Genomic DNA, 288,358 nt, shown 5'->3' with positions numbered 1-288,358 from the left:
AGCCACGGGACCGGGTTGCCACTACTACCCCCATCAGCATCGTACACCAGAAGGCCTGGTTCCGGGTACCCCACGGCCCAGGGGGCGAGTCACCTTCCTGTACCAGCAACAGGTAAAGCTAACAGGTGGTAAGATTGGTAATGTACGGGTGACAGACCCGATACCCATTGTGATTCCCCCATTGAGTGAAATGCTGATTTGGTGTAGGGCAGCAATAGGTCTCAAAGGACAGAACTACCAGGCGGTAGTGGAGCCCATTAGCTCAGAGCACAGACCTACACTCTTAACTGCCAGAGGGGTGGTTGATGTACGCAATGGGAGGGTACCCGTAAGTCTCCTAAATTGTGGGGAGGAGGAAGTAAAGTTACCATGATACGCCACGGTTGCCAGATTGTATACTGTGAATGATGATGCCATACCCACAGTGGAATCCTTGACCCCACCAAGTACAGTGGAGGACAATGACTCCGAAGCTCAGCTGGAGGATTAGTGTCAACAGCTCCATGTTGGGACTGACGCCACTCCTGTCCATCAAAAACAAGGTGTATACAGGGTGGTTCAGGAATACGAGCAGGTATTCAGCAAACACCCACTTGATTTTGGGAGAATTAAAGGGATACAACACCATATACCCACAGGTGACCATCCACCCATCAAAGAACGTTACAGGCCCATACCACCAGCACACTACCAGAAAGCGAAGGAAATGTTGCATGACATGAAGAAGGCAGGGGTAATAAGAGATAGCTGTAGCCCCTGGGCAGCTCCCCTGGTCCTGGTCAGGAAAAAGGATGGAAGTATGAGGATGTGTGTAGATTACAGACAGGTAAATCACATAACACATAAAGATGCATACCCTTTGCCCCGTATAGAGGAATCCCTGGCTGCACTAAAGTCTGCAAATTACTTCTCTACCCTTGACCTCACTAGTGGGTACTGGCAAGTAGCAGTTGCTGAAGAGGACCGGGAGAAGATGGCCCTCACTACCCCGATGGGACTCTGCTAGTTCAACAGTATGCCGTTCGGACTCTGCAACGCTCCTGGAACGTTCCAGAGATTGATGGAGTGCTGTTTGGGACACCGTAACTTTGAGACCGTGCTGCTATACCTGGATGACGTGATAGTGTACTCCAAGATGTATGAGGACCATTTGAAGCACCTGGCAGAAGTATTTGAGTCGTTGTCCCGGTATGGGATAAAAATTGAAGCCTTCCAAGTGCCACCTGCTCAAACAGAAGGTTCAGTAACTGGGGCACATCGTCAGTCCACAAGGAGTAGCACCAGACCCGGAGAAGGTCACTGCCATCCAGAAATAGCCGGAACCAAAGAATCTCAAGGAGGTACGTCAGTTCCTGGGACTGGTTGGGTATAAGCGGAGATTTGTACGGGACTACACTAAGAAGGCAGCACCTTTGCAAGATCTCCTGGTAGGACAGTCCAACAGAGGCAAACCTCCCCCCCTTCCAGTGGGTTAAAGAGCAGGCTGAGTCCTTTGCAGTGATGAAAGAGATACTGACCTTCGAAGAAATCCTGGCCTACCCTGACTACAGCCACCCTTTCCTGCTGTACACTGATGCCAGCAACGAGAGACTAGGAGCTGTGTTGAGTCAGAAGCAGTATGGCAAGGAGAAGGTGATTGCCTATGCTAGCAGGAAGCTTCGCCAGACCGAGAGGAATCCGGAAAACTATAGCTCCTTCAAGTTGGAGTTCCTGGCCTTGGTCTGGGCCATCACTGAACGATTCAAGCACTACTTGGCCTCCAGTAAGTTCACGGCTTACACTGACAACAACCCCTTGACACATCTAGAGACCGCCAAGTTGGGAGCCATGGAACAGCGGTGGATGGCCCGACTGTCAAACTATCAGTTCACCATCAAGTACCAGGCAGGCCACAAGAACGCCAACACCGATGCCCTATCCAGAATGCCTCACCAGTCGGACACTGAAGAAGAAGTGGATGACCTAGAGGAGATTGAGCTACCTGCCTTCCACAGAAATGGGATGGTCCACGAGCAGCGCACCTCCAGGAGGTATAGTGGTAAGACACTAAACCCTTTACCTCATCACAGTTGGAAGGAGACCCAGGACAGCGACCCGATTGTCAGCCGTATCAAAGTACTGATAACCCAGGAAGGTTCCTCCCTGGAGAAGGACGCTCCTCCCCAAGCCAAGCAACTGTGGAATGAGAGAAGCCGGCTATTCATCTATAGAGAGAAGCTGTGCCGAAGGTATGTCAACCCAAGGACCCATGAGATGGTATGGCAGATCGTAGTGCCCAGGACAGACATCCAGATGGTATTGGAGGCCTACCACGATCAAGCAGGGCACTTTGGCTGGAAGAAGCTGGAAGCCCTCCTGAAGAATCGGTTTTATTGGGTTGGAATGCGGAGTTCCATAGAGAGGTGGTGCCAAGATTGTGGACCCTGTAGCCTTAGAAGAAAAGACTACCGCAGCCAGAAAGCACCCTTGCAGTCCATCAAGACAATCCAGCCCCTGGAGATCGTCGCTATGGATCAGGTCAAGCTGTCACCCAGCAGGTCAGGCTACTCGTATGCCCTGACCATGGTGGATCACTAATCCCGGTTCCTGGTGGTAGCCCCCGTCAAGGATCTGACGGCAGAAACTGCAGCAAGGACGTTCCAAGCCTACTTCTGCAGGCCCCATGGAAACCCGGATAAGGTGCTGACGGATCAAGGCCCTGCCTTTGAAGCTGAGCTATTCAAAGAGTTTTGCCATCTGTACGGATGTAAGAAGATCCGGACTACACCGTACCACCCCCAAACCAATGGGTTATGTGAAAAGATGAATAACATAGTCATCGACCTGTTGAAGACCTTACCTCTAGAAGAAAGAAACCAGTGGCCAGACTAACTACCTGACCTGGTAGATCTGTACAATCACATACCTGTGAGTTCCACCAATTGTACTCCAGCGTACCTCATGAGAGCAAGACCCGGAAAGTTGCCCATGGACCTGGAGCTTGGAGTGGTAGAGCCAGAAGCAGATATGTTCACTGAAGACTGGGATGTGACCCGACAGGAGCAGTACAAAAGAGTACAGGCCTGTGTCGAAGACAGTTTAAATAGGGTGAGAGATAAGCAGGAGGCACAGTACAACAAGAGTGCACCCGCCGAACCCTTGACACTTGGAGAAGTTGTGCTGAAACGAAAGAGAAGGAGCCACAAGCTTGACGACCAGTGGGAAAGGGAACCTTACACTGTGTTGAATTCCAGATTCGACAATAGGAAAACCTGTCTGATTAGCAAAGACAGAGGAAGAACAACTGCAACGGTATCAAGAGACCATCTGAAGTTGTGCCCAAGTCCGCTGAAGCCCCAGGAGGAAGTACCTCTCACCGTACCGGAGGAGCCTAAAGAAGAAGTACTCCATACTGTCTTAGGAGATTTCCCGGGAGATTGGCCTCAACTGGATGGAGCGGTAATAATACCTGTGATACACTTCTACCAACAGCCAGAAGACTCTCCACTGCAAGTAAGACCTGTAAGTGCCCCGGAAGAGCCTGCTCAGGAAGAATCCCCGGAAGAAGGATCACCGGTAGAAGCAGAGCCAATAGGCCCAGTAAGCAGTGTACTTGCCAGTCCCGTAGAGAGGTTACGGCAGTCTTGCAGTCCACCAACACATAGAGCTGATAGAGCGGAAAATAGCGCAAGCATCCACAGTACACGCGTTCCAGTACTACGTAGGCCATCGCGTAGCACAAAAGCCCAGACCCCTGTCAGGTATAGGGAGTAAATAGAGAAACACTGACAGTATAAATAGTTACCGCGTAGGGTATGTTCTTGTAATAATTTCATGTATTGATTTATTGATTTATTTTGCCTTGCTGTTCGACAATTTATGTGACACGGACACTTCTAATTGCATTTAGTTACCCATAAGGGTATATATATAAAGGACTCGGTGGCTGAGGACTGTGAGCAGCCCAAAAACTGTCATGTACAGTACAGACCAAAAGTTTGGACACACCGTCTCATTTAAAGATTTTTCTGTATTTTCATGACTATGAAAATTGTACATTCACACTGAAGGCATCAAAACTATGAATTAACACATGTGGAATTATATACTTAGCAAAAAAGTGTGAAACAACTGAAAATATGTCTTATATTCTAGGTTCTTCAAAGTAGCCACCTTTTGCTTTGATGACTGCCATTCTCTTGATGAGCTTCAAGAGGTAGTCACCGGAAATGGTTTTCACTTCACAGGTGTGCCCTGTCAGGTTTAATAAGTGGGATTTCTTGCCTTATAAATGGGGTTGGGACCATCAGTTGTGTTGTGCAGAAGTCTGGTGGATACACAGCTGATAGTCCTACTGAATAGACTGTTAGAATTTGTATTATGACAAGAAAAAAGCAGCTAAGTAAAGAAAAACAAGTGGCCATCATTACTTTAAGAAATGATGGTCAGTCAGTTCGAAAAATTGGGCAAACTTTGAAAGTGTCCCCAAGTGCAGTTGCAAAAACCATCAAGCGCTACAAAGAAACTGGCTCACATGATGACCGCCCCAGGAAAGGAAGACCAAGAGTCACCAGCCTCAGAAATCACAGGTTAACAGCAGCTCAGATTAGAGATCAGGTCAATGCCACACAGAGTTCTAGCAGCAGACACATCTCTACAACAACTGTTAAGAGGAGACTTTTTGCAGCAGGCCGTCATGGTAAAATACAGTGCCTACAAGTAGTATTCAACCCCCTGCAGATTTAGCTGGTTTGATAAGATGCAAATAAGTTAGAGCCTTCAAACTGCAAACGAGAGTAGGTTTTATGAACAGAAGCATAAATCTTACAAACCAAAAAGTTATGTTGCTCAGTTGAATTTTATTAAATTTTAAACATAAAAGTGTGGGTCAATTATTATACAACCCCTATGTTTAATATTTTGTGGAATAACTCTTGTTTGCAATTACAGCTAATAATCGTCTTTTATAAGACCTGATCAGGCCGGCACAGGTCTGTGGAGTTATCTTGGCCCACTCCTCCATGCAGATCTTCTCCAAGTTATCTAGGTTCTTAGGGTGTCTCATGTGGACTTTATTCTTGAGCTCCTTCCACAAGTTTTCAATTGGGTTAAGGTCAGGAGACTGACTAGGCCACTCCAACACCTTGACTTTTTCCCTCTTGAACCAGGCCTTGGTTTTCTTGGCTGTGTGCTTTGGGTCGTTGTCTTGTTGGAAGATGAAATTACGACCCATCTTAAGATCCTTGATGGAGGAGCGGAGGTTCTTGGCCAAAATCTCCAGGTAGGCCGTGCTATCCATCTTCCCATGGATGCGGACCAGATGGCCAGGCCCCTTGGCAGAGAAACAGCCCCACAGCATGATGCTGCCACCACCATGCTTGACTGTAGGGATGGTATTCTTGGGGTCGTATGCAGTGCCATCCAGTCTACAAACGTCACGTGTGTGGTGGGCACCAAAGATCTCGATCTTGGTCTCATCAGACCATAGAACCTTGAACCAGTCTGTCTCAGAGTCCTCCAAGTGATCATGAGCAAACTGTAGACGAGCCTTGACATGACGCTTTGAAAGTAAAGGTACCTTACGGGCTCGTCTGGAACGGAGACCATTGCAGTGGAGTACGTTACTTATGGTATTGACTGAAACCAATGTCCCCACTGCCATGAGATCTTCCCGGAGCTCCTTCCTTGTTGTCCTTGGGTTAGCCTTGACTCTTCGGACAAGCCTGGCCTCGGCACGGGAGGACACTTTCAAAGGCTGTCCTGGCCGTGGAAGGCTAACAGTAGTTCCATAAGCCTTCCACTTACGGATGATGCTCCCAACAGTGGAGACAGGTAGGCCCAACTCCTTGGAAAGGGTTTTGTACCCCTTGCCAGCCTTGTGACCCTCCACGATCTTGTCTCTGATGGCCTTGGAATGCTCCTTTGTCTTTCCCATGTTGACCATGTCTGAGTGCTGTTCACAAGTTTGGGGAGGGTCTTAAATAGTCAGAAAAGGCTGGCAAAAGAGATCTTTAATCCACACATGTGAAGCTCATTATTCTTGGTGCCTGAACTACTTCTTAATACTTTTGGGGGACCAAACAGAATTCTTGTGGTTTGAGGAGTTGAATAATAAATGACACTCTGAATTAACTTTTAACGTTTTTAAAAAAACAAAAAAACAAAAACAAAAACAAAATTTGCTGCAGTGCATTTCCCACTTCCAGGCTGATCTACAGTACAAATGTCACAATGCCAAGTTAATTCCGCATGTGTCAACCAGCTAAATCTGCAGGGGGTTGAATACTACTTGTAGGCACTGTAGCTGCTAGGAAACCACTGCTAAGGACAGGCAACAAGCAGAAGAGACTTGTTTGGGCTAAAGAACACAAGGAATGGACATTAGACCAGTGGAAATCTGTGCTTTGGTCTGATGAGTCCAAATTTGAGATCTTTGGTTCCAACCACCGTGTCTTTGTGCGAGGCAGAAAAGGTGAACTGATGGACTCTACATGCCTGGTTCCCACCGTGAAGCATGGAGGAGGAGGTGTGATGGTGTGGGGGTGCTTTACTGGTGACACTGTTGGGGATTTATTCAAAATTGAAGGCATACTGAACCAGCATGGCTACCACAGCATCTTGCAGCGGCATGCTATTCCATCCGGTTTGCGTTTAGTTGGACCATCATTTATTTTTCAACAGGACAATGACCCCAAACACACCTCCAGGCTGTGTAAGGGCTATTTGACCAAGAAGGAGAGTGATGGTGTGCTACGCCAGATGACCTGGCCTCCACAGTCACCAGACCTGAACCCAATCGAGATGGTTTGGGGTGAGCTGGACCGCAGAGTGAAGGCAAAAGGGCCAACAAGTGCTAAGCATCTCTGGGAACTCCTTCAAGATTGTTGGAAGACCATTTCCGGTGACTACCTCTTGAAGCTCATCAAGAGAATGCCAAGAGTGTGCAAAGCAGTCATCAAAGCAAAAGGTGGCTACTTTGAAGAACCTAGAATATAAGACATATTTTCAGTTGTTTCATACTTTTTTGTTAAGTATATAATTCCACATGTGTTAATTCATAGTTTTGATGCCTTCAGTGTGAGTGTACAATTTTCATAGTCATGAAAATGCAAAAAAATCTTTAATTGAGAAGGTGTGTCCAAACTTTTGGTCTGTACTGTACATAGTTGCACTCCCTGGAGTGCCTTTTAAGCGACCTCAGAACAAAAACCTGTTAGGCGTGGCAGAAGTCGTGGTCCGACCCCGGATCGCCTGAGCCCTGCAGCCACGCCCAGGGCCTACGTGGAGGGTTTACGGACAGGTCCCTCAAGCTACCTTTGGACGTTAACCAGTGAGAGGGATACCCTGTTGGGATCTCACTGGAACTGACTTGAGAAACTCTGAAGATACTTTATATTATTGTATTATAATGTTACCTGTAACGTTCAAGAAAAGTGCCTCCCATAAAGGGAAGAAATGTTATTGTTTAACCTGTTTTGAAAAAAAAAAAAAGCTTCAGTCCAGGAGTACTGAGTTTTACTAGGGGGGAATGTGGCGCCCTGCTGCGCATTGGTGCCACAGATCCCAGAAGGGTGCATGGATGGACTTCTCCACAAGAGGCCCTCACACATTCACACACCTCCACCCTACCACCTCAGACCAGCAGAGGGAGTCTGTTAGGGATATATATAGGGAGAGTGGAGCCAGGCAGTTCAGTCAGTCTTTAGTCAGAAGTCAGTGAGTTAGAGTTTGGAGTCAGACAGAGAGAGTCTGGGAGCGTGCTGACGCTCAGAGAGCAGCGAAGAGGCAGCACGCTGGCTGCTGTGCTTAGGCGAGCCAAGGCATACAGCACGTGTGAGGGCCCTGAGTGTGGCCGAAGGCGAGAGGAGAAGAAAGAAGTAGCGAGGGGGCAGAGGAGCATACCAGGCTCACCCCTAGATATAAACCGGACACCGGGTCCGCACCTACGGGGTCCCTTTATACCCAGTAGGGACCACCGGAACCCCTGGAGGACTACAGGTCCCAGGTTTACCAAACGCTGACTACAGTACCAAGGCTAGGAGTCACGGAGGCCCCAGCGTCCATGGAGAGTAATCTCCAAAAGAAGGCCCTACCACCAGATCAGCAGGTGCAAGGAGAGAGACAGTAACCAAGCTAGACGTAGTTCCAGGCAGGCCAGAAGCTTAGCTAGTAAAGCCACAGATCAGTAGGCCCTATACCCGCTCACTGGCGAGAGTCCAAAAGTGCGCCCTTCGTCCAGAGTACCCTGGACCGTGCCTGTATCATCAACAGTAAAGGTACTGAAGCTTACCCCCGTGTGAGTGTCTGTCTTTCCTCCGGGACCGTCCTGCCGTCTCTCCCCAGCCTCCCCCATCTACCCCTACACTGCCCTGGAGCTAGGTCTACCTGTGGAGAGCCATACCATCCTTGCTGCCATAACACCAGCTCCAGAGGACTGCTCCGCAGTGGCGGCTCCCTTTGGCCGCATTCCACAGGTGGCGTCACGAACTTTCCAAATCCCCTGTAAATATCCCCCTTTTACTGACCGCCCTGGGTCACGGACCGGGCCAGCCACCATGATATTCCCCACCAGCATCCACAAGAGGCCCGGCTGCCGAGTACCCCATGGCCCAAGGGGCGCGACATATTCCCATGCACCTTTTCACACCCACACATGGGTATATGTAGCACCCCGAGGGCTCGGTTGCTACAGAGGTATTGCATCTCATCCAGATGTGCGATATCTCACTTCCAGGTAAGGATGGAGTGTGGATCAGGACCCTGACACCTGCATGCATTACACCACATTTCCAGGGGGCAGGGCGACCAATATGCTCCAAGTAGAGCATGACAGTCCCTGTCCCTGGCTGGAGTGGGGGGAGGGAACACCGAGGAAGGGGGAACCCTGTAGTGCATAGGAGGGAGAGGGCAGTTCCTGGGTGCACCTAGAAGGAGGTATAAAAGGTGGGCACCATCTTAGTTCAGTGTTCAGTCTGAGAGAAGAAGTGACAGAGCAGGGCCTCTGTGGAGCTCTGCTCCGGAGGCGGGCCTAGCCTGTGAGGCCCAACCACCACTGAAGGAGAAAGTGAGTGAGAGAGGAGAAGACAGGGAGCAGAGGCTCAGGCCGAGCTCTGCTCCGCAGGCAGGCCTGGGAGAGACCGGGGCCTGGAGGAAGGAGAAGGAAGGAAGAGGAGCGGAGGAGGCTCCAGGATCAAGGAACGAAGGGACTCTAGGGGTGTGGACCGGCGAGTCGCGACCGCACGCCCGAATCTACCTGCGTAGAAGGGTCAGGCCAAAGGGGGAGACCGGTTCCCGAAACTAGTGGAGGCAGGGAACTACCCTCAGCTAGAAACCGGAGTATGTGAAGCCTTTGACCTAGCACACACCGTACACTGACGCACCCACTTGATGACTTCCTTCTGCCATCCAGGCCACCAAAAACTGCGACTGATAAGTCTCTTAGTCTCCGAAACTCCTGGATGACCTGCCAACCGAGACTCACGACACTCCACAAACAAATCTCTCCTAAATGCTCTAGGCACGAACAACCTCCCATGGGGAGTGTTAGATGGAGCATCATCTTGAGCATTCAGAATCCCATTCTCCAAATCGGAGTCCAATGCCGCCACCACAACTCCTTTCTGCAAAATGCTCTCCTCCTCCTCGGCACCGACCGTAGGAGAGAAGCTGCGAGATAAAGCATCGGCTTTAACATTCTTAATACCAGGGATATAGGTAACAGAAAAATGAAACCGAGAAAAAAAAAGTGCCCACCTAGCTTGACGGGCATTCAAGCGCTTGGCAGCATCCAGATAGATCAAATTCTTCTGATCTGTGAAAACCTGAATAGGAAATCTAGCGCCTTCCAAAAAATGACGCCAGTGTTCAAATGCAAGTTTAATAGCCAGCAAATCCCGATTTCCAACATCATAATTCAGTTCGGTTTCCGAAAATTTTTTCGAAAAGAAGGCACAAGGATGTACTCCACCCTTGTTCTCCTGAGACAAAACTGCTCCGACCCCCACCGATGAAGCATCAACCTCGACCAAAAAAAGTTTGGTCTCATCAGGCTGTATAAGGATAGGCGCAGAACTGAACCTCTCTTTGAGATACTCAAACGCTTCAATGGCTTCAGTAGTCCACTGGGTCGTATTCGCACCTTTCCTGGTGAGATCGGTTAGAGGTTTAATAAGTACAGAAAAATTCTTAATGAATTTCCTGTAATAATTGGCAAAACCCAAAAACCTTTGCATAGATTTCAAACCAATAGGCCTAGGCCATTCCAGCACAGCCTGAACCTTCACAGGATCCATCTTAAAGCCCTCACTGGAGACAATGTAGCCCAAAAAACTAATTTTCTGCACAGCGAGCTCACATTTCTCCAGCTTAGCAAAGAGTGAATTATCACTCAATAACTGCAAAACTTCACGTACACTCTGCCAATGGGACTCTAAATCTGGTGAATAAATCAAAATGTCATCCAAATACACAACCACATTCTTACCAATCAAAGGTCTCAGGATGTCATTAATAAGGTTCTGAAAAAATGCAGGTGCATTGGTAAGACCGAAGGGCATCACCAGATTCTCAAAATGACCTACCGGAGTGTTAAAAGCAGTTTTCCATTCATCACCCTCCTTCACTCGTAACAAATTGTATGCCCCTCGGAGATCAATTTTTGAGAACCACTTGGCTCCCACTAACTGGTTAAACAAGTCAGGAATTAACGGCAATGGGTAGGAATTGCATACGGTAATCTTATTAATTTCACGAAAATCCAGACATGGACGTAAACCGCCGCCCTTTTTTTAAACAAAGAAGAATCCGACTGCCACAGGCGACTTAGAAGGTCTAATGTGACCAGCAGCCAGGCTAGTCTCTATGTACTCCTCCAAGGCCTTTCTTTCAGGGATAGTAAGATTAAACAAGCGACTTTTGGGAAGAGTAGCACCTGGAACAAATTCAATGGTGCAATCATAATCCCTATGAGGAGGTAAAACTTGCGACTCCTCCTCCTTGCGACCATTACAACATTTATCATAGCACTTCGGACTCCAAGACTTAATCACATTAGTAGACCAGTCCAACAAAGGATTGTGCAGTTTTAACCAAGGCAATCCTAGAACAACTGGAGAGGGCAAATTATCCAAAACAACCAAGTCCAAAATTTCTTGGTGAACACCATTGATAGTGAGAGGAAATGCAGCAGTTTTGTGAGTAATACATTTCAAAGGAGTGTTATCAATTGCAACCACAGAAATAGGAGATGACAAAGGTTTGGATTTCAATTTAAGTTTTCCCAAAAACCCTTTATCAATCACATTAAGTGTTGAACCACAATCCACAAATACCTGAAATTCAATCAAATCTCCCTGCAGAGTAGTACACCCAGAAAGAAACACTCCTGCAGAGCATAAACAAGCTATACGGGCGTAACCGACCTTTTTTTTTTCTTTACTTAAACGACGCTCACAATACTTAATCAAATGATCAGCTTTACCACAATAAAGACACAAACCTTCGGCGAATCTCCGATCTCTTTCTTGAAAGCGGAGTGACATTTCCCCAACCTCTATTGTTTCTCCGCTGTCAGAGCAGATTTTCTGGAAACTAGGACCTGAAGTTACAGGAGTTTTTACATCATTGACTCTGGACCTTATTCTCCTGTCCACACGAACAGCTAACTGCATAGCTTCCTGCAGAGTCTCAGGTGCAGGGAATGCAATTAGCAAATCCTTAACCCTTTCACTCAGACCAGCAAGAAATAAACTTTTCAGCGTCAAATTATTCCACTTAACTTCTGAAGCCCATCTCCTAAAGTGTGTGCAATAAATTTCAACATCATCTGACCCCTGATTCAAACGTCTAAGTTCTGATTCAGCAGATGAGATTCGATCAGGATCATCATAATATAGCCCCATATCAGAAAAAAAATTCCTCAACAGAACTTAAACACGGATCATTAGGTTGGAGAGAAAAGGCCCACCCCTATGGTTCTTTGCGCAAAAGTGACATAATAAAACCAATGCGCTGTGATTCATTCCCAGAGGACCTCGGTCTCAAATGAAAATATAACAAACAAGCATTTTTTAAGGAAAAAAAATCTTGCTGTTTATCATAAAAAATATCAGGCAGTCCTACCTTCGGTTCCACAAAATGCGCTCCAGGACAGCTACTCACGTGTTGCTGAAGCTCGGCCACCTCCAGAGACAATCCCTGCAGGCGTTGAGCCAACTCCTGGATGGAAACCATATTGATTCCCAAATTTCTTTCCTTTTAGTTTTTTTTTTTGGGCTGGACTTACAGTTATGATCTGCAACATAAGCTAAGGAAAGAATGGGAAAAGCTGTCCCTACAGTAAGACTAAGCTGAATCCCTACGATGTAGCGGGCAGCTTGTTCCTTGTAAACAGACCCGCCTTCATCCTCGGCTAGTCTGAACGGAGACCTATAGAATAAAGGGAGGGGTCCCTAAAAGAACTAAGGACTGGGACAAAAATGGGACACCTCCTAACAGAAGTTGTTGCAGAGCAAAAAGACAAACTGACAAAAAGTACTAGAGGTCCCAGAGGACCAAGCAAGATAAGTGAGATAAGCCACTGTCAGAGGAGTCTGGTAGCTGTGAGTTAATATATAAAAAGGAGGGTCCCACTGCTGTGAGGAGAGAGACAGGAAGAGGCAGGGACACCATTTATAAAGAGGGGAACAAGGGAGGAGAAAACGGACCATTGGGTGAAAACCAGGAGGGGAGGGGAAAACAACATGGGACACAAAAAGTAACCTTTTAAATGGGGCACAGCAGTCAAGGGGCATGCAATACAATATTGAAGTGCCCCTCATAACCATTGAGGCCTATAGTATTAATGCTGGGTCCTAGTGGCCACCCTGTCAATACCTTTAACAGACTCTGAACAATCCACAGCTGTGAACATTCATCAGCCCCATCCTAAAGTGATTTTCTAACACTAATTAAAAAAAAAGGACAAGGATGGTTCTAAGATATTAAAAAGAAGCTATACTCACTTCCTCTAAACTCCATATTATCACACAGGTCGCTGCACTGGTCTTTGCCAGGACAAGAGGCAATAAAGTCCTGTTCTTTGATCAACCTGACTACATAAGCCTGTGACTGGCGGCATCAGTCAGGAGTAGTGATGGGTGAGCACTAAAATGCTCAGGTGCTCGATGCTCGGGTCAAGCAAATTGGAATACTCGGGTGCTCAACCCAAGCAACGAAACCAATGTAAGTCTATGGGAAACTCGAGCATTTTTCAGGTGGCTCCACCCGGCCGTCTGCAAAGGGCGTAAAAGTTGCCCAAATCGATGGGAACAATGCTCAAATGACAAGGGAACAGTATGGGGAAGACCCCTGGAAGCATCTCTGACTCCCCGGTCACTGCTGTCAACAACGTTTTCAGAGGTATTACGACACTTTTACAGACTCACAATAAAAAACACAAAAACAAAATGGATTTTCCTAGGAAATATGTTAATTAACATCCTTTCCAGGGTAATGACTTGTATATAAGGCAAAATAATTATACAAAAATAAAAATGCTCCTCCACTCCTTGGACTATGTTCACACGTAGCGTTTTTGATGCGTTTTTGCACTTTTGCATTGCTTTCAACCAAGACAAATGCATTCACTGGGAAATGTCATTTTAACATTTTACAACCTTATCTGGCCATGTGGTGTGTGACACATCATCAGACACATGCATACAGTGCTGAAAAGACATGAGAACAGCATGGGGAAGACCCCTGGAAGCATCTCTGACTCCCAGGTCACTGCCTAAAAGTTTGCCCAGTATAAGTGATCCTTAGTGCATGTGAATATGCCTCCCGCCATGCACCTGTCGTTGCAGACTTGCAACAATCACCGTCCACGTCCTTGTCACAGTGCAGCTTTCAGTTGTCCCTACCCCATTCCTTGGAATGCAAGCGCAAGTATGTAGCCAGCCACCCACCCACCCACAGGCTGCAATGCTATACTGCCAAACTTTTGACAGTATCCCCACTCGGTCCCCAGCTGCCACTATTTGTCCCTGTGTCTTCTCCGTCTTCCACAAGCACGGGTCCTACAACATTACCCGTGCCCTCCCCAGTTTACTTACTGGGAAGGACCGCCTAACCACAAACACGTGGACAAGTGAATGTGGCCAGGGACGGTACAGAGCCAGTCCACAGCTTGTCGGTGAGCCATATTTTTTAGCTTGGTGAAAGGACTGACTTTTGGGAAACCGTATCTACTCCAGCTGTCATTTCTCCCAGGAAGTCCTCTAAAGCTGCTTGCACTTGAAATGTGGCCTTTAAGGCTTGTGGAGGTGGAAGCTTTTCACAACCTCATGCCGGCGGCGGCCAGGTGTCCATACTTGGCCCCCAGCCGCCACTATTTCTCCCGGTATCGTCTCCGCCTTCCACAAGCAAGGGTCCCTGAACATTACTGCTGGTACTTTTCTGTGGAAATCTGCTTGCCTCCTACCAGCCTGGAATATTTCCAGGGAACTATGGTACGACGCCATGGTCTTAGAACTGCCCCCAGTACCAGTAGCGAAGCCATCCCCAAGGAATTCTATTTGGTAGACTGAGTGGCTGCCCAAATACATTAGTTTCTCACAAAGGAGCTGAAGATAGAGTGGCAGTAGGTGCAAGTTTCTCAAGCCTGTTAGATATCAGAGGGTGAACGACAGCACATTGGCTCAGTGGTTAGCACTAATGCCTTGCAGCGCTGGGATCCTGGGTTCAAATCCCAGCAAGGACAACATCTGCAAGGATTTTGTATGTTCTCCCCTTGTTTGAGTGGGTTTCCACCTCAGTAAAAAAGGAGCCATTGTCGCGGGTGTGTCAGAGGTGACAGACAGTCACCCTGCAGTGGTTTGCAGTAGGTCTCCACATTTGGCAATGCAGACAGCTGCCTAAATAGGAGGCTGTGTTTAGCACCCAGCGACTACCTCCCTTTAGTCTCGGTGTATATGTGGCACCCCAGGGGTCTGGTCTCCACAGTAATAGCAATGTTATGTCTGAGAGCAGGTGGGAGGTCTCTTGGTCAGGAATCCTATGCATGCCACACCTCCTGCCCAGTCCTGGGAGGGGAAGAACTTCCCCTATATAAAGCTGGGGCTGAGGCAGGGTTAGGGAGAAGAAGAGTTGAGAAGAAGAGAAACAGCTATAGGAAAGAGAGATCAGGAGCTCTGTGGGAGCAGTGCTAAAAGGAATCAGGGGCTGGCAGCTGAAGAGCTCGCCCTGATTGAAGAGTTACCACCGGACCCGGAGTCCGAGGCTGCGGGGATTAACCCAGACCCAGCAGCAGAAACCGCCCGGCAGGGGATTTCAGGTCCTCTGGCCAAGAAACCCGAAGGCACGGTCACACGCGTGGGACCAGCACCGCCGTCGTGGAGCGGAAGCCACTAGAAGGCCCCGAGTCACCGGCCATACGGGTGAGCACCACACGGTACACTCAGGGACGTGGGCTACCTTTACCCGCCTCTAGCAAGGAAGCCAGAAGAGTACAATTAGTTGGGGAGGCCTACAACTCCGCCTGGCCAAGGGGAATCCCATCTGCTCAAGGACTGACCAGGCCCCGACCGCTAGCCAGTACTCCGGGAGGGTCTATCTTTGTCACCAGTAAAGACCCTGAACTACACCGCATCGTCTCTGAGTGGTTCCTGCTACCCCCATCATCCACGTCGGCTGCCCTGAGGCCATACCCCTCCCGTTGGGGGTTATACCATCTACGCTGCACTATCCTACCACCGGCCTCAGCGGTCTGCCCTGCAGCGGCAGCTCCATAGCTGCATTCAACGGGTGGCGTAGTCGTCCTACATCTACTGCTAATATACCGCCACTTAGTCTGACTCCCTGGGCACGGACCGGGTCGCCGCCACGAGACTACTACCCCCAACAGGCCCGGCTCCGGGTAGTCCCCGCGTGCGCAACGCTACACCAAGTAGGCCCAGGGGTGCGTCAACTTTTGGCGTAGTCGGCAGGATTACGTGCCCGCAACCACCGGGTACTGCGTGCCTGAAAAAGACTGTTCAAACTTACCAGTGGTGAAGATTCCCGCCATCCGTGGAGGTTTCCCGCCATCCGGCGCCATCTTCTACCTTCTTCCCGCCATCCGCGAAGTTTTCCCGCCATCCGGCGCCATCTTCTGCCTTCTTCCCGCCTTCCGTGGAGTTTTCCCGCCGTTTGACGCCATCTTGAAGACGCCGCGCGGGAAGAAGAGGGGCGTGGACTCCGAAAGCGCGCGAGAACTGAAGCCCGCCTCACGTCCAGACCTCGCGTAAGGTCCTGGAAGGAGCCCAGCAGACGCTGACGTCACAGGAGCGCGACGGAAGGTCCTCAACCCTGACTATCCACTGCGGAGCCGCGGCCTACGGAAGAGGATCATCGCAAGGTAGGCCACGGTCCACTAGGGGGGGAGAAAGATGTCGGATACGGAGGAGAGCTTCACTGCCTCAACCCCCGCCAGCGCCAGCGCTGCTGCAGTCATGCCTTTTACCATGCCCTATATCCCGGGAGCAGCCTGGCTACCCCAATACTCAGGGGAGTCACATACCCTGAATGACTTTAGAGAAAAGCTGGATAGCCTCTTCCAGGTGTACCCCCTCACAGAAGAGCAAAAAGTGAGCATCCTGGTGGCCCAACTAACCGGGGCAGCCCAAAGGGAGGTAAAGTCCTGGCCACCTGGGAGGAGGACTGTCGCAGGGATACTAACCCGGCTGAGGGACGCCTTTGATACCCGCACCTCAGCCGAGATTAAGCTTAAATTCTATGGGTGCAAGCAGCGAGCACATGAGAGTATAAGGGACTATGCACTAAACCTACAAGAGGCCCTGAGAGCCATTAAGCAGACCGACCCCGACAGCGTGGGAAACGAGGACAGGCTGTTGACCGAACAATTTATAGAGGGACTATATTGCAATGTCCACCGAACCCAGTTGCGGGCCATAGCCTTACAGGATCCTCATCTGGACTTTGCACAGTTCAAGGACAGAGCCATCCGGGTGCTCCGAGAACCAGCACCGGGTGGCGTTGTGACCCACAGGCGCCCAGCTATCACTTACCACCAGCTATCACTTAAAGGAAGTGAGGCAGTTCCTCGGGTTGGTAGGCTACTACCGAAGGTTCATTCCCGGTTTCACCAAAAAGGCAGCTCCTATGCAGGACCTCCTGATAGGCCAGTCCAGGAAGGCCAAGAACCAGAAGCCACCCTTCAGATGGGAGAAGCTGGAAGAAGAGTCCTTCCGCCAGCTGAAGATGGCCCTCATGGGGGATGAAATCCTGGCGTACCCTGATTATAGCCAGCCCTTTATCCTCTACACCGACGCCAGTAACATCGGGCTAGGAGCCGTACTGTCCCAGATCCAGCAGGGGAAGGAACGGGTAATTGCTTACGCCAGCCGAAAACTGCGACCCACCGAAAGAAACCCTGAGAATTACAGCTCATTTAAGCTAGAGTTCCTGGCAGTGGTGTGGGAAGTCACCGAACGCTTTAAGCACTACCTCGCTGCTTCCCGGTTCACCGTGTACACGGATAACAACCCGTTGACACACCTGGACACTGCAAGACTCGGTGCCCTAGAGCAGAGATGGATGGCCCGCTTGTCCAACTATGAGTTTACAATCAAATACCGGGCAGGACGCTCCAATACCAACGCAGACGCCCTGTCCAGGATGCCGAACCTACCGGACGTAGGGGAAGATTCAGAGGAACTGGAAGAAGTTGAACTCCCCGCGTTCCACCGTCATGGGACTATCCAGTATTCCCACCGTGTAAGAAGTAAGCAAACCGCTACGTTCAACCCCTTACCTCATTACAACTGGGTGGAGACGCAAGACAGTGACCCTGCCGTCCGTCTGGTAAAGGAGATGCTGACTCGGCCAGATGCACGCCTTGACCCAGACGCTCCGGAGGAAGCCAAGCAACTGTGGGCTGAGAAGAGTCGACTGTTCCTTTATAAGGGAAAGTTGTGCCGCAGAATGGTTAACTCCCGGACGCATGAACTAATCTGGCAAGTAGTGGTGCCAAGAAGAGACGCAGCTATGGTGATGGAGGCATACCACGACGGAGCTGGGCATTTTGGATGGAAGAAGCTGGAGTTTCTGCTGCGCGGGCGGTTCCATTGGGTAGGCATGAGAGGAACCATCGAGAGGTGGTGCAGAGACTGTGGCCCATGCAACTTAAGAAGGAGGGACCGTGCCAGCCAGAAGACTCCCCTGCGGTCCATCATCACCAGACAGCTGTTGGAACTGGTAGCCTTGGATCATGTAAAGCTGACCCCAAGCAGAAGTGGCTACGTCTACGCGTTAACCATCGTGGATCACTACTCCCGGTTCTTGGTTGTCGTCCCCGTTAAGGACTTAACGGTTCACACAGCAGCTAGAGCCTTCCAGCAGCACTTCTGCCATCCGCATGGATACCCGGAGCAGGTGCTGACGGACCAGGGGCCTGCCTTTGAAGCGGAGGTCTTCCAGGAGTTCTGCACCCTGTATGGCTGCCGGAAGATTAGAACAACACCCTATCACCCGCAAACTAATGTACTTTGTGAGAAAATGAACCAGGTGGTGATTGATCTTCTGAAAACATTGCCCCTGGAAGAACGTAGTCTGTGGCCTGAAAAGCTGCCCGACCTGGTGGACCTATACAACCACATCCCTGTAGGTTCCACCAACTGTACCCCGGCTTACCTAATGAGGGCAAGACCTGGTAAGCTTCCTGTTGATCTGGAGATGGGAGTCCTGACACCCGAGGACACTTCACCAGAAGCAGACTGGGACACAGAGAGGCAGCAGCAGTACCGGAAAGTACAGGAGAGCGTGGAGCGAAGTCTCTGTCAAGCTAGGGAAAGACAAGAGAAAACTTACAACCAGTATGCTCCCGCTGTTCCCCTGGTGCCCGGAGAGCAGGTCTTGAAGAGGAAAAGACGGCTCCACAAGTTGGACGACCAGTGGGAGAAGGACCCGTACACCGTACTGCCCTCAAGCCACGACAACCCAAAGATCTGTACAATCAGTAAAGACGGAGGGGAAACCACAGCCATTGTATCCCGGGATCACCTGAAGAAGTGTCCCGAACAGCTACGGAACCCTGAAGAGGAACAAGAAGACCCTCGACTAGTGTTGAGCGATACCTTCCGATATCGGGAAATATCGGATCGGATTGGATCGGACCGATACCGAAAAAGTATCGGATATCGCCGATTCCGATACCGGAAACCAATGCAAGTCAATGGGACATAAATATCGGAATTAAAATAAACCCTTTCTTTCCTTGTAGGTTATTTCTACATGAAGGAAAACAACTAAGAATAATGTAGAATGTATTGGGGGAGGTGGGGGAGACAATAAAGGCATAGAGGTTTAGCCCAGTCAAATGGAATAGCAGGAATTAATATTTTTTTATTATGTTCTGAGTTACGGAAATATTAACTATGTTAAGTATTTTTATATTTTGTCAGATATTTATGTTTCACTACTTCCATGCTCTTCACCTTCTTTTTTACTTCTCCCACACTTTCTCCTTCATCATCCTCAGCATCTTTTTCATCCACTTCTTCTTCACCTTCTTCTTCTTCACCTTCTTCGTATTATTCTTTTTTTTACATTCTTCATATTCTACTTCTTCATCTTCTTCATATTCTTCTTCTTCATCATATTCTTATTTGTGACAGGCATTCCTGTAGTTGTTATCTATAAAAGGTTGGACATTACACCTTTCGTTCTGCCCGTCACAAAAGATTTACAACAGGATTTGTCCGCGTTCAGTTTGGCCTGCAGCAGCAGGTCTTTTCCAGGGGCACCAGGAGGAGGAACGGACTCACCCCCATACACTGCTTAGTCATCTTCTGCTTATAATTTAGATATTATCTTTTGCTCTGATTTTTAGTCTTATGCTTAATGTTCTTCCGCTTTTTGTTCTGCAGCTTCTTGTATTTCTGCTTCTTGGTTTTCTGTCTCTTGTTTTTCTGTATCTTGGTGCTTGTCTTCTCTTCTTTGTCTTCTTGGTCAACTTCTTCAGGGTCATCTTCTTGGTCTTCTTCGGGGTGGTCTTCAGGGTCGTCGTCTTCGGGGGTCCTCGTCTTCGGGGTCCTCGTCTTCTTCGGGTTGGTCTTCTGGGTCCTCGTCTTCGGGGTCCTCGTCTTCTTCGGGGTGGTCTTCAGGGTCCTCGTCTTCTTCGGGGTGGTCTTCAGGGTCCTCGTCTTCTTCGGGGTGGTCTTCAGGGTCCTCGTCTTCAGGGTCATTGTCTTCGGGGTCCTCGTCTTCTTAGGGTTGGTCTTCAGGGTCCTCGTCTTCAGGGTCCTCGTCAGGGAGATCCAGAGTGATTACCAAGAACCATTTCAAAAAGCTTGAACTTGGAAATGTAGCAGAAGGTACAAGAAAGCTGAGGAACTACCGAGGACCAGCTGACGGTACTGGAACCCGGATGGATAGCAGAAGGTACAAGAGCCAATGGAACTACCGAGGACCAGCTGATGTTACTGGAACTCGGTTACTAAGCAGGAGGTACCTGTGCCAGAAAGCACTACCAAGGACCAGCAGACGTTGGTGGAACTTGGATACCGAGAAGGAGGCACCTAATCCAAAGGCACTGCCGAGAACCAGCTGACGGTACTGGAACCCGGATGGGTAGCAGAAGGTACAAGAGCCAATGGAACTACCGAGGACCAGCTGATGTTACTGGAACCCGGATGGGTAGCAGAAGGTACAAGAGCCAATGGAACTACCGAGGACCAGCTGATGTTACTGGAACTCGGTTACTAAGCAGGAGGTACCTGTGCCAGAAAGCACTACCAAGGACCAGCAGACGTTGGTGGAACTTGGATACCGAGAAGGAGGCACCTAATCCAAAGGCACTGCCGAGAACCAGCTGACGGTACTGGAACCCGGATGGGTAGCAGAAGGTACCCATGTAAAAAAAAAGTTCAAGGCCGCGAGCCGGCCGCAGTTACCAAAACCCACAGTCCTACAGAGGGTGCTTGTCCTATTGGCACTATGGAACCAGCCTTCATTGCCAGATCCCGCAGCCCACATAGGAGTCACCTAAACTGCAGGCACCATAGAGTCGGCTAACCCGACCGCAACACGACAGGACAACGCATTGGAGGCAAAGTGACGTTGACACTACCCGGAAACAGCTGGCGTGCTGGAACCAGGCTGGGCAGGAGGGAGTACCCGTGCCAAAGACACTGCCGAGAACCAGCTGACGGTACTGGAACCCGGATGGGTAGCAGAAGATACAAGAGCAAATGGAACTACCGAGGACCAGCTGACGGTACTGGAACCCGGATGGGTAGCAGAAGGTACAAGAGCCAATGGAACTACCGAGGACCAGCTGATGTTACTGGAACTCGGTTACTAAGCAGGAGGTACCTGTGCCAGAAAGCACTACCAAGGACCAGCAGACGTTGGTGGAACTTGGATACCGAGAAGGAGGCACCTAATCCAAAGGCACTGCCGAGAACCAGCTGACGGTACTGGAACCCGGATGGGTATCAGAAGATACAAGAGCAAATGGAACTACCGAGGACCAGCTGACGGTACTGGAACCCGGATGGGTAGCAGAAGGTACAAGAGCCAATGGAACTACCGAGGACCAGCTGATGTTACTGGAACTCGGTTACTAAGCAGGAGGTACCTGTGCCAGAAAGCACTACCAAGGACCAGCAGACGTTGGTGGAACTTGGATACCGAGAAGGAGGCACCTAATCCAAAGGCACTGCCGAGAACCAGCTGACGGTACTGGAACCCGGATGGGTAGCAGAAGATACAAGAGCAAATGGAACTACCGAGGACCAGCTGACGGTACTGGAACCCGGATGGGTAGCAGAAGATACAAGAGCAAATGGAACTACCGAGGACCAGCTGACGGTACTGGAACCCGGATGGGTAGCAGAAGGTACAAGAGCCAATGGAACTACCGAGGACCAGCTGATGTTACTGGAACTCGGTTACTAAGCAGGAGGTACCTGTGCCAGAAAGCACTACCAAGGACCAGCAGACGTTGGTGGAACTTGGATACCGAGAAGGAGGCACCTAATCCAAAGGCACTGCCGAGAACCAGCTGACGGTACTGGAACCCGGATGGGTAGCAGAAGATACAAGAGCAAATGGAACTACCGAGGACCAGCTGACGGTACTGGAACCCGGATGGGTAGCAGAAGGTACAAGAGCCAATGGAACTACCGAGGACCAGCTGATGTTACTGGAACTCGGTTACTAAGCAGGAGGTACCTGTGCCAGAAAGCACTACCAAGGACCAGCAGACGTTGGTGGAACTTGGATACCGAGAAGGAGGCACCTAATCCAAAGGCACTGCCGAGAACCAGCTGACGGTACTGGAACCCGGATGGGTAGCAGAAGATACAAGAGCAAATGGAACTACCGAGGACCAGCTGACGGTACTGGAACCCGGATGGGTAGCAGAAGATACAAGAGCAAATGGAACTACCGAGGACCAGCTGACGGTACTGGAACCCGGATGGGTAGCAGAAGGTACAAGAGCCAATGGAACTACCGAGGACCAGCTGATGTTACTGGAACTCGGTTACTAAGCAGGAGGTACCTGTGCCAGAAAGCACTACCAAGGACCAGCAGACGTTGGTGGAACTTGGATACCGAGAAGGAGGCACCTAATCCAAAGGCACTGCCGAGAACCAGCTGACGGTACTGGAACCCGGATGGGTAGCAGAAGATACAAGAGCAAATGGAACTACCGAGGACCAGCTGACGGTACTGGAACCCGGATGGGTAGCAGAAGGTACAAGAGCCAATGGAACTACCGAGGACCAGCTGATGTTACTGGAACTCGGTTACTAAGCAGGAGGTACCTGTGCCAGAAAGCACTACCAAGGACCAGCAGACGTTGGTGGAACTTGGATACCGAGAAGGAGGCACCTAATCCAAAGGCACTGCCGAGAACCAGCTGACGGTACTGGAACCCGGATGGGTAGCAGAAGGTACCCATGTAAAAAAAAAGTTCAAGGCCGCGAGCCGGCCGCAGTTACCAAAACCCACAGTCCTACAGAGGGTGCTTGTCCTATTGGCACTATGGAACCAGCCTTCATTGCCAGATCCCGCAGCCCACATAGGAGTCACCTAAACTGCAGGCACCATAGAGTCGGCTAACCCGACCGCAACACGACAGGACAACGCATTGGAGGCAAAGTGACGTTGACACTACCCGGAAACAGCTGGCGTGCTGGAACCAGGCTGGGCAGGAGGGAGTACCCGTGCCAAAGACACTGCCGAGAACCAGCTGACGGTACTGGAACCCGGATGGGTAGCAGAAGGTACAAGAGCCAATGGAACTGCCGAGAACCAGCTGGCGGTGCTGGAGCCCAGGGTAAATACTAAAAACAGAAGAGCCAGAGGTGTATTTGGAGGAGGTTTTAAATCCGTACTACAGTGGATGTGGACAAAGCAGGAGAATTTGCCGGACACACAGCTGGGGATCAGCTGACGTTACTGAATCCCAATAACACTGGAGCAAGCGTTGACTGTGCAGACGGCACTTCTGAGCAGCAACTAGCGGTATTGGAGCCCAGGGTAAATACTAAAAACGGAGGAGCCAGAGGTGTAATTGGAGCAAGTTTTAAATAAGTAGCACAGTGAATATGGACAGAGCAGGAGAAATTGCCGTGAACACAGCAGGGGAACAGCTGACGTTACCGAACCCCAATAACACCGCAGCAAGTGTTGACTGTGCAGACGGCACTTCCGAGCGCCAACTGGCGGTGCTGGAGCCCAGGGATAAGAATGAAAACAGAGGAGCCAGAGGTGTAATTGGAGCAACTTTAAAATCTGTAGTAGTGAGAATGTGGACAGAGCAGGAGAAATTGCCGTCCGCACAGCAGGGGAACAGCTGACGTTACTGAACCCCAATAACACGGCAGCAAGTGTTGACTGTGCAGACAGCACTTCCGAGCGCCAACTGGCGGTGTTGGAGCCCAGGGTAAATACTAAAAACGGAGGAGCCAGAGGTGTAATTGGAGCAAGTTTTAAATAAGTAGCACAGTGAATATGGACAGAGCAGGAGAAATTGCCGTGAACACAGCAGGGGAACAGCTGACGTTACTGAACCCCAATAACATGGTAGCAAGTGTTGACTGTGCAGACGGCACTTCCGAGCGCCAACTGGCGGTGCTGGAGCCCAGGGATAAGAATGAAAACAGAGGAGCCAGAGGTGTAATTCGAGCAACTTTAAAATGTGTAGTACAGTGGATGTGGACAAAGCAGGAGAAATTGCCGTCCGCACAGCAGGAGAACAGCTGACGTTACTGAACCCCAATAACACGGCAGCAAGTGTTGACTGTGCAGACGGCACTTCCGAGCGCCAACTGGCGGTGCTGGAGCCCAGGGATAAGAATGAAAACAGAGGAGCCAGAGGTGTAATTCGAGCAACTTTAAAATGTGTAGTACAGTGGATGTGGACAAAGCAGGAGAAATTGCCGTCCGCACAGCAGGAGAACAGCTGACGTTACTGAACCCCAATAACACGGCAGCAAGTGTTGACTGTGCAGACGGCACTTCCGAGCGCCAACTGGCGGTGCTGGAGCCCAGGGATAAGAATGAAAACAGAGGAGCCAGAGGTGTAATTCGAGCAACTTTAAAATGTGTAGTACAGTGGATGTGGACAAAGCAGGAGAAATTGCCGTCCGCACAGCAGGAGAACAGCTGACGTTACTGAACCCCAATAACACGGCAGCAAGTGTTGACTGTGCAGACAGCACTTCCGAGCGCCAACTGGCGGTGTTGGAGCCCAGGGTAAATACTAAAAACGGAGGAGCCAGAGGTGTAATTGGAGCAAGTTTTAAATAAGTAGCACAGTGAATATGGACAGAGCAGGAGAAATTGCCGTGAACACAGCAGGGGAACAGCTGACGTTACCGAACCCCAATAACACCGCAGCAAGTGTTGACTGTGCAGACGGCACTTCCGAGCGCCAACTGGCGGTGCTGGAGCCCAGGGATAAGAATGAAAACAGAGGAGCCAGAGGTGTAATTGGAGCAACTTTAAAATCTGTAGTAGTGAGAATGTGGACAGAGCAGGAGAAATTGCCGTCCGCACAGCAGGGGAACAGCTGACGTTACTGAACCCCAATAACATGGTAGCAAGTGTTGACTGTGCAGACAGCACTTCCGAGCGCCAACTGGCGGTGCTGGAGCCCAGGGATAAGAATGAAAACAGAGGAGCCAGAGGAGTAATTGGAGCAACTTTAAAATGTGTAGTACAGTGGATGTGGACAAATCAGGAGAAATTGCCGTCCGCACAGCAGGAGAACAGCTGACGTTACTGAACCCCAATAACACGGCAGCAAGTGTTGACTGTGCAGACGGCACTTCCGAGCGCCAACTGGCGGTGCTGGAGCCCAGGGATAAGAATGAAAACAGAGGAGCCAGAGGTGTAATTGGAGCAACTTTAAAATCTGTAGTAGTGAGAATGTGGACAGAGCAGGAGAAATTGCCGTCCGCACAGCAGGGGAACAGCTGACGTTACTGAACCCCAATAACATGGTAGCAAGTGTTGACTGTGCAGACAGCACTTCCGAGCGCCAACTGGCGGTGCTGGAGCCCAGGGATAAGAATGAAAACAGAGGAGCCAGAGGTGTAATTGGAGCAACTTTAAAATCTGTAGTAGTGAGAATGTGGACAGAGCAGGAGAAATTGCCGTCCGCACAGCAGGGGAACAGCTGACGTTACTGAACCCCAATAACACGGCAGCAAGTGTTGACTGTGCAGACAGCACTTCCGAGCGCCAACTGGCGGTGTTGGAGCCCAGGGTAAATACTAAAAACGGAGGAGCCAGAGGTGTAATTGGAGCAAGTTTTAAATAAGTAGCACAGTGAATATGGACAGAGCAGGAGAAATTGCCGTGAACACAGCAGGGGAACAGCTGACGTTACCGAACCCCAATAACACCGCAGCAAGTGTTGACTGTGCAGACGGCACTTCCGAGCGCCAACTGGCGGTGCTGGAGCCCAGGGATAAGAATGAAAACAGAGGAGCCAGAGGTGTAATTGGAGCAACTTTAAAATCTGTAGTAGTGAGAATGTGGACAGAGCAGGAGAAATTGCCGTCCGCACAGCAGGGGAACAGCTGACGTTACTGAACCCCAATAACATGGTAGCAAGTGTTGACTGTGCAGACAGCACTTCCGAGCGCCAACTGGCGGTGCTGGAGCCCAGGGATAAGAATGAAAACAGAGGAGCCAGAGGAGTAATTGGAGCAACTTTAAAATGTGTAGTACAGTGGATGTGGACAAATCAGGAGAAATTGCCGTCCGCACAGCAGGAGAACAGCTGACGTTACTGAACCCCAATAACACGGCAGCAAGTGTTGACTGTGCAGACGGCACTTCCGAGCGCCAACTGGCGGTGTTGGAGCTCAGGGATTACAGTTCAGGTGGTAGAAACATGAACAGAACAGGAGACCTGGATACTGTTGCCAACCAATTATTTATTCTGGAAGAGGACTGGCAAATTCATGAGAGATCCAGGCCTTGTTCATTTTGAGAAAAGTAAGCCGGTCAACGTTATCGGAGGATAGTCGCATGCGACGGTCTGTTAGTACACCACCTGCGGCACTAAAGACGCGTTCCGATAATACACTAGCAGCAGGGCAAGCTAGCACCTCCAGTGCATACTGACTAAGCTCTGGCCATGTATCCAGCTTACAGACCCAAAACTTGAAGGGAGAAGAGCCGTCTGGGAGTACACTAAGAGGGCAAGACATGTAGTCTGTCACCATCTGACGGAAACGTTGCCTCCTGCTGACTGGAGCTGTCTGTGATGGTGTAGACATTTGTGGCGGCGGGGACACAAAACTTTGCCACATTTCGGCCATACTGGTCTTGCCTTGTGCTGAGGCGCTGCTTCTGCTCCCTCTTTGTGCAGAGCTTCCTCCACTGCCTCGACGCACTGAGCTGCTTTGTAAAGCACTAGCAGCACTGCTCTCGGTTGGAATGGAGAACATGATGGAATGCACCAGTGCGTCTTGGTACTCCCGCATTTTACGCTCCCGGTTCAATGGTGTTATGAGGCTTTGTAAGTTGTCCCGGTAGCGAGGATCTAGGAGGGTGGACACCCAATAATCAGCCGTGTTGAGAATGTGGGCGATGCGGCGGTCGTTTCTGAGGCACTGCAGCATGAAATCAACCATGTGCTGCAGACTGCCAACTGGCCAAGAAACGCTGTCCCCTGCTTGAGGCGTGATCTCTGCCTGCTCTGCATCACCCCACCCTCGCTCTAGATACTGACTACTAGAGCATTGTGTACCTCCCTCCTCTGGACAGATGTCTTCCTCATCCATTGACTCCTCCTCATCCTCCTCACAAAGTGTCCCCTGCCTAGGCCTTTGTGAGGAACCACGTTGCGCAGACTGTAGAGAAGCAGATGGCATTTGTGACTCCTCATCCTCCACCTCTTCCAAAACCTCGTCCCTTAGTGCTTGCAGTGTTTTTTCAAGCAGGCAGATAAGGGGGATAGTCATGCTGACTAGTGCATCATCTGCACTCGCCATCCGCGTGGAATAATCGAAGGCACGCAAAACGTGGCAAATGTCCTTCATAGAGGCCCACTCAGTGGTGGTGAAGTGTGAACGGCGCGCACTGCGACTTGTTTGCGCCTGCTGCAGCTGGTACTCCATTACTGCTGCCTGCTGCTCACACAACCTCTCCAACATATGTAACGTTGAATTCCACCTGGTGGGTAGGTCACATATGATGCGATGTTCCGGAAGACATAATCGGCGCTGCAGAGCTGCAATGCGTGATCTTGCATTGCTGGAACGCCGCAAGTGAGCGCACTCTATGCGGACCTTGTGAAGCAGTGCATCAAGATCCGGATAGTCCCTCAAAAAACTCTGCACGACCAAGTTGAGCACATGTGCCAGACATGGGATGTGAGTGAGGTTGCCTAGGCCCAGAGCTGCCACCAGATTTCGGCCATTGTCACACACTACCATGCCTGGCTGGAGATTCGCTGGCACAAACCACACGTCACTCTGCTGCTTGATGGCATTCCAGAGCTCCTGCGCTGTGTGGCTTCGATTCCCCAAAGAAATTAATTTTAATACGGCCTGTTGACGTTTGGCCACGGCTGTGCTCATATCGGTCATCATAACAGGTAACCGTTCACGGGTCGATGTGGAGGTAGACCGTGACGGCTCCTGCAGCGCTGATTCAGAGGAACTGGAGTATGAGGAGGAGTCAATGTGTACAGACTGGATTCCTGCAATCCTTGGAGTTGGCAGAACACGTACAGCGCCACTCTCAAGATCTGTACCCGGCTCCACAACATTTACCCAATGGGCAGTGAGGGAAAGGTATCGTCCCTGTCCATGCTTACTGGTCCACGCATCAGTGGTCAGGTGGACCTTGCTACTGACGGCGTTTTGTAGCGCATGTTTAATTTTTCCCTCCACATGATGTTGCAGGGCAGGGACGGCTTGCCTGCTGAAATAAAAGCGGCTGGGCACGTTGTATTGTGGGACTGCCAATGCCATAAAGTTACGGAATGTGTCAGTCTCCACCAGCCTGAATGATAGCATTTCAAGGGCCAGTAGTTTAGCAATGCCAGCATTCAGAGCCTGTGCTCGGGGGTGGTTTGCCGAGTATGGGCGCCTTTTCTCCCATGCCTGTGCTAACGATGGCTGTAGACTGGCCTGGGAGTGTGAGGATGACTGGGAAAGTGGTGCTGTGGGTGGAATTACACTGTGTCTCTGTACAACAGTGCCAGAGATTCTTCCATGGCGATCCTGTGAGGAAGCCGAACCAGCTGTGTGTGAGCTGGAGGAAGAGGCTACAACACGAGCTGAAGAGGTGGTAGGTGGCGCTGTAGGTTGGCCTAGGTCTTCAGTGTGTTTGTGTAACTCCACCACGTGCTTGGTCCGCACATGTTTCCACATATTTGTGGTATTGAGGTTGCTGACACTTTTCCCTCTTTTCACCTTCTGATTACACAGCTTGCATTTGACAAAGCAAATGTCATCTGCAACTGTGTCAAAAAAGGACCAGGCACTGCAAGTCTTGGGAGCGCCCGCTTTGGATTTTGGAAGAGCCATGCTCCTAATGGGTGCCGAAGTGGAGGCTACAGGCAACCAAGTCTGCCCCCTCCCTCTCCCTCCTTTTTGGGCCGTTCGGGGAATCTCTTCCTCAGAGCTGCTCCCACCACCTTCCTGTCCCTCACGCCATGATGGGTCAAGGACCTCATCATCTACACCACCCTCTTCAAACAACTGCTTCTCCTGGGTAGTCTCGACAGCACAGTACGCACCAGAAAGTGGCACCTGAGTCTCATCATCAGATGCGTACTGAGGTGTGCTGCTGACCATAGGCACTGGCCCACCCGCCTCTTCAGATTCAGAGAGACAAAACGGTTGCACATCACTGCATACTACCTCTTCTTCAAATTCTCGAATTCTGCTTGGCTGGCCCCCTCTTTCCAAGCCAAGAGATTCAGAGAACAGAAGTAGAGATGGCTCCTGTCCAGGGCTCTCTGACTGCCTGGGCAATTTGGCAGGTGGTGAAGAGACAGATGGGTGCTCTTCAGTGCTCAGGACCTGAGAGGATCTGGAACTAATTGAAGTCGATGCGTTAGCTGCCATCCATCCGACAACGGCTTCAATTTGGTCCTCGCGCAGCAGTGGGGTACGGCTAGCTCCTACAAAGCTGCGCATAAAGGACTGTTCCCTGGTAAAACTGGGGGATGCTGAGTCACTGGTGCCCGCAGCAGGCACAGAATCCCCACGTCCTCTCCCTGCAGGCACAGAATCCTCACGTCCTCTCCCTGCAGAAACTCCACGCCCACGCCCACGCCCACGACCACATGCCTTACTCCCTGCCTTCTTCATCTTGGTAGACTGATAAAGATAGGCAGAAAAGTACTAAGGGCTTAGTGTGCTTATTCCTGAACAGCTGCTAACAGGTATAAGAAACACTAATTTTATAAAGTGTGGACTAGACTTTAATATGAGCTAATGTGGCCTACACAACTGTAAAGTGGAGTGTTTGGTGAACTTTATTTAGGTTTTTTTTGTCACAAAAAGACACTGGATGTGCCTAAAGATGTAATAACGATAGTATCACAAACTTTTTGTAGCTATTACAATGTAGGAAGGTAACCTACAATGCAATAGATGAGGCTGCAAAAAATAGGCTAATACTAATCTGGCTGGGGCTGCAGGGCCCAATGCTGCAGAAAGGCTCCTCTATCTACTCCTATATAGTGTGTTTGGAATCAATTTAGCTGAATATGGATGGAACCACCACACTAATAGGAGATATCAGGAAAAATTATGAATTGGCAATAAAGGACAATGTATGAGGCAGTGACACACACTGAGTGCACTACAACCAGACGGGGTTGAAGCACACACTACAGGGTGAGCTGCACTCACACACCAGACCTTGCAGACAGCGGTGAACAGTACAGATGCAGAGCACTGTGCACTAGTGCTGCAAGACGGAAAAAAAATTCTCTATCTACTCCTATATAGTGTGTTTGGAACCAATTTAGCTGAATACAGATGGAACCACCACACTAATAGGAGATATCAGGAAAAATTATGAATTGGCAATAAAGGACAATGTATGAGGCAGTGACACACACTGAGTGCACTACAACCAGACGGGGTTGAAGCACACACTACAGGGTGAGCTGCACTCACACACCAGACCTTGCAGACAGCGGTGAACAGTACAGATGCAGAGCACTGTGCACTAGTGCTGCAAGACGGAAAAAAATTTCTCTATCTACTCCTATATAGTGTGTTTGGAACCAATTTAGCTGAATACAGATGGAACCACCACACTAATAGGAGATATCAGGAAAAATTATGAATTGGCAATAAAGGACAATGTATGAGGCAGTGACACACACTGAGTGCACTACAACCAGACGGGGTTGAAGCACACACTACAGGGTGAGCTGCACTCACACACCAGACCTTGCAGACAGCGGTGAACAGTACAGATGCAGAGCACTGTGCACTAGTGCTGCAAGACGGAAAAAAAATTCTCTATCTACTCCTATATAGTGTGTTTGGAACCAATTTAGCTGAATACAGATGGAACCACCACACTAATAGGAGATATCAGGAAAAATTATGAATTGGCAAAAAAGGACAATGTATGAGGCAGTGACACACACTGAGTGCACTACAACCAGACTTGGCTGAAGCACACACTACAGGGTGAGCTGCACTCACACACACAGACCTTGCAGATAGCGGTGAACAGCACAGGGAACTGTGCACTAGCACTGCAAGGCACAGTGATTTAGAAAGTAGCTTGGGTAAAGCAGTATAGAGCAAATAGGTAGCTAAAACTGTCCCTCAGAACAACAGCGTCCTATCCCTAACTGAATTCACAGCAGAGTGAGCTCAAAATGGCGGCGGTGGCTTTTATAGTGCATCATGACATCATTTCAGCAGCCAATCACAGCCATGCCATTAGTTAAGATGCCTACATGCCTAACAGGATGTGCCCACACTTCTTAGGATCCTCATTGGCTGAATAAAATGAAAATGTCTCATTGCATTATGGGAACTTCCGATTCCGGTATACGATATTGCAATAGTATCGGAATTAAGTATCGGAATTCCGATACCGCGAATATCGGCCGATACCCGATATTTCAGTATCGGAATGCTCAACACTACCCTCGACCCGTAGAGGAAAGGGAAGATATGGTTAGTACTGTGCTCGGAGACTTCCCTCGGTCTTGGACTCAAGTCAATGGTGCTGTTGTGGTACCCGTCCTCACGTTCCTCCAACCAGCATCCCAAGGACCTACGGAGACACAGGTGGTGCTGGAAGAACAGCCGGTCCAGGAGGCAGAAGACCCCACACAAGCAGACCAGGAGAATCAACCCTCTGCTTATAGTGAGCCTGTCATACCCCTAGTGAGCCAAAGAGTCCGTAGACGGCTGCCCAGTTTACCCTTGACAGCTCCTATACCCTGTAGCTCAGGACCAGTCAGCCAGCTCCGTAGGTCCACTAGGGTCACTAGAGGCCAGTTGCCCATACGGTGGAGGATCTAAATGTTCAAGTTATTTTATTAATGTTTACCTGTTTATTGTTGCTTGTGTATAATTATGTGTTTCTAGTTATTTATAGGAGTCTTTGGTGGATTTACCGGGAATCCTTTGTGTATATAGTTGGAGCGTAACCCAGGACGGACTGAAAGACTGTTAAGGACTCGGGGCAGGACAGACCCCTACCTGGTTACGTCTCCCTGTGTTGGTGAAATGGACACCCTTGTTTTCCTCAAAAGTTACACCCGGTTGCGGACACGCCGTGACCATCCTAATGTTTTTCTTTATTGCGTTGTTTCTGTTTGTAATTTGTTATGTTACAAAAATATGTTTAGTCCCGGAGTACTAACTTTCACTAGGGGGGAATGTGGCACCCCAGGGGTCTGGTCTCCACAGTAATAGCAATGTTATGTCTGAGAGCAGGTGGGAGGTCTCTTGGTCAGGAATCCTATGCATGCCACACCTCCTGCCCAGTCCTGGGAGGGGAAGAACTTCCCCTATATAAAGCTGGGGCTGAGGCAGGGTTAGGGAGAAGAAGAGTTGAGAAGAAGAGAAACAGCTATAGGAAAGAGAGATCAGGAGCTCTGTGGGAGCAGTGCTAAAAGGAATCAGGGGCTGGCAACTGAAGAGCTCGCCCTGATTGAAGAGTTACCACCGGACCCGGAGTCCGAGGCTGCGGGGATTAACCCAGACCCAGCAGCAGAAACCGCCCGGCAGGGGATTTCAGGTCCTCTGGCCAAGAAACCCGAAGGCACGGTCACACGCGTGGGACCAGCACCGCCGTCGTGGAGCGGAAGCCACTAGAAGGCCCCGAGTCACCGGCCATACGGGTGAGCACCACACGGTACACTCAGGGACGTGGGCTACCTTTACCCGCCTCTAGCAAGGAAGCCAGAAGAGTACAATTAGTTGGGGAGACCTACAACTCCGCCTGGCCAAGGGGAATCCCATCTGCTCAAGGACTGACCAGGCCCCGACCGCTAGCCAGTACTCCGGGAGGGTCTATCTTTGTCACCAGTAAAGACCCTGAACTACACCGCATCGTCTCTGAGTGGTTCCTGCTACCCCCATCATCCACGTCGGCTGCCCTGAGGCCATACCCCTCCCATTGGGGGTTATACCATTTACGCTGCACTATCCTACCACCGGCCTCAGCGGTCTGCCCTGCAGCGGCAGCTCCATAGCTGCATTCAACGGGTGGCGTAGTCGTCCTACATCTACTGCTAATATACCGCCACTTAGTCTGACTCCCTGGGCACGGACCGGGTCGCCGCCACGAGACTACTACCCCCAACAGGCCCGGCTCCGGGTAGTCCCCGCGTGCGCAACGCTACACCAAGTAGGCCCAGGGGTGCGTCATATATATACCTGGTGTGTCTAGGTGGGCGTCGCCGGTTATACTTATTTCTACTTGGAGCTTGGCTGAAGCAGCATCACGTCCTCTCTGGAGTCTTGAGGCCGTGTGCCCTGTTGGAGTTTCTTCTAAAGTTAAGTTCTTATTCCCCTGTGTTGTCTTCCCCTTTTGTCTTTACAGTGCTAGCAGAGGTTGACTAGGACTCATCTCCTTCCACCCCCAGCTATAGATTTATGCCAGGGATAGTAGGGCGAGGCACGTGATTGGCGACAGCTGCGGAGGCTGTATAGGGAAGTTAGGGGGAGACAGTGTGACGCTAGTCCAGGTTAGGAGGTCACCTCTTCCCCCATTCCCTAGTATCTGGGCTCCCTTTCCCCTCTGTGCTGCACTCACACCTGGCTTGACTCTCTGTGTTGCACTCACACCTGGCGTGACAGCCATAGAGTGTCCGGAAACCTTCCCACACACTTTTCTTAGCCAGGACTGCTTCTCGGCAGGGTTGGACAGTCCCACCGGAGAATCCTCGGGTGGGCCCTGGCTTCTCCATCTGGAGAGTTCATAATAGCGCAAACTTTGCAGCAGCTATGGGGCTCTTGAGTGGGGGAGAAAGGTGAGCCCTCAGAATCAAATCGTATGGTGGGCCCAATATTTTTCAGTGTGAAACTGCTTCTCACTGGGAGTTGTGTTTCATCAAAGCCATATTGTTTAGCTCAGTGAAAGGACTGGCATAGAGGGAAACCGCATCTACTCCGGCTGTCATTTCTCCATCACCAGGTTCTGCCCATTGTCACACACGACCATACCTGGCTGTATGTTCAGCGGTGAGAGACACAGATCAGGCTGTTACAGCTTTCAACAACTCTGCAGCGCTGGGCGGTTTGTCACCTAATCATTAAGCATGTTATCTTCAGCACAGCCTGTTGCCACTTGGCCTAGGCAGTGCTGCAGCGCTTTCAGCTTGTGACTGATGTGGTTATTTCGGAATTGGAGGCCAAACAGGAGGAGGAGGTGCAGGAGCTGAACAATGTGATTACATTGTGGTTACATTGGCGACTCTGGTTTTTATACTAAAGAAAGATCCTACTGTTTTTTTTTACGTTATTTTTTAAGACAAATTCATTCACCGGGAAATGTAATTTTAACATTTTACAACCTTATCTGGCCATGTGGTGTGTGACACATCATCAGACACATTCTGTTTCATTTATGATGGAGGGACTTTGAGAGTCACAAAGCCTATTTTTATAGGGCCATCAGGCGGCCCTTACTATTCTTAAAGGGCCAGCAGTCGGTCCTTTCTATTGTTAGAGAGCCATCAGCCGGCTATGCTTTGTTGTTCCCATTATTAACAAGTGGGTCTCCTATACTGTTATTGCGTATCCAGTGACTGCAAGGGCTGCCAAAAATTCGGATGCAACCCAATACCCCTTTGAAGAGACATAGAGGAGGGTCTCAGTAAAAAAAATGTTCCCAATATAAAGGAGCGGGTCTCCTATAGTGGTAATGCCCATGCTATGACTGCAAGAGCAGGGCCACAGTAATGACATGTTTCTATTACAAAGGAGAGGGTGTGTTATACAGTTATAGGGTATGCAGTGAGTCCAACGGCTGACAAAATTTAGGAAAAACCCAATTAACAATTTAAAGACACATAGAGCAGGCCCACAGTAACGACATATTCCCATTAGAGGGTCACCCATAGTGTTTGCCTATGCAGTGAAGCAACAGCTGCCAAAAATTTGGAGGAACTCCAATGCCCCTTGCAAGAGACGCAGAGGTCAGAAAGCCTCCTAAAACAATGTTCCCATTATTAGGAAGTGGGTCTCCCATAGTGTTTGCCTATGCAGTGAATGCAAAAGCTGCCAAAAATTTGGAGGCACTCCAATTCCCCTTGGAAGAGAAGTAGAGGTCGGAGAGCCTCCTAAAAACAATGTTTCCATTATAAGGAAGTGGGTCTCCCATAGTGTTTGCCTATGCAGTGAATGAAAACGCTGCCAAAAATTTGGAGGCACTCCAATTCCCCTTTGAAGAGACGTAGAGGTCAGAGAGCCTCCTAAAAACCATGTTCCCATTATTAGGAAGTGGGTCTCCCACACTGTTTGCCTATACAGTGAATGCAAAAGCTGCCAAAAATTTGGAGGCACTCCAATGCCCCTTGCAAGACATGTAGAGGACGTGATATGGTAGATATGGTGGTGAATGATATGGTGATGGAGGATGAGGAGAAGGAGGAGGACAAGAGCAAATAGACAAAAACAGGAAGCGTATACCCATGCTTGGGTGTGAAGACAGAATTAGACCTCCCAAAAAAAGGCACTGTTTTTGAATTTAGGTTACGCTGCTATCATTCGGTGGTGTTGAGAAGTCTGGCCCAATACAGCCTTTGTTCATTTTTATAAGAGTCAGCCTGTCAGCATTTTCAGTTGACAGGCGGAAGCGCCTATCGGTTATAATTCCACCGGCGGCGCTAAAAACCTACTCTGATAAAACGCTAGCGACAGGGCAGGTCAGGACCTCCAAGGCGTAGAGAGCCATGTCATTCCACGTGTCCAGCTTGGATAACCAGTAATTATAAGGCACAGAGGAATCACGGAAGATGTTGGTACGGTCGGCAAGGTACTCCCTCACCATCTTCCCAAACTTTGCACTCCTTATGAGAGTACCCAGCGCCTCAGGGCCTGTAAGATGGGAGGGTCTGAGACAACTGTCCCAGAACTTTGACAGTGTTCCCCTGCCTCTGTTGGATTGGAGTTATGTCTCTCTCGCCTGTACTCCTTGGTTGTCCAACGAACTGTGACCTCTGCCGCCAGCATTTTCAGATGGGAATTTTTTTTTAACAATTCCGCAACAAGGGCCTTCTGGTACTAACCCATTTTATTACACCTGTTCGCCTCGGGAATAAGAGATAGAAAGTTCTCTTGTAGCGTGGGTCTAGAAGTGTCACCAACCAGTAATGACTGTCTCCCAAAATTTGGAGAACGCGAGGGTCACGGGAAAGGCAGTGTAACATAAACTCAGTCATGACTTCCATGTCCTCACCATGAGGATGACTGACCATGCTCTCCTCCTCCTCCTCCCTGTCCTCAGGCCATCCACGTTGAACAGACAGTATGACAGTTGTGCAGGTAGTACAGTCTACAGTGCAGGAAACTAGCTTCTCCTCCTGCTCCTCTTCCTCATTGTCACCCAATCCACATTGGGATGAGATGAGGCTGGGTTGTGTGTAATCACCCTGTATGGTTCCTTGCTCCATCTTATCGTGCTCTGCCTGCAATGCATCCTCTTTGATAGTGAGCAGAGAGCGTTTCAAAAGACAGAGAAGCGGGATGGTGATGCTAATTATAGCGTCAGTGCTGCTCACCATCTTGGTGGAGTCCTCAATTACATGTCCACTCCTGAGGTCTTATGTGTGGAGTCTGAACTGAATACCGACGGTCTTGTTGATGCTGGTAGTCAACAACTGCCCTCTTCTGCTCATAAATCTTTCCCAACATCTGCAATGTAGAGTTTCAACGCATGGGGACATCACACAGCAGTCGGTGAGCCGGAAGCTGCAAACGCTGTTGAAACACGGCAGAAGCTGTAGGTGACTTTCTAAAATGGGCACACAGGCGGCGTACTTTGATAAGCAGATCCGGAAGCTCCGGGTAGGTTTTGAGAAACTGCTGAACCATGAGGTTAAGCACATGGGCCAGGCATTGTGCGTGTGTGAGCTCACCTCACCTCAGAGCCGCCACCAGGTTCCAGCCATTGTCACACACGACCATGCCTGGCTGTAGGTTCAGTGGTGTCAGCCACAGATCTTCCTGCTCTTTCAGAGCAGTCCACAAATCTTCAGCGGTGTCTGGTTTGTCGCATAAGCATATTAGCTTCAGCACAGCCTGTTGCCGCTTGGTCGAGGTAGTGCTGCAGTGCTTCCAGCTTGCGACTGATGTGGTCATTTCGGAGATGGATGCTGAAGAGGAGGAGGTGCAGGAGCTGTAGAATGTGAGGGCACCCCTGATTGACCCAGGGCCCGCAATCCTCGGCTTCGGGAGGACGTGTTTCGTCCCAAGGTCCAACTGGGTCCCGGCTTCCACAATGTTAACCCAGCGAGCCGTCAGCGAGATGTACCGTCCCTGCCCGCAAGCACTTGTCCACGTGTCCGTGGTTTGGTGGACTTTCCCAGTAACTGCATTGTTGAGAGCATGGCTAATGTTGTGGGACACGTGCTCGTGTAATGCGTGGACAGCACACAGGGAGAAATAGTGGCGGCTGGGGACCGAGTACCAAGGGACGGCTGCCGCCATCAGGTTGTGGAAAGCTTCTGTCTCCACAAGCCTAAAAGGCAACATTTCGAGCTCAAGCAGTCGCGAAATGTGTGAATTTATTAGGGAGGCCTGTGGGGCATTGGCTGCGTATTTGCGCTTGCATTCCAAGGACTGGGGTAGGAATAACTGAATGCTGCACTGGGACAAGGACGTGGACATGCTTGCTGATGGTGCTACTTGAGAGTGTGCAACGACAGGTGCATGGCAGGAGGCATCTTCGCATGCGCCATGGACAGAGGATTGGCTTGCACACACAACAGCAGAAGAAGCAGTGGTGCCACTGGCAGACACTGTTCCTGGACCCTGGGGTTCGGCCCACTTAGTCAGGTGCTTTGATGCCATGTGTGTAATCATGCTGGTGGTGGTCAGGCTGGTAGTTTTGTTACCCCTGCTGATGCTGGCATGGCAGGTGGTGCAAATGGCCTTTTTGGGGTTATCGGCAGAGTCTTTAAAAAACAACCAGACTCGGGAAGACCTAACAGTTGTACTGGCAACTTCCTTCGTGTTGGTGTTACAGGTAATGATTGCCCGCCTTCTGTCTGCGGCCACCACACTGCTTCTTCCTGCTTGTTGTGGTGCTACATGTCCCTCCCCCAGTGTGCTGCTGTCATCGCTCTGTATGCCCCCCTGCCAGGTTGGGTCAGTTACTATATCATCCACCACCTTGTCTTCCACTTCCGCACCCTGGTCCTCCTCCTGAATTTCTGGCAATTGTGTCTCATCATCGTCCACCTCTTGTGACAGTTTCCCACAGTCGCCTTCGTGTGACTGTGGCTGCTTAAATGTTTGGGCATCGCTACATGCGATCTCCTCTTGCCTCGCTTCAAGTGGACCGGGCGAGAGGCCTGAATCTATAAATGGAAAAGTGAACAGCTCTTTGGAGTTTCCAAGTTTGGGATCAGTTGTCTCCAGGCACTTGGCATGGTGAGAGGAAGGAGGATCAGGGTGAGGAATATCAGTCCAGACTCACAGCTACTGAGACTTGACCATGTGGAATACAGGTTGGTGGTAGTGGTGGCTAAGTGACAGGAAGCATTATCTGCTATCCAACCAATAACCGTTTCACACTGCTCTGTGTTCAATAGTGGTGTTCTGCGGTCCCCTATTAATTCGGACAGGAAGGTCGAGTGAGAAGATGTGGGTGTTTGTTGTGGCACTATTTCAGCTAGCCCACGGCCTCAGCCTCTGCATGCATCCACTTCCCCGTCCCTTGCCATGCACCTTGCCCATTTTAAATGGAGGACAATATTTTCCACATTCAGTACAAATGGCTGGATTTGAACTACAGTGATATGTGATACGTGTGACGGAAAACCACAGTTTTAAATAGCTGGCCTTTAGGTAACTATTTTAAACAGAGACCTCGTGTCAATAACTTCACTGACACACTGTAACAAAATTTCAATGGAGGCCAGAAATGGCAGAATTTTTAGCGCACTTATATGTGATTCATGTGACGGACCAACCACAGTTTTAAATAGCTGGCCTGTAGGTACATAACTATTTTTAACAGCGACCTCGTGTTAATAACTTCACTGACACACTGCAACAAAATTTCAGTGGAGGCCAGAAATGGCAGAATTTTCAGCACAATTATATGTGATCCGTGTGACAGAAAAATCACAGTTTTAAATAGCTGGCCTGTAGGTAACTATTTTTAACAGCGACCTCGTGTCAATAACTTAATGGATCCTCTTGCTATATGCACTGAAGTCTGCCACATACACTCCCTGCCTAGCACTGATATCTATGCAGCTGGTTTAGTCCTCAGAAGGACTGTTGGTTGAGATGGATATGTGTAGAATATGTTGTTGTATACCTACACTAACTAAGAAATGTTATGCACATGCCCGAACTGACTGCCGTGTGCATGTTTAGTGATCCCACTGGACCATGAACCGGAGAGTGCCTGGAGGGGCGTAACTAAGTATCTACCCGATCCGACCAAGGTCGCATGACGGCTAACGACGCCTGTGCACCAGGGAGGAACCGAGCAGAGGGACCAGGTGCGACTCCCGGTCAGACTCCGGACACGGCTGTTGACCCACACTGGGGAATACAGGAACAGGCAGGTTAGAGCACAGGCTGGGTAGGGTCCAGTACAGACTAGGAGACGGGTTCAGAGCCGCAGATGCGGTAATCAAGCAGAGTAAAGCGAAACCGCAGGTGCGGTGGACAAGGCTGAGCAGAGCGAAACCGCCGGTGCGGTGGACAAGGCTGAGCAGAGCGAAACCGCAAGTGCGGTTGACAGGGCTGAGCAGAGCGAAACCGCAAGTGCGGTGGACAGGGCTGAGCAGAGCAAAACCACAAGTGCGGTGGACAGGGCTGAGCAGAGCGAAACCGCAGGTGCAGTGGACAGGGCTGAGCAGAGAGAAACCGCAGGTGCGCTGGACAAGGCTGAGTAGAGCGAAACCGCAAGTGCGGTGAACAAGGCTGAGCAGAGCGAAACCGCAAGTGCGGTGGACAGGGCTGAGCAGAGCGAAACCGCAAACGCGGCAGACAAGGCCGAGCAGAGCGAAACCGCAGATGCGGTGGACAAGGCAGAGCAGAGCGAAACCGCAGATGCGATGGACAAGGCAGAGCAGAGCGAAACCGCAGATGCGGTGGACAAGGCTGAGCAGAGCGAAACCGCAGATGCGGTGGACAAGGCAGAGCGGAGCTAAACTGCAGATGCGGTGGACAAGGCAGAGCAGAGCGAAACCGCAGATGCAGTGGACAAGGCTGAGCAGAGCGAAACCGCAGGTGCGGTGGACAAGGCTGAGCAGAGCGAAACCGCAGGCGCAGTGGACAAGGCTGAGCAGAGCGAAATCGCAAGTGCGGTAGACAAAGCAGAGCAGAGCGGGTAGAAATCGCCAGAGCGGTAAGTAAGGCAGAGCAGAGATAAACCGTCCAAGCGGTGAGCAAAGATAGAGCAGAGGGGACAGAGCTCTGTTCACAAGGAACAGACAGGAAGGGAAAGGCTGAACCACATACACACAAGGTACTGGCAAAGAAGTAGCGAGTGGACTCCAAACTCGCAAACAGAAGTACAGCGACAACGAGTAGGAGTTAGGTGCAGGTACAGACTCTGCAGAAAAAGAGAGGAAACAGACAAAGAGACAAAAGAGGTAACAAGTTAGGAGACAGTTCAGACAGGAACTGTACTGCAACGAAATACAGGAACGAGCCTAGGTATAGCCAAGTGCTGGTTCAGACACTGCAGCAAAAGGGAGGAAACGGACATAAGGACCAAACAGTTAACAGGTTAGGAGACAGTTCAGACAGGAACTGTACTGCAACAAAATACAGGAACGAGCCTAGGTATAGCCAAGTGCTGGTTCAGACACTGCAGCAAAAGGGAGGGAACGGACATAGAGACAAAACAAGTAACAGGCTAGGAGACAGTTCAGACAGGAACTGTTACTGCAGCGAAATACAGGAACGAGCCTGGGTATACGGCCCCAGAGGCAGAAACAAACAGGCTAGGAGCGTGTTCAGACAGGCCTGAGAATACAGCCTCCAGGAAGGCGGACAGACAGGCAAGAAAACACAGATAACAGATCTAGGTATGCGGCCCCTAGAAGGCGGGACGAACAGGCTAGGAGCGTGTTCAGACAGGCCTGGAAATACAGCTTCCAGGAAGACGGACAGGCAGGGAAAAACAGAACAGGACCTGGCACATTCAGAGTCAAGGAGCACACTGAATGTTAAAGTTGCTCAGGCACCAGCTAATATGTGAAGCTAGTTTAAATATCCAATGACTGACAGCAATAGGCTGAGGACGCATTAGGGGTGTGCCCACAGCAGCTACAAGAAACAGGAAGTGACCGGGCCGCCGCCCTAAACAGTCAGAACAGAGACAAACAGCATGAATAGAAGCCAGGCTAGCAGACTGGACTGATGATCAAGTTTGCGATCTTGCATAGTGGGAGATGGTGCCCTATGCAAGAACGCCGCCAGGTATGTTACAAGAAACAAGCGAATCTCTCCCTAGCTCAGCAGCACCTCTCCCTACAGTGCCTGATTCCGGAGTAGACTGTGACGAGCATGGCGGCGCCAGGTCTGATATAGACCTGATGACGCTGTGCGGCCAGCCAATCACTGTAATGCCACAACCAACATGGCTGCGGCATTACAGTGTGTGGCATACAATCCTAGCATGTTCATTGGCACCAAAAAAGAGCGCCAAACATGCAGAGAGGGGACCCAAGCTCCCGCCGAGCAACCCCGGAAATACTCGGCGAGCGCCGAGCATCTCGAGCAGTGAGATGATCGGCCGAGCACCGAGCAAAGCAAGCATGCTTGCTCATCATTAGTCAGGAGACTGAAACAGGAACTTACAGGATTTTTCATGACAGATGGACAGTAAAGGCAGCTCCAATGGCAATTGAATTGTCAAAGCATTTAAAATAATGGTATGTATCATAAAAGGCATATATTTGCCTCAATATAAGTCAATAGTCAGATAACAAAGGATGGGCGACCATGATAATATAGAGAATGGATGGCTTGCAATACCAAGACAAATGATCAAATTTGATGTCTAATTCACTATCTTGTTGGCACGACTGACATTAAAATGGTCAAATTTTTTTTTCTCTGTTGCATTAACCCCTTCACGACATCCGGCGTACATATACGGCTCTGCGGGAGGGAGAAATCGATCAAAAAATGTTATGTGACTAAAAATGGTAGCAATAAAAACGTCAACTCGTCCCGCAAAAAAACATCCAGCACATGACTCTGTGGGCAGAAATATAGAAAAATTATAGCTCTGAAAATATGGTAGTGCAAAAACTTTGTTTTGCAAAAAAAAGCGTCTTTTAGTGTGTGACAATAGCCAAACATAAAAACCGATATAAATCTGGTATCGCTATAATCGCACCGACCCGAAAAATCACTCATGCTGAACGAGGAACAGTGTAAAAAGTAAATAAAATCAATTCTTCACCTGCTGGTGATTTGTTCATTCTGCCTCCCAAAGATTGCAATAAGGCACATTTATCCTGCACGCTAAGTTGAGAGCTTACACTGGGGTTCCTGTGAAAATATTTGAAATACGTAATTCAGATGGAACCCCCAGCAGAAGATTCCCTTCAATGAGGCAGATGGAGACACTGTGGTGATGATCCAGCAGTGTTAGTCTTTTTAAGAGTGCATAAATGCATGGTTGACAACATTTTTGTGCACCTTTGAAAAGAAGGACACTAATGAACAGAGGCCAGACATTGTACAGAGTAACTCTGCTGCCTCATTATAATGAATGGATCTCTTGGGGTTTCATCTGAATCACAACATTTGGAGATTTAGATGGAAACCCCGATGTAAGTGCTCAGCGTAGAGCACAGGATAAATGTGATCCAAAATGTAATCTAAGATGTTCCCATTAAAAGCTTCAAACCAATCCACAAAAAAAGCAAGTCCCCACTCAGGTCTGTCATCCATCAATGGAAATATAGGGGGCTTCCTTGTTACTGGTAATGCAAAGGCTCTGGAAAAGCGCTAAGACTCCTCACCACCCAAAATAAATCCAGTGAGTTCTGCACTCTGTGCTCCCAAATCCAAATGCCCCCCTTGCTTCTGAGCCTCACAGTGTGCCTAAACCGCAGTTAGCATACACGTTTGGCATTTTTGGAGCAATGAGAGCCTGCTTAATTTACGGGGACCATGTCTCCAGGATCATGAGCTGGGCAGAATGTATAGGTACTACAATGTATGGACACTATAATGTACTGGGCACTACAATGTACAAGCACTACTATGGCAAATTTGCAATTTTTACTCAGCAACATCTACTGCTTGTTTCTGACAAACACCGATGGAGTCAAAACCGACACTGCACCTGTACATAAATTCCCAGAGGGGTGTAATTTCCAAAATGGGGTCACTTGAGGGGAGATTCTGCTCTTCTGGCACTTAGGGGCTCGGTATAAGGAGTCTTCAAACTATGATACTTTGTTCTCCAAGAGTCAAATAGTGCTCCTTCTCTTTTGAGTCTCATCATATGGCTAAGCAGTACTGTACAGCCATATATGGGGTATTGTCACGTTCAGCAGAAATTGTGGGACAAATTTTGGTGCCATTTAAGCCCATTTCCCCGTGTGACTATGTAAAATCTGAGATACAAAAACTACCGCACTCCTGATTTGTTCTTGGTGCACAGGTAAGGTACCAAGCCCAAAGTACAATGTTAGAAAAACCCGGCACTCAAGGAATTTAGAAAAATGGGTATAAAGTTTTTAATGAAGTATGTACAATCAAATAGACAAACGTTTCGGTCCCTCGGGACCTTCATCAGTGTACTACAAAAACAAGAAAACAACAAACACACAGTTACATATAGTAATGATCATGTGTTCTGCGAACGTCGGTTGACATCGTCAGAGGAAAACATAAACAAGTGCAATTCTTGTGAGTCAAAAGACTACCTTCATAGGGCGACACGAAGGGAGGAAGGGATCAGGGAGGAGTTAGGAAGGATGTCCCATGGGGAATGAACCCATTAAAAAAGGAACTACATAGGAAACAAAGAAGAATGTAGATGTATGCCCGTTCTCTGTACATCTACATTCTTCTTTGTTTCCTATGTAGTTCCTTTTTTAATGGGTTCATTTCTGCTTTACAGCAATCTTAGTGGATTCCTTTTTCCACCTTCATGACCCATACCTTGGTATGTTACCTCTTTCTTCTTTTTCCTCACATTCCCCATGGGACATCCTTCCTAACTCCTCCCTGATCCCTTCATCCCTTCGTGTCGCCCTATGAAGGTAGTCTTTTGACTCACAAGAATTGCACTTGTTTATGTTTTCCTCTGACGATGTCAACCGACGTTCGCAGAACACATGATCATTACTATATGTAACTGTGTGTTTGTTGTTTTCTTGTTTTTGTAGTACACTGATGAAGGTCCCGAGGGACCGAAACGTTTGTCTATTTGATTGTACCTACTTCATTAAAAACTTTATACCCATTTTTCTAAATTCCTTGAGTGCCGGGTTTTTCTAACTATGTAAAATCTGAGGCTATAACAACATTTTTGTGATAAAATTTTAATTACTTTTTCTTCACCACCCAATTGTATAAAATTCTGTGAAACAAATGTGGTGTTAATATGATTACTGCACTCCTAGATGAATTCATTGAGAGGTGTAGTTTGTAAAATGAGATCACTTATGGGGAGTTCTGCTGTTCTGGTACCTCAGGGACTCTGCCAATGTGAGATGACACCCTCAAACCATTCTAGCACTAGAATATGGTGCTCCTTTTCTTCTGAGCTTTGTATTGTGCCTCAAAAGTAGTTTTCGACCACATATAAGGTATTGGTGCACTCAGAAGAAATTACGTAACATATTTTGTGGTCCATTTTCTCCTAAAATCCCTTTTGAAAATGTAATACTTGGGGCCAAAGTAACATTTTAGAGGAAAAAATCGTAATTTTCTATTTACTCAGACCAATGTTATGCAATTCTGTGAATTGCCTGAGGGTTAAAAATGCTCACTACACCACTAGATGAATTCTTCAAGAGGTGGCGTTTCCAAAAATGGGGTCATTTGTGGGGGGGTTCTGCTGTTTTGGCATGTCAAGGGGCTCTTCTGACATGGCATCTGCAATCTCTTCTAGCCAAAATTGAGTTCCAGAATTCTATTGGTGCTCCTTCCCTTCCAGGCACTGCCTTTCCACGACATATACCGTAGGTATCGGTGTACTCAGGAGAAGTTACACAGCAAATTGTATGGTCCATTTTCTTCTGTTAACTTTGTGAAAATTAAAAATGTGAGGCTGAAGCAACACGTTTTTGGGGAAAAAATGTTTTTTTTTCATTTTCACAGCTCAACGTTCTAAAATTTCTGAAGCACCTATGAGTTCAAGGTGCTACCTAAACCTTGAGGCGTGTAGTTTTGAAAATGGGGTCACTTGTGGGGGTATTTATAGATAAATCTTGCAAATTTTCACTAATCTTTCCAAAGCACCTGCTGTTAATTTTCTGTACCTGATGTACCTATGTTTTCATGCAAAGTTGAGTTGTTTAACCTTGTTTGCCTTGTTGAAGAACACTTCCTACCGTACAGAATTGTAATGTATTGGTAAAAATTGGATGCCATACTGATGGTTCATATGGCACGCAATTTTTTTTTCTCGCGCTCTTCAATTTCAGAGTGAAATTGCAGCATGTTGCGATTTTTTTCTCATGCCGAATACAGCTGAGAAAAAAATACACAGATCAGCACTACCTCAGTGAATAACATTTGTCCACGTTACATCCCATTTTTTATCGGATTGCACTCATCAGACTTATACGCAAGGGTTAGCAAACCCTCAGTGGGATTGTCCAGGGATATGATGCAGCTGATATCCGTCCTGCTGAATTTGAATTACACATTATTTCATGATTCTTCATGCACTAGAAAACAGAAAGGCATACAATATTGCAGTTTGTTACCGCATTTTTTTCAACTAAAGGGCTGGCGTCCTGTGTTTTGCCAGTCACCGGCCTGAACACTGCGGTCAGCGGCCCGAGCACTAAGGTCCTCAGGAATCTGCCTGGGGGCAGAGAAAATGGAGGTTCCCAAACCCTGCTTTAAGTAATGAAAAAAGTTCAAAAGTTTGTAAAAAAAATGTTGTTTGTATAGCCATTTTTAAACACCCTTTCCTTTTTTGTCTTCTTTCTTGCGTGGCGAGCTGATGGTTTAATTGATATCAATTTGGAGTACATACAGTACAGACCAAAAGTTTGGACACACCTTCTCATTTAAAGATTTTTCTGTATTTTCATGACTTTGAAAATTGTACATTCACACTGAAGGCATCAAAACTATGAATTAACACATGTGGAATTATATACTTAACAAAAAAGTGTGAAACAACTGAAAATATGTCTTATATTCTAGGTTTTTCAAAGTAGCAGTCATCAAAGCAAAAGGTGGCTACTTTGAAGAACCTAGAATATAAGACATATTTTCAGTCGTTTTACACTTTTTTGTTAAGTATATAATTCCACATGTGTTAATTCATAGTTTTGATGCCTTCAGTGTGAATGTACAATTTTCATAGTCATGAAAATACAGAAAAATCTTTAAATGAGAAGGTGTGTCCAAACTTTTGGTCTGTACTGTATGACATTTTGTTTGCTTTTAAAAAACATTGATGGAGAAGTGGACTGGTGACTAATTGTGCTAGTGGTCCCACACACTGCTCATAACTCTAGTAGAAGACAGAGCATCAGCTCTGAAAGATCACAATGCAGCCTATCTCAATGCTTGCATAGCTTTCTATTGTTTAACAATTGCTTTAAATACAGTAATCTGTGTACCGCCCATAGCGGTAGATGACATAGCTAGACGACACAGCTGCTATGTGGCTCATATCATGGAGGGGTTCGATGCGATACCTTCTCCCCTCCCTCTTTTAACGGTATCAGCATATTCAAGGTGCAGATATTGTTGAATGCAGTGGAGAACTAAGTAGCCATCTGCTCTTTCTTACATCATTCAGTCTGTGCGTCTGAGACTCAGTGTAGCCGGCGCGGTGACGTCACTAGATCCTAGCTGCTGCAGAGACAAGGGTTGCAAAATCGGGGAACAGGGTGAGGTATTTTTTTATTTTCTCTGTGGTAGCAATCATACTGTATGTTTGTGCACCATTCTGTGTGTGGGGGCCATCATACTGTGTATGGAGGCGGTATACACTGTGTTCCAAATTATTATGCAAATAATATTTTCTCAGATTTTCCCAAATTACCTATATGAATTGCAGTCATTGTAATTTTCCAGTCAAATAACTATTAGAGTACAATTGAAAGGTTTTTGTACAAACTGCCTCTGATAACAGTATATTTTTAAAAAAATAAAAAACTCAAACTGCACTCAAAATGCATGTTCCAAATTATTATGCACAGCAGAGTTTTCAACCTTTTCATTTTAATAAAGAACAAAAAAATGGTCATTTTTGAAATTATAAGCATTATCAGGTTATTGCAAAGTGAAATCAGTTTTCAACTCAAAACTTTATTCTAGGTGATGTTACATTTGCACATAGGACCCCTTGTTCGAAAGGAGCTTCTGAACTCTCTTGTCCATTGAATTTGTCAGGTTTTGGATGGTTTCTGCTTTAATTGTTTTGCATGAGGACAGAATACCCTCCCAGAGCTGTTGCTTAGATGTGAACTGCCTCCCGCCATCATAAACACTCCTTTTGATGATGCTCCAGAGGTTCTCAATGGGGTTGAGGTCAGGGGAGCATGGGTGCCACACCATAAGTTTGTCCCTTTTATGCCCATAGCAGCCAGAGATGCAGATGTGTTATGTGCAGCATGAGACGGGGCATTATCATGCATGAAATGATCTCGATGGTTCAGATGGATGGAGTGGAGGATGGCTGGTTGATGGACACCCCATGCAAACACGGCTACGGCGCTAACAAGGAGAAGGTGGAGTAATGTTTTGGGCTGCAATCATGGGGAGAGAGATTGTCGGCCCTTTTAGGATCCCTGAAGGGGTAAAGATGAACTCCATAATGTATGTTGAGTTTCTCAAACAGCACTTCCTTCCATGGTTCAAGAAGAAGAACAACCGTGCATTCCGCAGCAAGATCATTTTCATGCATGATAATGCCCCATCTCATGCTGCACATAACACATCTGCATCTCTGGCTGCTATGGGCATAAAAGGGGACAAACTTATGGTGTGGCCAGCATGCTTCCCTGACCTCAACCCCATTGAGAACCTCTGGAGCATCATCAAAAGGAGTGTCTATGATGGCGGGAGGCAGTTCACATCTAAGCAACAGCTCTGGGAGGGTATTCTGTCCTCATGCGAAACAATTAAAGCAGAAACCATCCAAAACCTGACAAATTCAATGGACGAGAGAGTTCAGAAGCTCCTTTCGAACAAGGGGTCCTATGAGCAAATGTAACATCACCTAGAATAAAGTTTTGAGTTGAAAACTGTTTGATTTCAGTTTGTAATAACCTGCTAATGCTTATAATTTCAAAAATGACCATTTTTTTGTTCTTTATTAAAATGAAAAGGTTGAAAACTCTGCTGTGCATAATAATTTGGAACATGCATTTTGAGTGCAGTTTGAGTGTTTTATTTTTAAAAAATATACTGTTATCATAGGCAGTTTGTACAAAAACCTTTCAATTGTACTCTAATAGTTATTTGACTGGAAAATTACAATGACTGCAATTCATATAGGTAATTTGGGAAAATCTGAGAAAATATTATTTGCATAATAATTTGGAACACAGTGTAAGCCTTCATTCTGTGTGAGTGGCTGTGTCTGGTCATCATGCTATGTAGGGGGCTGTGGTGGCCATTATACTCTATACGGATGCTTGCTATAGGGCCCAATAATATTTCTTCATGCCCTTGTATGCAGTTCTATATTTAGAAAATAGTATCCTATTAGTACCTAAATATGGACTGGCTGTAAATTATCTTATAAAATAGGGAAGAATGGGATCACCATTAAAGGGTTTTATTGAGATTGTACAACACTGAGACTGTTGTAGTTGGATCCTCATTAGGATGAAAAACTATTAAATGTACGGAACTACTGCCTATGTAGGTCACTCTGGTGAGTTATCACTTCCTAGATAATGTGATTTTCAATGACACAAACTGTAACCCCTGAACATTTTCTGTTGGCTGCTTAGATGAATCACTGGTTTTAAATGTACCATATGTTGTGACAGAAGTATCCTATTCGGCAGAGGTGATTTTTTTAGTGCCAGTACTTGCGTCAATAGTGAATATGTGTTGTAAAGTCCATGATTAGCACACCCTGGCACAAATTTAGTAATATATTCACAAAACCATTCCTTCCAGTCAGACACTTGATATCTTTTGAAATTGACACTTGGAGTCAAATACTTTAGTTAAAATAGCTTTTAAAAGTTGTGAAAATACAAAACTTTAAAATGAAACAATTGACTTTGAAGATTGGTTACATGAGCTTAGTTTGGGAAACTTTGTAAAAGGTAAGGAGGAAGCTGTGTTGATTTGTAATAGTGCCAGTTTAAACAATTGATACTTGGAAAAGGCTATCCAGATTGTAGGAATTTTCCTTCTAGTTTTCTGACGTTTATATTCCAGAATCTTCCAACTCCCATTTGTCAGACTGGAAATCTCAGGAACATGTATTTAAAGGTATGCACCTCTATTTTTTCTGCACTTAAAGGGGTGGTCTGGTATCTATAAAGCCCTTTATAAATACCTATCTTTAACCCCTTTACGACCAGGACAGTTATAGTACGTACCTGCGCCCTGGGCATAATGGACCAGGTACATACTATTACGCGTGCGGCAATCGTGCCCACACACAAGCGGTGCGGGGCGATCACCGCCGGTTATCAGCTGATTGTTACAGCTGACACCCAGCCCTATGTGCCAGGAGCGGTCCCGCACCGCTCACGGCACATTAACCCCTGAAATGCTGAGATCGAAGTCGATCACAGCATTGAGGGGGCAACGGGAGGTGAGCGCCGATACCTCCTCTGCCAGTGTCCCGTGGCGTCTGCGGCGGCTCCTGGATGTTGTCATGACGACCCAATGTCATCATGACAACATCCGGGTCACCAGGAGCCATGAAGTTACTTTGGTCATGCGCAGTTCATGGCCAAAGTTACTTCTCCCTGTGCAGTGCTGACAGGCTGCATGGCATATGGAGCTGCCGCTCTCTATGCTATACAGCCGATCAGGCTGCAAAAAGTGAAAGTCCCATAGTGGGACATAGTGTAAAAGTAAAAAAAAGTGTAAGAAAGTGAAAAAAAAATTTTTAAAAATTGTAAAAATATTTTTTAAAAAAGAAAAAAATAATCCTCAAAAAATAAAAATATAATATACCCATCAATAAATATTATGAAAAAAAAAAATAAGTAAAAGTACACATATTTGGTATCGCCACATCCGCAACTACCTGACCTATAAAACTGTCCCACTAGTTAACCCCTCTAGTGAACACGGTGAAAAAATAAAATAAAAAACAAAGCAAAAAACTATGCTTTATCGTCATACCGCCAAACAAAAAATGAAATAAAACGCGATGAAAAAAAATGTAAATAAAAATGGTACTGCTGAAAACGTCATATTTTTCCACAAACAACAAGCCGCTATACAGCTCCATCAGTCGAAAAATAAAAAAGTTATAGCTCTCAGAATAAAGCGATGCAAAAACAATTCTTTTTTCTATAAAATAGTTTTTATTGTGTAAAAGCGCCAAAACATAAAAAACTATATAAATGTAGGATCGTTGTAAGCGTAATGACTCGAAGAATAATGCTGCCTTATCAATTTCACCACACGCGGAACGGCATTAAAAAAAAAAAAAAAAACAATTCCTGAATTGTTGGTTTTTGTTTATTCTGCCTCCCAAAAATCAGAATAGAAAGCGATCAAAAAATATCATGTGCCTGAAAATGGTACCAATAAAAACGTTAACTCGTCCCGCAAAAAACAATCCATCACATGACTCTGTCGGCCAAAATATGGAAAAATTATAACTCTCAAAATACGGTGAAGCAAAAACTAGTCTAGGCAAAAAAAATACGTCTTTTAGTGTGTGACAGCTGTCAATCATGAAAACCGATATGAATCTGGTATCGCTGTAATCGCACCGACCCGCAGAATAAAGTCGTCTAATCACTTATACCGCACGAGGAACGGCGTAAAAAATAAACTCTAGGGTTATGCTAGGGTTAGGGTGAGGTTTGTGCTAGGGTTAGGGTTAGGGTTGTGCTAGGTTAAGGCTTAGGGTTGTGCTAGGGTTAGGGTTGTGCTAGGGTTAAGGTTGTGCTAGGGTTAGGGTTGTGTTAGGGTTAGGGTTGTGGTAGGGTTAGGGTTGTGCTAGAGTTAGGGTTGTGCTAGGGTTAGGGTTGTCTTAGGGTTGTGCTAGGGTTATGGTTAGGATTGTGTTGGGGTTGGGATTTTTTCAAAAGTAAAAAAAAATAAATAAATGATGACGATATGGCGACTAGTGTTGAGCGCAAGTGCTCGCTTCTTGAGTTTGCATTGGGTGCTTGAGTATGCACCGAATATCGTGGGTGCTCGAATGACATGCTCAAGCATCCGCCCCATATGCTTCACGGTCAAAAACACCTCACTGGGATTGCCTGCCATGCACGAGCGATCCCCGCATGTTTTTTTTGGGGTGTCTAATACCCGTGAAACATGCGGGGTGGGGACTCGAGCATGTCACTCAAGCACCCGCAATACATGGTGCATACCTGAGTACCCGATGCAAACTCAAGTAGCGAACACTTGCGCTTAAGACTAATGACAACTTATTCAATATGATGACCTAATGTTATCAATTTCTGTGTCGTACCTCTGGGTTCAAAATGTTCACTATACCCCTTGATAAAATCCTTGAGGGGTGTAGTTTCCAAAATGGGGTCACTTGTGGGGGGTTTCCACTATTTAGGCTCATCAGGGGCTCTCCAAACACGACATGGCGTCCGCTCTCAATTCCAGCCAATTTTGCGTTCAAAGAGTCACACAGTGCTCCTTCCCTTCCGAACCCTGCCGTGTGCCCAAACACTGTATTTAACCCAAATATGGGGTATCAGCTTACTCAGTACAACAAATTGCATGGTGCAATTTATCCTGTTACCCTTATAAAAATGCAAAACTGGGGGCTGAAAAACATTTTTGTGGGAAAAATGTGAAAATTTTATTTTCACGGCTCCATGTTATAAACTTCTGTGAAGCACCTGGGGGTTCAAGGTGCTCACTACACATCTAGAAAAGTTCCTTGAGGGGTCTAGTTTGTTTCCAAAATGGTGCCACTTGTGTGAGGGTTCCACTGTTTAGGCACATCAGGGGCTCTCCAAGCGCAACATGGCATCCACTAATTATTCAAGCAAATTTTACATTCAAAAAGTCAAATGGCACTCCTTCCCTTCTGAGCACTGCCGTGCGCCCAAACAATGGTTTTTCCCCATTTTTTTCTTCCCATTCCAAAAATTCCTGTTTGAGCACCTTGAGGGGTGCAGTTTTTAGAATGGTGTCACCTTTGGGTATTTTCTGTCATAAAGGCCCCTCAAAGTCACTTCAAATGTGATGTGGTCCCTAAAAAAATGGTTTTGTAAATTTTGTTGGAAAAATTAGAAATCGCTGGTCAACTTTTAACCCTTATAGCTCCCTAATAAAAAACATTTTGGTTCCAAAATAGTGCTGATTAGTGTATTGAGCGAGTATGTTCTGTTCCGAGTATGCTCGGGCCGAGCTCCGAGTATTTACAGCTGCTCGGTGATATGTTTGAATCGCTCCCATGTGCATGATTTGCAACTGTTTGACAGCTTTATAAGAAATAGACATTCCTCACAGGTATTAAAACTGTCAAACAGTCGCAAATCATGCACACGGGAGCGATTCAAACATATCACCGAGCAGCTGTAAATACTCGGAGCTCGGCCCGAGCATACTTGGCGAAAGGGTTAACAGAACATACTCGCTCAACACTAGTGCTGATGTAAAGTAAACGTGGGAAATGTTATTTATTAACTATTTTGTGTGACATATCTCTCTGATTTAAGGGCATAAAAATTAAAATTTTGAAAATTGCAAAATTTCTAAATTTTCGCCAAATTTCCGATTTTTTCACAAATAAACGCAAGTGATATCGAAGAAATTTTACCACTATCATGAAGTACAATATGTCACAAAAAAACAATCTCAGAATCAGCGGGATCCGTTGAAGCGTTTTACTTTACTTTCTGTGGCAGTACCAGTGTATATACAGTACAGACCAAAAGTTTGGACACACCTTCCCATTTAAAGATTTTTCTGTATTTTCATGACTTTGAAAATTGTACATTCACACTGAAGGTATTAAAACTATAAATTAACACGTGGAATTATATACTTAACAAAAAAGTGTGAAACAACTGAAAATATGTCATATTCTTGATTCTTCAAAGTAGCCACCTTTGCTCTGATGACTGCTTTGCACACTCTTGGCATTCTCTTGATGAGCTTCAAGAGGTAGTCACCGGAAATGGTTTTCACTTCACAGGTGTGCCCTGTCAGGTTTAATAAGTGGAATCTCTTGCCTTATAAATGGGGTTGGGACCATCAGTTGTGTTGTGCAGAAGTCAGTTGGATACAAAGCTGATAGTCCTACTGAATAGACTGTTAGAATTTGTATTATGGCAAGAAAAAAGCAGCTAAGTAAAGAAAAACGAGTGGCCATTATTACTTTAAGAAGTGAAGATCAGTCAGTCTGAAAAATTGGGCAAACTTTGAAAGTGTCCCCAAGTGCAGTTGCAAAAACCACCAAGCGCTACAAAGAAACTGGCTCACATGAGGACCGCCCCAGGAAAGGAAGACCAAGAATCACCTCTGCTTCTGAGGATAAGTTTATCCGAGTCACCAGCCTCAGAAATTGCAGGTTAACAGCAGCTCAGATTAGAGACCAGGTCAATGCCACATAGAGTTCTAGCAGCAGACACATCTCTACAACAACTGTTAAGAGGCGACTTTGTGCAGCAGGCCTTCATGGTAAAATAGCTGCCAGGAAACCACTGCTAAGGACAGGCAACAAGCAGAAGAGACTTGTTTGGGCTAAAGAACACAAGGAATGGACATTAGACCAGTGGAAATCTGTGCTTTGGTCTGATGAGTCCAAATTTGAGATCTTTGGTTCCAACCACTGTGTCTTTGTGCGATGCAGAAAAGGTGAACGGTTGGACTCTACATGCCTGGTTCCCACCGTGAAGCATGGAGGAGGAGGTGTGATGGTATGGGGGTGCTTTACTGGTGACACTGTTGGGGATTTATTCAAAATTGAAGGCATACTGAACCAGCATGGCTACCACAGCATCTTGCAGCGACATGCTATTCCATCCGGTTTGCATTTAGTTGGACTATAATTTATTTTTCAACAGGACAATGACCCCAAACACACCTCCAGGCTGTGTAAGGGCTATTTGACCAAGAAGGAGTGTTATGGGGTGCTACGCCAGATGACCTGGCCTCCACAGTCACCAGACCTGAACCCAATCGAGATGGTTTGGGGTGAGCTGGACCACAGAGTGAAGGCAAAACGGCCAACAAGTGCTAAGCATCTCTGGGAACTCCTTCAAGATTGTTGGAAGACCATTTCCGGTGACTACCTCTTGAAGCTCATCAAGAGAATGCCAAGAGTGTGCAAAGCAGTCATCAAAGCAAAAGGTGGCTACTTTGAAGAACCTAGAATATAAGACATATTTTCAGTTGTTTCACACTTTTTTGTTAAGTATATAATTCCACATGTGTTAATTCACAGTTTTGATGCCTTCAGTGTGAATGTACAATTTTCATAGTCAAGAAAATACAGAAAAATCTTTAAATGAGAAGGTGTGTCCAAACTTTTGGTCTGTACTGCATATATATATATATATATATATATATATATATGTATATATATGTATATATATATATATATATATATACATATATACACTGCTCAAAAAAATAAAGGGAGCACTCAAATAACACATCCTAGATCTGAATGAATGAAATATTCTCATTGAAAACTTTGTTCTGTACAAAGTTGAATGTGCTGACAAAAAATCGCACAAAAATCATCAATGGATATCAAATTTATTAACCAATGGAGGCCTGGATTTGGAGTCACCCCCAAAATTAAAGTGGAAAAACACACTACAGGCTGATCCAACTTTGATGTAATGTCCTTAAAAGAAGTCAAAATGAGGCTCAGTATTGTGTGTGGCCTCCACGTGCCTGTATGACCTCCCTGCAACACCTGGGCATTCTCCTGATGAGGTTGCGGATGGTCTCCTGTGGGATCTTCTCCCAGACCTGGCCTAAAGCATCCGCCAACTCCTGGACAGTCTGTGGTGCAACGTGAGGTTGGTGGATGGAGAGAGACATGATGTCCCAGATGTGCTCAATCGGATTCAGGTCTGGGGAATGGGCGGGCTAGTCCATAGCTTCAATGCCTTCATCTTGCAGGAACTGCTGACACACTCCAGCCACATGAGGTCTGGCATTGTCCTCCATTAGGAGGAACCCAGGGCCAACCACACCAGCATATGGTCTCACAAGGGGTCTGAGGATCTCATCTCGGTACCTAATGGCAGTCAGGCTACCTCTTCCGAACACATGGAGGGCTGTGCAGCCCTCCAAAGAAATGCCACCCAACACCATTACTGACCCACTGCCAAACTGGTCATGCTGAAGGATGTTGCAGGCAGCAGATCGCTCTCCACGGCGTCTCCAGACTTTGTCATGTCTGTCACATGTGCTCAGTGTGAACCTGCTTTCATCTGTGAAGAGCACAGGGCACCAGTGGCGAATTTGCCAATCCTGGTGTTCTGTGACAATTGCCAAGTGTCCTGCACGGTGTTGGGCTGTGAGCACAACCCCCATCTGTGGACGACGGGCCCTCATACGACCCTCATGGAGTCGGTTTCTAACTGTTTGTGCAGACACATGCCCATTTGTGGTCTGCTGGAGGTCATTTTGCAGGGCTCTGGCTGTGCTCCTCCTGTTCCTCCTTGCACAAAGGCGGAGGTGGCGGTCCTGCTGCTGGGTTGTTGCCCTCCTACGGCTCCCTCCACGTCTCCTGGTGTACTGGCCTGTCTCCTGGTAGCGCCTCCAGCCTCTGGACACTACGCTGACAGACACAGCAAATCTTCTTGCCACAGCTCGTATTGATGTGCCATCCTGGATGAGCTGCACTACCTGAGCAACTTCTGTGGGTTGTAGAGTCTGTCTCATGCTACCATGAGTGTAAAAGCACAACCAACATTCAAAAGTGACCAAAACATCAGCCAGAAAGCATTGGTACTGAGATGTGGTCTGTGGTCCCACTCTGCAGAACCACTCCTTTATTGAGGGTGTCTTGATAATTGCCATCTATTATCTATTCCATTTGCACAACAGCATGTGAAATTTATTGTCAATCAGTGTTGCTTCCTAAGTGGACAGTTTGATTTCACAGAAGTTTGAATTTCTTGGAGTTATATTCTGTTGTTAAGTGTTCCCTTTATTTTTTTGAGCAGTGTATATACAGGGTGGTCCAAAAGTAGGTTGACAGAAAGTGTAATAAGATTATGAAGGAGGAGATTTATCAAACATGGTGTAAAGTGAAACTGGCTCAGTTTCCCTTAGCAACCAATCAGATTCCACTTTTCATTCCTCACAGACTCTTTGGAAAATGAAAGGTGGAATCTGATTGGTTACTAAGGGCAACTGAGCCAGTTTCACAGATCTAGTTTTCACAGATAGATCTCCCCCAAATCTGTTTTCTTTTCAGATAATTCAGATAACACATAATGGCAAATAATTTATATACAGATCAAAGAAAATGGATTTTAACAGAGTATTGGAAATCTCAAAATGCTGAAACCGTTAGAGCAAATTGGGTTGAAACATTTGGTACTCAAGCCTCAAAGAGACAAACCATTTATCGCATTCGTGACAAATTCAATGCCACTGGTTCAATCCTTAATGCTCCAAAAACTGGTCGACCCAAACCAGTCTGTACAGAAGATAATAAACAACTTGTTGCTGAAACATTTGTTCAGAGTCCAAAAAGTCCACCAGAAGAGCCTCTTTGGAATTGGGAATTTCACAAGCTTCTATCATGCGAATCCTGAAATCTATTGGGTGGAAAGCTTATAGTCCACGTCCAATTCATGGTTTATTGGAGGATGATCCAGACAGGCGGCTGCAATTTAGTGTTTGATAAATCTCCCCCTTCATAACCTTATTACACTTTCTGTCCACCTACTTTTGGACCACCCTGTATATACAGTACAGACCAAAAGTTTGGACACACCTTCTCATTTAAAGATTTTTCTGTATTTTCATGACTATGAAAATTGTACATTCACACTGAAGGCATCAAAACTATGAATTAACACATGTGAAATTATACACTTAACAAAAAAGTGTCAAACAACTGAAAATATGTCTTATATTCTAGGTTCTTCAAAGTAGCCACCTTTTGCTTTGATAACTGCTTTGCACACTCTTGGCATTCTCTTGATGAGCTTCAAGAGGTAGTCACCGGAAATGGTCTTCCAACAATCTTGAAGGAGTTCCCAGAGATGCTTAGCACTTGTTGGCCCTTTTGCCTTCACTCTGCGGTCCAGCTCACCCCAAACCATCTCGATTGGGTTCAGGTCTGGTGACTGTGGAGGTCAGGTCATCTGGCGTAGCACCCCATCACTCTCCTTCTTGGTCAAATAGCTCTTACACAGCCTGGAGGTGTGTTTGGGGTCATTGTCCTGTTGAAAAATAAATTATGGTCCAACTAAATGCAAATCGGATGAAATAACATGCCGCTGCAAGATGCTGTGGTAGCCATGCTGGTTCAGTATGCCTTCAATTTTGAATAAATCCCCAACAGTGTCACCAGCAAAGCACCCCCATACCATCACACCTCCTCCTCCATGCTTCACGGTGGGAACCAGGCATGTAGAGTCCATCCGTTCACCTTTTCTGCATCGTTGTAGAGATGAGTCTGCTGCTAGAACTCTGTGTGGCATTGGCCTGGTCTCTAATCTGAGCTGCTGTTAACCTGTGATTTCTGAGGCTGGTGACTCGGATAAACTTATCCTCAGAAGCAGAGGTGACTCATGGTCTTCCTTTCCTGGGGCGGTCCTCATGTGAGCCAGTTTCTTTGTAGCGCTTGATGGTTTTTGCAACTGCACTTGGGGACACTTTCAAAGTTTGCCCAATTTTTCGGACTGACTGACCTTCATTTCTTAAAGTAATGATGGCCACTCGTTTTTCTTTACTTAGCTGCTTTTTTCTTGCCATAATACAAATTCTAACAGTCTATTCAGTAGGACTATCAGCTGTGTATCCAACTGACTTCTGCACAACCCAACTGATGGTCCCAACCCCATTTATAAGGCAAGAGATCCCACTTATTAAACCTGACAGGGCACACCTGTGAAGTGAAAACCATTTCCGGTGACTACCTCTTGAAGCTCATCAAGAGAATGCAAGAGTGTGCAAAGCAGTAATCAAAGCAAAAGGTGGCTACTTTGAAGAACCAAAAATATGACATATTTTCAGCTTCAGAAATCGCAAGATAACAGCAGCTCAGATTAGAGACCAGGTCAATGCCACACAGAGTTTTAGCAGCAGACACATCTCTACAACAACTGTTAAGAGGTGACTTTGTGCAGCAATCCTTCATGGTAAAATAGCTGCTAGGAAACCACTGCTAAGGACAGGCAACAAGCAGAAGAGACTTGCTTAGGCTAAAGAACACAAGGAATGGACATTAGACCAGTGGAAATCTGTGCTTTGCTCTGATGAGTCCAAATTTGAGATCTTTGGTTCCAACCACCGTGTCTTTGTGCGACACAGAAAAGGTGAACGGATGGACTCTACATGCCTGGTTCCCACCGTGAAGCATGGAGGAGGAGGTGTGATGGTGTGGGGGTGCTTTTCTGGTGACACTGTTGGGGTTTATTCAAAATTGAAGGCATACTGAACCAGCATGGCTACCACAGCATCTTGCAGCAGCATGCTATTCCATTCGGTTTGCGTTAATTGGACCATCATTTATTTTTCAACAGGACAATGACCCCAAACACACCACCAGGCTGTGTAAGGGCTATTTGACCAAGAAGGAGAGTGATGGGGTGCTACGCCAGATGACCTGGCCTCCACAGTCACCAGACCTGAACCCAATCGAGATGGTTTGGGGTGAGCTGGACCGCAGAGTGACGGCAAAAGGGCCAACAAGTGCTAAGCATCTCTGGGAACTCCTTCAAGATTGTTGGAAGACCATTTCCAGTGACTTTCTCTTGAAGCTCATCAAGAGAATGCCAAGAGAGTGCAAAGCAGTCATCAAAGCAAAAGTGGCTACTTTGAAGAACCTAGAATATAAGACATATTTTCAGTTGTTTCACACTTTTTTGTTAAGTATATAATTCCTCATGTGTTAATTCATAGTTTTGATGCCTTCAGTGTGAATGTACAATTTTCATAGTCATGAAAATACAGAAAAATCTTTAAATGAGAAGGTGTGTCCAAACTTTTGGTCTGTACTGTATATATATATATATATATATATATATATATATATATATAGTACAATGCCAAAGATTTCACTTCTTACATTACATGAGCGATATCTATTGCAAATTCTACAAAAGCTCAGAAATCGGCGAATCCTCGCAGTGCACAGTGCAGACCGGCAATATAGTCTTCCATACAGTATTATGGGCACCACATAGTCCTTAAATCAGTATTATGGGCCCCATATATTGCTCCATACAGAATAATGGACCCCATATAACGCTCCATAGAGGATACTGGCCCCCATATAACACTCCATACAGAATACTGCCCCCCATATAACGCTCCATACAGAATACTGGCCCCCCACATAATGCCCCATGCTGGCTGTGCCCCCACATAATGCCCCATGCAGGATGTCACTTCCCCCCATATAATGCCCCATGCAGGATGTCACCCCCCCATATAGTGCCCCATGCAGGATGTAACCCCCCCATATAATGCCCCATGCAGGATGTCATCACCCCCCCAATATAATGCCCCATGCAGGATGTCACCTCTCCTCCCCATATAATGCCCCATGCAGGATGTCACCTCTCCCCCCAATATAATGCCCCATGCAGAACGTCATCACCCCTCCCCATATAATGCCCCATGTAGGATGTCACCTCTCCCCCCATATAATGCCCCATGCAGGATGTCACCTCTCCCCCCCATATAATGCCCCATGGAGGATGTCACCTCCCCCCCATATAATGCCCCATGCAGGATGTCACCCCCCCATATAATGCCGCATGCAGGATGTCACTTGTTCCCCACCCCCATATAATGCCCCATGCAGGATGTCACCTCTCCCCCCACATATAATGCCCCATGCAGGATGTCACCTCTCCCCCCATATAATGCCCCATGCAGGATGTCACCCCCCATATAATGCCCCATGCAGGATGTAGGATGTCACTTGTGCCCCCCCCCCATATAATGCCCCATGCAGGATGTCACCTCTCCCCCCCCATATAATGCCCCATGCAGGATGTTACCTCTCCCCCCCTTATAATGCCCCATGCCTCCATTCATAAAAAAATAAATAAATCAAATACTCACCTCACTTCTCACCTGCTGCCGCTTCTCTGGGCTCCAGCTTTGCCGACGTCTTCCTACTCTGCGCTGTGACAGCTGAGGAGAGAGCGCGGTGTAAAGGTGTCACCGTGCCCTCTGACCTGAAACGTCACAGTGCAGCAGCCGTGGAAGAGACAGGACCTGCTGTGGAGACACGGGAGAGGTAAGTATTGTGCCGCCGGCTGCTGGGGCCCTGAGCAAGTGGGGGGGGCGGGCGCTGACACTGGCACCGCACCACACCACTCACGGGGTGCCCGACGGTGAGTGGTCCCCCCTCCGCATGCTCAGGGCCCCGGCACTTGCCCGGGTGCTGACACCGGCCCTGATTATACCTAACACATCTGCAGGTTCCTCTCAGCTTCCAGCTCACAGGCTGACAGGGCTGCAATATTGTTACAATACTGCAGAGCTCAGAGAGCTGCAAAAATGTGTTTGTAAGAAGATAAAGTTAGTTTCTCCTGTTCTGTGTTAGTTACATGTCTCATACTGGTAACTCTCCCATTATATAAAATAAGCTCTGGAGACAGTTATCAGCCAGGCAGTGTCCTCCCCAGAGCCTGGAAGAGGTCATTTATATAAAGTGATAAAAGATGATTTCTCAACAACAAGGTGTAAGGGGGAAGACCGGGGTGTAAGTACTTTCAGAGCAAGGGATCCGGAACTGCCGGGGCCGTGACTCTAGTTGCAGTGGGAAGACAGACTGCGAGCACAGGAGTCAGGTGACTGGGAAGCTGGGAGCTTGTCCAGAGTGAGAGCTGGGAGGTCAGGTGACCGAGAGACTGGTGACGTGGGTAGAGAGAGGAAGAGACGAGGACGTTTGCGCGGGAAAGCGGAGCTGGGTCCTGCTCAGCAGAGCAGCGTGAGAGGGTTCAGGCTCCTGGCTCCAGGACTACGAGCAAGAGCCGAGTGCAGTGGACCGGAGGAGTCAAGCCGACTAGAGGGAGAAGAGACGCAGGGTCTGTGGAGCCGAGCACATGAGGTGCCGTGTTATGGACTAGGGGCTCAGCGGGTAAAACCGGAGACCGCCCGCTGCCGCCAGAAGACGGAGCATTGTTTGGGTGGGGACGCCTGATGAAATCAGCACCGGCATCAGCTGGTAACTGCCTTGAGGAGGAAATGAGTCAGCTAAGTGTAAAAACTGTCATTTACAACCTGTTCAACCCTGCTATATCTAGTTAAACTGTGAACTGTCAGTTAAAAACTTTTACCTGCTACTTTCCTTGTTTTCCCCCATATTTTCCCCTGTTACTCCCTGCGTGGAGATTTACTCTGTTATTATAAACTTCCCCTGTTTATTAATGTAGCACCCCGAGGACTCGGCTGCTACAGGGGTATTGCACCTCGAACCAGAGGTGCGGTATTCCACTCCCGGGTAAGGATGGAGTGTGGAACGGGGCTCAGTTAGCTGCATACACTACACTCACCCCATTTCCGGGGGACAGATCAACGGTACTCCCACCAGATAGATGTGCAGGTACGACAGCGTCTGTCCCTGGCTGGAGTGGGGAGGGGGGAGGAATATCCCAGTGGTGTAGGAGCAGACAGGGGAGGGACTCTGGGCATAGGTAGGAGCCCATTGGGTGCTGGTCACCTGGGCTCGGGTGTCAGAAGGGAGTATAAAAGGTGGGCACCATGATAGAACGGAGGAGAGGTGCAGAGGAGTGCAGTCTGAGAGAGTTCAGCCAGAGAGGGCTGACAGGGAGCTGTGGCTCAATCCGGGCCCAGCTCCAGAGCCAGGCCTGAAGTGGAGGCCTGAAGCAGAGAGAGAGAGAGAGAAGTAAGAGGAAGAAGGAACATAAACACCAGGAAAGGCCCAGAGACGCAAGAAAAGAGGGAACCCTAAGATCCCACGGAATAACGGGTGAAGGGTTGGCAGAACAGGGTACCGGATCCCAAACTGGTGGAGGCCAATTATCCTTAGCCAGGAACCGGAGGTCGTGGTCAAGTCTTGGCGCGACCCCTCACCATATCCACCAGGAAGGCATACCGTATAGGGTCAGGGAAACCGGGAAAGGCTTCGCCACCAGAAGGCCCGAGGGAGCCGGACAAAGGTGGGTCCCTGGTGGGGACGGCCAGTAGGAAGGAAGAGAGGGGAGCCCTGGACCACACTCTGGAATTGCCTGGGAGTTGGCCGAGTCCCTGACCTGGTGGACGCAGCATGACTCGGGCGGTCTTGACTGCGCACAAGGGACCTGATAAAGAACTGTGAGTAAAGCATTGAAAACTGCAGCTGTACGTCTCACGGATTCCTTGTCGCATTAGCACTATTAGGACGGGGACTACTATAACATCACTACCATCATCCCCTCTTCGCCTGCTGCCCTGGGGCCATACCCCTCCCGTTGGGGGTTATACTATCCACGCTGCACACCCGTACCACTGGCCTCAGCGGTCTGCCCTGCAGCGGCGGCTTCATAGCCGCAATCAACGGGTGGCGTAGTCGAACAATATAACATCTTATTCTAAGTTCTGCCACTTGGTTTGACACCCTGGGCACGGACCGGGTCACCGCCACGAGGACTACTACCCCTATCAGATCCGGCTCCGGGTATTCCCCGCATGCGCAACGCTGCACAACATGGCCCAGGGGGCGCATCATTAACCCTGTATTGGCTGCTCTGTGTTTCTGTGTCGCTGCATCTAAAGTACCCGTGTTACATTTGGCGTAGTCGGCAGGATGCAGTCGTTAGACACAGACACTGCAGAGCAGTCCATCCTGGGAGCCCCTAGATCTAGCTTGCAGCTGGGGGCCATGCTCAGCAATCTCCCAAAGTTCACCGGGGACAATATGATGCTGTGGGACTGGATTGAGAGAGTTAGGAGTACGTTACATATGCATCCGATGACCCCAGCTATGCAACCCGAAATAGCCTTACTGGCCCTGGACGGCGAGGCCCGACAATCCGTGATGTACCGCCCTCCCCATGACCGGGATACTGTAGAAAAAGTGGTGTGGATACTGGAGGAGATGCATAGGGATCCCACCAATGTAGGAGAGCTGAGGATACGGCTGTTTCACCAAGTGCAGCAGGAGGGGGAGACTGTGACGCAGTATGATAATGCCTTACAGAGGGTGCATGCCTATATCACTAGAAAAGACGACACGGGGAATTTGGGAATGGGCCCTCCTGACGTGATCTTAAGGGACCAGTTTGTAGCAGGCCTCAGGGATGTGCAGCTGAAGCAGGCTTTGCGGGAGCGCCAGCCCACTTATGACTTTTCTAGAAGTGGGGGCGGAGGCACGTGTGAGAGAGCAGGAGATGGGGGTGACGGCCCTGGCAGGGATGGTCCAGAGTAACGAGGTACCCACCCCGCCTGCAGCTGAACTGGAATGGGCTCGAGAGATGCGAAAGGAGATACAGGAGATGCGGGATGAATGGTCCAGTCTCCCGACACCAGAGATACCCAGATCGATTGCTCCAGTTATGGAAAGAATTGAATACAGGACCCCCCCCTGCAGGAGAGTTCTGTAAGGGAGTGAGGCAGCCCTACACAGACAGAGACACGACCTGCTGGAAGTGTAGAGGCGCAGGACATTACGCCAGGGGCTGTGCTAGCTAAGGGCGGCCCCTGTCGCAGCAGCCGTTAAACTAGCGGGCTCCGTGTTTGGGGGACACAGCCTGAGGAAGGGGAAAGAAAAAGAGGAAGTCCCAAGGACCTGGTTTCCACCAGCCCGACTGTCTGGACCAAAATAAGCGGTCGGGCTGTTCACTGCCTGATTGACTTGGGATCCCAGGTGACTACTATGACAGAAGCCTACTTCCAACAGCAATTTCCAGAGATAGCGCGGCCTAAATGGGGACCAGTAATTAGACTCACGGCAGCTAATCAATTACCCATCCCGGTCGCAGGGGTAGTGTGGATGAAGATCCGAGTGTGTGGAACAGATGTGGGAAAAAAAGGAGTCGTCCTGGTCGCAGGGGGAACCGGAAGTGGACCCCCGGTGACTCTCGGAATGAATGTGCTGCAAGAGATCAGGCAAATCCTGATTAGTGAGCCGAAGGAGATTCCTCTAGTCCAGTGGGACCCGCGAACCCCCCAAAGGAGGGTCTTTCAACAACTAAACCGAGCTGCCCAGGCTCAGGAGACGTCGAGTGAAGGGAAGATCCTGGGGAAAATAATAGTGCCAGCAGCTACAGTGATCACCTTACCGCCCGGACAAAGTACCCCCCGGACTCTTGGTGGCTCGGACACTGGCCACCGTTCTGGGTGGCTATGTTATAGTGCGGTGTGTTAATCTGGGCGAAGATGATCTCATACTCCCTCCCAGGGCAGAAATAGCCCAGATTCTGGGAATGCCAGAGAAGTTGGTGCGACCTGATGTGGTACAGCTGTCCGCTGTACGAGGAGACCCTTGGAATCTGGCTGTCACCGTGCCGCCAGAATCCCACCGGGCTAGTGCGAAGGGGGGACGAAGAATCCTAGAACGAATGCGGGCTGAATTGACGGGACTTACACCTCGACAGGTGCAGCAGGTTGAAGAGGTGCTGGAGCGGTACCAGGAAGTCTTTGCTCACCATGAGGATGATTTTGGTTGCACCGAAGCTATTTCCCTCGAGATTCCCACGGGGAGCGCTGCCCCAGTGCGGGAGAGATACCGGCAGATACCTCCCCAGATGTATAAAGAGGTTAAGGAGATGCTAGCCCATATGTTACAGAATGGTGTGATACGGGAGAGTCAGAGTCCGTGGGCAGCCCCGATTGTCCTGGTCTGGAAGAAAGATGGGACCCTGCGGTTCTGTGTGGACTATAGACGACTGAATGCCTGTACAGTACGGGACTCTTACCCACAAACCCGAATCGAAGAGTCCCTGTCGGCCTTAGGGAAGGCAAGATACTTCTCCTCCTTGGATCTGGCCAGTGGGTACTGGCAGGTGCCCGTGGCCGAACATGACTGTGCAAAGACGGCGTTCATATTACCCATGGGACTGTTCGAGTTCAATCGGATGCCCTTTGGCGTGACTAATGCCCCCGGGACGTTCTAGCGTCTGATGGAGAGGTGCCTGGGCGATTTAAACTTCGAGGCGACACTGATTTACCTTGACGACATAATTGTCTATGCCACCACCTTCGAGGAGCACCTCCAGCGACTGGAGCAAGTACTGAGTCGCCTACAGAGTCATGGCCTAAAGGTGAAGCCCCAGAAGTGCCACCTGTTTTGCAAACAGATCGAATATCTCAGTCATACTGTGTCTGGTGAAGGCGTCAGGCCCACCCAGGAAAAGGTGGCCGTCGTACAGGAGTGGCCTACCCCGAAGACAGTGAAGGATGTTCGGGCCTTCCTGGGACTTGCCGGGTACTACCGAAGATTCATGAAGAACTTCACCCGCATAGCCAACCCACTGCTGGAGCTACTTAAGGGAGTGCCGGCGGGCTCCAAGAATCAGGCAATTCGGTGGGGGAGCAGCCAGGAAGAGGCCTTCCGTGCCCTAAAAATGGCCCTGACCGAGGCCCCAATACTTGCCTATGCGGATTTCTCCCAACCCTTCATACTCCACACTGATGGGAGCCTACATGGTCTGGGAGCCGTGTTATCCCAAGTACAGGAGGGGAAAGAGCGCGTGATTGCGTACGCCAGCCGCTCCCTTCACGACTCTGAGAGGAACCTGGACTCTTTCAAATTAGAGTTGCTGGCTCTGGTTAGGGCAATGACAGAGAAGTTTGCAGAGTATTTGTCTGGGTCCGAAGTACTGGTGAGAACAGATAACAACCCGCTGGCCCACCTGGAGAATGCGAAATTGGGGGCCCTGGAGCAGCGGTGGGTGGCCCGCATGGCCAGGTACTGGTATAAGATCGCCTACCGGCCTAAGGCAGAGAATACTCACGCTGCCGCCCTCTCCAGAGTGACATATGATTGGCCTGATCATGACCGCGATGAAGATTTGGAGGCGGATGAGACCCCTAGCTTCCGAAGTTTTGTGGGACCGCTGGCCGCGGCGCAGGGACAGATCAGAGAGACGTCGGAAGAACAAGTGCTAGGGCGGCCAAGAGATGACTGGATTCGACTTGAACAGACTGACAGAGAAGTTGCTCAATTACGTCAATGGGTGGCTTTGCGGCAAGTCCCCAGTCGAGAAGAGAGGAGTACCCTGTCCCCGGGAGCACTGAAGATGCTGGGACAATGGGAGAGACTGTGTTTGCGACACAGGCTGCTGTACCGACGGGTGCAGCTACTGCGAGAGTTCGCGACCACCTGGCAAGTGGTGATCCCAGAGAAGTTGGTCGGAGTAGTGGCTAAGGAGGCTCATGAACGAGGGGCTCACTTCGGACCAGAGAAGACGTTTCAGTGGTTGCAGAGGCTGGTGTATCATCCCTGACTGCGAGCCACAATAGAAGACACTTGTCGAAGATGTCAGAGCTGTGAGCTGGTTAAGCCCCCGGAGCAGCGGGTCCCCATACAAACTATTGTAACTTCTGCCCCCTTGGAGGTGCTGATGATCGACTATTTGACTGTTGGACTGGCGCATCTTGGGTATGAACATTGCCTGGTAATGACAGACCACTTCACAAAGTTTGCGGTAGTGACCCCGACCAGAGACCAGACCGCCGAATCCGCTGCGCAGGCCATCTGCCGAGACTTCATTCGGGTGTACGGCTGCCCAAAGAGGATTCATTCCGATCAAGCCGCCTGCTTCCAAGGCCGGGTAATGGAAGAGCTGCACCGGTTGTACAAGATTGAGAAGTCACGGACTACTCCTTACCACCCTCAAGGAAATGGGGCCTGTGAACACTTTAATTGGACACTGATCCAAATGCTCCGCACGTTGGAGGAAGATCGGAAGGTACGGTGGCCTGAGTTTGTAGCCGAGCTGGTGTGGGTCTAAAACAACCGAGTGAATAGTACGACGGGGTTCACTCCTTACACCTTGCTGTTCGGGCGAAAGGGGCGAGAGATTACAGAGTTAGAGCTGGACCCCGAGGAGGTCTACCCACGGACGGGGGTGTCTTCCTGGGTCCGGGAACATCAGCATCCACTGCAGACCCTCCGACGGTTGGTACAACAAAAGTTTCAGGAGCCCAAACATCATGAGACATTGCCTCTTCGAGGGACAGCTCTGAGGCCCGGGGAGCGGGTGTTGGTTCGGGACAGGCGGCCCCGGGGCAAATTGAGTAGGCGGTGGGAACGGACCCCGCATCGAGTGAAGCGCAGGATTGGTGCTGAAGGACCTGTGTATGAAGTTCAACCCGAGGGGGCTGAAGGAGCCCCTACCAGAGTGGTTCATCGTAGTATGCTGTGACCCTGTCTGTCTAAAGATGACGAGGATGGAGAAGAATCACCTGCTTCTAGAGAGGGTCCTGTCACAGTTGCCCCAAGCCACGATGTGGACGAAGAAGAGTTGTTGATTCTACCTCCGAGCCCCAGCACTCGATTACCGGCAGTCCCCAGTGCAGGCGGCGAGGGAACAACATCGGTTGAAGCCACCGGGCAGGCAGAGATTGGAAATCCGAGTGACCCTGCACCCCCCATCGTTCAGACTGAGTTACGCCAGTCAGAACGGACAACAGCAGGAGTGCCTCCTTACCGTTATGAACAAGATCAATTCATATGGTACCGTATCGTCCAGGAAGTCCAAGAATGTGAACGTTTGATGAAGGAACTCTCGCCCGTGGAATGGCGAGTTAAAGGAGAGGGGGAGTGTAAGGGGGAAGACCGGGATGTAAGTACTTCCAGAGTAAGGGATCCGAAACTGCCGGGGCCGTGACTATAGTTTCAGGGGGAAGACAGACTGCGAGCACAGGAGTCAGGTGACTGGGAAGCTGGGGGCGTGTCCAGAGTGAGAGCTGGGAGGTCAGGTGACCGAGAGACTGGTGACGTGGGTAGAGAGAGGAAGAGACGAGGACGTTTGCGTAGGAAAGCGGAGCTGGGTCCTGCTCAGCAGAGCAGCGTGAGAGGGTCCAGGCTCCTGGCTCCAGGACTGGGAGCAAGAGCCGAGTGCAGTGGACCGGAGGAGTCAAGCCAACTAGAGGGAGAAGAGACGCAGGGTCTGTGGAGCCAAGTACGTGAGGTGCCGTGTTATGGACTAGGGGTTGAGCGGGTAAAACCGGAGACCGCCCGCTGCCGCCAGAAGACGGAGCATTGTTTGGGCGGGGACGCCTGAAGAAATCAGCACCGGCATCAGCTGGCAACTGCCTTGTGGAGGAAAGAGTCAGCTAAGTGTAAAAACTGTCATTTACAACCTGTTCAACTCTGCTATATCTAGTTAAACTGTGAACTGTCAGTTAAAGACTTTTACCTGCTACTTTCCTTGTTTTTCCCCATATTTTCCCCTGTTACTCCCTGCGTGGAGATTTACCCCGTTATCATAAACTTCCCCTATTTATTAACCCTGTATTGGCTGCTCTGTGTTTCTGTGTCGCTGCATCTAAAGTACCCGTGTTACAAAGGCATCGAATATGAGGCATACAGGCATCACTCTCCTCAGCAGCCTATAACCTGTATGCCCATATTAATAGTTTAGATAGGTAAAATGTAGTGACAGATTCCCTTTAAGGTCACATTTACTGAAATTGAAAGCTTTTTAAATCAAAAACATCTTATCAGGCCAAGTTACATGTTAACATAGGACCCCTTCTTTGATATCACCTTCACAATTTTTGCATCCCTTTATCTTGTGAGTTTTTGGATAGTTTCTGCTTGAATTTCTTAGCAGGATGTCAGAATAGCCCACCCAGAGATGTATCTAGGGGGGGGTGCAGCCGGGGCATGTGCCCTGGGCACAGCCGGCAGAGGGCGCAGTCGGGCCACCTAATGTGGCGGTCCGATGTGCCTCTCTCGGCAGCTGCATTCTGCTGCCCCCCGGACTGAGAGTCGGCAGTTCTCTGAGCTGGGTGTCAACCTGACAGCTGGCTCAGAGAAGCTGCAGCGCGCTGGCTCCCAGTGATCATTTGTACTCGTATCTTTCAGACGCGAGTACAATTGAAGCTATGACCTCCGGGTCAGAACGACGCCAGCAGCGTGATCAGGTCATGTGATCATGCTGCTGACATCACTCACCGTCGCTGCAGACTCAGAGGCGCACATTGGTGGAAAGTGCTCTGTGCTCCAGAGCTGAAGACACCAAAGATGTAATGGAGGTGAAGATTTATTGTGGGGGTGATTTATGGTATGGCTGAGGGGGAATTTGCTATGGCGGGTGATTTATGGTATGGCTGAGGGGTGATTTTTTATGGTGGGTGATTTATGGTATGGCTGGGGGGTGATTTACTATTGGGGTGATTTACTATGGGGGGAGATTGGGGTAGATTTACTATGGGGGAGATTTATGGTGTGGTTGGGGGAGATTTATTGTATTCCTGGGAGAGATTTATTGTATGGCTGGGGGAGATTTACTATGGGGGAGATTTATTGTATGGCTGGGGGAGATTTACTATGGGGGGAGATTTATTGTATGGCTGGGGGAGATTTACTATGGGGGGTGATTTATGGCATGGCTATGAGAGATTTACTATGGGAGGAGATTTATTGTATGGCTTGGGGAGATTTACAATGGGGGGAGATTTATTGTATTGCTGAGGGATATTTACTATGGGGAGAGATTTATTGTTTTGCTGGGAGTGATTTACTATGGGGGAGATTTATTGTATGTCTGGGGGAGATTTACTATGGGGGGTGATTTATGGTAATGCTGGGGGGAGATTTATTGTATTGCTGGGGGAGATTTATTGTATGGCTGGGGGAGATTTACTATGGGGGGTGATTTATGGTAAGGCTGGGGGGAGATTTATTGTATTGCTGGGGGAGATTTATTGTATGGCTGGGGGAGATTTACTATGGAGGTGATTTACTATGGGGGTGATTTATGATATAGCTGGGGGGTGATTTACTATGGGGGATGATTTATGGTATGGCTGGGGGGCAGATTTACTATATATCTGGGGAGATTGGGGGGGGATTTACTATGGAGGTGATTTACTATGGGGGTGATTTATGATATGGCTTGGGGGTGATTTACTATGGGGATGATTTATGGTATGGCTGGAGGGTGATTTACTATGGGGGTGATTTACTATGGGGGTGATTTATGGTATGACTGGGGGGTGATTTACTATGGGGGGTAATTTACTAGGGGAAGTAATTTACTATGGGGGGGTGATTTATGGTATGGCTGGGGGTGATATACTATGGGGGTGATTTACTATGGGGGGTGATTTATGGTATGGCTGGGGGGTGATTTACTATGGGGGTAATTTACTATGGGGGGTAATTCATGGTATGGCTGGGGGAGATTTACTATGGGGGAAGATTTATTGTATGATTGGGGGAGATTTATTGTATGGCTGGGGGAAGTTTATTATATTGCTGGGGGGGAGATACTGTATATTGTATGGCTGCGAGAAGATTTAGTGTGGGGAGATTTATTATATGGCTGGGGGAAGATTTAGTGTGGGGAGAGGGGTGGGAGAGATTTTGTGTATGGGTGATTGGTACGGACACAGAATGGGTGCATACACAATATGGGGAGCGAAGGAGGGGAATGTATGTGGACACAGGATGGGGAGCGAGGGTGATGTGATTTGTGCAAACACAGTATGGGGAATTGGGGGGGATTTGTAAGGAGGTAAATATATGAGGAGACAGTATGGTTAGCAGGGGGGATGTGAGAGAAGACAGTATGAGGAGGAGGAGGGAAGGGGGAAATAATTGTGGGAGAAAAGTGTGAGTGGGCACAGAATAGAGACTGAGTAGTGTTGGGGGTGCAGTATGGGGTGACAGTGTAAGGGCACCGCCAGGAGGGGACAGTACGCTAAGGAGGCGGAGTGTGATGAGGGGGCACAATATAGACACTGGGCCCTATAGGGGGGACACAGTGTAAGAGGACAGTGTGAAGAGGTGACCCAGTATGGAAAGGAGGGGGCAGTGTGAAGAGCATGTACCATAAGAAGGACAGTGTAGGGGGTCATATTTTGTGCAGGGAATATAGTGAGGGGCAATTATTTATTCAGGAGCTCAGTGTAGGGCAGATATTTTTATTCAGGAGCATTATAATCACACTGCTATCTTTAAGGGCGTCGTTTCGGGATGTGCTCAAGAAGACCGGAGAAGATGGAAGTCTGCAGAGACGCAGCTGTGGATGAGAAAAAGTCATCATGGAGTCTGGACTAGATGAAGAAGGAAATAAAGAGAACGACTCCAGAGACAATGTAATCTATATGGTACCTGGATGTAAATTTTTTTTGTGACACTAATTCTCAAGTTTTTATTTGTTAGGATCATTAAAGGGGTTGTCCAAGAATGTGATGAGTTTGCAGTCATTCGATATGACTGCAGACTTCTGAATTCTCACTTTGCACACTGCACGCTGTCAGGATTCTCTGGTGCAAGCGATTTGCATACACGCGGTCACATGCCGACTAGACATGTGTGGCCTCATTCCATGACAATGAATTGAGCAAGGCAGGACACATCTAGTTGGAATGTGGCCAGAAGTTTACAAATCACATACTTGTGCAAGGGAGAATCCTAAAAGTGTGCAGTGCATGCACTGTGAGAATTCAGAAGCCTGAACACGGATAGAATGATTGCAGACTTTAATCTCAAACCTGGATAAGCCCTTTAATTATAAAATGAAGCCCTGTAGCCAATCCTAACAGTGTGTAATATACTCACTGTCAGGATTCATCTCTGCTTGCTGGTTCCAGCAGTCATCACATGGCCACTTCACTCATATGTGATTTTCATACTTACGGTCACATGACAACAAGCTTCTCTTCTTGCTTCTCTCAGTTTTTATTGAACATTGAGAGAATTAGAGAGAGCAGATAATTGGCACATGACTATGTAAGGTGCCCCAGCGAGGTAGTCGTGGGCGAGTTGTAGCCCCTGCTCGCTTTGACACCCTACAGACAATTTGTGTCCTCCCTCTGATGTGTGGCTGGGTATGTGACATTCTTCACTTACTTCAAATCATCCAATCGCGTCTGTCTCCAGGCATTTCTCTTCTGGGACTAGGGCAGCAATAAATTCAGAGGGCACAAAGTTCTTAACCATAACTGGGATTTTACTTGGGTGAGAGGAGTATATACAGTATTTTCAGTCAGGTACATTGGATAAGGTCCAACAGGTTTTCATCTCCCAAACAGGTGCTAAAAACATCTTCAGTCCTGGTGCTCTCTTTTGGTGAAGCATCTCTCTAACTCTATTCTCTAGCTGAAGAGAAGTTTCCTCACCAGCAACAGTGTGTCCAGATCCTATATCTCCCTCACGGCTTAACATGGAGACCATTCTTCCTCTGCTACCTGCAGACTAGAAGTGTCCCGGGGTCCTCAATACCTCTGTTGAGTTTCTCCGGATGGCTAAGGGGACTCCTGCGTGATGAGATATGTACACTGCTTATCCATTGTCTGAGGGTAGGTAGACCTCATCTACCCTAGCAGCCAATTTCCCTGGCTGTCCGTCCATAAGACTTCCTGTCAAAACTCTGATAGGACTCCAACTGACACTTTCTGGAAATTCTCCAGATGTTACCTAGGATGCCCTGCCCCCTGTGGTAGTTATTTCCTCACTGTTAGTCTGGTAGCAGGCTCTCACTAACAGCTGCGTCCGACAGTGGCATCTTGTGGCTGATTAAAAGTACTGCAGCCCCACAAGGAAATATATCAGGGACAAGGTTTATACACACTTTATACTTGATGATGGCACTAAGTTCCTCCTCTACTCTACTGGCTGGATCATCACAGCTAACCCCTTAACTGGACTTAAAGGCAGCTCAGAGAGACCTAACTATGGGAACATTCTCTTTTAACTCTTTTAGTGCCAAAGGAAGGCTATGTCCTTCCCCACTACTACATTCCCCCACACTTAATGATGGTCGTCCTCGACCATGCCAGGCAACAAATCACACATTAACACTTTTAGCATATATCACATTACTAAAACATTTTAGTACAAGACTGGTCCTAAAGTATTCTTCTTGTGTGGGAGACTGGCCCTTCTCGGCTAAGGGCCCCGGAACAACAACTCAGGCAGTCTATTGTCATGACTTCCAACAGTGCTCAAGAGTACCGGTCGTTCTTGGTAAGAACGCCGGAAGCACAGTGTCCATGTCCATATTATTAAGGCAGGTTAACAAACCAATAGCCCTCAATCTCCTTCAAGGGCTGCATTCTGAGGCAGACGGTCACAGGGAACACCCCAAGAGTCTCTTTCTTCTTGGCCCTAGCGGGGGTCACTGGTTCTTCCTGCTAGGCCGCAAATCTCTTAGGATTAGAGGATATTCATTCTCAAGGTGTGCCTTCAGCGCTGCAAATTCCATCAGAAAAAGGCACAACAGGCGCAAAAAAAAATAGAAGTCAAACTAAAAGAGAGCAGCTCACATAGGCACACAACTCAATGCTGCTTGAGGCCTCCTTGGCCTGGGAGGTAGGGAAACAGTCCTCCTATTTTTTCTGGCCCTTAGGTTAACATAGAGCGATCCGCCCTCGTTGGGAAACAGTCCCTGGTAGGAACCATCAACAGTGGGTCCTATTTTTAAAGAATAGGAAGGTCAACGGACCTTTTGGGTAGAAGTGCTCACTTCTTCTGGGCCTCCTTCCACTCCTTCATGAAGGCAGCCCATGCTGCAGATGAAGGTGGTTTCTTCCACCTCCAAGGCTGGTCAGGGTACCTGCTGGGACCAGGGTCCTCATCCGAGGACGTAGCGCTACCACAGCCGACTTGGGTAGGGCCATAGCTGGTGACCTTGGAATTGTGAACCACGTGACTGGTACCAGCTTGTGAGCTCCCAGCAGTCCCCTGACCAGATGCCTCCGGGTGCTTTGGCGTGAAGCTGGCAGTGTGCACCTCACTAGGAGAGTCAGCTTCCCTGCAGCTCGTGAAGTCTTCCTCTTCTTCACTTTCAGACTCCTCCCATTGGCGCCTTCTCTGTTCCTCCTCCTGAGGACTATCGGCTTTAGGCGTGGGTAGGAATCCCTTCGATAGCCCAACGCTTCAGAGCCTCTCTCTTGGCTCTTCGTCGGAAGACTTCCTCATCTCTCTCAAGGACATCTTCCCACTCATAGTGGCGAAAAAGAGCCGCCGCGTACCACCCCCTGGTACATTCACACTTCACAAAGTGGATTATATCCCCCACATGCAGGTTATGGAGGCGGGAGGGCAGGTGGCTGCGTTTAACAACTTCTCGAGTGAAGAATACCTCGTCCCTGGTCCATGTTATGTTCTGCTACCAGAGCTGAGGAAAGAGAGGAGATCTGTCCCTACGATAGAACTCAGCTTAATCCCTACGATGTAACAGGGAACCTGATCCTGCGATCAGACCTGCTAAAGTCCTAAGCTAGTCTGTACGGAGACCTATAGATGTGGGGTAGGAATCCCTACAAGTACTAAGGACTGGGAGGAATATGGGACACCTCCTAACAGAAATAGTAGCAGACAGACGAAAAAACAAAATATATAGAACATAGAGGTCAGTAGACCAAGCAAACTAACAGAGCAAGACACAGAGCACAGGCTAGCTAGAAAGTAGATATACAATGAAGTCCAGCAAAGCCAGAAGGGCGGAGCAGGATTAAATAGGTCAACAAGGTCATGTGACCAGCAAAGGAAAAAAAAACTAAGAGCAAGGTTCTAACAGTACCCCCCCTTCTAAGAGGATCCTCCGGATCCCCTAGGACCAGGCTTATCAGGAAATCTCCTGTGAAACGCTCTGATAAGTCTGGACGCGGAAACATCATCCGACCTCACCCAAGAGTTATCCTCAGGACCGAAACCTTTCCAGGCCACAAAAAACTGCGACCCACCAGTCTCTTGGTCTCAGAGATTCCGGGATGACCTGCCAACCGAGATTCGTGACACTCAACAAACAAATCTCTCCTAAAGGTCCCAGGCACAAACAACCTCCCATGAGGAGTGTTAGAAGGGGCATTCTCCTGTGCTTTAAGAATCTCATTTTCCAAAACGGAGTCCAAAGCAGCTATCACAACACCTTCTTGTAAAATGTTCTCCTCTTTCTCAGCACCGACTATGGGAGAAAAACTGCGAGACAAGGCATCCGCCTTAACATTCTTAGTACCAGGGATGTAAGTAACGGAGAAATTAAACCGCAAGAAAAACAGTGCCCACCTAGCCTGACGGGCATTCAGGCGCTTGGCAGCATCAAGATATATCAGATTTTTATGATCCGTAAGAACCTGAACGGGAAATTCCGCACCTTCCAAGAAGTGGCGCCAGTGTTCAAATGCGAGTTTAATAGCCAATAATTCCCGATTACCAATATCGTAATTCAGTTCAGTCTCCGAAAAATTTTTTGAAAAAAAGGCACAGGGATGTAATCCATCCCCGTTATCCTGAGACAATACTGCGCCAACCCCCACAGAGGAAGCATCAACCTCAACCAAAAACGGCCTAGTAACATCAGGCTGCATAAGGATGGGAGCAGAGGTGAACCTCTACTTGAGATACACAAAAGCTTCAATGGCCTCAGAAGACCACTGAACCGCATCAGCACCTTTCCTGGTGAGATCAGTCAGAGGTTTGACAATACTAGAAAAATTTTTTATGAATTTTCTATAGTAATTGGCGAAACCCAAAAACCTCTGTATCGATTTCAAACCAATAGGCCTAGGCCATTCCTGCACAGCCTGAACCTTAACCGGATCCATCTCAAAACCTTTGCTGGAGATAATGTAGCCCAAAAAACTAATTCTCTGTACAGCGAACTCACATTTCTCCAGCTTAGCAAAAAGCGAATTGTCCATTAATAACTGTAATACCTCACGCACGCTCCGCCAATGAGACTCCAGATCCGGCGAATAAATCAAAATGTCATCCAAATACACAACCACATTTTTACCGATCAAAGGTCTAAGGATGTCATTAATCAGATTCTGAAAAAATGCAGGAGCATTAGTAAGACCAAAAGGCATAACCAGATTCTCAAATTGACCCACAGGAGTGTTAAAAGCAGTCTTCCATTCGTCACCCTCCTTCATGCGCAACAGATTGTATGCCCCCTTAAGGTCAATTTTAGAGAACCACTTGGCCCCCATTAACTGGTTAAACAGATCAGGAATCAATGGCAGTGGGTAAGGATTGCGTACAGTAATTTTGTTAATCTCACGAAAATCCAGACAAGGACGTAAACCGCCGTCCTTTTTTTTTACAAAAAAAAATCCAACCGCCACAGGAGACTTAGAGGGCCTAATGTGACCGGCGGCCAAACTTGTCTGTATGTATTCCTCCAAAGCCTTCCTCTCAGGAATAGTAAGGTTAAATAAACGACTTTTAGGAAGAGTCGCTCCAGGGACAAATTCAATAGAACAATCATAGTCTCTATGGGGAGGCAAAACCTGCGATTCCTTCTCAGAAAAAACTCTCCAAAAATCCTGAATAGGAACAGGCAATTCTCCCCTATCCAAAGCTGCAATACGCCCGTTACAACACTTGTCATAACATTTATGGCTCCAGGATTTAATTTCACTGGTAGACCAATCCAGTACAGGATTGTGAAATTTTAACCAGGGCAATCCCAATATTACTGGAGAAGGTAAGTTATTCAAAACTACCAAATCCAATTTCTCATGGTGAACACCATTAATAGTGAGAGGAAATTCACAGACCTTGAGAGTAATATTCTTCAAAGGGGAACCATCCACAGAAACCACAGCAATGGGGGATGATAAAGGTTCAGGTTTTAAATTGAGTCTTTCCACGAATCCCCCATCAATAACATTCAGAGTAGACCCACAATCGACAAACACCCGAAATTCCATTAATTTTTCCTGAGCAATCGTGGAAGCAGCTAAAAATACACCCTTGGAATTTAAACAGGCAATACGGGCATGACTGACCATTTTTTTTTCTTTCTTCATACGAAGCTCACAGCCTTTAATCAAATGACCAGATTTTCCGCAATAGAAACACAAGCATTCAAAAAATCGACGGTCTTTTTCTTGAGAGCGAGGTGCCACCGATCCAATCTCCATCGGTTCACCACTGTTAGTACACACATTCTCATAACCAGAAACTGACATAGCAGAGGATTTGCTCTCATTAACCCTTGCACGCAGTCTTCTATCCACCCGTATAGCTAATTGCATAGCCTGTTGCAAATCTTCAGGTGTAGGATAAGCAATTAGCAGGTCTTTAACCCTTTCACTGAGCCCAGCAAGAAATAGACTTTTCAGAGCAGAATCGTTCCACCCTGTTTGAGTAGACCAACGACGGAAATGAGTACAATATTTTTCCACATTACCTGATCCTTGTTTTAAACGTCTCAACTCAGTCTCAGCTGATGTGACACGGTCAGGATCATCATATAATAGTCCCAAAGCAGAAAAAAAACTATCCACTGATCTGAAGCATGTATCACTAGGTTGCAAAGAAAAGGCCCACTCCTGAGGCTCTTTGCGCAAAAGTGACATTATGAACCCTACGCGCTGGGATTCATCCCCAGAGGACTTAGGTCTCAAACGAAAATACAATAAGCAAGCATTTTTGAATGAAAAAAATTCTCGGTGTTCACCAAAAAATAAATCCGGCAAACATACCTTAGGCTCCAAGAAATGTGCTCCAGGACAGTTACTCACGTGCTGACGGAGCTCGGCCACCTCCAGAGAGAGTCCCTGCAGGCGATGAACCAAATCCTGAACCGACACCATGATGGAACAGAAAAATCTTTCCTTAGAGAATTTGCTGGCTGGACTTACTGTTATGTTCTGCTACCAGAGCTAAGGAAAGAGAGGAGATCTGTCCCTACGATAGAACTCAGCTTAATCCCTACGATGTAACAGGGAACCTGATCCTGCGATCAGACCTGCTAAAGTCCTAAGCTAGTCTGTACGGAGACCTATAGATGTGGGGTAGGAATCCCTACAAGTACTAAGGACTGGGAGGAATATGGGACACCTCCTAACAGAAATAGTAGCAGACAGACGAACAAACAAAATATATATGGAACATAGAGGTCAGTAGACCAAGCAAACTAACAGAGCAAGACACAGAGCACAGGCTAGCTAGAAAGTAGATATACAATGAAGTCCAGCAAAGCCAGAAGGGCGGAGCAGGATTAAATAGGCCAACAAGGTCATGTGACCAGCAAAGGAAAAAAAAAACTAAGAGCAAGGTTCTAACAGTCCACTCTTCTTCCAGGAATCCGTAGCCTTTTACCAGGTTGAACTCCGTCAAAATTGTAGAACCGTGTGTTTTTTATATCATTAAAATACTTTATTCTGCCCGTGTCTTTTAGTGAAAAAGCGGCGACCATTTTACTACGCAGTTAGTAATGGGGGCGTCTTATAGACATCCTCCATTACTAACCTGGGCTTCACGTCGGCCGCCAATACAAGGCTGATGTGAACCCCAACCCCATTACCACACTCGCCATCGCTAAAGGGCAGTGGGAAGAGCGGAAGCTAAGCACCAGATTTGGCGCGTATTACGGATGTGCCTTTTTTGGGACTGCTGAGGGGTGATATTAATAGCCGTGGAGGGGGCTAGTATTCATGGCCCCTTCCCTGTCTATTAATATCAGCCCGCAGGTGTCTGTTTAGCCTTTGCTGGTTAAATTTTATAGGGGGACCCCATATAAATTTTTTTCTGGGGTCCCCCTGTAATCTAGCCAGTTAAGGCTAAACAAACAGCTGTGGGCTGATATTAATAGCCTGGGAACATTATTGGCTAATGGACCCTTCCCCGGCTACTAATATCAGCACCCAGCGGTCGGCTTTCCCTCTGCTGGTTATAAAAATGATGCGGGAGCCCACACCATTTTTTTTTTTTAAATTTTAGGCTCTGTGCTCACGATCCGGACGTAGCAGCAGTTTGGACGCATATTTTTTGCTGCGTCCAAAACATTGCATTCTATTAAATGCAGGTAAATCCACATGTGTTCACTGAACCATGTGTATTTACTGCATTCAATACATTCTAGTGGTCAAATTTATGTTCCAAAGACTAGCGACTCCGCAAGAGAATTTGACATGCTGCGGTCCTGAAGGACGCGCCACATGTCACGGGTGATTCGCAGCCTCTAATGCACGCATAGTGGACATGGGATTTCTAGAGATCCCATCCACTATGCTGTAACATCTGGACGCTGCAGGTTTTAAGCTGTATAAATGACGCGCCCCCTGGGCCTGTGCTGTGCAGGGGAACCCGGAACCGGGCCTGTTGTAGGATGCTGGGGGTTGTAGTCTCCGTGTGGCGGTGACCCGGTCCGTGCCCAGGGTGGTCAAACCAGTGGCAGTCTATTTGTATTGTAATAAGTGTCCGACTACGCCACCCGTGGATTGCGGTCAGTGGGGACCGCCGCTGCGCTGCAGACCGCTGAGGCTGATGTTGTTTGCGCAGCTGAGTATGGGATGACTCCACACGGGAGAAGTATTGCCTCAGGGCAGCTAATGTGGATGATGGTGGTGATGGTGTGAGTGTCCCAGTACTGATGGTGCTGGTGCGGCGAGGAACCACAGAGACGTGCAGTTGCAGTTTTCAATGCTTTACTCACAGTTCTTTATCAGGTCACTTGTGCGCAGTTAGGACCGCCCGAGTCATGCTGCGTCCACCAGGTGAGGGACTCGGTCAACTCCCAGGCAATTCCGGAGTGTGGTTCAGAGCTCCCTTCTCTTTCCTTTCTCTGGCCGTCCCCAGCAGTGACCCACCTTTGTCCAGCTTCCTCGGGCCTTCTGTTGGCGAAACCTCTCTCCGGTTTCCCTGACCCTATACGGTATGCCTTTCTGGTGGATGTAGTGAGGGGTCGCACCAAGATGTGGTCACAACCTCCGGTCTTTAGCTGAGGAATCTGTTGCCTCCACCAATTTGGGTTCCGGTACCCTATTCTGCCAACCCTTCACCCTGTATCTCCTCTGGGCATATGGGGTTCCTTCTGTCCTCGTGTCTCTGGGCCTTTTTCTGTGTTCCTTGCTTCCTTTCTCCTCTGTTCCAGTTCCTTTCCTACTTTCCTTTCTGTTCCTTCTTCTCTCTCTCTCTCTCTCTCAGGCTCCAGCCTCCTGACAAGGCCTGCCTGCAGAGCAGAGCCCATGCAGAGGCTCTGCTTCCTGTATTCTCCTCAGACTGTCTCCACTGAACTGGCTGGACTGGACTGAACTCTGTTCTAAGATGGTGCCCACCTTATATACCTCCTTCTGACACCCGAGCCCAGGTGACTAGCAACCAATGGGCTCCTGCCTATGCCCAGAGACCCACCCCTATCTGCTCCTACACCACTGGGTATTCCACCCCCTCCCCACTCCAGCCAGGAACAGATGCTGTCGTGCCTGCACTTCTGTCTAGTGGGAGCACCGTTGAGCTGTTCCTCGGAAATGGGGTGTGTGTGGTGCATGCAGCTTACTGAGCCCTAGTCCACACTCCATCCTTACCCGGAAGTGGAATACCACACCTCTGGCAGAGGTGCAATACCCCTGTAGCAGCCGGGCCCTCGGGGTGCTACATTCCCCCCTGGTAAATCACAGCACATCCTCGGCCTGGAAAAGAGCAAAGACAATTTAAACATACAAGTTTTTAGAATGCATTCGTATATAAGACAATAACTTTTCACTCATCCCTTTATGGGAGGTATTCTTCTCTTTTTAACGTTACTGGTACTCCTTTTCATAAAACATCTTGCTAATGCCACTGGAACTCTTTTAGCATATAAAACATCACATAAAACATTTGCATTATTATTCTAGCAGCATATAAAACTTTTCAATATAAAACATTTTCTAGTAGAACATTCTTGAGCTCTGGCCGCTGTGCAACTTGCGACCAGGTAAAGGTGCAACAGTCCATTTTAATCCACCTTGAGGTAGACGTTGCGGTTCTTGTATAAAACCAGTAGGGGGCGCTTTAAGAAGCGCAACTATGTACAAGGGTATGGCCGCTCTCAGTCCTCGGCCAGTGGGAATAAGGGAGTGGCTGCTCACAGTCCTCAGCCTGGTAAGGGATTAGGGGACACAGGTAACAGTTCACACAATCAACAATTTCACAACAGTTCTTGTACCCCGACGGGTAACTATATACAGTTCCACTTTACCATTCTCTAATAATGGTGTCCTCCTTGTTCTTCCGGGTAGTCTTCAGGTCCGTCCGGACCCTCGGTGTACTCTGTTTCTGGGCGGTACTGTAGTTCCTCCTCCGTGAGCCTGTGAACGTGGAGGGCGTACGGTCCCTTGGCACCCTTGTGCCGGGTGAAGGTGACCACATCACCCGGGTAGAGATTACGTCCGCGGTGTCCCTCCGGCAGGTGGCTCTCGACTCCCTGCGGGTGACAAAGACGTCACCGGGGGTTCGATGGTCTCGGATAAAGCCCCAGCCATGCTCCAGCTGGAACTTTATTACGGTCCCGTTGACTCGGGGACCGCGGGCGGCTCGGGGATCTTGTCGGGTCCTGCGCTTCTGCTCCGCGCTCCGGGCCTGCAGCTGTTCTTCTCGGATTCGCCTCTCCCGCCGTTCCCTTTCAAATACCTTCAGCTGTTGACGGCAGCACTCTTCACGCCGGGCTGCGTCCGCCCGGGTCTCCTGGGTGAACCCTATGAGACTCTGGCCGGTGGGGTTCCATGCAAACTGGGCATCCTCCAGTGGGGGTGGAGCGATGTTGGCGGGCTCCGGGGCCGGGATCAGAGGCTCGCTCAGGGGTTGTTCTCCCCGGAGACGGGGGTTGTCAAACTCTGGTGGCCACTCAAAGGGCAGCCCGTCCGGGCTGGTATGTTGGGCGTACTGGTCCGCACCCAGGGGCGGCACCGCGGGCTTCGGACGTGTGGCAGCGCCCGGGGGCACTCGGCCTTGCGACCAGGCCGGTGGTCGCTTGTTGGTCACGCCCGGGGGTGGCACCGCCAAGGTAGGGGGTGCTGGTGAGGCAGCGGCGCCCGGGTGTGCTGGGCCTTGCGTCCTGGCCTGTGACGTCTCCCGCGTTACGGCGCCGGGGTTCAGAGGGCACAGCGCGGGGCGGGGCGTGATGATGGTTCTTGCTGCCTGAGGCCTAGCTGGCGGCGGTGGAGACGTGGTGTCAGGTACGGTCCCCGGGGCTTTGGGTCCCGCAACGGAGGGTGAGGGCAGGCTGGTGTTCCCAGGGCTTGGGGTGGTGGCGTCCCCATTACCTGCCTCGGTCTCCATGGCCTCCTCCGCGGCGTCGTCTGCAGCTGCCGGTCCCGACGGGGTCCTCCGCTGGCTGCCTTCGTGCTGCCGGGTCATCTCCTCCTTCCACCCGGCAAACACATCCCGCTGCGCCCGGACCATTCTTCTGTTTAGGTCTTCCAGCGCTGCGCGCGCTCTGCCCGGGTCTCTAGGCAGCTGGGCCAGCAACTCTGTCAGGCTGCAGGGTTGCTCAGCTTGCAGCAGGCTGCGGGCCAGGGTGCTGGTGGAGTTCTCTGCTCCTTCCATCTCCGGGTGCAGCAGGTCCAGACTGATCAAGGCCGCACCCAGCCCCTCAGTTTTCATTCCTATCCGCCCCCATGGGGGTTGGTCTTGGGGGCATCTGCTGACAATCACCCTCAGGGGCAGCCCCCCCACGTTGATGGACATCTCCACTGCTGCACTCATGGCTGGTGGGGGCGGGCTCCTTCTTTGGCGCCATTCTGGGACCTGGCCCACGATGGGAGGTGGCTTCCTGCTGTCCTTTGGTGCGCACATAATGGCGTCCGCTCTGCCAGGGCGGGAAAAACGGATGAAGACGGCGGGAAACGGTCCAAGATGGCGTCCGATGGCGGGAATCGGCTCCGGATGGCGGGAAACGACTCCGGACGGCGGGAAACTTCTGGAAATGGCGGGAGACTTCTTTTTAAGGTACATGTGCAGTTTTCTCAAGGCACGCAATACCCGCTTGTGGCGGGTTGGTAATGATCCTGCCGACTACGCCAAAGTTGACGCGCCCCCTGGGCCTGTGCTGTGCAGGGAACCCGGAACCGGGCCTGTTGTAGGATGCTGGGGGTTGTAGTCTCCGTGTGGCGGTGACCCGGTCCGTGCCCAGGGTGGTCAAACCAGTGGCAGTCTATTTGTATTGTAATAAGTGTCCGACTACGCCACCCGTGGATTGCGGTCAGTGGGGACCGCCACTGCGCTGCAGACCGCTGAGGCTGATGTTGTTTGCGCAGCTGAGTATGGGATGACTCCACACGGGAGAAGTATTGCCTCAGGGCAGCTAATGTGGATGATGGTGGTGATGGTGTGAGTGTCCCAGTACTGATGGTGCTGGTGCGGCGAGGAACCACAGAGACGTGCAGTTGCAGTTTTCAATGCTTTACTCACAGTTCTTTATCAGGTCACTTGTGCGCAGTTAGGACCGCCCGAGTCATGCTGCGTCCACCAGGTGAGGGACTCGGTCAACTCCCAGGCAATTCCGGAGTGTGGTTCAGAGCTCCCTTCTCTTTCCTTTCTCTGGCCGTCCCCACCAGTGACCCACCTTTGTCCAGCTTCCTTGGGCCTTCTGTTGGCGAAACCTCTCTCCGGTTTCCCTGACCCTATACGGTATGCCTTTCTGGTGGATGTAGTGAGGGGTCGCACCAAGATGTGGTCACAACCTCCGGTCTTTGGCTGAGGAATCTGTTGCCTCCACCAATTTGGGTTCCGGTACCCTATTCTGCCAACCCTTCACCCTGTATCTCCTCTGGGCATATGGGGTTCCTTCTGTCCTCGTGTCTCTGGGCCTTTTTCTGTGTTCCTTGCTTCCTTTCTCCTCTGTTCCAGTTCCTTTCCTACTTTCCTTTCTGTTCCTTCTTCTCTCTCTCTCTCAGGCTCCAGCCTCCTGACAAGGCCTGCCTGCAGAGCAGAGCCCATGCAGAGGCTCTGCTTCCTGTCTTCTCCTCAGACTGTCTCCACTGAACTGGCTGGACTGGACTGAACTCTGTTCTAAGATGGTGCCCACCTTATATACCTCCTTCTGACACCCGAGCCCAGGTGACTAGCAACCAATGGGCTCCTGCCTATGCCCAGAGACCCACCCCTATCTGCTCCTACACCACTGGGTATTCCATCCCCTCCCCACTCCAGCCAGGAACAGATGCTGTCGTGCCTGCACTTCTGTCTAGTGGGAGCACCGTTGAGCTGTTCCTCGGAAATGGGGTGTGTGTGGTGCATGCAGCTTACTGAGCCCTAGTCCACACTCCATCCTTACCCGGGAGTGGAATACCACACCTCTGGCAGAGGTGCAATACCCCTGTAGCAGCCGAGCCCTCGGGGTGCTACATAAACATGCAGCTTCAAACCTGCAGCGGCTCCTGACCGTGGCCACATACCAAAACTCACCTGCAGCAATGTCAATTTCTGTAGCGGACACGCTAGTCTCTGCTGCAGATTTTGAACAATTGGAGTGTCATTATATGCGGTGGATTCACATTTACCAACAACAAAAATGTGGCATTAGAACACCGCGTTTTGGACGCAACAAAAATGCCATGCGTCAAAAGCACTGCTGAGTGCTGATCGGAGGGACATAATGGCTAACGAACCAGCTGTGAGATGTTAATTATTGTAAGGGATCATGCTTGCAAATGGCACTTTCCCAGGCTAAAAATAGCAGCTCACAGCAGCCGCATAAATTACATAAATAGAAATGCTAATGGGTTAATGGGACTAGCTGACACCCAGCTCTTTTGTTTGGTGATGACAAGGTGTCAACAAGGTTTCATGACCAAAACTAATTAAAGTAAAGTAAAGAGTTAAATAAACACACAGAGTAAACACTTTATTTGAAATACAACAGATAAATTCTTTAATCATTCAAATTAACCAATATACTCACCCCAGTTCTGATGGTAATCCAAGGGTTTAAGCAATGTCCCACCAAATAACTTTATTTAGTTGCAAAAAGAATTAATTGATGTACAAAACCGCTTCAAAAAACGCATCAAAAACGCATAAAAAATGGCCAGCGTTTTTTCTGCCAAGGAGATGCAGAAACGCTCAGGAAATTTCTGCTTCAAATCCTGATCGTGCACACATAGCCTCATGCATCCACAGTAGTCCTACATGCAGTACACAGTAGTCCTACATGCAGTACGATAGCCTCTCAGCAGTCCTCCCCCACCACAGCAGTATGATAGCCCTACAGTAGTCCCTCATATAGTATGATGGCCTCACAGTAGGCTTCACCACACTCAGTATGATGGCCCCAGAGCTGTCCATACCCACACAATATGATAGCCCCACAGTAGTCCATACCACACACAGTATAATGGCCCCACTGTATTCCCCACACATAGTGTGATGGCCCCACATTTGTCCACACAAAGTATGACAACCCCACATTAGACCCCACACACAGTATAATGGCTCCCCAGTAGTCTCCACCACACACAGTATGATTGCCCCAGAGTATTCTGTCCCCACATAGTATCATAGCCCCACAGTAGTCCTTACCAACACAGAGTATAATAGCCCCATAGTAGCACCAGACATAGTATGATGACTCCACAGTAGTCCTCCACACAGTATGTTGGATCCACAGTAGTCCCTACCACACAAACAGTACAACTGCCCCAGAGCAGTCTGTCCCCACATAGTTTGATGGCCTCACCAGGGCCGGCTCCAGGTTTTCGGTCTCAGTGGGCCCCTTTAACACATACCAAGATTCATGATGCAAAGATAGGGCAGAGAAATCTATATATAGTACAATGCCAAAGATTTCACTCACTTCTTACATTACATGAGTGATATCTATTGTAAATTCTACAATATCTCAGAAACCGGTGAATCCTCTCAGCGCACATTGCAGACCGGACAGTATAGTCCTCCATACAGGATACTGGCCCCCATATAATGCTCCATACAGGATACTGGCCCCCATATAATGCTCCATACAGTATACTGTCCCCCATATAATGCTCCATACAGTATACTGGCCCAAATATAATGCACCATGCAGGCTGGGCCCCATATATTGCTCCATCTTGTATGGGCCCCATCCTGTATGGGCCCCATATAATGCTCCATCCTGTATGGCCCCCATATATTGCTCCATCCTGTATGGGCCCCATCCTGTATGGGCCCCATATAATGCACAATCATGTATGGGCCCCATATAATGCTCCATCCTGTATGGGCCCCATATAATGCTCCATCCTGTATGGGCCCCATATAATGCTCCATCCTGTATGCGCCCCATATAATGCTCCATCCTGTATGGGCCCCATATAATGCTCCATCCTGTATGTGCCATATATATTGCTCCATCCTGTATGGGCCCCATATATTGCTCCATTTTGTATGGGCCCCATATAATGCTCCATCCTGTATGGGCCCCATAGATTGCTCCATCCTGTATGGGCTCCATATATTGCTCCATCCTGCATGGGCTCCATCCTGTATGGGCCCCATAGATTGCTCCATCCTGTATGGGCTCCATCCTCTATGGGCCCCATAGATTGCTCCATCCTGTATGGGCCCCATATAATGCCCCATGCCTCCATACATAAAAAAATCAAATACTCACCTCACCTCTCCTGCTGCCGCTGCTTAGCTCTGGACTCCTCAGCGTCGCCGGCGTCTTCCCGCTCTCTGAACTGTGACTGCTTAGCAGAGGGCGCACTGGAAAGACGTCATCGTGCCCTCTGACCTGAGACGTCACAATCAAGAGACGGAAGAGGCCAAAGCTGTAGAGGCATGGGGAGAGTATAGTGCTGGGGCCCTGAGCAAGCGGGGGTGTGCCCAGTCACGGGTGCTGGCACCTCACTCCTCCGCTCACGGGCCCCATAGAGTGCGGGGGTGCATGACAGTGAGTGGGCCCCCCGCCTGCTCAGGGCCCTGGCACTTGCCCGGGTGCACCGGGTGCTGGCGCCCGTCATGGGCCTCACAGTAGTCTGTCTCACACACAGCTTTGTCTGCCATTTTGCTTATGCTTGAAAAAGGCTGCTTTCTGACCAAAATATTGCTTTTATGATGCATTTTGGTTAAATTATTTCTCTGGTGCCTTGGAAACAATGTGTCTCTAGATTTGCTAGTAACTCGGTGGGAAGTTGCCCCAAGGAAACACGGATCCTGTGGAGTGGTGCAAAGGGAATTATCATTACAGACACCCACACACAGTATGATAGCCCCACAGGAGTCTCCACACATAGTATTTTGGCCCCACAGTCAGGGCCGCCATCAGGGCAATACTGCCCTTACTGCTGTATGGGGCAGAGGGTCCCGGACCCAGTCAGGGCCCCCCCTCTTGTGCTTCTGCACATTGGGCCCCAGCATGTAATAGAATGCTGTGTGCTGGGGTGCACACCTCAGCACTGGGAGCTTTTTCCCGGAGCTCCAGGGCTGTCAAACCTGAATGGCAGCGCAGCTCCAGCTCCCTCTGGACTTCTGGTCAGGTGACGGCACATACGCGATGACATCATGGCGTACATGCGCCACTGGCCGTTGCCAGGACACCAGAAGCGGAGCTGCACCTGCAAGAGATCGTCAGTGAGGTAAGTATGAAAGCCTTTCTTTTTTTTTCTTTATAAAGTTAATTCAATGGTTGAGGGTAGGGGGCCTGCACATAATGAAGTGAGAAGGTGAGGGGGCCTGCAAATGATAAAGTGAGAGGGCTAGGGGGACTGCAAATGATGAAGGGGGAGGGGGACTGCAAATGATAAAGGGGAAGGGAGATTGTAAATGATGAAGGGGAATTGGTACTGCAAATGATGAAGTAATGGGGGGTGGGGAATGCAAATGATGAAGTGAAGGGGGGACTGCAAATGATGATGTGAGGTGGGGCCTGCAAAAGATGATGTGGGGGGGGGGGGGTGGCTAGGGTCCCGAAATGATGAGTTGAGGATGTGGGGTGGGGAGAGCAAATGATGACTTGCGGGGGCTGGGGAGAGCAAATAATGATGAATTTTGAGGGTGGTGACAGTAAATGATGATGAATTGAGGATTGGGGTTTAACAAATGATGAATTGGGGATGGGGCAGCAAATAATGATACATTGAGGATGGGGTAGAGTAAATGATGTATTGAATGTGGGGGAGAGTAGTTGATAATGAATAGAGGGTGGGAATGGGAAAGAGAGAGAGAACATCACATAATGAATTTTGGAGGAGGGGGGTATATAAATAGAATGATTTGAGGGACCGGGAGGTACAGAGTGAGGGGCGTTGAGGATGCAGGAGTGTGACTGGTATAGAAATGGGGGAAGGAGTACAGGTGCTAATTAATTTATATATTTATTACGTGGGGAAAGTGGCTATTTACAGTTAGTAGGGAGCAAAGTGGTGGATTACAATTTATATTTACAATGGTGGGTTGCATAATAACTAATTATATATTAATGGTGGGTTCACGTCTGTATTCAGCTGTGTAGTGTAGAAGTTGGGGAATGTGCTCTAGATAACTATTATTTTCTGCAGTGATGAGTCCTGGCTGGAAGAAGTGATTGCGGTCTGCTTGGATGAAGAGGAAAAGCGAAGATGAAGGACTTCAACTAAAGACGACAATGGTGAGTTAGTGTGTTATCTGGACACTTACACTATACAGTATATACAGCGCTCCTGTGAATAATGTCACCGGTGATCCCTGTATTATCTGCACACTGACACTATATACAGAGCTCCTGTGTATAATGTCACCGGTGATCACTGTATACTGACATTATATAAAGAGCTCCTGTGTATAATGGCACTGGTGATCATTGTATTACCTGTACACTGACATTATATACAGAGCTCCTGTGTATAATGTCACTGCTCATCACTGTACTACCTGTACACTGACACTATACACTATATACAGAGCTCCTGTGTATAATGTCACCGGTGATCCCTGTATTACCTGTACACTGACACTATATACAGAGCTCCTGTCTATAATGTCACCGGTGATCCCTGTATTACCTGTACACTGACACTATATACAGAGCTCCTGTCTATAATGTCACCGGTGATCCCTGTATTACCTGTACACTGACACTATATACAGAGCTCCTGTCTATAATGGCACTTAGTATTGTGTTTTTTTTTTTATTAATGATCAGTATTGTAATATTCAGTCACTATGTGGTGGTAATATGTAGTCTGGTGGTGGTGCGGCAGTATTTGTCCCTTGTATGTGGTATTATTCGGTCACTGTGGTGGTAATATGTGGTCTGGTGATGGTGTGACAGTATTTAGCCTTTGAATGTGGTATTATTAGTCATTTTAAAAAATGTATGTGACACATTCCCTTAAAAAACTTATTATGCATGGAGGACTATGTGGGGCCCATTATACAGTATGGAGGACAGTTTGGGTCCATTATACTTTTTGGAGGACTATATGGGGCCATTATTCTATATGAAGGACTATGTGAGGCCATTATTCTGTATGGAGGACTATGTAGGGCCTATTATTCTGTATGGAGGACTATGTGGGGCCCATTATTCTGTATGGAGGACTATGTGGGACCCATTATTCTGTATGGAGGACTATGTGGGGCCATTATATTGTATGGAGGAATATGTGGGGCCCATTATACTGTATGAAAGACTATGTGGGGCCCATTATTCTGTATGGAGGACTGTGTGGGGCCCATTATTCTGAATGGAGGATTATGTGGGGCCCATTATTCTGAATGGAGGACTATGTGGGGCCATTATTCTGTATGGAGGATTATGTGGGGCCATTATTCTGTATGGAGGATTATGTGGAGCCCATTATTCATTATGGAGGACTGTGTGGGGCCCATTATTCTGAATGGAGGACTATGTGGAGCCCATTATTCTGTATGGAGGACTATGTGGGGCCCTTTATTCGGTATGGAGGACTATGTGGGGCCCATTATACTGTATGAAGGACTACACTAGTGACCAAAATTGAAGCAACAACCGGCAGTTTTTCACCATCACCAATATTTAATGAAAGTTTTCACTGACATACTTACTTGAACACATGCCCTCTTCTGCGATATATGTATTCTATGTTTGTTTTTAGTGACCTGGGTGTGATTTAAGACCGATATTGTACCAGCAGTATTGGATAGGAGTGGTCACCTACGAAGAGAACCAAAGCTGTTACTTTAAGAGAAGAAGGGTACAGTTACCGGAAAATTGCAGCACGAATTGGAAAAGGGATCTCACCGGCCAGCGTTCTCCAAGTGTGTAAGTGGTTTCAAGAGACTATACCAGGTAGAGGAAGGAAGAAGGCTACACCTCCTCAGACTGATAGAATTGTTAGAATCGCCCTAAATAACAGGAAATCAACTGCTGTTGACATCAACAAGGAGCTTGTCAACACTGGAGTGACGGTGTCCGATCGGACGGTTCGACGACGATTGGTAAACGCGGGGTTAAGAGCCATAATACCACGTAAAAAGCCATTTTTGAATGCCTCACAGCGTCAGAAACGTCTGCAGTGGCCAAAGAACATTCTAAATGGACCATTGAACAATAGAGAAATGTTTTATGGAGCGATGAGACACGCATATCCATCTTTGGCAGCGACAGTGTCCGCTACGTTCGACGACGACCTGGAGAGGATTGCTTGCCAGAGTGTACAGTACCCACCATGAAGCCTCCTCTGAGTGTTATGGTAGGGGGCTGCGTGTCCAGAGATGCAGTTGGTAGGCTGAAGGTAATTGAAGGAACATTTCAGTACATCAAGGAAGTCCTTCAGCCTAAACTCATTCCTTCGGCACGTGATGTATTTTGTGAAGCGACACCGTTTATTTTTCAGCAAGATGGAGCCCCATGCCATACAGCTAAAAAATGTCTCTCTTGGTTCAAGGACAAAAATGTCCAGCTATTGAATTGGCCAGGAAACAGCCCAGATCTCAATCCTATTGAGAATCTCTGGGCTCGGCTCAAAAGAGCGGTGTCAAAACAGTGAGCTTCAAACAAGCAGGAACTCATTGCAGCCATCATCAAATCATGGTTTCATATCATCACACTATCTGATTTAGACAAACTGGTAGATAGCATGCCACGTAGATGCCAGGCAGTTATCAAGGCCAAGGGCTATCCAACGAAGTATTAACATTTTAGTGTTAGATATGAAAATAGGACAAATAAATGGCTTTTCTCCCACAGTCATCTGAGTGACAATAGTGTCCAATTTGTTGACAAATGAACAAATTTCCTGCTAATATTGTTTCTATATGAGATTTTATTTCTACTTAAAAACTTTACTGTGAAATAAAAAACATTCATGAAATTTGGATTCGTATTGGCAAAATGCTAAAAATTCATAAATCTTGAGGGTTATTCTGTATGGAGGACTATGTGGGGCCATTATACTGTATGGAGGACTATGTGGTGCCCATTATTCTGTATGGAGGACTGTGTGGGGCCCATTATACTGTATGGAGGACTATGTGGGGCCATTATTCTGTATGGAGGACTATGTAGAGACATTATTCTGTATGGAGGACTATGTGGTGCTCATTATTCTGTATGGAGGACTATGTGGGGCCATTATACTGTATGGAGGACTATGTGGGGCCCATTATTCTGTATGGAGAACTATGTGGGGCCCATTATACTGTATGGAGGACTATGTGGGGCCATTATACTGTATGGAGGACTATGTGGGGCCCATTATCTTGTATGGAGGACTATGTGGGGCCCATTATACTGTATGGAGGACTATGTGGGGCCCATTATTCTGTATGGAGGACTATGTGGGGCCCATTATTCTGTATGGAGAACTATGTGGGGCCCATTATACTGTATGGAGGACTATGTGGGGCCATTATACTGTATGGAGGACTATGTGGGGCCCATTATCTTGTATGGAGGACTATGTGGGGCCCATTATACTGTATGGAGGACTATGTGGGGCCCATTATTCTGTATGGAGGACTATGTGGGGCCCATTATTCTGTATGGAGGACTATGTGGGGCCATTATACTGTATGGAGGACTATGTGGGGCCATTATACTGTATGGAGGACTATGTAGAGCCCACTATTCTGTATACTGGTTGGCTCTTTTTCATTTTGGCCCTTTGTGTGTTTGAGTTTGATGTCCTTGACTTATAAAGTCCTTAAATTTCACAGGACCAAGTTTGCCAACCTTACAAAAATTCGTAGACAGTCAGTAAAAATGGGGCATTTTTTCTTTTTTTAGCAAAATAATATTCAAGATTAAAATTAAGAATCATCTTCACTTTTCGGAAAAGTTTACGTAGTCGATGGTCTTCTGGGTGTTATGGGTATACAGAATGACAATTATAATTATTTGTTGACCCTTTTGTTATTAAGTTTGTTATTGGTGTGTGAATAAAGTCCTCTGCCCTTACAAACGACATACATTATCTGCTGTGGTCTTATAAGTGGCACATCCCGGGGGCTGTGAGGTGGGGGGCTGCCGCCGTCCAGAGTAAAGGCGCTGACACCAGAGACGGTCCTCGCAGTGACAGGTGACGGCGGGGCGGGGCGGCTCCGGGGAGGGCTGTGCTCCAGGCCCGGGGGCTGCGCGGTGACATCGGGCTGTGTGCTGGAGGGCAGCCCCGGGACATGCAGGATGGACGGGCGCTATCACCGCGCCGCCCGGGACGGCTTCCTGGACGTGCTGAAGGAGGCGACCCGGAGAGATCTGAACTCGCCCGATGAGGATGGGATGACCCCGACGCTCTGGGCGGCTTATCACGGACACCTGGGGGCGCTGCGGGTCATTGTCAGCCGAGGGTGAGCTACTGAGAAACTTCTGCCGACATGTGCTGCTCTGTCTGTCCTACTCAGCAATTCTCAGCCAACTGCTGGGAGTTGTAGTCCCCTGTAGTTTGCAGCATGGTGTCCTGCTGATAAAGACCAGATATTGTCTTGCAGCAATAATCAATGACTATTGTCTATGAATTATTATGGTGTATTTGGGGAAAGCAGTACATTACTGCCAGCAACAGTTCAGTATCTTACTGGACCATGCTGAAAATTACCATCTGACTTATTGTTTAAGGTAGTAAATGATTTGGTGGCCATCAATAACGATCCATATATTATAACAGAAGCTTCCTACATTTCGGGTATGTTCACACTGTTCTTTTTCTCCAACATTTAAAACGTCAGTTTTTGAAGCAAAGGATTCTTCGGGAGTCCTTCCTTTTTTTCTGGAAGTTTCTAACCCTTTTTTTCTGACTTTCTTTTTTAAGTGTTTTTTGACCAGCTTTTTACTGACATTTTCTTGCCTTTTTTAAAATGAAGAAAATTCTCGTTTTTTTTAAGCTTGAAAAATGCTCACATAACACTCAAAAATCCTCCAAAAGTAAAGTATTGAGCGTCCTCCTAGTGGAAAACCCCAGAAGAATTCGTCAGGTCCCTTTTTTTAACCACTTGGTGTCTTTATAAACCTGAAGGTGTTAAAAGACGTTGAAAAGTCTAAACGTATGAGCAGGAAGACGTTTTCCCTGACAAATGAATAGGACCATTCTAAATCATTATTCTAGCGCTTTTTCCACCATTTTTTGGAGCATAGAAGCAGTGTAAAGGTATTTTAGAATTCTGTCACCGGATGTATTATACCTGATGAGGCTGGTGTACTTACAATGAAAACCCATGTCAGAATAACTTTGAAATCTTCAAATTAAAATGAGGTATTTTATTAGATCAGCTGGCACTCATTTATATATATATAGATAGATAGATAGATAGATAGATAGATAGATAGATAGATAGATATTATATAGTGGGGAAAATAAGTATTTGATACACTACCAATTTTTTTCAAGTTTTCCCATCTACAAAGAATGGAGAGGTCTGTAATTTTTATCATAGGTACACTTCAACTGTGAGAGACAGAGTCTAAAAATAAAAAACAGAAAATCACATTGTATGATTTTTAAATAATTAAATTGCATTTTATTGCATGAAATAAGTATTTGATCACCTACCAACCAGCAAGAATTCTGGCTCTCACAGACCTGTTAGTTTTCTTTAAGAAGACCTCCTACTCTGCACTCATTATCTGTATTAATTGCACCTGTTTGAACTTGTTACCTGTATAAAAGACACCTGTCCACACAATCAATCACACTCCAACCTCTCCACCATGGCCAAGACCAAAGAGCTCTCTAAGGACTCCAGGGACAAAATTGTAGACCTGCACAAGGCTGGGATGGGCTACAGGACAATAGGCAAGCAGCTTGATGAGAAGGCAACAACTGTTGGTTCAATTACTAGAAAATGGAAGAAACACGAAATGACTGTCAGTCTTCCTCGGTCTGGGGCTCCATGCAGAATCTCACCTTGTGTGGTAAGGATGATTCTGGGAAAAGTCAGGAATCAGCCCAGAACTACAAGGGAGGACCTGGTCAATGACCTGAAGAGAGCTGGGACCACAGTCTCAAACATTACCGTTAGTAACATGCTACGCAGTGTAAGGTCGCCAGTGACCATCTGGATGATCCAGAGAATGCATGAAAGGTCATGTGGGATGAGAACAAAATAGAACTTTTTGGTATCAACTCCACTCGCTGTGTTTGGAGGAAGAAGGATGAGTACAACCCCCAAGAACACTGTCCCAACCGTGAAGCATGTTGGGGGAAATATCATACTTTGGGGGTGCTTTTCTGTAAATTGGACAGGGTGACTGCACCATATTGAAGGGAGGATGGATGGGGTCATGTATCGTGAGATTTTGGCCAACAACCCCCTTCCCTCAGTAGGAGTATTGAAGATGGGTCGTGGCTGGGTCTTCCAGCATGACAATGACCCGAAACACACGGCTAGGGCAACTAAGCTGTGACTCCATAAGAAGCATTTAAAGGTCCTGGAGTGGCCTCGCCAGTCTCCAAACCTGAACCCAATAGAAAATCTTTGGAGGGAGCTGAAACTCAATGTTGCTCAGTGACACCCCGAAACCTGAAAATTTGGAGAAGATCTGTATGGAGGAGTGGGCCAAAATCCCTGTTGCAGTGTGTGCAAACTTGGTCAAGAACTATAGGAAACATCTGACCTCTGTAATTACAAACAAAGGTTTCTGTACCAAATATTATGTTCTGTTTCTCTAATGTATCAAATACTTATTTCATGCAATAAAATGCAAATTAATTATGTAAAAATCATACAATGTGATTTTCTGGTTTTTATTTTTAGATTCTGTCTCTCACAGGTGAAGTGTACCTACAATAAACATTACAGACCTCTCCATTCCTTGTAGGTGGGAAAACGTGCAAAATCGGCAACGTATCAAATACTTATTTTCCCCACTGTAACTAACAACTAGACATCATGATACATTAGTACAGATATACGAGGCAGAGAAACCTTCACAAACAATTATTCAGCTCTTCTTACATACGTTTTCTTTTAAAAAGCAAGTACATCTACCTCATAAGGTCTAAGGAATATATATTTCTTTAATAATGCACACAGTTTGTATAGTGACATCTGGTGTCAGATCCAATTTAAGCCGGTAATAACACTAATAACTCTTTGTCAATCAATTATCAGTGTTCATACCTATAAAAAATGAATCTATAGGTGGGAATTTATTGCACAAATATTGCAGACAACCAGTAGGTGTACATGGGCAGACCCCCTGTTATATGGGACAATGGACAGTACGACACTTCACACTGTAGCCTAATATTACTGAACTGAAGCAATACGCGATTAGATCAAGGTTGGTCACACCAGGCAGACACTGTTTGTGTTAGGCCACGGCCCCACTATCAGTATTTGGTCAGTATTTTTCTCAGGAGTGGGAGTCAAAACCAGATGAGGAACAATCAGAGAAAAGGTATAACAGAAACAAGTCACCAATTCTGCATTTATCACCCACTCCTGGTTTTGACTCCCACTCCTGAGAAAAAATACTGACCAAACACTGATAGTGGGGCCTTGGCCTTAGACTCACATCTGTGTTGCTATATCTGCACCAATATAGGAACAGAAATAGGAAAATAAGAGAAGTGCTGGACCCTCTGCATGCTGGACACCTTTCATAGCTCAGAACGCAGATGTGACCAGAGCCTTATGGGCATGAGGCTGCATGTCCGCCCCCATTAGAATTCCTTTCTAGGGAAAGTTTATGGGGATGTTGTCTATCAATCTAATGGGCACTGTGAGCAGAAATCCAAACATGATTTTGCCACGTATAGGCAGTTCATATGGGTTTCTGAGGATTTTCTGGAGCATGAGAATATGGGTTACAAAATAAAAATAAAACATTCAAATGCATTGGAGGCGGAATGTTATCAGATTTGATTAGGTTTTGGTCTTGTGTGTATGGGCCCCTTTTGTGCAGTAGGTAGAATAAGAATTGTTATGCCGCCAGCCCTGCCCTGTTATTCTATAGTACCTCTGCTTCTGTATGTGGAAGAGGAGCTTATGTGCCTCTTCATATACCAGGACCCCATTACTGCAACATCTTCACCCCTCACACGACAATCCTAGGTCATGATTTCCCCTGTGTAGTACTTCTCATTCAGAACAAAAGTGCTGGGAATTGTTTTCCTATAGAGTGGCATTGCCCCTTTTATAGTTCTCCCCTAGAATGGCATTGCCCGTTTATAATTTTCCTATATAATGACATTGCCTGTTTATTATTTTCCTATATAATGACATTGCTTGTTTATAATTTTCCTATATAATGACATTGCCCCTATATAGTTTTCCTATATAATGACACTGACTCTTTATAATTTTTGTATAGAATGACATTGACTCTTTATAATTTTTGTATAGAATGACATTGACTCTTTATAATTTTCCTATAGAATGACATTGACTCTTTATAATTTTCCTGTATAAAGGCATTGCCCCTTTAGAGTTCTCCTATAGAATGGCATTGCCCGTTTATAATTTTCCTATATAATGACATTGCTTGTTTATAATTTTCCTATATAATGACATTGCCCCTATATATAAAGTTTTCCTATATAATGACATTGACTCTTTATAATTTTCCTATAGAATGACATTGACTCTTTATAATTTTCCTGTATAAAGGCATTGCCCCTTTATAGTTCTCCTATAGAATGGCATTGCTCCTTTATAGTTGTCCTGTATAATGGCATTGTCCCTTTGTAGTTTTCCTATAGAATCGCATTGACTCTTTATAGTTTTCCTATATAATGTCATTGCCCCTCTATAGTTTTCCTGTATAATGGCATTGCCCGCCCCGTTACACTGTAGTTTTCCTGTATAATGACATTGCCCCGTTATAGTTTTCCTGTATAATGACATTGCCCCGTTATAGTTTTCCTGTATAATGGCATTGTCCCTTTGTAGTTTTCCTATAGAATGGCATTGACTCTTTATAGTTTTCCTATATAATGTCATTGCCCCTCTATAGTTTTCATGTATAATGACATTGCCCGCCCCGTTATACTGTAGTTTTCCTGTATAATGACATTGCCCCGTTATAGTTTCCCTGTATAATGACATTGCCTCTTTATAACACTACACTCTCATGTGGCATGGGGCTTAAAGTTTCTATCACACACCAGTGCCCATGGGTCGCTGCAATCTATGCTCCCCTATATCTATGTCAGTGGTGCTACAACACATCTAATTTTATATGAGAAAGTCAATGTAAGATGAATATTTTCTCTTTGTAGCAAAATATTTTTTGTCTCTTCCCTTCTGATTAACTAATCTGAGATATCGGATTGGGAATAAATCGTTGTGTCTATGGCTGGCAGTACTGAGAGTGGGGTGTATGGGATCTATTCACTGACAGTATAATGTTCGGAGGTTTGTAATAAGATACCTATTGACATAGGCTACGTTATAAAGAGGATGTCACAGACTGATCATGCATGTGATGACTACTAATACATATGATGCTACAATGTGAGATTTTTTTGTAAATCTCACATTGACAATAATTATATAACAATGTCACGGGAGCCCCGAGAGAGCAGGCGTTGACATCACTAGAATGGTCCCTGCAGCGGAAGTGAGTATAGGAAGTAATTATAGTATTTTGTATGGGGGAAATATATTGATTAAGAAGAGGTTGTCTCTTCTTAATCAATATCTCTTCAGAGAAGAAGAAAAATCCTAAAAGTCAATATCGACCCTTTAGCGAGCTTTGCCTTATGACTTAGGATAAGAAGCCAAACCAAAAGCTCCATTTTCAGATACATATTTCGGGGTGTTTCCATCTCCTTAGTGCAAAGCAGGGGATCTGAGTTGACTGTATGAAAGGCTTCAGACTCAGGGTCTAAGCTGGAATGTTTCTCCTTGTTGAGAGTGCCAAGCATGCGTAAGGAGACTTATAGGCCATGCAGTTCTCCTCTGGGAATTTTTATATGCAAATAGCTTTTTTTCAGAGAGGAAAAGGCCTTGAAATCTAGCACCAGCTATTGGAAGTAGCAATCCTAAAAGTCAATATCGACCTTTTTATGAACCTTGCCACATGACTTAGGATAAGAAGCCAAACCAGAAATTCTATTTGTAGTTATAGGGAAAGAAATTAGACCCTAAAATAACAGATAAGCGGCAGAGGGAAGCAAAAGGAAAACTTCCTGGACTGGATTGTCCTTTAATTGCTAGGTGTATCACCTTCCATGCCAGTATGCATTAGGATAAATCAGTTAACTCCTATTTAGCAATTGCTAGTACCATTTTGGCATGTGAGATGTGACCTGACACTAGAGGTTCTCAAGGTGTCCCCTTTAGGCCTCCTGAAATGTCTATGGGAAACATGCCCCTCTTAATGAAACTGAAGGGTTGTCAATATTTCCTCCTGATCGCTTCTGTCTAGATAGATACCACATCCAAGTATTTCAGTAGCAATTTTTTTTAAACCCCTTTTGTCTTACTGTAAAAAAGTTAAATATTCTTCATGTTCCCGGCACTAAATTAATGATCTTTAATGAGCTCTTGTTTGTCTCTTTCCACAATGAATGTTCTCATCTAATTTGGCATAACTTCACGGTGAAAGGGCGGGAGAACGAGATCCTAGATATTAAAGGAGGCTTAGTCATGTTCTTTTACTTGTACAAAATTGGAGCCAAAGTCTTGTGAATAGCTTTTCATGTGGGTCCAAATAAGTGGGCTAAAGTGTTATGGCAGTTTAGTTATTACAAGTGCATATGTCTTGAATGGATTTTATGAATTCCCATATTGTTCTTACATGTACTTAAAGGGGTTGTCCGGTCCAAATCGATAAATCTGCAGTCACTCTGTGTGACTGCAGACTTATAAATCCCCCCAGTGTACACACTGTGCACTGAGGGGATTCACCGGTCTGTGTGTAGGGACCGGAGGGTATGTAGGAGTTATGCATACTCCTGACCAGAGCCCGTCCAGTGGGCACGGTTTCTCTTCCACACATTTGTTTTAAGCGAGGCCGCACCCTTTAGTCGGCCACGTACAGTGCGTGCGCTGGGGGGATTCATAAGTCTGCAGTCACACAGAGTGACTGCAGATTTATTGAGATCCCTTTAAAGCACCACTCCACGGGGGTGGTGCTTTAAATGTAAGTCCCCTGCCCCCTATCTCATACTCACCTGCTGTCGACTTCATCGTTTTCCAGTGTTGCTCCCGTCGGTCTTCAGCAAAAAGTGACTTGCGAGCTGCTGGGGTGTTTTATGGAGCGACGCAAAGGTTACTGTTCAATACATGTCTATTGTTCTGGCCCTGTTCTGGCTCTCATAGATTTACATTGAGAGTGTGTAACGTAGCTTCTGACGTCCGGCCAGTCAGAAGCTGCGCTCACAAGATGGTGCCACGAGACCGCAGTGTGGCGAAAAACGGTGAAGACGCCGGAGGGTGAGTATATGACCGGGGCAGGGGACTTACATTTAAAGCGCCGCTCCAATGCTGAAAAAAAAATGGGGTGCTTTAAATAGCTGTATTTGGGACTAAAAATTATTTTTGCATTTGGGCTTCATTAAAAGTTTTGCACAGTTTGGCTTTTACAAACTCTTTGTTTCCATGCACACTGGACTTTGATGTGGTCTGTGGTCATAAATCACCTGAACAAGAAAAAGACATAAAAGAGTTACAAACCCTCAGGTAGATTATCAGAACAAGCTCACTGACGGTTTCTCAATTAACTCATTCTGCAGCCAGCAACAGACAGTTCAACACAGAGGTTCTACAAGGCAAATTTTTTAATGAAACCAAACTTCAAAATTATTTTTAAATACATGTGACGCGCCCCCTGGGCCATATTCTTTAGTGGGAATATCAGGAGCCGGATCAGATGGGGGTTGTAGTCTTCCGAGTGGCTGTGACCCGGTCCGTGCCCAGGGTGTCAAACTCAGTTGTATGTGGCAGTCCTACAGATGTTATTAAGTTCTTAATGTCGACTACGCCACCCGTTGTATTGCGGTCACTATGGCCGCCGCTGCAGCAGGGTCCGCTGAGGCTGATGGTGTAGGTGCAGCTTGTGATGGTATAACCCCCAACGGGTGGGGTATAGCCTCAGGGGGTCAGGTGCAGAGGATGGGGGTTGTGGTGGTGCAGCGTAGATGTAAAATGAAGACAGAGTCGGGTTGTGCAGTTTAGGGTATTTACTCACTGCTGATGTTCCGGTCACTCCAGCTTCAAGTGACCACCCGAGCCGTGCTGCGTCCACCAGGTCCTGGATCCAGCCAACCCCCAAACAAGTCCGGAGCGTGACCCTGAGCTCTCCTTCTGTCCTTTCCTCTGGCCGTCCCCACTAGTGATCCACCCAGGTCCAGCTCCCTCGGGCCTTCTGTTGGGAGACCCTTGGCCTTGGGTTCCCTGACCCTCCACGTGGTATGCCTTCGGGGTGGATGTGGTGGGTGGCCGTGGCAGACACTGCCCACGGCCTCCGGTCTCTGGCTAGGGTGTGCTTTTGCCCCCACCAGTTTGGGATCCGGTACCCTTTTGCCAACTCTTCACCCGCTGATGGACTTTGGGTTCTCAGAGTTCCTTTTCTGTTTCCCCCTCTGGGTCTTTCTGGCTTTCTCCTCTCTCTCTCTCTCTGGGGCTTCTCTGCTCCTCTTCCTCCTCTGACTTCTCTCTGCAAAAGGCTGACAGACTGACCCTGTTCTTTGATGGTGCCCACCTTATATACACCCTCTATGTGTGAGCTCAGGTGACCAGCACCCAATGAGCTCCTATCTTTACCCAGGCTGCTCCCCCTATCTGCCCCTACACTACTTGGGATGTACCACCCCCCTCCCACTCCAGCCAGGAACAGACTCGGTCGTACCTGCACATTTCTAAGTGGGAGTACCGTCGGTCTGCTCCCCGGAAATGGGATGTATGTAGTGCATGCAGCCTACCGAGCTCAGTTCCACACTCCATCCTTACCCGGGAGTGGAATATCACACCTCTGGGTTGAGGTGCAATACCCCTGTAGCAGCCGAATCCTCAGGGTGCTACATTCCCCCCTGGTAAATCACAGCACGTCCTCGGGCTGTAAGAACAAAACACCAAAAACATACAAATTTTTGCATAAACATATAAAACATCATATATATATATATTAATAAAACTTTTCATATAAAACTTTCTCGTAGTCACTTTCTTTGGAACTCGTGGCTTTCCCATCAAACCAGTAGGGGCGCTTTAGGACGCGCAACTATTTACAAGGATATGGCCGCTCTCAGTCCTCGGCCAGTGGGATTTAGGGGTTAAACGGGTAAACAGTTCAATTCTCTGGTCCCAACGGGGACTACATTAGCAACTGTAACAGTTCACTGTGCCCCGACGGGCAACTATATACAGCCTCGGCTCCGCTGTACTTAACGACGGCGTCCTCCTGCTCTTTCTTTGTGGACAGTTTCAGACCCGTTCGGGCACGTATGCTGGGCAAACAGGTCTTCACCCAGATGCGGCACTCTTGGTTTTATGGGCGCGGTGGTGGTGGCGCCCGGGTTGCCCAGGCCTTGCGGCCAGGCCTGGGGCACCTGGAAAGTGAAGGGCACCGTAAGGACGGCGGCGCCCTGGGCTACTTGGCCCTGCGACCAGGCCGGGGGCTCCGCGGAGGTAGGGGGCGCTGTTGGTATTGCGGCGCCCGGGGGTACTAGGCCTTGCGACCAGGCTGGTGGTACTTCCTGCTTGGTCACGCTCGGGGTCGAGGCGTGTGACGTCACAGGGGTCGCGGCTCCCGTTTGAGGCCTAGTCTGCGGCGGTGACGTTGCAGCGACGGGCACGGCAGGATAGACTTCGGGCTCTGCGACGGGGAGCTGGGGCAGGTACGCGGTTTCCCGGTTTGGGGTATAGACGTCCCCTTTACCTGCCTCCACTCGTTCGGCTCCCTTCTCGGCGCCGTCTCCGGCCTTCAGTCCTCCTGCGCCATCCTCAGAGGCGGTCTGTTTCCTCGTCTCGGGTGGCGTGCTCCGCTGACAGGTCTCGGTCTGCTGGGCCATCTCACGGCTCCACTCCGCCAACGTCTCTCGCTGCACCCGGGCCATCCTCCTTGCGAGGCCCTCCAGAGCGGTCTGTGCACACTCCCGGTCTCGGGGGAGCTGTGCTAGGACCTCCACTAGTCCTAGTGGGGTCGTTGTTTCCAGCAGGCTCCTGACCAACGGGTCGGTGCTGCTCTGCTCTCCTACTGTTGTCTCCAGCAGGCTCCTGGCCAACGGGCCGGTGCTGCTCTGCTCTCCCTCCTCTGTTTCTAGCAGGCTCCTGGCCAACGGGCCGGTGCTGCTCTGCTTTCTCGCCATCTCCGGGTAAGCTCCTCCGATACTCTTCTCCAGGCTTCTTGCCTCCGGGTGCGCTCGCTCTAGCCTGCTCCAGGCGACACCCATCTTTGTTCTTTCCTTTCGTCTCCTCCCACCTCGAGGGCGGTCCCGGGGCCACTTGGTGACTGTCAGCTACAGGGGCTGTTCTTTCACGCTGACAGACACCTCTAGCATCACAGTCTCTGTTGGTGGGGGCGGTTTCCACTTTTGGCGCCATTTTCGGTCCTGGCCCACGATGGGAGGTGGCCTCTCGCCACCCTCTGGCACGCCCATAATGGCGTCCGCTCTTCCAAGGCGGGAAACCTTTGGAAATGGCGGGAATCGCTTCCCAGTGGCGGGAAACTCTGCAGATGGCGGGAAAACGCTGTTAATGGCGGACAACCGGCGGGAATCGACCTGTGATGGAGTCCGATGGCGGGGACCCTCCGGAACCGGCAGGAGACTTCTTTTTGAGGTAAACTCGCACTTTTCTTCAGGCACGCAGTACCCGGTTGTTGTGGGCACGTAATCCTGCCGACTACGCCAAAGTTGACGCGCCCCCTGGGCCATATTCTTTAGTGGGAATATCCGGAGCCGGATCAGATGGGGGTTGTAGTCTTCCGAGTGGCTGTGACCCGGTCCGTGCCCAGGGTGTCAAACTCAGTTGTATGTGGCAGTCCTACAGATGTTATTAAGTTCTTAATGTCGACTACGCCACCCGTTGTATTGCGGTCACTATGGCCGCCGCTGCAGCAGGGTCCGCTGAGGCTGATGGTGTAGGTGCAGCTTGTGATGGTATAACCCCCAACGGGTGGGGTATAGCCTCAGGGGGTCAGGTGCAGAGGATGGGGGTTGTGGTGGTGCAGCGTAGATGTAAAATGAAGACAGAGTCGGGTTGTGCAGTTTAGGGTATTTACTCACTGCTGATGTTCCGGTCACTCCAGCTTCAAGTGACCACCCGAGCCGTGCTGCGTCCACCAGGTCCTGGATCCAGCCAACCCCCAAACAAGTCCGGAGCGTGACCCTGAGCTCTCCTTCTGTCCTTTCCTCTGGCCGTCCCCACTAGTGATCCACCCAGGTCCAGCTCCCTCGGGCCTTCTGTTGGGAGACCCTTGGCCTTGGGTTCCCTGACCCTCCACGTGGTATGCCTTCGGGGTGGATGTGGTGGGTGGCCGTGGCAGACACTGCCCACGGCCTCCGGTCTCTGGCTAGGGTGTGCTTTTGCCCCCACCAGTTTGGGATCCGGTACCCTTTTGCCAACTCTTCACCCGCTGATGGACTTTGGGTTCTCAGAGTTCCTTTTCTGTTTCCCCCTCTGGGTCTTTCTGGCTTTCTCCTCTCTCTCTCTCTCTGGGGCTTCTCTGCTCCTCTTCCTCCTCTGACTTCTCTCTGCAAAAGGCTGACAGACTGACCCTGTTCTTTGATGGTGCCCACCTTATATACACCCTCTATGTGTGAGCTCAGGTGACCAGCACCCAATGAGCTCCTATCTTTACCCAGGCTGCTCCCCCTATCTGCCCCTACACTACTTGGGATGTACCACCCCCCTCCCACTCCAGCCAGGAACAGACTCGGTCGTACCTGCACATTTCTAAGTGGGAGTACCGTCGGTCTGCTCCCCGGAAATGGGATGTATGTAGTGCATGCAGCCTACCGAGCTCAGTTTCACACTCCATCCTTACCCGGGAGTGGAATATCACACCTCTGGGTTGAGGTGCAATACCCCTGTAGCAGCCGAATCCTCAGGGTGCTACACATGTATTAAGGTAAAAAAAATTGTGAAGGGTTCAGTAGGTGTAGCTGTCAGCTACACAAATGTTTGGCCAACAGTTGTCTAAAGTATATGACCACCTTTAGTCTAGGAAACAACTTTTTGGGAACATAATTCCAAAAAGGAGATTTTGCTTTTTTGAAAATGCCATATTTGCTTATTATACAATAATGTGCTTGCCATACTTGCCAGCACTTGCTAGTGTTTTCTAAACCTCCATCATCCATAAAGTAAGGTTCTTATCTCAGGACGTTCAGTTAGGAACTGAATTTCTACTGACAATTGAAAAAGGACATTATTGTGAGAGGGAACAGCTTCATCTCTCTTCTGCTCCTTTCAATCCTAGAATTGAGTGAAAATTCATTTTAAGTATATAAAGTTTATATAAGTAAGCTGGATGTTAGAGCAGAAATGGAAGACTGATAATTAAATTTCATTTACTTACCGATATATAAGAATGTATTTAAAGGGAAACTGTCAGGAGCTCACGCTGCCCAAACTGCGGGCAGCATGAATCGCTGCCAGGCTGTATGATTGCACCCTGTATACCATTCTCTGAAATGCCCAAGCGTTTTAGAGACAATATACTTTGGAGATCCAGATGGGGACCATAGGGAGCAATAACACTAGTCCGACTCTTCCCAGCACTGCTCCGGGTGATTGACAGGTCTCTTCATATGAACACACAATGGAGAGACCTGTCAATTTGGCTGGTTTTCACCTATGGCCCCCAGCCATATCATCAAATGCCGGAGCGTTTCAGATTAACATATACTGGCCTGCAATCATGCACCAGGCTGCGATTCATGCTGCCCACAGTTTAGGCAGCATGAATCACCTGACCGGTTCCCTTTAATTGTGAGAGTAATTTTTTTAAGTTCATAACAGGAAATGCAGCCATGTCAGTTGTCACGGATAAATTATCTTACCAGAAATTGTTGCTAAAGAGGATCTTACAGCAGATGTTTCATGTTGAACTGGACAAAGCATGTAATAGTGGCAGTAGAGCAGAATAAAACATTGGTTTATTGCCTCTCCGTTGTGGAGATAATAGCAATCAATGGATTTGACACCTAATGAGTTAACTATTTTAAGTCCAAGTGGGTGTTATCAATTAGTTATCAGTGGGGGCGTGTGCTGCTTCTCCCTGTCGAATGACGACCAATCATAAGCAGGCAGCAACACTCAAATGCAAGAAGAGTACCCCCCACCATAAATAGATTGTGAGCCCCAATGGGGACAGTGATGATGATGTCTGTAATGTGCTGTGGAATATGATAGCACTATATAAGCAATGCTTAATAAATATATTATCTTTTTAATTCCAGATTATATACAGAATGACGGGAAGTAGACTGCAACTTTTATTACTAAAAATGGTAGTCCGCTGCTTAAATATTGATCGCCGACCTTTTGAATAGGTCATCAATATTTTATTAATGGGGGTCTGACACCCGTCACCCCCACCGATCCACTTTTTGCAGCATGGCTTCGTACACTATGTGACGGCCGCTCCCAAGTTCTGCAGCTCCTGTAAAAGTTAGTGTGAGCTGAGCGGCAGTACCTTATTTTTTGGACTATAAGACACATCAGACCATAAGACGCACACCAAATTTGGGGGTGGAAAATAGGAAAAAAACATTTTTTTGAAATATGGGGGTCTGTCTTATAGTCCGAATAGGTATCTTACCTGGCAGCAGTGGAGCTTTGGTCACAGGTTGCATGGTCCCTCAGGAAACCGGCAGTGGCAGAAGTGGAGCAATTCTGGAGGCCCTGGGTGGGAGAAGGGGGTGCCCCAGCAGCGGGGGGTTGCGGCGGTGGTGGAGCAGGATCTCAGGAAGCAGGGTCTCTCCCTCAGGAACTCGTCGGCGGCAGATGCGGTGAGATGCTGCAGGGCCGGTGTCGGCTGTGAGTCAGAGCGGAGTGCATTGCTTTTCCGGCGGCTATCTTCCTGAAGCCATGGTCTACAGGGAAATGGCCTCCTGAGCCGGTGCATGCGCAGACTGGGATCTCAGCTGCCATTTCCCTGAGGCCCATGGCATCAGGAAGACGGCGGCCGCAGGTAGGCATGCGCGGTTGAGATCTTGGCTCTGCGCATGTGGCCCACGGCTTCAGGAAAATGGCTGTGGGGAAATCTCTGCCTGACCACCGATACTGGGCCCACAGCATCGCACCGCTTTTGCTGCCGCTGGGTCCCTGAGGGAGGGACCCTATTTCCTGCAATCCCGCTCAACTACCACCGCAACTTCCCGGTAAGCTACATTCGGACCATGAGACGCACCCCCCATTTTCCTCCCAAATTTTGGGGAAAAAAAGTGCATCTTATGGTCCGAACAATACGGTACTGGAGAATGGCCACTATGTAATGTACAGATCCATGTTGTTCTATTGTACTTTTTAGGTCGGTCTGCTGCCGGAGCTGCAAATAGCTGATCAGTTGAGGCTTAGGGTGTCGACCCCCACTGACCTGACAGCGATGACCTATCGTAAGGATAGGCCATTCATTGTGCATTATGAGGAGCTATTGGACTGCAAAGGGCCCATATACTGTTTTTACACAGGGGCCCTTTTCTCTCTGTGTCTGCCCCTCTTAAAAACAAACACACGTTATTATTACGAAATGGAATAAGAACAACGTACTTTCCAAATAGCTGTGGATTAAGCACATATGATTGTTAACAATTATAAGCCTTTCCAAAAACATGTCTTCTTCATTCCTTCAGATTATACCGTAGCTGCTGCTTCAGTTTAAAATATAGGCTGTTTTGTAATAACATTCACATAATCAAATAAACGTAAGCCGTGTTTAAGTAGAACCTAGTCTGACCGTAAGCTGTTGGTTTGGCCAGATATACCCATATCTGACATAGGGCCATTGTCACCATCCAATGTCCTTACAAATAAGTAAGTTCACCTTTCAGGTGGACTAACATATTGATGATCTATTAATATGCAAGATACGTCATCAGTATGAGATTGCTGGGGGTCCAACACCTCTGTTTTTGTTTTTTTTGTAGTATATTACTGAAGGTAGTAACTGTCTCCTTTTCTGACTATGTACTCCTCCCATCAGCCTCAGGCTATGTTCACACATTGCATATTTGCAGCATTTTTTTCCCTGTATTTTGTATGCAGATTAAAAGCTGCTTTTTACAGTACCAGCAAAAGCTATGAGATTTCAGAAATCTCATGCACATAATTGCTTTTTTTCACTGACTGAATAGGAAATCTGCTCCGTTTTTTAAATCAGCAGCATGTCAAATCTTTCAGCGGTTTTTCAGTGTTTTTTTCACCATAGAGTGCAATGAGGAAGAGTAAAAATGCTGCTAAAAACGCAACCCTGCATTCTTGGTGAATTAAACTAACTTTATTAAACATGTACTGTAGTCAAATGACACATATTCTGCATCTAAAAAACTAAAAAAAAAAAAAAACGCAGCAAAACCTGATTTTTGTAAGCAGTTTCTTTACTGTCAGGAGAGCAGGTTTTTCCTGCAGAAAAAAACGCTACAAAAATGCAACGCTGCAAAAGGCTTCTTTTAATTAGTGCTGAATCCTACCTGTCCTTTAAATTTGTAGGCTTTTAACTGGTGCTGGTAGAGGCATGTGTGATGAACCTGTAGCCGCCATCTTGGTAATGATAAATCATATCCAGGGATGGCCACACTTCAGCAGCCCCCACCCTTGGGACCTTCTGTTAAAACGTCAACTAGATAGTTTCCCCCCATCCAGGCTCCTGTAAGATAAGAAGCCTACTTAACACTTGAATGCTAGGAGCTTCAAAGACTTCGAGAGGAAACACAGCCAGCAGGGGGGGGTGCTTCGTCTATCTGTACCTGACCATTTGTCCCATAGGACTAGTTTCTTTGTCTGTCACAAGCATGGAGGCATAAGATATAGAAACATGAATAGTACACGCATGTTGCGTGGGATGGGCCAATAAAAAAATATCACGGCGTCCCGGAGCCATTGCGCACACAAGCCTCCGCGGTAGACGTTTGTACGTGCTCTGGAAGCCAAGATATAGCGCGGAGCCATTCCTGAGGACCGTATGGTATCATAATTGATATCAAAAGGTCGGTTACGGCGGCCCGAATCCATGGGAACCCCTGGGGGTATCATGAGACCATCCCAGAAGAAGTTATTGGGTTCCATAGAATTTGGGCTTCTGATCGAAGTTAGACCTGAGGGTGGAGACTGAGCCAGCTGACCTCACCAGCAGTGGGCGGGACGGGGCAGGTAAGATAGCAGGACAGACAAGAGACAAGTCAGTCTTGACCCAAGAGTGGTGTGCTGAACATCTGAGCACCAGCTGAGGCCACCAAGGGGAGGAGCAGTTTGACCATGCGGTGGTAGGCCTCAGCCTGTAACAAAGAACCGTGCCTGCGATCGCAGAATCCTCTCCCTGCGTCACAAGAAAATCAAGAAACCGGTAACTGATATGCTGTGGTGATTCTGTGTGTTGTATTCCATTGTTGTATAGTTTAGCCTGACCTTATACCTGTGTATATTTAGTTGTATATCGTGTATCTAGTGTATTATTATAATCAATTACCTCAAGTAATTGTGGGCCTGCCTTTTATTCTGCATAACGAACGCACGTCCGTGTGAGCTCGGCTCAAGCCAAAAACGCTACCCAGGGTTGGTTCCTGACCCGATATAGGCCCATTCACGGACTGGGCGTATATCTAAAATAGGGACTGGTGGCAGCATACCAACTGGGGATTGGGGAAGGCTGGTAGTGACGGTCGGAGGTTCAGATATATATATTCCTGGCGCGGCCAAGGAAGATATATATACCGCCCTCACTACAGAGGGCCCCGATACCCAGTAGGTTACAGGACAGTCTCCCTGGCGACCGCTTATCCTAGGTGCAGTTCCTTGACTGACCTGAGGCTAAGAGGGCGCTAGCGAGTTGTGCTGTGTAGTGACGTTACGGTTTAGTGACGTTGAAGGGATAACACACTACCGTGTTCCCTGCGCTGGTTGCAGCTTCCTGGCACTACTTTCTCTAGGTGCAGTACCTTGACTGACCTGAGAGGTAAGGGGGCGCCAGAGAGCTGCACCCACCGGCCAGCTTTCATCACATTGGTGGCAGAGCGGTGGGATTGCAGAATAATAGTGTTGTGGGACCCCTACTCCCAGGCACTAAAGACTGCCAGTGGTAACTTCCACTGCTGGAGTCTTAAGGTCAGCCCAACGTTAGACGGTCAGGCTAAAAGTATAACAAGGTGTGTGCAAACTCAGGGTTGCAGCGGTGTCGGTTACCAAGATGGCAGACGGCACCAGGAGCAAGACCCTGCAAGAGGCTAATGCTACGGTCCGTGTGGCAGGAGGGGAGGACATTGTTACTCATGGCGAGGAGGAGTCCAGCCCGGGCACCTCAGGGAGCCAGTCCCCCGTATACGGTCCCGCAGTGGGCTGCCCACCACCTACCCAGCCCAGCCTGTCCAGATCACAAGCCCTTTTACAAGCGGCTATGGCAAGTCTCCAGTCTCATGGCGATGCCGTCTACAAAACCCTCCTGGCAGCATCAGAGAAGGCAGCGGAGGAGGAGCGTGCAGAGCGGGCTGCGGAGCGGGCTGCGGAGCGGGCTGCGGAGCGTGAAGCTGCAGAGCGCCGGGAGGCTGCGGAGCGTGAAGCTGCAGAGCGCCGGGAGGCTGCGGAGCGTGAAGCTGCAGAGCGCCGGGAGGTTGCGGAGCGTGCAGAGCGAGCTGCGGAGCGCCAGCACCAACTGGACCTGGCCCAGCGGGGGCTTCCGCTAGAGCAACCAACCCATCAGGAGACCAAGTCGTCCAAAGTCCGAGCTGAGGACTTCCCTCTACTGGAGAAGGATGGGGACCTGGACTCCTTTCTGGTGGCATTTGAACGGACCTGTCTTCAGCACCATCTGGCCCGGGATCAGTGGGCCAGATACCTGACCCCCCGTTTGAGGGGTAAGTCCCTGGATGCCTTGGGGGACTTACCTGCCGGGGAGGTACAGAACTACGACTGCATCAAGCGGGCCCTGATCCGGCAGTACAACCTCACTCCCGAGTCGTACCGCCAGAAGTTCCGGAGCCTGCTGCGTGGCCCCAAGGACACCTGGACCGATCATATGCGGGCGCTGTTGAGAGCCGCAGAGCACTGGACCTCGGGTCTAGCGCTTACTACCCGCCAGGAGGTCCAGGAACTGTTCGTCACGGAGCAGTTCTTGTGGAACTGCCCAGAGGACCTCCGACAGTTCCTCCGTGACCGAAAACCAACAGGGGCTTCTGCTACAGCCGCCCTGGCAGACGAGTATGCCAATAACAGGGCGCCTGAGCTGAAGAAGTCTGCCAGCAGCACCTGGAGAGGGGGTAAGCCCAGTCATGCCCCTGTTTCCCCGGCCCCTAGAACACAAGGGGTGTATCCCCCTGTTGCCCTCTCCAGGCAAGGACCAGACGTAAGACGTTGTCATCTATGCAACAAACCAGGACACTTTAGGGCTGAGTGTCCCCAGCGCCAAAAGACCCCATCCCAGTCCCAGAGAGCGCCCAATGTTTTGTGTGTGGGAGGGGGTGGTGGTAGGTCCCTGGACAACATCCAACCCGTCACCATAGGCCGTTCTGCGGTCATGGGACTGCGGGACACGGGCGCTGAACGAACACTGGTACGGCCTGAGGTGGTGTCCCCCCAGGACTTGGTACCAGGAAAGACTCTTTCCGTCTCCGGGGTTGGAGGCGTGGAGCCGGCACTTCCCGTTGCCATGGTGTATTTGGACTGGGGTGCCGGAAGGGGGATGCGGGAGGTGGGAGTAACGCCAAATATTCCCGCAAATGTTTTATTAGGGACCGACTTGGGGCGTCTTGTATCGCAGTATGTACCCTCTGAACCCCCAAGTTCGGCCCCCCAAGAGTGTATTGATTTGTCTGCTGCTAATGCCAACCATGTTGTATGTAGTGTGCGTCCTGCTGAGGAGGAGGGAGTGAAACCTGAGGGTAACACCTGCACAGACACAACACAAACAGGGTTAGTGAAAGCAGGTGGGGAGTGTGGGGATGCCCGCAGAGGTGCTCAGCCGGCGTGCCGTGACCTCTTGTCCTCCGGTGAGGGAGGGGGCGGGCAGGATTCTGTAGAGGGAAGCTCAGGGATGGAGAGGGGGGCAGCTACCGGCAGTGTAGGGCTCCCAGGGGTATCCAGGCTGCTGAGTATAGGCCCACTGCAGGGGGAGGAACAGGCCATGGGGGGTGGGGGTGTCCCAAGAGAGGAGCCGCCAGGTAAGACCCCAGGGCAGGAGTTCCCCACATCCGAGATGTCCAAAGGCCTAGGAAGCCTGCCTGATCGGGCGGCTTGGTCAGAAACAGAGGGGAAGCGGGCACTACCCACGGTCACAGCGGTCATAGCCGCTGTCACCAGGAGTGGGAGCGCCGGAGCCCAAGGAGCCTTGCAGAGGTCCGACGGCTTCCCCACTTCTGACCAAGTGTCTGCCGGGTCAGACAGCGGCCAGGTGACATGCCCGGAGGGGCTGACGGAGGATGTGGCAGTTTCGTCGATTCTGGCCACATCAAGTCAGGAATTTCAGGCTGCGTTGGAAGCAGACGACAGCCTGAAAGCTCTCAAGGAACAGGCGGCACAGCCTCCCATGGAGTCAGACTGCGAGCGTGTGGTCTGGGACCAGGGACGGCTGTACCGGGTAACGGTCCAGCAGGGTTCACCGGAGGCGTGGCCCAGGGACCGACAGTTAGTGGTACCCTATCCGTTCAGGGCGGAATTGTTGCGGATCGCACACGAGATTCCGATGGCCGGACACCTAGGGATCGCTAAAACCAAGGCCAGGATAGCTCAGCATTTCTACTGGCCTGGGATGGGAGCCGCGGTGGGTGCCTACTGCCGTTCGTGTGACACCTGTCAGAGGGTGGGGAAGGCGGGGCCGCGCCCCAAAGCCCCACTGGTAACTCTGCCAATCATCGAAGAGCCTTTCTCGAGGGTCGCTGTGGATCTTATTGGACCTCTGTCCACTCCCAGCCACTCCGGGAAATGCTTCATACTCACGGTAGTGGACTATGCCACCCGGTACCCGGAAGCGGTAGCTTTGTCGTCCATTCGGGCCGACAAGGTGGCTACCGCCTTACTGGAGATCTTCTCCAGAGTGGGTTTCCCCCAAGAAATGCTCACCGACCGAGGGACCCAGTTCATGTCGCGGCTGATGGAGTCCCTCTGTAAGCAAATGCAGGTGCAACATCTGGTGGCCAGCCCGTATCACCCACAGACTAATGGCCTGTGTGAGCGGTTCAATGGCACCTTGAAGCAGATGCTTAAGATGTTGGTCGACTCCCACGGGAGAGACTGGGAGCGTTACCTCCCACACCTCCTATTTGCTTACCGGGAGGTTCCGCAGGCCTCAACGGGGTTCTCCCCCTTTGAGCTCCTGTACGGGCGACGGGTACGGGGCCCCCTGGCTCTGGTGAAGGAAGCATGGGAAGGGGATTTGGCCACCCCCGAGGTGTCGGTCATCGAGTATGTCGTGCGCCACCGGGACAGGATGATGGCCTTGGCAAAGCTGGTGCAGGACAATATGGCCCAGGCCCAGGCCGACCAGAAGCGGTGGTACGACCAGAATGCTTGTGAGAGGACCTACCAGGTGGGTCAAAAGGTGTGGGTACTGGTCCCCGTACCACAGAACAAGCTTCAGGCAGCCTGGGAAGGTCCCTACTTCGTGCACCAGAAACTCAATGCCGTCACCTATCTGGTCACCCTGGATCACGCCCGTGGAAGGAGGAAGGCCTTCCACGTGAACATGATGAAGGCTCATCATGAGCGGGAAGCGACTGCCCACCCAGTGTGCAACCTTCCCGAGGAAGGAGAGGTAAAAACCCTCCTGGATCTGCTCACCCAAGCCAAGGCGGGTGGGTCCATCGAGGATGTGGGGGTTGGCCACCAGCTCACGGAGGACCAACGGTCCCAGCTGGGGACCACCCTGCACCCCTTCCGGGGGCTGTTCAGCAGCCTGCCCGGAAGGACTGAGATGGCTGTCCACGACGTGGACACTGGCGATCACCCGCCGATCCGGCGTTCAGCATATCGGGTCTCTTTCGAGGTGCAGGGAAACATGCGCCAAGAGATAGACGAGATGCTGAAGCTGGGGGTGATCCAGGCATCCAGCAGCGCGTGGGCCTCGCCTGTAGTCCTCGTACCAAAGAAGGACCGAACTACACGGTTCTGCGTGGACTACCGGGGGCTCAACGCTGTAACGGCCACCGATGCGTTCCCCATACCACGCATCGATGACCTGCTCGATCGGATGGCCGGGGCTAAGTACCTGACCATCATGGATCTGAGCCGGGGGTACTGGCAGATTCCTCTGACCCCCGCGGCAAGGGAACGCTCTGCCTTTATCACCCCTTTTGGACTGTACGAGTCCACAGTGATGCTATTCGGCATGAAGAATGCCCCTGCCACTTTTCAGCGGATGGTCAATACGCTGCTTGAGGGACTTGAAGGGTACGCGGCTGCGTACTTGGACGATATTGCAGTCTTCAGTCCCACTTGGGAGGATCACCTAGAGCACCTGCGGCAGGTGCTCGGTCGGATCCACCGGGCAGGCTTGACCATCAAGCCGGAAAAGTGCCAGCTGGGCATGAGTGAGGTCCTCTACCTGGGTCACCGGGTAGGCGGGGGGGTTCTGAAGCCAGAACCGGGGAAAGTGGATGCCATCGCATCCTGGCCCACTCCTAGGACCAAAAAGCAGGTGATGTCCTTCTTGGGGACCGCCGGGTACTATAGGAGGTTCGTCCCACACTATAGCACCCTGGCCAAGCCCCTGACGGACCTCACCAAGAAGAAGCTGCCCGTCGCAGTCGACTGGACAGTCGCCTGCGAGACAGCTTTCGGGGCACTCAAGGCCGCCCTAAGTAGCTCCCCTGTACTGCAAGCTGCCGACTTCGACCGGCCGTTTGTGGTACAGACCGACGCCAGTGACTTTGGCCTCGGTGCTGTGCTAAGTCAGGTCAACACGACAGGCCAGGAACATCCTGTCTTGTACCTGAGCAGGAAGCTACTGCCCCGGGAGGTGGCTTACTCCACGGTGGAAAAAGAATGCCTGGCAATTGTATGGGCCCTGCAGCGTCTGCAGCCCTACTTGTACGGGAGCCATTTCACCGTGGAGACGGACCACAACCCCCTCAGCTGGTTACACACGGTCTCTGGGTCGAATGGCAGGTTGCTACGCTGGAGCCTCGCTCTCCAGCAGTACCACTTCTCCATTCGCCACAGAAGAGGCCGTGACCACGGTAACGCTGACGGGTTATCCCGGCAAGGGGAGGGTGCAGAAGGACGCACGGGGGAACACAGGAATGTGCTACCCCCTCGCGCCCTCGTATAGGGGGAGGTGTGATGAACCTGTAGCCGCCATCTTGGTAATGATAAATCATATCCAGGGATGGCCACACTTCAGCAGCCCCCACCCTTGGGACCTTCTGTTAAAACGTCAACTAGATAGTTTCCCCCCATCCAGGCTCCTGTAAGATAAGAAGCCTACTTAACACTTGAATGCTAGGAGCTTCAAAGACTTCGAGAGGAAACACAGCCAGCAGGGGGGGGTGCTTCGTCTATCTGTACCTGACCATTTGTCCCATAGGACTAGTTTCTTTGTCTGTCACAAGCATGGAGGCATAAGATATAGAAACATGAATAGTACACGCATGTTGCGTGGGATGGGCCAATAAAAAAATATCACGGCGTCCCGGAGCCATTGCGCACACAAGCCTCCGCGGTAGACGTTTGTACGTGCTCTGGAAGCCAAGATATAGCGCGGAGCCATTCCTGAGGACCGTATGGTATCATAATTGATATCAAAAGGTCGGTTACGGCGGCCCGAATCCATGGGAACCCCTGGGGGTATCATGAGACCATCCCAGAAGAAGTTATTGGGTTCCATAGAATTTGGGCTTCTGATCGAAGTTAGACCTGAGGGTGGAGACTGAGCCAGCTGACCTCACCAGCAGTGGGCGGGACGGGGCAGGTAAGATAGCAGGACAGACAAGAGACAAGTCAGTCTTGACCCAAGAGTGGTGTGCTGAACATCTGAGCACCAGCTGAGGCCACCAAGGGGAGGAGCAGTTTGACCATGCGGTGGTAGGCCTCAGCCTGTAACAAAGAACCGTGCCTGCGATCGCAGAATCCTCTCCCTGCGTCACAAGAAAATCAAGAAACCGGTAACTGATATGCTGTGGTGATTCTGTGTGTTGTATTCCATTGTTGTATAGTTTAGCCTGACCTTATACCTGTGTATATTTAGTTGTATATCGTGTATCTAGTGTATTATTATAATCAATTACCTCAAGTAATTGTGGGCCTGCCTTTTATTCTGCATAACGAACGCACGTCCGTGTGAGCTCGGCTCAAGCCAAAAACGCTACCCAGGGTTGGTTCCTGACCCGATATAGGCCCATTCACGGACTGGGCGTATATCTAAAATAGGGACTGGTGGCAGCATACCAACTGGGGATTGGGGAAGGCTGGTAGTGACGGTCGGAGGTTCAGATATATATATTCCTGGCGCGGCCAAGGAAGATATATATACCGCCCTCACTACAGAGGGCCCCGATACCCAGTAGGTTACAGGACAGTCTCCCTGGCGACCGCTTATCCTAGGTGCAGTTCCTTGACTGACCTGAGGCTAAGAGGGCGCTAGCGAGTTGTGCTGTGTAGTGACGTTACGGTTTAGTGACGTTGAAGGGATAACACACTACCGTGTTCCCTGCGCTGGTTGCAGCTTCCTGGCACTACTTTCTCTAGGTGCAGTACCTTGACTGACCTGAGAGGTAAGGGGGCGCCAGAGAGCTGCACCCACCGGCCAGCTTTCATCACAGCATGTTTGATAAATATTAGGTTCAGGTTCCTAACAGAGAAAGGTCGCCTTGTTGTGGTTAGTGGGCTCTCATGAATTGTCTAAATTGTGCACTAAGTACCATCATTTTATAAGTATATTCTATATAGCAGTAATCCGATCTAAATTTCATATATTCAATGTTTGCATACATGTTAGTGCTTACATAGTGCTGCTGTATTCTTTGTATTTTATGCAGTTATAGCGGCTTGTACCTGTTAACTTTTTCATTTTATTCTGGTAATTTTTGTGCTGGTAATTTTTGTGTACTATTTAAGTGATGACTGTGTACAGATGCTGAATGTAATGGGACAGTGAAATAGTTGAAGATTGTGAACATAAAAATCCCTTAATAAACAGTGTATACAGTGGGTACGGAAAGTATTCCGACCCCTTTAAATTTTAACTCTTTGTTTCATTGCAGCCATTTGTTAAATTCTAAAAAGTTCATTTTTTGTCTCATTAAAGTACACTCTGCAACCCATCTTGACTGAAAAAAAAGGAAATGTAGAAATTTTTGCAAATTTATTAAGAAAGAAAAACTGAAATATCATATGGTCATAAGTATTCAGACCCTTTGCTCAGTATTGAGTAGAAGCACCCTTTTGAGCTAGTACAGCCATGAGTCTTCTTGGGAATGATGCAACAAGTTTTTCACACTTGTATTTGGGGATCCTCTGCCATTCTTCCTTGCAGATCCTCTCCAGTTCCGTCAGGTTGGATGGTGAACATTGGTGGACAGCCATTTTCAGGTCTCTCCAGAGATGCTTAATTGGGTTTAGGTCAGGGCTCTGGCTGGGCCAGTCAAGAATGGTCACAGAGTTGTTCTGAAGCCACTCCTTTGTTATTTTAGCTGTGTGCTTAGGGTCATTGTTTTGTTGGAAGGTGAACCTTCGGCCAAGTCTGAGGTCCAGAGCACTTTGGAAGAGGTTTTGATCCAGGATATCTCTGTACTTGGCCACATTCATGTTTCCTTCAATTGCAACCAGTCGTACTGTCCCTGCAGCTGAAAAACACCCCCATAGCATGATGCTGCCACCACCATGTTTCACTGTTGGGATTGTATTGGGCAGGTGATGAGCAGTGCCTGGTTTTCTCCACACATACCGCTTAGAATTATCACCAAAAAGTTCTATCTTCGTCTCATCAGACCAGATAATCTTATTTCTCATAGTCTGGGAGTCCTTCATGTGTTTTTGAGCAAACTCTATGCGAGCTTTCATATGTCTTGCACTGAGGATAGGCTTCCGTCCGGCCACTCTGCCATAAAGGCCCGACTGGTGGAGTGCTGCAGTGATAGTTGACTTTTTGGAACTTTCTCCCATCTCCATACTGCATCTCTGGAGCTCAGCCACTGTGATCTAGCGGTTTTTCTTTACCTCTCTCACCAAGGCTCTTCTCCCACGATTTCTCAGTTTGGCTTGACGGCCAGGTCTAGGAAGACTTCTGGTTGTTACGCACACGCCCGGGCAGACTAGCGTGAGCATGATTAGTGATGCCACTGTACCATGAACCGAGCAGTGCCTGGAGGGGCGTAATTAAGTATCAACCCGATCCGACCAAGGTTGCACGGCGGCTGAGTCGACTCCGTGAACCAGGGAGGAACTGAGCAGAGGGACCAGATGCTACTCAAGGTCAGACACCGGGGAATGCAGGAACAGGCAGGTTAAACTGGCATATTGACTGGTGGGTACTGGCAGGCACGGCTGGTATGCAGACAGGTGGATATTGACAGGCACAGCTGGTATGCAGACAGATGGGCACTGGCAGGCACGGCTGGCATGCAGACAGGTGGGCACAGGCAGGCACGGCTGACATGCAGACAGACGGGTCCTGGCAAGTAGGAACGTAGGCAGGATAGGGACCAGTACAGACTGGGACACAGGAACAGAGCCGCAGGTGCGGTAGACAAGCAGAAAGGAGCAAAACCCGCAGATGCGGTGAACAAGCAAAGCTGAGCAAAACCGCAGATGCGGTGAATAAGCAAAGCAGAGCAAAACCCGCAGATGCAGTGAACAAGCAAAGCAGAGCAAAACTGCAGATGCGGTGAACAAGCAAAGCAGAGCAAAAAACCGCAGATGTGGTGAACAAGCAAAGCAGAGCAAAACCCGCAGATACGGTGAACAAGCAAAGCAGAGGAAAACCGCAGATGCGGTGAACAAGCAAAGCAGAGCAAAACCCGTAGATTCAGTAAACAAGCAAAGCAGAGCAAAACCGCAGATGCGGTGAACAAGCAAAGCAGAGCAAAACCCGCAGATGCGGTGAACAAGCAAAGCAGAGCCAAACCGCAGATGCGGTGAACAAGCAAAGCAGAGCAAAACCCGCAGATGCAGTGAACAAGCAAAGTAGAGTAAAACCGCAGATGCGGTGAACAAGCAAAGCTGAGCAAAACCGCAAATGCGGTAAAAAAGCAAAGCAGAGCAAAACCCGCTGATGCGGTGAACAGCAAAGCAGAGCAAAACCCGCAATTGCGGTGAACAAGCAAAGCAGAGCAAAACCGCAGATGCGGTGAACAAGAAAAGCAGAGCAAAACCCGAAGATGCGGTGAACAAGCAAAGCAGAGCAAAACCGCAGATGCGGTGAACAAGCAAAGCAGAGCAAAACTGCAGATGCGGTGAACAAGCAAAGCAGAGCAAAACCCGCAGATGCGGTGAACAAGCAAAGCAGAGCAAAACCCGCAGATGCGGTGAACAAGCAAAGCAGAGCAAAACCGCAGATGCGGTGAGCAAGCAAAGCAGAGCAAAACCCGCAGATGCGGTAAACAAGCAAAGCAGAGCAAAACCACAGATGCGGTGAACAAGCAAAGCAGAGCAAAACCCACAGATGCGGTGAACCAGCAAAGCAGAGCAAAACCGCAGATGCGGTGAACAAGCAAAGCAGAGCAAAACCCCTCAGATGCAGTGAACAAGCTAAGCAGAGCAAAACCGCAGATGCGGTGAAAAAGCAAAGCAGAGCAAAACCCGCAGATGCGGTGAACAAGCAAAGCAGAGCAAAACCGCAGATGCGGTGAACAAGCTAAGCAGAGCAAAACCGCAGATGCGGTAAAAAAGCAAAGCAGAGCAAAACCCGCAGATGCGGTGAACAAGCAAAGCAGAGCAAAACCCGCAGATGCGGTGAACAAGCGAAGCAGAGCAAAACCGCAGATGCTGTGAACAAGAAAAGCAGAGCAAAACCCGCAGATGCAGTGAACAAGCAAAGCAGAGCAAAACCGCAGATGCGTTGAGCAAGCAAAGCAGAGCAAAACCCGAAGATGCGGTGAACAAGCAAAGCGGAGCAAAACCACAGATGCGTGAACAAGCAAAGCAGAGCAAAACTGCAGATGCGGTGAACAAGCAAAGCAGAGCAAAACCCGCAGATGCGGTGAACAAGCAGAGCGGAGCAAAACCCGCAGATGCGGTGAACAAGCAAAGCAGAGCAAAACCGCAGATGTGGTGAACAAGCAAAGCAGAGCAAAACCTGCTGATGCGGTGAACAAGCAAAGCAGAGCAAAACCGCAGATGCGTTGAACAAGCAAAGCAGAGCAAAACCCGCAGATGCGGTGAACAAGCAAAGCAGAGCAAAACCGCAGATGCGGTGAATAAGCAAAGCAGAGCAAAACCGCAGATGCGGTGAACAAGCAAAACAGAGCAAAACCCGCAGATGCGGTGAACAAGCAAAGCAGAGCAAAACCCGCAGATGCGGTGAACAAGCAAAGCAGAGCAAAACCGCAAATGCGGTGAACAAGCAAAGCAGAACAAAACCACAGATGCGGTGAACAAGCAAAGCAGAGCAAAACCGCAGATGCGGTGAACAAGCAAAGTAGAGCAAAACCTCTCAGATGCAGTGAACAAGCAAAGCAGAGCAAAACCGCAGATGCGGTGAAAAAGCAAAGCAGAGCAAAATCCGCAGATGCGGTGAACAAGCAAAGCAGAGCAAAACCGCAGATGCGGTGAACAAGCTAAGCAGAGCAAAACCGCAGATGCGGTAAAAAAGCAAAGCAGAGCAAAACCCGCAGATGCGGTGAACAAACAAAGCAGAGCAAAACCCGCAGATGCGGTGAACAAGCGAAGCAGAGCAAAACCGCAGATGCTGTGAACAAGAAAAGCAGAGCAAAACCGCAGATGCGTTGAGCAAGCAAAGCAGAGCAAAACCTGAAGATGCGGTGAACAAGCAAAGCAGAGCAAAACCGCAGATGCGGTGAACAAGCAAAGCAGAGCAAAACTGCAGATGCGGTGAACAAGCAAAGCAGAGCAAAACCCACAGATGCGGTGAACAAGCAGAGCGGAGCAAAACCCGCAGATGCGGTGAACAAGCAAAGCAGAGCAAAACCCGCAGATGCGGTGAACAAGCAAAGCAGAGCAAAACCGCAGATGTGGTGAACAAGCAAAGCGGAGCAAAACCTGCTGATGCGGTGAACAAGCAAAGCAGAACAAAACCGCAGATGCGTTGAACAAGCAAAGCAGAGCAAAACCCGCAGATGCGGTGAACAAGCAAAGCAGAGCAAAACCGCAGATGCGGTGAACAAGCAAAGCAGAGAAAAACCCGCAGATGCGGTGAACAAGCAAAGCAGAGCAAAACCCGCAGACGCCGTTAACAAGCAAAGCAGAGCAAAACCGCAGATGCGGTGAATAAGCAAAGCAGAGCAAAACCGCAGATGCGGTGAACAAGCAAAGCAGAGCAAAACCCGCAGATGCGGTGAACAAGCAAAGCAGAGCAAAACCCGCAGATGCGGTGAACAAGCAAAGCAGAGCAAAACCGCAAATGCGGTGAACAAGCAAAGCAGAACAAAACCACAGATGCGGTGAACAAGCAAAGCAGAACAAAACCGCAGATGCGGTGAACAAGCAAAGCAGAGCAAAACCCGCAGATGCGGTGAACAAGCAAAGCAGAGCAAAACCGCAGATGCGGTAGACAGGACAGGGGTCTGTTCACATGGAACAGACTGGAAAACACAAGAAGATAGCTGGAACACAGGAATTAGATACAGAGGCTGGTAAACAGATCAAGCAGAACCAGATACACACAAGGTACTTACAATGAAGTAGCGAGTGGACACAAAACTCACAAACAGAAGTACAGAGACAAACAAGTAGCAGACTAGGACACTGTTCAGACAGGATCTGAACCAGGAACAAGATACAGGAACGAGCATGGGAACTCAGCCCCCAGGGTGGCAGAAACTGACTAGAAGTCACAGGTACAGGTAGCGGCCCTGGGTACTCAGCCCCCAGAATGGCAGAAACAGACTAGAGTCAGGACAGGACCTGGCAACTCACAGTTGCACAGAACACACTGTAAGAAAGTGTTGCTCAGGCACCTCCTACTGGGTGGAGGGGGTTTAAGTATCCAGTGACTCACAGCAATAGGCTGGGGACGTATTAGGACTGCGCACACTGTAGCTTTAAGAATCAGAAAGAAACAGCGCCGACGCCCTAAGCCAGCAGACATGAGACATACAAACAGCAGGTACTGGAGCAAAGTGTGCAGCCTGGCCTGAAAGGTAAGATTGTGGTCTTGCATGGTGGGAGATGGTAAGCCATGCAAGCACGCCGCTAGGGATGTTACACTGGTGGTCCCAAACTTCTTCCATTTAAGGATTATGGAGGCCACTGTGCTCTTAGGAACCTTGAGTAATGCAGAAATTCTTTTATAACCTTGGCCAGATCTATGCCTTGCCACAATTCGGTCTCTGAGGTCCTTGGGCAGTTCCTTTGATCTCATGATTCTCATTTAGTCTGGCATGCACTGTGAGCTGTGTGTTATATAGACAGGTGTGTGCCTTTCCAAATCAAGTCCTATCAGTTTAATTAAACACTGCTGGACTCCAATGAAGGAGTAGAACCATCTTAATGAGGACCACAAGGAAATGGACAGCATGTGACTTAAATATGAGTGTCTGAGCAAAGGGTCTGAATACTTATGTGATATTTCAGTTTTTCTTTTTTAATAAATTTGCAAAAATGTCTACATTTCTGGGTTTTTTTCAGTCAAGATGGGTGAGACAAAAAATGAACTTTTTAGAATTTAGCAAATGGCTGCAATGAAACAAAGAGTTAAAAATTTAAAGGGGTCTGAATACTTTCCGTACCCACTGTATTGTATTCTCATGGCTGCTGTGCTGTAGGTATAGTGAGCGCAGTCGTGTGTGTGCAGAGGTCACTGTACAGTCGTGTCGTGTGTGTGCGAGTCATGAGCTCAGTTACATTCTCCATCTCACTAACCCAACACCATGAATTATGCATATGAATGAAACTGTTATACTGCAGGTTACGTATGCAAGTGGAGATACTTAAGCGCTGGGAAGCGAGGCTCGTGGAGCATGGTAGAAACATAACAAATACACAGCATTGCATTTACTACATCATAAAGTGAATATGTCATTAAAAGCAAATAATAAATAAATGCGCTTTGTGGAGCAAACAAGAGGAATCTGAAATTGTCCACGGATTTTTACTGAATTTTTACTGAAAGGGTCATTTCCAGTTGGTGTGATCACTGCAGTTAGACGCCATCAAGAGGGACATTGATGGCATATCCTAGTGATAGACCACGAATGTTCCTCATTAGACAATCCCTTTACTCTTGGGGCTGGTTTTGTGATACATAAACCTTGCATCGGCCTTCCTAAAAATGTTGAAGATAGCACTTAAAATGAAAGGTATATTCAGGATAATGGGTCCATGCGGAAAGCAAACAGTGTATTTGCATCACTACTAGGGAAACTTATAATATATGGTTTGTATTATGTGATATGTATTGTACGAAAATCAATTTAAAAATGGTAAAAATATGAAACACACTTGGCAGCTGCATCTTATGTGAAATTAATGCATTTTGCTTGGCTTAATTTTGTAAAAGTGTGGCATGTTTTACTGGTGTTTTTGAGGGGACTGAACCCTTTTGTAAAACAGGAATGTAGGATGGCATTGAATGGTGGCAGACTGGTTCTCCTCTCTGAGATGGCTGAAGGATGCATGTGTACACAGTTGGCACTTGAAGAACTTTTACTCACAAAAAGGCAACAAGCTTGATGGTTACAACAGTCTAATATGGCAATAGAGTTTGCTCTCGCATCAATTTCCTGACTCTTGCGACAGCCCAAAGACCCCTGTACAATCTGCTGGCATGTTCTTCAGAAGTTCCCCAATAGTCTCTGTGTCACAATCCGAGCAGAGCAGCAAACTCTCTGTGATGGTAACAACCCCTTTGTTGGTCAACACTTGATAGCAGCAATTTCCTGCAGTTCCTGACCCTTTCTTCCTGGCAACCTACCCTTCACTACCACTACATCACATTCCCTCACACACAGACATCAGTCTTCTAGCCATCTCTGGCATGACACTCCTGTTGACATCAGCTTCCATGCTCCTCTTTGGTAACCAGGTGGTATTTTCACTGCAATAGACTTAGAGATTACAATTTTGAAAATAGTCGTGGATTAAAGGAGTGGTCCACTACTTGCTTTATGGGTTGCAGGGCTCACATGACATAACATTGCACGAGCCCCAAGAGTCCTGGTGCCCACGTCGCGGGAACAGCACTGGCATCAGAGGATGTCTATAAGGTGATTTTACTGTACATGGGGAATATTGTAATTGAGAAAGGGTTGACCAAGTAGTGGTCATTGGTAATCCTTATACACCTTTCCAAAAACATCTTCCTTATTCCTTCAGATTATTGTTTCTGTATCATCTTAAAATAGGTAAAGAAATGTTAGTCCTGTTTAGGTAGAATCTAACCTGGCCGTCATTTTTTTGCTATTGGTTTGCCTCATTATATCCTGATGGGGGACCCCTTTATATAACTTCAGTATCCCTAATCGGAATTGCCCCTTCAAGGTGTTGTCTGGAACTTACAAATTGATGATTATCAATATGAGAATATTAAATTGCTGGGGGTCTGACACTTGGCACCCCCACCGATCAGCTGATGTCCGATCATAACAGTCGGATCCATGTAATGCTAGAACATATGTGTAAGATGGTGAAGGAGCATTTCAACCCTATCACAAGGTGCCAATGCAGTAATTCATCTGGGTAACACATATAAATATTACTTCGTCTTCAGGAAAATATTATTTTGTGACTCATTTTTATCTACTGATCCCTACTGATGCTCCTATACACACAAAAATAATTTCTGTATACCAGTGCTCTGTTCCCCTGTTCGCATTACACATACCAGTTACAGAGGTCCTGTCACTTGCAATAAATTTGTAATCTTTTTATTTTTACTTGTGTAAATGCCAATCTGGAGTTGTTTCTCTTTTGTTCTTGCACCTCTTTTATCCTGAGCTCCCTCTTCCCTATATGTAAATCTACACTTTTTAGCCAAGTGGGCATGGGTCTCAAACTGAGAGGATCAGTGTTTATTTCATTTAGCACCAAATTTTCTACTTTGGAGATGATGTGACCAGAGCACCTTCTTCAACATGCTAGCTGTGTCCCCTACATGGCTTTTTGCAAACATGACTTCTTTCTTTTAAAAATGGATTTTTTTTCTTGCCACTGCTACATAAAGGCCAGATTTGTGGAGTATACGACTAATAATTGTCCTGTGGACAAATTCTCCTATCTGACCTGTGAATCTCTGTAGTTCCTCCAAAGGTCCATGGGCCTCTTGGCTGCTTTTCTAATTAGTGCTCTTTATTTTTGCGATATCCATTTAAGTGAACGGCTATGTCTTGGTAGGCTTGCCGTTGTGCCAGATTCCTTCCATTTTTGGATGATAGATTGAACAGTGCCCCGTGAGATGTTCAGGGCTTGAGCTATTTTTTTTTTTACAACCTAACCCTGCTTTATTCTTCTCCACAACTTTATCCCTGACTAGTCTTGTGTGTTCCTTGGTTTTCAAGATGCTGTTTGAGCCGTAATTTTCTCATCAGATCTCTGAAGCCTTCACTGAACAGCTGTAGTTATACTGAGAATAAATTACACACAGGTGGACCCAATTTACTAATTATGTGACTAATTATGTGACTTCTTGAGGCACTCAGGATTTTATATAAGGCTGTGTGCCCACGTAGCATTTTTCAAGCGTATATGCTGCGGAATTTCCGCAGCGTAAACGCTTGAAAAACGCATGTATATCCGCACCCCATGGTCCCCAATGGGATTCCGCAAGTTCTATGCACATGCTGCGGATTTTTCCGCAGCGTTTATGCCGCGTTCAAAAATCTGCAGCATGTCATTTAATTTTGCGTTTCCGCAAGCGGAATTGCCTTTGTCCAATGCATAAAAAACGCAAGGCAATTCCGCATGTGGAAAACGCGTGATAAACGCGCAAAAAATGCGCGATAAACGCGTGCGGAATTCCGCATGCGTTTTTCCGGGAGAGGACTTGCATTTATGCAGCAGAAATTTTCTGCTTCATAAATGCAACGTGGGCACATAGCCTAAGGGGTATCAGACTACAGGGGGCTTAATACAAATGCACGTCACAATTTTTAGATCTATATTTTTAACCCCTTTACAACCCAAGGTGGTTTGCACATTAATGACGAGGCCAATTTTTCCAATTCTGACCACTGTCACTTTATGAGATTATTACTCTGGAACGCTTCAACGGATCCCCCTGATTCTGAGACTGTTTTTTCGTGACACATTGTACTTCATGATTGTGGTAAAATTTCTTTGATATCACTTGCATTTATTTGTGAAGAAAATGGAAATTTGGCGAAAATTTTGAAAATTTTGCAATTTTCAAAATTTGAATTTTTATGCCCTTAAATCAAAGAGATATGTCACACAAAATAGTTAATAAATAACATTTCCCACGTGTCTACTTTACATCAGCACAATTTTGGAACCCAAATTTTTTTTGTATTAGGGAGCTATAAGGGTTAAAAGTTGACCAGCGATTTCTCATTTTTCCAACAAAATTTACAAAACCATTTTTTTAGGGACCACATCACATTTGAAGTCACTTTGAGAGGTCTTTATGACAGAAAATACCCAAAAGTGACACCATTCTAAAAACTGCACCCCTCAAGGTGCTCAAAAACCACATTCAAGAACTTTATTAACCCTTCAGGTGCTTCACAGGAATTTTTGGAATGAGGAAGAAAAAAATGAACATTTAACTTTTTTCACAAAAATGTTACTTTAGACCCAATTTTTTTATTTTCGCAGGGGTAACAGGAAAAAATTTACCCCAAAATTTGTTGTGCAATTTCCCCTGGGCACGCAGATACTCCATATGTGGGGAAAAACCACTGTTTGGGCGCACGGCAGGGTTCGGAAGGGAAGGAGATCCATTTGACTTTTTGAATGTAAAATTTGCTTGAATAATGAGTGGACGCCATGTTGCATTTGGGGAGCCCCTGATGTGCCTAAACAGTGGAAACCACCCACAATTGACACCATTTTGGAAACTAGACCCCTCAGGGAACTTATCTAGATGTGTGGTGAGCACCTTGAACCTCCAGGTGCTTCACAGAAATTTATAACATGGCGTAAAAATAAAATGTTCACATTTTTCCCACAAAAATGTTTTTCAGCCTCCAATTTTGCATTTTCATAAGGGTAACAGAAGAAATTGTGTGGCACCCCAGGGGTCTGGTTTCCACAGTAATGCAATGTTATGTCTGAGAGCAGGTGGGAGGTCTCTTGGTCAGGAATCCTATGCATGCCACACCTCCTGCCCAGTCCTGGGAGGGGAAGGACTTCCCCTATATAAACCTGGGGCTGAGGCAGGGTTAGAGAGTTCAGAGGGAGAGTTCAGCCAGGAGGGCTGACAGGGAGCTGTGGCTCCGGCTGGGCCCAGCTCCTGGGCCATGCCAGAAGTAGAGACAGAGAAGAGAAGCAGCTATGGGAAGAAACAACAGGAGCTCTGTGGGAGCAGTGTTACAAGGAGTCAGGGGCTGGCAGCTGCAGAGCTCGCCCTGACTGAGAAGATTTCTTACCGGACCCGGAGTCCGAGGCTGTGGGGACTAACTCCTACCCAGCAGCAGAATCCGTCAGGCAGGGGATTTCAGGTCCTCTGGCCAAGAAACCCGAAGGCACGGTCACACGCATGGGACCAGCACCGCCGTCGTGGAGCGGAAGCTACTAGAAGGCCCCGAGTCACCGGCCATACGGGTGAGCACCACACGGTACACTCAGGGACGTGGGCTACTTATACCCGCCTCTAGCAAGGTAGCCAGAAGAGTACAGTTAGTTTGGGAGGCCTACAACTCCGCCTGGCCAGGGGAGATCCCATCTGCTCAAGGACTGACCAGGTCCCAATCGCTAGCCAGTAGTCCGGGAAGGTCTATCTTTGTCACCAGTAAAGACCCTGAACTACACCGTACCGTCTCCGAGTGGTTCCTGCTACCCCCATCATCCACGTCGGCTGCCCTGAGGCCATACCCCTCCCGTTGGGGGATATACCATCTACGCTGCACTATCCTACCACCGGCCTCAGCGGTCTGCCCTGCAGCGGCAGCTCCATAGCTGCATTCAACGGGTGGCGTAGTCGTACAACATCTACCACTAATACAGCGCCACTTAGTCTGACTCCCTGGGCACGGACCGGGTCACCGCCACGAGACTACAACCCTCAACAGATCCGGCTCCGGGTAAGCTCCCGCGTGCGCAACGCAGCGCGACACAGGCCCAGGGGCGCGTCAGCTTTTGGCGTAGTCGGCAGGATTTCGTGCCCGCAACCACCGGGTACTGCGTGCCTGAAAAAGACTGTTCAAACTTACCTGTGGTGAAGATTCCCGCCATCCGGCGCCATCTTCCGCTTCCTTCCCGCCATCGGTGGAGTTTTCCCGCCATCCGGCGCCATCTTCAGCCTTCTTCCCGCCATACGTGGAGTTTTCCCGCCATTGGACGCCATCTTGAGGACGCCGCGCGGGAAGAAGAGGGGCGTGGACTCCGAAAGCGCGCGAGAACTGAAGCCCCGCCTCACGTCCGGACGTTGCGTAAGGTCCTGGAAGGAGCCCAGCAGACGCCGACGTCACAGGAGCGCGACGGAAGGTCCTCAACCCTGACGATCCACTGCGGAGCCGCGGCCTACGGAAGAGGATCATCGCAAGGTAGGCCACGGTCCACTAGGGGGGAGAAGGATGTCGGATACGGAGGAGAGCTTCACCGCTTCAACCCCCGCCAGCGCCACCGCTGCTGCAGTCATGCCTTTCACCATGCCCTATATCCCGGGGGCAGCCTGGCTACCCCAGTACTCAGGGGAGTCACATACCCTGCATGACTTTAGAGAAAAGCTGGATAGCCTCTTCCAGGTGTACCCCCTCACAGAGGAGCAAAAAGTGAGCATCCTGGTGGCCCAATTAACCGGGGCAGCCCAAAGGGAGGTAAAGTCCTGGCCACCTGGGAGGAGGACTGTCGCAGAGATACTAACCCAGCTAACCGAGGAGGAGCTGCAGTACTACCAATACGAGGAAAGCCAAGAGGACCCGGACGGGTCTGAGGACTACCCTCAGGAGGGAGCACAAAGAGGACATAGCTACTGAAGGGAAGTAGCGTGAATAAAGAGCTGTACATAGTTACCCGTTAGGGTACAAGGACTGCTGCTAATTAAAATATGGTCCCCGTTGGGATTAGTGAATTGTTCCCCGTGTGTCCCTATCCCTTACCAGGCTGAGGACTGTGAGCAGCCATCCCCTATCCCTTACCAGGCTGAGGACTGTGAGCAGCCAATCCTTATCCCCACTGGCCGAGGACTGAGAGCGGCCATATCCTGTAAATAATTATGTGTTTCTAGTAATTTATAGGAGTCCTTGGTGGATTTACCGGGAATCCTTTGTACAGTTAGTGGAGCGTAACCCAGGATGGACTAAAAGACTGTTAAGGACTCGGGGCAGGACAGACCCCTACCTGGTTACGTCTCCCTGTTTTGGTGAAATGGACACCTTTGTTTCCTTCAAAGACTGCACCCGGTTGCGGACATGCCGTGACCACCTTTATGTGTTTTTCTTATTGTATTATTATTGTTATACCCTGTTATGTCTTTCTAAAAAAATATGTTTAGTCCCGGAGTACTAAATTTCACTAGGGGGGAATGTGGCACCCCAGGGGTCTGGTTTCCACAGTAATGCAATGTTATGTCTGAGAGCAGGTGGGAGGTCTCTTGGTCAGGAATCCTATGCATGCCACACCTCCTGCCCAGTCCTGGGAGGGGAAGGACTTCCCCTATATAAACCTGGGGCTGAGGCAGGGTTAGAGAGTTCAGAGGGAGAGTTCAGCCAGGAGGGCTGACAGGGAGCTGTGGCTCCGGCTGGGCCCAGCTCCTGGGCCATGCCAGAAGTAGAGACAGAGAAGAGAAGCAGCTATGGGAAGAAACAACAGGAGCTCTGTGGGAGCAGTGTTACAAGGAGTCAGGGGCTGGCAGCTGCAGAGCTCGCCCTGACTGAGAAGATTTCTTACCGGACCCGGAGTCCGAGGCTGTGGGGACTAACTCCTACCCAGCAGCAGAATCCGTCAGGCAGGGGATTTCAGGTCCTCTGGCCAAGAAACCCGAAGGCACGGTCACACGCATGGGACCAGCACCGCCGTCGTGGAGCGGAAGCTACTAGAAGGCCCCGAGTCACCGGCCATACGGGTGAGCACCACACGGTACACTCAGGGACGTGGGCTACTTATACCCGCCTCTAGCAAGGTAGCCAGAAGAGTACAGTTAGTTTGGGAGGCCTACAACTCCGCCTGGCCAGGGGAGATCCCATCTGCTCAAGGACTGACCAGGCCCCAATCGCTAGCCAGTACTCCGGGAGGGTCTATCTTTGTCACCAGTAAAGACCCTGAACTACACCGTACCGTCTCCGAGTGGTTCCTGCTACCCCCATCATCCACGTCGGCTGCCCTGAGGCCATACCCCTCCCGTTGGGGGTTATACCATCTACGCTGCACTATCCTACCACCGGCCTCAGCGGTCTGCCCTGCAGCGGCAGCTCCATAGCAGCATTCAACGAGTGGCGTAGTCGTACAACATCTACCACTAATACAGCGCCACTTAGTCTGACTCCCTGGGCACGGACCGGGTCACCGCCACGAGACTACAACCCTCAACAGATCCGGCTCCGGGTAAGCTCCCGCGTGCGCAACGCAGCGCGACACAGGCCCAGGGGCGCGTCAATTGCACCATGCAATTTGTTGTGCAATTTCTCCTGAGTAAGCAGATACCCCATATGTGGGGGAACACCACTGTTTGGGCATACAGCACATTTGACTTTTTGAATGTAAAATTTCCTTGAATAATTAGCGGATGTGCCCCTGATGTGCCTAAACAGTGGAAACCCCCCGCAAGTGACACCATTTTGGAAACTAGACCCCTCAGGGAACTTATCTAGATGTGTGGTGAGCACCCTGAACCCCCAAGTCCTTTACAGAAGTTTATAACATGGAGCCGTGAAAATAAAAAAATCAAACTTTTTCCACAAAAATTATGTTTTAGCCCCAATTTTTCTATTTTCACAAGGTAATAGGAGAAAATGGACCCCAAAAACTTTTATGCAATTTCTCCTGACTATGCCAATATCCCATATGTGGGGAAAATACAGTGTTTGGGCTCACGGCAGAGTTCAGAAGGGAAGGAGCGGACGCCATGTCGCGTTTGGAGAGCCCCTGATCTGCCTAAATAGTGGAAACCCCCCACAAGTGACATCATTTTGGAAACTACACCCCTCAAGGATTTTACCAAGGGGTACAGTGAACATTTTGAACCCAGAGGTACGACACAGAATTTGATAACATTAGGTCATCATATTGAATAAGTTGTCACTAGTCTTGAGCGCAAGTGCTCACTACTTGAGTTTGCATCGGGTACTCAGGTATGCACCATGTATCACGGGTGCTCGAGTGACATGCTCGAGTCCCCGCCTGCATGTTTCACCGTTATTAGACACCCAAAAAAAACATGCGGGGATCGCTTGTGCATGGCAGGCAATCGCTGTAAGTTTTTTTGGCCGCGAAGCATATGGGGCGGAGACTCGAGCACCCGCGATACTCAATGCATGCCCGAGCACCCGATGCAAACTCAAGTAGCGAGCACTTGCGCTCAACACTAGTTTCCATATCGTCATCTTTTTTTTTTCTTACTTTTGAAAAAAATCCCAACCCTAACCCTAGCCCAACCCTAACCCTAGCACAACCTTAACCCCAACCCCAACCCTAACCCTAGCACAACCCTAACCCAAGAGTTTATTTTTTACGCCGTTCCTTGTGCGGTATAAGTGATTAGACGACTTTATTCTTCGGGTCGGTGCGACTACAGAGATACCAGAATCATATGGGGTTTTTATGACTGACAGCTGTCACACACTAAAAGACGCATTTTTTTGTAAAATCTAGTTTTTGCATCGCCATATTTTGAGAGCTATAATTTCTCCATATTTTGGCCGACAGAGTCATGTGACGGCTTGTTTTTTGCGGGATGAGTTGCCGGTTTTTTTGACACCATTTTCAGGCACTTGACTTTTTTTGATCGCTTTCTATTCCGATTTTTGGGAGGCAGAATAAACAAAAACCAACAATTCAGGAATTGTTTTTTTTAAAACTTTTTTATTCTGTTCTGCATGTGGTAAAATTTATAAGGTAGCTTTATTCTTCAGGTCAGTACGTTTACAGCGGTACCACATTTATATCGTTTTTCTATGTTTTGGCGCTTTTACATAATAAAAGCAATTTTATAGAAAAAATTATTTTTTTGCATCGCTTTATTCTGAGAGCTATAACTTTTTTATTTTTCGGCTGATGGAGCTGTATGGCGGCTTATTTTTTGCGGGACGAGATGCCGTTTTCAGCGGTACCATTTTTATTTATATTCGTCTTTTTGATCGCATGTTATTCCATTTTTTGTTTGGCGGTATGATGATAAAGCATTGTTTTTTGCTTCGTTTTTTTTTTTTTTTTTTTACCATGTTCACTGAAGGGGTTAACTAGTGGGACAATTTTATAGGTCAGGTCGTTCCGGAAACCACGCTACCAAATATGTAGGTGTTATTCTATGCAGGCATAGAATAACACAAAATCTGAAGAGATACACATTTATACACATATCAATATGGGAGAGGGATAAACATTTGTGGCTGTAAATATTGGAACAGTTCATAGATAAGGAGTGTGAAAATTTTATTGTCCTGTGATTGAGATCTGGTCCATGGTTGTGATGCCCCCTCAAGGTCTGAGGAGCACATTCCTTAGTTGATATAGAACGACATAAATCCATGTGACACATTCATTCCTTGCAATCTGTTACCATCTTTTCAGTTAGCCATTAAAAGGTATCAACCACTGAGGACTCTCAAACCTAAATATTTTTCTATTTACTGGCTAACACGGTACAAAGATATAGATTTTCCTTTATACTTCACAAATACTTGCAACTATGCGTTGGTAAGTTACTAAGGTAATTGCTGCATGTATACAGTACACTGAGGCAAATGAACCCTAAAGCCCTTATAAACATTAGATTTAAGTTGCTTTAGCCCATCAATTCTGGCAGGACCAGCAGACTGTCTTAAGATATTTGGGGGCCTTCAAACTCTAGGATTGAGCACTTTGAATTCACATGCCTGATCCTTTTGTTCCCCCTGGGGAGAGGCTGATGCCAGAGGTCTTTGGCAGCTGCATGCTTCACTCCTCCAAAAAAAATACGTAAATAATAAACGTTCATATGTATGGGACAAGTCAGGTAAGAACACTGTCAGCAGAATCAAAGCTGTAGGATTATATTTGATTAAGTAAGATTTAATTACAGTGTTATATTAATGGTTGTTTGAAATGTTGCAGGAAAAAAAACACAAAGTGTATTTTTTTTCTACAGTTTTTTTTTCTTATTTTACTAATTCAGACTGCAAGCTCCTTCAGTATAGAGTTTTCTTACTTAGGTTGATGTCAATGGTATCAGGATTCAATCCTAGAAATACTTAAGTCCTAAGAAGCAGCTCCACCTGCTGAGCTATCTGAGCTGCTGAACAGCTCCTTTCCCAGTATCAGTTTCATGCTGCATGATCATTGCTAAATCTAAATGCAACACTTAAAATGGACATTTCTAGAGAGGAAGGTGTATAATAACTGTTATGTTCGACTCGGTAGTCACTGATATCTTTATTTAAAGACAAAGACCAATGATACAGGAAGGAATATTCCCTTCTCAGCAAGTGATGGCATTTCTCTATGATATTTATTTATTTTCTTGCTTATATAGCGCCATCATATACCAAAACTGCACCAAGCAGCCCACTAAGTGATTCATCACTGGAATCAGGGTCTCTTCCCCTTCATCATACTACTCTCAGATGGGATAGCAAAACTCTGATGACAGAATCCCTTTAAAGAAGCACTCCCATCAGAATTTTTATTCTCTTAATATATGGCAGTCATCATATTACATGGCACTGTGTACTCACAATTGCACATTTTGCACCCGCGATACCCAGTGCATACCCAAGCACCCGATACAAACTTGAGTGACGAGTACTTGAACACTACTGGTTATCAAAAATAGGGGGGACCCCAAGTCATTTTTTAAGATTATTTATTTATTAAAACCAGGCTAAAAATCCTTGCATAAACGCACTTACAACATATGTTTTTTTTTAACTTTGGATTAACCGCATCTAATGCATGTCTATGGGGAAATTCCACAAAGAAGAGTGAACGCTCCCGCAAGAGAAGTTGACATGCTGCGGCTCAGAAACCTGCACTGCATGTGAGTTTACTCAGCGTAAAAAAAAGAAGCATAGTGGGCACGAGATTTCTATTAATCCCATCCACTGTGATTGTACTGTACAGTGCAGCATTATGGACCCAAAAATATACGAATAGGAAACAACTAATTGACAGACAAAAGCAAGCCTTAAAACAGCTCCATCGATTGAAAAATAAAGTTATAAGCCTCAGAAATTTTTATTTTTTTTCAAATTTCAGAATTTTTTTTTAAACCACTATAATATAAGGTAATGAAGTGAGGCTTATGAGGGAGACCAAAAGCAGTAAAAAAAGATTTTTGGGGTATGTCAGAAGAAAAAGAAAATTCAAAGATGCTATAAGATTTTTACAGCATGAAAAGGGTGAAGTGGTCAAAATGATTTTGAGAAGGCCTAACGTTTAAATTGCTATTTTGCAGGCCAGTGAGCCTTACTTCTTTACCAGGAAAAATCTTTGAACAAATTATTAAACAGCATGTATGTAACTACTTGGATAAAAATACTGTAATTAACCAGAGCCAGCATGGGTTTGTAGCAAACAAGTCATGCCAGACTAATCTAATTTCCTTCTATGGTGGAATCACTGACTAGGTGGATCAGGGAAATGCGTTAGATGTAGTATATCTCGATTTCAGCACAGCATTTGATAAACTATCTCATGCTATTCTTATTGAAAAAAAGACCAAGTATGGGATTGACAAGGTTACGGTTAGGTGGATTCATAAGTAGCTCAATGATTGTATTCAAAGAGTGTTAATAAATGGTTGCACATCCAGTTGGCAGTGTTTCAAGTGGGGTACCACAAAGCTCTGTCCTGGCCCCAGTGTTGTTCAACATTTTTATAAATGATCTAGATAAGGGAACTGAAGAAAAACTGATCAGATTTGCAGACAATGCCAAGCTAGGAGGGAAACCTAACACTAGAGAAGAAGACAAAGAAAGGATTCAGAAGGATCTAGATAAGCTGGAACAATGGGCAGCGACTAACAGAATAGTATTTAACAGGGAGAAATGCAAGATTCTACATTTACAAGAAACATTAAAATTACATCTACAGAATGGGAAGAATAGAACTAAGTAACAGCACATGGGAAAAAGACTTGGGCATACTAATAGATGACAGACTGCACATGAGTCAACAGTGTGATGCAGCAGCAAAAAAGTTATACACAGTTCTGGGATGTATTAAGAGAAGCATAGTCTAGATTACGTGAAGTAATTATCCCCATCTACTCCTCCTTGGTCGGACCTCATCTGAAATACTGTGTACAGTTCTGTGCACCACATTTTAAAAAAGACATCGAAAAACTGGGGCAAATTCAGACAAGACCTGTGGTGCGTGTTTCAAGTCCGCAACATGTCAATTTTTCTTGCGAGTATGCTGAGTTTTCTGTGCAGATTTTTCCCATAGACTTGCATTAGATGTGGAAACATATCTAAAATGCATATAAGCCTCATTTGACTATATCAATAAAGTTTTGATAAAGCCAAATACCAGGAAGTGTCAAAAACAAAGCAGCTTTATTTAAAACATGATATACCAACAAGAGACAAAAAACGCACTCAAAAACGTAATGAAAAAACACAAGTAAGCTAATTTACATATTAAGTGCAGAAAATATGCAACATCAAAAACTCAACTAAAGCTCATCGTGGGAATGTAGCCTAAGGCCATGTTCACAAGTTCCGTATTTAGTGAGTATTTTGCATCAGTATTTGTAATCCAAAACCAGGAGTGGGTGATAAATACAGAAGTGGTGACGTGTTTCTATTATACTTTTCCTCTGACTGTTTCACTGCTGATTTTGGCTTACAAATACTGATGTAAAATACTGACTAAATTCTGAACGTGGCAGCAAAGTGGATGGGATTAATAGAAATCTCATGCCCACTGTGCTTCTTTTTTACTGAGTGTGAACTGACCTGCGGTGCATGTTTGAAATCCTCAACATGTCAATTTCTCTTGCATGTACGTTGAGTTTTATGTGCTGATTTTCCCCATAGAATTACAATAAATGTGGAAAATTCACATATAAGAAATGCACATGCATTTTTAGTGTATTTCTGCAGTGGAAATGCACTAAAAACGCATGTAACACACACATGAAATTTTACTACAGCCAAATGTCAAAAACAAAGCATCTTTATTTAAAACTTGATATGCCAAAAAGAAACAAACAAAAAAAAACTGTCAAAAACATGATAAAAATGTGTGTAAAAAACACACTAAAAAACACACTGAACAAAAAAACCAAGAAACTTAATTTACTTAATAGGTGCAGAAAATCTGCAACATCAAAAACGCACCAAATACTCAGAAACGGAAAACAGTGTAACCAAGTGACTTCTTCAGGTCCAGTAAGGCTCAGTTACTGACACCTACATGACCGCATGTACTCACTCTGTTCCCAGAAACAATTATGCACAACATTATCAACCAAGGCAACAAGCAAACACGAGGTTCAGACGTTCACTCTTGTGACTTTAATTAAAAAGATTTGGCAGATTTGTTTTCATTATTAATGATTTCAAAGCTGTAACACAGTTTGTGCAAATGAAAGCCAGTCACTGTATGATGAAAAGTTCTACAATTTTCTAATAAACTTTATATCTCAGTTACAAGATCTTGGCTTTCTGTCATTGAACAAGAAGCTAACTAGCCTATTACCTGGGGCTAATAATAATCCATCCTGGTAATTGGATGATTACACAGGAGAACAGTTGGTTACAGTTACAGTAGTCATCAGAGCTCTTTATTATAACTAGCCATGCATCTGATTGTTCATCACATGCAGGGTCGGACTGGGGCACCTGGACAACGGAGCTCCAGTGGGAACCGGGTCCTCGTGGGGCCCCAAGCAGGACGTAAAGGGGGCCCGCTAGTTTCAACTGAATGTGCGTGACGCACATTCAATTGAAATGTATTGCGGTGCAGAAACTGTGCACAGCAATAATTAACATGGCCGCTGGTGGATGACTTCAAAGCACCCGTCGCAAGCGGCGCATGACAGTGACGTCGCTGGCGTATGACCTCACTCGCATGGGTCGCCTGTGACACATGCACAGAACTTGAAGTCATCCGCCGGTGACCATTTCACCATGACTGCGCCGGACCTGAAGGAAGAGGACACGGCGCGGCACCGGGAGCGCAGGCAGGTAAGAAGAATATTTTTTTTTCTTCCTTTCAGTGGATGCGGCATGATGTGGGTGGCCCAGGAGAAGGGGAATATTGGGCTCAGGCAAAGGGGCATATGGGGCCCAGGAAAAGTGGCTAATGTGGCCCGGAAGAAGGGGCTTATGGCGCCCAGGAGAAGAGGTATATGGGGCCCAGGAGAAGGAGCTTATGGGGCCCAGAAAAGGGGCTTATGGGGCCCAGGAGAAGAGGCTTTTGGGGCCCAGGTGAAGGGTCATATGGGGTCCAGGAGAAGGGACATATGGGGCCCAGGAGAAGAGACATATGGGGCCCAGGAGAAGGGGCATAGAGGGCCCAGGGCAAGGGAAATAGGGGCCTAGTGGGCCCAGGACATATTTGCCAGGACAAGGGACATAGACAAGATGGGGGAACATGGGGCTCCTGAATGGTGGACATTGGGGCCTGGACAGGGAATATAGAGGCTCAAGATGGGGCAGCATAGGGCCCCAGGATGGGGGACATTATTAATTAAAGGGGCCAAGTTGAGGGACTTTATTACTGTATGGAGGCCAAAATGAGGAACATGCATTAGTTTATGGTGGCAAGTGGGGGACATAATTACTGTAGGGGCCAATTAGGGACATTATTACTTCTGTAATATAGTTTACTTGATAGAATACTGTTTTCCATGGGGGGGGCATAAGGGGGTTCCTGTTACTGTGTAGGGCGGCACTATGTCGTCGGGGAAAAGTGGGGAATGTACTCTAGAAGCGATCAACTGTTGACAACTGTGTGTTATTTTCTGCATAGATGAGTCCCGGCTGTAAGAAGTGATGGCGGTCTGTGCCAGATGAAGAAGAAAACCGAAGATGAAGGACTTCACCTAGAGATGTCACTGGTGAGTCAGTGTGTAACCTCTACACTGACACTATGCAGTATATACAGAGCTCCTGTGTATAATGTCACTGGTGATCACTGTATTACCTGTACACTATATATAGTATATACAGAGCTCCTGTGTAAAATGTCACTGGTGATCACTGTATTACTTGTACACTATATATACAGGGCTCCTGTGTATAATGTCACCGATAATCACTGTGGTACCTGTACACTGACACTATATACAGAGCTCCTGTGTATAATGTAACCAGTGGTAATAACAGTGTGGTTCGTATTGTGTTTTTTATTAATGATCAGTATTGTAATATTCTAGCACCATGTCATAATATTTGGTCCGGTCATGGTGTGGCGGTATTTATCCCTGTATGTGATGGTCATATGTGATCTTGTCATGGTGTGGCGGTATTTCTCCCTTGTATGTGGTATTATTCGGTCACTGTGTGATCTGGTCATGGTGTGATGGTATTTTTCCCTTTTATGTGGAATTATTTGGTCGCTATCGCTATATGTTGGTAACATCTGGTCTGGTCATGGTGTGGCGGTATTTCTCCCTTGTACAGTATGTGATATTATTCAGTCACTATGTGGTGGTAATATGTGGTCTAGTCACGGTGTGATGGTATTTCTTCATTGTATGTGGAATTTTTTGCTCTCTATATGCTGGTAAAATATGGTCTGGTCATGGTTTCGCAGTATTTCTCCCTTGTATTTGGTATTATTGGTCTTGGTATAGTGGATTGTGTTGTGTATGGCGGTCAATTGTTTTCTCTGATATTAATTAGGAGAAGATTCTTTATTTCTATTAGTGATTAAATACTTGGAACAAGATGCACTTACAGGGGTTCTCTGGTGAAAACAAGTAATCACCTCTCAACAGGATAAGTGATAATTTATTGATTGGGTGGGGGTCAGACTGCTGGAACCAGCACTGATCGGCAGAATGTGGAGTTTTTATCCCATTAAACTGGTGCGGCATGTGCGACTTGACCATTGATCCATTCATTCCCTCAGTGGCTGCGAGCGTTGCTCTTGTTTTTTTCTGGAAATCCCAAAGAGAATGAATGGAGCTACGGTCAGACATCCCACCTGCAGCTCCATTTTCAAATGGGGATAAAACTTCTCAATTCTTCTGATTGGTGCGATTTCCAATGGTCGGAACCAAACGATCAATAAGTTATCACCTATCCTGTGGAGCCCATGGATCGGTGTGGTTTAACCAAAGAACCCCTTTAATGTAAACTATTGTAATTGTACATCCCAGTTATGGTGGCGCACAGTAGATGTGCAGGAGCCGTCTGTGTTTTACAGTCCATGTTCCACTATAACGGGGATAACGGCTAACAGGTATTTGCATATAGCTGTAGGGTGGGCCCCTAAGGTCAATTTCTCCTGTGGGCCCCAGATACCGTAGTCCGACGTTGAACACATGACCATGGACAGATTGTTATTTATTGGTGTTAACCCATTGGTGTAACTGGGGGGAGGGGGCAGGCGTGGCATTTGCCCTGGGCGTAGCCAGCAGGGGGGCCTAATGGGGTGATCTGACCTGTCTCCAAGGCAGCTGCATTCTGCTCACAGCTCTCACACAGCTTAATGGACTAAATAATAAAAATGTTGCAGGTCTCAGAAAATGGCGACACAACCAAATTTTTTTTACCACTAAAATAAAAGAATATACAGGTGCATCTCACTAAATTAGAATATTAATTAATATTAATTTATTTCAGTTCCTCAATACAAAAAGTGAAATGCATGTTATATAGAGTCATTACAAACAGAGTGATCTATTTCAAGTGTTTATTTCCCTTCCTTCCCTTTCAAGACCTGTCGTTTGTCGAAACAAGATTTTCTGAGAACATATGGGATATCCCTGTACTCAGGAAAAATTGCACAACAAATTGTGTGGCCCTTTTTTTCCTGATACTGTTGTGAAAATGAAAAATTTGGGACTAAAACAACATCTTTTGGGAAAAACATTTTTCATTTTCACTGTCCAAGGTTATAAAATTCTTTGAAGCACCTGTGGGTTCAAGGTGTTTACTACACCTCTAGATAAGTTACTTGAGAGGAGTAGTTTCCATAATGGGGTCACTCGTGGGGTTTTCTACTGTTTAGGCACATCAGAGGGTCTGCAAACACAACATGGTATCCCCGATCTATTTCAGCCAATTTTGCACTCCAAAAGTCAAATGGTGCGCTTTTCCTTCCGAGCCCTGCCATACGCCCAAACAGTGAGAAATTGCACAACAAATTATAAGATCCATTTCTCCAGCTACCCTTGTGAAAATTAAAAATTTGGAGCTAAAGCAACATTGTTGTGGGAAAATGTTAAATATTATTTTTTTCCTTCCAGGTTGCTTTAATTCCTCTAAAGCATCTGGAGGGTTTATAAACTTTTTGAATGTGGTTTTGAGCATGTTGAGGGGTGCAGTTTTTAAAATGGTGTCACTTTTGGGTATTTTCTGTCATCTCAAAGTCACTTCAAACATGATGTGGTCGATAAAAAAATTGGTTTTGTAAATTTTGTTTGAAAAATGAGAAATTGCTGATAAACGTTTAACCCTTCTAACTTCCCTAACAAAAAAAAATTAGGATTCCTTCAAAAATGATGCTGATGCAAAGTAGACATGTGGTAAATGATATTTATTAACTATTTTGTGTGCTTTATCTGATTTAAGAAAAACAGAGTAGACCCAGCACCACATTGATTCTAACTGTATATATGTGCCAGTGTCCCAGAACAATGCAAAGGAGAACTATGAGGGAAATTGGGACTAGGGGGGCACCAAATATGCTAGATAATTAAATATAAAGACAATGTTGTACAGAATTATACAAAATTTTTATTGTTCCAAAGACATTCAACACCATGATAAAAAACATGATTAAAAAACATATACGACAAAGACACAGCAAAGAATAAAGACAAGAAAATCCCCCCAAAAGAAAGGGAAAATAGACATATCTATCCAATATAGTATGTAATAAATTTTGTGCAGAAACAATGCAATTCAATAAATACGATGCACAATTCCAATATCCCTGAAATAGGAATAAGATGGTTTAGATGAAATTATTAATAAAGTATCATAATAAAAATATACAGTTATATGAAAAAGTTTGGGCACCCCTATTAATCTTAAGCTTAATGTTTTCTTAAAATTGGTGTTTTTGCAACAGCTATTTCAGTTTGATATATGTAATAACTGTTGGACACAGTAATGTTTCTGCCTTGAAATGAGGTTTATTGTACTAACAGAAAATGTGCAATCTGCATTCAAACAAAATTTGACAGGTGCATAAGTATGGGCACCCTTATCATTTTCTTGTTTTAAATACTCCTACCTACTTTTTACTGACTTACTAAAGCACTTTTTTTGGTTTTGTAACCTCATTGAGCTTTGAACTTCATAGCCAGGTGTATGCAATCATGAGAAAAGCTACTTAAAGTGGCCACTTGCAAGTCGTTCTCCTGTTTGAATCTCCTCTGAAGAGTGGCATCATGGGCTCCTCAAAACAACTGTCAAATGATCTGAAAACAAAGATTATTCAACATAGTTGTTCAGGGGAAGGATACAAAAAGCTGTCTCAGAGATTTAACCTGTCAGTTTCCACTGTGAGGAACATAGTAAGGAAATGGAAGAACACAGGGACAGTTCTTGTTAAGGCCAGAAGTGGCAGGCCAAGAAAAACATCAGAAAGGCAGAGAAGAAGAATGGTGAGATCATTCAAGGACAATCCTCAGACCACCTCCAGAGAGCTGCAGCATCAACTTGCTGCAGATGGTGTCACTGTGCATCGGTCAACTATACAACGCACTTTGCACAAGGAGAAGCTGAATGGGAGAGTGAAGCGAAAGAAGCCGTTTCTGCAAGCTCGCCACAAACAGAGTCGGCTGAGGTATGCAAAAGCACATTTGGAGAAGCCAATTTCTTTTTGGAAGAAGGTCCTGTAGACTGATGAAACCAAGATTGAGTTGTTTGGTCATACAAAAAGGCGTTATGCATGGCGGCAAAAAAAACACAGCATTCCAAGAAAAACACTTGCTACCCACAGTAAAATTTGGTGGAGGTTCCATCATGCTTTGGGGCTGTGTGGCCAATGCCGGCACCGGGAATCTTGTTAAAGTTGAGGGACGCATGGATTCCACTCAGTATCAGCAGATTCTTGACAATAATGTTCAAGAATCAGTGATAAAGTTGAAGTTACGCGGGGGATGGATCTTTCAGCAAGACAATGATCCAAAACACCGCTCCAAATCTACTCAGGCATTCATGCAGAGGAACAATTACAATGTTCTAGAATGGCCATCCCAGTCCCCAGACCTGAATATCATTGAACATCTGTGGGATCATTTGAAGAGGGCTGTCCATGCTCGGCGACCATCAAACTTAACTGAACTGGAATTGTTTTGTAAAGAGGAATGGTCAAAAATACCTTCATCCAGGATCCAGGAACTCATTAAAAGCTACAGGAAGCGACTAGAGGCTGTTATTTTTGCAAAAGGAGGATCTACTAAATATTAATGTCACTTTTCTGGTGAGGTGCCCATACTTATGCACCTGTCAAATTTTGTTTGAATGCAGATTGCACATTTTCTGTTAGTACAATAAACCTCATTTCAAGGCAGAAACATTACTGTGTCCAACAGTTATCACATATATCAAACTGAAATAGCTGTTGCAAAAACACCAATTTTTATAAAACATTTAGCTTAAGATTAATAGGGGTGCCCTAACTTTTTCATATAACTGTATAAAGCTAAACTCAATCTTGATCCAATATAATACAAATTGTATCAACAGAGAAAAACCTCATATACTATGATAATATAGGGATTAGGAAAGTGTCAAAAATAAAGCTGCACAAAGAAAGAGGAAGGATATAAATAACCTACGCGTTACGCCAAGTGATTACGGCTTCATCAGGGGTATCTGATTTAAGGGCATAAATATTAAAAGTTTGAAAATCATGACATTTTCTAATTTTTTGTCTAATTTTTGATATTTTCATAAATAAACACAAATAATAACGACCAAAATTTACCACTTACATGAAGTACTATGTGTCACGAAAAAACAATTTCAGAATCACTGGGACGTGTGGAAGATTTCCAGTTATTACCACATAAAGTGACGCTGGTCAGAATTGTAAAATGAGGCTTGGTCAATAATGTACATAACGTACAAAGTGGCTTGGTCCTTAAGGGGTTAAATAGCCTGGCTTTATTATTAATGCTGCACAACTCACTTTCTAGACATAACATGGACATTTGTTGCTTACATTTACTGTATAGAGTATTACGGAGTGGCTTAGTTTTTCTCTGCACACATTCTTCTTTTAACATGTTTGTATTTTCTGTCCTTTTTGTAATATAATAAATGTATATACCGTATTTTTCGGACTATAAGACGCACCGGACCATAAGACGCACCTTAGGTTTAAGCAAAAAATGTAGTCATGATACACTGTTATGGGGGGGGGGGGTCTGTTGCTGACAGTGGTATTGGGGTAATGTCCCTCTATTCTGTTAATATCCTCCATCCTGGTATGTATGGCCCCTCTTTCTTGGTATACATGGCTCTCATCCCCATCCTGGTATACGTGGCCCTCATCCCCATCCTGGTATACATGGCCCTCATTCCCACCCTGGCATGCATGGCACCCCTTGATCCCCCATCCTGGCATGCATGGCACCCCTTGATCCCCCATCCTGGCATGCATGGAACCCCTTGATCCCCCATCTTGGTATGCATTGCACCTCTTGATCCTGGTATGCATGGCACCCCTTGATTCCCCCATCCTGGTATGCATGGCACCCTTGGATTCCACCATCCTTGTATACATGGGATCCCTTGATCCTGGTATACATGGCACCCCTTGATGCCCCCATCCTGGTATGCATAGCACCCATTGATCCTGATATGCATGGCAACCCTTGATTCCCCCATCCTGGTATGGATGGCACCCCTTGATCCTGTATGCATGGCACCCTTTGATTCCCCTATCCTGGTATGCATGGCACCCCTTGATTCCCCCATCCTGGTATGCATTTCACCCCTTGATCCTGGTATGCATGGCACCCCTTGATTTATCTATCCTGGTATGCATGCCACCCCTTGATCCTGGTATGCATGGCACCCCTTGATCCTGGTATGCATGGCACCCCTTTATTCCCCCATCCTGGTATGCATGGCACCCCTTGATTTCCCCATCCTGGTATGCATGGCACCCCTTGATCCTGGTATGCATGGCACCCCTTGATTCCCCCATCCTGGTACGCATGGCACCCCTTGATCCTGTATGCATGGCACCCTTTGATTCCCCCATCCTGGTATGCATGGCACCCCTTAATTCCCCCATCCTGGTATGCATGGCACCTCTTGATCCTGGTATGCATGGCACCCCTTGATTTCTCTATCCTGGTATGCATGGCACCCCTTGATCCTGGTATGCATGGTACCCCTTGATTCCCCCATCCTGGTATGCATGGCACACCTTGATTCCCCCATCTTGGTATGCTTGGCACCCCTTGATTCCTCCATCCTGGTATGCATGGCACCCCTTGATTCCACCATCCTGGTATGCATGGCACCCCTTGATCCTGGTATGCTTGGCACTCTCTGAGCCCCATCACGCTGCCTGCAAAAAAAATAAACAGTTATACTCACCTCCTCTCTCCTCCAGCGCTGCGTCCCGCTCTGCTGTCGACACTCTCACTGTGTGAGCCGTGCATGGCACACAGTGAAGTGATGTGCCGGAATAGTTACTGCTCCCCACACCAGGACTGTGTGCGTGGGGAGCAGTGACCATTTACTCTCTTCAATAGCGTGCACACTGTAGCCGCAGCGCGGCTCCTGCTGCCGCTCTGCGGTAAGTGTGCCCGCTATTAAAGACCATGAATATTCACTACAACCAATGCGGCAATTTTACTACTGGGCATATAATTTTAATTTTCTATAGGTTTTGATAAAGACACACTTACCTACAGAATTCTGCAATGACGTGCCATCCCATGTGGTTTGCACTTAGTGGTACCATCATTTGTATTACAACAGGACAATGACCCAATACACACCTCCAGTAAAGGCTATGTGACCAAAGAAGAGAGGGGTGGGGTGCTGTGTCAGATGATATGGCCATAACATTCACCCAACCTTAACCCAATAGAGAGGGTTTGGAGTGAGTTAAACTGTGGAGTGAAGGCAATGCAGCCAACAAGAGCTCAGCACCTCTGTAGCACCTCTGTTACCTTGTGGAGCAGGAAACTTGTACGAGACTTTTGTCTCGTCAGTCCGCAGAGTACTGTCCCAAAAGTCTTGGCGATCATCATGATGTTTTCTGGCAAAACTGAGACGAGCCTTTATGTTCTTTTTGCTCAGCAGTGGTTTTCGTCTTGGAACTCTTCCATGCATGTCATTTTTGCCCAGTCTCTTTCTTGTGGTGGAGTCACGAACACTGACCTTAACTGAGGCAAGTAAGGCCTGCAGTTGTTTGAATGTTGTTGTGGGGTCTTTTGTGACCTCTTGGATGAGTCGTCGCTGCACTCTTGGGGTAATTTTGGTTGGCCGGCCACTCCTGGGACGGTTCACCACTGTTTCATGTTTTCGCCATTTGTGGATAATGACTCTCACTGTGGTTCGCTGGAGTCCCAAAGCTTTAGAAATGGCTTTATAACCTTTTCCTGACTGATAGATCTCAATTACTTTATTTCTGATTTGTTCCTGAATTTCTTTGGATCTCAGCATGATGCCTAGCTTTTGAGGATCTTTTGGTCTACATCACTTTGTCAGGCAGATCCTATTTAAGTGATTTCTTGATTGAGAACAGGTGTGGAAGTAATCAGGCCTGTGTTTTACAAGGGAAATTGAACTCAGCTTCCCAAAGATGTGATAAACCACAGTTAATTTATGTTTTAATTGGGGGCAATCACTTTTTCACACAGGGTCCTGTAGGTTTGGATTTCTTCTTCCCTTAATAATAAAAACCTTCATTTAAAAACTGTATTTTGTGTTTACTTGTGTTATCTTTGTTTAATATTTAAATTTGTTTTGCGATCTTAAACATTTAGGTGTGACAAAGATGCAAAACAATAAGAAATCAGGAAGGGGGCAAACACTTTTTCACACCACTGTATGCTACCTTCTGATTTTGCTGCCTACAGTCTGAATCTACTATGTTCATATTCCAGTAGTATAAGGAAGACCATTGCATCTAAAGAGGTATATCCAAACTCTTGTTCGGCAATATATACTGTACATGTATATATATTGTCCTTGAGGGGAGATATGCATCGCTGAGGTTGGCAACTTCAGTGATGTAAAACCAGAAAAGCATGCTCCAGTACAAGTAGTGCTGAGAGGGTTAATTAGGTGTATCAGGGCTGTTTTTTTCGAGCAGTCATAAGAGATGGGGGGGATTGGCTGCTCACATATCCCCACCCCCAGGGCGTGTGTATAAAATGGAGATCAAGTGTCTCATTCAGTGTCTGTGGCTGGAGGTGTAGAGATCTCTAGAGTGTTTGTGCCAAAAAGATACTGACCGTGACCACGAGCGGGTGAACCCGCCATATTGTATTGGACTGTTTATGTTCTGTTTTTGTTACACTGTGCCGGACTAGGCTTTCTTTTGTTTATTTCTGGAAGTGCTGTTTATGCAGCCTAATAAACCTGCCTTGGACAATTTAAAGAGACAGTGTCCCGTGGCTACCTCTAAAGTGGCTAAGTGAGTACCGAACCCTACAATTGGTGCTAGAAGCACGGGCACGAATCCCAAGGGGCAGTGTGACTGCTATAAGAAACAGTTTATGTCCTGGATGAAGGCCTCCAGCCATCCAGGGACGTCCGGCAGCATGGAGGAGCTGATTAAGCAACTGGTGCAGGCTAACCTCCAGCAGCACCAACAGCAGCAGCAGCAGTGGCAACAGCGGCAGCAAGCATAGCAGCAGCAGTGGCAACAGCAGCAGCAGATGCAACAACTAGAGCACAAGCGGCAGATGGAGCTCCTGGCCGAGGTGATCCGTGGCAGGGCAACCGCCCCACCCCCTACTCCAGGTGATGACTCACACGTCAGGAAGATGTTAAGGAGAGCATTGAAAAAAATGACCCCGGGCGATGATGTCGAGGCGTTCCTGACGGTCTTTGAGAGGGTGGCGGAATGGGAGAAATTGCCTCCGGAGCAGTGGGTGGAGGTGCTGGCGCCATGTTGAAAAATTAGATTTTGGTGCGCTTGGGAGTGACTTCGGTGCAATCCTGGGTTGCCCAGGCAGATCCCCGCAATGCCGATGACTTGGTGGGGTAGGTGGAAAGGTACCAGGCGGTTGAGAGTTCCTAGGCGAAACAAGGGGTCATAGCGTCTCTATACTGGAGTTCCCAAAGGGGGACGGACACCCAAAAGATGGGAGCTAGAGCCACACCTGGGGGGCGTCCTAGAGCTCAGGAGGGGTCTGAGTTGCTGCCCAAGATCCCACCCCATAACGTAGTATGTTGGAGGTGTCATACCCCAGGTCACATAGCCGCCCGGTGCCCCATGACAACCGAACCAATGGACTGCAGCGCAGGACGGCGTTGCTCATATTTTGCATATCCTGCTTGCAGTGCTGTCCCTCAACCAGGCGAAGGACCGCAGGCTTGCCTCGTGTCAGTGAATGGTATGCAAGTGACTGCTCTGCTAGACTCGGGGAGTTTAGTAACCCTAGTGAGAGCCACAGTTCCTCATCAGCTGGTTCAGGGGAAAAAGGTCGGCATCCGTTGTATCCATGGGGACGCTAAGGACTACCCTGTGGCCCGAGTGGTCATTGACCCAAACTGTGGCGCCAAGTCCCATGAGGTCGGCGTAGTCAAGGACCTGTTGCATCCAGTTATAATAGGGCGGGACTTTGCCCTGTTTTGGGACTTGTGAAAGAATGGGAGGAAGCCGGGTTGTCTAGGCAACAACCAAGTCACCCCTGAGAAAACCTCATCACAGGCCACAGTCAACAGGTTTCCTTTTTGTGTGCTGGTTGGGGATGAGGATGAGGCAGCATACCTGGAGGCTAACATCCCTGAACTGGAGGTGTCAGGGGGAAACTTTGGAACTGCCCAGCTCAGGGACTTAACTCTAAAAGGGGCGTTTAATAATGTAATGGTTCTTAATGGTGTTGCTCAAGAGCCGGGTGTTGACACCCAATATCCGCACTTTGCCGTAAATGGGGAGTTACTATATCGGGTCACCAAGCTCAGAGGGGAAGTAATCGAGCAGTTACTAGTACCAGGGCCGTACAGACGCAGGGTGTTAGATATGGCCCATACACATGTCTTGGGTGGACATGTGGGAGTTAAAAAAACCCAGAAAAGGATCCTCCAGAGGTTCTACTGGCCCAGGTGTCACCGAGAGATAGTGAATTATTGCAGGTCGTGTCTCAACTGTCAGCTGACCTCCCAGGTGGCTCACTTCCGTAGCCCTTTAGTGCCTCTACCTGTCATAGAGATCCCATTTGAATGCATCGCTATGGATCTAGTGAGACCCCTGGTCGAGTCCGCCAGAGGACATCAGTACATCCTGGTGGTACTGGACTATGCTACGCAGTATCCGGAGGCCGTGCCCCTACGAAACTCCTCCAAGTGTATAGCCCGGGAGTTGGTCCATATCTTTTCCAGGACGGGGTTGCCTAAAGAGATTCTAACGGACGAAGGAACTCCGTTTATGTCAAAGGTGATGAGTGAGTTGTGCAAGATCCTGCAAATCACACAACTAAGGACCTCAGTTTACCAAACGCAGACAGATGGCTTGGTGGAGCGGTTCAATAAAACCTTGAAGGCCATGTTGAAGAAGGTCGTAGAGAAAGACGGCCTCGACTGGGACTGTCTACTACCGTACCTACTGTTCTCCATCAGAGAAGTCCCACAGGCCTCTACTGGATTCTCCCCTTTCGAGCTGTTATATGGCCGACACCCCCGTGGTGTTATGATAAGCTACAAGCACTAAGGAAAGACAGGAGATCTGTCCCTACAATAGAACTAAGCTAGATCCCTACGATGTAACGGGGAACCTGATCCTGCGATCAGACCCGCTAAAGTCCTCAGCTAGTCTGAACGAAGACCTATAGATGTGAGGGAGGGATCCCTACAAGAACTAGGGACTGGGAGAAAGATGGACACCTCCTAGCAGAAATTGTAGCCGTAAAAAGACAAACACACAACATAGAACATAAAGGTCAAAAAGACCTAGCTAAACTGACTGAGAAAGGTTACAAAGCACCTGGCTAGCTTAAGAGTAGAAATTACAATGAAGTCCAGCATGACCAGAAGGGCGGAGCAGGATTAAATAGGCAAAAAGGTCATGTGACCAGCAAAATAGAAAAAACCTAACAGGAGAGTTCTAACACGTGGACTCCTGGACGTAGCAAAGGAGACCTGGGAGGCTGAGTCTACACCCTACAGGAGCGTAATTGAATATGTGGCACAGATGCAAGAGAGGATTGCAGAAGTAATGCCCTTTGTGAAAGAACACCTCAAAGTGCAAAGAGGCACAGTCGAGGGTGTACAATAGGTCGGCGAGGGTGAGACACTTCAACCCTGGAGATCGGGTTCTTGTGCTGGTGCCTACAGTGGAGAGCAAATTCCTGGCCAAGTGGCAGGGTCCCTATGAAGTAGTGGAAAAGGTTGGTTATGTCAATTATAAAATTCACCAACCAGGGAGGAGAAAGCCCTACCAGGTGTACCACGTCAACTTAATCAAGCCATGGCGAGATAGGGAGCCTGTGGTAGCTCCGTGTTTGGTGACGACTATAGGAAACTGAATGAGGTCTCTATATTCGATTCAAATTCGATTCATACCCAATGCCCAGGGTAGATGAACTAATTGAAAGGCTAGGGCCGGCCAGGTACATTACCACCCGTGACCTCACAAAAGGGTATTGGCAGATCCCTATGGCCCAAGATGCCAAGGAGAAGACGGCCTTTTCAACTCCAGATGGGTGTTTTCAGTACACCAAGATGCCGTTTGGGTTGCAAGGAGCTCCAGCTACCTTCCAGAGAGCCATGAACCTGATCCTACCTCCCCATAAGAATTATGCAGCGGCCTACCTGGATGATATCATGATCTACAGTCAGGATTGGGGAAGCCATCTGAGTACAGTCCAGGCAATATTTGATGCTCTGCGAAAGGCGGGGTTTTCAGTCAACCCAAAGAAATGTGCCATGGGCTTGGAGGAAGCCAGATATTTGGGCTATGTCATTGGCAGAGGCGTGATAAAGCCCCAAATAAATAAAATCGAAGCGATCCAGGGTTGGCCACAACCTCTCTCAAAAAAACTGGTCAGAGCCTTCCTGGGCATGTTGGGCTACTACCGCCGGTTCATTCCTAACTTTGCCATGATAGCCGCCCCTCTGAAAGACCTCCTTAAAGGGACAAAGTCGGCTATGGCTAAGTGGTCTCCAGAAGCTGAGACGGCTTTCCAGGAGCTGAAGTAGGCTCTGTGTAAACAGCCAGTGCTGGTGGCGCCGGATTTCTCAAAGAAGTTTGTGGTCCAGATGGACGCGTCAGATGTTGGAATGGGGGCTGTCCTATCACAAGAGGTTAACGGGGAGGAGCACCCCATAATGTATTTAAGCCGGAAGCTGACATCTTGTAAGAAGAATTACTCCATAGTGGAGAAGGAATGTTTGGCCATCAAGTGGGCGTTGGACACCCTGAAATACTACCTCTCAGGCAGGAAGTTCAGGCTGGTGTCAGACCATGCCCCACTAAGGTGGATGAGAGAGAAGAAGGGGAACAATGCCCGAGTGACCAGGTGGTTCCTAGCCCTCCAGGAATTTAGCTTCCATGTAGCGCATAGGCCTGGGAAACTGCATGGCAATGCTGACACATTGTCGAGGGTCCACTGTATGTTAGCAGAAGGTGCCAAGCTCCCCGGATTTGGGCAGAGGGGGGGCGTATGTAAAATAGCCACCGGACATGTCCTTGAAGGGAGATATGTATCGCTGAGGTTGGCAACTTCAGTGATGTAAAACCAGAAAAGCATGCTCCAGCACAAGTAGTGCTGAGAGGGTTAATTAGGTGTATCAGTGCTGTTTTTTTCGAGTAGTCATAAGAGATGGGGGGATTGGCTGCTCACATATCCCCACCCCCAGAGCGTGTGTATAAAATGGAGACCTAGTGTCTTATTCAGTGTCTGTGGCTGGAGGTGTGGAGACCTCCAGAGTGTTTGTGCCAAAAAGATAGTGACCGTGACCGGGTGAACCCGCCATATTGTATTGGACTGTTTATTTTCTGGTTTTGATACACTGTGCTGGACAAGGCTTTCTTTTGTTTACTTCTGGAAGTGCGGTTTATGCAGCATAATAAACCTGCCTTGGACATTTTAAAGAGACAGTGTCCTGTGCGTACCTCTAACGCGGCTAAGTGAGTACCGAACCCTACAATATATGTATATACAGTTATGTGCAAAATAATAGCAGTGTATTTAAAACAAATTAGAAAAAGCTCAATACTCATAATAACATTTATTTCCGTATACACAAAGGCACAGTACATTCAATTCCAAATGAAAACATGAACAAAATATAAATTTTTAAACTGAAAATGAAGAAAAAGGAATAATAGGCTGCTCAAAAAAATAGCAGTCTGCCTTTTTATTTACAAACTCGAATATTTACAGTATAACGTGAAATTTGTTTACAGACTTGGCTTTTTTGTTAATCACGGATCTAATATTTGCTTGTCTAACCTTTATTTCTGATAACTGCTTTATATCTGTGTGGCATGGAGTCAACTCACATCTGACACCTGTGAACAGATATTCTAGTCCAAGCTGACTGGACTAAATTCCACAGTTCTTTTGCATTGTTAGGTTTTGTATCAAAAAGATGATTTTTTATGTTAATCCACAAATTCTCAATCAGATTGATGTCTGGGGATTGGGTTGGCCACTTCATAACATCAATCTTGTTGGTCTGGAACCAGGATGTTGCCCACTTGCTGGTGTGTTTGGGGTCATTGTCCTTCTGAAAAACCCATTTCAAGGGCATTTCTTCTTCAGCATAAGGCAGCATGACCTCTTCCAGTATTTTGATATATTCAAACTGGTCCATGGTGCCTGGTATGCGATAAATGGGCCCAACTCCATAGTATGAGAAACATCTCCAAACCATTATGCTTGCGTCTCCAGGTTTTGCAGTCTTCACAGTGTTCTGTTGCTTGAATACAGTGTTTATGGGTTGTCTCACAAACTGTCTGCGGCCTTTAGACCCACTAAGAACAGTCTTGCTCTCATCTGTCCTTAGAATGTTATTCCTCTTCTCTTTAGGCCAGTCAAGGTGTTCTTTGGCAAACTGTAACCTTTTCAACACGTCTTTTTTCAGCAATGGTACTTTACAAGGGTTTCTTGTAAATAGTTTGGTTTATCATAGGCGTCTTCTGATGGTTGCAGGACTCACAGGTTACTGAAGTTCTTCTTTGATGTCCTTGGATTTGATCATTGGATACTTCTTTGCCATTCTTGTGAATCTGTGACCTACAGTATGTGGATGGTAGTATTTATTTTCCTACTACGTGTTTCAGGTCCTTGTATTTAACGCAAAAATTACTTTTTACACTTTGATGATTGCCCCACATACCCCCGGATTCAGTCATAACTTTTCAGACACGGTCAATCAACTGTGTTTTGAAATTCTCCACGCCCATCGTATTAGCATTCCTTCCAGTCACTGCTCCCTACATCACCGCAATCTCCCAGTAGATACCGCGCTTGCGCAATGACGCTCAGCTTCATATCCTATGTGCACATGCTCCAGAGCCGCTGAGTGTCAGTGGCCACATGACAGTTTGTGAGCACGCACACCATGCACGCCTGTCTTCCTTGCTGACGTGGTGTGAGTGTTGTGCTTGACAGCTCAGCCATCCTATCTGGCTGGGTCTGTGGGATCTCCTCCGGGTGTCATCTACCCTGGGTAATTGCAGGGCTATTTAGAACTCTGACAACTACCAGATCTTTGACAACTGTAGTTCTGCCCAAATGGTGTGTGTTTGTCTGCTCTGTGCACTGAGTTATATCCTGATCTCTGTTGATGACCGTGGAATTACCTTTTGACCATCCGTTTGACTTACCTCTGTTTCTTGATCTGCTACTGTCCTGATACTCTGACCTTGGACTGTTTTCTGGCTACTCTTTTGTCTTTTCCCTCTGTCTATCTCGAGCCCTCTGGTGCTGAGTCTGGACCTCTTGACTACACTGCCCCATGGTAAGTCCGTGTGTAGTGACTTGCGTCACATTGAGTAGTGATTAGCGATATATCACTTTGGCCCAAATACCTTTTTTTTTCTCTGACCAGTATAGAACCAATTTGCACATTTTGCGATCAGTTGACGAACCTGTCCCAGGTGGTTCACGAACTGACCAGGGAGCACCAGAAATTAGAAGCCTCAGTCTCTGCTGCAGGGTCAGTTTTCCAGTGTGATGGGTGCTGCTTAGAACCTTACGCTGCCGACAGTAGCTATGATGGCTGTACATTCTGATGTACAGTTAATCTCTCCCGAACCAGCAGCAGCTCTCCCTGATAAATTTTCAGGGTAGAAAGATCAGTTCCGGATGTTCAGGAAGAGCTGTAGGTTATTTTTTATCCTGCGACCCTGGTCTTCAGGAGATGATTCCCAGCGAGTGTGAATCATCATGTCACTACTGCAAGGATGCCTTCAGACTTGGGCATTGCCTTTGTCCCCACAAGCCCCTGAACGGTCTTCGGTTAACACCTCTTTTGATGCGTTAGGGTTAATCTATGACGAACCTGAAAGGATCCAGGTCGGGGAGGGAAAGATTATGACTCTGACACAGTGGGGCAACAACACTGAGGATTATTATGCAGAGTTCCAGCAATGGTCCATGGAAGTGCTGTGGAATGATGCAGCTCTCAGGTGCCAGTTCCACAGAGGCCTCTCTGATACTTTCAAGGATGCTCTGGTTCCACATACTCCACCCTGTTCCTTGGAGGAGGCCATGACCCAGGCTATTCAGCTGGATCACAGAAATCGGGAGAGGTGTGATAAATGACAGGATGTTCTGTCATTCCCCCCAATCCTGTCCACTTACCGGAGGCGAAACCGATGGAGGTTGAGGCTGTCAGTCAGCTTTCAGGTCGTTGAGAGGGAGGAGACGGCGCAATCTCGGGCTCTGTCTTTACTGTGATCGTGTCAGGCATTTTCTTCGAGCGCGTTACACCCGCAATCAAGCAAGCCGGCGGGAAACGCCTAAGTCTGGGAGATTGTCAAGGAGGTCACCCAGATTTCCAGGTACCTTTTTACTCCTCCGTTACTACACCGTTACTCCAGAACCTTGTCCAGCTGGCAAAGGTGGAGTGCACACTGAGACTGGGAACAATTCACTCTGAGTCCATCTCCTGCTATGTTTTGGACAAGTTACCTGTTTGGTTGGTATTGGGGTTTCCATGGCTGCGTATGCACAATCCTGTTATCGACTGGTGTCTGCAGGATGTTTTTATGTGGAGTCCTGATTGTCATAAGAAATGTCATAAATCTGCAGGGGTACCCAAAAGACTTTAGAGATGTATTCTCAGAAAATGCTAATACATTCCACCGACTCCTGTTGGCAGCTATTCTTCCTGTCTTCCTATATATGTTTGGAGCCTGGACACACACGATGTAAGGACTATGAGCATACACGCTCAAAACACGTACACCTGTGTTCCCTGGTGTTATGATCTGCTACAAGCACTAAGGAAAGAAAGGAGATCTGTCCCTACAATAGAACTAAGCTATATCCCTACGAGGTAACGGGGAACCTGATCCTGCGATCAGACCCGCTAAAGTCCTCGGCTAGTCTGTACGAAGACCTATAGATGCAAGGGAGGGATCCCTACAAGAACTAGGGACTGGGATAAAGTTGGACACCTCCTAGCAGAAATTGTAGCAGTAAAAGACAAACACACAACATAGAACATAAAGGTCCGAAGACCTAGCTAAACAGACTGAGAAAGGTAACTAAGCACCAAGCTAGCTTAAGAGTAGAAATTACAATGAAGTCCAGCAAGGCAAGGAGGGCGAAGCAGGACTAAATAGGCAAAAAAGGTCATGTGACCAGCAAGATAGAAAAAACCTAACAGGAGAGTTCTAACAGTACCCCCTCTTCTATGAGGATCCTCCGGATCCCCTAGGCCCAGGCTTATCAGGAAACCTCTTGTGAAACGCTCTGACAAGTCTGGAAGCAGAAACATCATCCGCCCTCACCCATGAGTTATCCTCGGGTCCGAAACCCTTCCAAGCGATGAGATACTGCAAACTCCCTCTATACCGTCTAGAATTTAGGATGCAGGAAATTTCGTATTCCCCGTCCTCCACCACCGGAGGGACAGTGGCAGAGGCGTCACCATCCGACACATAAGCTCTTTTCAACAGAGAAACATGAAACACCAGATTAATCTTCCAGGAGGTAGGAACCTCCAACCTAACAGCAGATTGGTTAACTAACTGAAGCACCTTATAGGGCCCTACAAACTTGGGACCCAATTTTTTAGAAGGAATCCTCAACCGCAGATTCCTAGAGGACAACCAAACCATGTCACCAATAGCAAACAAAACCTCTTGCCGTTTCCTATCAAAGTACCTCTTAGATTTTTTGTTAACCTCCTGAAGATTACCACGCACATCCGTCCAAACTCTCTCCAAATCACCGGAAAAACTCTCCTCCTCAGGCACAGCCGATACCAATTTGGAGAATGACCCAAAAGACGGATGTCTCCCAGAACAACAAAAAAAAGTCGAACACCCAGCAGACGAGGATATATGGTTGTTAAGAGCAAACTCAGCAAGTGGCAGAAGCTCAGACCACCCCTCCTGATTGTCTGCCACAAAACAACGCAAGAACTGCTCAACATCCTGATTCTTCCTTTCTGTCTGGCCATTAGACTCAGGATGATATCCGGATGAAAACGACAAATGAACTCCCAGCCTGTCACAAAAAGCACGCCAAAAACGAGCCACGAACTGAGGTCCCCTGTCCGAAACAATATCAGTAGGAACGCCATGTAGTCTGACAATTTCCTTGACAAAAACCTTAGCGAGTGTCTTAGCGCAAGGCAGTTTGATGAAAGGAACCAAGTGACACATCTTGCTAAAACGGTCCACGACCACCCAGATGACCGTGAAACCCTCAGAGGGGGAAAGGTCAGTAATAAAGTCCCTAGCCAGATGTGTCCAAGGTGCACTAGGAACCTCCAGAGGGCAAAGCAACCCCGCTGCAGGAGTATGTGAAGACTTAGATCTAGCACACACCGTACATTGACGCACCCACTTAATGACTTCCTTCTGCCATCCAGGCCACCAAAAACTGCGACCCACAAGTCTCTTGGTCTCAGAAATTCCTGGATGACCTGCCAACCGAGACTCATGACACTCGACAAACAAATCTCTCCTAAAGGTCCTAGGCACAAACAACCTCCCATGGGGAGTGTTAGATGGGGCATTCTCCTGTGCTTTAAGAATCTCATCTTCCAAAACGGAGTCCAAAGCAGCAATCACAACATCTTCTTGTAAAATGCTCTCCTCCTCCTCAGCACCGACCATGGGAGAAAAGCTGCGAGTCAAAGCATCAGCTTTAACATTCTTGGTGCCCGGGATGTAAGTAACGGAAAAATTAAACCGCGAGAAAAAAAGTGCCCACCTAGCCTGACGGGCATTCAAGCGCTTGGCAGCATCAAGATAGATCAGATTTTTATGATCAGTGAAAACCTGAATGGGAAATTCAGCACCTTCCAAGAGATGACGCCAGTGTTCAAATGCGAGTTTAATAGCCAGCAATTCCCGATTACCAATATTGTAATTAAGTTCAGTCTCTGAAAATTTTTTTGAAAAAAAAGCACAGGGATGTACTCCATCCTTGTTTTTCTGAGACAACACCGCACCGACCCCCACTGAAGAAGCATCAACCTCAACCAAAAACGGCTTAGTCACATCAGGCTGCATAAGGATGGGAGCAGAGCTGAACCTCTCCTTTAGAAACACAAAAGCTTCAATGGCCTCAGTAGTCCACTGAACCGCATTAGCACCTTTCCTGGTGAGATCGGTCAGTGGTTTGACAATAATAGAAATTTTTTTAATGAATTTTCTGTAATAATTGGCAAAACCCCAAAACCTCTGTATCCATTTTAATCCAATAGGCCTAGGCCATTCCTGCACAGCTTGAACTTTCACCGGGTCCATCTCAAAGCCCTCGCTGGAGATAATGTAGCCCAAAAAACTAATTCTCTGTATAGCGAACTCACATTTCTCCAGCTTAGCAAAAAGCGAATTGTCAATTAATAACTGTAATACCTCACGTACGCCCCACCAATGAGACTCCAGATCCGGTGAATAAATCAAAATGTCATCCAAATACACAACCACATTTTTGCCTATCAAAGGTCTAAGGATGTCATTAATAAGATTCTGAAAAAATGCTGGAGCATTGGTAAGACCAAAAGGCATCACCAGATTCTCAAAATGACCCACAGGAGTGTTAAAAGCAGTCTTCCATTCATCACCATCCTTCATGCGCAACAAATTGTATGCCCCCCTGAGATCAATTTTAGAGAACCACTTGGCCCCCACTAACTGGTTAAACAAATCAGGAATCAATGGCAGTGGGTAAGGATTGCGTACAGTAATTTTATTAATCTCACGAAAATCCAGACAAGGACGTAAACCGCCGTCCTTTTTTTTAACAAAAAAAAAATCCAACAGCCACAGGAGACTTTGAAGGCCTAATGTGACCAGCGGCCAAGCTTGTCTGTATGTATTCCTCCAAAGCCTTTCTCTCAGGAATAGTAAGATTAAATAAACGACTTTTAGGAAGAGTCGATCCAGGGACAAATTCAATGGTACAATCATAGTCTCTATGGTGAGGCAAAATTTGTGACTCCTCCTCAGAAAAAACTCTCCAAAAATCCTGAATAGGTACAGGTAATTCCCCTTTTTCCACCGCAGCAATACGTCCGTTACAACACTTGTCATAACACTTAGGGCTCCAGGACTTAATTTCATTGGTAGACCAATCCAGTACAGGATTGTGCAATTTTAACCAGGGCAGTCCCAAAACTACTGGAGAAGGCAAATTATTTAATACTACCAAATCCAAATTCTCTTGGTGAACACCATTAATAGTGAGGGAAAATTCACAGACCTTGTGAGTAACACTCTTCAAGGGAGAGCCATCGACAGAAACCACAGCAATAGGGGATGACAAAGGTTTGGGTTTTAACTTAAGTTTTTCCCAGAATCCCCCATCAATCACATTCAGAGTAGAACCACAATCCACAAATACCCGAAATTCAATTAATTCTTCCTGAGCAGCAGTAGTAGCAGAAATAAATACACCCTTAGTGTTTAAACAGGCAATACGGGCGTAACTGACCTTTTTTTTTTCTTTGTTCATACGAAGCACACAGTTCTTAATAAAATGGTCAGATTTCCCGCAATAAAAGCACAAACCTTCAGAAGACCTGCGGTCTTTTTCCTGAGAGCGGGGTGCCATCTCCCCAATCTCTATCGGCTCTCCAATGTCAGTACAGACCCTCTCAAGACTCAGAGCTGACATGGCAGAGGATTTACTCTCATTAACCCTTGCACGCAGTCTCCTGTCCACCCGTATAGCTAATTGCATTGCCTCCTGCAAGTTTCCAGGTGTGGGATAAGCAATCAGCAAATCCTTAACCCTTTCACGTAGCCCCGCAAGAAACAAACTTTTCAAAGCTGAATCGTTCCACCCCACCTGGGCAGACCACTGACGGAAGTGAGAACAATATTTTTCCACATTACCTGATCCCTGCCTCAAACGTCTCAATTCAGTCTCAGCTGATGAGACACGATCAGGATCATCATACAACAAACCCAAAGCAGAAAAAAAAACTATCCACTGATCTAAAGCATGGATCACTAGGTTGGAGAGAAAAGGCCCATCCCTGAGGTTCTTTGCGCAAAAGTGACATTATGAACCCTATGCGCTGTGATTCATCACCAGAGGATCTGGGTCTCAAACGAAAATACAACAAACAAGCATTTTTAAAGGAAAAAAATTCCTGTTGATCACCAAAAAATAAATCAGGCAAACGTACCTTTGGCTCCACAAAATGTGCTCCAGAACAGCTACTCACGTGTTGTTGGAGCTCGGCAACCTCCAGAGAGAGTCCCTGCAGGCGTTGAGCCAAATCCTGAACCGACACCATGATGGAAACTGGAAGTCTTTCCTTAGAGATATTTTTGGCTGGACTTACTGTTATGATCTGCTACAAGCACTAAGGAAAGAAAGGAGATCTGTCCCTACATTAGAACTAAGCTAGATCCCTACGATGTAATGGGGAACCTGATCCTGCGATCAGACCCGCTAAAGTCCTCGGCTAGTCTGTACGAAGACCTATAGATGCAAGGGAGGGATCCCTACAAGAACTAGGGACTGGGATAAAGTTGGACACCTCCTAGCAGAAATTGTAGCAGTAAAAGACAAACACACAACATAGAACATAAAGGTCCGAAGACCTAGCTGTCACGGGTGTGTCGCCACGAAGATCGTCACGATTACACAGCCTGACTTCTCGCAGCTGACTTTTTGGTGCTTTGTGTTTTCGGCAGTGAGGGAGTTCATTCTCTCTCTCTCTGTGCTAGACGAGGTCCAGCCTCGCCCAGCTGCAATCAATGCTGCTGTAGTGAGTCTCCTTCAAATGCCTGCTGGTCTGTTTGGGAAGTGTCGGTGAAAGCATTTCATACAGACTTACAGAGCGGATCGTGGTATTTGGAGTTTCTGAGATAAGTGTTTTTGGAGTGTTTTTTCCCTTCCTCGCTTTATCATTTATCTCCTTTCCCGTTGGTGTTCCCTCTGTTGTAGTTGTGTAGTTTTTGTATGCAAGGTGGTTTTGGTTTTTCCCTTGTACTGTCTCGTTCGTCTAAGTACTGTGTGTGGGCATATTATTACTTGTCCTCTTTTGTTGTGATCGGGGTCCTTCTCAGGACTAGATTACTTAGGTGCAGGGATCCTCAGGAGGTAGGGGTTACGCTGGCGGCCTGGACCTCTGTACCTTTAACAGTACCTCCAGGTTGAGGGATTAGTCAGGGCCCCAGCTTAGGGTCAGCTTAGGCCCCCTACCTCCAGTATACAGAGACAGCGTGACACTAGCTAAACAGACTGAGAAAGGTAACTAAGCACCAAGCTAGCTTAAGAGTAGAAATTACAATGAAGTCCAGCAAGGCCAGGAGGGCGGAGCAGGACTAAATAGGCAAAAAAGGTCATGTGACCAGCAAGATAGAAAAAACCTAACAGGAGCGTTCTAACACCTGGTGTCCGGTTTTCAGCCACCTTTTTATTGTTTCGTGTTTTAATGTCGCAATAAAAGTCATGTTTTCACCCCTTCCCGGTATGCGACATACATTTTCTGCTCTGCGGGAGCTATGTTTCCATAAAGAGCAGTATATGTATGGCGCAGTGATCGGATGAGCTCACGCTGTGCGCCACCGCTATCACATGCGGGTGTCAGCACCATGTGAGAGCTGACACCCCGCAGCAACGCCCACAATCAGTGCTAGCACCGATCACTGGCGTTTATCCCCTCTGATGCCGCTGTCAATAGTGACAGCGACATCACGGGCATCTCAGAGGGAGTGGGCTCCCTCTGTGATTCCATCAACACAACGTGATTGCGTTGTGTTGAGGGTCTCCATAGTTACCTCCGATCCCAAGAAGGCCACGGGGTCCTTCAGGGTACTGCAGGAAGATGGCCACTCAGCGCCTGCTCAGAGAGCAGGAGCTGAGATGCCTCCTTCCTGCCTGTCAGACGCTGCTCTGATGCCCTGCAGTGCAGATGCATTGCAGAGCATCAGATCAGCGATCTGAGAGTTTGAAAATTATGTCCCATCCTAGGGCAATGTAAAGAAATAAAAAAAACAGTTAGTAAAAATTATAAAAATATTTAAAAAAAATCACAAAATAAATAAAAAAAAAGAAAAAATATTAATCCAATAAATATATTTATCTGTGTAAAAACAATGGTGTCAATATGATCACTGCATCCCTAGATGAATTCATTGAGAGGTGTAGTTTGTAAAATGGGGTCACTTATGGGGGGTTCGGCTGATCTGGCACCTCAGGGGCTCTACCAATGTGACATGGCACCCTCAAACCTGTCCAGCAAAATGTGAACTCCAATACGGCACTTCTTTCCTTCTGAGCTTTGCACTATGCCTCAAAAGTAGTTTTCAACCACATATGGGGTATCTGCGTACTCAAGAGAAATTGCACAACAAATGTCGGGGTCCATTTTCTCCTGTTACCCTTGAGAAAATGCAAAATTTTGAGCTAAAAAACATTCTTGCGGGAAAAATGTGTTTGTTTGATTTTTTATTTTCACGGCTCAATGTTATAAACTTCTGTGAAGCACCTGGGGGTTCAAAGTGCTCACTACACATCTAGATAAGTTCCCTGAGGGGTCTAGTTTCCAAAATGGTGACACTTGTGGGGGATTTCCACTGTTTAGGCACATCAGCTGCCCTCCAAACGCGACATGGCGTCCGTTAATTATGCCAGCAAATTTTACATTCAAAAAGTCAAATGGCGCTTATTCCCTTCCAAGCCCTGCCATGCGCCCAAACAGTGGTTTTGCCCCACATATTGGGTATTGCTGTGCTCAGAAGACGTTGGACAACAAATTTTGGGGTCCCCTTTCTCCTGTTATCCTTGTCAAAGTAAAAAAAATTGGGTCTAAAGTCAAATTTTTGTGAAAAAAAGTTAAATGTTTATTTTTTTCCTTCCACATTCCATTAATTCCTGTGAAGCACTTGAAGGGTTAATAAAGTTCTTGAATGTGGTTTTGAGCACCTTGAGGGGTGCAGTTTTTAGAATGGTGTCACTTTTGGGTATTTTCTGTCATATAGACCCCTCAAAGTCACTTAAAATGTGATGTGGTCTCTAAAAAATGATTTTGTAAATTTTGTTTGAAAAATCATAAATTGCTGGTCAACTTTTAACCCTTATAACCTTCTAACAAAAAAAAATTATGTTTCCAAAATTGTGCTGATGTAAAGTAGACATGTGGGGAAATGTTATTTATGAACTATTTTGTATGACATGACTCTGATTTAAGGGCATAAAGATTAAAAGTTTGAAAATTGCAAAATTTTCACAATTTTCGCCAAATTTGTGATTTTTTTCACACATAAACTTAAGTCATATTAAAGAGATTTTACCATTATCATGAAGTACAATGTCATGCAAAAACAGAATAGTCTCAGAATCACCAGGATCTGTTGAAGCGTTCCAGAATTATTAGCTCATAAAGTGACAGTGGTCAGAATTTAAAAAATTGGCCTGGTCAGGAAGGTGAAAACAGGCTTCGTGGTGAAGGGGTTAATTATACCTATCTTCATGCTGCAGATGCTGGATTTTTTTCCTTCTCTCTGCTGATGCTGCCTAGAAGCTGGTCTGGAGGTTCTGTGCACCACACCTATATTGAGATGTTTTTTCTACATTTAATGAGCTGATATTATTTTCCTTTTTCCCATTTTCCCCACATATATATTTTTCATTGTGGTTTCTATGGTATGCTCAGAGTAGGAAGCAGAGATATGTGAAGCTCAGTTGTTGGCTTCTTCTGCTACCCCAGGGTCCAAATTATTTGTGCCTGTGTATCTAAGATTATGTTTATTGCAAGTGTTTCATGATTCTGTCTTGAGAGGTTATCTTGGGGTCCCAACTACACAGAAAGCTATTGCTAGACTCTTTTGGTGGCAATCCATGTGTTATGAACTGCTACAAACACTAAGGAAAGATAGGAAAACTGTCCCTACAATAGGACTAAGCTGATTCCCTACGATGCAGCGGGGGACCTGTTCATTGTGAACAGACCCGCCTAAGTCCTCGGCTAGTCTGAACGCAGACCTATAGATATAAGGAAGGGGTCCCTACAAGAACTAAGGACTGGGATATAGTTGGACACCTCCTAGCAGAAATTGTAGCAGAGCAAAGACAAACAAACAAACAGAAGTACTAGTGGTCAAAAGACCAAGCAAACTGCAGAGAAAGGTACAAGAGTAAATGTAACACTGAAGTCCAGCAAGGCCAGGAGGGCGGAGCTGGATTAAATAGGCAAAAAGTCATGTGACCAGCAAAATAGAAAAACTAACAGGATGGTTCTAACAGTACTCCCTCTTCTATGAGGATCCTCCGGATCCTCCAGGCCCAGGTCTATCAGGAAACCTCCTGTGAAACGCTCCGACAAGTCTAGGGGCAGAGACATCATCCGCCCTTACCCAGGACTTATCCTCGGGACCGAAACCAAGCGACGAGATACTGCAATCTCCCTCTGTGCCATCTAGAATTAAGAATGCGAGAAATTTCATATTCACCGTCTTCCTCCACCGGAGGAACAGAGACAGTGGCGTCCCTATCAGAAACATCAGCTTTTTTCAATAAGGAAACATGAAACACCAGATTAGTCTTCCAGGAGGTAGGAACCTCCAACCAAACAGCAGATTGGTTAACTACCTGAAGCACCTTAAACGGACCCACAAACTTCGGGCCCAATTTTTTAGAAGGAATCCTCAACCGCAGATTCCTAGAGGACAATCAAACCATGTCACCAACAGTAAACAAAACCTCTTGACGTTTCCTGTCAAAGTACCTCTTGGATTTTTTTAGCCTCTTGAAGGTTACGATGTACATCAGTCCAAACTCTCTCCAAATCACCGGAAAAATTCTCCTCCTCCGGCACAGCCAATACCAATTTGGAGAATGACCCAAACGACGGATGTCTCCCAGTACAACAAAAAAAAGGAGAACACCCAGCAGAAGAGGATGTATGGTTGTTAAGAGCAAATTCAGCCAGTGGCAGAAACTCAGACCACCCCTCTTGATTGTCAGCCACAAAACAACGCAAAAACTGTTCAACATCCTGGTTCTTTCTGTCTGTCCATTAGACTCCGGATGATAACCAGATGAAAATGACAAATGGACTCCCAACCTGTCACAAAAGGCATGCCAAAAACGAGCCACGAACTGAGGTCCCCTATCGGAAACAATGTCGGTAGGAACGCCATGGAGCCTGACAATTTCTTTAACAAAAGCCTTAGCGAGTGTCTTGGCGCAGGGCAGTTTGATGAAGGGAACCAAGTGACACATCTTGCTAAAACGGTCCACGACCACCCAGATAACAGTAAAACCAGGGGAGGAGTCCTGAGGAGATAATTTGCATATTCCCACTGCATTTTGGGGTAAGTGAAGAGTCTCCGCGAGCTCAAAGAACACTGGATTTTGGCTGTTGGAGCTGAAAAGAGGACATCGGTAAACCAGGGGAGGAGTCCTGAGGAGATAATTTGCATATTCCCACTGCATTTTGGGGTAAGTGAAAAGTCTCCGCGAGCTCAAAGAACACTGGATTTTGGCTGTTGGAGCTGAAAAGAGGACATCGGTAAACCAGGGGAGGAGTCCTGAGGAGATAATTTGCATATTCCCACTGCATTTTGGGGTAAGTGAAGAGTCTCCGCGAGCTCAAAGAACACTGGATTTTGGCTGTTGGAGCTGAAAAGAGGACATCGGTAAACCAGGGGAGGAGTCCTGAGGAGATAATTTGCATATTCCCACTGCATTTTGGGGTAAGTGAAAAGTCTCCGCGAGCTCAAAGAACACTGGATTTTGGCTGTTGGAGCTGAAAAGAGGACATCGGTAAACCAGGGGAGGAGTCCTGAGGAGATAATTTGCATATTCCCACTGCATTTTGGGGTAAGTGAAAAGACTCCGCGAGCTCAAGGAACACTGGATTTTGGCTGTTGGAGCTGAAAAGAGGACATCGGTAAACCAGGGGAGGAGTCCTGAGGAGATAATTTGCATATTCCCACTGCATTTTGGGGTAAGTGAAAAGTCTCCGCGAGCTCAAGGAACACTGGATTTTGGCTGTTGGAGCTGAAAAGAGGACATCGGTAAACCAGGGGAGGAGTCCTGAGGAGATAATTTGCATATTCCCACTGCATTTTGGGGTAAGTGAAAAGTCTCCGCGAGCTCAAGGAACACTGGATTTTGGCTGTTGGAGCTGAAAAGAGGACATCGGTAAACCAGGGGAGGAGTCCTGAGGAGATAATTTGCATATTCCCACTGCATTTTGGGGTAAGTGAAAAGTCTCCGCGAGCTCAAGGAACACTGGATTTTAGCTGTTGGAGCTGAAAAGAGGACATCGGTAAACCGCGCGCCGGTAGGCGCGCGCATTTTGAAGCTTTCTTTTTAAGCTTTTTTCACTGTTTTCAGAACATTAACAATAAGAACATGGAAGAGTCCAGGAGCCATTTGGTGAGCTGCATATCCTGCTACATGTTCACAGACTTGCCAGTGGAAAAGCCAGACTTCACATGCCAGAAATGCAAGCTTGTGTCCCTGTTGGAGGAAAAGTTGCGAAATCTAGAAGAGAGGTTAACTACCTTGAAAATCATTAAGGAAGGTGAAGAGTTCTTAGACAGAGCAGAATTATCTCTTCATGATTCAGAAACAGAAGAAATTCGAACTGCACCTGACGAAACAGAGGAATGGAAGCATGTGACCCAGAGAAGCAGGAGGATCGAGAGGCAGTCAGCACCCATACTGCTCAGGAACCAGTACCAGGCTCTCACACAGGAGAACCATGAAGAAATACAGCAAGATAAGACTTTGCCAGCAATGAATAACCTTGTAAGCCCTCAGAATCCTCCTGGATGGAGAAAGAAGAAAGTTGTGAAGAAAAAACGGAGAGTGGTGGTCATGGGGGATTCCCTGTTAAGAGGAACAGAGGCCGCTATCTGCAGACCAGACATAACCTCAAGAGAAATGTGCTGTCTTCCAGGAGCAAAAATTAAAGATGTGTCTGACAGGATATCAAGACTCTTCAGACCTACAGATCACTACCCATTCCTGCTAATACATGTGGGGACAAATGACACCGCAAGAAAGGACCTGGAAACCATCTGCAGTGACTTTGAAGACTTAGGCAAGAAAGTGAAAGAATTGGGAGCGCAGGTGGTCTTCTCATCCATCCTCCCAGTGGATGGCCATGGAACAATGAGGTGGAATAAGATTCTACAGGTGAACAACTGGCTACGTCGATGGTGCCGTCAACAAGGATTTGGATTTCTGGATCACGGAATGAATTACCTATACGATGGACTACTTGCTAGAGATGGGGTGCACCTTACGAAGACTGGAAAACATGTATTTGGAAGTCGCCTTGCTACACTTATCAGAAGAGCTTTAAACTAGAACAATGTGGGAAGGGAAGCAAAAGGCCAGAAAAAGCCATACAGCTGACAAATACTATTGAGATCTCTGCTACTGGAAGTGGAAAAGAAGAACAAAGACAAAAAAATCTAAATAATAAAAATATGGGAGGAAGAGAAACCAATCACAAACTAAAATGTTTTTATACAAATGCACAAAGCATGGGCAACAAACAAGGAGAATTGGAACTACTAATGCAGGAAAAGGAATATGATGTCATTGGAATCACTGAAACTTGGTGGGACGATACACATGATTGGAATAAAAGGCTAAAAGGATACAACTTATTTGCAAGAAACAGACTTGATAAACGAGGAGGAGGTGTTGCATTGTATGTTAGAAAAGCATATATCTGCACAGAGATTGAAGCTTCAGAGACTGGGAGTTCTGTGGAAACTGTTTGGGTAAGAATACAAGGAGAGAACAACGGAAAGGACACCATTGTAGGCATTTACTACAGGCCACCTGGGCAAGCTGAAGATATGGATGAACTCTTTATGTATCAAATGACCAAGTTCTCCAAAAAATATGACGTAGTGGTCATGGGAGATTTCAACTATCCAGACATTTGTTGGGAATCTCTCTCAAGTAAAACTAACAGGTCAAGCAAATTCTTATCCTCTCTTGCTGACAACTTTATCTTCCAAAAGGTAGGGGAGAAAACAAGGGGATCTGCTACTTTGGATCTAATCCTTATAAACAGGGAGGAAATGGTTGAGGAGGTAAAGGTGGCTGGGACCCTAGGAGGCAGCGATCATGCTATTATAGAATTTTGGATAACTAGAGGAGGAAGACATATGAAGACTCAAACTTCAAGGTTAGATTTTAGAAAGGCAGATTTTAAGAGACTCAGAAAGAGAATAGGAGGGATCCAATGGCTGGATGTCCTTAAGGACAAAAATGTCCAGGAAGGATGGGAAATTTTTAAAAATGAGATTCTCAAAGCACAATCGTTAACAATCCCGAAAAGTAGGAAGAATGGGAAGCATTTAAGGAAACCAGGATGGATGAACACAGAACTTAAACACATGCTAAAAAGAAAGAAAGAAATGTTTATTAAATGGAAAGAGGGAGGCATATCTAAAGAAGATTATAATGCAGTCTGCAGATCCTGTAGGGCACGTATCAGGTTAGCTAAAGCTGACAATGAATTAAGGCTTGCAAGAGATGTCAAAAGCAATAAAAAAGGATTTTGGGGGTATGTCAAAAGTAAAAGAAAAGTCAAAGATGCTATAGGATTTTTACAGGATGAAAATGGAGAAATGGTAAGAGAGGATGTTGAGAAGGCCGAACTTTTTAATTCCTATTTTGCATCTGTTTTCTCTCAGAAAGAAAATGTAACATCAACTGATCTTCACTGTCCTTTTAAAAGAATAGAGGAATCCAAGTTATCAGTAAACAGAAAGATTGTGAGGGAATATTTAGCTAACATAAATGAGTTCAAGTCTCCAGGTCCAGATGAATTACACCCCAGAGTACTGAAGGAGATTGTAGAAGAAATTTTAGAACCACTCTCCATAATCTTTGAAAATTCTTGGAGAACAGGAGAAGTCCCAGAAGACTGGAGAAGAGCAAATGTTGTTCCTATCTTCAAAAAGGGGAAGAAGGTGGACCCAGGGAACTATAGGCCGGTGAGTCTGACTTCTATACCAGGAAAGATCTTTGAACAAATTATTAAACAACATGTATGTAAGTACATGGATAAGAATGAAGTGATTAACCAGAGTCAGCATGGGTTTGTAACTAACAAGTCATGTCAGACTAACTTAATTTCCTTCTATGACAGAATCACTGACTGGGTGGATCAGGGAAATGCTGTAGATATAGTATATCTTGACTTCAGCAAAGCATTTGACAAAGTATCTCACATCATCCTTATTGAAAAAATGACCAAGTATGCAATGGACCAGGCAACTGTTAGGTGGATTCATAACTGGCTTAGTGATCGGACTCAAAGGGTGGTTGTAAATGGCTTCACATCCAGCTGGATGAATGTCTCAAGTGGGGTACCACAGGGCTCCGTCCTGGGACCTGTATTGTTCAACATCTTTATCAATGATTTAGATGAAGGAATTGAGGGTAAACTGATTAAATTTGCTGATGACACAAAGCTAGGAGGGATAGCTAATACTAGAGAAGAGAGAGAGAGGATTCAAAAAGACCTAAATAAACTGGAGCAGTGGGCAGCAACCAACAGAATGGTTTTTAACAGGGAAAAATGCAAAGTACTACATCTGGGCAATAAAAATGAAAAAAGCATATACAATATGGGAGGAATAGAGCTAAGCAACAGTACATGTGAAAAAGACTTAGGTATACTAATAGATCATAGACTGAACATGAGTCAACAGTGTGATGCAGCAGCAAAAAAGGCAAATACAATTCTGGGATGTATTAACAGAAGCATACAGTCTAGATCACGTGAAGTCATTATCGGTCTTTACTCCTCTTTGGTCAGACCTCATCTGGAATACTGTGTACAGTTTTGGGCACCACATTTTAAAAAAGACATAGACAAACTGGAGCAAGTTCAGAGAAGAGCGACCAGAATGGTGACTGGTCTGCAAACCATGTCCTATGAGGAACGGTTGCAGGATTTGGGAATGTTTAGCTTGCAAAAAAGAAGACTGAGAGGAGACTTAATAGCTGTCTACAAATATGTCAAGGGCTGTCACATTGTAGAAGGATCATCTTTATTCTCATTTGCACAAGGAAAGACTAGAAGCAATGGGATGAAACTAAATGGGAGGAGACACAGATTAGATATTAGAAAAAACTTTTTGACAGTTAGGGTGATTAATGAGTGGAACAGGCTGCCACGAGAGGTGGTGAGTTCCCCTTCAATGGACGTCTTCAAACAGAGGCTGGACAGACATCTGTCTGAGATGATCTAGTGAATCCTGCTTTGAGCAGGGGGTTGGACCAGATGACCCAGGAGGTTCCTTCCAACTCTACCATTCTATGATTCTATGATTCTATGAAACCCTGAGGCAGGAAGGTCAGTAATAAAATCCATAGCAAGATGCGTCCAAGGAGCACTAGGAACCTCCAGAGGGCAAAGCAACCCCGCAGCAGGAGCATGTGAAGACTTAGATCTAGCACACACAGTACATTGACGCACCCACTTAATGACTTCCTTCTGCCACCCAGGCCACCAAAAACTGCGACCTACAAGTCTCTTAGTCTCCGAAATTCCTGGATGACCTGCCAACCGAGACTCATGACACTCCACAAACAAATCTCTCCTAAAGTTTCTAGGCACAAACAACCTCCCATGGGGAGTGGTAGATGGGGCATCCTCCTGGGCTTTCAGAATCCCATCTTCCAAAACGGAGTCCAATGCTGCTATCACAACACCTTCCTGTAAAATGCTCTCCTCCTCCTCGGTACCAACCATGGGAGAAAAACTGCGAGATAAAGCATCAGCTTTTACATTCTTGGTACCCGGAATGTAAGTAACAGAAAAATTAAACCGCGAAAAAAAAAGTGCCCACCTAGCTTGACGGGCATTCAAGTGCTTGGCAGCATCAAGATAGATCAGATTCTTATGATCAGTAAAAACCTGAATGAGAAATTTAGCACTTTCCAAGAGATGACGCCAATGTTCAAATGCGAGTTTAATCGCCAGCAATTCCCGATTACCGACATCGTAATTAAGTTTGGTCTCAGAAAATTTTTTTTTTAAAAAAAGCACAGGGATGTACTCCATCCTTGTTTTCCTGAGACAAAACACCACCGACCCCCACCAAAGAAGCATCAACTTCGACCAAGAAAGGCTTGGTCTCATCAGGCTGCATAAGGATGGGGGCAGAACTGAACCTCTCCTTGAGATACACAAAAGCTTCAATGGCCTCAGTAGTCCACTGGACCGTATTCGCACCTTTCCTGGTGAGATCGGTCAGCGGCTTAACAATTATAGAAAAATTCTTAATGAATTTTCTGTAATAATTGGCGAAACCCAAAAATCTCTGTATTGGTTTCAAACCAATAGGCCTAGGCCATTCCTGAACCGCCTAAACCTTCACCGGGTCCATCTCAAAGCCCTCGCTGGAGATAATGTAGCCCAAAAAACTAATTCTCTGCACAGCGAACTCACATTTCTCCAGCTTAGCAAAAAGTGAATTGTCGCTTAACAACTGCAATACCTCACGTACGCTCTGCCAATGAGACTCCAGATCCGGCGCAAAAATCAAAATGTCATCCAAATACACCACCACATTCTTACCGATCAACGGTCTTAGGATGTCATTAATAAGGTTCTGAAAAAACGCTGGTGCGTTGGTAAGACCAAAGGGCATAACCAGATTCTCAAAATGACCCACTGGAGTGTTAAAAGCAGTTTTCCACTCATCACCTTCCTTCATACGTAACAAATTGTATGCCCCCCGGAGATCAATCTTAGAGAATCACTTGGCCCCCACTAATTGGTTGAACAAGTCAGGAATTAATGGAAGTGGGTAGGAATTGCGTACTGTAATTTTATTAATTTCGCGAAAGTCCAGACATGGACGTAAACCGCCGTCCTTTTTTTTGACAAAAAAGAATCCAACAGCCACAGGTGACTTAGAAGGTCTAATGTGACCGGCGGCCAAACTTGTCTGTATGTATTCCTCCAAGGCCTTTCTCTCAGGAATAGTAAGATTAAATAAGCGACTCTTGGGAAGAGTTGCTCCAGGGACAAACTCAATAGTACAATCATAGTCCCTATGAGGAGGCAAAACTTGCGACTCCTCCTCAGAAAAAAACTTCCAAAAATCCTGAATAGGTACAGGTAATTCCCCTCTTTCCACAGCAGCAATGCGACCGTTGCAACATCTATCATAACACTTAGGACTCCAAGACTTAATTTCATTGGTAGACCAGTCCAGTACAGGATTGTGCAATTTTAACCAAGGTAACCCCAAAACCACTGGAGCAGGCAAATTATTTAATACCGCCAAATCCAAATTCTCTTGGTGGATACCATTAATGGTGAGGGGAAATTCAAAAACCTTGTGAGTAATACCTTTCAAGGGAGAGCCATCAAAAGCAACCACAGAAATAGGAGATGACAAAAGTTTGGATTCTAATTTAAATTTTTCCAAAAAACCCTCATCAATCACATTGAGTGTAGAACCACAATCCACAAATACCCGAAATTCAATCAACTCCTCCTGGAATGAGGTGGTTCAAGAAAGAAATACTCCTTTTGAGTTTAAACAAGCTATGCGGGCGTAACTGACCTCTTTTTTTTTTTCTTTGTTCAAACGAAGCACACAGTTCTTAATAAAGTGGTCAGATTTACCGCAATAAAAACACAATCCTTTAGCAAATCTGCAGTCTTTTTCCTGAGAGTGGGGTGATATCACCCCAATCTCCATCGGTTCTCCACCCTCCGAACAGACCCTCTGAAAACTAGGAGCTGCCATAGCAGTAGATTTCTCTTCATTACTCCTAGCACGCAGTCTCCTGTCCACACGTATGGCTAATTGCATTGCCTCCTGCAAGGTTCCAGGTTTTGGGAAGGCAATCAGCAGATCCTTAACCCTTTCACCTAGACCATCAAGAAACAAACATTTTAATGCTGAGTTATTCCATTCCACTTCAGCCGACCATCTTCTGAAGTATGTACAATAATTTTCCACATCACCTGATCCCTGCTTCAAAAGTCTTAATTCAGTTTCCGCAGATGAGACTCGATCAGGATCATCATACAACAACCCCAGAGCAGAAAAAAAATCTTCCACAGATCTAAAACACGGATCATTAGGTTGTAGAGAAAAGGCCCATCCCTGTGGTTCTTTGCGCAAAAGTGACATTATAAACCCAATGCGCTGTGATTCATTCCCCGAGGATCTGGGTCTTAAACGAAAATATAATAAACAAGCGTTTTTAAAGGAAAAAAAATCTTGCCGTTTACCATAAAAAAAATCTGGCTGTCCTACCTTCGGTTCGACAAAATGCGCTCCAGGACAGCTACTCACATGTTGCTGGAGCTCGGCCACCTCCAAAGACAGTCCCTGCAGGCGTTGAGCCAACTCCTGAACCGACACCATGCTGAAATCAGGATTTCTTTCCTTAGAGTGTTTTATTTTTTGGCTGGACTTGCTGTTATGAACTGCTACAGACACTAAGGAAAGATAGGAAAACTGTCCCTACAATAGGACTAAGCTGATTCCCTACGATGCAGCGGGGGACCTGTTCCTTGTGAACAGACCCGCCTAAGTCCTCGGCTAGTCTGAACGCAGACCTATAGATATAAGGAAGGGGTCCCTACAAGAACTAAGGACTGGGATATAGTTGGACACCTCCTAGCAGAAATTGTAGCAGAGCAAAGACAAACAAACAAACAGAAGTACTAGTGGTCAAAAGACCAAGCAAACTACAGAGAAAGGTACAAGGCACCTGGCTAGCTTAAGAGTAAATGTAACACTGAAGGCCAGGAGGGCGGAGCTGGATTAAATAGGCAAAAAGTCATGTGACCAGCAAAATAGAAAAAACTAACACCATGCTTATTGATATTAAAGATTTTGTATCCGCTTGTGATGTTTGTACACGCACTAAAGTCTCTCGTTGCCGGACGGAAATTTGGCTTGATTACCAGTTCCAGAAAGACTCATTTGTCCATGGATTTCATTACTGATTTTCGTTTGTCTGGAAGGAAGACTGTTATTTGGGTGGTAGTTGACAGATTCAGTAAACGGACACATTTTGTTCCTTTATCAGGGTTACTGAATGCTGAAACACCTTCCAGTTTATCAGTCATGTAGTGAGATTGCATGGAATCTCTTTGAACATTGTATCTGATAGATGAGTGCAATTTGTCTCCAAGTTTTGGAGAACTTTTCTAAGAAATTGGGGATTGATTTGTCATTTTCCTCTGCTTACCACTCTGACACCAACGGTCAGACAGAAAAGACGAATCAGTCGAACAAATTTTAAACTGTTTTGTTACAGCTCAGCAAGAGGATTAGTCCTCATTTTTACCTCTTGCTGAGTTCGCCTTTAACAGTTGGGTTAACCAATCTACTGGAACATCATCTTTTTTGTAAGTATAGTTTTCATCCCCATTTTGGTGAATTCTCTAGGATGAGTGCTGGGTGTCCTGTAGTGGAGGTTGCTATACAGAGACTTGGAGATATCTGGAGGGAGGTTCAAAAGAATATTGGGGTTGCTCAGCTTCAGCAGAAATGGAAGCCGATAGGAAACTTTCGGTGGGTCTCATATTCAAAGTAGGTGATAAGGTTTGGTTGTCATCGAAAAATATTAAGTTGAAAGTGCCATCAGCGAAGTTGGGTCCTAAGTTTATTGGCCGTATTAGATTTTGGAGGTAATTAATCCAGTAGCCTTTAGATTAAAACTACCTCCATCTTTTCGCATCCTAAATGTGTTCCATCTATCATTGCTAAAGAAGTTTGTGCCTTCATTTTTGTCTCCCTCGAGTATGACATACAAAAGATTGTTGATTCTCAGAAAGCTCGTAATTGCCTCCAGTATCTCATCCATTGAAATGGATACAGACCGGAGGAGAGATCCTAGGTACCAGGTCGAGCTGTGAAGGCTGATCGCCTGGTGAAGGCCTTTTATCGTAGGTTTCCTGGGAAGCCTGGGGTCCGGTGGCCCACCCTAGAAGAGGGGGTACTGGCACAATTCCACCACTCGCTGTGTCCTAGGGACACTGTGAGTGAAAGCTCTGCGACCCTCTGGGATCGAGGGCTGGCTGAGCTGTCAAGATTGTGAGTGACAGATCTGCTGTCCAATCTGAGGCTGAGGTGTGAGTGTCATGATTGACAGCTCAGCTGTCCTATCTGGCTGAGTCTGTGGGATCTCCTCGAGGTGTCATCTATGCTGGGTAATTACAGGACTATTTAGAACTCTGACAACTGCCAGATTGTAGCTCTGCTCAAGTGGTGTGTGTTTGTTTGCTCTGTGCGCTGAGTTATATCCTGATCTCTGTTGACGACCTTGGAATTACCTTTTGATCATCCATTTGAATTACCCCTGTATCTTGATCCACTACCTTCCTGATACTCTGACCTCGGACTGTTTCCTTACTACGCTTTTGTTTTTTCCCTCTATTTCGAGCCCTCTTGACACTGACCCCCGATCTCTTGACTATCCTGTCCCATAGTAAGTCCTAGCGGTACTTTGAGTAGGACTAGCGTTACTTTGAGTAATGATTAGCGTCACACAGACACCTTTTTATAGGCCATCAGTTGAACCAGCTGATATTTTTCACTAAGTGACAGCATTACTTTCTAATTACTGATAGATTTCAGCTGGTGTCAGGACTTTCCATGGCTTTTTGCACCTCTCTTTCTTCATGTGTTCAATACTTTTCCCCTGTATCATTTCTCATTATTACATATAACTCAATTCATGGACATCTATAGTTTGATTTCTTTGCCTGTATGGATTGGATGGGTTATTATCGACATCTGGTGAGAATTTCATGTCATTACATAGTAACATAGTAACATAAGTTGAATAAAGAACTGGGTCCATCAAGTTCAACCTTCCTTCCCCAATTGTACATTTTGTCTAATTTAATTGTAACCCACAATGTTATATGCATCGAGGAAATCGTCCAGCCCTTTTTTGAAAGCTGTTATAGTGTCTAGTAGGGTTGAGCGAATATGTTCTGTCCAAGTATGCTCGGGCCGAGCTCCGAGTATTTACAGCTGCTCGGTGATAAGGTTAAATCGCTCCCGTGTGCATGATTTGCAACTGTTTGACAGCTTTATTACATGTGAGAAATGTGTAAGAAATAGACATTCCTCACATGTAATAAAGCTGTCAAACAGTTGCAAATCACGCACACGGGAGCGATTTAACCTTATCACCGAGCAGCTGTAAATACTCGGAGCTCGGCCCGAGCATACTCGCTGAAAGGGTTAATAGGACATACTCGCTCAACACTAGTGTCTACCATTACTACCTCTTGTGGTAGGGCATTCCACAGTCTGACTGCTTTAACTGTAAAGAGCCCTTTCCTGTTTATTTGCCAAAATCACCTTTCTTCCACTCGTAATGAATGCCCCCTGGTCCTTAGTATGGTCTTTGGAAGGAATAAGTCATGTGCCAGTCCTTTGTACTGACCACACATATATTTATACATGTAAATGAGATCCCCTCGGAGGCGTCATTTTTCTAAGATAAACAACCTCAACTTTTTCAACCTCTCATCATATCCCTTCCATCCCTTATAATAATCTAGTTGCCCGCCTTTGAACTGACTCTAACTTCTGAATATCCTTTTGTGGAGCCCAAAACTGGATCCCATATTCTAGATGTGGACTCACCAGTGATTTATAAAGGGGTAACAGCACGTTGGGATTGTGAGATTTTATTTCTCTTTTTATACATCCTAAAATCTTGTTTGCTTTTGCGGCTGCTGCTTGACATTGAGTACTGCTGCTCAGCTTACTTGTAACCAGAATACCCAAGTCCTTCTGTTCTGTAATCCCGAGTATACTCACATTTAATGTGTATGTAGCTATAGGATTACTCCGTCCTAGGTGCATTACTCTACATTTATCTACATTAAACCTCATCTGCCAAGTGTTTGCCCATTCAGTCATCTTATCCAGATTGTTCTGCAGTATCGTAATAACAAGATCAGATTTTAATATCCTACATAGTTTGGTGTCATCAGCAAAGACTGACACGTTACTCTCAATCCCATCCCCAAGTTCATTAATAAAGAGGTTAAAAAGAATTGGTCCTAGCACAGATCCCTGCGGCACCCCACTGCTGACTATATCCCATTTAGAGAACGTACCATTTATGACGACTCTTTGTTTCCTGTCATTTAGTCAATTCCTTACCCACCTGCATATAGTTCCACCAAGTCCTTGCTTCTGTAGCTTCAGTATAAGGCTGTTATGTGGTACAGTATCAAATGCCTTTGCAAAGTCCAGATAAATCACATCAGCCGCATTACCAACATCCAGATTTCCACTTATCTCCTCATAGAACGCCAACATGTTGGTTAGACAGAACCTATTTTTCATGAATCTGTGCTGATTATCACTTATTATATTATTCTCTGTGATAAAACTCTGCAGGTCATCTCTTATGATGCCCTCAAAAACTTTGCACACTATCGATGTCAGACTTACTGGACGGTAGTTACCTGGATCCACCTTCTTACCTTTCTTAAATATCGGTAGCACATCAGCTATCCTCCAATCCTGTGGCACTACCCCTGTTACAAGAGAGTCTAAGAATATGAGATTCAGCGGTCTGTCAATTACTGAGCTCAATTCCCTTAGTACAGTCTGGGCCGAGGGATTTGTCAATGTTTAATTTGCTTAGATGCAGGCGTATTTCTTTTTGTGTTAACTTAGTTATATCATGTGGTGAACTTTGATTTTTGCCCTGTTGAAAGATCCCTGGAACAGATGGTTTGTTTTGAACATGGATGAAAAGTGCCTGTTTAATATTTCAGCCTTTTCTTTGTCCTCTATAATTATCTTGTTATTATCGTCTTTTAACGGGCCGATTCCATCTGTTTTTTTTCTTTTTGGCATTGATGTATTTATAAAAAATGTTGGGATTTATTTTCATGTCGCTGGCAATTTGTTTCCCTGTAGATAACTTTGCTAGCTTGATTTCTTTTTTTACATTTCTTATTTAGGTCTTTATACTCCTGAACTGCTATTTCTGTATTCTCGACCTTCAAGACTTTGAATGCCCTTTGTTTTTGTCTTATTAAACTTTGTACTGTCTTATTTATCCATAATGGTTTCTTTTTATTCCTGGACATTTTATTACCAGATGGTATACATTTTCTACAGGATCCTAGTAGTATTTCCTTAAATATGCCCCATTTATGTTCGGTATCCCCAGTTACCATGATATGGTCCCAGTCTACACGATTAAGCTTTTCCCTTAATTTGTTGAAATCAGCTTTCTTAAAGTTACAGGTTCTTGCATCTCCTTTTTGAAATGTTTTGTGTCAATATTTGTGTCAATAGCACCTTTAAAAATATATTTACTTGTTCAATACCTTCAACCGCTGTATATCTGTATAAAATATATATATATATATATATATATATATACATACATACATACATACATACGCACACACAAACACACACACACACTAGCAAAATACCCATGGCTGCCCTCGTGGAAAATATGTTAAATTGTTGGTTACGCTTGCTAAAGTTAAATTTTCAGTTTCACCCTGAAGTTGACATCTTCAGCGTTTAAAATTTGTTTTTTCAACTCTTCTTAGTAATCACCTCACACTGATCAGAGATCTAATAGGTGAATCTATATATATATAAAGCAGAAAATATGTGTCCTGAAAGATCTCAAATCTCAGTTATGAAAACTGCCTTACAGTCAGACTGTTCTAGTTGTCCATAGCAGCCAATCAGAGCTCAGCTTTCACTTTACCTCAGCAGCTTTAATGCTGAAAGCTGCACTATTGTTGCTATAGGCAACCAGAACGATCTTACTGTGAGGCAATTCTCATAAATGAGGCCCCAGTTACTTCTGCAACACCTGTTGCTATAATTACAGACTTCAAAGCTACTTATCAGGTTGCCCCATCTTAGCAACTATTTGCTTGCTGCCCCTTTAAGAGCAACTTTTTGGTCGCTGTCGCTTCAATTCTTTAAAAAACTGTGATTTTGCATTCAACATACAGACACCAATTTTCTCCTTTATTTCTATAGAGCCTAAAGTCGGGGGCCAAATTTGTCGAAGGGGGAGAGATTTTGAGTTTTAATGTTCGCAGTATTTTTAGTCTGGTGTTAAAGATGCGTGGTGCAAAATTTCTCTCAAATCGGGTGAAAATGTGGTTTTGTATTCAACAGACTACCACACACAGATTTTCTGCTTTATATATTTAGATATTGTGTGTGTGTGTATATATATATATATATATATATATTTGTTGTGGTAATGCGACTCAATCGGCTCCCACATAGGTAGACACAGGAACCCTTCCTGGGTTAATCTCCTGCTGGTTTATTAGGACACGGCATAAACCAATGCAGGGTTCAACAAAATAAACAAGGCCTTTCTGGCATAACGAGAAACAAAAGATAATGAATAGCACAGTCCATAGGCCAGCGGGGTTCCGCCCGCATTGGGTACAACAAAGTTCACCATATCACTTCTGTGGAACTCTCTTGCCTCCACACACACAGACTAGAGACTTCCTTGTCTCCAAACACACAGAGGAAAAAACTCAGAACCTGGTCATTTAACTTCCCCAACCACACTTTTGAGGTGGAGATATGGTGAGTGGCCCTCCAACCCATCTCTTATCTCTTACAGCCACTCACAAAAAACAACAACCTTGTCTTGACAGATTAATCCCTCTCAGTACATAACACGCTGGAGAGAAACTTCTGGGTTTACAGAATTTTTCCTTTCTTGGCCTTGTTTCAGAGAATATGAATGATAGCAAAAAAACTTTTTCTCCCCTCATGGTTATTGGTTGGGTGAAGCCATTTATTGTCAAACTACTGTGTTTTCTCTTTTTAAATCTTAATGTCAACCAAAAACATCCAAATTACCCTGATCAAAAGTTCACATACCCTGGTGATTTTGGCCTGATAACATCCACAGAATTTGACACAAATGGGTTTGAATGGCTACTAAAGGTAACATCCTCACCTGTGACCTGTTTGCTTGTAATCATTGTGTGTGCATAAAAGCTGAGTGAGTTTCTGGGATCCAGAGAGACTCTTGCATCTTTCATCCAGCCACTGACGTTTCTGGATTGTGAGTCTTCGGGAAAGCAAAAGAATTGTCAAAGAATCTACAGGAAAAGGTAGTTGAACTGTATAACACAGGAAAGGGATACCAAAAAATATCCAAGGAATTGATAATGCCAGTCAGCATGCGTTCAAACTGTTTTTTGTTATCATTTATATTCTCTGAAACAAAGCTAAGAAAGGAAAAATTCTGCCGGGGTATGTAAACTTTTGAGCACAACTGTATATATAGTGCTGATTAAGAGTTTGGAAATACCTGTTCATGCTGTTGTCTTCCTTGTATTTATTGTAATGTGCACACTGTAGGTATACAGTATATGCTTTATATCTATATACAGGTGCATCTCACAAAATTAGAATCATCAAAAAGTTAATAAATTTCAGTTCTTCATAACAAAAATTGAGACTCATGTTATATAGAGTCATTACATAACAGAGTGATTTATTTCTGTTAATGCTGATGATTATGGCTAACAACCAATGAAAACACATAAGTCATTATCTCAGTAAATTAGAATACTTTATAACAGCTTGAAAAATGTTTTTAAAATCCGAAATGTTGGCCTACTGAAATGTATGTTCAGTAAATGCACTCAATACTTGGTCGCGGCTCCTTTTTCATAAATTACTGCATCAATGCGGCGTGGCATGGAGGCGATCAGCCTGTGGCACTGCTGAGGTGTTATGGAAGCCCAGGTTGCTTTGATAGCAGCCTTCAGCTCGTCTGCATTGTTTGGTCTGGTGTCTCTCATCTTCCTCTTGACAATACCCCATGGATTCTCTATGGGGTTAAGGTCAGGCGAGTTTGCTGGCCAATTAAGTACAGTGATACTGTTGTTTTTAAACCAGGTATTGGTACTTTTGGCAGTGTAGACAGGTGCCAAGTCCTGCTGAAGAATGAAATTTCCATCTCCAAAAAGCTTGTCGGCAGAGGGAAGCATGAAGTGCTCTAAAATTTCCTGGTAGACGGCTGCGCTGACTTTGGTCTTGATAAAACACAGTGGACCTACACCAGCAGATGACACGGCTCCCCAAACCATCACTGATTGTGTAAGCTTCACACTAGACCTCAAACAGCTTGGATTGTGTGCTTCTCCACTCTTCCTCCAGACTCTGGGACATTGATTTCCAAATGAAAATTGTAACTCTGGGACCTTGTGGAATGTGTCAATGACTGCCTTCTGGACATCTGTCAAGTCAGCAGTCTTCCCCATGATTGTGGAGCCTACTGAAACAGATTAAGTAACCTTTTTTTAACCCCTAGCAAGCCTTTGCAGGTGTTTTTTGTTAATTGTTTTAATTTACTGAGATAACGACTTTTGTGTTTTCATTGGCTGTAAGCCATAATCAACATTAACAGAAATAAACACTTGAAATAGATCACTCTGTTTGTAATGACTCTATATAATATATGAGTTTCATTTTTTGTATTGAGCTGAAATAAATTAACTTTTTGATGATATTCTAACTTTGTGAGATGCATCTGTATACAGTGAGGGAAATAAGTATTTGATCCCTTGCTGTTTTTGTAAGTTTGCCCACTGACAACGACATGAACAGTCTATAATTTTAATGGTAGGTTAATTTTACCATTGAGAGTTAGAATATTCAAAAAAAAAAATCAAGAAAATCGCATTGTATAAATTAGATATTTTTTTTTGCATTTTGCAGTGAGAAATAAGTATTTGATCCCCTACAAACCATTATGAGTTCTGGCTCCTACAGACAGTTAGACGCTCCTAATCATTTCGTTACCTGTATTAAGACAGCTGTCTTACATAGTCACCTGTATAAAAGACTCCTGTCCACAGACTCAATTAATCAGTCAGACTCTAACCTCTACAACATGGGCAAGACCAAAGAGCTTTCTAAGGATGTCAGGGACAAGATCAAAGACCTGCACAAAGCTGGAATAAGCTACACAAACCATAAGTAAGACTCTGGGTGAGAAGGAGACAACTGTTGGTGCAATAATAAGAAAATGGAAGAAATACAAAATGACTGTCAATCGACATCGATGTGGGGCAACATGCAAAATCTCACCTCGTGGGGTATCCTTGATCATGAGGAAGGTAAGAGATCAGCCTGAAACTACACGGGGGGAACTTGTTAATGATCTCCAGGCAACTAGGACCACAGTCACCAAGGAAACCATTGGTAACACATTATGCCTTAAAGGTTTAAAATCCTGCAGTGCCCGCAAGGTCCCCCTGCTCAAGAAGGCACATGTGCAGGCCCGTCTGAAGTTTGCCAATGAACACCTGGATGATTCTGTGAGTTATTGGGAGAAGGTGCTGGGGTCAGATGAGACAAAAATTGAGCTCTTTGGCATTAACTCAACTCGCCGTGTTTGGAGGAAGAAGAAGGATGAGTACAACCCTAAGAACATCTTCTCAACTGTGAAGCATGGTGGGGGAAACATTATACTTTGGGGGTGCTTTTCTGCAAAGGGGACATGACGACTGCACTGTATTGAAGGGAAGATGGATGGGGTCATGTATCGCGAGATTTTGGCCAACAACCTCCTTCCCTCAGTAAGAGCATTGAAGATGGGTCGGGGCTGGGTCTTCCAGCAAGACAGTGACCCAAAACATACAGCCAAGGCAACAAAGGAGTGGCTCAAAAAGAAGCACAGAAAGGTCATGGAGTGGCCTAGCCAGTCTTCAGACCTTAATCCCATAGAAAACTTATGGAGGGAGTTGAAACTCCGAGTTGCCAAGCGACAGCTTCAAAATCTTAATGATTTAGAGATGAGCTGCAAAGAGGAGTGGACCAAAATTTCTGCTGACATGTGCGCAACCCTCATCATCAACTACAAAAAACATCTGACGGCTGTGCTTGCCAACAAGGGTTTTGCCACCAAGTATTAAGTGTTGTTTGCCAGAGGGATCAGATACTTATTTTTCACTGCAAAATGCAAATAAATGTATCTAATTTATACAATGTGATTTTCTTGATTTTTTTTGGATATTCTATCTCTCAATGTTAAAATTAACCTACCCTTAAAATTATAGACTGTTCATGACTTTGTCAGTGGGCAAACTTACAAAAACAGCAAGGGATCCAATACATATTTCCCCCACTGTATATAGAGAGTGAGTGGGAGACAGATTGAGAGAGAGATAGAGAGAAAATTCGGGTATAGTGTTACCAGCAGTCAGACCCCCAGAATTCCTAAGACCTGTGCTCTTGAATCCAGCCACTGGCTTTCTGCAGCCCCATCTTTATAGCCCCAGATTTCAGGATTCTGCCTGGGAGTATGCATATCGCATACATCACCACTGTTTCCTGGGGCAGAGAGCAGTAAATCCTCGCAGTGCACAGTGCGTGCACTAGGGGGATTTAAAAGTCTGCAGTCACACAGAGTGACTGCAGCCTTTTCATTTTAGACCGCACAACCCCATTAAAGAGGGTTCCTTAGCAGAGACACTAAATAGGGTATTTGTATAGGACATCTATAGCTGAAACATATTGTTTTAGGGAGGTTTCATTGTATACTTTTAGGCTAAAAATTGGATTACTTACTTCTAACACTACTTTATCTTGAATTTAGTTGCGAAGTTTTGTTCATTGCATTACCCCATAGATACTGTATATAATATTGATTAATGTACTGTATTGAATATATAGAACATGAAAACATTAACTGCCCATTTACTCTTACCTTTATTGTTCCTCTCTTCTTTTCTTTAGGGGAGATCCAGATAAATGTGACATTTGGGGTAACACACCTCTGCATCTGTCTGCTGCCAATGGACATCTGAATTGCCTGTCCTTTTTAGTGTCCTTTGGGGCCAATATCTGGTGTCTGGATAACGACTATCACACCCCACTGGATATGGCAGCCACCAAAGGGCACATGGAGTGTGTGCGCTATCTGGATTCCATTGCAGCCAAGCAAAATAGTTTAAATCCCAAACTGGTGTCTAAACTGAAAGATCGAGCTTTCCGAGAAGCAGAGAAACGTATCCGTGACTGTGCAAAACTACAGCGCAGACACCATGAGCGTATGGAGCGACGTTACAGAAAGGAGATATCTGACCATTCCGATACCATGAGCTTCTCCAGCTTTTCCAGGTAATACTCTATACAATACAATAGAATAATAATAATATAATAAATGTGATAAAATGTATCCATACATACTAATGCAATGGAGATAAAGAGGTTTTCCACTATAGAAAATGATAGAATTAGTGAGGGTTGGAGTGCAAGAACTGCCAATGATCCTCAGAATGACCCGTTCCCTCCTGATGCATAAACTCCTTTATATTTTCCCTGTACAGCTACGTCTCCAGCCAGCACTGCACTCAGCCTACTGCATAGTAAGTGGCCGGAGTTCTGCACTACTTGAACAGGGGCGAGCAACTTTGGCTTTTTATCTTGCAGATTGACAGGTGTCTCAGAAGTTGGACACCATGGATAATAATGTTATCGCATATTCAAGCTATATGCCAAAACAGTAACAGTTGGGAATACTCCTTTGAATAAGTGATTAAAAGCTCCTATTTCATAGTTTGAAATAAAATAAATTGTTACATTCTTAGATGGGGCATCATATGGATACTAAAAGCTTCCTTTTATGGTCAAAGAGTTTGAACAGAAACCAGAGAAAGAGAAAAAAATGCATACAAACCCAACATCAGACTCCTCCATATAAACAAATACTGCTCCATTATACCACCCCTCCCCGGTCCTCTTGTGTTTTGGTCCCAACTTCAAAGTCCTGATGCCATTCGGGTGGGAGTCATGACCAGGGGCGTACATAGAAATCTTGGGGCCCCATAGCAGAAGCTCCAATTGGGCCCCCACACCAAAAATCACCTTAATATTCAACGGGCTCACAGAAGAGCGTATCTCACAACTTTGCTGCCCTTACAAAGTAATTTTTCTACTATTGAAACCCTAGATTGCCCTTTCATTGCTCATATAGAGTATGATGCCAATTACTGTATAGTGTCCCCCCGAAACACAATATGATAGCCCCACAGTGAATTCCTCCACAGTACCCTCCACACGCACGGTATGATGACCCTACTGTACCCCCGTCCCTTTCAACCCTCCCCCGGCAAAGTATGGTGACCCCAACACAGTATGATGCGCCAACTGTGATTGTTATACAGCCCTTCATATAGTATTATGGGCTTCCATACAGTATAATGGCCCCCACACCCCTGCACTCAGTATGATGGCCTCAACATAACCGTCCACACTGTATAATGGCTCCCACTAGCCCTTCAAATTGTATAATGGCCCCTCTCCACTCTGTATGAAGGCCCCAATACAACCATCCACACTGTATAATGGCCCCCACTAGCCCTAAAAATAGTATAATGGCCCCCACCCAGCCCTCCAAACAGCATACTGACCCACACAAAGCCCGCTACACACTATCACATATCCTCGTCAGAGCATATGGTGAAACGCGTGTTAGATCCATCCAGACATCTTGGGAGTCAGTATTTCCTTGTTCTTTTGCATACATCTTTCAGCCACAGACATATTTTGGCATATGTATTTGTAGTTCGTTACCATACTTACCTTAGCTGTTATTTACCTTATACGGCAGCTGGTGTGGTGTATATGTTATGCATGGTAGTGGGAACTATATCCCTACTGATTGTTGGTCTAATATGTAGTGTACCAGCATACATAATATGTTCTGTCCCACACATTTTGGATACAGCACTATGCACTTTTTTATATATTTACTTATTTATTTATTCAGCCTGGTGAGCAAGTCGGCGCCGGGTGAGAGGAGCAGAGGCATGCAGGAACGCTGGTGTTACACTCCATATAGTATTATGGGTACCACATGGTCCTCCATACAGTATTAGGGGAACAATATGGTCCTCAATACAGTATTATAGGCACCACATAGTTCTCCATACAATATTATTGGTACCACATAGTCCTCCATACAGTATAATGGGCACCACAGTGCTACATACAGTATAATGGGCACCACATAGTCCTCCATACTGTATAATGGGCACCACATAGTCCTCCATACAGTATAATAGGCCCCATACTGTATAATGCTCCATACAGTATAATGGACCCCATATGTCCCCCATAAAGTGCTCTATGCAGTATAATTGGCACCACATAGTGCTCCACACAGTATAATGGGCACCACATAGTCCTCCATACAGTATTGTGGGCGTCACATAGTCCTCCATACTGTATAATGGGCACCACATAGTGCTCCATACAGTATAATGGACCTCATATAATGCTCCATACAGTATAATGGGCCCCATATAATTCTCCATACAGTATTACGAGCCCATATAGTGCTCCATGCAGTATTATTGTCCCCATATATATTCCTCCATACAATATTATAAATTCCATGTAGTCCTCCATTCATAAAAAATAAATAAAACAAATACTCACCTCTCCCTGTTCCCCTGATGCTCCGGTCTCTGCAGTGTGTCTTCTGATCCTCTGCACTGCTCGGCACAGAGGGCGCACTGTAGTGTAGGTCAGACGCAGAAGGGGAATGACGGGAGAAGGAACGTCAGCTGACGGCTCCCTATCCCAGCATTGTTTTCAACTGTATCGGCATCCAGGACCAGGATACTGATACAGTTGAAAGTAGGATGCAGGGGGACGCGCTGGGTGGGGTTATAACGAGCTCAACATTCAGAGAACTGGTTGATCTACAGCAGATAAAACAGTTTTTAATCAAAACTGCACCCAGTAAAGTAAGTTATACATCGTTGGAATCAGGGTCTCTTCCCCTATATCAAGTTGCTGGGGTAGCAAAAAATCTGGCTACAGATTCACATTTAGCCAGCAGCCATGATCATCAATCACTTCACTGTCCTTCATTATTAGTGAGCGCTGTCCTCCTCGATCAGACTTCATGAGCACTACTATCAAACTATGGAGGGAGGTGTTCATTAGACAAAGTGACACAAAGCATCAAGATTAGTTTATATTTTTAACTAAAATGCATCCTTGGCTGCCCCTCTTGTTTTTGGGTCCCTGAGCAGTTGAGTGGAACCTGCAAGGGGGCAGTTTTAATACCTTCATTATCCCCTATATTGCACATATCCACTTATTGGATCCAGAAGCAAATTTCTTCCCATGATCAGCTACTACAAGTATGAGAATTTGATCTTAAAAACATAAAATTATTTTTAAATCTTGCATAAATTAAATTATCTGTCCTAAAGTGTTGTATGAAGTTCAAGGTTTTTATAAACACAAATACTTTTGCATTATGTCAAATTTAAAGGGATTGTCCAGGATTAGAATTAAAATGTGAGTTTCTTTTCCAGAAACAGATCCAGTCTTGTCTACAATGGCATGTAAAAGTTTGGGCACCCCTGGTCAAAATTACTGTTATTGTGAACAGTTAAGCAAGTTGAAGATGAAATGATCTCTAAAGGGCCTAAAGTTAAAGATGACACATTTTCTTTGTATTTTAGGCAATATATATACAGGTGCATCTCACTAAATTAGAATATCATCAAAAAGTTAATGTATTTCAGTTCTTCAATACAAAAAATGAAACTCATATATTATAGAGTCATTACAAACAGAGTGATTTATTTCAAGTGTTTATTTCTGTTAATGTTGATAATTATGGCTTACAGTCAATGAAAACACAAAAGTCATTATCTCAGTAAATTAAAATAATTAACAAAAAACACCTGCAAAGGCTTCCTAAATATTTAAAAAGGTCCCTTAGTCTGTTTCAGTAGGCTCCACAATCATGGGGAAGACTGCTGACTTGACAGATGTCCAGAAGGCAGTCATTGACACACTCCACAAGGTCCCAGAGTTACAATTTTCATTTGGAAATCAAGGTCCCAGAGTCTGGAGGAAGAGTGGAGAGGCCACAATCCAAGCTGCTTGAGGTCTAGTGTGAAGTTTCCACAATCAGTGATGGTTTGGGGAGTCATGTCATCTGCTGGTGTAGGTCCACTGTGTTTTATCAAGTCAGCGCAGCCGTCTTCCAGGAAATTTTAAAGCACTTCATGCTTCCCTCTGCCGACAAGCTTTTTGGAGATGGAAATGTCATTCTCCAGCAGGACTTGGCACCTGTCCACACTGCCAAAAGTACCAATACCTGGTTTAAAAACAACAGTATCACTGTGCTTGATTGGCCAGCAAACTTGCCTGACCTTAACCCCATAGAGAATCTATGGGGTATTGTCAAGAGGAAGATGAGAGACACCAGACCCAACAATGCAGACGAGCTGAAGCTGCTATCAAACCAACCTGGGCTTCCATAACACCTCAGCAGTGCCACAGGCTGATCGCCTCCATGCCACGCCGCATTGGTGTAGTAATTGATGCAAAAGGAGCCCCGACCAAGTATTGAGTGCATTTATTGAACATACATTTCAGTAGGCCAACATTTCGGATTTTAAAAACATTTTTCAAGTTGTTTTTATAAAATATTCTAATTTACTGAGATACTCTACTGGGAACCAGGCATGTAGAGTCCATCTGTTCACATTTTCTGCGTCGCACAAAGACACGGTGGTTGGAACCAAAGATCTCAAATTTGGACTCATCAGACAAAAGCACAGATTTCCACTGGTCTAATGTCCATTCCTTGTGTTCTTTAGACCAAACTTGTCTCTTCTGCTTGTTGCCTGTCCTTAGCAGTGGTTTCCTAGCAGCTATTTTACCATGAAGGCCTGCTGCACAAAGTCTCCTCTTAACAGTTGTTGTAGAGATGTGTCTGCTGCTAGAACTCTGTGTGGCATTGACCTGGTCTCTAATCTGAGCTGCTGTTAACCTGCGATTTCTGAGGCTGGTGACTCGGATAAACTTATCCTCAGAAGCAGAGGTGACTCTTGGTCTTCCTTTCCTGGGGCGGTCCTCATGTGAGCCAGTTTCTTTGTATCGCTTGATGGTTTTTGCACTTGGGGACACTTTCAAAGTTTTCCCAATTTTTCGGACTGACTGACCTTCATTTCTTAAGGTAATGATGGCCACTCGTTTTTCTTTACTTAGCTGCTTTTTTCTTGCCATAATACAAATTCTAACAGTCTATTCAGTATGACTATCAGCTGTGTATCCATCAGACTTCTGCACAACACAACTGATGGTTCCAACCCCATTTATAAGGCAAGAAAACCCACTTATTAAACCTGACAGGGCACACCTGTGAAGTGAAAACCATTTCCGGTGACTACCTCTTGAAGCTCATCAAGAGAATGCCAAGAGCGTGCAAAGCAGTCATCAAAGCAAAAGGTGGCTACTTTGAAGAACCTAGAATATAAGATATATTTTCAGTTGTTTCACACTTTTTTGTTAAGTATTTAATTCCACATGTGTTAATTCATAGTTTTGATGCCTTCAGTGTGAATGTACAATTTTCATAGTCATGAAAATACAGAAAAATCTTTAAATGAGAAGGTGTGTCCAAACTTTTGGTCTGTACTGTATATATATGTATATATATATATATATATATATATATATATATATATTAGTCATTTTTTACATTTTAAAAGTTACATAAAGGAAAATGAGCCAAAGCTAAAGTTTGGGCACCGTTGGAGATTTGTGTGCTCAGATAACTTTGACCAAGATTTCAGACCTTAATTAGCCTGGTAGGGTTATCGCTTGTTCACTATCATCGTTAGAAAAGGCCAGGTGATGCAAATTTCCCAGCTTTATTAAAACCCAGCCTCATCTAACCTTCTTCCAAAAAACAGCAGCCATGGGTTCTTCTAAGCAGCTGCCTAGCACTCTGAAAATGAAAATGGTGGAGGCCCACAAAGCAGGAGAAGGCTATAAGAAGATGGCAGACTGTTTTAAGTTGCCCTTTCCTCAGTTTGAAATGTAATTAAGAAATGGCAGTTGACAGGAACTGTGGAGATCAAAATAAGGTCTCAAAGACCAAGCAAAATTTCAGTAAGAGCTGCTTGTAGGATTGCTAAAGAGGCAAATCAGAACCCCCACTTGACTGCAAAAGACCTTCAGACTCGTTGTTGTGGTACATTGTTGTGGTTGTGGTACATTGTTCTACTGTTCAGAGACACCTGCACAAATATGGCCTTCATGGAAGAGTCATCAGAAAGAAACTTTTCCTGCAGAAGAACATCTAAACAAGCCAGATGCATTTTGGAAACAAGTCCTGTGGACTGATGAGGTTAAAGTAGAACTCTTTGGCCACAACCATCATGTGTGAAGAAAAAAGGGTACAGAATTTCAGGAAAAGAACATCTCGCCAACCATTAAGCATGGGGGTGGATCAATCATGCTATGGGGTTGTGTTGCAGCTAATGGCACTGGAAACATTTCACAGGCAGAGAGAAGAATGAATTAAATTACATTTCAACACATTCTTGATGCAAACATAACAGCATTTGTAAAAAAAAAACTGTAGTTGAAAAGAAGATGGCTTCTACAATTGGATAATGATCCTAAACACACGTCAAAATCCACAATAGGCTACCTCAAAAGGTGCAAGCTGAAGGTTTTACAATGGCCCTCACTGTCCCCTCATCTGAACATCATTGAAAATCTGTAGCTAGATCTCAAAATAGCAGCGCATGCAAGACGCCCCGGGAATCTCATAGAACGGGAATAATTTTCCAAGGAGAATAGATGAAAATCCCTCAAACAAGAATTGAAAGACTCTTGGCTGGCTACAAAAAGCATTTACAAGCGGTGATACTTGCAAAAGGGGGTGCTACTAGGCTCTAACCATGCAGGGTGCCCAAACTTTTGCATCGGCCCATTTTCCTTTTTGTAATTTTTAAAATGTAAAAGATGAAGATATATATATATATTTTGCCTATAATGCAAAGGAAATGTGTCATCTTTAACTTTAGCCCTTTTAGAGATCATTTAATCTTCAACTTTTTTTTTTTTTTTTTTAATTTAGGGACGAAACATAAAACATAGCAAGTATATAGATAAAGCCATACTCTAAACATATTTTTGGCAGCGTATTACAGTAGAATACAAAAGTATCATACGACAGTCAATATATATATATACAGTATAAATATAATATAATACACATCTGTAATGTAATCAAGAATCCACATTGTGACTTTAGTTTCGTTCAAATTTTTCATATTAAGAGAGGAAGGAGAAGAGCAGAGAGAAAAGAAGAACTTCAGGCAAAAAAGGAAGGGACTAAAAGAGAAAAGTAGACGGGGGAGGGGGATTGGGAAGGGGAGTGGGGAGGAAAAAAAAAAAAAGAGGAAAAAATCCCACCCCAGTCCAGACAACCGTTCAAACAAAAATCCCCCAATGGCAATCAAGTCTGAGAGTCGAGCTGCACAAGGCTTCCATATTCATTAGATTGCTTAAATTCCATCCAATAGAACCACTTTTTATAGAAGACTTCATATCTACTGAAGAGAGAAGCCGTCAAATCCTCCATGTACATTAAATCATTTACCTTAGAAATCCAGAGGGACGGGCTAGGTGGATTAACTTTCTTCCATAACAACGGAACACAAGCTCTGGAAGCCATCACCAAAAATCTTTATAGGGACCATTTGTAGGAGGAAACAGAAGTCTCACAGAGCTGTAGAAGGAATAGTTCAGGACCTATTTCAGATGAAATGCCTGTAATTACCTGATAATGCTTTTAACTTTAGTCCAGAACGGTTAGAAAACCGGACAGGACCAGAAGATTTGAAGGAAATCTCCCTCGCCTGATCCACATCTCCAACACTTAGGGTCAATAGAGGGGAACATTTTGTTCAACTTAACAGGGACCCTGTACCAACTTGAAAGGAGTTTGAAATTCGCTTCCTGAAGCCGAGAACTTATGGAAGATTTATGCTCTAAGGACAGCACCTTTTCCCTTTGTTCCATGGAGAGAGTGATACCCAAGGCCTCTTCCCATTGTGTTAAAAATATGGGCAGAGGCTCATCCATTGGGTTAGTTAGGATTGAGTGCATGATGAATCACCTCCTTACCCATGCAAAGATTTTAAAACACGGAAGGGGTTCGTGTATATTGAGCATAATTTGGAAGGGAGCAAACAAAGTGACGCAGTTGTAGAGAACGCCATGTGCCCAGTGGTAAGGGATCAGTAATAGCTTGAAGTGTCTCTAAGGGCCCCGTCACACTAAGCGATGCAGCAGCGATCCCGACAACGATACGACCTGTCAGGGATCGTTGCTGCATCGCTAATACATCGCTGGTGAGCTGTCAAACAGGCAGGCTCACCAGCGATCAGGGGAGCAGCGATATCGTGGAAAGAATCGTTCCACGATGTCCTGCTCCAGTTACCAGCCTGCTGCAAGCTGGAGCAGGCTGGTAACTATGGTAAACATCGGGTTACTAAGTGCGCGTGTGCCCCTAGTAACCCGCTGTTTACCATGGATACCACTCTGCTACGGTGCGCGGGAGCCTCCGCGCACCGTAGCAGAGTGGTATCCATGGTAAACAGCGGGTTACTAAGTGCGCGCGTGCCCCTAGTAACCCGATGTTTACCATAGTTACCAGCCAGATCGTTGGTCCCGCTGGTCACACACAGCGATGTGTGCTGGCCAGCGGGAGGCCAACGACCAAAAAATGGTCCAGGACACTTTGCAACGATCAGCGACCTCACAGCAGGGGCCTGATCGTTGCAAAGTGTCACACACAGCGACATCGCTGGTGAGGTCGCTGGTGAGTCACCAAAACCGTGACTCAGCAGCGATATCGCTAGCGATATCGCTATGTGAGACGGGGGCTTTAAGAAGACCAGTCATTATCTACACCAATCTAGAAAGCCCTAAACCTTCCCTGAGAAATCTAAAGTCTAAAAACAGGGTCTGACAAACCAGGGGAGAAGTCCGGAGAGCCTATAATAGTTGATAAAGGAGATGGAATGGGAAGGAGAAGTTTGCGTATCTCTGGTCTGGAGCAGCAGTAGAGTGTAGCACTAATTGTGGGATGAGATTTCAGTGAAGGTTGGGAAAAGAAGGGTACCCAGGGGAGAGCAGCTAAAGTGGCCTCTGAGAAGCTTTGTTCTATTTGTACCCATGGCTTCCCCGAGGCATGCCTACACCAATCTATAACTCTAGACATATGAGCAGATAAATAGTATGTTTTTACATCCAGAAGGCCCAAGCCTCCCCAACTTTTTGGTCTACATAAAAGGTATCGCTGGAGTCTAGCTTGTTTGTTAGCCCATATGAAACCTATTTGCAAGGACACGATAGATTTAAAAAAGGAGCTAGAGATTTTAATGGGAAGAGTTTGAAAGAGATATAATATGCGAGGTAGGATATTCATTTTAAGAATTTCACATCTGCCAAACCAATTAAAGTAAAGTTTAGACCATTTTGAACAATCAACTTTAATGTTCTGGAGCAATGGTAAAAAATTAAGTTTGAAGATGGAATTAATATCAGCGGAGAGGAGAATGCCTAAATACTTCAGGGACTGAGATGACCAATGAAATTTGAATGAAGTCTGTAATGATGAAACAAATTTCAAAGGGAGATTTATATTCAAAGCCTCCGACTTAGTTAAGTTGATTTTAAAATTAGACTAAAATGCATATTTTTTACATTCCAACATCAAGCTAGGGAGAGATACAATCGGGTTAGTTATGAAGAATAACATATCATCCGCATAGGCTGCAATTTTGTAAGAGATATTTTGAATCTTTAGACCCATAATATCTGGGTTGGACCGGATACACCGAAGGAAGGGCTCAAGAGTAAGGATAAAGATTAGGGGGCTGCCCTGCCGAGTGCCATTTGCAATTGGAAATCTCTCGGAGAAAACACCATTCACCCACACACAGGCGGAGGGAGTTCTGTAAAGAGAACCAATCCACTTTAGCATGGAGCTCTGCAACCTGATAGATTTCAACACCTCCTCCATGAACACCCAGTTGACCCGATCAAAGGTCTTTTCGGCATGTGTGGATAAGAGCATCAAAGGGGTGCCATTCAATTTGGCATATTCAACTTTCTTAACTGTTCACAATAACAGTAATTTTGACCAGGGGTACCCAAACTTTTACATGCCACTGTATGTGTGTGGTGTGTACTGTAATAATAGTCTTCTCTTCTTCAGATGAGCATGCTGTTGGTCCTTATGCTGTCTGTATGCAGCAGACTTTGGCTGCGGATTTCTCCTTGCTCCATTTACTAAGCATTGAATAGGGTGAAAACCATAATAAAAATCCACAAAATAATCAGCATACTGTAGATTTGATATCCACATCATGCTTTCACTTTTGTGCAGATTTTTTTCTGCAACGTATGACTGGGATTTTGAGAAACCTACTGTATTTACTTGTATTGTATTGTTAACTGTTGCGGAATCTGCACCGCAAATCCACGACATGTTTCAATCAAAGTATCTAACAACACATTTCACTCTGCTCTGCAGTCACTATTAGGCCCCCTTCACACATGCAAATAAAAACACGTCCAAGTGGGACATTCCTTTTTAACCATCCGTTTGCTTTTTTTCAACATCCGTGTGTATGTTTTTTCAATTCGTGTGTCATCCGTGTGTACGTGTGAGTCATCCGGGTTACGCATACCGGAATAAAATGCGTTCAAGAAATGACTGACTTAAAGATGTGAAACTATAATAGATAGATAGATAGATAGATAGATAGATAGATAGATAGATAGATAGATAGATAGATAGATAGATAGATAGAGTTGTGCTCAAAAGTTTACATACCCCGGCAGAATATTTCCTTTCTTGGCCTTGTTTCAGAGAATATGAATGATAACAAAAAACTTTTTCTCCACTCATGGTTATTGGTTGGGTGAAGCCATTTATTGTCAAACTACGGTGTTTTCTCTTTTTAAATCTTAATGACAACCAAAAACATCTATCAACAGACAGGTTTAAGTCCAAGTGTGAATTATTATATAATTTTCACTGGGGTTGTTTACTCCTGCCTCCTTTCATATACTGACTAATAATAAGCAGGTAGCAATATAAAAGTGCAGAAGAACCTGATGATGTCATCAGGATCAAATTACCTGAGCCCACGGGTCCTGCCAACCGGATTGTGCGGCCTAAATAAGCAGCACTGAAGATATATTACACAGCACAGGAGTGTGGAACTATTAACTCCAGCTAATATTTCCCGAATTCCAGAACTTGTGCGCTGTGTAATATATTTTCAGTGCTTATTTAGGCTCCACACTCTGGCTGGCAGGACCTGTGGGCCCAGGCCATGTGACCCTGATGACTTAAAGGGAATCTGTCAGCAGATTTTTGCTATGTAATCTGAACACAGCATGAGGTAAGAGTTAAAACACAGATTTCAGTGATGCCTCTCTTTTCAAGCTCTGTGGTTTTGTTTGCTTGCAATGATTGTTTTAGCACTTGTAGATTATCATTGCTGTGACTAGCTGGTCCCATAAGCCCTGATCTGACTTCTCTCCCTCCTGTGATAGGCACCTCACTGTCTATAGATAGTGTACATAGAGAGCCTGGTGTGGGCGTGGTTAGCTTCCTCAGCTCTGTGTTATGCACACGCCCGGACTGACTGACGTGTGCGTGTTTATGTAGTGATTCCACTGTGCCATGAACCGGAGAGTGCCTGGAGGGGCGTAACTAAGTATCTGCCCGATCCGACCAAGGTGGCACGACGGCATACGACGCCAGTGCACCAAGGAGGAACCGAGCAGAGAGACCAGGTGCTACTCCAGGACAGACCCCGGACACAGCTGTTGACCCACACAGGGGAATACAGGAACAGACTGGTAGGCTGGCACACAGACTGGTGGGTATAGGCAGGCACAACTGGTATGCAGGCAGGCGGGTATGCAGGCAGGGGGGTACAGGCAAGCACAGCTAGAGTGCAGACAGGGAGGCACTAGCAGGTAGGAACACAGGCGGGATAGAACCCAGTACACACTGGGACTCAGGAACAATACAGGCAGAGGGGTACAGGCAAGCACAGCTAGAGTGCAGACAGGGAGGCACTAGCAGGTAGGGACACTGGCGGGATAGGACCCAGTACACACTGGGACTCAGGAACAGAACCACAGATGTGGCGGACAAACACAGCAGAGTGAGGCCGCCCAGAGAGGTGAGCGAGAACAGGGCAGGACAAAGCCGCCTGGAGCGGTGAGCAAGAGTAGAGCAGGACAAGGCCGCCAGGAGCGGTGAGCAAAGGGTCAGAGCTGAGCGAGACTGCCGGAGCAGTGAGCAAGAGTGGAGCAAGACGAGACCGCCTGGAGCGGTGAGCAAGAGTGGAGCAAGACTGCTGGAGCAGTGAGCAAAAGGATAAGAGCGGAGCGAGACTGCCGGAGCAGTGAGCAAAAGGGTCAGAGCGGAGCAAGGCTGCCGGAGCAGCGAGCAAAAGGAGTCAGAGCAGGCTAGAACCGCCGGAGCGGTAAGCAAAGGAGTCAGAGCAGGCTAGAACCGCCGGAGCGGTGAGCAAAGGAGTCAGAGCAGGCTAGAACCGCCGGAGCGGTGAGCAAAGGAGTCAGAGCAGGCTAGAACCGCCGGAGCGGTGAGCAAAGGAGTCAGAGCAGGCAAGGCTGAGCAGGGGGGACAGGGCTCTGTTCACACGGAACAGACAGGAAGGGAAAGGCAGAGCCAGATACCCACAGGGTACTTGCAGTGAAGTAGCGAGTGGACCACAAACTCACAAACGTGAGTACAGAGACAACAAGCAGCAGTTAGGTACGAGTTCAGACTCTGCAGAAAAAGGAAGGGAACGGACATAGAGGCAAAACAGGTAAAGGATAGGAGAGAGTTCAGACTGGAACTGAGTGTATGGAGGAGACCGACACTGCAGCGGAATACAGTAGCGGGTCTGGGAATACGGCCCCCAGAGAGGCAGGATGAACAGGCAAGGAGCGTGTTCAGACAGGACAGACAAGATACAGGAGCGGGTCTAGGTAATCGGCCCCTAGAAGGCAGGAGGAACAGGCTAGGAGCGTGTTCAGACAGGACAGACAAGATACCGGAGCGGGTCTAGGTAATCGGCCCCTAGAAGGCGGGAGGAACAGGCTAGGAGCGTGTTCAGACAGGACAGACAAGATACCGGAGCGGGTCTAGATAATCGGCCCCTAGAAGGCGGGAGGAACAGGCTAGGAGCGTGTTCAGACAGGCCTGGAAATACAGCCTCCAGGATAGGCAGACAAGAGAACACAGACAGGACTCAGTTCAGACACGGGAACTGATACCGCAAGGCAGGAGACATAGACAGGACTCAGTTCAGACACGGGAACTGAAACCGCAAGGCAGGAGACAGACAGGACTCAGTTCAGACACGGGAACAGATACCGCAAAGCAGGAGACAAAGAACGGGACCTGGCACCTTCAGAGTGCAAGCACACACTGAAAGAAACACTATGCTCAGGCAGGGATAGATGGGAGCAGCTGAGCTATATACCAGGTGACAGACAGCAATAGGCTGAGGACGCACAAGGGGTGTGACCCACAGCAGGTACAAAAAGCAGGAAGTGATCGGGCGCCGCCCTTAAGCAGCAGAAACAGACACAAACAGACAGCATGGAGGTAAGCCAGAGAGACATTCTGGACTGGAGATCAAGTGCGCGCTCTTGCACAGTGGGAGATGGACCACCATGCAAGGACGCCGCCAGGTATGTTACAGTACCCCCCCCTTACGCCCCCTCTTCTTCAGGCCTGCCAGAATCTTCCGCAGGGAATTCGAGGACCAGTCGTTCACTTCAAGGAGATCACTTCCACTGTCCACAGGAAAAACTGATCTCATCTGGTTAGCTAGGATGCTACCTCCTATCCAGCCATCCTCAGCAACAGACGAAACGGGTGGAGTACCAGGAACAGCACACAAGGAAGTCTCTCTCCACATATTTTCAGGTGGCACCCCAGAGGGTACAGGAGACAACTGGAAGTCCTTCACCGGGTTGGAGGGGGACAGAGACTTGAGGGTAATCTCTGCTTCGAGGTACATCTTGTCAAGCTCACAGGAAGAAATAGACGGGTTATCAGGTACATAATGAGGAAAAGTCACTGTCTCTTTGTTATCTGGTGGTACCCCGGAGGATTCAGGAAACAACTGGAGGTCCCCCGCCGGGTCAGAAGAGTGCAGAGGCTCAGAGAAAACATCTGCTTCAGAGTACACTAGGTCGGACTCACTGGACGAAGCAGGCGAGGTATCGGGTACCGAGTATAGGAAAGTCTCTGTCCATTCACCACCAGGTGGCACCCCGAAGGGTTCTGGAGACAACTGGCGGTCCTCCGCCTGGTCAGAGGGGTGTAGAGACTCACGGGTAACCTCTGCTTCAGAGTACACTAGGTTGGACTCACTGGACGAAGCAAGCGAGGTATCAGATCCAGGATATAGGAAAGTCTCTGTCCATTCACCACCAGGTGGCACCCAGAAGGGTTCTGGAGACAACTGGAGGTCCTCCGCCTGGTCGGAGGGGTGTAGAGACTCGGGAGTAACCTCTGCTTCAGAGTACACTAGGTTGGACTCACTGGACGAAGCGAGCGAGGTATCAGGTACAGAGTATAGGAAAGTCTCTGTCCATTCACGACCAGGTAGCACCCCGAAGGGTTCAGGAGACAACTGGAGGTCCTCCGCCTGGTCGGAGGGGTGTAGAGACTCCGGGGTAACTACCACTTTGGGGTACCCTTTGTCAGGCTCACAGGACGAAGCGGACAAAGTATTGAGTACCGGGTGTAGAGAAGTCTCTCTCCATTTGTCATCGAGTGGTATCCCGGAGGATTCAGGAGGCAACAGGGGGTCCTCCACCAGGTAGCAGAGGTGCACAGACTCTGAGGTAACCACAGCTTTGGAGCATCCTTGGACATGCACACCGGTAAAAGTGGGTGAAGCATCTGATGCCGGGTGCAGGAAGTTCTCCTGTGTGGAGTCTGGATGGGCAGAAGTCTCTTCGGGCAGGAGAACTGGTGCACTACCCACGCACATTACCCGTTGGGGCTTCTCCAGGATACAGGGAGATGAAGCTTCAGTAGGGACTTCAAGGTTGGGGTCAGGAGGTCTCAGGGAGGACAGACCCTGGCGTGACGGCTTGCCTCTACGTCTAGCACGTCTGGACTGCCTCTTGAGGTTGGGAGAAGTATTCCGGAAAGCGTAGTCACCCTGTGAGGATTCTGGGTGGGCAGTAGTCTCATTGGGCTGGAGGACTATTGCGCTACCCACACACATTACCCGTCGGGGCTGCTCCGGGATATTGGGAAGTGAAGCTTCAGCAGGGGCTTCAGGGTTAGGGTCCTCGAAGACCATACGAAAGGCCACCAGGAAGGCCTGCAGGTCAAGGACGACAGGATCCCATGCTTCCCATAGGGGGGTGACCCATTTCAAGGCATCACCCGCTAGGTAGTCAATCATAAAGGCCACTTTAGCCCAATCTGAAGGAAAATAGAGAGGGTAGGCCTTAAAGTGTAGCATGCATTGCTCCACAAATGCACGACACTGTCTTGGATCCCCATAGTAACGTGGCGGATCCGCAGGAACGAGAGCTGATAGATCCATCTGGACGGTGCGTAATTCGCCTGGAACTCAGCTAAGGAAAAAAAAATTTATTTATTTATTTTAATGCATGTATTCGCTGGAAAACTTCTCAGAGAGCGAAGGCCGTGGGGCTCAACGGGAACCATGGCCTGAGCATGCTGTTATGCACACGCCCGGACTGACTGGCGTGTGCGTGTTTATGTAGTGATTCCACTGTGCCATGAACCGGAGAGTGCCTGGAGGGGCGTAACTAAGTATCTGCCCGATCCGACCAAGGTGGCACGACGGCATACGACGCCAGTGCACCAAGGAGGAACCGAGCAGAGAGACCAGGTGCTACTCCAGGACAGACCCCGGACACGGCTGTTGACCCACACAGGGGAATACAGGAACAGACTGGTAGGCTGGCACACAGACTGGTGGGTATAGGCAGGCACAACTGGTATGCAGGCAGGCGGGTATGCAGGCAGGGGGGTACAGGCAAGCACAGCTAGAGTGCAGACAGGGAGGCACTAGCAGGTAGGAACACAGGCGGGATAGAACCCAGTACACACTGGGACTCAGGAACAATACAGGCAGAGGGGTACAGGCAAGCACAGCTAGAGTGCAGACAGGGAGGCACTAGCAGGTAGGGACACTGGCGGGATAGGACCCAGTACACACTGGGACTCAGGAACAGAACCACAGATGTGGCGGACAAACACAGCAGAGTGAGGCCGCCCAGAGAGGTGAGCGAGAACAGGGCAGGACAAAGCCGCCTGGAGCGGTGAGCAAGAGTAGAGCAGGACAAGGCCGCCAGGAGCGGTGAGCAAAGGGTCAGAGCTGAGCGAGACTGCCGGAGCAGTGAGCAAGAGTGGAGCAAGACGAGACCGCCTGGAGCGGTGAGCAAGAGTGGAGCAAGACTGCCGGAGCAGTGAGCAAAAGGATAAGAGCGGAGCGAGACTGCCGGAGCAGTGAGCAAAAGGGTCAGAGCGGAGCAAGGCTGCCGGAGCAGCAAGCAAAACGAGTCAGAGCAGGCTAGAACCGCCGGAGCGGTAAGCAAAGGAGTCAGAGCAGGCTAGAACCGCCGGAGCGGTGAGCAAAGGAGTCAGAGCAGGCTAGAACCGCCGGAGCGGTGAGCAAAGGAGTCAGAGCAGGCTAGAACCGCCGGAGCGGTGAGCAAAGGAGTCAGAGCAGGCAAGGCTGAGCAGGGGGGACAGGGCTCTGTTCACACGGAACAGACAGGAAGGGAAAGGCAGAGCCAGATACCCACAGGGTACTTGCAGTGAAGTAGCGAGTGGACCACAAACTCACAAACGGGAGTACAGAGACAACAAGCAGGAGTTAGGTACGAGTTCAGACTCTGCAGAAAAAGGAAGGGAACGGACATAGAGGCAAAACAGGTAAAGGATAGGAGAGAGTTCAGACTGGAACTGAGTGTATGGAGGAGACCGACACTGCAGCGGAATACAGGAGCGGGTCTGGGAATACGGCCCCCAGAGAGGCAGGATGAACAGGCAAGGAGCGTGTTCAGACAGGACAGACAAGATACAGGAGCGGGTCTAGGTAATCGGCCCCTAGAAGGCAGGAGGAACAGGCTAGGAGCGTGTTGAGACAGGACAGACAAGATACCGGAGCGGGTCTAGGTAATCGGCCCCTAGAAGGCGGGAGGAACAGGCTAGGAGCGTGTTCAGACAGGACAGACAAGATACCGGAGCGGGTCTAGATAATCGGCCCCTAGAAGGCGGGAGGAACAGGCTAGGAGCGTGTTCAGACAGGCCTGGAAATACAGCCTCCAGGATAGGCAGACAAGAGAACACAGACAGGACTCAGTTCAGACACGGGAACTGATACCGCAAGGCAGGAGACATAGACAGGACTCAGTTCAGACACGGGAACTGAAACCGCAAGGCAGGAGACAGACAGGACTCAGTTCAGACACGGGAACAGATACCGCAAAGCAGGAGACAAAGAACGGGACCTGGCACCTTCAGAGTGCAAGCACACACTGAAAGAAACACTATGCTCAGGCAGGGATAGATGGGAGCAGCTGAGCTATATACCAGGTGACAGACAGCAATAGGCTGAGGACGCACAAGGGGTGTGACCCACAGCAGGTACAAAAAGCAGGAAGTGATCGGGCGCCGCCCTTAAGCAGCAGAAACAGACACAAACAGACAGCATGGAGGTAAGCCAGAGAGACATTCTGGACTGGAGATCAAGTGCGCGCTCTTGCACAGTGGGAGATGGACCACCATGCAAGGACGCCGCCAGGTATGTTACACTCTGCTTCATTGCTAAATCTAAAAACTCTGATTGTGTCAGAACGGCTACTCCCAAGTAAAAGTATAAGTGATACATCATTGGATTCAGCTTCTCTTTGCCTACATCAGGCTGCTCTCAGATAAGGTAGCAAAAGCCTGCTGACAGGATTCCCTTTAATCACAGGTCCTTTCTCACTTCTATGTTGCTTCCTGCTTATGATTGGTCAGCATCATACAGGTGGCAAAAGTACATGCCCACAGTGAAAACTATCTAATAACACCCACTTGGACTCTTTAGGTGCCATATATTTGGTATATTAGTTGCATATGAATATACATGTTAATTACTCAGGAATGTGGTAACAGTTAGAAGACGTAAAGGTGTAGATTGATTTAAATTTCAAAGACCTGCATGCCCATATATACAGTTTGGGGGTTCATCATACTGACAGATTCATACCAAATACATAGTGAGGATTGTCATATCTAGCTACAGTACAGACCAAACATTTGGACACACCTTCTCATTTAAAGATTTTTCTGTATTTTCATGACTATGAAAATTGTACATTCACCCTGAAGGCATCAAAACTATGAATTAACACATGTGGAATTAAATACTTAACAAAAAAGTGTGAAACAACTGAAAATATGTCTTATATTCTAGGTTTTTCAAAGTAGCCACCTTTTGTTTTGATGACTGCTTTACACACTCTTGGCATTCTCTTGATAAACTTCAAGAGGTAGTCACCGGAAATGGTTTTCACTTCACAGGTGTGCCCTGTCAGGTTTAATAAGTGGGATTTCTTGCCTTATAAATGGGGTTGGGACCATCAGTTGTGTTGTGCAGAAGTCTGGGGGATACACAGCTGATAGTCCTACTGAATAGACTGTTAGAATTTGTATTATGGCAAGAAAAAAGCAGCTAAGTAAAGAAAAAAGAGTGGCCATCATTACTTTAAGAAATTAAGGTCAGTCAGTGCGAAAAATTGGGAAAACTTTGAAAATGTCCCCAAGTGCAGTTGCAAAAAGCATCAAGTGCTACAAAGAAACTGGCTCACATGAGGACCGCCCCAGGAAAGGAAGACCAAGAGTTACCTCTGCTTCTGAGGATAAGTTTATCCGAGTCACCAGCCTCAGAAATCACAGGTTAACAGCAGCTCAGATTAGAGACCCGAGTTGCCACACAGTTCTAGCAGCAGACACATCTCTTCAACAACTGTTAAGAGGAGACTTTGTGCAGCAGGCCTTCATGGTAAAATAGCTGCTAGGAAACCACTGCTAAAGACAGGCAACAAGCAGAAGAGACTTGTTTGGTCTAAAGAACACAAGGAATGGACATTAGACCAGTGGAAATCTGTGCTTTGGTCTGATGAGTCCAAATTTGAGATCTTTGGTTCCAACCACCGTGTCTTTGTGCGATGCAGAAAAGGTGAACGGATGGACTCTACATGCCTGGTTCCCACCGTGAAGCATGGAGGAGGAGGTGTGATGGTGTGGGGGTGCTTTGCTGGTGACACTGTTGGGGATTTATTCAAAATTGAAGGCATACTGAACCAGCATGGCTACCACAGCATCTTGCAGCGGCATGCTATTCCATCCGGTTTGCGTTTAGTTGGACCATCATTTATTTTTCAACAGGACAATGACCCCAAACACACCTCCAGGCTGTGTAAGGGCTATTTGACAAAGAAGGAGAATGATGGGGGGCTACGCCAGATGACCTGGCCTCCACAGTCACCAGACCTGAACCCAATCGAGATGGTTTGGGGTGAGCTGGACCGCAGAGTGAAGGCAAAAGGGCCAACAAGTGCTAAGCGTCTCTGGGAACTCCTTCAAGATTGTTGGAAGACCATTTCCGGTGACTACCTCTTGAAGCTCATCCAGAGATTGCCAAGAGTGTGCAAAGCAGTCATCAAAGCAAAAGGTGGCTACTTTGAAGAACCTAGAATATAAGACATATTTTCAGTTGTTTCACACTTTTTTTGTTAAGTATATAATTCCACATGTGTTAATTCATAGTTTTGATGCCTTCAGTGTGAATGTACAATTTTCATAGTCATGAAAATACAGAAAAATCTTTAAATGAGAAGGTGTGTCCAAACTTTTGGTCTGTACTGTATATATATAAAAGCACTGACACATAGTCATCCTAATCATTCAAATTAATTATTTGCATGGAAATAACAATGTGTATTTTATTTAGATGAGGCACTGACCTGAATTGTGCCAATAAATCATCTAATAATATGTCACTATATCTCATTATTATGCAGCGCATTACTTGTGTCCTCATACCCAATTGTTTTCAGATTCATTATTATTATAACAAATTATGGTTATGCTTTCAGCAGCTGCTAAAGAAAGTAGCCAGATAGGAACCACCATGTTATACCCCGTCCAGTACCTACAGTAACTGATCCAACGTTTTAGATAGATTTTCGGGATTGCATTGGCACACCAGAATATTAGTTTATTGGCCCAGGCTCTTATTCAGTAATGGAGCCCAAAGGTGCACTATAGAATATCTTTCATTGGACTTTTCTCTGTGTAATGTGTGTAATGAGATCAACAAAGATTAACCCTTTACCGACATCCGCTGTACATGTATGGCGAAATTCCGTAGTAGGTGTATGTAGCGGGGTGAACTTGCCCCATACTCAGCAAGTAATGGGCTGTGTGTTACAGCCAGGAACTGTCTCCAAAAATCAATTGATAACCTGTTAAATGCCACTCTGAAACACTGACAGCGGCATTAACAACACGCCGGCAGGAGAACGCATCATTCAGTGCGACCATCGGCACACCCGTAACGTGATCACGGGTCTCCGATGGGTTGCTATTACAGCAGGGGGTCTATTGAAAACCTCTGTGATTTTCATTACAGAGCTCCCTTGAAACCCAGCCTGTTGCCAGGCTTTAAAGGAGACCAAGATTTTTGCCATATTCAGCAATGTTGTGGCATCACTGTATATAGCACAGGTGATCAGATGATCGTAGCTTCAAGTCCCCTAAAGGGACAAACAAGAACAGTGAAAAGTAAAAAAAAAAGTTTTAAAAAATGCGAAAAAAATAAAAAAAGCATAAAAGTTCAAATCACAGTCCTTTCCCCTCATTAAAATTAAAGATATTGAACAGATTTAAAAAATACACATATGTGCTATCGCCACGTTCAAAAAGTCTGATCTATCAGAATGTAAAAATAATTAACCCAATTGGTAAACACCGTAAACAGAAAAAATCATGAACGCAAAAATTATGTTTTTTTGGTTGCTGCAATGCCACAAAAAATGCAGCAATAAGCTAGCAAAATGTTTTATCTTTGCCAAAATTGTATAAATAAAAGCTTCGCCTTGCTCCGCAAAAAATACGCCATCACAAGACTCCATCAACAGACAAATAAAATTATTATGGGTCTTGGAAAATGGCAACACAACCTCCCCCCAAAAATTTTTAAAACTTCTGATTTCTTTTCACCACTAAAATAATAAAATAACTTGTCATGTTTGGTATCGCCATAATTATACTGATGAGCAGAATCATATTGCAAAGTCAATTTTCCCACAAAATGTTTGACGTAAAAACAATTCCCAAAAACAATGTCAGAATTGCATTTTTTTCACAATTTCACTGCAGTTGGAATTTTTTTCCTGTTTTCCAGTACATTATGTGGGGATCATATAGGAAAACATGCAAAAAGGGCCATTTAATAGGTAGTATTAAATATATTAATCTTTATTAAATACATTTAAAAAACAGAGCAGGACCAAAGAATCAAAAGGGCACCAGTCCCAGCAAGTGGTATAATCAGTATCAATGTATAGCTTAACACAATATGCAGAGTAGACAGGTAATCAATTTTTAGGCTATTTATGTATAAGGAAGACTCACTAGAAATTGTACCCAACAGTGGTATAGTGAGAGGCCCAACACAATGTGCAAAGTAGGCAAGTAAATAGTTAATTAATTAAGTATTCATGTGCATAGAGTATATCAAAGACCTTAATACAATGTGAAAAGTAAGCAAATTAATAGTTGATTGATTAGACATTTCATGTGGAAAAGAAAGGGGGGTCAATGCTAAAGATACCAAGCAGTGGTATCAATAGGCAATCATAAAACACCCATTACAAAATGATAGTTGATCTGCATGCCAGCAGTGACATAAGAGGTAAGTGTTAAGCAAAAAGAGTCAGGATAGATATAATTACCAGAGCTGGGAAAGGATGTGCCAGGTCCCCTACGCGCGTTTTAGTGATTGCCTTCTTCAGGCAGGCGCTTACTTTGCACATTGTAGTAAGGTCTTTGATATACACTAGGTACATAAATATCTAATCATTTAACTGTTTACTTGCCGACTTTTCACATTGTGTTTGACACTCTCACTATACCACTGTTGGGTACAATTTCTAGTGAGTTTTCCTTATACATAAATACCCTAAAAATTTATTACCTGTCTACTCTGCATATTGTGTTAAGCTATACATTGATACTGATTATACCACTTGCTGGGATTGGTGCCCTTTTTATTCTTTGGGCCTGCTGTGTTTTTTCAATTTATTTAATAAAGATTAATATATTTTAATACTAGCCCATTATATGGTCCTTTTTGCATTTTTTCCTATATGATCCCTACTGCTTCTTAGTGCATGATGGTCACATTAGTCCAATCCCCTCTAAGTACAAATTTACTTAACATCATTTACACTTAATGTACTTAAATGCAGTACATTAAGTACATTAAGTGTAAATGATGTTAAGTAAATTTGTACTTAGAGGGGATTGGACTAATGTGACCGTCATGCACTAAGAACTTGTGCAAATTGTTCACATTTGCTCAGTACATTATGTGGTAAAGTGAATGGTGTCATTCAAAAGTACAACTTGTCCCGCAAAAGACAAGCCCTCATATGTCTATGTGGACAGAAAAATAAAAAAGTTAGGACTCTGGAAAGAATGGGAGACGAGAACGCAAAAATGGAAATTAACATAGTAGCATAGTTTTTAAGATTGAAGGAAGACAAAGTCCATCTAGTTCAACCCATAGCCTAACATGTTGATCCAGAGGAAGGCAAAAAAAAAACATGTGTGGCTCCACATTGGGGGAAAAAAATCCTTCCCGACTCCATACGACAATCAGACTAGTTCCCTGGATCAACGCCCTATCAAGGAATCTAGTATATATAACCTGTAATATTATACTTTTCAAGAAAGGCATCCATGCCCTTCTTAAATTTTAGTAATGAATCACTCATTACAACATCATGCGGCAGAGAGTTCCATAGTCTCACTGCACTTACAGTAAAGAATCTGCATCTGTGATTATGATTAAACCTACTTTAGACGTAGACGATTCCCCCTTGTCCCCGTCTCAGGCCTCAAAGTAAAAAGATCAGTAGACAGGTCTTTGTACTGTCCCCTCATATACTTGTACATAGTAATAAGATCACCCCTAAGCCTTTGTTTTTCAAAACTAAATAACCCCAAGTGTAATAACCTGTCTTGGTGTTGCAGACACCCCAGTCCTCTAATAACCTTGGTCGCTCTTCTCTGCACCCGCTCTAGTTCAGCTATGTCTTTCTTATACACCGGAGACCAGAACTGTACACAGTATTCTAAGTGTGGTCGCACTAGTGACTTGTAGAGAGGTAAAATCATGTTCTCCTCATGAGCATCTGTGCCTCTTTTAATGCATCCCATTATTTTATTTGCCTTTGCAGCAGCTGCCTGACACTGGCCACCAAACGTGAGCTTGTCGTCCACCATTAGCCCCGTTAGGAAGGGGTTAAGATGCAACTAGACATGAGAGTGCTTAAAAGGCATCTGTCAGGAGATTTTTGCCACCTAATCTGTAGCATAAAGTAAAAATGGAGACCTTGATTCAAGCCATGTGTCACTTACTGGGCTGCTTGCTCTAGGTTATATTGATGCGCCCCCTGGGCCGTGGGGTACTCGGCAGCCGGGCCTCTGGTTGCTTGGGGGATATCACGGTAGCTGGCTTGTTCCGTGACCCAGTGCGGTCAGTAAAAAGGGGGATAGATTTGTAGGGGATTATAAGTGTTCGTGAAGCCACCTGTGGATTGCGACTAAAGGGAGCCGCCGCTGCGGAGCAGTCCTCTGGAGCTGGTATTACGGCAGCAGGCGTGGTGTGGCTCTCCACAGGTAGAGCAAGCTCCAGGGCAGTGTAGGAATAAATGGTGGTGCAGGGGAGAGACGGCAGGACAGTCCCGGAGGAAAGACGGACACTCACACGGGGGTAAGCTTCAGTACCTTTACTGATGATGCTGCAGGCACGGTCCAGGGTACTCCGGGCGAAGGGTGCACTTTTGGACTCTCCCCAGTGAGCGGGTATAGGGCCTCCTGATCCGTGGCTTTACTCTCTAAGCTTCTGACCTGCCTGGAGCTAGGCCTAGCTTGGTTACTGTCTCTCTCTTGCACCTGCCGACCTGGTGGTAGGGCCTTTTCTTTTGGAGATCACTCTCCCTGGACGCTGGGGCCTCCGTGACTCCTAGCCCTGGTACTGTAGTCAGCGTTTGGTGAACCTGGGACCTGTAGTCCTCCAGGGGTTCCGGTGGTTCCTACTGGGCATTAAGGGTCCCTGTAGGCGCGGACCCGGTATCCGGTATATATAGGGGTGAGCCTGGTATGCTACTCTGCCCCCTCACTACTTCTTCCTTCTCCTTTCACCTTCGGCCACACTCAGGCCCTCACTAGGCTTTCACTTTTGCTGTAGGCCTTGGCTCGCCTAAGCACGACAGCCAGCGGGCTGCCTCTTTGCTGCTCTCTGAGCGTCAGCACGCTCTCAGCTCAACTCTGAGCTCTGTCCCTCTCTGTGTCTTCTTGGGAACTCAACTGCCTAACTCCACCCTCCAGTGTCTATATATGTCCCTAACAGGGCTCCTTCTGCTGGTCTGAGGTGGTAGGGTGGAGGTGTGTGAATGTGTGAGGGCCTCTTGTGGAGAAGTCCATCCATGCACCCTTCTGGGTTCTGTGGCACCAATGCGCAGCAGGGCACCACAATATAACTAGGGGACTAGTAAACCTACTGCCATGTAGTTCTCCATATTCATAAGCTCTGTATAACCCCACCCCCACCACTGACAGCTTGCTGCCTATATGCATTGTGGTGGGGGCAGGGTTATACAGAGCTCAGCATTCAGAGAACAGGTAGATCTGCAGCTTCAAAACAGTGATTTATCAAAACTGCAGCAAGCAACCCAGTAAGTGATATATCACTGTAATAAGGGTCCCTGCCCATATATCATGCTGCTCTCAGATGGGGTTGCAATAGCCTCCCTTTAAAATGGATGGTGGGCCTAAAGAATTATCTCCACTGATATTCCCAATGTACCACTGTCTGGTTGTTTCCACATAACTTCAAAAAATCATTATTTCTAAATGGTAAAAATGGTACAATATTGAAAAAGGTTATTGTTATTGACCCTCCGATTATTGTCTTCTAAAAGTAAAGTGATAAACACCAGGTGAAAAACCACTATATCTTTGTAGTAATTTTTTACCGTTTTTCTCCCTTTCTCAGCTCTGTGAGCCAACGCCTCCCAAGTGCCACATTGCTTGCCACCATGCCATATTCACATGCTGCAGGCACCACAAAGGGCAAAACTAAGATGCAAAAGAAACTAGAGAGAAGGAAACAGAATGATGGGACTTTTAAGATATATGAAGATGGTAGGAAAAGTGTCCGCTCACTTTCTGGAGTTCAGCTAGGGAATGACGTCATGTTTGTGAAGCAAGGAACCTATGCAAGCCCAAGGGACAGAGGTCGCCAACACCTTCGTGATATGTTTTCACATGAAGATTCAATGTCTAGAGCTATAAGTGACCCTGGGCTTCATGTGGAGTCAGCCCAATCTGAGGTCAGCACAGACTCTGGACATGATTCTTTGTTTACTAGGCCAGGTCTTGGTACCATGGTATTCCGGAGAAACTATCTTAGCGCTGGGCTGTTTGGTGTGGGAAGGCAGGAAGACAATGCACTTAATATAGAAGGTGGGGAGGTGAAGCTACGCAGTCGTCTAAAACGCTCTTCAAGTCTAGATGACAGTATCGGCAGCGCTGGCAGTTTGGAGGTAAGAAATGAACGAGAGCTACCATGGGAAGATGAGGAATTAGGACTAGATGATGATGAGGAACCAGATACCCCTCCATTGGAGACTTTCTTGGCCTCACTACAGATGTCGGAGCTGGTGTCTCTGCTTCAGGATGAGAAGATTGACCTGGCAGCTCTCACTCTATGCTCAGATCATGACCTCAAAAGTATACGAATCCCACTTGGACCACGCAAAAAAATCCTAGATGGCATTCAGAGAAGAAAACAAGCACTGGAGAGACCCATGTCCATGGGAGATACTGAGCTGTAAGTTTCTGTTGCTACATTTTACAATTCATCATGGTTGTATGGTGGGCTGTGCATAGTTGTGGTCAGCAGTTGATCAAAACCAAGAGTATTTAAAGCTCCAGAACAATAGAAGCCATTCATTTTATAATAAAATCAGACAGCATTTGTCTTCATCAAGCTTAAAGTATTATAAAGGTTTTTACCATTTTAGCTTACAGTTCATTTTTAATATTGCAGTGGTTTTAGCAATTAGCATACAGTTTCTAATGTATCACACAGCTTTGGATAGTCTACAGCTTTCACCTTCCTGCATTGTCTTTAAAGATGGAAAGTGTCTAGACTTTGAGAGTTAATTTATACACCTTAAATTACTGAAGGCCAAACAAGAATTCAGCTAACACCAACCTCTACCAATTCCCCAATAAATATGTACACTCAGTTCAGCTAAGCATGCATGTGTATTCAATGGAAAAAAAGTTGAGTAATCCACTGCTAAACATTTTTGATAGCAGCAAATTTCCAAGGAGAACAAAAGGATGAGGAATTGAATCTCAGTGTTCCTGATTCTTCTCACCCCCCATATGATCTGTCAGGAAATAGTTGGAAGCTCCGCCATACATATTGGTCTGATGGTCTGAATTAGAATAATTTTATCCAATTTGTATGCCTCAAGGTACAAACAACATCGTGTCTGTAATGCATAGCCATCCTATACGGACATCCTATATGAAGGGAAAATCTCTGTATGTACACTCCTCAGCACTGAAATTGCAACCTTAAGAATGAAAAGTCATGAAATATATAAGTGACAGTATTCATAAACATGATAATGATATGCAAGTGATGAAAAAATGGAAACAAAATTTTCAGAACATCTTGATTTATTCAGCATCGAATTTGAGCACCACTTACAGAAATACCCCCACTTACACGCCTTAGTTGCTATCACTGAGGTTATTAATAGTTGTCTGAGGAAAATACTGCCACGCTGAAAGCACTTGGGTAAGTAAATCATCAAGATCCGCTTCTGGCAGCTTCCTTTGCAATTGCCGACCATTGACATCCCAGATGTGCTCAATCAGAGACAAGTCCAGAGGCACTGCAAATATTGGTAGCAAGTTTAGACTACACAGGCTGCTCACAGTAGCACAAGCAACATGCGGCCTGCCATTGAAAAACGGCTCTTGGGACACTTTGAAGAAACGGTCGTACCACTGGTTCCACAACCAAATCAATGTAATGCTGAGCTGTTAGTGTACTTGCAATGAAGACTAAAGGGGTCTAGCAACCATATATTATGCCACCCCACACCATAATCCCAGGAGTAAAACCGGTATGACATTTCCTCGTGAAGGCCTTTTCATGGCGTTGACCACATGGTATCCAGACCTGTCTCCTGTTATCATTTCTTTATATAATTACCATCAAGTAGAAATATAGTTAGAACATAACTCTATAAGGTTAGATATAGATTATAAAGTTTATTGGGAACAAAAAACATATAGCAACACAAAAAAAATCCCATAAAAAACCCTATAAAACCCAGGTAAAAAGCAAAAACTGGGACAGTGTGTGGACTCATGAACACAGCACTATGCAATATATAGATAGGTAACAATAGTATATTTTTATAGTTCTAGGAAAACACAGTAGTATACATAGTCCCTATACATAAATTTGAAGAGGACAGAGTATATGGTACAAATAAATGACAAGTACATCCTCATAAAGTGGCAAGTGCAAGAAAGCTGCCAGATATAGTCGCCCCTCAATAAATCAGATGTTAAATAGTGGGACCAATATCATACAGACCATGTGCAATTTTTGTGCCAAGTCTCACTGCCCAGTGCCCCTACTCTCCTTTCGGCGCTATGTCTTTATCAGGGTGTGCTAAAGTGGTGACACCCTGAGGTATATATAGTATATGGCCCCTTCACCTAAAAGTACCTGGGCACATGTGAGCCGCCCATCGCCCCGTCAGCCTCCCCAGCCGGCGTCCCGGAAGTCTCAGTGCGCATGTGTGAACAGCGAGAGCGCCGATTGGTCGCCGGGAGAAGGAGGGGGAAATGACGCGGCACACATGCGCTCCCACAGGAGCATCGGCTGTGCCATCTTAACTGATGGAAAGATGCCAATAGATTATACAGAATAGTTATTATTCCATAAATTCACTGAGATCATTACGGTTAAAATGTCAATCAAGTTCATACATTATGTCTACTGTATACAAAACTTAGACCCAATAACAAGATCCAAAAGGTGTTGCTATCCAGTGGTTAATTTTAGCAATATACATATAGCAGTACCATAGAAATCTCTATATACAGTACAGACATATAACATAGTAACATAGATTAGAGTTTTCTTAAAGGCACATAGAAGAATATATATGGATCCTCAAGTATCAGTGGGTCCAGAGGTGCTTGATTATTTCACTTTATGCATGTAGCATGTTCATACTTGATTTTCCTAGATCTGTAATATAATAGTGCAGGGAGAGAGGGATTAAGAAAAGTACATATATAAACCTCAGGGGGCACATTAAAAACTTTTTAAAAAAAACAAACATTAGAGGCATATAAACCCTACAACCCGCAGAAATGTTAGAGTCACAGAAGAAAAGGAGCAAAGCTAACAAGGTCATTCAGGCCTTTTGGTTTGACCGTACCTAGGGTGGTGATACATTGTATTTCTTTTTGGGCGAGTAATTTTTTCAGGTTTCCACCTCTTGCTCCAAAATTAATCTGGTCTATACCTCTAAATCTCAAGAGGCGCCAATTACAATTGTGATGTTCTCTGAAGTGTTTAGGAATATTTTTAAGCGTTTCAATTTTGTCAGGTTTATCCATCTTAGCTAAATTTTTTATATCGCATATATGTTCCAATAACCTGACCCTAAATTCACGAGAGGTGAGACCTAGATAAATTAATTTACAAGGGTATACAGCCCAGTAAATTATCCCTATGGACCGACAAGTGATATACTGTAAAATTTTGTAGCTTCTTGAGTTGGTAAAGATAGAAAAATCAAAGGATCTATCAATTTAAGCAAAATCCCACACCATAGTCCCAGGAGTAAAACTGGTGTGACATTTCCTCGTGAAGGCCTTTTCATGGCGTTGACCATGTGGTATGCAGACCTGTCTACTGCTATCATTGCATTCAAGAAAAAAGTGTGACTCATCGCAAAAGAGGATAGACCTACAATCCATCTTATATTGCTCTATTCCAGTCTCTAGTTTCCGTCTATGTCAGAGTTATATTTATTTGGTGGTGAAACCAGTGATTTTGCCATTTTTCCAGAGTGTTCTGGGAGCCATTTTTAAACAACACCAGGCCTCATGTTACTCGTGCTACTATGACCTAAATGTGCCGCCATGGCCTTCAGCTACCAGGATTTGTTACTTTTAAATCACATCTGGGATGTGATTGGTCACCAATTGCAATAGAAGACTACTACTACTAATTCTATTGATAGGATGCAAAGTCGTGTAAGTGCTTGTATTTCTGCATGAGGCTCTTATAGTCGATACTGAATAAATCGAGATGTTTTTAAAAAATATTTACATTTTTTCATCATTTGCATATCATTAACATGTCAATCCATCTTATGATTTCCAGAATTCCACGACTTTTCCTTCTTGGATTTGCAATTTCAAGGTTGAGTTGTGTGTTTAGGCTGATGCACTCAGATTCTGGTGATTAAATATTTTCAGAAAGGATGTCCTTTTTGCCGTTTACTGTTCTGTATTGAAAAGCATAGATTTCTAATACAATATTTTCCCCCAAAAAAAACATATGCTGTAGACTTTTTATGAAAGTTTATGGAATATATATGCAATTGAGTAAGCAAACAGCTGTAGCCGTTAGGGTATACAACCAATAGAACTATTTCAAACAGTCTTGACAAATATAATTGATTAACACAGTGTTTTAGTTTAAATTTCCAACTGTGCTTGACCTTAAAGGGAACCTGTCATGTGAAAAAAACGCTATTAAAGAAGCACTCCCATCAACGTTTTTATCGACTTAATATACTCGCAGTCATCATATTATATGGCACTGTGTACTTACAATTGCTCATCTTGCCCTTCTACCCAGTAAATTATTTTCTTTTTTCTGCGTTATGTAGAAACAGGAAGTCTCTTTTCCTTGCAAAAATCATCAACCTCTTCAACTCCTGACCTATCTGCTCCCTCCTCTGCCATGGACTTTGCAGTGACTCATGACTCATACAGAGTAAATTGACTTCCTTTTTCTACATAGAGCTTAGAAGGATTCAGCTAGTCAGTTTTTTTTATGTCAAAGACCTAATGGAAAGAAGAAAAATTAGCTGGGTAGAAGGGCAAAATTAGCAATTGTAAGTACACAGTGCTATATAATATGATGATTGCAATATATTAAGAGGATACAAATTTTGATGGGAGTGCTTCTTTTACCTGCAGATATGGGGTTAATCTGCAGGTTATAGCATTCTGAACCTGCCGAGGCCCCAGCACTGAGATTCTGGCTACCTGGAGGAAATTACCTTAATTCCTCCTGGCAGCGTTCGGCTTCCAGTCATAGGGGTTGAGCCGGCACGACTTCAGTCACCGTCAAGTGCTTAGTGAGCGGTGGCTGTATAGAGAGCATCACCCCTGGCACTGACTGACAGCCAGCTCTGCATTAGAGCCCGCTGTCAGTCACTGTATACTGAGTGGTTACTGCCGCGCCAGCGCCGCCCCTATGACTGGAAGCAAAATGTTGCCGGGAGGAATAATGTTAATTTGTTCCTGGCAGCGGGGCTCTCAGTTCGGGCGCTTGACAGGTTCAGAACGCTATCAACCAGCCTATATTTGAAGGTTAATAAAAGATTTTCACATGACAGATTCCCTTTAAAAGCGAAACCAAAGAAATGAGACAGAGCATAAGATGGTACACGTGCATATGTGTAGGAGCACCTTCACACTGTGGCCATTTTACAGACAAAACCGAAGGGAAAAAAAAAATGAGCTCATACCCTGTAGTAAGTAAATAGTAATAGTACATGAAAATAACATAGAGTACTTAGTTAATACTATTTTGATCAAAATAGCGTAAAAGCCATCCCACCGCGACAAGGTGTACCCTATTGGGACCGTCCCATCTTCTAGTATTAAAATCTTACTTTGTGTCAGCCAAGTTCATTGTTGATAAGAGCAGAGCTGGACACGGGTCCGACTGTTCAGATATCTGCCCATGGGAGGCCATATAGAATAAATGCCTAGCTCAAAAAAGGGGGGGGGTTAACCTTTTTTATAAAGGGTATAAGAAACTACAGCAAAACCAAAGAAATGAGCTAAAACATAAGTTGCTATACGTGCAATGTATAGGAGCACGTACCTTATTGCAGTTGGATGGCTTTTATGCATTTTTTATCAAAACAGTGTTAACTAAGTACTCTATGTTATTTACATGTACTATTTATTTACTACAGGCCCCTGTGCTGGTATCCCAATGATCAGCTGTAATTTGTGTTGCAGCAAGTGTTCAGTTCTCCTGCAGCACCACCGCAGGTGAAATGTAGCATTACACCAAGAGTTTTAAAAACTGTCAATAGTTTCACGGATATTTGTTGAATGTTGTAGCGATATTTTTTCTTGTTATCTGATTATAAAGTTATTTGAATATTTATGAAAGGAATAAACTTTCATGTAAGTAAATTTTATATATTTTTTTCTTCTATTATAGATAGTGGCATCATCTGAGCGGCGAGACCCAACTACAGTGCCAGTGCCATTCATAAGCCTAGAGACTGCCCCTCGCCAAAAATGTGCCACACAAGACTTGTTACTCTCTAGAGTCTCATGGTTCATCCAGGTGCCAAGAAAATGACCTATGTACCAAGGAATTGCAGAATCCACAGTGTGATGTGTTTTAAAAGATGCAGAAAACTCTGCACAACTCTATATGTTAAATATATATTTTTCCTATGGGAAATATCTGTACTGTTGTCATTGTATTTTGGCCTCTTAATGTTTTCCTCATATGAATTTTCAAGTAGATTTTGTCATCCTTATGTTATATGGTATAGACTGTGTAGTCTCAACCATTGCCATGCCTGATAATGAAGAATATGCTATTAACAGATAACAATAATTGCAAATATTATCTGCACCCTCTTATACAATACTCCTTGTTCAAGTTTGTTTTACAACATCTATACATATAATACTAACATGGTAATATTATTAATTGTTCATCACTTGTCATATGTTCATACACCTCTATGGAGGGATATGTAAACTTTCCATGTTGCTGGACTGAATGCAGCAAAAGGTTCATTTATGTTAAAAGAAATATGTAATCAGAAAACAACGCATTATTTAAATCAGATCTTTAAGTTACTTGCATGTTTTAAAAATTTTGGGACATTTTTTTATTTTTCATTTCACGATCGGAATTAAAAAAAATATTAGATATCTTAGATATGTTATTTTCACACTGGACACTAGCTAATCTCATGCTTCCTGTTCTTTCAGGAAAATCACATGTACATTAGCCACAATAAACAGTCTCAAACCCTATTCCATTGTATTGAAGCATCTAATGAGTGTGTGCAATGGTATGAAGGGAGGGGAAGCTGTGACATTGCCTATTGTGAATGATTGATCCTGTGTTATCAGCTGTGTATTGAGATGTTACCTGCCAGTTTGTGATGATAATGAGACTTTTGGAAAGCCTAAGTGGCCAGTGTGAAAATTGCAAGATTTCTATTTTTTTCAGTACAGAACATGAGATGAAAAATAATAATTACAAAAATTAGTAAAAAATAAGCTTAATATTAAAACCTTATTTAAACATTAACTCATTTTCTGATTATATATTCTCTTTAATAATGAAGCTCCATATAGCTTTCACCTTGGAAGTGAAAAATTTGTAATATTAGTTATTCATAAGTCACATGGACATTTTTTGCCATATAATTATGCAGTATATTGTATATACTGAGTGCATAGAAACGGACTATAAATATGACATTCTTTCAGAATCTCATTAATGGGGTTGCTACTGATCCTGAGAACAAGAGCGGTGTCACTTCAGCTGACCAGGAGCATTGTCTGTGAGTGCAGCACAGTCCTATTCTTGTAAATGGAGCATTGTTGTTGGTTCTACACCGTGTCTGGTTGGGAGTGACACTGTTAGACGCTGCGCACTTAATTAGGTACTGCCACCTATAAGAAATTCATGGCATATCCTATTTATAGTCATCGATATGTCACTCTAGAGGATACAGACAACCTATTTTAGAACATCTAATTGTGAATATTATTAGCTTATTAGTAAATACACAGTTATTACTTTTTTGCCTAACTTCCATGGTTGGGGGATTTCCCAAAATTGAATCTGGGAGTTTAAAGTGTATAAGTTAATAAAATGACTATGGCTGGCATGGAAGAGGTAATAAGGACTGGCTTGGACAACTGTGACATGTCATTAAAGGAGTGCCTTCCATGAACCTGGCAATTTCATACGTTACAGGTTTATCTAGGTCATGGTTCATACACCAAAAGCCCAAAGAGGTAATGAAATTAGTTAAACAATTACTACTTACGAAGCATAATCTGCTATAATGTTTCATTAGAGGCAGAGAAACTGGAATAACAATGAGCGCAATAGGGTTATGACACCCTGTGGTTTGTCCTGATGACATTTGGAACTTCGAAACGCGTTGACAAATGAACTGCGTTCCTGGATACTGTTCTCCTCTTCCATCTCTGACTATTGGCAGTGCAGAATTAACCCTATCATTCTTTTACGGTTTATAATATTTCATTAACACATCTTTGCTTGTTATTATTATGTTTCTGTATGACTGGATAAATAGCATTTAATTGGAAAATTTCCTTTGTATAATAATACTACAAAATGTGTAGACTTCATAATATTAGTAGTCTTCACTGTAACTGAGAATAACAATGTTCTTAAAGTGAATGTACTCTTTTTATCATCATGTCGTCCTTTATGTGCATATATCTGTGCAGATTAATTTCTTAATATAACTGCATAGTGGTTGAAGCTTTGTTTTTGTGATGCAGAGTTTCATATCCCTTTCATTGACATGGGTGTAACAAATAACTAACTTATTATTGAGCTCAGCATGTAACACTGTGCAATATTCTGCTAAGCTTCCTCTAGTGGTGCAACATTTCAGCAGCATGTTATTATTTAAAGGGAATGTGTCATCAGAAAATAGCCTAATATTTCAATCAGGCTTTTATATTACATGGATACTTTAACAATTTTTGTTAATGTTTTTTTTTATATCTTTTTATATCATGATCTGTATTAAACAACATTTTATATTGTCACATTAGCCACTGCGACTATTCTAGACTCATATTTCCTGTTCTTTCAGAAAATTCACATGTACATTAGAAGCAATAGATAGCCTAAGACCATATCTTTTATATTGAAGCATCTAATGAGCGTGTGCAAAAGTGATTGTGAAACGATGTGCAGCAGAGATAGCTGTGACATTGAATCTTTCACAAGAGTCATTCAGTATTATCATCTGTGTATAGAGTAAATGTAAGACACTCAAAAAAGCCCCTGATGAAATAGCACATCCCACAGCGCAGAACTCACTGACACAAATGACTGCAACCCTAGTACACACCGGTAACACATTTTCTTCAGCGGTGCTCTAGGTGAGCTAAACATCTGTGGAGAAAATCACTTTTGCCAGAAGACTTCATCCATTATAAGTTTATGCTTGAAACATAAAACTATGTCCTTCGCTTTGCCAAAAAAAAGCCTTCTCCACCCTCATAATCCCCCTATCCAATAATCCAAAATGACTCTTTGATTTGACACTTTTTATTCCCTTCTTAGTCTAAAATGCAATCTGGCCACTGATATCTAAGAATAAATTGACCATATCCAACAGAAAATTGTCTCCCAATCTCCTAATAGCATGGATCCTCTACCCATCTGCATCTCATCAAGTTCACTTTCCGCCTCTGAACGGGTGCTTCCTGCACCATTAACTCTATTCCCTCACACCTCCTTCAGTCCCTCTGCCCAGCTGTTACTACTAACAGCTAAATCTAATGGCCACTACTCCCTGATTCTCCTGGATCTCTGCAGCATTTGACACCATGTACCACCAGCTCCTCCTCACTATGCTCTGCTCTATCTGTCTCAAAGATACCATTCTCTCTTGGTTCTCCTCCTACCTCTGTGATTGCTGTCAGTGTATAATTTGCCTGCTCTTCTTGCTCTCCTCTTCCCCTTATTGTTGGCGTTCCTCAAGGTTCTGTCATGAGTCCCCTCCTCTCTTCTCTATACCCTGCCCCTGATGAACAATCCATCAGCGAATTTGTTTTTTAGTACCATCAGTATGATGTATACATTCATCTATACATATCTTCTGACATTACTCCCCCATTACTACACAATACCCGTGATTGTCTGTCAACTGTCTCTCTGTCTTCACTATATGTCAAGCTGAATCATGTCCTCCCTATATCTCAAGCTGAATCTTTCTAACACTGAGCTTCTTGTGTTTCCTCCTTCTAGAAATCTACCTAAACCCAATTTTGCCATTACCGTGCATGGTTCTATCATAACTTCGTAGCATATGCTTACTGTCATGGAGTTGACAGAGAACTTTCCTTTACTCCCTATATTGGCTCACTCGCTGTCTCATGTCACCTGCACCTCAAAAGCATCTCCAAAATTTACTCTTTTCTTAACTTCAAAACTGCAAAAACTCTTAAGGCTTATTGAGACGTCTGTATAAACCAGTCTGGGATTGGACTGCAATGCAGTGACTGGCCACTGCTCTCCCGACCCGAGCATGACAGCCTCATAGAAATACATGAAGCTGTCATGTCCGGACCAGGAGAGCCTCGGCCAGTTTGTGCTTTGCTGTCCAATCTCAGAACAATTGGCACGGACGTTTGAAAGAGCCTTAACTGTTGCTCTGATTCATTCCAGTCTTCACTATTGCAACTTTCTACTAATAGATCTTTCTTTCTCTAAACTCTCTCCCCTCCAACCTGTCCTAAATGTAGCAGCCAGGATAATATATATGTCCTGCCGCAAAACTGATGCCTCCCTCCAATCCATGCCAGTCATTGTACTGGTTTCCCATTTGTTACAGAATGCAACATACACTTATCAGACTCACCCACAAAGCTATCCATAGTTCTGCACCGCCCTATGTCTCCTCCCTCATCTCTATCTATCAATTTGTTCATACTTTCCATTCTGCTAATGACCTACGACTAACATTTTCCATATTCTAAACCTGTCACTCCTGCCTTCAAGGCTTCTCTCATGCTGTACCAGTTTAATTGAATGCACTACCCCAGATAATGCAGTTAATTCCCAATATCCACAGTTTTAAGTGTGCCCTTAAACAGTTTTAGGCTGGCCTTTCACTTCATCTCACTAGTTTAACTTATTTATTTATTATGCTTACTTATATAGCACCATTATATTCCACAGCACTGTACAGATATTGTCATCGCTGTTCCCAGTGGGGCTCACAATCTAAATTCCCTATCAGCAGAGGCAGAATGATTGCGGTCACAGAGAGACTCACATTCAGCTGAAATGCTTTGTGGTGCAGAGTTCCGCTGGGTCCCTGCACCACAATACATGCTGCCAGCCACTCAGAGCCTGACAGCTGACATCAGCGTGCAAGTCACTGGCGGCGCATCATGCCCTGCCCGTTGCTTGCACGCTGAAGTCAGCTACCGGCCTCTACACCTTGTGGAAATGGGGGTAGGTGAGTAGAATCCTTTATATTTTTTATGCGTTAAAGAATAGCGAGAGACTGGGGATATACAGTATATACCAGGACGGGAACATATATATACCAGGAAAGGTCCCAGGATGAAGGACATATCTATACCAGGATGGGGGACATATACTGTATACCGTGAAAGGGCCCAAAATGGGGAACATTACTACGTATTGGGGAGGGGGTGAAACAATTTATGTCTTTATAGGATTTAGAACACTACACATTTGGCCAACATGCGGTGGTAGGTCCAAATTTTGCATCGGGGCCCATCGGACTCTAGTTATGCCACTGCCTATCGGTATGTCTTTGGAGTGTGGGAGGAAACCCACACAAACACGGGGAGAACATACAAACTCCTTGCAGATGTTGTCCTTGGTGGGATTTGAACTCAGGACCCCAGGGATGCAAAGCAACCAATGAGCCACCATGCTGCCCAACTTCTCAATTCTCCCTTACTACATTTTTTCTGAGAATCTGGTACCGTCATCTATTCCTACACACTCCATGTACTCAGCAGCACTTCATATCTGAACATATAGAGATAATGGCTGGTGACTGATTTATGCAACCTTTATGAATTCTTATTTATTATAAAATATGTCTTGACCATACAATATAAGCCCTTTTTACCTCTAATGTCACCCCTATTGCTTCGTAGATTGTAAGCTCTTGTGAGCATGGTCCTTACGCCTTAGTCCTCTTGTTTAAATGATGAGAGTCCGCTGATTTTACTAGTGAATGTCTCCAGAAGCACAAGCTGGGCACAATCTATGGGCACTTAAGTAGCAGATTTGCAATTTCCACTCAGCAACATCCACTGCTGTTTGTTTCTGACAAACACCCATGGAGTCAAATCATCACTACACCTGTAGATAAATTCCCAAAGGGGTATAATTTCCAAAATGTGGTCACTTGAGGGGGAATTCTGCTCTTCTAGCACTTAAGTGCTCTGTATATGGAGACTTCATACTATTCTAGGGAAATATGGGCTCCAGGAGGCAAATAGCGCTCTGTCCCTCCTGGGTCTCGCTGTATGGCTAAGCAGTACTGTACAGCCACATATGGGGTATTTTCATGTTCAGTAGAAATTGTTGGACACATTTTGGTGCCACTTTTACCCATATCCCTTGTGAAAATGTAAAATCTGGGGCTAAAACAACATTTTTGTTGTAAAATATAATTATTCTTTCTTCACTGCCCAATGGTATAAAATTCTGTGACACACCTGTGGTGTCAATATGATCACTGCACCTTTTGATGAATTCATTGAGAGGTGTAGTATGTAAAATGGGGTCACTTGTGGGGGGTTCTGCTATTCTGGCACCTCAGTGGCTGTCCCAGTGGGTCATTGCACCCACAAACCATAGCAGTAAAATCTGCACTAAATTATGGCGCTCCTTCTCTTCTGAGTTTTGCACTGTGCCTCAAAAGTAGTTCCCAATTACATGTAGGGTATTGGCATACTCAGGAGACAAACTGAGAGGTCAATTTTTCCCATTAGCCCTTAAAAAAATAAAAAATTGGGGGCTAAAACAACTTTTTAGTGCTAGAAATGTAATTATTCTTTCTTCACTGCCCAATGGTATAAATTTCTGTGAGGCACATGTTGTGTCAACATGCTCACTGCACCCCTAAATTAATTCATTGAGAGGTATAGTTTGTAAAATGACATCATTTATGGGGAATTCTGCTGTTCTGGCACCTCATGGGCTCTGCCAATGAGATATGGCACCCTCAAACCATTCCAGCAAAATCTGAAGTCCAGTATGGTGCTTCTTCCGTTCCAAGCTTTACACTGTGCCTCAAAAGTAATTTTCGACCTCATATGGGGTATTTGCATGCTCAGAAGAAATTGCACAACAAATTGTATGACCCATTTTGCTCTTGCTACCCTTGTGAAAATAGAAAATTTGGGGCAAAATCAACATTTTTGCGGGAAAAAAAAATATTTTTTCATTTTCACAGTTCAACGTTATAATCTTCGGTGAAGCATCTGGGGGTTCAAAGTGCTCACCACACATCTAGATAAATTCCTCGAGGGATCTAGTTTCCAAAATGGCATCACTTGTTGGGGGTTTTTCACTTTTTAAACACATCAGGGGCTCTCCAAACTCGAAATGGCGTCCGTTAATTATTCCAAACAATTTTGCGTTCAAAAAGTCAAATGGTGCTCCTTCCCTTCTGTGCCCAAACAGTAGTTTTCCCCCACATATGGGATATTGGCATACTCAGGAGAAATTGAAAAACAAATTTTACTGTGCATTTTCTCCTGTTACCCTTGTGAAAATAATTTTGCATGGGGCCATTCTTTACAAATTCATCATTGTCCCTTTTTATAAATGCTTCACCTCCGTGTGTTGTGTACTAGGCTCTTAGTGACTAAAACTACGTCTCACTGACCTTTGTTATGAGATCAGTTTGCTCGCGTCATACATTGTCTGTATTTGACCATAGCCAAGATATTAGCAATAATACATACAGTGGCAACCAAAAGTTTTCCTTTTTTTTTTTAAAGTGCGATTACTTCTGTCTGGTTGTTGTGATGCCATTTCCCTGGTGATGAATTGAAAGTGTGTGAAATTTTCATCATTCAAGACCTTAATTTTAGCCAAAATGCTTTTGAATATAGGTATGGTCATTTATTTAAAGAAAACTGACTGGTAAAAGTTTTCATATACTATTTATTGACCACAACATAGAGAGTAATTCATTGTTTACAATGCCATAACTTAGCATTTTGTAGCATAACCTCTTCCTTTAATTACTGCACTTTACCGCCGGGGCATTGAAGCCATTAGGGTATTCAAGACATCTTGAGGGATCTTGCTCCATTCCATTTGCAAATCTGCAAACAATTCATCTTTATTGCTACGGGTAAGGGCCCCAACTAATTGCCCTAACTCACCCCAAAGGTGCTCTATAGGGTTTAAATCAGGTGATTGGCTTGGACATTGCAACTGGCGAACATTTTTCTTTGCTAACCAATTTTTTACTAAATTGGATGTGTGCTTAGGATCATTGTCTTGCTGGAATTTCCATCCCCTGCCAACTTTGTGTTTTACCATGTGGCAGCATTACATTCTCCAGTATATCCTTGTGCATGGCAACATTCATATTTCCATCAATTCTATGCAGAGGGCTAATGGCAGATGCAGAAAAGCAGCCTTAAACCTTGACATTGCTACCACCAGGTTTCACTGTAGGTGTTTGGTACCTTACATCATTACATTTTCAAATTGGGCGGTATATATAGTGCTTGCCATCACTACCAAACAAATTGAACTTTGATTCATCCGACCACAACACCTTAGACCAATTTGTCTCTTTCCATTGGCTGTGTTCTTTGGCAAACTCAGGTCGGACCTTCCAGTTCTTTGCAGAGATGAAAAGCTTCTTGACTGGAACTCGTGCATTCAACCCTACTCTTAGCCATTGCACCACAGTTTGGCGACTCACTTTGACCTCATATTCTTCGTTCATTTTGTGAGATACAGGTGCATCTCACAAAATTAGAATATTATCAAAAAGTTAATTTATTTTAGTTTTTCAATACAAAAAGTGAAACTCATATTATATAGAGTCACTACAAACAGAGTGAAATATTTCAAGTGTTTATTTCTGTTAATGTTGATGATTATGGCTTATAGCCAATGAAAACACAAAAGTCATTATCTCAGTAAATTAGAATACTTTATAACAACAGCTTAAACAATGTTTTTAAAATCCGAAATGTTGGCCTACTGAAATGTATGTTCAGTAAATGCACTCAATACTTGGTCGGGGCTCCTTTTGCATCAATTACTGCATCAATGCGGCGTGGCATGGAGGCGATCAGTCAAGTCAGCAGTCTTCCCCATGATTGTGGAGCCTATACTGAAACAGACTAAGGGACCTTTTTAAACTCATAGGAAGCCTTTGCAGGTGTTTTTTTGTTAATTATTTTAATTTGCTGAGATAATGACTTTTGTGTTTTCATTGGCTGTAAGCCATAATCATCAACATTAACAGAAATAAACACTTGAAATAGATCACTCTGTTTGTAATGACTCTATATAATATATGAGTTTCACTTTTTGTATTGAAGAACTGAAATAAATTAACTTTTTGATGATATTCTAATTTAGTGAGATGCACCTGTATCTGTACAGCACTTTTATGGACATCAGATACTGACTTTTTCTTAATATTGTGATCAATTCTGGAGGAAGTTTTCCGTTGTCGTCCACTTCTAGGTTTGTCAGTTGTTCCATAATCTTCTTTTTCTTTCTTTAATATACGTGACACTTGACATTGAGAACGGTTGAATTCCATAGCTACCTCTTTTTGGCTTTTGCCTGACTTCACTCCTAGAAAAGTAAACTTCCTGACATCTGGTGATCAATTTGGCTTTGTCTTTGCCATGTTTTAACCTAAAAACACACACAAAAAAATGTTGAAAACGAACACGTAAAGGGATAAAACAATGTCAAACACAATTTTCATCCTTATAGCTGACAACCATTTGCTTCCGGTTTACTAAAATCACCAGGAAAATGGCATGCAACAACCAGACAGAAGTAATCATAACTTTAAAAAAATTAAAAGCGTTTGGTCTCCACTGTAGATGACAGGGTGGAACCAAACTGGGACTCCCCACTTTTAGGAGAGATCAAAATGGGGCTTCTCATTTTTAAGAACAGCAGACACATGGGATAGAGAATATTCACTCCAACCAAGCCTCAATTTAAAGAGTAGCTAGACTTTCTTTTTTAAAAATAATTTGTTCAGCATGGGAGGTTTGCATATCACTTCATTAGGGAATTTGTCTTCGTTAATATATAAACATTACACGTAAGTGGGTTCCAAATCCTTGCTTTCCCCAGTCTATGTGCCTGCATTTAGCTGCATTAATATCAGAACATACTCCTTTGGATCCATTTCACTGCCAGCATCTGTAAAATTGCTTAATAAAAAAGTTTACTCACACTTTAAAGGAATCTGTCATCAGGAATAATTGTCCTGATTCACATTGCACATTGTCACTGGTGCATGTGAAGTGAAACGCACATTTCTGGATCCAGCTGAAGGTGGCTTGTGGTGATGCACCCAGCCTGCAACATGTCATTGAAGTCAAAATGGGGTCTGCCAGCCTGACATTTCCAGCAAGCTGCTCCATCCCCAGTGACAGTATACAAACTTTGAAATATCGCCTTCAAAGTCACTTTCCTGAAAGATACTGCACGTGCTAGAAAGTAAAAGAAAATCATTAGGAACCTATTGCCCTACTGGATAACACATTGGTGGCACTAATTTTTGATGACTTAATCCCTTTAAGGATCATACATTATCATATGGAGAAGTGCACCCTCAATTCTGACTACATACTGAGATGTAACAAAAACTGTGATAAGTGACATCAATTGTCTAAGGAAGTTATTTTGAGGAAAAAAAAAGAGTCACCAAGGTTTCAAAGTGTACATACCATACAGACAAGTCTTCCATGGGTTCCCTGGAGAAAGCGGCCATTTCCAGGTTGGTATAATTTCCATTTAATGAGAGCCTTTCAAGGGTTGTGGTTTCAACTAGTGCTGTAATGCAGGGTTGATGTACCGTATTTTTAGGACTATAAAACACACCGGACTATAAGACGCACCTATAAGACGCACCTAGGTTTTAGAGGAGGAATATAGAAAAAAAATGTAAGCAAAAAATGTAGTCCTGATACACTGTTATGGGGGAGGGGGTCTGCTGCTAACACTGTTATAGGAATAATATCCCCCAATTCTGTACTAATATCCCCTTTCCTGGTATGTTTGCATCCCTCATCCTGGTATGCATGGCACCACTCATCCTGGTATGCTTGGCATCCACATCCTGGTATGCATGGCACCCCTCATCCTTGTATGCATGGCACCCCTCATCCTGGTATGTATGCACCCCTCATCCTGGTATGCATGGCACACCCCTCATCCTGGTATGCTTGGCACCCCTTATACTGATATGCATGGCACCCCCACATCCCTCATCCTGGTATATATGGCACCTGCATCCTGGTATATATGGCACCCTTTATCCTGGTATGCATGGCATCCCTCATCCAGGTATGCAAGGCACCCCTCATCCTGGTATGCATAGCCCCCCTCATCCATCATCCTGGTATGCATGTCTTCCTCATCCTGGTATGCATGGCACCCCTGATCCTGGTATGCATGGCACCCCTCATCCCTCATCCTGGTATACATGCCCCCCTCATCCTGGTATGCATGGCACCCCTCATCCCTCATCCTGGTATGCATGCCCCCTTCATCCTGATATGCATGGCACCCCTCATCCTGGTATGCATGGCCCCCCTCATCCCTCATCCTAGTATGCATGCCCCCCTCATCCTGGTATGCATGGCACCCCTCATCCTGGTATGTATGGCACCCCCCACATCTTGATATGTATAGCACCCCTACATCCTGGTATGCATGGCACACCCACATCCTGATATGCATGACACCCCTCATCCTGGTATGTATGGCACCCCCACATCCTGGTATGCATGGCACCCCCACATCCTGGTATGCATGGCACCCCCACATCTTGATATGTATGGCACCTCCATCCCCATAACACAAAAAAATAAACACTCCTCACCTTCCATCCCTTTGCTCCATGGTCACGTCCTGCGCTGCTGCCAGCACTGATCTCACTGTGTGAGCCACGCATGATGTCATTGCCATGCATGCTCACACAGAGAGATCAGCTGCTGGAATAGTCACTGCTCTCCACACTGGGACTATTGGCATGGGGAGCAGTGACTTAACTGTACTTAATAGCGGGCGCACACTGTAGCCACGCCACGGCTCCTGCAGCTGCCGGGCAATCGCGTGTGCCCGCTATTAAAGAGCATGAATATTCACCCCCTCGCCACTCCCATGGGCGTGGAGAGGGTGAATATTCATGCTCTTTAGTAGTGGACACAAATGACCACCGAGCGCTGCAGGAGCCGCGGCTGCTGCAGACACTGTATGCCGCGATTAAGGAGAATGAATATTCAGTGCTCTTCACTAGTGATGAGCGAGTATGTTCGGTTAACCCTTTCAGCAAGTATGCTCGGGCGAGTACCGAGTATCTTCAGCGTACTCGGTGATATGTTTGAATCACTCCCGTGTGCATGATTTGTGACTGTTTGACAGCTTTAATACATGTTAGGAATGCTTGTTTCTTAAGCATTACTCACATGTATTAAAGCTGTCAAACTGTCGCAAATCATGCACACAGGAGTGATTCAAACATATCTCTTAATAAGCTGAAGATACTCGGCACTCGCCCGAGCATACTCGCCGAAAGGGTTAACCGAATATACTCGCTCATCACTACTCCCCACGCCCATGGGTGTGGGGAGCAGTGAATATTCATTTTCTTTAGCAGCGGGGACAGTACAGGCTGCAGCAGCCGCTCCTGTCTCCTGTGCCCCGCTCCTCCACTGCTGCCGCTCCCCCCACTCTCCCACCACCCGCAGAAACAAGACATTAGAAGGTTCGGACTATAAGACGCACCCCCCACTTTCCTCCAAAATTTTGGAGGAAAAAAGTGCCCCATGTCTTCTTGCTGCAGCCCCATATCTCCCGTGATGTCTAAGCTGCAGTCCCATGACTCCTTTAATGTATACACTGGTGCCCCATGTCTCTTGTGATGTATATACCACAGCCCGATGTTTCCTGTGATGTATATGTAGCACCCTGAGGATTCGGCTGCTACAGGGGTATTGCACCTCAACCCAGAGGTGTGATATTCCACTCCCGGGTAAGGATGGAGTGTGGAACTGAGCTCAGTTAGCTGCATGCACTACACACATCCCATTTCCGGGGAACAGACCGATGGTACTCCCACTACAGAAATGTGCAGGTACGACAGTGTCTGTTCCTGGCTGGAGTGGGAGGGGGGTGGAACATCCCAGTAGTGTAGGGGCAGATAGGGGGAGCAGCCTGGGTAAAGCTAGGAGCTCATTGGGTGCTGGTCACCTGAGCTCACACATAGAGGGAGTATATAAGGTGGGCACCATCTTAGATCAGGGTCAGTCAGTCAGTCTGTGAGACGTCAGTCAGTCAGTTGTCAGTCAGCCAGTCAGACAGTCTGTCTGAGAGCCTGAGAAGCAGAGCAGAGGAGAAGGAAGAGAGACCCAGAGGCGCAGAGGGGACCCCAAGATCCCAAAATAAGGACAAAAGGGTGAAGGGTCGGCAAAAGGGTACCGGATCCCAAGCTGGCAGAGGCTACAGCACACCTTAGCCAGGAACCGGAGGTCGTGGGCAGGGTCTGCCACGACCACCCACTAAATCCACCCGGAAGGCAAACCAAGAATAGGGTCAGGGAACCCAGAGACAAGGGTTTACCAACAGGAGGCCCGAGGGAGCCGGACTTAGGTGGATCCCTGGTGGGGAAGACCGGAGAGGAGGACAAGTCAGAAAGGGAGCTCAGGACCACACTCCGGAGTTGCCTGGGAGTTGACCGAGTCCAGGACCTGGTGGACGCAGCACGGCTTGGGTGGTCACTGCTGTACACAGTGACCCGAGCAACACCAGTAAGTAAAACCCTGGAACTGCATTTTATGCCTCTGAGTCTTCTTGCTGCACCTTCACAACCACCATCCTCCACGGCTGACCCCCTGAGGCTATACCCCTCCCGTTGGGGGTTATACTACCGCAGCTGCACACACACCACCAGCCTCAGCGGACCCTGCTGCAGCGGCGGCCTTTTGACCGCGAATCAACGGGTGGCGTAGTCGACACAAAGAACTCTAATAACATCTGTAGGACTGCCACACACTGAGCTTGACACCCTGGGCACGGACCGGGTCACAGCCATTCGGAGACTACAACCCCCATCTGATCCGGTTCCGGGTAATCCCCTAACAGCACTGGCCCAGGGGGCGCGTCAACTTTGGCGTAGTCGGCAGGATTACGTGCCCGCAACAACCGGGTACTGCGTGCCTGAAGAAAAGTTCACCGTTACCTCAAAAAGAAGTCTCCCGCCGGTTCCGGAGGGTCCCCGCCAACGGACCCCATCACAGGTTGTTTCCCGCCGGTTGTCCGCCATTTGCAGCTTTTTCCCGCCATCCATGGAGTTTCCCGCCACTGGGAGACGATTCCCGCCATTTCCAAAGATTTCCCGCCTTGGAAGAGCGGACACCATTATGGGCGTGCCAGAGGGTGGCAAGAGGCCACCTCCCATCGTGGGCCAGGTCGAAGAATGGCGCCAAAAGCGGAAACCGCGCCCACCAACAGAGACTGTGATGCTGGAAGTGTCCATCAGCGTAAGAGAACTGCCCCTGGAACTGACAATCACAAAGTTGCCCCGGGACCACCCTCAATGTGGGCGGAGACAGAACAAGAGAACAAAGATGGGTGTCGCCTGGAGCAGTCTGGAGAGAGCGCACCCGGAGACAAGACGTCTGGAAGAGAGTCCAGAGAGAGCCTACCCGGAGATGGAGGGAGAGTCAGGCAGCACCGACCCAGTGGTCAGGAGCCTGTTGCAGGTCGCCACTCCAGAAGGCCTGCTGGAGATCCTAACACAGCTCCCCCGAGACCGGGAGTGTGCACAGACCGCGTTGGAGGGCCTCGCACGGAGGATGGCCCGGGTGCAGCGAGAGACGTTGGCGGAGTGGAGCCGAGAGATGGCCCAGCAGACCGGCACCCGTCAGCGGAGCACGCCACCTGAGACGAGGAGACAGACCGCCTCTGAGGATGGTGCAGGAGGACTGAAGGCCGGAGACGGCGCCGAGAAGGGAGCTGAACGGACGGAGGCAGGTAAAGGGGACGTCTCTACCCCGAGCCGGGAAACCGCGTGCCTGCCCCAGCTCCCCGTCGCAGAGCCCGAAATTCCCCCTGCCGTGCCCGTCGCTGCATCGTCACCGCCGCCGACTAGGCCTCAACCGGAAACCGCGGCCGCGACCCCTGTGACGTCACACGCCTCGACCTCGAGCGTGGCCAAGCAGGAAATACCACCGGCCTGGTCGCAAGGCCTAGTACCCCCGGGCGCCGCTATTCCAACAGCGCCCCCACCGGCCTGGCCGCAGGGCCGAGTAACCACGGGCGCCGCCGTTCTTACGGTGCCCTTTTCCTTTAGCGTGCCCCAAGCCTGGTCGCAAGGCCTGGTCAACCCGGGCGCCGCTACCACCACAGCGCCCATAGCACCTAAAGTACCGCACCTGGGTGAGGACCTGTTCGCCCAGCATACGTGCCCGGATGGGCAGCCCTTCATATGGCCACCGGAGTTTCACCATCCCCGACTCCGGAAAGAGAGACCCCTAGATGAACCCCTGATTCCGGTTCCGAAGCCCGCAAGGAGGACCTCGCCCCCGCTGGAGGAGGCACAGTTCGAGTGGGACCCCACTGGAGAAGACCTCATGGGGTTCACTCAGGAGACTCGGGCGGCCGCAGCGGAGCGTGCAGAGTGCTGCCGGCAGCAGCTCGAGGTCTTCGAGAGGGAGCGGAGAGAGAGGCGGGTCCGGGAACAGCAAGCGCAGATAAGGAGCGCGGAGCAGAAGAGCCGGACCAGGAGGAACCCCCGTGCAGCTCATGGTCCCCCTTCCACCGGGACTGTGATAAAATTCAACATGCAGCATGGGTGGGGCTTCATTAGAGACCATCATACCCCCGGCGACGTCTTTGTGACCCGCAGAGACGTAGAAAGCCATCTGCCGGAGGGACACAGAGGTCGTGACCTGTATGTAGGGGACGAGGTCACCTTCACCCGGCACAAGTGTGCCAAAGGACCCTACGCCCTCCATGTGCATCGCCTGACGGAGGAGGAGCTGCGGTGTGAGGAGGAGCAAGAGGACCCGGACGGGTCTGAAACTGAAACCAACCAACAAGAAAGAGCAGGAGGACGCCGTCGTTGAAGTACGGTAGAGAGAGACTGTACATAGTTACCCGTCAGGGTATAAGAACTGTTCTAGTTAAAATATAGTCCCCGTTGGGACCAGCAGATTGAACTGAAACCCGTGTGTCCCTATTCCCACTGACCGAGGACTGAGAGCGGTCATTCCTCCCTAATACCTGGCCGAGGACTGAGAGCGGCCATATTCCCCTTGTATATAGTTGCGCTTTTTAAGGCGCCCCCTACCGGTTTTATAGGAAACTGTTTTCTTCCAAAAGAGACTGTCGCACTTTACCCGGTCACAAGTTGCACCGTGGCCGGAGGAACAAGAATGTTTCTAATGAGGAGTTTTATATGAAAAGTTTTATGATATATATATATTGTTTTATATGTTTATGATGTTTATGAAGAAAAAAAAATTGTATGTTTTTGGATGTTTTGTTATTTTACAGCCCGAGGACGTGCTGTGATTTACCAGGGGGGAATGTAGCACCCTGAGGATTCGGCTGCTACAGGGGTATTGCACCTCAACCCAGAGGTGTGATATTCCACTCCCGGGTAAGGATGGAGTGTGGAACTGAGCTCAGTTAGCTGCATGCACTACACACATCCCATTTCCGGGGAACAGACCGATGGTACTCCCACTAGAGAAATGTGCAGGTACGACAGTGTCTGTTCCTGGCTGGAGTGGGAGGGGGGTGGAACATCCCAGTAGTGTAGGGGCAGATAGGGGGAGCAGCCTGGGTAAAGCTAGGAGCTCATTGGGTGCTGGTCACCTGAGCTCACACATAGAGGGAGTATATAAGGTGGGCACCATCTTAGATCAGGGTCAGTCAGTCAGTCTGTGAGACGTCAGTCAGTCAGTTGTCAGTCAGCCAGTCAGACAGTCTGTCTGAGAGCCTGAGAAGCAGAGCAGAGGAGAAGGAAGAGAGACCCAGAGGCGCAGAGGGGACCCCAAGATCCCAAAATAAGGACAAAAGGGTGAAGGGTCGGCAAAAGGGTACCGGATCCCAAGCTGGCAGAGGCTACAGCACACCTTAGCCAGGAACCGGAGGTCGTGGGCAGGATCTGCCACGACCACCCACTAAATCCACCCGGAAGGCAAACCAAGAATAGGGTCAGGGAACCCAGAGACAAGGGTTTACCAACAGGAGGCCCGAGGGAGCCGGACTTAGGTGGATCCCTGGTGGGGAAGACCGGAGAGGAGGACAAGTCAGAAAGGGAGCTCAGGACCACACTCCGGAGTTGCCTGGGAGTTGACCGAGTCCAGGACCTGGTGGACGCAGCACGGCTTGGGTGGTCACTGCTGTACACAGTGACCCGAGCAACACCAGTAAGTAAAACCCTGGAACTGCATTTTATGCCTCTGAGTCTCCTTGCTGCACCTTCACAACCACCATCCTCCACGGCTGACCCCCTGAGGCTATACCCCTCCCGTTGGGGGTTATACTCCCGCAGCTGCACACACACCACCAGCCTCAGCGGACCCTGCTGCAGCGGCGGCCTTTTGACCGCGAATCAACGGGTGGCGTAGTCGACACAAAGAACTCTAATAACATCTGTAGGACTGCCACACACTGAGCTTGACACCCTGGGCACGGACCGGGTCACAGCCACTCGGAGACTACAACCCCCATCTGATCCGGTTCCGGGTAATCCCCTAACAGCACTGGCCCAGGGGGCGCGTCATATATACCACAGCCTCATGTCTCTATGTCGCAGCCCCATATCTCCTGTGATGTCTATGCTGCAGACCCATGTCTCCTGTGATGTATATACTACAGCCCCATGTCTCCTTTGAAGTATATACCACAGCCTCATGTCTCTATGCGGCAGTCCCATATCACCTGTGATGTCTGTGTCGCAGCCCCATGTCTCCTGTGATGTCAGTGCTGCAGCTCCATGTCTCTCTAGTGATGTATATATATATACAGCAGATCCATAACTCCTGTGATGTATAAACCGCAGCCCCATGTCTCTCTAGTGATGTATATACCTCACCCCATGTCTCCTGTGATGTATATACCACAGCCCCATGTCTCGTGATGTCTGTGCCGAAGCCCTATGTCTCCTTCTATAGTGTATATATTGCAGCCCCGTGTCTCCTCTGATGTACATGCCCTAGCCCCATGTCTCCTGTTATGTATTTAAAGCAGTCTTGGTGTCTCCTATGTGATGTATACGGCAGTCTCGGTGTCTCCTATGTGATGTGTTTACAGCAGTCTCAGTGTCCCCTATGTGATGTATACTGCATAACTCCCATTTCTTGAGTTCTATAAATGTAATGTGAGAAGTTCTATAAATGTAATGTGAGAAGTGATGGATGTTTGACCAAACATAGCAGGGTAATTTTTAAATTGACAATTTTGTACAGCCCCCGAATGATGGTATAAATAGTCAAATGGCCCTTGGCAGAAAAAAAGGTTCTACACCCCTGCTGTATTAAGTCATGATCATGGATGGGAAGGGGACTTAACCCCTTTACGACCCAAGGCGTACTAATGCGTATCTGTGCCCTGGGACTTATGGACCTGATACGTATTAGTACGCCCTATCTTTAAAGCGGCACCGCGACCGAAGTTGCGGTGATAAAATTAAAATTCCGGTGCCATCTTACCTCAGGGTAGATGGCGCCGGCATCTCGGGGGGGGTGGCGCCACCCCCCCGCACCCACGATCGCTGTGATTGGCTGTTCAATTCTGAACAGCCAATCACAGCATTTCTCACTTTTTCCGGCAAACAGATTGCCGGAAACAGTGCTGTGTAGCCTAGGATCGGTGCTCCTAAGAGCACCGATCCTAGGCTGTTGCCTAGTAACCCCAGCCCTCTCCCCAAACTGCTAGGATCGGTGCGATCGCCGATCAAATCGATCGTACCGATCACAGCGGGACCGCGCGGTAACAGGGCGGTCACGGGGCGGTGACCAGCTTGTGACCTGCCTGTCACCTCCCCATGACCCCCTGTGAAGTCATACAAGCCCCCTGCCATCCCCCAGCCAGCTCTGATTGGAGCAATCGATGATGACATCGATCGCTCCAATCAGAGTACATGAACACAGGTGACACGGCGGTCACAGGGCGGTGACCGGCTTGTGACCTGCCTGTCACCTCCCTGTAACCCCCTGTGGTGCGTGCCCAGGCCCCAGCCATCTCTGATTGGTGCGATCGATGTCATCATCAATCACACCAATCAGAGTACCTGACTGGGAGGTGACCGGCCTGTGACCTGCCTGTCACCACCCTGTCACCCCCTGTGACTGCCCTGCAGATCCTCACACTTGGTGAGGATTTCTACAGAGCGGTCACGTCTGATCACTCTGTGCTGGGCCTTGTAGTTACACAATCTTCTGTGACACTACAAGACCTTTCTCCTACCTGCTCCAGTCGCTGCTGCCGCTCTCCAGGGTCCTGGATCTCTTGCTCCGGCATCCTGCTGAGCTCTTCAGGCTGCTGGATCTTCGGCGTCCGGCTGCTGTCCAGGGTCCTGGATCTCCTGTCTCCTGGGTCGTCGGTCTCCAGCTCCTTATCCTGTGGATCCTGCTCCTGAGCCTCTTCCAGAACCTGCTGCTGATCCTGCTGAAAAAAGAACAGAGAAGACTTGGTAAGTGCATCTCTGTTCTCCCCTCATCCACCCCTCTCCTCCCCTCCTCCTCTCCCCTCCCCCTTTTACCAATTTTTTTTTTCGTGCGTTTCTTTCTCTTCTTTTTCTTGACCCTGTCAATTCTCCCCCCCACACCTTTGCACCACATCCGCGCACACACCCAGCAGCTGCCAAGAGTTGATTGGTGACATAGTTCACCGATCCGCACTCGTGCTCGCTGTTTGAACCACCTACGGTAGTTCTTTTTTTCTCTTTTTTTTTTCAGGAAAAAAAAGTTCACACCAAGCACACTGACACACACACACTCTAAATAAAGAACTGACACACACGCACCACATACACGGGAAAAAAAAAATGGCCGGCTCATCCCAAACTCGCTATTCAGCGGAGGAGGCATACTCTTTTGTTGCCTCCGACACTGAGACCGACAGCGAGGTCGAGGATCCCACATTTCTTTGCTTTTCTGACGCCTCATCGTCCTCCTCTTCCTACTCTTCTTCCTCCTCTTCTTCCTCAGGTTCTCCTGGACCGCCCCGCAGTCGTCGCAGGAGAGAAGATGTTCCAGCGCCCCCCAATACTGACCCTATATGGACCTCGCCCCCCGAAAATTTTGAGCCATTGATTCCTGATTTCGTGGCGGAATCAGGAATCAAGTTTGACACCACCGGCCTCACAGAAATAGACTTTTTCAAAGTCTTTTTCTCTGAGGATTTTATAAACCTCATGGTGGGCCAAACTAATTTGTATGCTCATCAATTTTTGGAACAAAACCCCTCTTCATCATTTTCTAACTGGTCTCCTGTAGACGCAGAAGAAATTATGAAGTTTTGGGGCCTGGCCCTTCGTATGGGGATCCTGAAAAAAACAGAGATTCGGCAATACTGGAGTGTTGACGTTTTGTATAACACTCCAGTGTTCCGAATGGTGATGATCCGGAAACGTTTTGAGGCCATCCACAAGTTCTTGCATTACCAAGATAATGCAAGGTGTCCTGCACGCGATGACCCGAACTTTGATCGTCTTTTCAAAGTTCGGCCGGTCATCGAGCACTTCAACAACAAGTTTGGTGAAGTGTACGTGCCCCAAAGGGACATCTGCGTGGATGAGTCCTTAATTTCTTTCAAGGGGCGGCTTGGATTCCGGCAGTACCTGCCCAGTAAAAGGTCCAGGTACGGGATCAAGCTGTATAAACTTTGTGAGAGTACCTCAGGGTACACTCACAAGTTTAGAGTTTATGAAGGGAAGGACTCCCGGATTGAACCCCCTGAATGCCCCCCTGTTCTGGGAGTGAGTGGGAAAATTGTGTGGGACTTGGTGCACCCACTGCTGGATAAAGGTTATCACCTGTACGTGGATAACTTTTATACAAGTATCCCACTCTTCAAGTCCCTCTCTTTTGCGGTACTGTCCGCAAAAATCAGAAAGGCCTCCCAAAGATGCTAATTGGGCAGTTGCTCAGAAGGGGTGAAAGCAGAGCCCAATGTAGCGACCACCTGTTGGTGGTCAAGTACAAGGACAAGAGGGATGTCCTTCTCTTGACCACCATACATGGTGATGGCAGCACCCTCAGCACTGTAAGAGGTTCCACTACACAGGTCGCCAAACCAGACTGTGTAGTGGGGTACAACAAGTTCATGGGGGAGTTGATCTCTCCGATCAAGTCCTCCAGCCGTACATTGCTTTGAGAAAGGCCAAGGTATGGTATAAGAAGCTGGCCGTGCACATTGTTCAGATGGCAATGCACAACGCTTTCCTTCTGTCTCAATGTGCAGGCCAGAATTCTGCGTCGTATCTTCACTTTCAGGAGACAGTTATCAAGGCCCTGATATTTGGCAGTGGTGGCGGAGCGGGTCCCACTACTTCTGGAACTGAAGGACCTCGAATTGTACCGGGCCAGCATTTCCCGGGGCAGATCCCTCACAGGGGAAAAAAGGGTAAGTCACAAAAGAAGTGCCAAGTGTGCTACCGAAGAGGAATACGCAAGGACACCATTTACCAATGTGACACCTGCCCTGACAAACCTGGCCTCTGCATGAAAGACTGCTTCAGAAGATACCATACCTCCATGGACTATTGAATTCATTTCTGACGCATGAGAACCCGACGAACACTACACAGCTGACGTAGTGTTCGTCAGGTTGTCATACTTCAGTTGTGTAGTGTTTGTCAGGTTGTAATACACAACTGGCATATAACACTACATTACAAAATTGACAAATCAGGAATCCGTTCCAAAAAGGGGGCACTTGTGGGGGAGCTCCAATGTTTGGGCACACAGGGGCTCTCCAAACGCAACATGGTGTCCACTAACAATTTGAGACGATTTTCCATTCAATTTGTTAGCGGACACTATGTTGCATTTGGAGAGTCCCTGTGTGCCCAAACATTGGAGCTCCTCCACAAGTGACCCCATTTTGGAGACTAGACCCCCCAAGGCACCTATCTAGATGCATAGTGAGCACTTGGAACCCCCAGGTGCTTCACAAATTGATTCGTAAAAATGAAAAAGTGAAAAAAAAACACTTTTTCATTTTTATGAATCAATTTGTGAAGCACCTGGGGGTTCCAAGTGCTCACTATGCATCTAGATAGGTGCCTTTGGGGGTCTAGTTTCCAAAATGGGGTCACTTGTGGGGGAGCTCTAATGTTTGGGCACACAGGGGCTCTCCAAACGCAACATGGTGTCGGCTAACAATTTGAGCCGATTTTCCATTCAATTTGTTAGCGGACACCATGTTGCATTTGGAGAGTCCCTGTGTGCCCAAACATTGGAGCTCCCCCACAAGTGAACCCATTTTGGAAACTAGACCCCCCAAGGCACCTATCTAGATGCATAGTGAGCACTTGGAACCCCCAGGTGCTTCACAAATTGATTCGTAAAAATGAAAAAGTGAAAAAAAAACACTTTTTCATTTTTATGAATCAATTTGTGAAGCACCTGGGGGTTCCAAGTGCTCACTATGCATCTAGATAGGTGCCTTGGGGGGTCTAGTTTCCAAAATTGGGTCACTTGTGGGGGAGCTCCAATGTTTAGGCACATCAGGGGCTCTCCAAACGCAACATGGCGTCCGCTAATTATTCAAGCAAATTTTACAATCAAAAAGTCAAATGGCGCTCCTTCCCTTCCGAGCCCTGCCGTGCGCCCAAACAGTGTTTTTTCCCCACATATGGGGAATCTGCGTTCCTAGGGGAAATTGCACAACAAATTTTCGGGTCCATTTTTTCTTGTTAGCCCTGTGAAAATAATAAAAATTGGGTCTAAAGTAACATTTTTGTGAAAAAAGTTAAATGTTCATTTTTTTCTTCCACATTCCAAAAATTCCTGTGAAGCACCTGAAGGGTTAATAAAGTTCTTGAATGTGGTTTTGAGCACCTTAAGGGGTGCAGTTTTTAGAATGGTGTCACTTTGGGGTATTTTCTGTCATAAAGACCTCTCAAAGTGACTTCAAATGTGATGTGGTCCCTAAAAAAATGGTTTTGTAAATTTTGTTGGAAAAATGAGAAATCGCTGGTCAACTTTTAACCCTTTTAGCTCCCTAACAAAAAAAAATTTTGGTTCCAAAATTGTGCTGATGTAAAGTACACATGTGGGAAATGTTATTTATTAAGTATTTTGTGTGACATATCTCTCTGATTTAAGGGCATAAAAATTCAAAGTTTGAAAATTGCAAAATTTTAAAAATTTTCGCCAAATTTCCGTTTTTTTCACAAATAAACGCAAGTGATATCAAAGAAATTTTACCACAATCATGAAGTACAATATGTCACGAAAAAACAATCTCAGAATCAGGGGGATCCATTGAAGCGTTCCAGAGTAATTACCTCATAAAGTGACAGTGGTCAGAATTGTAAAAATTGGCCTGGTCATTAACGTGCAAACCACCCTCGGGGATAAAGGGGTTAAAGGAGGCCTAATTTTTGTTTTCAAAATTCAATTTTTATTGAAAGGTTATATAATTTTCAATTAAAAAAATAAAAGAATAAACAGGACAATATCAGCATCAGTATATCATAGAATATGTATAGTATAACGTCCGATAAAACATCAAGTTATAGGAAGAAAAGGAGGGAAGGGAACATTTTAAGCCATAAGTATTACAATTATGAAGTTACTAAGATCCAATGGAAACCATACATAGTGCAGCCAGACGCGGACCAATTCGGAGCATAATCAGTACAGAGAAGAAGCGCACCAAGGAGGCCTAATTTTTATCTTTTTTATGGATCCGGGTGGTGGAACCTCTGTGCTGCGGAGCAAGGAGGGACCAGAGGGGAGTAACTAGGTATCAACTCGGACTGACCAAGGTCGCACGACGGCTCAATCGACTCCGTGAACAGGGAAGGACCAAGCAGAGGGACCAGGTGCTACTCTGGGCCTGTCCTTGTATAAGAGCAGGTGACTCCCACGGATAACTGGCAGGAGCTTCCGGGTAGGCACAGCAGGTAACTGACAGGAGCCTCCAGGTAGGCTGACTAATAGGCACGGCAGGTAACTGATAAGAGCCTCCAGGTAGGCTGACTGATAGGCACGGTAGGTAACTGATAGGAGCCTCCAGGTAGGCTGACTGATAGGCACGGCTGATAACTGGTACGTTATCCGGGTAGGCAGGCAAGCCAGGCCCATAGACAGACTGGCGGGTTTGGATCATAGGCAGACCGTCGGGCTGGAGAGTACACTTGGCTGGCGGAGACAGGTAGTCAGGCTGGCGGACTGGACTGGTAGTCAGGCTGGCGGACAGGACTGGTAGTCAGGCTGGCGGACTGGACTGGTAGTTAGGCTGGCGGACCGGACTGGTAGTCAGGCTGGCAGACTGGACTGGTAGTCAGACTAGCAGCAGGACCTGAGGGCTGAAGTAGAGTTTAGGACACAAAGCTACAACCTTGCACGGGCACCTCCATTTTGGAGGAGGTGCCTTTTACATGAGAGGTCCTCCGACCCCTTTAAGAGGGAGGGAGCGCGCACTAACACAGTGCCCGGGAAGCTGCACGCGCAGGCAGCAGCAGGAGAGCCGGAAGACACCGGGCCGGGAGCGCGGCAGTAAGAGAGACGGCGTCTCTGCCTGTCAGGGGGCAGAGACGCCGATACTACAGTACCCCCCCTTTACGCCCCCTCTTTTTTAGGCCAGAAAGACATTTTTTAAGGAGAAGCGGGGCGTGGATGTTTTCCCTGGGTTCCCAAGTTCTCTCCTCTGGGCCAAAACCCTTCCAATCCACCAGAAAACAGATTTTTCCTCTTACTCTCTTGGTGGCCAGAATGTTCTCTACCTCATAGACGTCCTCAGCGGAGACCGGAGGTGGGGAGGTACCTGGATTGTCGGAAAAAGAATTAAGCACAACTGGTTTGAGGAGAGATACATGGAAGGAGTTGGGAACCGTAAGGTGGCCGGGAGTTTTAACTTGTAGGCTACTGGGTTGATTAGCTTGAGGACCTCAAATGGACCGATGAACCGTGGACCGAACTTATAGGAGGGCATTTTGAGACGAACATGTTTGGAGGAGAGCCAAACCTTGTCTCCCGGACGGAATTGAGGTGGATCCAGACGTCTCTTATCAGCATGTCTCTTCATCCGCTCGGAGGATTGAAGAAATGTGGACCTAGTGTCCTCCCAAATGGTGGAAAATTCGCTGACCAGAGACTCCGCGGCAGGGTTGTCCACTGAAGCGGAGACGGGAAACGGAATCCGGGGATGTTGACTGTAGACCACAAAGAACGGGGACTTGGAAGAAGATTCGCTCTCATGGTTGTTATAGGAGATCTCGGCCCATGGTAGGAACTCTACCCAATCGGTATGGTGAGCGTTGATGAAGTGCCGGAGGTAGCAGGTAAGGATCTGGTTGATACGTTCCACTTGGCCATTGGACTGCGGATGGTAAGCAGAGGAGAAATCCAGGGTGACATCCAGCAGCTTACACGTAGCTCTTCAGAAATGCGAAGTAAACTGGACCCCGCGATCAGACACAATGTGAAGGGGTAGGCCGTGGAGACGAAAGATGTGATGGATGAAGTCCTTAGCCAGCACAGATGCCGACGGGAGACCAGGCAGAGGAATGAAGTGGGCCATTTTAGAAAAGCGGTCAGTGACCACCCAAATGACCGTACAACCGGCAGAAACAGGGAGATCAGTAATAAAGTCCATAGCAATGTGTTGCCATGGGGCAGCAGGTATAGGAAGAGGCAGGAGGCGGCCGGCTGGAAGATGTCTGGGAACCTTGTTGCGGGCACAGGACGAACAGGCTGTGACGAAGTCTACCACATCCTTGCGCAGGGTAGGCCATCAGTAATGCCGGGTAATGAGCAGGAAGGTCTTCTTCTGCCAGCATGGCTGGCTAGTTTAGATGAATGACCCCAGTGAAGAACCTTCTTATGATCCGGAACCGCTACAAACGTCTTACCGGGTGGGAGACGAGACAGGTCCAAGGGGGCCACATTCATCACTTTGGAGGGATCGATGATATGCATAGGCTCTTCCTCTTGATCGGAGGACAGGAAGGATCGGGACAAGGCGTCGGCTTTAACGTTCTTGTCCGCAGGGCGGTAATGTAGGGTAAAGTTGAAGCGGGCGAAGAACAAAGACCACCGGGCCTGACGCGGATTGAGTCTTTGGGCATTCTGTAGATATGCCAGGTTTTTGTGATCAGTGTAGTTGACCACCGGGTTCAGAGCCCCCTCAAGCAGGTAACGTCAGTCCTCCAGTGCCAATTTGATGGCTAGCAGTTCTTGGTCTCCTATGGAGCAGTTGCGCTCGGACGAGGAGAAGAGCTTGGAGAAGAAGCCGCAGGTTACCATTCTCCCGGATGGAGATTTCTGGGTGAGCACCGCCCCGGCTCCGGAAGAGGAAGCATCAACCTCCGGAACGTACTGTTTGTTGCTATCCGGACGGTGCAGCACTGGGGCAGAAGAGAAGGCTTGTTTTAAGGAGAGGAAGGCCTCCTCCCCTTCGGACGGCCATTCCTTAGGATTTGCTCCCTTACGGGTGAGCGCAGAGATGGGAGCAGTCCGGAAAGAAAAATGTGGGATGAAGAGGCGGTAATAGTTGGCGAAGCCCAGGAATCGCTGAATCGCCTTCAACCCCTCCAGACGGGGTCACTTTAAGACGGCAGAGACCTTCTCGGGGGCCATCCGTAGACCTGTCTTAGAGATAATGTAGCCCAGGAACGGAAGAGAGGTCTGCTCGAAGAGGCATTTCTCAAATTTTGCGTATAGGTGATTCTGCCTGAGCCTAAGCAGGACCTGACGTACATCCCTCCGGTGTATGGGAAGATCCGGAGAGAAGACCCAGATGTCGTCCAGGTACACCACCACGCAAGAATATAAGAGGTCACGGAAGATGTCGTTAACTAATTCTTGGAAGACGGCTGGAGCATTACAGAGACCGAAGGGCATCACACAGTATTCATAGTGGCCGTCCCAGGTATTGAATGCCGTCTTCCACTCGTCTCCTTGGCGGATCCGGACCAAGTTATACGCCCCACGAAGATCGAGCTTGGTGAAGATCTTCGCGCCTTTAAGGTGGTCGAACAGCTCAGAGATGAGCAGCAGGGGGTGTTTGTTTTTGATAGTAATCTGGTTGAGTCCTCTATAATCGATACAGGGGCGTAGTGAACCGTCTTTATTTTTTACGGCCGGGGAGGTAGATTTCTGGATGAATCCCCTAGCCAGATTTTCTTCGATGTACTCCGACATGGCCCGGGTTTCGGCCAACGACAACGGGTAAATACGCCCACGGGGTGGAGTTGCACCAGGTACCGGGTCGATAGGGCAATCATATGGCCTATGAGGTGGCAGTGTCTCTGCTTCCTTCTTGTCGAAGACATCTGCATAGGACCAGTAAGGTGCCGGTAGACCAGGTAAATTAGCCGGAGTAGACGGAGGTTGAGTCGGGCGAACCGGGACCAGGCAGGTCTCATGGCAATCCTGCCCCCAAAGGAGCACCTCACCGGATTGCCAATTCAGAACGGGTTCATGTTTCTGTAGCCAGGGTAGACCTAGCAAAAGGAAGTGAGAGAGTCCGGAAAGCACATGGAAAGAGATCCTCTCTGAGTGCAGCACTCCCACCTGAAGGGTTACGGGCTCTGTGACAAGCAAGATGGTCACCGGAAGGAGTCTTCCATCCACGGAAGCAACTGCCAATGCTACAGCCAGAGGTTTGGTAGGAATCTGATACTTCTCTACAAGGGACTGGGAAATGAGATTCCCAGCGCCTCCGAAATCCAGATGGGCGGTTTCAAAGTAGCGGTTCTCTCCACAGGAAATAGAGACAGATAAAGTCAAGAACGGAGAGGATTTACTCTTGCCTAGAATGACCTCTCCGAGCGGTCTTTGACACTGGAGTTTCCCGGCTTCACCGGGCAAGTACGGATCAGGTGCTCCTTACTACCACAGTAGAAACAGCTCCCTTCGGCTCGGCGTGTTTCTTGGCGAGACTTAACCATCTTGGTCTGGTCGATCAGCATAGGTTCGGGCGAGCATTGCTGGTTGGGAGGCAGGTTTCTGGAAAACAAGAGCAAGACAAGGAAATCTTCTCTCCCGGGTAGTCTCCTTATCACGTTCTAGGAAACGGATGTCAATCCGGGTAGCTAGTGACACCAGGTCATCCAGGGTGGTAGAAATGTCCCGGCCAGCTAGCTCGTCCTTAATCCAACCGGAATGACCCTCCCAGAAGGTGGACACCAGGGCCTCATTGTTCCAGGCAAGCTCAGAAGCGAGGGTACGGAACTGTATGGCATACTGGCCCACGGTGAGACTCCCTTGGCGGAGACGGAACAATGAGAAGGCAGTAGAAATCCTTCGTCCGGGCTCATCGAAGACCCTCCGGAAGGCAGTGAGGAAAGCCAGAAGATCGGACACCAGGGAATCCACTCTCTCCCATAGAGGGTTTAGCCATGCCATGATGAATGTCACCTTGGCCCGGTCGGAGGGAAACTGAAGTGCCAGAAGTTCAAAGTGCAGCATGCACTGGTTCAGAAAACCCCAACATAAGACGGGGTCACCCCCAAAATGAGGAGGCGCAGAAAGCCAGGGTCCTAGGCTGGATGCCGTGGTATTGGTAGGCAGCGGCGCCGCCGGAGCGGGTGTCGCTCGGCTCGAGGCGGGCACCGGTGGGACAGACCGCAGGTAGGTCAGGATGGTCGAGGCGAGAGTTGACAGACCGCAGGTAGGTCAAGATGGTTTCCTGTTGGGATCTCTGACGAGAAACCTCCTGGTACAGGTCAGCAAGTGAAGGAGCCTGGGGGCCACTGGGTTCCATGGCCCGTGCAAACAGTTACGGATCCGGGTGGTGGAATCTCTGTGCTGCGGTGCAATGAGGGACCAGAGAGACGTAACTAGGTATCAACTCGGACTGACTAAGGTCGCACGGCGGCTCAATCGACTCCATGAACCAGGGAAGGACCGAACAGAGGGACCAGGTGCTACTCTGGGCCTGTCCTTGTATGAGAGCAGGTGACTCCCACGGATAACTGGCAGGAACCTCCGGGTAGGCACGGCAGGTAACTGATAGGAGCCTCCAGGTAAGCTGACTGATAGGCACGGCATGTAACTGGTACGTTCTCCGGGTAGGCAGGCAAGCCAGGCCCATAGACAGACTGGCAGGTTTGGATCGTAGGCAGACCGTCGGGCTGGAGAGTACACTTGGCTGGCGGAGACAGGTAGTCAGGCTGGCGGACTGGACTGGTAGTCAGGCTGGCGGACAGGACTGGTAGTCAGGCTGGCGGACTGGACTGGTAGTCAGACTGGCGGACTGGACTGGTAGTCAGGCTGGAGGACTGGATTGGAAGTCAGACTGGCGGACTGGACTGGTAGTCAGGCTGGCGGACTGGACTGGTAGGCTGGCGGACTGGACTAGTAGTCAGACTGGCGGACTGGACTGGTAGTCAGGCTGGCGGACTGGACTGGTAGTCAGGCTGCGGACTGGACTGGTAGTCAGACTAGCAGCGGGGCCTGAGGGCTGAAGCAGAGTTTAGGACACAAAGCTACAACCTTGCACGGGCACCTCCATTTTGGAGAAGGTGCCTTTTATATGAGAGGTCCTCCGGCCATTGGCCGGGGACTCCTTTTGACGGCGCACGTGGCCCCTTTAAGAGGGAGGGAGCGCATGCGCCCTAAGCACAGTGCCCGGCAGCAGCAGGAGAGCCGGAAGACGCCTGGCTGGGACGGCGTCTCTGCCTGTCAGGGATCAGAGACGCCAATACTACAATCTTTAGTATGTATGACGCAGCTTTCATTGTTTCTTATGGTTTCATTTATGGGACATTCAGGAGTCTTCTGGAAAAAAAAGAGACCTCCTGGAAGAGTTGGCAAATCTCCCAAGCACACTGCTAAGCCTGTCAAAACCTCTTGGAAGGTTTCCTTTCTATAATGTCAGGATACACATTAAGGGGAAGGAAATGGGGCGTGGATGGTGGGAAACATTTCGTAGAACTTAGTTATGAGGAAAATGTGGCTGCCCGCTTGGAACATGTATGAGCGATTATTCCATGTCTATAAAATTGTCTCTTGAGAATATAACTGTTTTTAGTTTATTACTAAGCTTAGAATGATAGGTGATAACGTCTAAACATGAGAGTACCCCTTTAACATTGGAAATTCAATTGTGAGACCCACTGGGGATAAGCTTGTGGATATTCTTTCTGTAAAATACTGTGGAATAGATTGGCAATATGTAAAAATCTGATACCATATAATTAATCAACCTACTCTTGTGATACAGTGTAAGGTGTATTCACAATAACACTAATTATTTTTGGGTCATATGGATGTTTGTAATGCGATTATTTGTACATACGGTGCTATTTTTGTTAATATAGTGATTTTTTATGTACCTCTTACTGCTTGTACTCAGTATATTTATACTAGTAGTATCTAACATATACAGTGGATAAAAATGTCTACACAACCTTGTTAAAATGCCAGGTTTTTGTCAGGTAAAAAAAATAATACCAAGAAGAATCGCGTCAAAACATTTTCCACCTTTAATGTAACCCATAGTCTGTACACGCTGTGCACATAAACAATAATATCTCTCTCCCTCTTTATATATATGTATATATATAGAGAGAGAGAGGTATCTCTTAGTGTGTCCTGTGTCAGTCAGTTTGTAGCGGACATACTGTCTTTGGTTGGATGACCACTTGAGACGCTAAGGCATTTATATATGTGAGCTAATAGAGGGCTTGACACCTAACTGTATATACTGTAGAGGACGCTGTGAGCCGCACACACTGCCCAGGAAAAATACCGCATCACCCACTAACCAGTATACTGGAGAGCGGTTCCTGCTACACTATCAGTCATCACCCACATCGAAGCGCTATGCAGGAATTTAGATCGTAAGATTGGCAATAACAAGTGAGGAGGAAAGAAGGAAGCCGTCACCCAAAATCACCCCACTGTGCCTTGCACTGAGCAGTGTGGTGGAGATCAGCTCCCTCTACACTAATGTGCAGTTTAGCTCAGTTGATCCAGCTTCACCAACCTGTGGTTGGCCGCTCCTCTTGCAATGACCGCCCACTAAGAAGCACTTTTCCTAATTCCACTAAATAATTTTCATGAGCATGGGTATCATATACAGTGGCTTGTGAAAGTATTCCCCCACCCCTCTTGGCTTTTGGCATTTTTTTCGTGTTTTGGTACCTCACAACCTGGAATTTCACTGTTTTTCTTGAGAGTTTTCATTAGTTCATGTAGAGAACATGCCTAAAACTGTGAACATTTGTTTTTTGTTTTTTTTTAAGCAAACAACAAATAGGACAAAATTACTGAAAACTTCAGTGTACTAACTTCTCACTCCCCTAAAGTCAGTACTTTGCAGAGCCTCCTTTACAGCTGCAAGTTGCTTTAGATGAGTCTCTATGAGCTTTCCACATCTTGCCACTGAGATTTTTGCCCATTCCTCAAGGGAAAACTGCTCCAGCTCCTTCAAGTTTGGTGGTTTCCTCTGTGGAACAGCAATCTTCAAGTCTGACCACAGTTTATCAATTGGATTAAGGTCTGGGCTTTGACTAGGCCACTCCAACATATTTATATGTTTCACCTTAAACCACTCGAGTGTTGCTTTAGCAGTATGCTTTGGATCATTGTCTTGTTGGTAGGTGAACCTCGGTCCCAGTCTCAAATCACTGACAGACTGAAATAGGTTTTGTTCAAGAATATCCCTGTATTTCGCACCATCCATCATCCCCTCGACTCGGACCATTTTCCCTGTCTCTGCTGCCAAAAAACATCCCCAAAACATGATGCCGCCATCACCATGTTTCACTGTAGGGATGGTGTTCTTGGGGTAAGAGTTGCCCAGGCTGAGGGTTTTGGTGAGCGGCTCTCTCTTGAAAGGTTTGCTGTGTTACCATATTCTTTCCATTTGATGATAATGGATTTGATCGTGCTCCGGGGAATCATCAGGGATTGAGATAATTCTTAAATAACCCAACCCTGTCTTGTACTTCTTAACAACTTTGTCCCTGACTTGTTTGGAGATCTCCTTGGTCTTCATGGTGTTGTTTGGTTAGTGGTGCCTCTTGCTTAATAGTGTTGCAGCCTCTGTAGCCTTTCAGAAAAGGTATGTATATACTGAAAGACCATGTGTTTAGATTGCACACAGGTTGACTTCCTTTCTCTAAGCATAGAACTTATGAAGGTAATTGCTTGCACCAGAGATATTTTTAGGGGCTTCATAGCAAAAGGGGTGAATACATATGTACATGCCAATTTTTAGTTATTTGATTACATAAATGTAATTTATGCCTGTATTTTTCTCACTTCACCAACTTAGATTATTTAGTGCTGATGCATCACACACAAATCAGATTACAAAAATATTTAAACACAGGTTGTAATGTAACAAAATAGGTAAAAAGCCAAGGGGGTAAATACTTTCGCAAGCCACTGTACATAGATTACATTCTTTGTCTTGGGACAAAGACTCTGCCCTTAAGTAGATGTATTTGCTATTACAGCCACCGTCATGTGACGAGCAAAAAATTAGTGCTATCTGTCACTTGGGAAATTTAATTAACAGTAATTGATTCACAATGTATTGTGTAAGACGGATTGAATACCATGTAATACACACTTAACGATTATAATGCATTCCTGGATCAGAAGTCATCTATGGATGAGACATTGCACCTACAGAGAAAAGCAGGTCAAAGCTGTTAGTTACAGGATCCGGTGTCTGGTCTTCATATCATCTCTGTTCGTTTTTTTAGCAAATCCTCCGTGTTATATTAGTCAATATGTTATGAGCCAGTAATGTTTCCTATATATTACTATATGAATATGCATTTAGCTTTCTGAGTCTTGTTTATTTGACCTCTTGTTAAATGTAATCCTGAAATAAACCAATTTCTAATTAGCTTCTGTGATTCATTGTCTTTATCATACTAAATGTCCCCTCCCTGCTATTCCATCTTGTCCTACAAGTCAAACGAGAGGCTGAGATAGGCAAGGATGACAGAAACTTGTGCAGAGCTGCCAGTCCAGGGTCCTCAGGAGGTTCGAGAGTCCATATAGTCCATGAAGGTGAGAACTTTGATTTAGAGTCCTTACTTCTCTATACCTGATTTGTAATTACGATGTATGTTCTGTAATCTTCGCCTAATGACAGCGCCTTCTTGGCAGAACTGTAGAAAATGTGATCCTGATCCTAGAATAAATCAAGTTTGGCAGTAACATTGACCATTACCACAGTTATAGATTAGACTTCCAAATAAAGACAACCGTTTCATTTATGCTGTTTGATGTGAAACTATGAGATTTTACTTTGGAAAATATAACCTTTATTATATTTCCGCATATATACTTAGAAGGTTAATTAATATTTAAGTATTTTTGATAAGTCATCAATGTTAAAGTCCTGGACAACCCCTTTAGCAGAATACTGTGTCACATCAAAATCTTCTGTACATGAGGTGTTGTCTTCTTAGGAATGTGTTCTTTTGAAAACTTGTTATGTTATAGAAAAATATTCTTATTCATTACATTTTTAAGTGAATGACAGTATTTTAATTTATTTCAGCAAACTTTACATGAAGAATTCTGAAAGGCAAACAAATCACATTTCACAACACTCACCTGTTAGCGAGGTGACATATACAATTGGAAGTTATTTGTTACAATCTGGGTCTTTGTTGTTTTTGCCTTAAAAGTAAAAAAATGGAAGAAGTGGAGCAACTTAGCCAGAGGCAAATCAATGGTCAGTGTCTTCAAGCATCCAACATGGAGGAATCAGAGATACACCAGTCAGAAGAATGCTTAGTGATTCATAGGACAGTAAGGGACAAAGAGCACTCACCAGACTGTGGCACAGGCTCTGTAAAGGATCAATTATCACAATCCAAAAACACAGACAAAGATGAAAGTGGCACAATGCGGGAACTGTCTCAGATGGTAAAGGTAGTATGGAAAAACAGCAACTGGTGGGAAAGACATGGAGTAGACTGGAGTATTATTGGACTGGCATTCTGTATATTACCTATTGGTAAGTAACGCCTCGCAATTACTGTAATAGAAAGCCAACAAAGAATATTTATTATGCTCTTAATTTGTTCCAAAAATATACACTGCTCAAAAAAATAAAGGGAACACTCATAACACATCCTAGATCTGAATGAATGAAGTATTCTCATTGAATACTTTGTTCTGTACAAAGTTGAATTTGCTGACAACAAAATCACACAAAAATCATCAATGGAAATCAAATTTATTAACCAATGGAGGCCTGGATTTGGAGTCACCCCCAAAATTAAAGTGGAAAAACACACTACAGGCTGATCCAACTTTGATGTAATGTCCTTAAAAGAAGTCAAAATGAGGCTCAGTATTGTGTGTGGCCTCCACGTGCCTGTATGACCTCCCTACAACGCCTGGGCATGCTCCTGATGAGGTTGCAGATGGTCTCCTGTGGGATCTCCTCCTAGACCTGGACTAAAGCATCCGCCAACTCCTGGACAGTCTGTGGTGCAACGTGACGTTGGTGGATGGACATGATGTCCCAGATGTGCTCAATCGGATTCAGTTCCGGGGAATGGGCGGGCCAGTCCATAGCCTCAATGCCTTCATCTTGCAGGAAGTGCTGACACACTCCAGCCACATGAGGTCTGGCATTGTCCTGCATTAGGAGGAACCCAGGTCCAACCGCACCAGCATATGGTCTCACAAGGGGTCTGAGGATCTCATCTCGGTACCTAATGGCAGTCAGGCTACCTCTGGCGAGCACATGGAGGGCTGTGCGGCCCTCCAAAGAAATGCCACCCCACACCATTACTGACCCAATGCCAAACCTTTCTTGCTGAAGGATGTTGAAGGCTGCAGATCGCTCTCCACGGCGTCTCCAGACTCTGTCACGTCTGTCACATGTGCTCAGTGTGAACCTGCTTTCATCTGTGAAGAGCACAGGGCACCAGTGGCGACTTTGCCAATCCTGGTGTTCTGTGGCAAATGCCAAGTGTCCTTCATGGTGTTGGGCTATGAGCACAACCCCCATCTGTGGACGTCGGGCCCTCATACCACCCTCATGGAGTCGGTTTCTAACCGTTTGTGCAGACACATGCACATTTGTGGCCAGCTGGAGGTCATTTTTCAGGGCTCTGACAGTGCTCCTCCTGTTTCTCCTTGCACAAAGGCGGAGGTAGCGGTCCTGCTGCTGGGTTGTTGCCCTCCTACGGCCCCCTCCACGTCTCCTGGTGTACTGGCCTGTCTACTGGTAGCGCCTCCAGCCTCTGGACACTATGCTGACAGACACAGCAAACCTTCTTGCCACAGCTCGCATTGATGTGCCATCCTGGAGGAGATCCCACAGGAGACCATCCGCAACCTCATCAGGAGCATGTCCAGGCGCTGTAGGGAGGTCATACAGGCACGTTGAGGCCACACACAATACTGAGCCTCATTTTGACTTGTTTTAAGGACATTACATCAAAGTTGGATCAGCCAAATCCAGGCCTCCATTGGTTAATAAATTTGATTTCCATTGATGATTTTTGTGTGATTTTGTTGTCAGCACATTTTTTGTACAGAACAAAGTTTTCAATGAGAATATTTCATTCATTCAGGTCTAGGATGTGTTATTTGAGTGTTCCCTTTATTTTTTTGACCAGTGTTTATGGAGCAATGCAAAGAGGTAAAAAATCCCCACTATATAAATTATATCCTTTGGGAAAGATGGTTTAGATTCCGGAAAGTATTTCTTTTAAGAGTGTGTCCCTAAAAAAGTCTAACACTGTCCAATAAGAGTCAAGAATGTTGGAATGTGGAGCGCACCCCTTTAAAAATAGGGAATGAAGACACTTAGCTGACAAAGGGGTTGTCTGAATGTAATCTTAATATCTAACTATCTAAACGAAGCACTTTTCTAATATACTTCAATTAAAAAATCCCTACTCTTCCACTGTAACTTTCCATCAGCATTTTTTTCTTACATCCTATAATGTTTTGTTTGAGTCTCCCAGCATGCACTGGGGATTCTCAAAAGAGACATCATCAGGGGGCAGGGATTGCGGTCACTGCCGCTGCTGCTGTCCCCACCCTGAAATGAACATCAGAGACAACCCTTTTAGGGGCTGGGCTATTCTCTGCTATACTGAGCATGCACCAGTTGTTATTACCGATTCTTGCTCAGTATGCTGTCCCAGCTCACCACTTTGTTACTTTCATTGCACGCTGACAGTGCACTCCTACGCTGGCTATAAATAGAAGTGACAAGCTGGCAAGAGAGAGCTCTCCTACCGACTCTTCACTGACAACAGTGCGCTTCCTTGCTGGCTATAAAGAAAAGTGACAAGCTCGTCACTTCTCTATAGAGCTATCGAGGGAGCGCTCTGACAGTGCACAATGAAAGTAACACAACGGCGAGCAAGGATAGCATACTGAGCATTCATCGATATTGACCGATGAATGCTCAGTATAGCAGAGAATAGCCTAGCACCTGGAAAGAAATGTCCCTGATGATGGTCCGTTTCAGTGTAGGGACAGCAGCTGATATAAAGAGGAAAAAAAGTCAACAAAAATAAATGTAATACAAAAACATGATCTAAACAATAGCTCATTTGATTATGCATTCTCTCTAAGAGGTTATACCAATCTGTAGATGGAGCTACACAAAATCAACTGGACATCCACTGCTATCTGTGGTGGAATCCAGTTGCCAGTGTTCAATTATCTGCACTGTTTCCACAATATGAAAGAAGCTTTGTGTGCCACCTATAGAAGTGAGTATCCTGTCTGGGTAAAGCGCGGTTGTGCTGAATCCTCCAGGGAGGTAAACACTTTGCTCTGGATAATACATACTTAATAGGGTATTTGAAATGGGTATTTTTACACCCCTTTATTGGTTTTGGATTCAAATATTATTTACATAGCAGTTGCACTGAACATTATTTTATTAAATTAGGGCTAGGAAGAGCTGGACATACAGTATTGTTCTTCTATTGGATTAGTTAGTACAGAATGTCAAAAAACATTGTCTGCCTCATGATGGTGGATTTAACTGATATGTGTTATGCTTCATGTGAACGAAATACACTCTTTTCTAAGCCTTTCGATGAAATCAATACAGCACAGCCTTGTATGGTGTACCCAGGACTTCCCCTTTATTAGCACATGTAGGCACTTTAAATACGGTTACAGACAAAGGAAACGTTCCCTCCTAACTATGAGCCAATAGGAACTTTAGGGGCTTGAATAGAAATGTAAAACTTCCCTGCCCATCAATGTTATTTGATCACCATGACACAGGGATTACGATGGATACCATAGTCAGAAAATGGAATCCGTTCTCTCACATTCTATTTCTATAATAAAAATAACATTTTATTTATTAGCATCTTACTTCATATTTAATTCTTTATATTGAGTTCTACATATTATCATCTTTCTTATTGTTTTTCTGGGATGTAAAACTTTTTAGCTGAACTTGTTATTTCAGGCTATTACATACTTATATTCCTTTTGTAGGTTTCCAGTGCCTGAGATCCCAAAACCTTTTATTATCTGCACTGGGCATAGTCTTCCTTGGACTGGCTCATGCCGTCTTCACGGTTAAAGGTAGTCATATGGCAAGTCATCGCACACTGTGCCAATCCCGCACTTTGGGCAAGTTTTGGGCCACATTCTTTGTTGAGGTACAGAGAATCATTAGAAAATAAATATGTATTGAGTTGTGATACACGTAACATGAAATAATTTTTTGCAACTGTTAGTGGAAGTGTTTGAGTGTCAGGCTTAAAGGGAATCTGTCAGCAGGTTTTGCTATGTAATCTAAGGGCAGCATAAGGTAGGGGTTAAGACACTGAATTGAGCGATGTGTCACTTATTAGGCTGTGTGCTGTTGTTTCAATACAACGAGTGTTTTGTCAGCAGGAGAAAATCACTGCCTGGTCTATAGCTCCCATGCATCCTGGTCCGACTCCACCACCACCACCGATTAGGAGCTTATTACCAAGATATAATGTACAGAGAAAGCTGTAGTGTGGGCTGGGATCGTTTTCTGAGCTCTGCTACATGTTACATCTAAAAACTCTGATTGTAGCACAACTGCTGCACCCAGTAAACTAAATCATACATCACTGGAATCAGGATCTCTTTTCCTACTCTCAGATGAGGAAGCAAAAACCTGGTGACAGATTCCCTTTAAATGCCCTTCCAATATTACATTGTTACTTACACTTAACTGTATTTTAAGGTGTGTTCATGCATACCAGTTCAATGTGGAGATGAAGGACATGTCAAACTACATCATGGATACACTAACATTATTGGTCTTGGAGATTCCAGCGTCTGGAAAGTTCCGTATCTTAGCTGTGGCATCTACATGTTTGTGGCGCCACTAGCATTACCTTTCATCACAGTACTTGTTGGATTTAGTAAGTATCTATCTACTTGGTAGATCTGTCATACATACAATATGATTGACAATAAGACATAATGTTGTTAGAATTTTTTTTTTTCATAATGAGAAATATGTGTGAATTTACAACATTTTGTAACATATGTTAGGAATATGACATTTTGTTCAGCAACCTGTCGATCCCCTTGTTCTGCCTTTAGGCCCAGTGTAAATGTTCAGAATCTTTTCAATAATTACAAACCGTCACCTTCTCCTATTACTGTTTGAGTGAAATAGGAGAAGGTGAGATGAGGATGGAGATGATGCGTTGGTCTTCCGCTGTCTGTATGTCAGATTCATGCTGTTCGAGGGGAGAGGAGCAGCAGGTGATTGGTTTGATCCCACCGCACAGTTCTCCAGATTCACAAAAAATAGACTGCCCATTCCGCACAGTTATAGAGAAGCAAATATTAATTTACTATTTTGTTCCCATATTTGACAGCTTTGTAAGGTATATGGGCACCTTACAGAGTAACTGTCGTTTTATTTATTTTTTCACAAATCAATGGTACACACGAAAAGAGGAAACTTTGTAATATACTGTATATCGTATTAGAAAAATCTGTTTCTCTTTCCTCTTGAAATGATCATTCTCAATTTGCGGGTTAAATCTGTCTTCAGTGAACACAGCCTTTCATATTACTTAGAAAGGAGATGATAGTTAGTGCTCATAAAGTTCTATGGAGACCTGCAACTGTCATTTCTGGAGAACTTCCAGCAGAATGTCTGTGTCTGCTTATAGCTCTTCCCTTCTCTCCTCTCCATATAGTTTTAAAAGCACCAACTGTCATCTATCTCAGTAATGGGAAAATCTATCTTTACTGAATACAGATTTTAGCCAATAATTATGAATGAAAGATGAGTCCAGGAGCGGAAAGAAGCAGATTTCTCCAATAAGATATATTATAAAGTTGATTATTTTCGTTGGCCACTACCTATATGATATAATGTACAGCATTGTGCTACAGTCTGACTTGGTTCCTGATTCACATTATCTTCTATTGCTCACCTTATTATACACTGCTCAAAAAAATAAAGGGAACACTCAAATAACACATCCTAGATCTGAATGAATGAAATATTCTCATTGAATACTTTGTTCTGTACAAAGTTGAATGTGCTGACAACAAAATCACACAAAAATCAGCAATGGAAATCAAATTTATTAACCAATGGAGGCCTGGATTTGGAGTCACCCCCAAAATTCAAGTGGAAAAACACACTACAGGCTGATCCAACTTTGATATAATGTCCTTAAAACAAGTCAAAATGAGGCTCAGTATTGTGTGTGGCCTCCACGTGCCTGTATGACCTCCCTACAACTCCTGGGCATGTGCCTGATGAGGTTGCGGATGGTCTCCTGTCGGATCTCCTCCCAGACCTGGACTAAAGCATCCGCCAAATCCTGGACAGTCTGTGGTGCAACGTGACGTTGGTGGATGGAGCGAGACATGATGTCCCAGATGTGCTCAATCGGATTCAGCTCTGGGGAACTGGCGGGCCAGTCCATAGCTTCAATGCCTTTATCTTGCAGGAACTGCTGACACACTCCAGCCACATGAGGTCTGGCATTGTCCTGCATTAGGAGGAACCCCCTGGCCAACCGCACCAGCATATGGTCTCACAAGGGGTCTGAGGATCTCATCTCGGTACCTAATGGCAGTCAGGCTACCTGTGGTGAGAACATGGAGGGCTGTGCGGCCCTCCAAAGAAATGCCACCCCACACCATTACTGACCCAATGCCAAACCGGTCAAGCTGAAGGATGTTGCAGGCAGCAGATCGCTCTCCACGGCGTCTCCAGACTCTTTCACGTCTGTCACATGTGCTCAGTGTGAACCTGCTTTCATCTGTGAAGAGCACAGGGCACCAGTGGCGACTTTGCCAATCCTGGTGTTCTGTGGCAAATGCCCAGCGTCCTGCATGGTGTTGGGCTGTGAGCACAACCCCTATCTGTGGACGTCGGGCCCTCATACCACCCTCATGGAGTCGGTTTCTAACCGTTTGTGCCGACACATGAACATTTGTGGCCTGCTGGAGGTCATTTTGCAGGGCTCTGGCAGTGCTCCTCTTGTTCCTCCTTGCACAAAGGAGGAGGTAACGGTCCTGCTGCTGGGTTGTTGCCCTCCTACGGCCCCCTCCACATCTGGTGTACTGGCCTGTCTCCTGGTAGCACCTCCAGCCTCTGGACACTACGCTGACAGACACAGCAAACCTTCTTGCCACAGCTCGCATTGATGTGCCATCCTGGATGAGCTGCACTACCTGAGCAACTTGTATGGGTTATAGAGTCCGTCTCATGCTACCACGAGTGTGAAAGCACAACCAGCATTCAAAAGTGACCAAAACATCAGCCAGAAAGCATTGGTCCTGAGATGTGGTCTGTGGTCCCCACCTGCAGAACCACTCCGTTATTGAGGGTGTCTTGATAATTGCCAATAATTTCCATCTATTGTCTATTCCATTTGCACAACAGCATGTGAAATTGATTGTCAATCAGTGTTGCTTCCTAACTGGACAGTTTGATTTCACAGAAGTTTGATTTACTTTGAGTTATATTCTGTTGTTTAAGTGATCCCTTTATTTTTTTGAGCAGTGTATATACTTATATTCGCATTATGGTCACAATAAACTGATCACTAAGTAGTTAATACATTTTATTTAATAGAGTACTACAGACTTTTATACATGTGTGCAGTTATGTAAATGCTTAGTAGTCATCATAGCACGCTGTTAGCATACTTTGAACATTTCTCCATGCAGTTGACTCACTTCTGAGACTTATGCAATGAATACACAATATACATTGACACATGATGGATACTACATGTAATAAACTACAGAAGTAGTAGCACCACCCAAAATACATCATTTAAATTTTAATCCGAATCCAAAAATTCCCCATCTGTATGCAGACCGATTTCTTTTCTGCTTCTCTCCATTGAAACCATTTAAAGGGGTATTCTCAAATTTGAAAGTTATCCTATATCAATTGGATAGGGGATAAATTTCCAAATGCTGGGGTTCTGAACCAGGAGCGGTGGTCAATAATGTGCACTACTGCACCATTTACTTCTATTGGGACCTCTGGAGATTGTTAAGCGTTGTGCTCGGCTGGTCTTCGGCACTCCCATTAGAATAAATGGAGCGGCAGTGCGCATGGTAGACCACCACTTCATTAAGCCAGGGCCCCAGTTCTTGGGAATGCTGTGGGCCGTGGCAATCAGAAGGTGGATAAAAGATAATTTTCAAACTTGAGAATATACTTTTAAGTGCATTTAAGCAGTCACTTCATGAATGCCGGAGGAGGGAGTGTGGAAACAGCAAAATTTGACCACAGAGCGCACATTACAGACTGTGAAGATTCCGTATGTTACAGTCCCTGGAAAATTTTATGAAGGACTTGGGCAACACTTCAAACATTTTTGTTACTGAGATATTTATATTGAAAATGGAGATAGATGTCTAAATCTTAATTTGAATGATGTATCTTTTATGTTAGAGACCAATCCAAATTCTGACTACTCAAATGGTAAAGAACCCTTTCCTGGATTCATAAACTGTCCTACAGTATCTTCTGCATAAAACTGATGTCCCCTGGTCTGTTGTAAATGCAAAAATAAAAACTTCTTTCTTTTTTTTCCTATTTGCAGAATATGTTACTCAGATGCCATTAGTCCCAGCACTGCGCAGTCTTTTCTGGATTGTCTTTGGTCTGTGGAGTCACTTTCAATTGCTAATCCATGTCTCAGGCTTGAGTTATTCATCAGCGCTTGGGTGCATGTTCCTCTCCAGGGCTCTGTTAGCCATACCATTTATACATGTCAATATATTTCAGGTAATATTCAGCATGCATGGATTAACATCAACATAATATATGTCTCGTGAAAAGAAGCCAGTGATGGCTGCCTTAAAGAGGCTGAATGTGTCCTGGGGTTTTTGCCTTCTTCTGGATCAACAGATTTAGGCATAGGGATTTTAGTAATACCATTATTAGAATCACAAGAGTAATACAAAATATAAAACTAATTTAAAAAATTATAAACGGTACATTTTTAATTGTGATAGTGCAGCATTAATAAAAATGGTAATAATAATAATAATAATACATTTGTGAGGCCTAGTGCCAGTTAGTTAGTAAGTTAGTGTAGTGTTAGTGTAGGGAGTACAACTGGGGGAGAAAGGTTTAACTTGATGGACCTAGGTCTTTATTCAACCTACATTACTATTTTACTATGGCTCGTCTCTGGATTTCTTTTCATTTAAATTTAATAACTCCTCTAAATGCTGCTGTTTCACTAATTTTGGAATCGTTTTTTTTCTGTACCCCTCCGTTGAAACGTTATGCCCCTTGGTAGTAAAGAAGCAAATTTTCTCTTCAACCAACTGGGCGTATACCACAGAACAGACATAGAGAAGAAAAAAACAGAAGCTCTGTGTTATATGCCCAGTTGGTTGAAGGAAACGATTGGATCATTTTTACAGGGAGACATAACTTTGGAAAGAAAGGGCACGGAATAAAAGACTTCCAAAATCAATGAAACTGCGGAAATTGGAGGAGGTGCTCAGTTTAAATAGAAAAAAATCCAGTGAACGGTCCTCTTTAAGTCTAGATGAGGCATTTGCAGCTCACGAGATTGCAGGTAACACCTCATTATTAAAGGGGTTGTCCAGCACTTAATATTACCCCCCCCAATGTATCCCCCCGGGGCCCCTAAGGATTTTTGTAATTACCTTACGTTGCAGATAATGCCTGTGAGCGGCGCTATCACTGGCCGCTCACAGGCATCACGTGACCCCCGGTTGCAGCCGGCTCTGACATCCGCTGATGTCCACGACAAGTTCTGGCAGCAGCCGCAGATCTCTGTCTTCCGCGTCCCAGGTGGATGCCAGGCTGTGGGCGGGGTTACCCCTCCTCCCTGTGTCTCACCCGGCACCCACAGCGCGCTCTGCCTCTCCCCATTCATTGGGAAAGCGTGCGGTGGATGCTGGGTGTAACGCGGGGGGTAACCCCGCCCACAACCCAGCAGCCACCGCGGGGACCCCAGCGCTGAGTAACACCTCACTTGCCGTGACGTCAGCACGGGGTCACGTGATGCCTGTGAGCGGCCACCGATAGTGCCGCTCACAGGCATTATCTGCAATGTAAGGTAATTACAAAAAGTCTTAGGGGCCCCGGGGGGATACACTGGGGGAATAATATAAAGTAATGTACAACTTCTTTAACATAAATTCATACATTCATTGATGGCTGCAGCTGTACAGCTGACGGACTGTGGACACCTTGTGGTTTGCCACATTTTTGCGTGTGTCTAAAAAAGACGAATGCTGCCAGGATGGAAGTCACATAGTGTCCATATTGACTCAATTGGCTTCATTCAACTGAATGGCTCCTTCGAGGCTCTGTTGGGGTTCCTATCAGAATATAGATCCAGTAGACAAAACTCCTCCAGCCGGAAATCTAGGTAAAAAATAGAACTTTATTCCAGTGTGATTAAAAAATTAATGACATCTTCAATTTCAACCAGAAATGTAGTATAAATTTCCTACGCGATTCTGACCCGAAACCAGCCCTTAATCATTTGATCCATGGTTAAGGACTGGTTTACAGTCAGAAACGCGTAAGAAATTTATACTACATTTCTGGATGAAATTGAAGATGTCATTCATTTTTTAATCACACTGGAATAAAGTTCTATTTTTTACCTGTATTTTTAGCTGGAGGAGTTTTGTGTACTGGATTTATACAGCACTGAATCTAGCAAGAGTGGCTTCTGCCCGTGTCGAGGATCTCAGTCATATAGCAGGGGTGAGCTGGTTCTTCCTCTTTTTGTTCCCATCGGAATACAGTTTTTCAGGGATTCCGACAGAAATCCCAATGTAGTGTAGGACGGAAAACACTGTATTAATGTGAACCTATCCTAAAGTGTTACGTTGATGTTGCTGTAAACAAGGGGTTGTAGATTTGCAGGGTCACCATAGGAAATATTAGGTTTCCTGCAACATTCCATACTATTCTACATATTGTTGCAGAATTGCTATTTATGCAATACTCTTATTATATTTCTGCAGGTTCATCCTCATGAACCCATTAAGGAGTGTAAAGAGCAGTACTGGATTGTTTCCGTGTCCTTTTGTGGTGCTATTAGTTATTTATAGGAAGAGATCATACACAATTTATATAAGGGAACTGTTGAAATATAATCTCTTTGCACATGGCTGTATTTGTAAAGCAGAGATGAAGGGCGTGCTTTAATTGTCTTGAAGTCGGCTGTACATTATGTCATCATCTAATCAAAGAAGAGACCCAAGTACAAAAAGCCGCAAAGAGCCTAATTTGTATAACACGCAGGGAAGATGAGACCTTATAGTTATAGCTAAGTTTCAGTAAAGTTTAGCCAGGGGAGTGTGACGCGCCCAGGGAGATGGGGACGGACGACTACTCGGCGCCCGGGCCTCGTTGTTGGTTTTGGGGATGCCGCGCGGTGGCCGGCTCCCGGGCCCGTACCCTGGGGTCACTCTTAAAAGCAAGAAGGAATGGGGGGGGGGAAAGGTGTATGGGAAAGGGGAAAGTTCGTGACGCCACCCGTGGTGTCTGGTGAGGATCACCAGCGCTGCTACAGTCCTCTGAGGCCGGTGATCAGGCAGCTTAGTTGGCGCGGCTCCCCACAGGTGGAGCAGGGCCTCAGGGCAGCGTAGGAGAAGGGATGCAGGACAGAGGGGACCCAGCCGGGTCAGAGGAAGGGAAGAAGAATAGGCACGCACACCGGAGTTCACTTCAGTACCTTTTACTGGTGGTGTTTCAGGCACGTTCCAGGGCACTGTAGGGTGTAGGGTGCATTTCAGGACTCTCCCCAGTGAGCGGGTGTGGGGGCCTCCTGTTTCTTGCCTTTTCCTGATAAGTTTATGACCTGCCTGGAGCTAGGACTAACTTGTTCTCTGTCTTGCACCTGCTGACCTGGTGGTAGGGCTTTCTATTGGAGATCACACTCCCCGGTCTCTTGGGCCTCCGTGACTCCTGACCCTGGTATAACGGTCAGCTCTTGGTGTTCCTGGGACATATAGTTCGCCAGGGGTTCCGGTTGTTTCTGCTGGGCCTTGGGGATCCCTGCAGACGCGGACCCGGTGTCCGGTAAATGGTTGCGGGGTGAGCTGGTTAAGCTCCTCTGCCCCCTATGTAGCTCACTTACTCCACTTGCCTTCGGCGACGCTCGGGGCCCTCACTAGGCTTCACTCTGGCAGTAGGCCTCGCTACTCTTCACCGCTCTTTCGGCGTCGGCACTCCTTAGGCTCACTAACTGAGCTTTCTGAGTCTGTACTGACCTGTCAACCCCTCTGGCTGCAGCAGACTGACTGACTAGACTCTTCTGAAGACTGAACTGCCTAGCTCCACCTTCCCTTTTTATATCCCTAACGGGCTCCCTCTGGTGGTCTGAGGTGGAAGGTGGAGGTGTGTGAATGCTATGAGGGCCTCTTGTGGAGGAATCCGTCCATGCACCCCTCTGGGATCTGTGGCACCAATGCGCAGCAGGGCGCCACAAGTGTTGTTAAGAAACTAAAAGGGGTTTGAGCTTGAAAAAAAAAACCTTTAAATGTGCGTAAAATAGAAAGACATACAACTTACCCATATCGTAAAACCTAAGACTATTACAATCAGTGTACCAAAATCAGCATCAGTCTTGGGTCCCAGTAGGTCCACTTCTTGTTTGTGTTTGTGCCTATATTTGACATTAGTCACCATGCAATAAAGGAACTGATCATTATGAAACTATTGATTCTATGTAAAAATTTGTGGATGGAAATGCCAAAACCAAATAATTGTTATTGTTTATCTACACTTATAGCATATTGGTCTTCCTATGTTTTCCTCATCAAATCGCCCACGTCACCTCCAGCTTATGACTAATTCAGTTCTAAACCTGCCCCGAAACCCAGTCCTCGACTGGACATTTGGACACTCTATTGTCAGTTGTCACGTGGAACATCATCTTTTCCCACATCTGTCAGATCATATGTGTCTTAAGGTGAGTAATAATTCCATGTGGGCCAAAAAACACAATTTATGGTACATTAGTGTGCAGACATAAAGTAAAAGTCTAATCGTGGCCAAAAGCTTTGAGACTGACATAGATTTTGTTTTTCACAAAGTTTTCTGCTTCAGTATGTTTAGATGTTTTAGTCAGATGTTGCTATGGTTACTAAAGTACAATTATAAATATTTCATAAGTTTTTCAACTTTTACTGTTAAATACATCAATTTTATGGAGAGACTCAATATTTACAGGATCACTTTTTCCCAGTCAGATTCTTTCTGTAACTCCAAAATTCTGGACCCAAAATTTACTTTCGTACAAAATATTTAGGGCTGAAATAATTTTTGCAGTTTTGGTTTCATTAAAATTTTTTATCTATTGCCTTAGTGTTGCACTGTCTATTACTGGCTGCAAAATATGTTAATTAAGATTCTGACAAAGAATTTAACTTTTTTTTTTGTATTTTACCGTTTCTCTCAGCTGACTTATGATCATCTGAAACCTTGGCTCTCCTTCGATGCTGTTTCTAGATATAAATCAGCTGAGAGCAGAGGAGAAAAGAGCTATTACAACCCCCCGGCCCTCCATCAGTATGAGCTCACTGTCAAATTTCTGCCATACACATTAGAGGCTTTGGCTGCTTCAGCAAGGAGTCTCCCATATGTAGGAGTGCTTGCTGAAATGTCTGGTGGCAGCTTTTCTCTTGGAGAACAAAATGATGGGCAGTCCAAAATTGGACATGCCAGATCTTTAACTCACATGACAATTGTCCGAGGCCCACATACACATTAGACTGTTGGCCAAACCCATCAGTATTGGTGGATTTGACCGACATCAGTCTAGTTTGTATGGGGGGGCTTTAGTTTCTGCATCCAGCAATGAACAGGAAAACAAACTGCCATATAGCCAAACACAGCAACATTTTTTGTGAAAACCAATAGTAAAAATTATATTTAGCCTAAAATACATGCATCAAAGTTCAATGAAAAATTGGCCTCAAAGGTGTGCATCTCTTTAATGAGAGAACCTAAACATGAGCTGTGTACTTGATTGGGAGATGTACTGTAATTGCAACTATGTTAAGTTCTATCCAGATAATAGGGCTATAGTAATGTAAGTTGTTCCATAGATACATGTGCCAATTGTTAAATTCAAAATATACGGTAATTTAAATATACTGTATGAACCATGGATCCTTGGTAGTTAATGGGTTAGTATGCACACCAGTCACGTCAAAGATGAACTGCTTAAGTTTAGGTTCATATATATGTTAGAAGCTCTGATAGTCAGTGTCAGGGATCACCCACAGGGACGGCACCGGGGAGATCACATGATATCTCACCGTACCGTCACGCTGTCAGTATTTCCTCCGGAATCGCGAGCATGTGATCCAGACTACTCGCTGCATAGATATCGGGAAGTGACCGGTGAGCATATGGCATCACACCTCTGGGTCTCCAAAGCCTGGAATCCGTATTTAACGCCCTCCGTACGGTCACGGTCAGCTTCACGATAGCCCAATTATTATTATTCTCTGCCACCACCGGCCGAGTTTGATATATAATACAGGCCTGGCCGGACGAATGCGTTTTGGTAGCGTATATGACTTTGGGGAAGGGAACGATTACAGAACAAAAGAAACAGAACTATTACATTTTATATTTAATCCAAAAGGGAGGCAGTGTTTAAGAAAAATATATACAAGGATGTTACAAAGGAGACATTAAAATTACATAAGCAGTTACACAAAATAAACAGGATAAAAGAAGAATAACTTACACTATAAGGACCGCTGTGACTATTCAATATACAGTACAGACCAAAAGTTTGGACACACCTACTCATTTAAAGATTTTTCTGTATTTTCATGACTATGAAAATTGTACATTCACACTGAAGGCATCAAAACTATGACTTGACACATGTGGAATTATATACTTAACAAAAAAGTGAGAAACAACTGAAAATATGTCTTATATTCTAGGTTCTTCAAAGTAGCCACCTTTTGCTTTGATGACTGCTTTGCACACTCTTGGCATTCTCTTGATGAGCTTCAAGAGGTATTCACCGGAAATGGTCTTCCAACAATCTTGAAGGAGTTCCCAGAGATGCTTAGCACTTGTTGGCCCTTTTGCCTTCACTCTGCGGTCCAGCTCACCCCAAACCATCTCGATTGGGTTCAGGTCTGGTGACTGTGGAGGCCAGGTCATCTGGCGTAGCACCCCATCACTCTCCTTCTTGGTCAAATAGCCCTTACACAGCCTGGAGGTGTGTTTGGGGTCATTGTCCTGTTGAAAAATAAATGATGGTCCAACTAAACGCAAATCGGATGGAATAGCATGCCGCTGCAAGATGCTGTGGTAGCCATGCTGGTTCAGTATGCCTTCAATTTTGAATAAATTCCCAACAGTGTCACCAGAAAAGCACCCCCACACCATCATACCTCCTCCTCCATGCTTCACATTGGGAACCAGGCATGTAGAGTCCATCCGTTCACCTTTTCTGCGTCGCACAAAGACAAGGTGGTTGGAACCAAAGATCTCAAATTTGGACTCATCAGACCAAAGCACAGATTTCCACTGGTCTAATGTCCATTCCTTGTGTTCTTTAGCCTAAACAAGTCTCTTCTACTTGTTGCCTGTCCTTATCAGTGGTTTCCTAGCAGCTATTTTACCATGAAGGCCTGCTGCACAAAGTCTCCTCTTAACAGTTGTTGTAGAGATGTGTCTGCTGCTAGAACTCTGTGCGGCATTGACCTGGTCTCTAATCTGAGCTGCTGTTAACCTGTGATTTCTGAGGCTGGTGACTCAGATAAACTTATCCTCAGAAGCAGAGGTGACTCTTGGTCTTCCTTTCCTGGGGCGGTCCTCATGTGAGCCAGTTTCTTTGTAGCGCTTGATGGTTTATGCAACTGCACTTGGGGACACTTTCAAAGTTGTCCCAATTTTTCGGACTGACTGACCTTAATTTCTTAAAGTAATGATGGCCACTCGTTTTTCTTTACTTAGCTGCTTTTTTCTTGCCATAATACAAATTCTAACAGTCTATTCAGTAGGACTATCAGCTGTGTATCCACCAGACTTCTGCACAACACAACTGATGGTCCCAACCCCATTTATAAGGCAAGAAATCCCACTTATTAAACCTGACAGGGCACACCTGTGAAGTGAAAACCATTTCCGGTGACTACCTCTTGAAGCTCATCAAGACAATGCCAAGAGTGTGGAAAGCAGTCATCAAAGCAAAAGGTGGCTACTTTGAAGAACCTAGAATATAAGACATATTTTCAGTTGTTTCACACTTTTTTGTTAACTATATAATTCCACAGGTGTTAATTCATAGTTTTGATGCCTTCAGTGTGAATGTACAATTTTCAAAGTCATGAAAATACAGAAAAATCTTTAAATGAGAAGGTGTGTCCAAACTTTTGGTCTGTACTGTAGGTGGAGGGGAGACGGTCCGTTTACTGTTGTCGAACAGGGTCCTCTGCTATGATAGACATATGCTCCTGGGCAAAAAGCACGGCTTCAGCCTCAACAAACTATTTTATGCTGGAGGGAGAGACCCCCCTGGGTTCCATCCATCAGATTTGTATTAAAAACCTGTTTTTTGGGATAACTCATCGTGCGTTGATCCCAGAAGCCCAAAAGTGATATCATATTTTCTATTATTATTTTACCTTCATGTAGAGACCACACATCGCATAGTTGCAGTCTGCTATTCTGGTGTTTTTGCGCTACAGCTCCCTGATTTTGTTTACTGATCTGGAAAACTATGGATGCATTCCTGGGCTGGTTTGGTCACTAAAAATATGGGTCCCGTTATTGTCGGATGTATGGAACTCACAATATCTACTTGGCTATGGCTGGTGGCTGGAAATTGTTTGTGAGTGCCTTCGAACTTAACAAACCATTTCCTCTTTCCTCCAAACTCTGGCCTGGGAGAAGGTGTCAATCTATCTCAGGTCTGTGTTAAGAAGAAATACATTTGCATTTTAGCTTGTAACACTTCATGGCTGGCATTTGTTTGTGTAAGGCCTCCCTCATGACTGTGTTAATTGGGGCTTTTGTGCTAAGCAGAAGGGGAAGAATGGTCAATATCTGGGTCAGGGAAATATGGAAGAACATTTTCAATATTCCTCAATACTTCCCTGACAGTCAGTGATGTCCACCTGGCGCCGTTGTTGTCCATTATTTGACTGATCGGGCACCAAGTTTTTTTGTTCCTATAATAAAACAGAAAATCACAATACTAGTACAAATGTGATCCAAGTCACATTTGTAAAAATCTATGTGATCCCTTTTATCCCTTTGTGTATGTGATACTTTGCAGGTAAATAATACCTCTATAATGTTATACTCTTAGAGGAGAGTGACATGTTAAGCATGTCAAGGTGAGGACACTTTTAATGCTCCTCTTGGAAATATGCAAATTGTCTCTTCAGACAGGAAGAGGACTAGAACTCTAGTGCCACTTACAGGAAGTAGCAATTCTAAAAGTCAATAGTGACCCCTTAACGAGCCTTATCACATGACTTAGGATATCAGTCAGAATCAGAAACTCAATTTTGCAGACGCTGTGTTTCGGGGTACTGCCCCTCGATCGTGCAAAGTGTGAGTTCTGGTTTGGCTGGGAGAGAGGCGTCAGACCGGTATCCAAGGGTCCTCTTCCTCTCTGAAGAGAGGAGCATTGTGGCTTTAAAAGTCTCCTCACCTTGACATGCTTAACATATCACTCTCGGCAAGGAGAAATGTTACCCCTTGGATACCGGTCTGACGCCTCTTACCCAGCCAAACTAGAACTCACACTTTGCACTGACAAGGGGCAGTACCCCAAAAAACAGTGTCTGCAAATTGAGTTTCTGGTTCTGTCTTATATCCTAAGTTATGTGATAAGGCTCGTTAAAGGGTCACTATTGACTTTTAGGATTGCTACTTCCTGTAGGTGGCACTAGAGTTCTAGTCCTCTTCCTCTCTGAAGAGACAATTTGCATACTCTTAGAGGGAAATTCATTATGTGAGTCAGTTGTCAGTTCTTATTGTGGCTGCATTCCCATTATTTCTGCTAAATCTATCAAAGTGTTGTATTATGTTTGATAAATCTGGCGCATCTTTACATATAACGCTTTTGTCTACGACTGATTTTCCACTCACTACTGAAGTGAGCTTGCAACTTTTTAAAAGTCGTAATTCATAAATCTGGCTTTAGCCTTGTTTGTATAGCTAACCATGCCCAGATTACATCCATATTTTTAAAGTTGTAAGAGCAGCATAAAATAGCAAAATATGGCATATTTGTGCATAAAAATAAACAATTTTTGTTATGTCAAAATTCTGCAAGACCCTTAATGAATTTTCTCCCTTATTGTTATATTCTTATGTTTTTACAGGTAAAGCCTTTGGTGTCCAAGTACGTGTGTGATCACAATCTACCGTACCACGAGGACACGTATATGTCACGTCTCCACCTGTTTATGAGCAATTATAATGAACTGATGGTCTTGGCTCCGCCCATTGCTCATCTGGTGGAATTTCACTGAGGTCCATTTAGCTGACACTGTACTCTGTAGACATGGCACTCTACATATCCTGGTTTTGTTCATATCCTAATATTCTGTCCACACCGAAGAGAAGCATCAGTTGTCAAATATATTTGTAGATTACAATGTATATACTCCACTTGTGTGTATTGGACTGTCTGTGCAGCCTGCCTGGATATTAAACCAGTCAACCATTAGCTGAACTCATTATTCAGTATGTAATGATTGTAGTGGCAGACATCAGTGTTATCAGATAAAAATATGATGTGTGAACTAGATAGGAGATATTTTCATGTATTATTACTGTTTATTTATTTACTGCAGGGTGTTTGCCTATTTTGTTTTTTTCTTGAGTTTTGTCTAGATAGGAGATATGTTACGACCAATTCAAGGAAAACATAAAGCCCCGCGTAAACATTACACTAACACCTGCCAAACTTGACAATATCCGTGGATTCGGCCAACAGTCTATTGTGTATGGGTACCCCAACGTTATAAAGATCCGGCATGTCCGATTTCAGACATGCCAATCCTTTTGTTCTTTAAGAGATATGCCGCCGTCAGGGCCAGTGTTAAGGGAAAAGGGGGAGCAAACTTGACAATTTCCCAGTGCCCCCACTCCCTTAGGGCCCCCCAGAGTTTACTACAGAAACTTCATTGTAGTTTCCGAAGTTGAGACTGCTTGAGGAACTGTGGTGACATCACAGTCATGTGACTGTGATGTCACCACAGGTCTTGTACGATGCAAGAGTTTAGAGGAACTGAAGAAAAGGGGACAGTTATGTCCAGAAATATTTGGACAGTGACCGAATTTTCATGATTTGAGTTCTGCATGTCACTATTTTGAATTTAGAATAAAACAACTAAGATGCAATTGAAGTGTAGACTTTCAGATTAAATTAAAGGGGTTAAACAAAAATATCCTGTGAAATGTTTAGGAATTGCAACCATTTTTCGACAAAGCCTTCTCATTTCAGGGGCTCAAAAGTAATTGGACAAATTAACTTTACCATAAATAAAATGTTCATTTTTAATACTTTGTAGAGAATCCTTTGCAGGCAATGACTGCCTGATCTTTCGAAGCCATGGACATCACCAAACACTGAGTTTCCTCCTTTTGTGATGCTTTGCCAGGCCTTTATTGCAGCTCACTTCAGTTGTTGCCTGTTTATGGGTCTTTCTGCTCTAAGCATGTGAAATGCATGCTCGGTGAAGTTGTGGTCTGGTGACTGACTCATCCATTGCAGAATATTACACTTCTTTGCCTTAAAAACTCCTGGGTTGCTTTCGCAGGATGCTTCAGGTCATTGTCCATCTGTCCTGTGAAGGGTCATCTAACCTTGCTGCATTTGGTTGAACCTGAGTAGAAAGTGTAGCCCTGTACACTTCAAAATTCATCCGACTGCTTCTGTCTTCAGTCACATCAATAAACACTAGTGACGCAGTGCCACTGGAAGCCATGCATGTCCATGCCATCACAATGCCTCCACCATGTTTTACAGAGGGTGTGGTGTGCTTTGGATCATGAGCCATTCCAAGCCTTCTTCAAACTTTCTTCTTCCCTTCATTCTGGTACAGGTTGATTTTAGTATCATCTGTCCAAATAATGTTTGTCCCTAACTGGCTTCTTTAGATGATTTTGGCAAAGATTAATCTGGCCTTTCTATTTTTAAGGCTGATTAATGGTTTGCACCTTGTGGTGAACCCTCTGTATTCCCTCTGTATGGTAGACTTAAATACTGAAACACCTACGTCCTGGAGAGTGTTCTTCACTTGGGTGGATGTTGTGAAGGAGTTTTTCTTCACCATGGAAAGAATTCTATAATCTTCACCACCAATGTTGTCTTCCTTGGAAGTCCAGGCCATTTTGAGTTCCGAAACACACCAGTGCGCTCTTTTTTTTCTTTTGCGGAATGTACCAAACTGTTGATTGGGCCATTGCTAACATTTCTGTTATATCTCTGATGGAGTTCTTCTTTTTCAGCCTAATGATGGTCTGTTTCACTTCCATTGTGAGCTCCTTTGACTGCATGTTGTGGGTTCACAACAACAGCTTCCAAATGCAAATGTCACATCTTGAATCAGCCCCAGACCTTTTACCTGCTTTTTTGATGATGCATTAATGAGAGAAAAGCCCATGGAGCCCAGTAAAGAGCTTTTGAGATAATTGTCCAATTACTTCTGGTCCCTTGGAAAAGAGGCAGCTACATATTAAAGAGCTGTAATTCCTAAACCTTTACTCCAATTAGGATGTGAAATATTAATTACACATTAATTACACACACATTCGGCATACATAGAGCAGATACATACAGAGACATGCTGCATACACAGAGCACATACATATAAAGACATGCTGCACATACATACAGCAATATGGTGCATACAAAGAGTACATACATACGGAGATGTGCTGCATACACAAAGCACATACATACAGAGATGTTCTGAATACACATAGCACATACATACAGATACATGCAGCACACAGAGTACATGTATGCAACTGAGATTTATCAGTCTGGAAAAGGTTATAACAAGAAATCTAAAGCTTTGAGACTCCAATGAACCACAGTGAGAGCCATTATCCACAAATGGTGAAAACATGGAACAGTGGTGATCCACAGGGGCCATCAATTGTGAATCCATCAATATTTGGGCATGAAATGTGGTGCCATCAACTGTGGGACCATCAAATATGGGGCTATGTGGGGCCATCAAATGTGGGGCTGTGTGAGGCTATTAATTGTGGGCCTGAGTGGGGCCATAAATTATGAAGCCATCAATTATGGGGCTGTGTGGGGCCATCAAATGTGGGGCTCTCTGGGGTCATCAAATGAGAGGCTATGTGAGTCCATCAAATGAGAGGCTCTGTATGGCCATCAATTTTGGGGCCATCAATTGTGGGGCCATCAATAGTGGGGCCATCATATGTCGGGCCAAAAAATGTGGTGCCATTAACTGTGCAACCATCAAATGTGGGGCTGTGTGGGGTCATCAAATAAGAGGCTATGTAAGGCCATCAAATGAGAAGTTCAGTGGAGCCATCAATTGTGGGTCCATCAATTGTGTGGCCATCACTTGTGAATCTATCAATAGTGGGGGCATGAAATGTGGTGCCATCAACTGTGGGACCATCAAATGTGGGGCTATGTGAGGCTGAGTGGGGCTATCAATTGTGGGACCATCAATTGTGGAGCTCTGTGGGGCCATCAATTGTGGGGTCATGAAATGTGGGGCCATCAATTGCAGAGCTGAGTGGGGCCATCACTTGTGGAACCATCAATTGTGGAGCTGTGTGGGGCCATCAAATATGGGGCCATCAACTGTGGTACCATAAAATATGGGGTGGGGCTGTCTGGTGCAATCAAATGAGGGGCTATGTGGGGCCATCGAGTACTACGGTTTCTGCGCCCCAGCATGCTACAGTAATATGGAGTTCCTGGGGTTCCTGGGTACGTGTGTGCGATGCCGTGGTTACCATGGACACCAGGGCCGGCTCAAGGTTTTTGTGAGCCCTTGGCGAAAGAGTCTCAGTGGGCCCCTTTAACACATACCACGATTCATGATGCAAATATACCGCAGAGAAATATATATATAGTACAAGGCCAAAGATTTCACTTCTTACATTACATGAGCGATATCTATTGTAAATTCTACAATAGCTCAGAAACTAGCGAATCCTCACAGAGCACAGTGCAGACTGGACAGTATAGTCCTCCATACAGTATTATGGGCAGACTACATAGTCCTCTATACAGTATTATGGGTCCCATATATTGCTCCATACAGAATAATGGACCCCATATAATGCTCCATACAAAATAATGGACCCCATCAAATGCTCCATACAGAATACTGGCCTCCATATAACGCTCCATACAGGATACTGGCCCCCGTATAACGCTCCATACAGGATACTGGTCCCCATATAACGCTCCATACAGAATACTGGCCCCCATATAATGCTCCATGCAGGATACTGGCCCCCATATAATGCTCCATACAGGATACTGGCCCCCATATAACACTCCATACAGAATACTGGCCCCTATATAATGCTCCATGCAGGTTGTGCCCCCACATAATGCCCCATGCAGGCCGTGCCCCCACATAAAGCCCCGTGCTGGCTGCCCCCCCCCACATAATGCCTCATGCAGGCTGTTCCCCTCACATAATGCCCCATGCAGGCTGTTAACCCCACATAATTCCCCACGCAGGATGTTCCCCCCACATAATACCTCATGCAGACTGTTCCCCCCCACATAATGCCACATGTAGGATGTCCCCCCCACATAATGCCCCATGCAGGATGGGAAGTCCCCCCCCCCACATAATGCCCCATGCAGGATGTCCCCCCATATAATGCCCTATGCAGGATGTCCCCCCCCCCATATAATGCCCCATGCAGGATGTCACCCCCCTCCCATATAGTAACATAGTAACATAGTTTTTAAGGTTGAAGGAAGACTTAGTCCATCTAGTTCAAGCCATAGCCTAACATGTTGATCCAGAGGAAGGCAAAAAAAAAAACATGTGGCAACACTAAGGGGAAAAAAAATCCTTCCTGACTCCATATGGCAATCAGACTAGTTCCCTGGATCAACGCCCTGTAGCATACCTGGCGGCGTTCTTGCATGGTGTTCCATCTCTCATCATGCAAGATCGCAAACTTCATCTCCCGCCCAGCTTCCTGGTCTGGCTTCTTTCCTTGTGCTCTGCTCTGCTCTACTTTGGCTGCATAGGGCGACGCCCGCTGAACTTCCTGTTTCTTGTAGCTGCTGCGGACACGCCCCTGTTGCATCTTCAGCCTATTGCTGTCCATCTTTGGGTATTTATTCCACCTTCTTCCTCAAGATGGCGCCTGAGCATTGTGTCCTGTCAGTTGGCTTTTTGTCTCTGACGTGCCAGGTCCTATCCTGTTTTCCTGCCTGTTTTCCAGTTCTGTGTCTGAACTGTGGTCTGTTCTTGTGAACACGCTTCCAGCCTGTTCTTTCGCCTTCTAGGGGCCGTATTCCTGGATCTGCCTGTCTGTGCCTTGTGGTATCTGTTCCTGTTTGAACAGTGTCCTGTTTGTGTTCCAGCCTTGCTGTATTTGTTCCCGTTCCTCTGTTCCCAGTTGTCTGTGCCTCGTTTCTACTTTAGCCTTTTCTCCCTTTTCCCTCTATGTCTGTTTTCTGCGTCTTTCTGCAGAGTCTGAACTTGCTCCTAAATTCCTTCTCGTCGTCTCTGTACCTCTGTTGTGAATTTAGTGTACGCTCGCTACTTCTTTGTAAGTACTTTGTGTGCTTCTGGTTCTGCCTTTCCTTCTCCGTCTGTTCTTTGTGAACAGAGTCCTATCCCCTTGCCTTGTCTCGTTCGCCGCTCCGGCGGTTCTAGCCGCTCTGCGGTTTCCGCTCTGCTTCTGCCTCGCCTACCGCTCTGCGGTTTCCGCTCTGCTCCTGCTTAGCTTGCCGCTCTTGCGGTTTCTGCTCTGCTCCTGCCTTGTTTACCGCTCTGCGGTTTCCGCTCTGCTCCTGCTTAGTTTGCCGCTCTTGCGGTTTCTGCTCTGCTCCTGCCTTGTTTACCGCTCTGCGGTTTCCGCTCTGCTCCTGCTTAGCTTGCCGCTCTTGCGGTTTCTGTTCTGCTCCTGCCTTGTTTGCCGCTCTGCGGTTTCCGCTCTGCTCCTGCCTTCTTAGCCGCTCTGCGGTTTCCGCTCTGCTCCTGCCTTGTTTACCGCTCTGCGGTTTCCGCTCTGCTCCTGCCTTGTTTACCGCTCTGCGGTTTCCGCTCTGCTCCTGCCTTGTTTGCCGCTCTGCGGTTTCCGCTCTGCTGCGGCCTTCTTAGCCGCTCTGCGGTTTCCGCTCTGCTCCTGTCTTGTTTGCCGCTCTGCGGTTTCCGCTCTGCTGCGGCCTTCTTAGCCGCTCTGCGGTTTCCGCTCTGCTCCTGCCTTGTTTACCGCTCTTGCGGTTTCCACTCTGCTCTTGCCTTGCTTGCCGCTCCTGCGGTTTCTGCTCTGCATCTGCTCGCTGCTCCGGCAGTCCTGTCCTGCTCTGCTTGTGCTCGCTGCTCCGGCAGTCCCGTCCTGCTCTGCTCTTGCCCACCGCTTCGGGCGTTCCCTCTCTGCTGTGTTTGGCTACCGCATCTGCGGTTCTGTTTCTGTGACCCAGTCTGTACTGGGTCTTGTCCTCTCTGTGCTCCAGCCCGTCCTTTCGGCCAGTACCTCCCTGCCTGCATATTCACCTGTATCCACCCGTCTGCATACCTGCTGTGTTCGCTTATATCCACCAGTCTGTGCCAGCCTAACCTGCCTGTTCCAGTAATCCCTGTGTGGGTCAACCCCCGTGTCCGGAGTTTGACCTGGAGTAGCACCTGGTCCCTCTGCCCGGTTTCTCCCTGGTGCACTGGCGTCGTATGCCGTCGTGCCATCTTGGTCGGATCGGCCAGATACTTAGTCACGCCCCTCCAGGCACTCTGCGGTTCATGGTCCAGTGGAACCACTTCTCCCGCACACGCCAGTCAGTCCGGGCGTGTGCATAACAGCATGCTCAGGCCATGGTTCCCGTTGAGCCCCACGGCCTTCGCTCTCTGAGGCGTTTTCCAGCTAAATACGTGCATTAAAAATAAATAAATAATTTTTTTTTTCTCTAGCTGAGTTCCAGGCGAATTACGCACCCGTCCAGATGGAGCTTTCTGCACCCGTTCCTGCGGATCCGCCCCAGTACTATGGGGATCCAAAACTAAGTCGTACATTTGTGGAGCAATGCATGCTACACTTCAAGTTCTACCCTCTTTCTTTTCCTTCTGATTGGTTTAAAGTGGCATTTATAATTGACTACCTAGCGGGTGATGCCTTGAAGTGGGTCACCCCCCTATGGGAAGCTTGGGATCCTATCGTCCTTGACCTGCAGGCCTTCCTGGTGGCTTTCCTAATGGTCTTCGATGACCCCAATCCTGGAGTCCCTGCTGAAGCTGCACCTGCTCCCGCGGATCCACCACGGTACTACGGGGATCCAAAACAATGCCGTGCGTTTGTGTGGCAATGCTTGCTGCAGTTCCGGTTCTATGCCAATGCTTATTCTTCCGATCGGGTTAAGGTGGGATTTATAATGTCCAACCTAGCGGGTGATGCCTTGGAATGGATCAACCCCCTATGGGAAGCACAGGATCCTATCGTTCTTGACCTACAGGCCTTCCTGGTGGCCTTCCTTTTGGCTTTCGATGATCCTAACCCTGAAGCCCCTGCTGAAGCTTCACTTCCCTGTATCCCGGAGCAGCCCCGACGGGTAATGTGCATAGGTAGCGCACAAGTTCTCCTGCCCGAAAAGACTGTTGCTTGCCCAGAATCCACTCAGGATGACAACACTCTCCGGAATACTTCTCCCAACCTGAAGAGGCAGTCCAGACGTGCTAGACGTAGAGGCAAGCCATCACGCCAGAGTCTGTCCTCCCAGAGACCTCCTGACCCCTACCTTGAAGTCCCTACTGAAGCTTCATCTCCCTGTATCCCGGAGAAGCCCCAGCGGGTGATGTGCGTGGGTGGTGCACCAGTTCTCTTGCCAGAAGAGACTGCTACCCATCCAGAGTCCACACAGGAGAGCTTCCTGCACCTGGCATCAGATACTACACCCACTTTAACCAGTGTGCATGTCCAAGGATGCTCCGAAGCTGTGATTACCTCCGAGTCTGTACACCTCTACTACCTGGCGGAGGACCCCCTGTTGCCTCCTGAATCCTCCGGGATACCACTCGATGACAATTGGAGAGAGACTTCCCTACACCCGGTACCCGATACTTCGTCTGCTCAGTCCTGTGGGCCTGACAATGGGTGCCTCAAAGTGGTAGTTACTCCCGAGTCTCTACACCCCTCTGACCAGGCGGAGGACCTCCAGTTGTCTCCAGAACCCTTCGGGGTGCTACCTGGTAGCGAAAGGACAGAGACTCTCCTATTCTCTGTACCTGATACCTCGCTCGCTTCGTCCAGTGAGTCCAACCTAGTGTACTCCGAAGCAGAGGTTACCCCCGAGTCTCTACACCCCTCTGACCAAGCGGAGGACCTCCAGTCGTCTCCTGAACCCTTCGGGGTGCTACCTGATAACGAATGGACAGAGACTCTCCTTTACTCGGTACCTGATACCTCGCCCGCTTCTTCCAGTGAGTCTGACCTAGTGTACTCTGAAGCAGAGGTTACCCTCGAGTCTCGGTACCCCTCCAACCTGGCGGAGGACCCCCAGTTGTTTCCTGAATCCTCCGGGGTACCACCACATAACAAAGAGGCAGTGACTTCTCTACACCTTGTACCTGATACTTTGCCCATTTCATCCTGTGAGCTTGACAAGATGTACCCCGAAGCAGAGGCTACCCCCGAGTCTCTGCACCCCTCCAACCCGGCGGAGGACCTCCAGTTGTCTCCTGAACTTTTTGGGGTGCTGCCTAAAAATAAATGTAGAGAGACTTTTTTGTGTGCTGTTTCTGGTACTTCACCCGTTTCATCTGTTGCTGAAGATGGCTGGATGGGAAGTCGCATCCTAGCCATCCAGATTATGAGACCAGTTTTGTCTCCTCCTGTGGACAATAGAAGTAATCTCCTTGAAGAGAGGGATTGGCCCCCAAATTCCCTGCGGAAGATCCTTGCAGGCCTGAAGAAGAGGGGGCGTAAGGGGGGGGGGTACTGTAGCATACCTGGCGGCGTTCTTGCATGGTGTTCCATCTCTCATCATGCAAGATCGCAAACTTCATCTCCCGCCCAGCTTCCTGGTCTGGCTTCTTTCCTTGTGCTCTGCTCTGCTCTACTTTGGCTGCATAGGGCGACGCCCGCTGAACTTCCTGTTTCTTGTAGCTGCTGCGGACACGCCCCTGTTGCATCTTCAGCCTATTGCTGTCCATCTTTGGGTATTTATTCCACCTTCTTCCTCAAGATGGCGCCTGAGCATTGTGTCCTGTCAGTTGGCTTTTTGTCTCTGACGTGCCAGGTCCTATCCTGTTTTCCTGCCTGTTTTCCAGTTCTGTGTCTGAACTGTGGTCTGTTCTTGTGAACACGCTTCCAGCCTGTTCTTTCGCCTTCTAGGGGCCGTATTCCTAGATCTGCCTGTCTGTGCCTTGTGGTATCTGTTCCTGTTTGAACAGTGTCCTGTTTGTGTTCCAGCCTTGCTGTATTTGTTCCCGTTCCTCTGTTCCCAGTTGTCTGTGCCTCGTTTCTACTTTAGCCTTTTCTCCCTTTTCCCTCTATGTCTGTTTTCTGCGTCTTTCTGCAGAGTCTGAACTTGCTCCTAAATTCCTTCTCGTCGTCTCTGTACCTCTGTTGTGAATTTAGTGTACGCTCGCTACTTCTTTGTAAGTACTTTGTGTGCTTCTGGTTCTGCCTTTCCTTCTCCGTCTGTTCTTTGTGAACAGAGTCCTATCCCCTTGCCTTGTCTCGTTCGCCGCTCCGGCGGTTCTAGCCGCTCTGCGGTTTCCGCTCTGCTTCTGCCTCGCCTACCGCTCTGCGGTTTCCGCTCTGCTCCTGCTTAGCTTGCCGCTCTTGCGGTTTCTGCTCTGCTCCTGCCTTGTTTACCGCTCTGCGGTTTCCGCTCTGCTCCTGCTTAGCTTGACGCTCTTGCGGTTTCTGCTCTGCTCCTGCCTTGTTTACTGCTCTGCGGTTTCCGCTCTGCTCCTGCTTAGCTTGCCGCTCTTGCGGTTTCTGCTCTGCTCCTGCCTTGTTTGCCGCTCTGCGGTTTCCGCTCTGCTCCTGCCTTCTTAGCCGCTCTGCGGTTTCCGCTCTGCTCCTGCCTTGTTTACCGCTCTGCGGTTTCCGCTCTGCTCCTGCCTTGTTTACCGCTCTGTGGTTTCCGCTCTGCTCCTGCCTTGTTTGCCGCTCTGCGGTTTCCGCTCTGCTGCGGCCTTCTTAGCCGCTCTGCGGTTTCCGCTCTGCTCCTGTCTTGCTTGCCGCTCTGCGGTTTCCGCTCTGCTGTGGCCTTCTTAGCCGCTCTGCGGTTTCCGCTCTGCTCCTGCCTTGTTTACCGCTCTTGCGGTTTCCACTCTGCTCTTGCCTTGCTTGCCGCTCCTGCAGTTTCTGCTCTGCATCTGCTCGCTGCTCCGGCAGTCCTGTCCTGCTCTGCTTGTGCTCACTGCTCCGGCAGTCCCGTCCTGCTCTGCTCTTGCCCACCGCTTCGGGCGTTCCCTCTCTGCTGTATTTGGCTACCGCATCTGCGGTTCTGTTTCTGTGACCCAGTCTGTACTGGGTCTTGTCCTCTCTGTGCTCCAGCCCGTCCTTTCGGCCAGTACCTCCCTGCCTGCATATTCGCCTGTATCCACCCGTCTGCATACCTTCCGTGTTCGCTTATATCCACCAGTCTGTGCCAGCCTAACCTGCCTGTTCCAGTAATCCCTGTGTGGGTCAACCCCCGTGTCCGGAGTTTGACCTGGAGTAGCACCTGGTCCCTCTGCCTGGTTTCTCCCTGGTGCACTGGCGTCGTATGCCGTCGTGCCATCTTGGTCGGATCGGCCAGATACTTAGTCACGCCCCTCCAGGCACTCTCCGGTTCATGGTCCAGTGGAACCACTTCTCCCGCACACGCCAGTCAGTCCGGGCGTGTGCATAACACGCCCTATCAAGGAGTATAGTATATATAACCTGTAATGTTATACTTTTCAAGAAAGGCATCCATGCCCTTCTTAAATTTTAGTAGTGAATCACTCATTACAACATCATGCGGCAGAGAGTTCCATAGTCTCACTGCTGTTACAGTAAAGAATCCGGGTCTATGATTATGATTAAACCTTCTTTCCTCCAGACGTAGAAGATGCCCCCTTGTCCCCGTCTCAGGCCTCAGAGTAAAAAGATCAGTAGAAAGGACTTTGTACTGTCCCCTCATATACTTGTACATAGTAATAAGATCACCCCTAAGCCTTTGTTTTTCCAAACTAAATAACCCCAAGTGTAATAACCTGTTTTGGTATTGCAGACCCCCCAGTCCTCTAATAACCTTGGTCGCTGTTCTCTGCACCTGCTCTAGTTCAGCTATGTCTTTCTTATACACCGGAGACCAGAACTGTACACAGTATTCTAAGTGTGGTCGCACTAGTGACTTGTATAGAGGTAAAATTATGTTCTACTCATGAGCATCTATGCCTCTTTTAATGCATCCCATTATTTTATTTGCCTTTGCAGCAGCTGCCTGACACTGGCCACCAAACGTGAGCTTGTCGTCCACCAATACACCCAGGTCTTTTTCAGCGACAGTTTTGCCCAGTGTTTTACCATTAAGCATATAATTATACATTTTATTTCCTCTGCCCAAGTGCATTACCTTACATTTATCCCCATTAAAGCTCATTTGCCATTTATCAGCCCAAGCTTCTAGTTTACATAGATCCTCCTGTAATATAAAATTGTCCTCCTCTGTATTGATTACCCTGCAGAGTTTAATGTCATCTGCAAATATTGAAATATTACTCTGTATGCCCCCTACAAGATCATTAATAAATATGTTAAAAAGAAGGATGCTCCCATGCCCCATGCAGGATGTCACCCCCCCATATAATGCCCCATGCAGGATGTCACCCCCCCATATAATTCCCCATGCAGGATGTCACCCCCCCATATAATGCCCCATGCAGTATGTCACCCCCCCATATAATGGCCCATGCAGGATGTCACCCCCCCATATAATTCCCCATGCAGGATGTCACCCCCCCATATAATGCCCCATGCAGTATGTCACCCCCCCATATAATGCCCCATGCAGGATGTCACCCCCCATATAATGCACCATGCAGGATGTCACCCCCCCATATAATGCCCCATGCTGGATGTCAAGCCCCCCATATAATGCCCCATGCCTCCATACATTAAAAAAAAAATCAAATACTCACTTCACTTCTCCTAACCTGCTGCTCAGCTCTGGCCTCCCCGTCTTCCCGCTCTGCGCTGTGACTGCTCAGGAGAGAGCGCGGTGGAAAGACGTCATCGCGCCCTCTGACCTGAGACGTCACAGTGCAGCAGCCGCGGAAGACACTGGACCTGCTGCGGAGGCACGGGGAGAGGTAAGTATTGTGCCGGGGCCCTGAGCAAGCGGGCGGGGGGGGGGGGGCTGGCACCGCTCTTCTCCACTCATGGGTCCCATAGCGCACCTGGGTGCCCGAGAGCGAGTGGGCCCCCTGCCTGCTCAGGGCCCGGCACTTGCCCAAGTGCGCCGGGTGCTGGCGCCAGGCCTGGTGGACACCTTCATATTCAGGCCTACCAAGCTCTGTATGGCATCAGACCCATTAATCCTCAGAATGAGGAAGCCAGACAAGTTGATAAAAACACAGTTATTTTTACTTGAAAATAAGGTTAGGTATAGTGGGTAGCAGTCAGTACACTTCAAGAACTCTTCTGCACCATACAGAGGTACATTCATAATGGATTCTGGAAATGGCACATTACTTGTGAACGTTTCAAATGAACAGCACAGCCAAATGAGTGACTCCATACACTAAGAAATAAAATAAAAGAGCTAGCTACCACCCTACTAAATGCACCACTGGTCTGTCCGAATCCTCCTTTTCTTCAAGGCTGTGCCACAGAGTCCAGTACACTACTGCTGTATTACAGCTGTTTCAGTCCCAGAGTACCCTCACTCGCCTGCTTAAACCCTTAAGGGCTGAGTCACTTTGTACGTTAATGACCGAGCTTCATTTTCCAAATCTGACCAGTGTAATTTTTTGTTGTATGTCAGAAAAATATTGTGTCAGAGAAGTATTGAAAATTTTCCTTTCTTTCTTTCTTTCTTTTTTACTTTCTTTCTTTCTTTTCTTCCTTTCTTTCTTCCCCTGAAGCCCCCCTCACCCCTTCCTTCCACCTTTTGCCCCAAGACAAGAGCTAGCAATCGACCGCTTGTCAGTACAAGAGCTATCTCCTTGTAAATCTCAGCACAAAACCCCAATTAGCACACTCATGAGTAAGGCCTTGTACACAAAGGCTTGCAAGATAGGTGCCACCAGCCTAATTAAAATGTGAGGGTCTTTCTCTCATGATAGAGACAGGGGGTGATTAGATACAGGTAACTGTTGGAGCTTGATTCCCGGGAAGTCAAAGGGAGTTTTAGCCGAAGCCCCAGTCTGAAAGGAGCCGATATGAAATATGGACTAGCTTAAGTTACATAATTCTGATAATAATGGGACCTATATTTTTTAGTGGCAGGGACAGCCAAGGAGCCATATGCTTATTTTTCCATAGCTGTAAACCCCTCGGTGGAGCTGTGGCGCAAAAGTAGCAAAATAGCAGACTGCAACTGTATCATGTGTGGTCTCTAAATGAAGGTGAAATCATAATAGAAAATATGGTACCACTTTTGGGCTTCTGGAATCAACCAGCGATAAGTTATCCCAAAAACCAGATTTTTAATACAAACATGAAGGGTGGAGCCCCAGCCCCTGTGATGTCAGCACAAGGGTCTTTGGACAGGTCTCTCCCTTAAGCATAAAATAGTTTGCTGAGGTTGGAGCAATACTCATTGCCAGGGGGGTATAGATACTATAAGCAACTGGTCACTTTCGATAACGTTCAAATCAAATCGGGGAGCCCCTACTCCACCTACAGTGCTGGCCAAAAGTATTGGCACCCCTGCAATTCTGTCAGATAATACTCAGTTTCTTCCTGAAAATGATTGCAATCACAAATTCTTTGGTATTATTCTCTTCATTTAATTTGTCTTCAATGAAAAAAACACAAAAAGAATTGTCCTAAAGCCAAATTGGATATAATTCCACACCAAACCTAAAAAAGGGGGTGGACAAAAGTTTTGGCACCCTTTGAAAAATCATGTGATGCTTCTCTAATTCGTGTAATTAACAGCACCTGTAACTTACCTGTGGCACCTAACAGGTGTTGGCAATAACTAAATCACACTTGCAGCCAGTTAACATGGATTAAAGTTGACTCAACCTCTGTCCTGTGTCCTTGTGTGTACCACATTGAGCATGGAGAAAAGAAAGAAGACCAAAGAACTGTCTGAGGACTTGAGAAAGCAATTTGTGAGGAAGCATGAGCAATCTCAAGGCTACAAGTCCATCTCCAAAGACCTGAATGTTCCTGTGTCTTCCGTGCACAGTGTCATCAAGAAGTTTAAAGCCCATGGCACTGTGGCTAACCTCCCTAGATGTGGACGGAAAAGAAAAATTGATGAGAGATTTCAACGCAAGATTGTGCGGATGGTGACAAAGAACCTCGACTAACATCCAAACAAGTTCAAGCTGCCCTGCAGTCCGAGAGTACAACAGTGTCAACCCGTACTATCCGTCGGCGTCTGAATGAAAAGGGACTGTATGATAGGATACCCAGGAAGACTCCACTTCTTACCCCGAGACATAAAAAAGCCAGGCTGGAGTTTGCCAAAACTTACCTGAGAAAGCCTAAAACTTTTTGGAAGAATGTTCTCTGGTCAGATGAGACAAAAGTAGAGCTTTTTGGGAAAAAGCATCAACATAGAGTGTACAGGAAAAAAAAAGAAGCATTCAAAGAAAAGAACATGGTCCCTACAGTCAAACATGGCGGAGGTTCCCTGATGTTTTGGGGTTGTTTTGTTGCCTCTGGCACTGGACTGCTTGACCGTGTGCATGGCATTATGAAGTCTGAAGACTACCAACAAATTTTGCAGCATAATGTAGGGCCCACTGTGAGAAAGCTAGGTCTCCCTCAGAGGTCATGGGTCTTCCAGCAGGACAATGACCCAAAACACACTTCCAAAAGCACTATAAAATGGTTTGAGAGAAAGCACTGGAGACTTCTAAGGTGGCCAGCAATGAGTCCAGACCTGAATCCCATAGAACACCTGTGGAGAGATCTCAAAATGGCAGTTTGGAGAAGGCACCCTTCAAATATCAGGGACCTGGAGCAGTTTGCCAAAGAAGAATGGTCTACAATTACAGCAGAGCATTGTAAGAAACTCATTGATGGTTACCGGAAGCGGTTGTTCGCAGTTATTTTGGCTAAAGGTTGTGCAACCAAGTATTAGGCTGAGGGTGCCAATACTTTTGTCCGGCCCTTTTTTTGAGTTTTGTGTGAAATGATCAATGATTTGATTTTTGCTTCATTCTCTTTTGTGTTTTTTCCTTGCAAGCAAATTAAATGAAGAGAATAATACCAAAGAATTTGTGATTGCAATCATTTTCAGGAAGAAACTGAGTATTATCTGACAGAATTGCAGGGGTGCCAATACTTTTGGCCAGCACTGTATGTTGATTCGTCCCTGCAAACGGTATAGAGTAAGTTTCCTCTTTAATCCTTATTATTTTGTGTAACTACTTATGTATTGTATGCCTCCTTTATAAAATCTTGTATATTTTTCTTAAACACTGCCTCCCTTTTGGGTTAAATATAAAATGTAATAGTTCTGTTTCTTTTGTCCTGTAATTGTTCCCTCCCTAGAAGCCATATACACTACCAGAAAGCAGGCGTCCGCCCAGGCTTATATTATATTTCAAATCTGGTTTGTGGTGGCAGAGAATAATAATAATTGGGCTATCGTGAAGCTGAGAGTGACCGTACGGAGAGCATAAACACATATTCCATGTGTTGGAATCCAGAGGTGTGACGCCATACACTCACTGGTCGCTTGCAGATACCTAAGAAGTCAGTAGTTTGGATCGTGTGCTCGTGATTCCGGACGAAATCCGTGACACAGTGACGGCACGGTGAGATATTGCGTGATCTCCCTGGTGTCGTGTCTGTGGAGTCCCTGACATGGTAATAACTCTGGAACACTTCAACATATCCCAGTGATTCTGAGATTGTTTTTTCGTGATATATTGTACTTCATGATAGTGGTAAATTTTGGTCAATATGATTTGCTTTTATTTATGAAAATATCGAAAATTTTACACAAAATTTGAAAATTTCACAATTTTCAAGCTTTACATTTTTATGCCCTTAAATCAGATCGTAATACCACACAAAATAGTTAATAAATAACATTTACACATGACTACTTTACATCTGTATCATTTTTGAAACATAATATTTTTTGTTAGAAAGGTTAAAAGTTTATCAGAAATTTCTAATTTTTCCAACAAAATTTACAAAACCATTTTTTTAGGGACGACATTACATATGAAGTGACTTTGAGGGCCTACTTGACAGAAAATAAAAAAAAAAAAATTCACAAAAATGTTATCTTAGAAACCAATTTTTTTCTCAAGGGTAACAGGAGAAAATGAACCTCAAACTTTATTGTGCAAATTCTCCTGAGTATGTCAATACTCCATTTGTTGGGGAAAACTACTCTTTCGGAATACGGCAGGGCTCGGAAGGGAAGGAGCACGTTTGACTTTTTGAACACAGACTTGGCTGGAATCAAGAGATGTAGTTTGTAGTGATGAGCGAGCACTAAAATGCTCGGGTGCTCGATGCTCGGGTCGAGCACATTGGAATACTCGTGTACTCGACCCGAGCAACGAGCCCAATGTAAGTCTATGGGAAACTAGAGCATTTTTCAGGCGGCTCCCCCCCGGCGGTCTGCAGAGGGCCTAAAAATTGCCCAAATCGATGGGAACAGTGCTCAAATGACATGGGGACAGCATGGGGAAGACCCCTGGAAGCATTTCTGACTCCCAGGTCACTTCTTTCAACAACGTTGTCAGAGGTATTACGCCACTTTTACGGACTCACAATAAAACATACCAAAACAAAACCAAAATGGATTTTCCTGGGAAATATGTTAAGGAACATTCTTTCCAGGGTAATGACTTGTATATAAAGCAAAATAAATAGCCAATAACAAAAATGCTCCTCCACACCTTGGGCTATGTTCACACGTAGCGTTTTTGATGCGTTTTTTCACTGTTGCATTGCTTTCAACCGTGACAAATGCATTCACCAGGAAATGTCATTTTAACATTTTACAACCTTATCTGGCCATGTGGTGTGTGAGATATCATCAGACACATCGTGTTTCATTTATGAAGGAGGGACTCTGAAAGTCACAAAGCCTATTTTTATAGGGCCATCAGCCGGCCTTTACTATTCTTAGAGAGCCATCAGCCGGCTATGTTTTTTTGTTCCCATTACTAAAGAGTGGGTCTCCTATACTGTCATTGCGTATGCAGTGAGTGCCAGGGCAGCCCAAAATTTGGACGCACCCCAATACCCCTTTGAAGAGACTTAGAGGAGGGCCTCCTGAAAACAATGCTCCCATTATTAGGAAGTAGGTCTCCCATTGTGTTTGCCTATGCAGTGAATGCAAGGGTTGCCAAAAATTTGGAGGCACTTCAATGCTCCTTGGAAGAGACATGGAAGTCAGAGGGCCTCCTCAGAACAATGTTCCCATTATTAGGAAGTGGGTCTCCCATAGTGTTGGCCTATGCAGTGAATGCAAGGGTTGCCAAAAATTTGGAGGCACTTCAATGCCCCTTGGAACAGACATGGAGGTCAGAGGGCCTCCTCAAAACAATGTTCCCATTATTAGGAAGTGGGTCTCCCATAGAGTTGGCCTATGCAGTGAACGCAAGGGTTGCCAAAAATTTGTAGGCACTTCAATGCCCCTTGGAAGAGACATGGAGGTCAGAGGGCCTCCTCAAAACAATGTTCCCATTATAAGGACGTGGGTCTCCCATAGAGTTGGCCTATGCAGTGAACGCAAGGGTTGCCAAAAATTTGGAGGCACTCCAATGCCTCGTTGGAAGAGACATGGAGGAGGGCCTCATAAAAAAATGTTCCCATTAGAAAGGAGCGGGCCTCCTATACTTGTAATGCCCATGCACTAAGTGTATGGGCTGACAAACATTTACCCATGGGGGGTATACATGAACATACTGTATAAAAAAATTTTTTACGGGCATCATAAACACCCTTTAAAAAAATTATGTGGGTGTTGCATCACGGACCATGGTCACCCTGGTGATATGGTGGTGGAAGATGAGGAGAAGGAGGAGGACAAGAGCAAATAGCCAAAATCATGAAGCGTATACCCATGTCTGGGTGTGAAAAGGTGCATGGGAATACACCTCTCAAGAAAAGACACTGGATTTGAGTTTATATTACGCTGCTATAATTCGGTGGTGTTGAGAAGTCTGGCCCAATCCAGCCCTTGTTCATTTTTATAAGAGTCAGCCTGTCAGCAGTTTCAGTTGACAGGCGGATACGCTTATCACTTATAATTCCACTAGTGGCACTAAAAACCCGCTCTGATAAAACGCTGGTGGCAGGGTAGGCCAGGACCTCCAAGGCATAGAGAGCCAGTTCATTCCACGTATCCAGCTTGGATACCCAATAATTATAAGGCACAGAGGAATCACGGAGGACTTTGGTACGGTCGGCAAGGTACTCCCTCAGCATCTTCCCAAACTTTGTACTCCTTGTGAGAGTACCCCGTGCCTCAGGGCCTGTAAGATGGGAAGGGCTGAGAAAACTCTCCCAGAACTTTGATAGCGTTCCCCTGCCTCTGCTGGATTGAAGTTGTGTCTCTCTCGCCTGTACTCCTTGGTTGTCCAACGAAGTGTGCCCTCTGCCACCAGCATTTTCAGATGGGAATTTTTTTAATAGTTCCACAACAAGGGCCTTCTGGTACTGCCCCACTTTTGTAGACCTGTCCGCCTCAGGAATAAGAGATATAAAGTTCTCCTTGTAGCGTGGGTCTAGAAGTGTCACCAACCAGTAATGACTGTCACCCAAAATTTTGAGAACTCGAGGGTCATGGGAAAGGCAGCGTAACATAAACTCAGCCATGCGTGCCAGACTACTAACAGGCAAGGCTTCCATGTCCTCTCCAAGAGGATGACTGACCATGCTCTCCTCCTCCTCCTCCTCTCTGTCCTCTGGCCATCCACGCTGAACAGACGGTATGACAGCTGTGCAGGTAGTACCATCTATAGTGCATTAAACTAGCTCCTGCCCTTCCTCCTCCTCTTCCTCATTGTCACCCAATCCATGTTGGGATGAGATGAGGCTGGGCTGTGTGTAATCACCCTGTATGGTTCCTTGCTCCATCTCATTGTGCTCCGCCTGCAATGCATCCTCTTTGATTGTGAGCAGAGAGCGTTTCAGAAGACAGAGAAGCGGGATGGTGACGCTAATTATGGCGTCATCGCCGCTCAACATCTTGGTGGAGTCCTCAAAGTTTTGGAGGATGGTACATATGTCTGACATCCATGTCCACTCCTGAGGTCTTATGTGTGGAGTCTGAACTGAATACCGACGGCCTTGTTGATGCTGGTACTCAACAACTGCCCTCTTCTGCTCACATATACTTCCCAACATCTGCAGTGTAGAGTTCCAACGCGTGGGGACATCACACATCAGTCTGTGAGACGGAAGCTGCAAACGCTGCTGAAGCACGGCAAGGGCGGCGGAAGCTGTAGCTGACTTTCTAAAATGGGCACACAGGCGGCGTACTTTAACAAGCAGATCTGGCAGCTCCGGGTAGGATTTGAGAAACCGCTGAACCACGAGGTTAAGCACATGGGCCAGGCGTGGTACGTGTGTGAACTCGCCTCGCCTCGCCTCAGAGCCGCCACCAGGTTCCGGCCATTGTCACACACGACCATGCCTGGCTGTAGGTTCAGCGGTGTGAGCCACAGATCTCACTGCTCTTTTTCGAGCTGTCCACAACTCTTCAGCATTGTGCGGTTTGTCACCTAAGTATATTAGCTTCAGCACAGCCTGTTGCTGCTTGGCCGAGGCAGTGCTGCAGTGCTTCCAGCTTGTGACTGATGTGGTCAGTTCGGAGATGGAGGCTGAAGAGGAGGAGGAGGCTAAGGAGGATGAGGTGCAGGAACTGTAGACAATGGGGGCAACCCTGATTAACCTAGGGCCCGCAATCCTTGGCGTCGGGAGGACATGTTCCGTCTGGGTCCCGGCTTCCACTATGTTAACCCAGTGTGCCGTCAGCAAGATGTACCGTCCCTGCCCACAAGCACTTGTCCACGTGTCCGTGGTTAGGTGGACTTTCCCGGTAACTGCGTTATTGAGGGCATGGCTAATGTTTTGGGACATGTGCTTGTGTAAGGCGGGGACGGCACACTGGGAGAAATAGTGGCGGCTGGGGACCGAGTACCGAGGGACGGCCACTGCCATCAGGTTGCGGAATGCTTCCGTCTCCACGAGAATAAAAGGCAACATTTCGAGCGCAAGCAGTCGTGAATAGTGTTGAGCCACCCCCGTAGTGTTCGAGTTCGGTTCGGTTCGTCGAACACCCGTGTGTTCGCCGAACTGTTCGTCGAACACCTTCGAACACCGTTAAAACCAATGGCAGGCAAACAAAAACACATAGAAACACATAGAAAACACCTTCAAAGGTGTCCAAAAGCTGACAAACTGCTCAGAAGACACAACTAACACATGGAAAAGTGACAAGTACATATAGTCATGCGAAAAGAAAAGAGGTGGAGGAGTAAAAGGAGGGGGAGACACAGATATAGGCATGTCATGCCCTTCTAAAATCCAAAAAGTGAGAAGCCGACACGTTCAGTCCGCTCCTGCCCGTGCCACCTCCGTGTCGCCGGGTTTGTGCGAGAGCCGCGGTGAACCTGACGGCCAGCCCCCCTCTCCCAATACTGGTGCCTGTCCGCTGGTGGGTCGAGCGAGCCCCCCTGTGGTGGAGGCAGCTCTAAGCTTTTTAATTTAAATTGTCTCTCTAATTTGAATGAATACACTTTAAATCTATTTACAAGGATCTATTGGAGGGCAAGTCTCATGCCAGCAGCCGCGTAATTCCAGCTCCAGTAGCGTCCACTAAAGCTGCTGCAGTTAAAAAGCTTTTATAAGGATCGAGCTCGGCTGTCCACCGCAAGGCATCCTACTGCCAGTCCCAGCCCCTATGCCTTGGGGTGCCTCCTGATGCTCTTCACTGAGTATCCCGTGGTCCCGAAGCATTTCCTTTGAAAAAATTAAGTGTCCAAACTACAGGTGGTGTAGCTTGCTTAACAGCCGGGATAATCCGCTGACTAGCAGACACTGCTACTAGGCACAAAGTATTTCCTGGGCTAGATGCAGTTAAAAATTTGTAATTAGATACTCTCGTTGGATGCTGAGAAAGCATTCCATAGAGTCTCCTGGCACGCCATATATGATTCTCTTAAAAAGCTTGGGGTAGGGGTCTAGGGGACCCTTTTATAGCCAAAATCACGGCCCTGTATCACAATACGTCACCTAGGCTGAAGATAAATGGAACTGTAGCACCCTGAGGGCTCGGTTGCTACAGAGGTATTGCACCTCACCCAGAGGTGTGATATCTCACTCTCAGGTAAGGATGGAGTGTGGATCAGGACCCGACACCTGCATGCATTACACCACATTGCCGTGGGGCAGGGTGACCAATATGCCTCTGAGATGGGCACGACAGTCCCTGTCCCTGGCTGGAGTGGGGGGAGGGAACACTGAGGAAGGGGAACCCTGTA

The 288,358-nt window shown here is 46.3% G+C and overlaps 2 protein-coding genes across 5 annotated transcripts; both read left to right on the top strand.

The window, feature by feature from the left end:
* The first annotated feature begins 92,985 nt into the window (after positions 1-92,985).
* Positions 92,986-217,224, top strand: USH1G (USH1 protein network component sans). Of its 2 annotated transcripts, XM_073684063.1 has the most exons (4): positions 92,986-93,234; positions 183,073-183,456; positions 208,545-209,381; positions 215,073-217,224. In XM_073684063.1, the coding sequence occupies exons 1-4, from the start codon at positions 93,071-93,073 to the stop codon at positions 215,074-215,076; spliced, it is 1,389 nt and encodes a 462-aa protein (XP_073540164.1). In that variant the 5' UTR covers positions 92,986-93,070; the 3' UTR covers positions 215,077-217,224. The 2 variants fall into 2 exon arrangements, with proteins under 2 accessions (XP_073540164.1, XP_073540165.1); XM_073684064.1 differs by lacking the exon at positions 215,073-217,224 and having other exon boundaries at positions 208,545-209,385.
* A 30,749-nt stretch (positions 217,225-247,973) lies between these two features.
* Positions 247,974-267,225, top strand: FADS6 (fatty acid desaturase 6). Of its 3 annotated transcripts, none has more exons than XM_073681204.1 (7): positions 247,974-248,095; positions 248,592-249,053; positions 252,527-252,693; positions 253,254-253,434; positions 257,110-257,294; positions 261,301-261,480; positions 266,879-267,225. In XM_073681204.1, exons 2-7 carry the CDS (start codon positions 248,729-248,731, stop codon positions 267,026-267,028), a joined length of 1,188 nt encoding a protein of 395 aa, XP_073537305.1. In that variant the 5' UTR covers positions 247,974-248,095; positions 248,592-248,728; the 3' UTR covers positions 267,029-267,225. The 3 variants fall into 3 exon arrangements, with proteins under 3 accessions (XP_073537305.1, XP_073537307.1, XP_073537306.1); XM_073681206.1 differs by having other exon boundaries at positions 247,985-248,095; positions 248,722-249,053; XM_073681205.1 differs by lacking the exon at positions 247,974-248,095 and having other exon boundaries at positions 248,590-248,611; positions 248,648-249,053.
* Positions 267,226-288,358: the final 21,133 nt, after the last annotated feature.

The sequence above is a fragment of the Phyllobates terribilis genome, unplaced genomic scaffold, assembly GCF_046119375.1.
Source record: "Phyllobates terribilis strain yellow unplaced genomic scaffold, ASM4611937v1 Scaffold_5__5_contigs__length_657084704, whole genome shotgun sequence".
NCBI classification, from domain to species: Eukaryota; Metazoa; Chordata; class Amphibia; order Anura; family Dendrobatidae; genus Phyllobates; species Phyllobates terribilis.
Note: the sequence above shows the minus strand (reverse complement) of the source record. Positions and strands in the feature narration are given on the sequence as shown.

What these genes read in the sequence shown, in the direction of transcription:
- FADS6 (XM_073681204.1), top strand. Translation starts at nt 248,729, where the DNA reads ATGGAAGAAGTGGAGCAACTTAGCCAGAGGCAAATCAATGGTCAGTGT. An exon ending in TACATGTCAATATATTTCAG is followed by an intron (nt 257,295 to 261,300) that starts GTAATATTCAGC and finishes CTACACTTATAG; the next exon opens with CATATTGGTCTTCCTATGTT. An exon ending in CAGATCATATGTGTCTTAAG is followed by an intron (nt 261,481 to 266,878) that starts GTGAGTAATAAT and finishes ATGTTTTTACAG; the next exon opens with GTAAAGCCTTTGGTGTCCAA.
- USH1G (XM_073684063.1), top strand. Translation starts at nt 93,071, where the DNA reads ATGGACGGGCGCTATCACCGCGCCGCCCGGGACGGCTTCCTGGACGTG. An exon ending in CGGGTCATTGTCAGCCGAGG is followed by an intron (nt 93,235 to 183,072) that starts GTGAGCTACTGA and finishes TCTTTTCTTTAG; the next exon opens with GGGAGATCCAGATAAATGTG. An exon ending in AGCTTCTCCAGCTTTTCCAG is followed by an intron (nt 183,457 to 208,544) that starts GTAATACTCTAT and finishes TCCCTTTCTCAG; the next exon opens with CTCTGTGAGCCAACGCCTCC.